This window comes from Melospiza melodia, chromosome 4 (assembly GCF_035770615.1).
Source record: "Melospiza melodia melodia isolate bMelMel2 chromosome 4, bMelMel2.pri, whole genome shotgun sequence".
Classification (NCBI taxonomy): Eukaryota; Metazoa; Chordata; class Aves; order Passeriformes; family Passerellidae; genus Melospiza; species Melospiza melodia.
Window position 1 is genome coordinate 75,792,372 of NC_086197.1, and position 237,381 is coordinate 76,029,752.

Consider the following 237,381-nt stretch of genomic DNA (forward strand, 5'->3'; position numbering starts at 1 on the left):
TGGCTCAGGGCTGTGCCATCTGAAAACCAGTCCTGGGAGGAGCGCTGGCCATGAACAGTGCCTCATGAATGTGTGGGTAGTACAAGATTTGAGCAGCTTGGAAACACCATTTGATTCCACCAGTTCAATTCACCTACTATGTCCCATGAGTGTTACCACGCTGCAGGCAGCTGCAGGGCAGCCGTTCACAGACAGCTGTCTGGATGGGAAGAATTCCCTGAGTTTAGTGCCTCTGGGACTTTGGTATTTTTTTGTGTTTCTCCCTGTGAGAATCAGAAATAAACGTCAACGCACAGCTAGCACATTTATTGGCACATGGGTCCAAGTTGTTGTGAACTCCCAAAGGCTTTCACTTCAGGGCTCACTGGATGTTGAAATCCTCCCTGATCACATCATATGGACCTTTATGCTGGAAGATATTTGCTTCTCTCCTCCCACTGAGGAGAATTCAGTGGCTTGTGCTGGACGTATCATTTCTGAGGCCAGGGCGCTGCTTCCATGTCTGGACTGAGGCTCTGTGCTCTGAGGACAACAGCTCTTGCCTGTGTGCTCTCCAGGGCCCTGGGCCACAACCCCTGGGTATTTCCTGAAGGATTGAAGACCAGCCCAAAGTCAGGCAATGACCACTGCTGCCATTCACCCCTATGGCATGTGCCCACTTGGATCTGCATGCCACAAAATAGGATCTAAATTTGGCTGGAGTTGGACTATCTCGGTGCAATGGAAACACTTCTCTTTCTGCAAGCATCAACTGAAGGACAGAGGTGACATAGGTAAATAGCTGCACCATGACAGCCATGAGGAGGGGATGATGCCCAGTCAGTATCTTTGTATTCTCTGGATTTCTCTTTTTGCCAGCAGATGATACTACAAACACTCATGTATGCTGCCTGCTTTGAGAGAAAGAAATTATGTCATACCTTTTTGTGAAGCAGACAGTTGGTGGCTGTGACAACACAGTAAAAGACCAAAAGCATCAGATGTTAAAGACATGATTAGATTATTTAAATATAGACCAGAATAATCCAATCATCAGCGCTCACCAGGGGTTGCCTGTTGAAGATACGACCTAAACCATGAGCTTTTAAAGGGTTTTAGAGAATAAAAACTGGCATAACTTCCCGTGTCATTCATTAATCAAGAGAATAAATGAGAGTTAAGGTCAGCTAAAGTGGAGGAGGCACTTCCCAAGTGTCTTTTCATCATGTTCTTTAGACTTGGTTAATTGGCATGGAGGTAAAAAACAAATGTGTTAGCCTGGCAAGAAAAGAAAAGACAGTGCCACTTCTCTTTGAGATGTGAACACCATTTTTTATTTTCCATTGATGAGGACTTGTGTGCATTCTCTCCTTTCTCTGTTTTTGGAAACAAGAAGAATTTTTAAATGGCAAAGCAAAAGGAATTAGTTGTAGAAAAGTTAAAAAGACAAGTGGATCATCTCTGGAAGAAATGGAGAAGGGTGCAGAAAGAGTTGGGAAGGGACAGCCAGGAGAGCTGATCCCAAAATGACCCAGACCATAGGCCACCACCCTCAGCATATAGAGCTGGGGGAAGATGAAGGGAGTGGGGAACATTCAAAGTGATGGCATTTGTCTTCCCAGTCACCATTACCCATGCTGTATCCCTGTTTTCCTGGGGGTGGCTGAAAACCTCCCTGCCCATAGAAAGTGGCAAATGAATCCTTTATTTTGCTTTGCATCTGTGCATGGCTTTTGCTTTTCCTATTAAACTGTCTTCATCTCAATCCATGAGCTTTCTCACTTTTACTCTTCTGATTTTGTCTCCACTCATGATCAGACAGTGAGTGAATAGCTGTGTGGGGCACAGTTCCTCCTGGGGTAAAATCATGACATATATCTACTGGAATAGAAAATGTTACCTGAAAAAATACTCTCCTCAGTTATCTCTTGTTTCCAAAAATGCTGAAAAGCTCTCAGGATGCTCTCTATTACCAATTTTAGGAAAGTCTTTCTATCTGTATCACCTATAATCAAAGCAAATAATGCAGAAAAGCCCTTAAACTCCAGCAACAGTCACAGGAAGGCAGGGCAGGGATACACAGGACTTCATTCTATCCACACCTTTACTATCACAAATGACCACATTGCTGTTATGAAATTAGAAAGCTCCAATTCAAAAGACAGTTATAATACTTTGAGTAACATTAATACATTTATTTAATTGTCATTTACTTTTCATTCATAAAAAGGACAAAGCACAGTCCTGTTCTACTCATTTGAAAAGAAAAGATAAAAAGTAACTAAAAAACCAGTTCAATATTCATCAGTATCAAATAATAGCAATATCAATTTTCCTGAAATATAAGGAAACAACAAATATGTCTATCTATATAAACTTTAATTAAGAACCTTGCATTTTAAAGCAGATGATACATTAGTTAGTTTTTCTTGACAACAATTTGAAGCTGAAGGTCCCAGTCAAATTTACACAATTATGTGAAACAGAAAATTCTCCAACTATCTGATCAGTATGTGACACCTACCTCATCCACGTTGCTGATTTAAAAAAAGAGAAGTGGCTTTCCGTCCCAGGTCATTTCCATGCAAAATGAAACAGTTTTGCTTCTTACATCATGTATTAGAAAAGTAAAAGGCAATCATGCATTTGGCAAAAGATGTACTTGTGGTTGTATATTATATAAAAATGAGTCATACTGCAAAAGAACAAAACCAAATGAAGCACAATAAAACACATTTTTTTGTACAGAAGGCTTACAGCATATAAGTCTCTTACGTATGAAGACAGCTCATTTCTCTTTCAAATAATTATACAATTTATGAAACTCAGTAGTGTTTGACACTTTGACATTCCTCTATAGGGGAGTATCACTTTTGCCTATTTAAAAAATTTTCTTCTTGTAACAAATAGTTAAAATTAAACTAAAACCATATTATTGATATTTATTAATGAAGACTCTACACTTTTACATGTAAATATATAGTACAAAATTATACAAATAAAAGGAAAGGGTGTAAATTATTAATAGACCTATTCTTGCTTCATGTAAATATTATTACGGACCTCTACAGTATCAGTTCTAAAAAGATAAAATCTATTTCTAAGTAGCTAGCAAGGTTGTGCTAATAAAATATGATTCAAAGCTTGTAATTCTTGAAGCATCAGACATTGCACTATTACTTGAGCCAGCTGATTCAACACCACTGTGTTTCTTCATCATTCACACCCAAACTAATTCCCAGCATACCATGGAAAATGAAAGGAATGTGCATTTCTTTAACAACTTAAAAAACCCCAAACAAACCAACAAAGAAACCCAGCACTGAAACACTCTAGACACAGTCAGAACAAAAACATTCTCTATCTCTAATAGATTCCCATTCTGAAAAGGCCATAGTAAACACGTAGCTTTGACTAACAGTTGGGATCTGACTTTCACGTACTAACACACAGTTGGATCATCCAGTACTCTGTCAAATAGAGAAATGGTCTCAGAACTTTAAAACTCTTATTTACAACACTATGAACATTAGAATAATATCAAGTTCTTGAAAAAGCATATAGTTCCCCCAAATGTATGCCTTCAATACAGGAAGGTAACACCTGGTGTCTGCAGCATAAAAATGTAAATATAATAATTTTTTTACTGTGCTACTCTGCTTTTGCCATTTATTGTATATCTTTTTTTTTTTAATATTTTAAATATTTTCACTTTAAAAAATAACATACGTTTCCTACCATTTCATGGTCCACTTGGCAGTTCTTATCATGGACTTCATCTCCAAACTCCTAAGTGTTATATTGCTACCTTAATAATAACAATAGGAATAAGACTAAATCAAAACCAATACATTACGCTGCTTCCCTGAAAGCTGACATTTGACTCCCAAAACCAGCAACAATTACCATAACAGAATTTTTCAACAGAATTCTTTTAAGAAAAGAATATAATAAATCTTGGGTCAGTGAAGCACAGGTAAATTCCTTTAAGCTGAGCGTGCTATCCATGCTTGGGTGAACATATTTAAAACAAAAAATCCTTATCACTGACTTTTATTTCAATTCCTTCAAATTCTATCCAATAACCTCAAGAAATATAGCTCTAAATAATTAAATGTTTTTGCTTTGACTGTCTCTCTAAAACCAGTAATCCCAATAAATGATGGCGGGGCTATTCAAAAATATGCAGTACACAAAACATATAGGATAGTACAGACAGACGTAGTACTCTTACATTTATCACATACAATCAACATTTCAATCTCGATTATATTTCACAATTTGTTATTCAAGTTAAAGCACCTACGTATGGTGATTTTACTTTCACTGTACAGCCTATGTTATTGGGTTTTAACACTGTAACTTGCCCCATTGGACCGAATCATGCAACTGTCACAGATCAGCATAAGTGTTTTATAAGGCATATTGGAACAAGTTAAAAATTCTTAGCCGTTCAAAAGTTGATTTACTTCATGAAGGAGTTCCTGGATGCCTCAGTCCTCTTAAAAGTTCATAGGAAATCGGTAGGGTAATTCTTTTTAAAGTGTAATTTATTTGGCTTAGGATGGTGACACAGGAATCAAAAAGAATCGTGGTCCTCATCATCAAAGGGAATCCTTTGTGAAATGTGGAGGACAAGGTGAATCCAGCTACATTCAGAATCCCGAGCAGGCAAGGACACCCAGGGCAGGCACCACTAGGACCAGGAGCAGAGTTGGCACTCCAACAGCGGCACCTGCGCATCGAACAGAAAACAACACAGTATTGGTCTGACTCCAGCACCACTTGCAGTGAGGGAACAATCCTGAATTCCACAGGGTATGGAGGCTGGAAACCAGCTGGCATATCTCAGCACAGCCCTACCTGGATGAATAACTTGCAATGGACAAAGAGACTTGTTGCAGTAGGGCGGAGGACTCGCTCCTTTGTTCTGCCAGAGCTGCATGTTTAGGCAGCATGTTTATACAAGAAACAAGGCCATTCAGGACACATCAGTGTATTTTGATTTGGCCAGTCCGACAAGCTAGGAGGTTATTATACCAGGAGGCAAAAGGTCAAAATAAATATTTAAGCATGTGAAGACAAAATTAATGGAGTCTTTGAAATGTGACAAAACAAAGAGACACCTTTGGAAATGTTAATGCTCATATGAACAGCAATATTCTGAGAGATGTCAAAGAGCCTGGTCCGTTTGTTTACCTGCCAGACTACAAAGTCCAGATGGCCGACTTCTAGCAGTGTGGCATTTATGTCTGTTAAAGTCACAAGGGTATTTCTTAAACAAATATTTTAAGACATAAAATATTAATCTATGGCTTAAAAACTTAACATGACTCACTCTGGCAAACAGAAATAAGAACTGCTATTGTTCAGAGGTTTGTGCTGCGATGGTCCAGCTCCCTGTTAAGAAGCATCTATATGAGAAAACAATCCAGCCAAACTGTGCCTGGCTGTCAGTCTTGGAGATGGGCCAAAGGAGCCTGAGAACTGGACATTCTTTCACCCCCGAGAGGGCTTGTCTATACCAGGATGGTAGATGGGCAGTGCAGGACCCAGCTTACTGCTGCTGAACACTCAGCACAGAAGTGCTTGCAGCTGGTGCTGAAGGTCCTGAGGTGCTGCTGGAACAGGCTCACTGGACAGCTCTCCAGAAAATGTTAAATGAAGAAAAACCATATTGAGAAGGTAATGCACAAACTGAGCAGCAGAGATTCCAGCAGGCCTAAAAACAAGCGCATGACAAACTGTGAAAGTACAAGGGTATATTTATCTTATTTTTTAGTGATTTATGAGGCACATTATTGTTTTGTTTTTGATCTTAAATATCAGAGTAGAGGTTCTTAATGAATGAAGCCATAGGGAAAAACCCCAGGTTCTGTGTTTAAGAATATCCACAGAAAATGTATTCTGCTTTTGTCAGACCAGGATAATGCAGTTGTAAAGACACAAATAAATATTTTGAACGCTTCTAATGAAGAAAAACAAGACAAAAAGTTTGCTGAGTAAAGTTGAATGATGTGCAAGTATGAGGAAACATCTGTTTGCATGTTGCTGTTCTACAGAGAAAAAGCAATAATAAATCTTCCTCTGAGATGTGCTTACTGGCTCCAGAATAGTTAGCAATTCACCTCATTATAGTGGTTCCTTACAAGGTTTAGGCACTGTTACAAAGATATATTTACCAGTTTTCTTAAATAAAGCAAGTCCTATCCTTGGACAGGACATTAACAGAACATTAGCAGGATAAATGCACATTAAGCAGATCATCTTCTTCTTTCTTGTTAGATTACTGACTTACATGTAAGGATCCATACTTTGCTATCACTGAGTATGTCACAATGCATGAAACTGTTCACCCTATTCAATCAAATGAAGGCTTGGAAGGAGGCAATACCAATAAATTAGAATTGTGATGAAATGAAATGTGATGATGAAGAAAAATCAAGAAAACATCAGAGAACAAAGTTTGTTGATTTAAGCATATATATGTACCAGGGTAGAGGGCATTCTCAGTATTTTCGACTCAATTTTTCAGTCATGAGACAACAGTAAATGCATTTTGAAAGTTACTCTTCTTTTAGAGGAGAGCTCTTTCAGAAATGTACTTTTAGTTCAATGGAAGCTTTTTGCTGTATTCTTGTACATAAGAAGTTTCAAGGCGAGGAACAAAGGACTGTCCTGCCCCAACTAGGCAGAGCCTGTTCTCTTCAGTACTATGATTTTTACCTGTGTTCTCCTCCTCTTATTGCTACGACAACATTTGCAACAGATGGGCATTTTCAAATCACAATCAAAAGATTGTGATTATACCACATGAGAAGTGAATGATCACCTGACTTACTTGACACTAATGTGTGCAACACACATTTGTCCCCTTTCAAATAGTAGTTGAAAAAATTAAAAGATAAATAATTAAAAGGATTGTGTAAATTGGTACGGGCAAAATCTATGGATTTTCCTTTGAAAGAGCTGTACTTCAAAGTAAATGCTATTTCAGGATCCTAAACTATGCCTTTGGCAAATGGAATTCATATGTGTATTTATATATATGTGTGTGTGCACTGAACACAGAGAAACTGTAATTTTGTTTTCTTGCTATGAGCATATACAATACCTAAATTATTCTTTCTCCATGCCACTATTAAAACTGAGACATTAACCTGATTTCACATGTGAAGCTGAAGGTGTATGGTACTTCCCTTTCTTCCCCAATATTTATCCAAATAAGAAGAGTAACCCTCCCCTCTTTCCCACCCTGGATGAATATTTAAAACTTGAGAGCTTCATTCTATTTTTCCTTACTCTGGCATAAAGCAACTGCACTGGGGACAGTGCAGTTGCACAAGTGAAGTGAAAAAAGAACTAAGCACCATATGGTTTTAGTTCCTACTGATTGCAAGATTGCTTTGATTACACTAATATTAGTAATATGACAAAACACTGCAGTCCAAAAATCATGCAAGAGACAAAGAAATTTCTCAGGCATTATTTCAAAGGAAACAGATAAGCCTATTATTAACTCTTGAAAAAGACTCCATTGGTTAAACAAGTCATTCCAATCTTCATCTGGTTGTGGTAACTCAAGAATGAACTTTAAGTTGTGTACCTCATTAATTTACTATAATGGGCTTAAAAAATAAAGCTCCTTGCTCTACAACAGGCATTGGCCAATAAAATATAGAAGATCATGGCTGTATTTTACACTGATTATAGCTGTATGTTACATATATACATACATGTGCATTTGAACATACATATGTGTATGTTCAAATGCACATATACAGAGAATTATTATATAAGAACTTTTATTTCAAGGTGTTCACTAAAAAGAAAGGCATGTGAGATAGCTTTAGATACTGTTTGGTAAACTTCATTTGTATCACTCTCAACTGTTGGAAGCTGACTGGTTACATGAGAGCAAAGTGGCTGCAGAAGGATATTTGCCTCCCGTTGTGCAGGTGACTGGGTTTTCTGTGAGATGGAAGAGGATGAGGAAAACAAAAAGGAGGTTTTTTCCTTGAACAAGGAATTGAGATAGAAATAAAATCTACTTCTAGTTTCTTTTCCATTTGAATTCCAAATGTAATTATGTTAGTTAAAACATGGTACAATTTTAGTCCCTATGTTAGGACCTCAGGGCCCGTTAGTGCTCCTGAACCTGAAATATAGGAAAAAATATGTGTGCTTGTATCCTGTCTGGCCTCCACCTGTGTCCTGGGATGACTTTATGATGCTGTATTACATTGCCATTCATCAGTTTAGCTCAGAAAGAAGTTTTGTGCCTTTAAAAATAGATCTGAGAGAAGGAAAAGCAGTGGAATTTTTTCAGAGCTGTATTCAAAACCAGAGACAAGAGCTGCAGGTCTCTTTCGGCACACATTGTCTGCAGCATGGACAGGGAGTGGGAGAGAGCTCTCCTTTGCTTTTAGTTACTTTTTAGCTAGCTGAGGCAGAGAAGTTCCCCAGACTGTGGCTTTTTCTTTACCTGGAACTGTTCAAACCTCCTCTGGCCTGAAAACCCAGAAAAAACCACTGTGAGCTCACACTTGTGGCACACTGGGGGCCCAGGATGCTGCATTCCATCACCAGAGGGACTGAGAGACACTCAGTGAGCCAGAAACACCCACAGAGCACTCTCTCTGAACTACAGAAGGGCTTTCTGTATTTTGTATGCAATTTGCCCTCTCTTCAAAACAGCAAAAGGTTTTATTGTTTAATATTATTCATTTTTTATGCTTATAAATACCTTGCTTGTTAAATAAACAGTTTTTTCCACTTTTCTTGAAGGAAGTTTATCGCCTGAACAGGTGGAGGAAGGGACTGCTGAATTCTGCCCTTTAAGGAATCATCCCTTTGGAAGTTCCCTTCCAAATTTGTCCCAAACCTGCCTATCCAGAAGGCCTCAGGTTCCCTGTCCTTCATGTCATGCTTGTCAGAATCGTGTCCCATGATGTAGCATTTGAGATGCCCCAGGATGTCCCTGGTAAACTGGGGCATCTCAAATGCTACAGGCTTTGTTTAACATTCTGAATTACAACCTAGATGACAACTGACTATAATGGGAGCTTAGACACTAACTCAGCCATATTATGTAGATTACTTTGGATTTGGTACCCAGTGAACAGCAAGGAAACACCCTCTTGGATGACACACTGGTGTTGTAGACACTCCTTGTTTAAGATCCTGCCGTTCTTGGTCAGCAGATAGGCTATTTGGAACCTCTGCCCTAGCTGCTTAATTCTCCCCATTCACTTCTGCACGAAATTAGGTAGGTTTGCAAACACTGGAATCAGATGCCTAAAGGTCACATAAGGCAATACTCCTCTCTGAGTTTGGTAAGACCCCTTATGTTTTGCTTCAGCTATTGTTTGTATCTCCATGTAAATATGTAACTTCCATTTTGGTCAGTCAAGCACCACAACATGCATTCCTATCAAACTACATCTTCTCTTCTTTGCAATTCTCTGAGAAAAACTGTAATTAAAAAAAAATTTAACTACTCTATCATTCTTTTGGGATAATTATTCTAAACCCTAATGCATTACTGGAAGATTTCCTTAAGAATAAAAATCAGCAGACATAATTTGCCATATGTAGGTGTTAAAACTATACTTTGTTCTGCTTTTTGGAAAAGCAGCCTAGAAATAACCTGAAATTCTTTCCTGATTGGCTGTATACTATGTGTTCCAAAGAGACTACCTTGCCTTTTGTCTTTTTTTCAAACTTTCCTAAATTGATTTCAGGGAATGCTGTCTCTGTCTAGGTCACCAGAGGCACAGTCCCTGTCTGCCTAGCTGGTGTATGCTAGAATTTACAGATGAGAACTTGTCTGCAGCGGGAAAGACAGTTCAATGCAAAACTCTGCAAATCAGCATCAGCAGGGTGCTAACTCTCCCAGTGGTGCTAATTCTGTACAGGCATACTTGGGACAGGTCATACTCTTGGCAAGACTGATCAGCTTGGGCTTGACATTGCACTGACACGATGCTTTGGGAAGTAATCTGCCAGCTGTGACCTAAAGGCCTTGGCACCACACCAATGGCAGGCTGCAACACATGTTTGACACACAGATACTTAGGACATGTCCTGAAGATAACAGTTGCCTAAACATTTTTGCAGCTTATAAAATACGTTAAAAGTGATTGTCCCAGTGTATGATAATACAACAATACATTTAAGATTTTTTTAAGTGGTTGACTTATTATCCCAAAATAGTCTCATAGAACATGGTACACATATTAACATGTATGCTAAATGGATTAAGAATTCAGTCACCAGCAGATTTCAAACCACAATTATTGAAGAATGGGCACTGAATTTCTAGTGCAATTCCACACTGAACAGCTGTAGACTGAATGCAATCCATATATTTACATCAAAAGCAGCAGAAGTAAGTACCTATGAAACCAAAATGGAAAATAGAGACAGCAACAAATTAATATAAAAATTCAGACAGCACAGGGACTTGAACCATTTAACTAACTGTGCTTTTTCATAGCCACAGGAAAAATTAAACACAAAGTTAAAAAGAGACAGGACACTCTGGTGGTACTCTGCAAATGATAAGATACTGTATCCTGGAAAGTACATATTCCAGAAAGGATTTAGAGATTGTATTGGACAAACAAGATGAACATAATTTCATAGCTCCATGAAAGGTAATAAATGGCTAATGAAAGCCTTTCATGAATAATGTTGGAAGTAAAGTGTGGGGAGGCAAGAATATCTCTGCAGACAGCTGAGTTGAACACAGTGCATATATAGTATCTACAGTCTTAAAGGAAGTATCAGAAGGTGAAGAGGTGAAGAAAAGAGTTGATGAAATTATTTAAGACCTGATGACTATCATTGAGGAGAAATTCAAGGCACGCAGTGTTTTAAACATTTGATTAATCACTTGGCTAGTATAGATACATTTCTTAATAGGAACAATGTATTAGACACAAAAAGACTCTTTAATCTAACAGCTATAAAAGGAAACAATAGTCAGACACCAAAGTCAGAAAAACAAACATGAAAAAATTAGGCAAAAAAAGGCAACTGTGCAGGTGCTCATAAGAACAAAGTACACACAAAATAAAAACTTAATACAAATAAAAATGGTGATACTCATGACCTCACACCAGATTATATAAGCCGCATATATTATTGAAAACCTGCAGATGAGAGGTCCACTCCTTTAGGCACAGGCAGCTTCCCTCACAGCACAGATAATACAGCATAAGCATTGCTCTTTTAAAAAGCCACAATAATGATTGCATTGCTTCTGTGACAAGAATATTGTTGACATTTAATCCTTTCTATTCCCTGGGTTAATTTTTTAAATTAAAAAGACAAGAATACAATGTAAGTGATGGAATTATAACCCTGCAAAGACACTATCCAATTCCTTGATATCTATTCATATGTTCTCTTTCATATCAAACAGTGCCAAGGAAGTACTTAAGATAAAACAGTAACAGGAAGGAGACGTGCAGACCATGTCTGAACTTGTACTCATAGTCAACACTGAGCCCAGTTTGAATTATCTTAAGCCATGGTCCCTTCTCTTCTTTGCCAATCATCCAGACCACTCTGAATTAGAGCACGTGGAGTTTCTCACTCCCTATTTATCATGTTTGTCCCACAGATCCCCTTTTCACTAAGAAGTGGAACTTCCCCAGCAAGTGGTCTGTGGATCACTGTGGACCACTCCTTTTCTCTATTATTTTCCTTTTAGCAGCAGTTGTCAGAGGAATGAGATACAGGTAAAAGGTGCTAGGCCTATGGGGTTATTGCAAGCTGACAATTAGATCCTGAGGTCTGCACCATGTAGTTATTCTTGTGAGACATTACTAGAAGTGGCAGCCTAACCAGGGGCACCAGTAAAAGCACTCTGGTATTCTGAAGATTGGCAGTGCTTCCAGGATTGAGCTGGACTGCTACAGAAGTGTCCTGTGTGTGTGCTATGAGTCCTCAAAAATGTTTTAAGATACACTCTTATCTCAGTGCAGTCAGTCCCAAAGGGCTACCTTTCCAATTTTGGGTGTGCCCATCTCTCAATAGCATGCAAGAGGAAAACATTCAGTCCAAAATTTCCAAGGAGTCTGGCAAAGAAAAAGGGAAGTTATCCGCTCACCTGAAATTTTTATTTGGGCTACTTCTCCATCTCCTCCTTCACTGTGTGCTCGCACCTCAACAACATATTCACCATCGCTGGGGACTGGGACCTCTATCGTGTGCTTTCCAGTGGAAAACAACTTGCCTTCATGCTGTCCATCTGGCCTATAAAGTACCTAGGAAAGTCATGGTAAATACAGTTATTGAAATGTTGCATTTCCATGAAGATACATTTCTGTATGTAAAGTGTGTCAATGAAAAAGTATTGGGTTTTTATTTATATGAAACACTATATATGCAGACATACACACACACACACATATATATAAAAACTTAGAGGCTAATACAACTGTTTTCCATATTTACACAAGGAGAATTTAGACAGGATGTCTTCACACTTTCTGTTACAAAATTATGACACCTTTTGGAAAATAAGTTAAGCACTTACACTCAAAAAAAGTAATGAAGTGATGAAGAATATCAAGGCAGGGTGGCAGAGACCATCAAATAAAAATATAAGAACTCAGCTGGGTTTTCTGACATAAAATTTATAAATGAGACAATTAGCAATTTTATTATTAACTCTCAATGATTCTAAACTATTGTAAATGGGATGATACTTGTCTTGTGGAACCTTTAGAAAAGATCTCATTTCTTTCTGAAATAATCTCTGTGAAACATGATTAGCAACTCCCAGGAAGGAGTGCAACTCCTCAATCAAATTTGTAAATGATTTGTAAATATGATACTAATTTTCTTACTGCCAAGCACATAGCAACAATTAACGGGAATTAACAGTGGAAGTTTTCTATATGCCCTACAGTCAGTATATACACTTGCTGTGGTCACAGAGTAACTGCATCTACTGATGGTAGAGGTCCCTCCCCTTTGTCTTCCTTCTCAGACTTTAAAAACTCATGTTTCAGGAACTGTAACCCCTGTATGGAGATGGGAAAGGGATACTGATAAAAGGAAAAACTATAAAGTGTATAACTTTTCTATGCATTATTTTAAACCAACAGGCAATAAATGTGATCATGGGAAATGAGGTTGCTGCAGTCACTGCTATGAACTTTCCCATAATATGATTTACCATCCAAATGAATTTCAGTCCCCTAATATTTTCTCATTGTATTGACATAGGCTTTGCCCTAGGCCTACTGGATGGCTGCGATTGCTGAGCATGATGCCTTCCTCTTCAGCATTCAAGTGTGTGTAAGTCTGATTACATACAAAGATTCAACACTGTCTATAAATCCACTACACAAAGCATACATAAAGATTTTAAATATTTTCAGATATCATACTTTGTATCCTTCGACGGCAGACTCGTTTGACATTGCCTTCACATGATCCCAGGTGATGATGTACCTTGAACCAGATCTTACAGAACTGATAATCCTCGGGCGTTGGCTCGGAGCTGAAAAGGAACATATGAATAATGTACACATAAATGAGATTCCATAAATGTTCAATGATGTTTTTATTAAGACATGTAAAAATGTAAAAGTGTGAAAATGGAAATTGGGCTGCCATATATATAAGCAAGGGATAGTGTCCTTCCTGGAATGAACTGCTATAGCTCCAGCCAGGCAATTTTTTATGTCTTTGTGCAGTGGCTGCATCATGGGTCTGCTTTTCTGTCTTGCCAGAATGGAAGTGGCCTTCACTGCTGCTGATCACCAGTGTTTGCTGGCATGCAATTACCTTCAGAACCTCCCAGAAATGTGGCATAAGTCATATTTATTCATCGAGATCAAATATTCAATCAACTATTTACAGCCATTTCTACATCATTTAACTCAGATCAGCAGAAATATACAGAAATATACAAATACTGTTGTATGCCACTGCAGAAATCATTAATTATAACCTACACTGTAAGGTTATAAAATGGACTTTTATTAATGAACCCTGCAGGTGCAAGTTGCACAATACACTATTTACTGACAAAGATCCTCAAATTAGTTGTATGCATTTTTAGCCCAGATAATTGTGTTTTAAATACACAAGATTTTTTTTTACATTGTTCAGTCAATGCTAGTGTTAGGCATCCTCATTGAGTCAGGAGCAATATTCAAAAACCTGTTATGGTACGTCAGTTCTAGGGTGAGATTTAGATCACCCACTTCTCAAGGCTGCCTGAATCTGCTGCTCTGCTGCTGATGAAAATGGCAGCTGGTCACATTTCAATCATCATTGACAAAACAGAAAGGCAGTGTACAGATGCTTAAGTAATAGCTGGTCTCTGATCATTTAGAATATTGTGTCCAGCTTTGGGATCCCCAATACTTGAAAGACACTAGTGATCTGGAGTGAGTACAACAGAGCAATACCAACCTGGTGGGGATCTGGGACACTTGATTTGTGAAGGAAGGGTGAAAGAGCTGCACTTGGTCACCCTGGAGGTGAAACAGTTTTGGAGGAGACCTAAGAGTGCCCTGTCCTGGCAGGGGGTTTATCAAGAAGGATCCAGGCTCTTGGACGGCATGGAAGGAGGATGAGTAACAAAACCGCACAATATTGATTAAGAGTCTCAGACTAGATGCTCAGAATAAGTCAGGGACTGGAATAGGTTTCTCAGAGAGCTTGTGAAGTCTCTATCCCTTTAGGTTTTCAAGCTCCAGCTGGAAAAAACCCTGAGCAACCTGATCTGAGCTTTCAGGTGACCTTTGAGCCTATAATATTAGCCTCTCTACTACCTTTTATAAGATATCCCTATTATATATGACAACAAAAGAAAGGAAGGAGAATTTTAGCAGAAGTTTTTGGACTGAGCAGCAATGCCACATGAGGAGAGAACATTTGGTATATGAATGAGAAGCCGTGTTTGAAAACATGAAGGACATGATTGTACTTGACCTAATGCTCCACTGACTTACGTGCTTTTCTTGTGACCACATCAATGGTGCTGCTGGGAGGTCCATAGCCTGCACTGTTGAAGGCAGACACATCCACGTGGTAGCGAGTGTTAGGCTTCAGGTTTTCCAGTTTGGTTGAATATTCTTGATTGCTCACCTGCACCCGCTGTGCAGCTGCTTCTTTATCATGAGCAGCCCAGTAACGAATCTGTAAGCATGCCAATTGGAGGATTAAATTTAACATATTTAATCACAAAGAAATTCTACAAAAACTGATGTATTTCTATATTATATATTCAGATATATGCCAGCTAAAAGAAATCTAACAACAATAGCACAGAATTCCTTCTGCAGGCTGTGATTTTAACCAAGTTGTGTATAGGCATAAAGAAACAGAAATAAATGTAGAATTTATTATGTAAACTTTTCTCACAGTGGTTTAACTTGTTCCCAGCAAAGTCACTAGAAGCCTGGGAGATGGACAATGACTTCAAAGAACAAGAATTTCTTCTTCTTGCTCTTTTGCTTTTGCATTCTACTCTGAACTTTAGTATTATTTTCTTACACTAGTAGAGACTAATCTATGAGATTATTTTTGGTGTGTTTTGTTTTGAATGTCTTACAAATTTAGGCCTTTTGTACTTTATCTATGGAAAGCAAAGTATTCAGTCATGTTAGCTGCATTGTAGGTCTGGATAGGTGTATGTAACCATTTTCTAGAGGTTTTCAGCTAAACTTGATTAGGTTTCATAGCACAATATAACATTTGTCAAAGTAGATGAAGTAGTACATCAGAACGCTTACAATATGCAAAAAACACAACTGTAAGCTTGTAACACCTTAAACACCAAAGCCAATTAAGAGTACACAGAAATTCCATTAGGGTTCTTTTTTTTAATTCATTATGCATTACAAAGCGCCAGGTGAAAACAGTGTAATTCCTATGAAGTGATGCCATTCCATACAGTCCCCAACATACACAGGGTCCTATTCTGCATGGCCTTGTGAGATGCAAATGAGAGTGAAACACTGTCAGTCTCTGGCTTTTGTCTGGTTTATAACTATTTGCATAAGACTAAATTACTGCATAAACCTGAAAGAGCAAAAAGCCGTGCCCATTGCATTTTGTCCTGAGTGTTTTCACCCTCAGCATTTCTGCTCAGCTTCTGTCTGACTTCATAATGAATTTTGTGTATGTTGTGTATGAGGGCATTTAAAATATTTGAGGAAGAAGTTAATACTGTTGGTAAATTCAGGCTCTAGGAAAAATCATACTTTGTAAGACATTATTGGTATCCTGTCATCTTTTCTTTTAAATAGCCACTGCTTTAACCTTCTGTTTTTCTGACATTAGTTGTCCACGAAAACTTTATTTAAGGAATAGGTTAGAAGACCTGATGGTCTTTCAAAGTGTTAATATCACAAGTTCTTTACAAGTTGTGGGTACAGTCCTTATTTAGTGAGGCTTTATTTTCTCCTATTTACATTTAAATTACAATATTTAATAAAAATATTGTTTTCTTTTATCTTAGAACACTTGCTGTGGTTGAATAATGAGAGATCCAGGGGATTTAGCAGTGGATTTCTCTACACCTACTTCAAATGTCTTTGTACATGAGAACAGTATTACTACCCAGAGATTACTGTCAACTAAATACTTCTTGGAGCTTGTCTCTTGTCAGTGTGTTTTGCCACAGTCCTTCCCACCAGTGTTACAGGTTACTCACTCTGATTATTACAAATGTGACAACTTAGTGGCCTTTGTCACTCTTTCGTGCTGCAAGGAAGAATCACACTGTATCTGCAGACCAAACTGGATTAGCTTTTTAAGTTCAGCTTGCACACCTGATTTCCAGTCAGCACAAAAAGATAATCTTCAGTTCTATAAATGTATGTCCTGCATTTTGTTTAGCAAGTATCATCCATTAGCATCCTAAACATCAGTTTTCCTTAATTTAGACAATCACACTCATAAAATTCACACTTGTAAAGGTGGCTATTTTCCCAAGTAAACAGCCTTTACCCTAAAATGAGGACTCTGCACTCAGTCCATTCTGCAGGCCTCAGCAGTACAGTGAATGAATGGTTTCAAACTGGCATGGGTCTGAAACTGCGACAGCCATTTCAGCTGAAGGTCTGATAGTGATCTTCAAGTCAGAGTTTCTTTTATATGAATATAATTAACATATTATTGTAGATAAGCAGGTCTTGTTGAATGTAACCAGCTGTACACCATAAGGTGCTAACAGTAAGTGGCTGACTCAGGTGAGAGAGGGCGTGTACATCAGGAGCTAGAGAACGTCATGTCTATCTCTAAGTTCAAACAAGTTTCTAGCCTGCAGCAAAAGAATGTAAAGTTCTAGGTGGCCAAAAGTTTACTAACCATGACAGGACCAATAGTAGCTTTGTTGTTGATTTTAGATGGCCACTGAAAAATAATTAACTTTATTTAGTATGATCTATCATGCCAATTAAGTAACAGCTTTACCTAAAGATAGAAAACACACTTTATATGAAGCTTTTATTAATCATGTGGCATATTCTGGAAGCCTTTGTATTCCTCTGCCTCGCAAAGCTTCTAACAGTCTTAATGTTCATTTACAGTACAGGGAGGCTAATGGTGTAACACAAGAGTAACATAGAGCATGAAACAAGGCAAGCGAGAAAAATGACTGAAAATGCAAATTTCATAACTGAGAAAATACTACATTTCAGACAGAAGTAATATAATTTAAAAATTAAATAAAATTTAAATCCCAAATACAATAGTTCTTGGCTGTAATGTTGTGGACTTTATTCCTATACTGTGTGAGCTATATGTCATGAACACAGAAAGTTCTTCTCTAATATACAGCCATATTTATATATTTGGACCATTTAAAAACTCCTGGAAAAGAAAAAAAAATACTACTTCCCTGAAGCTAAGAAAACTACTGTCTTCTTTATACCATTCCTACATTTCTCACTTTATTTTTAAATAATTCCAAATTTTCTTGAAATAATTTGGAAATTTCATTCTTGCCTCTGGAATTAAATGCCACATTGCTTCAAGGGATCACATTTCCCCAGTCTACCGAATAGCTCGTCTCTCTTTTTTTTAAAGAGCTTATATAGCAGCCCCAGACAGCCTTCTTATTCCTGGTGCTCTGCATTTACTTTGTTAAGGTAATCCACAGGCAATGAATTCCCAGAGAACACAGAAAGAGATTTCAACCAAGCTCTAGAATTTTTGTGGGAAATAAGCCAATTGTGATTTGTGCGAAGGAATGCCTTAGCCATCATGAATTAGTGCATCCCTCTATGCTAAAATCAGGGAAAAACCTGTCTTTCATGGTCTTCTTCTCTATTCAACTTTAATATACTGAAACTGTTTCTGTAAGTATCATGAAACAAAAACTTTCGTATTCTTGAAGGTTCTATGCATGACTGACACAAAAATACACTTTACTCACATTGAGAAAGAATGTTAATAGCATATTCAGTCTAGAAGAGACAAGGGTGGTGAGTAGTGATAAATTCGTTTAGTAAAACAAACCTATATCTAGTGCATAGAAACAATGCAAAATAAGAATAGTGTCACTGTGCTGAATGCTCTGCAGAGATTTGGCTATCAGCAGTCTATTGTCAGAACTCATCAATCTTAAGTTCTCTATATGGATGGAGATAGTTTTCATACTTCATCGCTTCTTTAAGTGTGAACTGAGGATACTCCTCTGTAATGGAAAAATGTATCAGCTCACACTCATCACCATGGGGGCAGTCATCCTGACAGAATGCATTAGTGTCAGGAAAATCTGATTCCTCCTGGCGTGAGAAGCATTGTGTCACAGGTGAAATACCTCAGGTTCTTTGCTCAGGGCACTCCCACCTCTTAAACTCTAGCATTCAAAAAAAGTCAATTATGCAATTTTCTAGAAATAATAAAGACCAAAAGGAAACTGAGAAGGTGCTCTGGTGAATGATGGTTTCCATTAACTTCTGTTACACTGGAGCAGTTATTTAAAGGTAACTATTTATCAATGCAAATAGACACAGAGCCTTCCAGAGATAGTCATTAGAATTTTATAATGCACTTTGAATACTCCTTTCACCACAACTTTTATTGCAACTTCAAAAATGCTATCTGCAGCCTTAACCTTCTAGAACAACCCTCTCTATTTTAGCCCTGACCTATGGCTCCTTCAGGACTCACGGGGGTTTTGATCTTCAGGAACACAAGTATTACTTATTTATGAATAGATTTTAATTAAAAAATACATTCCATGAGATTCCTACTCATTTGCATGTCCTTATTTTGGAACATAGAGGATATCTTCAAGTACCTGAAAATTTAAATCCCAAGGTAAGTTACTAGCAAGCTAAAGACCCAAACCCTTATTTTGGGTTGCAGCCAAAGTAAGCAGACTGTGCACTGCAGAGTTTGCCAGCATCTACCGGGCATGGATGATGTTAAGACTTCCCTGCTAGAGTACCACATGGCCATTTCTCATTGCACCCAGCCTGTGGTTGTTGTCATCTGTGCAGAAGGACAAGAACAGTTTTCACCGGTAATACCATTGAGATGGACCAGATGGAACCTGCCCTGAAGCTCTTTTTCATGCAGAGCATAGAAACCATCAAGAAAACATCACTGTCTTGCACAATAGCAGTGTCTCTGTTGTACTGGATTTTGACATTTGTCAAAATCTTACTGTAGGGTTTGTGGGTGAAATGTATTAATAACTGCTGGTAATTTAAGCGGTCCAGAGTTAGTTACAATTTTGCATATGTGTTGGAAATTACACCCAAAATTTAACTTCAATATGTTTTAAGAAGTTATGGGTAGGCATTCAATTACATGAAAGAGACAATGTTCTTTCAGGAAATAATGGTGCCTTTTGTTAGTTGAAAAGTGCAAACATACATTTCTTAATCTATTTTAGTTATGAAGTACATAACATCAAAAAAAATCTGTTTCTCGAGATGCAAAATCTGCACGGAACATGCTAACTAAAGAGAAGCAAACTGTAAGAGATGGCATGCCAGAGTAGGAACTATTGGTGGCTATAACTACTGACAGTAAATTAATAAATGGACTGACAGTGTCACTACTAAACTCACCTGATATCCCTCCACAGATTTATCAGTAACATGGTGCCAAGAAACAGACATCTCAGAAGATGACAAAACCTTTACACTCACATCTGTAGGTATTTCAGTTGGAGCTGGAAGATGAAACATATGTTAAACATTCAATCTGATCCTGTGGTATTGTTATACTTGTTTACAGGGATTCTTCTCACTTCAGTATTTTATACTATTTTCAGTATTTTATATAATTTTCCTGACATCACTGAGCTAAGTGTTAGTGTTTAGCCTGTTTTTTCTTGAGTAAAATTCAAGTCCAGTGATGATCTGTGAGGAAAATGATTCTGTAAAAACAAAGTGATGATCCTGTTACTTGGCTCAGACTACGTATTTTTACGCTTCAATAGATTTCATGCTGAAATTTGTGTAAACTGATAACAGCCTTTGATAAAGCCTTTGAAGCATCTAGTGATCTTCTACTAAATGGGGCAGCAGCTCACATATTATATACATGAGATTTTTATAGTTGGTTACACACAAATACTCATGTATGTCGCTTAGTCCTAATAACACATATTTCTTTGTGAGAGCAGATATTAGATACACAGCTGTCCAGTGGCACATACAAACTTGAACAGAGCTGTGAAATAATCCAAAGGACCTTTCAGTAAGGCATCCATCATAAAGTTGATTTTGTTTGCATTCTTAGTTCTGAAGAGCAGACAACATAGAGTACAGACTATCATAACGTGATAGACCTTTATCCAGGGCTTAGAGTATTACAGTCTAGTTTAATTTCACTGCTGCTTGAATTTTAAATGAGGTAAGGAATAAAGAAAGGCATAAACTTAGCAAAGTCTGTAAAAGATAAAGGTTTCCAACTTAACAACAGTTCTCTGTCGTGAACCTCTTGAAACAAGTTGCAACAGACAGGCATGGCAGCCCCAGCTGAGGAAAGCTTTCATATACCTAATCTTCCAACTGGGCATCCAGTCAACTATGCATCAAAACAGCCACTGTTAAGAAAAAAATCACTAACATCTCTCATGAAAAGTATCCTAGGTAACAAAATAATCTTATATGCAAAGTTACCTTTTGTAATTGTCTTTCAATGGCTGTTAATAATGCAAATGTCTAATTAGAAAATTATACATTATTGCAAAATTGTTTTCACAATGACAGGAATTTAGATAAGCAAGAGACCTGTGCACTCATTACTAGCAATCATTACTCACTACTAGCAATGGCAGATATGACTAGCAGTTGTCAGACATGGAACTTGGCTTATTCTGTGGGAACACAGAAATTCCCTAGTCACTTGAAGGGAATAACAATGCCCAGAGTTACAACTAGAGAAACATAGATCTGTTATAGAATACACAACTTAGAGGAAAAGCTGTCACTATATTTATGTATATATGGATATTTATACACATCTGTATGGAATCTTGCATGACCATATTGCTTTAAGATTTCCCTAATACCTTTGAGAAATTTTGTTTTTTAACAGTAATAATATCACTTGCTGATTCAAAGGTACAGAAGTATAGGTGGAATAGTTGTGATCATCTAATTTACTCCCAAATCACTGTCAGACTCTTTTCTACTGTATCCATTACAGAACTTTCCAAAAAATTTCATACTGAAAAGTTTCAGCTGCCAGGGCTTTTGCTGATACAACACTCTAACAACATTTGATCTGCTCATGCTTGTCTATGAGTTGCAGATAATTTACATCCCTATTTGTCATTTATGTTCTATAAATATTTTGCAGCTTCTCCTGAGCCAGAAAGATGGCATCAGTTGCTTTCCTCCAGCCTTCTAATTCACTATTTCTACTGATAAAAAGAGAAATCACATGCTCATCACAATATATTCTCTCCACTGAAAATATATTGGTCATCACACAGGTATCTTCTAAGCAAAACTATACAAATTTCAGGCTGGCAGCCAGTAAGCATGCTACAATGTATGGAAGTGATTTTGTTCACGTCTTGATGCCAGGAGACAACTGTCTCCTCAATGCACTTCAGAGTAACTTCCATTACATCCCTTGGAAAAATTCCCTCTCACCTGCTCTGAAGTTCCTGGATTGGATATAGGCAGTAGTCAGGGTCACAGCTCCACACAGGAGTTGTGAGCGCTGCTGATAAGGTTTGTGCTCTTGTGCTTGAAAGCAAAGGAGTAGGTTCACTGAGCTTCTATTTCTTTTGTAGTCTGCATATGGCATCATTTAACCACAAACAGTTTTTATCAGGTATCTGGACTTTGCTAAAGTCTGTGTCAGAACATCAGCAGCCACTCAAGTGACCCCTTTATCTGGAAGCTGGCACTACTGCACATTTGCTTTTCCTCTGTCTTTTTGAGCTACTAGGCTCTACCATTTCCCTGAACTTGGAGATCATACAAACTTCCCACCTCTGACATGGTATGGATAATCCTAACATAAACAAGTGGGAGCTTATCAGTCAGTTGTCGATAAAGTCTCTGAGCAGGGATGGATACTTATGTGTAATTTGACTGATATTGCTTTCATTACACCACAGCTATTTACTAACACTTGTACAATTGCAAAAAACCCACTCTGTGTTGTTGCAGCAGCTGCTGAAGATGATTTGCTAAGGTGTGCTTTCCTGAGAAAAAAGATTAGCATTATCCCCATCAGCCAGTTTGTATTGAGGACTCTTCTGTCCTTTCTCTGTGTGTGGCCCATTTGTGAGTGAAGTTCCCATTGCGTGCTAATGGGAACCATGGACATAAATCTTCCATAAAGTACACAGAGTACAGAACAGAACGGGAAGTGTGAGAATGTGGCCCTGTTATCATTTCCCTCCTCTTGGCTCTTTGGTCCACATCTGTTGACTATATGGATATTTTGCTCTACAGAAAGAAAAATACTAGCAGTTCTTTGGATTTCTGGCAGAAATTAATAAACTGCATGTTTTTAGAACAGGCTTGAGTGATGATAATGCAATTAAAGATGTTGTATATATTTCTTCTGATTTTAAGTAAACTTTCTCCCAGTACTTTCTCTCTTCTTCTAAGTTTGGAAATGTCATTCAAACTTCAATCCTAAAGATCACAGCATGTGAAACAATTACAGTAAGAATTAAGAAAAAATATTTTAATGGAATGTGAAAGAGGTTTCTATTAAATTATTGACTTGATAGCTCCAACATGCAAACCAGAATAAAGTATGTAACAGGGATAATGTATATGAGACCCTAAGCATGCTGGAAATGTAACTAGATACAATTGAACTATCATTCCTTCACAATTTTGGGCTAAATTCTGATGCTGATCTACTAATATACTAGGCTTTAGTGTGGTCTGTTAAGAAGAAGATATGTCAAATACATGTATTAAGATCACAGAGACATTGCTGAATAAAGATCTAAATGTTTTAGGCAACCACTAAGTGAAGAGAAGAATTTTTTTTCTATATTCTTAAATATTTTAACAAGCTGTGTGAAGAATATTGCATTCTGCTGCGTATTGCTCATTGCCAGCAAGTACAGCCAAGTGCTCTGCAACACACAGAAAGCAAAAAGGGGAAGCTGGCTGTTCAGAACAAGAGTTTTGTGGAGGCAATGCACAACCTCCCTGCTGAAGATGTATCCTGCTACACTAATCAGTGTCAAGGACCAGGTTCTACTGACATTGGTAGTGCTGATCTGGACCCACAGTGTAAAACTCATTTGGAACATTTACTCACCATCTTGTGCTGAATAAATGACAGCAGTGAGGCTGAATGGCCCGTCCCCTTTGTTGTTAAAAGCTTTCACTTTTACTTGATACTGAGTTGAAGGTGGCATTGATTCATCCTTGTGGACATATCGGCCAATTTCAGGATTAGTAACTGTAACTCTTCTCCATTCTTTCTCACCAAATGGCTTGAAGGCCACTATATAACCAAAGTTATTGCCATAGTGGTATTCTCTTGACAAAGGCTGTAGAGACAAAAAAATAAAATGTTAATTTTTGCTAAACACTAGGTCTAGAATTAAATATAAATAATGCAGAAAGCATTGATATGTATATTGTAAAAACACTGAACCAAACCTCCATTTCATCCTGTTTCCTTCAATGGCTTGCTTCCACCCCCTTTAAAATAGGCCCTGTTAGATCTCCAGTATTAGTGCATTTCCTAGGAAAACATTTTAGTAACATTTTCCTCATCTGAACTCAGTGCAACACACATCATGTTATCTCCCACAGAAAGAAACCAAGAATAATTGTGTAATAAAACAGCTTCAGCTAGCAAAAAAAGGACCTAAGGAATGAGGCACAGTAAATATGTAACACAGACATAATATACCAGTATAGGAGTCCATGTACGTGTGGATTCTTTTGCATATTCCTGCAAAAGAATCACAGTGAAGAGAAAATCTATGTGGCTGGCCCAAATTATATTAACTTACTGAAAATTTGTCACCTAGGCAACTGGCACAGCTGACAAAGAAAGATGGACACATTCAAAGAATGACTCATCCTACCACTTTTCACTGACGGTGGAGGGGATCCAGATGCTGATTTGGACTACCTAGCTTCTAACTGGCAAATCCTTTAATGAAATGACTTCCACTTTCAGTACAGGCATTAAAGGTACCTATCCAAAGTATTTCCTAAAACTACAGCTGATTTCCTATACCTAGGAATACTAGAAAATACAAAATTAAGGAAGACAATCTGCCATATGGATTTTTCTTCTTTTACCAACATTCTACATTCAGTGATCCCTTTTCAGTCCATAGAGCTTTTACCACAACTATTAGACACTGCATCCAACCAGCCAAAATCACATCATTCATCTGTGCATCAGGAGGTTGATCAGAAGTATCCTTTGAAAATAAGCTTTCTGCATCACCTTTTTCCTAATGGAAACTTCACATAAGTGAAATAGATTATCTTGAGGCAAAGGTCTTGCAGCAGTGACACAGAAAGTAATTATTCTCTTTAGGTGTTTCCCACTACTGCAGCACTTTAGCCAACATGTATGGAGATACTCTGAGCAAGGTTTTCTGAAACTTCCATGTAGCTGATCTTCACCGTAACTTGCTGCTTAAAATAAAGCAGAATTCGATCTCATATGCCAAGGTAAGCAGACTGGATGAGGCCCTAGCCTCAGAATGATTTTCAGCCAGAGCAAACTTTAGAAAGCCAGGAATGGCACATAAAATTATACTCTTTCAGAAGAATTTGAAATTTGAAAGCAGCTTTCTCTCCAATGGCTGCACATAATAAGTAGCTGAACAGTTTGTAGAATTCACTGAAAAGTTTATAAAAGAAAAGGGGAGAAGGAAACACAAATGGGGAAAAATGAGGAAGAATGGGCATGCCACTCCTAGCTCTCCTTCTCAGTTCCTCTTTCAAAACAAGTCTTAGAAGAGCTTTGATTGCATCTCTGGCTGTCTCATTCAACCTGGGCTTATGAATCATGGAAGAAGCTGAAAAGGGGTTGGCAGCAACATGTGAACCTGCCATACATTTTGTTCTTCTCTTCTTAATTAAGGACTATTTAGAGTAGCATATGCAAATGCCAGCACATTTGGGGGAATCAATATGTATTTTTATCTTACCCTTACAGATAGATATATTGTTGTCTGTCAGACTCTGTGAACCTAAAGTCTCTATTTAAAAACTCTTGCTAGACATAGGATAGAAGATTCTTGGGAAATAAATACTTGAAGCCATGCTTAATTTATCTCTCTAAAGGAGCTACCCAGAACAGATGTGAAAAGCATAACATTAGGTAAGAGAAATAATGAGAATAAAAATCTGCCTGGGTCTACAGGAAATACTAAACTGGTCTTGTGTTTCTGGTCTTGCATTAGTCACTATTCTTTCTCCTGATTATATTTTCTTTGTTTAGTTTGGTCACAGTCAAGTTATCACTGTATTGGAAATGCCATGAGTACCAGTCTTCATATACAATGCCAGGAGCAGCTCTGTAGTTTGTTAAAGTCTTTAGAAGAAAATCGTATTAAGTAAAATAATCTAGGTCTTCTGCACCTGCCCATTGCATGTGTTCTTTTGCTCTTCAAAAATAAGGAGACCAGAATTAAGCCAATTTACTTCCTCTACCTATTATTAGGGGAACTTCCAACCTTTCCAATATATTGTAACAGAACCATGGACCTCTTTTTTCAGACACTTAAAAGTTTTTTCTTCACTGTTAAAACACTTAGAAATACTGAATAAATGTTTTGCACTCAGTTAAGAAACAAAAAAACCCCAAAACCCCCAAAAACTCAGCCAGGAAAGCACAAATTTGATAGCTCAAAGATATGGCTGGCTATTTCTGTCATACTTGAGAACTTTTACAGATATGTGATCAATCCTAAGTACAAAAAGAAGGAAATATGCTTATGGATGAAAAACTACATATTCATAAGGAGAGTCCCTATACAACATACATGCAATTGGACTTATGACATCTTTACATTACTTCCCCCAAGAAAAAGCAATCTTCCTAGAGGCACTTCAGCTGCTACCTATGAAATAACTATTCCCCAGAAGACACAAATGGCATAATGTGCCACATGTATCTCATAGCCTTACAACAGTGAACAGAGAGGTCAAAAGAAAACAAACTTGTTAATTTTCTCAAGCATAACACAACCATCCTTCTTTGCCAGAGGTAATGCTGCTGTATTTCTGTTTTTCCTGGATACTGATAGGCTCTGACAGGAATCCAACAATCATTTTTTAATTTTTTCTCCCTAGCTTCCCCAAATATCCTGCAGTAGATTTCAGTTCTCTCTTTCATGCTGCTTTTACCTATGCAACCTTGTTTATAAATCCTTATCCTCACTTGTGCTGCGACTTGATTTTCCCTTACCTTAGTGTCTCTTTTCCCTTATTGCTTTAGGTATATCCACAGTATAGGTAAGTTTTCAAAACCATTGCTTCAATAGCAGAATGAAGTATGCTTTTAATGATGCATTATCACAGTCAGTATGTGTTACAAACTCTTTGTTTTAGAATGTTTTAGATGATATTTTAGAAATGTCCAACACATAAACCCCTAACGTACTGTCTTCCTAATTCCTTTTCATGTATTTTTTCATGAGAGAAGTCTGAAAAACCATATATTATATACAAATCCTGCTCTCACAAGACCCAGAGACCAACCATTCACAGGTTTGAGGAGGAGCAAGATCAGATATAAGACAGTACAGGTTTAATGCCATCTTGCATGTGCAATACTTACCATCCATGTTATTGTCAGCTCTCGATTGCTTCCACCCCCTCCTCCAACATCAGAAGGAGCCACATTAGGAGCTAGTGAAACAGAAGAGACAAGAACAATTACTACAAAGTATGCAGCAAACAGCTGCAAGGCCAATGAGCACACGTGGCACACACAATTAAAGTAATGATGGTGTGCAATCTGCCAAGACTAACGTATAGCTACTGCTTCAGGAAATGTGCCAGCTGTAACCATAGCTAGCAATCATTCTTCCTTCTCCCTGTATTATCTGCAAATATTTAATTGAATATTCAGGAATGGAAAATTTCTTATAAGTCTTTAGAGAAGCACACTGTGTATTTTTCTCGTGCTTTCTCAGATGTTGGTATGCCAGGGGCTCAAGCACCATGGACTTGCATGTGTCATTACCTCAACACACTGTGATCAGTTACACCTACTTCAATGGATTTACTTCCTGTGTGTAAGGTTAAATCCATAGGTCTATCTTTGAAGCACTGGCAGCCTAACTGTATTCTAGATTAGTAGCACATGTCTTCTTGATAGTCCTGTTCAGGATGGGTAGATGTACCTAAGCAAAACTGGCATAGCAGTTTATAATTTACTAATTGCATCTTACACCGATATTCTGTGTAATGAAATATGATCTGTTGATCTATCATTGGTGCACAGCTGGGTGGTAAAGTGGGATACTTTCAAGGACTCCATTATAAATCATTCCTATATTGTCATTTCTCTCAGATTCTTTGCACTGAGTGCAATGATTCTGTTGCTATCCTCTGTGGTGTTTGTGTATTCATCTGCAGTAACTCAATATGGACACATAATGTACCACTGAAAACTTAGGATGTGATAGCTTATCTACAGGGTGCTAATTATGCCTCAGATATGTATGTATGAGCTATATGCCCTACCTAAATTAATGTGTTCTTTATGTAAAAAGATTCAGATGGGATTGGGCATTTTCTCTACTACTCAGTGAAAGCCATAAGCCATGGTGCTCAAAACTATGTAAGTAAGATGTTTGCTGAGGCCTTCTCTGAGGGTCAGCTGAAGAGGAACAAAAAGCAGAGCAGAACTAATGTTTTCCGACAGGATAAAAGTATGTAAAAATAAATTTGAAATTGAAATCAGCATTCAGTGTATGGTTTGCATTATTTATTCCTGCCCTTTCTGAAAACAAATTAGTGGAGATCAAGACTAAACATACATGTGACAATTTGAGAGAAAGCTGGAGTTTGTCACTTGACCTTGTAGTCACACTATCTATTATACATATATAGCTTTAGAGCAATGTTAGAAGCAGAGGGCTGCTAGAATGCTTAAGTAGTCCAAGAAGATAGATAGGCTGCCAAAGAACAGAAAAAACCCTGACTGTTTAAACTCTAACAAGTCATTATTTTCAAAAGTATCTTCCTCATTCTCCCAACCATTAAACCCAAGTTTCTCTCTCTGTTAAGACCAGGTAACTAACTTAGACAATTACTCTAGTGCACCCCGAAGCTAAAATACATAAAACCAGCCCCTGATTCATTGAATTTCAAGAAATCACTGTGAAAGGTTATTGATGAAACAAGATGCTTCCTTAAAAATAAAAAACATTGCCCACAGTCTTATCATGCTAATAAGTTACTGAAATTAGTTATCGACCAGAAGAGAGACTTCCAAACTGAAAAAGATACTGACAACTTTTAAGTGTAACAGACATTATTTGTCACCCACATAGTACAACAAAGACACAGCACTGTTGCTGTTTAACACAAAAAATGTTAACAATTACTACAATATGTAGACATGGATTTTTGTTTGTTATTTACCTTTTTTAGAATTATATTAAAATGCATATAGAGTTGTGTATACTGCTTCTGTAGTACCTTTGACATTGACTGTGCAACCCAAATCCTACTGTTGCTTAAAACAAACATCAGCTCCTGGTAGAAAACACACTTGGGTGCAGAAGTTAATCTGTAAACTGTAAATTATTTATACCCTATTTTGTCATGACAATGAGTGCTGACTGATGCCTAAGAAGACTATACTACCATTTTGCATGGTTTGCCAAAAACTGTCACACAGTCTGCCAGGGCAGGGTGCTGCGCCCAGGGAATCAGACAACAGACTAAATAGACCACTTCTTGCAAAAGAGGTACATCCTGCTACAAAACTGGAAAGTATGCCATTTCTGGGGAGGCTACAAAAAATGCCATGAATGTAGCGCACTGCAAACTGCAGGACACCACCCCTATTCCCCATTCCCCACTACCCCTAGTCCATTATTTCTCTCCTTATCTGTGTCTTTTCTAACATTTTTTAAATGCCTATTGTGCACCAAACTTCTCCTGTAGATTCTTGGGCCTTCAAATGCAGCTCTTGAGTCAAAAAACATGTGCTAGCAGTCAATTTTCTAGGCAGTGATTATCTTTGACTTTAATACTAAAGTTCCATGACTTTTCCTTCTTTATCCAAAATAATTTAACCAATTTATCTTCTTTCTCCCCAAGCAACAAAATTTTAATGGACCAAGTTTGCCTTTAATGAATGTTTTGAAATTTACAATGCAAATACATTTTATTTTGAAAATACAATCTAATCAATGTTATGACCCAGCCGGTGTAATTGGAAAAGTTGCTTTCCACACTTTGGTTTTTCATTTTTAGTTTCGAAACTCAAGCTATGGGAAACAATTGTAAAGAAATCTAGACTGTGAGCGAGTGCTACTCTGTGGAATACAGGTTTGTTGGACACAGTCTTTGTGCAGTGATACATCACCCCCTAGGAAACTACTGTTATCTCCTCTGTACAGTCAAACCAGAATGGATTATCTGGAATAGTAATATCTAAGTCCTCATTTTGGAGAATTCATTATAAAAAGGATGTGCCTGAGCCTGAAGAATATCCTTAAATATGCTCTGAGCTATTATCACTGAGCAACCAGATTGGTAAGAGAGTACGTTGTGTTGGATAATGTCACATACATGCCGTGACGTAAGAAGACACCAGACCAAACCTGCAATCACAAATAACTGGCATTATTCAGTAGAATATGTATCCTGTGATGTATTCTTTAGTTAGAACACAAACCAAATGGCAAATGGACACTTTCCTTGTTAAATACATGCATGTTTTTTCCTAAGTCCTGAACCACGCTCCCAAACATGTGCATGCACTCATACACACACAGCCTGGCTGACAGATACAGTGGGGGATCTCTGAAAGATGCAGTATGATTCTGTTCCAGTAATGAAGACAAATTTGCCATATCTTGATGTTCCTTTTCTGTCTGCTTTGATGCATTCACATCTTCATAGTTTGGTACTTGCTTACTACAATCTGTAGCAGTGGGTGGCTGAAAATATATTCTCTGCACATTGGATCTTATAAACTGCTTTTTTTAGAGTAAAACCTAGGATTACAAAATTGGTGAACAAAAGTGTAAAAATGAAGAAACACATTTAAAAAAACCCTGACATTTTCTGTTTACGTACGAGCGCCTTCAGTTCTGATCCTTGGCGAAGGCATGCTGGGCTCTCCTGTCCCCAGAGTGTTGGTGGCTATTATTCGGAATTCATATTCCATCCATGGAATTAAATCAATCACTGTAGCAGATTCCATATTTCCTTCAATATCTGATGGGTCTAAAAAAGAGATTAAATGCTTTAGAAAACAGCATTTTCCCACTTAGGTCAGCAACAGTGTGGTTGATTGTGACAAAACTTGCACTATTCTGCAACCACACAGAGAAAGCTAAAGCAAACTTGACATTGTAGATAAGGAATACCACATTTTACAAAGAGTACCCACAGCAGTGACTGGGAATCTGGAAACTATGACACTATCTTGGATAAACCCTTATTGACATGTAAGTTTTAACTGGGTGTGAACTAGTGCATGTAGTTATGAGATTTCCTTACTAATTACATATTGCAGCTGTAGAATTTCATTTTATCTACAGACAAATGCATTGAGAAATTTGTAACTGCAGAAACAGTAAAATAAAAATTCATTACATGGACAGACATGTAGGGTTCAATCAATTGATGAAGAGAGTTTTATAAAATGTAGGCCTATTTTGGTGCACCTAATTAGCGAGCGTGTTACAACTTGCTATCTGGTTCTGATCAAGAAATGTAAATGTTCCTGCAATTCCTGTGAAAAGGCTTGTAATTGTCTTCAGGATAAGCTTCTTTATCATAAATAAATGAGTAACTCATGACTGTCTGCAATTCACAGACAATAGGGGCTGTTTCTATAGCTGTCTGCGGCTATGGAAAGACAGAGGATTTTCATTTATATACAAACAAGAGTTGTTTGTCAAATTAGAGTGTTGTGTTCAGAGAAGGATGAGAACTGAGATATTCTGCACTAGAAAGGCAGTTTATTTGGAATTAAAATATAAATGCAATGCCTGCAAAAAACACAGGCAACAACAGTATAAGCACTAGATGGTGACACCACTTCCCTCTTCCTAATGATCATTACATTTCATTCCAAAGTGAGGTCTTGAAGGAGAAAGGAACAGACTTTCCATTTTTCTTTCTACCTGACCACCATCCTCTCTCATCCTTACTCAAATTATTTTTCTGTCTAGTCATTAAAGTTATTGCAAACCTCTCATGTCATCCAAGTAGTGATTCAAATTTAACATAATTTCAATGTCCTTCCTAGGATATCTGATCTCTATTTAATTTTACTGTCCCTCAGATTCCCAGAACCATTATTAACACTTGGCACAATGAGAATCTGAATCGCCTTAACTGGAAAGAGCAACATAAATGTAAACAACTTATTACATAATCCATTCATACATATTTCCATGCTGTGAAGTAGAATACACTTCTTTCACAAAATACACTCAGTATTATGAAACCCGAGATGAATGATTTGGCTGGGAGAATAATGTTAGTAGTAATAATAACAGTATTTCCAAAAGGCAATGCCAAAGTATATTTTCTTGTTTCACACATTGAAAATTAGCAGCATTAACTGACAGCCTAAACATTTGGTGACAGATCAATTTGGACTGTTCATCATGCTTCATTAATCTGAAAGTTAAACCTGAATCAAAGTAGGAGCAGCTCAGCAATTAGGTAAAAGCTTGCAGTGACGCCAGTGATGGTTACTATGATGATTTTACCTATTTTGAGGGAATCATCTATTTAACAAAATTCCTAACTGTGGTTCAAATGAAAAAGTAATGACTTTGAAACACCAGAATAGTTACTGTCAACTTTTCAGAAATTAATAATGTATATCTTTTGTGTCAGTGTCTTTAAAAAGGAATTCAACAATCTGGATTCCTCTGTCCCACCCACTCAGCATTCTTCAGGGTAAGATTCAAAGTCTGACTGCATGTCTCAAAGACTATCCCAGTAATTCTGAGAAGCAGAAAACTTCAGAGGTGCAGAGGATTTCATCCCATCGTGCCTATAAAATTGCAAGTAGGGATTCTTCCTGAGAAGTGAGAAGAGTGGTTTCAAGTCTGCTCTGAGTCAGACAGAATGAAGATCTGAAACCAACACTTATGTTAACTCCTATACCTCCATTTCCAGTTCCAATAATGCACAACACAAACCTAACAGTATCAGTTGCCACCTGAAATTCTTCACATTTCCTTATTTTCATTAATTGAAAAGTACAGAATGAATAAGAAATAAAACTAACTTATCCTGAGAAAAGCAGAGCTAAGTCTAAAAGAATCCTCCCTCCTGCATGTGGTTTTTACTGAACCAAATAATCAGTTATTTGAACAGCTCCAATTTCTACATTTTTTTTTAACATTCAAAGAAATCTATTCTAAAGAAGTCATTAAACAAGATATAAGAGATAAGAATGGGTTGGGGAACCTTCTGGGTTCATTTTCCAAGCTCTTTGACATAAAAAATATCAGTCCTGGCTGACGGAGGCAATCATAACCAAGTGAACTTCATATACTACATAGTCTGAAAGAAAAATATGATCTGAGGCAGAAGACTATATCTAACTTTTTACTCTAAAAAATGTAAGGGATTTTCAGTTCAATATGTCAGTCTGTTTCTTATATGTCTGTAGTTTCAAGTGAAAACTTAAATGGAAGACAATCACTGGAACTATTATTATTCTTAGTATTTAGAAATGCTGAGTATGTGATATCTTAATTCCACAGGAAAGCATTTCAGTTGTAATTTATAAGGATGGGATAATGAAACATATTGATAGGAAAATTCTGTATAGCTTGTGACAATGCTATCCTTCATAATGCATTCAGAGATACTAGCAGCTTAAAAAATATTAAAATTTATGCTTTTATGTTAAATCCTGCTAAAAATTTACATTAGCATGTCCTGTGCTCAGGTAGGTTCCTCTTTAACTGCAATTTTGTGGCACAATGATGACATCCAGTGGTTAGAAGGATAATCTTAGCCATGTTTTCTCTAGAGCTGCCAGTTTTAATGCAATTGGAACTTAGTCTGCTCCCAGGAAAAAGCAGACAATTTTACCCAGCTTTCTCCATAAAAATTACAAAAACGATGACATGATGACATCCACTTTTCATCCCAATTAACTTACAAATAAATTTTTATGATTCCAGCAGTTGATGCTGAATGTTTCAGGCAACAAGGAAAGAGCCAAAAAAACAAGCAGCAACTCTGGCTGGCTCTTTTCTGTATTTCTTCATATTCAGTTCAGGCCTTCAAAATGCTGGGAACAGAATTTCCCAGCAAATGCTGTTGACAAGACACTGACAGGAAAGTAAACCTGCAGCAGACATCAAGAGCATCCCTGGTTTCCTTCTACTGTGATTACTTTCCGATTAGTCAAACTCTCTAACAATCATACTTTAAAACTTACTATCTTGATTTCTTCTGGCATTACTCTTACCTGTTTTGGCATCTTTCCACTCTTCAGATAGAAAGGTTTTTGACTGGATAGTGTATTTAGAAATAGGACTATGATTGTCTGTTCCACGACTCCAGGTAAGTGCTACAGAAGTGTCTCTGATTTCTTCTATTCTTATACCTCCAGGGGGGCCTGGAGGACCTGGAAAAAGAAAAAAATCCAGTACAATTAACAAATTAAATGTGCTGAAAGTATTAAATTTCATCAACTTTTAATACTCTAGGGAATGATTCAGAGGAAAGCTCCTCTTGCATTTTATTACTACCAAATAAAACTTCCATGATTCTTGCCTCATCAATATTGAGATAATTTTAAGTGAAAAGATGATGCTTTGAAAACGTTGCTGCCCTTTTTACCAAATAAAACTGAACTCAGGAAGAAACTCAAAAAAATTTCCTTCTCAAATTCCACCTAATGTTGACATTATTGGGGGCCTACCTTAAACCTACACTTCTGCTTGTGCCATTTAGGCCCTGGCTGAAAGTTAAGTGGAAAACCCTGTCACTTATTTTGGACAAAAATCCTACTGTAAAAGAGATTTCTATAGATCTCTTCCCATTTTTCTTGGTCTTCATATTACCCCAGCGTGGTAAACTCCTCATCAGGTTCCAAGCTCCTACAAAATTCTGGTTTTGTTACTGTGCTTCTGTTTTGTATGATACACAGTTATCTGATGCATATTAACTGTTGTGTGAAAACAGATACAATGCATTAGAACTACTGAAATGTATTTTCTGCTTCAACATTCAGAGATAATAAAATGCCAACATGATTCAGATAATTATCCAACAACCTGATTGAACATGTCCCAGAGAATATTAAAAACCCCAAGAGTACCATAATATATTTCTCTTCACTATTAACAGAGAAACCACAGAGAATCAAAACAAAACAAAACAAAAAAGAATGGAAGGAGATTTCTACATCAGATCTAAACACACAATGTGCCAAATGTATTTTCAGCTCCTCTTGTGCTCTTTATTTTCTCCATACAGCTGAGTCAAAGGACTCAAATGAAACTAACTGAAACAAAAGCATGTACTAGCTTTTCTAGTTGCTGTTCCTTGGTTTCAATGAATATATCCTTCAAGCAAGCAATTTCATTCCTTGGATCTCCTTTCAAGGTAAGGGCTAAATACCTCACTGAACGTGGAAACGGCTTCTTACTCTTCACCAGGGATGCAGGAAGTAGAAATTGTTTTTAAGAGCTGATTTTTAAGATGAGGGTTGTTGGTCAACTCTCCATCCTGACAACATGCATATTTCCTACCCCAGCTCTAAGGACACACACAGGTAAGGTTTGATGACCGATGCATTCTCCTGAAAGACTGTTCACTTCATTAGCCCTCAGGGTGGAAGCTATGGAAAGGTTCATCAGTCCCAACAACCTTCCTACTTTCTTCAAAAGATACCTCTCACAGCTTCTCCCCTCCCCATCAGCTCCTGAAAATGGCATGTCTCAGGAAACACCAGGGGCCATAGGAAAAGGAAAAGGCTCCATAGGAAAGCTGATACTGGAGCCACAACTAACCCCAAGATTGGTAGCTGCTTTAGCAATGGGGCACAGTTCCACTGGGTCCAAATACAGTGGGAAGAGCCAGGCGCTGATAAGGTGGTACCAGGGACAGTGAACTGGGAGCATCCAGGTGACAAACTCCAAGCAGTCCAACCAAGAGGGTGCCACCCACAGCACAGGCCTGAAGTACATCCAGGAGGCATTCCACATTCCAGAGCTGGAAGCAGGCACACCTGTAACACTGCTCAACACACGGCCACTGATGTCTGTAGGTGCACAGAGGGGCTGCACAGTCTTCAGTGGGCTAACATCACCAGCAATTTAAACAAGATCACATAGAACAATCCATATGAACTCTTAAATTGTTTTGTGAACAGGCAAAACATCATGTGCCTGCAGTGACAGTGGCCTATCCTTTACTGCCCCACTGATGAGATGCTCTGGAACATAGCTCTTTTCATTCTCTGCTGTTGCCTCTTCCTTACCAATGCAGTGAAACTACAATCCCACATTTGTCATATTTTGTAAGATATTTACTCTTGGCCTGGTAAGATGCTGAGTCTTACACTCACAAAAATGGCAGCTGTAAGCAGAACTGTGTTCATTGCATTAAAATCTGAATTTTGAGAACAAACTGAACGCTAATTTCTTCTACAAAATAGTCTCTGAGAAACTCTCATTACGGGCTGGAAGGTGAATCAGAAACTTGATAAAGCACTTTGCCTTTTAATTTTTAAAAGGAATTGCTTACATAATACTTTGGCTTATGAACACATCCTACTTTTTTACTTTGCAGATCTATTCTGTAGTTTATCACTTACCATATTTGCTTTGACATTTTATCCAAAACTGATGACATTTCATGGGCTCTTAATACCCAGCAAAAAATTAAATGCAGAAATATTCAAGTGCACAACAGCCTGAGATAACAGAAGCTCAGAACCATGACACTAGCTATACTTCAGCTGCTACACAGCTCTGTGATGTGACTTGAATGTGGGGCAAAACACAGCAGCAAGGCAACTGAATGTACAAGTTACATCAGTTCTGAAATGTCAGTAAAACAGAGCATTAGCACTTCAGAATGTGTTATGCCCACAGGCATAAAAGAAAGCAAAATGCCCAAAGGACCTTAACTCATGCTATTAAAACTTCACATTCTAACAGATCTTGTAGGGTGCATACTGTATGAGCAAGAACAGCATTTTGGGAATGCAGTAACGCTTAACAGACATGACTCAGAGAGAAACTGAGAGATAAACTTAACCTCAGATGTCTTGATTTCTGTAATTTGAAAACTCAGAATCCTTTTAATGTAGGCCTAGTATTATACACAATAATTTAATCCATACAGCTTTGAGAAGTGACTTAGAAGTGTATCCAGGAGATACATTGAAATGATCCTTGAAATCTATTTTTAATAATGATTTAATAATGAACACCAAATTAAACTATCTAAATATTGCTTTCACATAAGGAAAACACCCAAAATAAAAAAATCTTTACTTCTTTTCAGGAGAACACATGCTTAGTTAGACCTCTAAATGTCTGCAACCAAATCAGCACCCTGAGTAGACTTTGAAGACTTTGCCTGTTTATGGACTTCTCCTTTTAATTTCTGCCATCCGTTGATGAGAAATCACATATCCTAAACAATCAGAAACACCCTTATCTTTGTGTTTTGTCTAGGTGAAAACCAGCCGCATTTCTGTATTACCTGGAGAAGCTTACCTCTTACCACAAGGTCAGCTGAAGCGGAGGAGTTGTCGACAATTGTCTGAGCAGTGCACATGTACCTCCCTGCATGCCGCAGCTGGACGTTCTTAATCAGCAGCTCACCATTGGATTTAATCTGTCACAAAAACAACACTCAGTGAAACTGGTAAACATCCCTGGGCAGCTATGTGATACCTGTCTACACATTCCTCCCAACCGACTTACAGGGTTTGCTGTTTCTGAAGAGCAACTGCTTACTTAGAGCATGGATCATCCTCACACATAGATCTGATTTACAGGACAGCTGTTGAAAGTGTCCTGTGTTTCCTGAGGAGCTGCAGCTCTTTACTGGACATGAAAAAACTAGACACTTTAGTAAATGATTATTAACAAATCAACATTTCCCTCTTACTTTTTGAACCCCATATCTGAAAACTAAACTTAGTCAAGAATTTGTTCAAAAACCACAGTTATATGATTTTTCTGCACCATTACTTGCTTTTATTTTTAAACACATTGGCAGGATAGAATGCCATGGAGTCCTGTTAACAGAGCAGGATGCTGTTTGGGTCTTGCTTTTTAATCCTATAGCAGTACCTGAGCTTTTAGCTCAGAGAGGCTCCAAGCATAGCCTAAACAAAGATGCACGAAGAGTTGCTCGGTACTCCTCTGCCCTCCCTGAGGCCCCTGTCAGGCTGGAGATGCTCTTCCCTGGCCCAGCTCTCACTGCTCCTTGGCAAACAGCAGGACCCCAGGGAAGCAATTTACCTTTTAACAAGGCTCATACACTGATCATCCCAGGCCCTAATCCTTCCTTAACACTCTTCACCAATGCCAGACTACTGGGAAATACTCAGCCATATTTTCAGATGGCTATGTGGGCCACTGGCTACCTTTGGCTGTGCAGAGAGGCAAACAGAATATAGTATTTTTATCCTATGACACTTCTGAGTGACCAGATGTGCACCTGTAAACAACGAGTGGAACAGAGATTATGTGCACCACAGCTACTTCTTAATGAAAAACACATTTTATGTGAAGAATTTAAGCGTTAAAAATAACTCACTTGAAATATTTTGCTTATCCATCCTGCCTTTTATTCCAGAAAAAGATTACTAGGCTAAATCAATGGGTTATACATGTGCTAGTCTTAAAGAGATTTCTCTAAAAATCCAAATGTTTTCACCAAAATATATCTGAACTTTCATGGGAGTAGAAGTTCAACCAAAATATTAATACATGAATTTATACCACACTACATCAACAGGCACAACATTCAGATTTCCTAATTCACTGAAAATTGTTCAAAAATATAACTGAAACACCGTCCCCACAAAAAAAAAAAAAAAAAACAACAACAAAAAAAAAAAAAAAAAAAAAAAAAAAAAAAAAAAAAAAAACCCCCAAACATTGAGATAACTCACTGCAATCCACAGATCTTTACATGCCGGACTAAAAACAATTCAGATGCAAAATGGTATATACGAAAAAGAAATTGCAAAAATATTTAGGTGTAAGAACTAGTGCTTTCATCATCAGAGATGCTGGGTAACAAAAAAGACCTTTGAGAAAATTTCGAATAGTATGGCCTGTGTGCCTGCATTTAGACATTCAGAAGAAATGGAATAAAGCTAATACCATCCAGTTGATGTTTCCTGATTGAAAAGGATGGGGGGAGAAAGCAAGGTTAAATCTTTTCCGAATGCTCTGCAACTAGAATGAGAGCTTATAGTCTATATTTAGGGGAGATTAAAATACACAGATAACACTATCCTTTTCCTTTCCAGACTCCAGTGAGGATTTTGGTTGCCAGCTTCAATTTCTGCTGGCATAAAATTTCAGCACAAACTGAAACGTTAGCATCAATTTTTTTAGGTCCAACATAAGAATTCACATACTTAAGAAATTACTGTGGTAAATAAATAATTGGATGAAAGAAGAATCAAGCACACATGAAAGAGAGTGCTTGACTCTAGCTAGCAATACTTCAGCTGATTGCCTTACAGGGTCAGCAAGAAAGGCAGGTTACACTGTGCCTTCTCTCTTTGAGTTACACAAGTGCTGCTAGCAAGGATCAAACAGATCTGCTGGATCAGTGAACAATCCAGTATTCCTGATACATTCCAGATAATTTCTCTCTTAGCTATTAATAAACTATTTCCATGTGGATATATATATATATATTCACACTTTTCACTCAAGGCTAATATGGTTTTTAACTTAATTTTTCGAAGTGCATGCATCCTACAGAGATGAGGAGAGTCTGTGACAGTGCTATTTCTGTGCTCATGCCTCCTCAGTTTATTCATGAGAACTCCAGTAAGACTGCTGTGGCAGAGAGCATCCTTTGAAAATCTGCTGGAGTTACTGCATAAGTGAACACTGTCTGGCTGAACACCTGACTAATCACATGTGAGCCCTGCAGTGGGCTGAGCAATTCTGGCAACAGCTTCCAGGGAGAAAAATCAGTCAGAGTGTCAGTAGCTCTATGGGAAAAATAAATGCAGCTACCTGATCCTCTGTCCTCCAAAAATTACAACAAAGAAGCTGTAAAAAATCAAACTCTTTGATTTTTCAGTTCCTGCTTTTCATTTGGTTGTTGGTTTTTTGGGGTGTGTTGGGTGGTGTTTTTTTTTTTTTTTTTTTTTTTTTTTTTTTTTTTTTTATTTTTATTTTTTTTTTTTTAATTCTGCTCTTATTGGTTTTGGTTTTAATAAAAAACACAAACAGTTCCCTATATGGCTGCTGTGTATTGGTTCATTAACACTAAATGTCATCCTAGAAAGAACCACAGTGATTCTCTAATAATTATTTGCATTTTTATCTGCAAATAAACGTAAGCAAATGTTGGGCAAAGCAATAAGGTTTAGAAACAGATTATGAGAATTCTCATAATCATATTATTACTTCAATAGCAAATGGTTGCAAATTCTTACTGGGGCTAGTACCTATTTCTATGTTAGCACTTTAATTAAAATAATTTATTGTATTTAATAATGATGTGCCCATATACTTGCCCTAACAATAATTCCCTTATAGCAACTTGTTCTTATAACCTAAATGATGAAAAACAGATGGAAAAATGTAACATAATTTAAAAAATCATCAAAAAATCATAGATACGGTGTTGTATCTTGTTGCTTCAGAAGCTCTCCTGGAGCAAGCCTTCATGCAGTTGGTAATGAAGCTTTCCATACCTCAGAAGAAGCTGAAGTTCTTGGTGGTAAAAGAAAAGCTTACCAAGCAAATTAAGAGCACAGGCATCAGCGAATTCTGTCCACAAATTAGATATGAATGTACTGTATGTTTTCATCCCAAAACCTCAGCTTGGCTACGCTTAAAAATGCCTTCCTTAACTCAGAGAAGACTGAATCACAGACTGGAAATAGTGATAGCAATATTCAGGGATATTCCAAGGGTATCTGTGGTTCACCACTCAGTATTTACCAAGTTTCAAGCAAATACTTGCATCATATAAGCCCTGTATTTATGATTTAATAGTGATGTCAAAAATAGCATTTTATGACCTATTTCTGAGAGTCACTGTTTTTTTTTGACCATTACCTTTTCCAGGGCACTAAATTGCCAAAAGCCATCAGAATGTGACCCTGTACAATTAAATACCATTTACAGGAATCTAGTGTTTTGACTGAAAACAGTGTCTTATCCACTTTTGTTGGGCCTTCAGAGACAATAAAGGAACTTCTGCTAATATAAGACTTCCAAGCCCAAGAAATAATTAAGTTAACTTGGCAGAAATAGAAGAACCTGGTAAGCAGAGTGGTTTTTTTAAACTCAGGTACTAAAATTAGACATCTGAGCTTCAGCACTGTTTAACACACAGTAGATGTAAAATGGTAAGAGAATCAATAAGAAGTAATCCAGAAGAGATGGGATTCTGGGTGATGAGATCAGTTTGTCCAAAGCTAGAAATAATGTTAAATACCTTTTTGTACAACCTGTACCTAGAATTATTAACTCTAAATGAGCTCACATGAATTGGTTTGATCCTGCCAGTAAAGAATTAGTTGAGTGGTTGCTAAAACCAGAACAGATAATCCAACAGCTGTTGAGGTAAGTTAATGTAAATGTGACTATAGATGTTTTCTTGCTACAGACATCAGAGACATAGGGACAACACTCCCAGTGCAACACCACTGTCTTATTCCTATTCACCCGAGACCTTGTTTTGCTGTATAAGCCATAGTTATAGATAAATAAAAAAACTCAGCAGGATAATGATGACAGTCATTCCCACTAAAGAATCTTTTCCTTCAGTGAGCTATATTTATATGTAAAGGATATACAATGTTAATTCTACACTTGAGATGTGGACCGGGAAATATTTCCAACAAATATATTATTGTTCTTCTCCATTCAGCATACCACTGAAAATTCCTGAGGACATTGTGCTTTGTACCAGCATCCCTTTGGTAATGGGGCTTGTTATATCACTTACAACAGCAGAAAAAGCCTAGGTACTTGCTCACTTATGCTCATGGCTCACAGCTTTATGGCTGATGACAAAAAATTCACAATACACTGCAAACTACATTTCTCTTAGTAGTGTTCACAGCTGGCTTTCTTAGCTTCTGCTATCTAACTACAGATGGTACATGAATTTTGGTAGCCTCATAAGTCTCACAAGCACAGTCAACTGCTTTTGCAGAGCATTTTTTAATTCTAGCAGAGAGGCTGGCAGATCTTCGAAACTAATTACAATTCTTTGTGCTGTAAGTAGAACAAGTTTCCTCAAAGGCTTCTGCCAGAGCAAACTGCTTGTTGGCTTCACCCTCAGCATTATATCTTCTGCTTTCCTTCCCCTCCTTGCTCCTAACCACTGACTCCATCCATCACATTCCATGCTCACTAAGTTGTTATTATTAGGCCATTGCCTCTAAATACTCCTCCAAACCTACCCAAAATTGGGTAGCTTTGGAGTAATACTCAGAGTCATTTTCAGCTCACTCATGTCTAAAGCACTGCCCTAATGCATCAAGGCACTGAAAACAGTGCATTGAGAGAGTATCTTGACAGTCCTGGAATTCTCTTCCATATAAAACCAGTAAGCAGTTGATTTGGTTGGTCATGCTTCATCAACAATCACCTGCCACCTTAATACATTCAAAAACTGTACTAAATGAGCTCACTATAACTCTGGCTTTGTTCTAGCCCATAAATAACCTCTTCTTCCTAATCACTGCATAACTGAGCTTTCCTATTTTGATTTCCACAATCAGGTGACCTCTTCTTTAGGTGAGGGAAAGGCTGTGGATGTTTTCTGATGAACTCTACGAAAGCCTTTGACACCATTTGCCACAGCATTATCCTGGAGAAATTGGTTTCCTATGGCTTGGATGGGTGGATTGTTGCGGGGAAAGAAAACGGTCTGGGATGGTTGGACCCAGAGAGTGGTGGTGAGTGGAGTTACATCCAGCTGGCACCTGGGCATCAGTGGGGTACTCCAGGGCTCAGGACTGAGGCCAGTCCTGTTTAATATCTTTACTGACAATCTGAATGAGGGGATCAAGAGCATGCTCAGTGAGTTTGCAGATGACACCAAGTTAGGCAGTGGTATTGATCTGGTGGAGGGCAAGCAAGGCTCTGAAGAGGGATCTGGACAGGCTGGATCAATGAGTCAAGACCAATTGTATGAAGTCAAGGCCAGGTGCAGGTCCTACACTTGGGTCACAACAACCCCAGGCAGTGCTACAGGATGTGGGAAGAGTGGCAGCAAAGTGGCCTGGTGGAAAAGGACCTGGAGGCGCTGGTTGACAGCAGCTGATCATAAGCCAGTGTGTGCTCAGGTGGCCAAGAAGGTCAATGGCATCCTGGCCTGTATCTGAAAAAGTGTGGCCAGCAGGACAAGGGCAGTGATTGTCACTCTGCACTTGGCACTGGTGAGGAGCCACTTCAAGTACTGTGTTCAGTTTTGGGTCCCTCACAGCAAGAAAGACATCAGGGTGCTGGAGCAGGTCCAGAGAGGGGCAGTGAGGCTGGTGAAGGCGCTGGAGCACAGGTGTGACGAGGAGCAGCTGAAGTTCTTTTGAACTTTCTATTAATTTCCTGGTCTACACCTGGGGCAAGGCTAACGACAAGGAGGATTACCAGGGAAAGCAATGAAGAAAACTCGAAATTAAAATCCTTGTATATTTTCTGCTGCAGGTAACAGTGGAATCATAGAATAGCTTGGGTTGGAATACAGATTTTTACAATAAAACTAACTGTCTCCGTAGCAATCTATTGAAGCAGGGGCATGCAGTAGAGTAACTTTGTCTATCCATGTCAGCCAGCAAACTGCAATTTAAAATAATGTACAAAAACCAGGCAGCTGTAAATCTTTTCTAATACGACTTTTATAGTTCAACTTGTTCTTTGTTGTTCATAAACTCATCAGTTTTGGAGAAGAAACAAGCAAAGTGTTTTGGCAAACACTGTCTGCAATCTAGAATTCATCTCACTACTTTCAGAAATCTGCAGTGGGAATTTTGGTATCTGGACCAATCACCTTTAAAAATTAAATAAAGAATCAGGCTCTTCCATTTGTGTTGCACTCATTTAAGTGTGAAAAGTATTATGTGTCATAAGAATATTATGTGTCATTCTAGAACACTGTAAAGCTTTTTGTACTTCAAAGAGAGATAAAGTAAGAGGAATAATATTTGCATAAGGAAAACGCAAGCTTTTCAGTATTCAGAGAAGTCTACACTACAGCAGGTTAAGCACCAGATAGCTGCAGGGACAGAGGTGGTTATGCACAGACACCTTGGATTCAGAAGCTACTTCAAAGGTGAATAGAGCCTGAGCTGTGGGTCCTGCAAGTTCTATGCTGAATGTATTTGTCTGCCTTTGTGCCATGTCCCTGCACTTGTGAACACTGGAGAGAACACTGCAAACTCAGAATTCACACTTCAGAGTCAGTGTGGACTCAGCAGGTTTTGCTTCCTGCTCTGTAGCACTCATGACACTGAGGTGTGTCAGCCTCAGCTTGAGAAATGCCCCTTTATATGAGAAAACATAAGGAGGTAGCAAGTCAGTTGTCTCTATGACAAAATTCATCCCCTGGCTTTACTGTATCTTTCTATCACCACTTACTCTTTTTTGAATACTTAAAGAAGAAAGCTTTTTGCAAGAAGGTCAACTTCCTGAACACTTGTACAGTAATTAAATTTAACTTATTAAAGATAAAATGGTGATAAAACTATCAGGGTTTCAGGTTCACTGGTATAAATTAAGACAACTAATAAATAATGTAGCAAACAGAAATACTAACGATATGGGAAGCTGTTTAAAATGTATTTGTATCATTATGTCACTAAGACAACTACAGCCTAAACTTGAACTCTTCTTAAGCCTATGTGCAAGTTTCTGACTTGAACCAGTTAAATTATGGAGTTCCTTTTCCCGACTATCCATATAAATAGACTAGTGGGACTCAAAAGTTTAAAAAATTACTCTTTTTTTTGTAATGAACTTAAAGGAATATTCCTTATTGGATCCTTTATGTATTTTTAAATATAAACATCTTAAAAGTAATCTTTTCAATCTTTAAAAATATATGACAAAAACCAGATCTATAAATAACAAACAAACATTAGAGTTTTCCAGATTACTTGAAGAGCTGTATCTTTTTGGGACTTGAAAAGATGAGTTAATGTTTAGTTCCTCAATCAAATAATCAGACAAACAACCAGATATAAAAGTTAAAACTAATCTATTAAATAGTAAGATTCTGAAGACTCCATTTGACTCTTTGGAAGCTAACCAATTCTTTTTTTTTTTTCTTTTTTTCCCCCTTTACATACTGCTGTCACAGGAAATGAAAACAGAACTGACAAATGTCCTTTTGAGAAATTAGTTTTAGTATTAATGTAATGCAAATTAGCTTTGCCTTCAGCAATGACGGAGACACCAAAGCTTGCATTAAAAGAAAGAAGAATTATGCAGGTGTTTACCTGAATTTAATTAGCATTTCATTATGTCTATATGACAATAATAGTATTATTTTGAGAACTGAAATTACTGTGGCTCTATCAAGTTTCAGCAACTTGATCTGCATAGTAACATAAATTAATAGAGATATTATCAGAGGGATAGATGAGGATCCTTCACCAAGAGGAAATTATGCACATGCTTCATATACCCAGTAACCTTAATATTCACAGTGAAGTATCTTTTTCTTTTGTGTTTGTGAAGCGCTGGTGAGCACGTTTCAAGCTCAGCAGCTTGGGACGCTGCTGTCAAGTGTAAACCAGCTCACTCTTTACATCCAGGGGAGCCTGAGCAAACCTGCCACCCAGTGACTTCAGCCCAGAATTGCCAGGGAGAGGGAAACTGGCAGGAGAAAAGAGAAAATCCCTTTGCTTGCCCAGGAAGGAGAAAAACCCTTAATGCTACAATACAATAACACATGAAGAGAAGAGAAATACAGAAACTACATATTTGTCTTAATTATATCCTACATAAACCATTGCATTGGATTTGCTGAACTTGTTAAAAATTCTGCATTTGTTATTACTTAAGCACTGAACCACCTAATACCTACAAAAAGTAGGATTCAAATGCAATCCTACTGTCTCCTCTGTCCCAGATAAAGACCAAGGTACCTGTGGAAGAGTAACAAGGACTATTTGCACTTGCTTTGCATTTGAAAGCCCAGAATTAAGGCTTAGGAATGCAAAACTAGAAGATGCCTCTGCTAAAAGAATTTCTACCAGTTTTGACAGATCAAATGCAAAACAAACCAAGAAATATCCTTCAGGAGGAAGGATATCCTTCAAGGTATCCTGAAGTGAATTAACTGATATTTAGATCTAAATTACTTAAAGGCCTAAGTGAATTAAGAGTTCATCTTCTTTTGAATTCTGCAGAGTATCCATCCCTACCTCTACTGAAAAAGGAAACATTCCAGCACAAGATTCAACACCCATATGAAGAGAAGCACCTCATTCTCTCCCTCTGCAGACCACAGATAGTTTGTAGAGACCAAGGTAGTCTTGAAAAGTTAGGGTTATTTGGTTCCAAAATGAAGCACTTCAATAAAGGACATAAAATACTGAGGAGATAATCAGAATTTGAGATCAGGAGTCCAGGACCACTGGCCATCTGGAAGACGAAAGAGGTAGCTGGAAACTAAATTGTCAATCTTCTAAGAGATTACATATTTTCTGAAGGCCTTATTTGGTCCCACATTTGTCAACTTGAAGTGCTTTGCTAGAAAGTGCCTTAAAAGCAGGATTAAAATTCAGAATTAATTTCCCCTAAAAGAAAAAAAAAATCCAGTTTACTTCTATTTTCATTATTTAGAGGAAACCCCAAAAGAGTGTATCAGTGATATAAAATTTTTTGCTCAACATGTTCAACACATGACCCATAGATGGAGTGCTTTCTCTTGCACTACAGATAAAGCCATTTTTACCTTCCTTCCACACCAACATAACCAATTCATTAACATTTCAACCTGCTTTTCTCTTCTATGGGACAAATTTCTTTGTGTAACAACTGTCAGGTAGCTTAAAGCAATCAACTAAATAAAATCGGACACAGACTAATTTTATTTGATCTTTTACAAGGAGTAGGTTTACTGGAGCTTTACTCTTTAAGCTCTTGTCTGACACTCAGACTCATTCCAGTCTTTATCTAAGCACAAACTAATACAATCAGGAGGCAATTCAAGCTTTTCCAAGCATTCCTATGCATCAAGTACTCTATAGGAGTGCAAATACAGACCTATCACAAGTGTGACTTAATAGCCATTTGCAGGAAATGTTTTGAAAGATGCCAGTGTACTGGAGAATAACTACATACTTACTCATTCCTGAGGCAACACAAAATACACTGCAGACTACTTACCACCCTGCTACTGAGTGTGGACATAGCCTGTCAGGAGATTTACTGCAGAAAGGAGGGTATGTCTTTGGGTTTGAATGCTTATCAGCTGATCTTACCATACTTCTACTGGCTTCCTGGACAAGGACATGTTCTCTCACTGAAAGGGAGCAATGTGGCTTCTTAACTACATCTTACAACTCAGCAAATGAGAAGGTTGAGGCAACTCTTGACTCCTCAAAGGGCTGTTTTGTTGCAAATCAGACTAAAATAGTTACACTTTCAACATATTTTCACATAGAGATAAACAGATACTGAAAGCAAAAAAATTAATTTCTTGGTCCATGGAAAATCAGATAATATTGCCAGCCCAGGAGAAGGACTCTTCAGGGGGCACTGGTACATCATTTTGAACACAGAGCTGAAACTAAATGTGGTCCCTGGTGTTCCCAGACACCACAACTACCACCAGCAACTATTTCTCTCCATACCCACTGTTTCTCTTGGGAGCACAAAAAAAAAACAAGGTATCTAAATATGAGAATTTTTGAATATTTTAAATCCAGACTAGCAGAATATTTACACAAGCAGGCAGCTTGGAGATTGCTGAATATAAGGCAAATCAGCAGGTGATTAGACTTAACAAGAAAGGATTTCTAATAGAGATATTAATTTTAAATAAACCTGACAGAAGACTCTAAAAACATAACTATACATGCAAATACGAAGGAACTATGATTGTTCTACATGCCAAAATGAGTGTCTTTGTATTAACTTGTTTAGCCTCCTCATTAACTGCTCCTCCTCAGTGTTTACAAACTGTTTGACTCCTACCCACCATCTGGCCCAGTTTCATGCCAAATTCCAGAAATACTGATGATGAAAACATGGGTAAGTAAAAATTAATGCATATGCAAACTTTTTTGAGGTAATTTGCACCCTGTTTACAATCAGGCTATCTACCTTACCAGCTATTTTCAGTAATAATCTGATGTACCAAAATACTTACATCAATTTAAATATCTGATTTCAGGTATCTGCCTGCAAGTGTCTATGTGTCTGTAAGGTATCTGAATTGTAATTCTATTTGACGTTCTTGGCCTACTGGACCTGAACCGACACAGGAAAGACAACTATTCACAACAAAGAAAACTAGGCTTTCATGTATTAAATAAGGTTCTATAGTATCTTACCATAACATTCCGCTCATAATGTTCGTGTTCTTTCTCAAAATCTATTACAAAGCCATTTAGAGACCAGATAAATGTCAGGTCTAATGTGGGATCATGGGATGCAATGCATTGCATGGTAGCATTCTCTCCAACGGTGACATCAACATTCAGCGGAGCTAAAGTAATTCTTGTAGCTTCTGTGAAGTTAATGGCAAACATGGAGAATTCCAATAAATAAATATTTATTAAAATATAAGCTCAGCTTCATAACTGTTTGATCATACATTAAACCACTCCCTCAAAGTCTAGTTCACGTTATTCACACAACTATATTTCAAAGGACCAAACTGAAGACAATAAAGAAAGCATTTTATAGCTAAAATAGCTGGCTTCTGTTAACTCTTTAAATCTCTGAATCACATAACTATTTTTATTCATTGACTCTGTCTCAAGTAGAAAGAAAACATATAATGAGTCCTACGTGACTTGTTTCAATTATAATATTTCCTATGTTTTAAAACTTGTCTCTGTAATGAATGAGAAGTTCCACTTGGTTGGGCCAAGTCAGATTTTCATTACAGCCTTGCAGGGATTGTGATCTTAATTTATCTATTGAGAAACAATATAATAGATGCAAAACAAATTGTGTAAATAGCTACATGTGAAAAAGAAGAGAAAACAATACAAGAAAAGGAAGAAAGCACATCAGCATTGAGCTTTCATGTCAATCCAGCATGATTTCTGGAACAGAGATTAAAAACCCATTTAACAAAAGACTCTTCCACTACCAGTTGTACTTCACAGACATGGGTCTTACAGAATGCTGTCCCTGTCCTTCCTGTCTGTAGTCTACAGTTATTTAGTTATTTGACATCAGATTTAAAATACACAAGGCTATCATTACTCAATCAGTAAATAAAAATACTGATAAAAGAAGGTAATTTAGAACTGCAATCATATATATATATATACGCCCTCATCTCACAAATTTCATGCATATTTCTTTAACAGCAATGCTCTCTCAAACATGCTTATACCACTACCACGACCAGAACAAAACCACCACCAAAACAAACTAATAAACAAACAACCAAACCAAGCCAAACCAAACAAAACCCCCTACAAAAAAAAAAACAAAAAAAACAAAAAAAAACAAACAAACCCCAAAAACCACAAAAAAAACCCAACAAAAAAACCCCCACAACACTAAGGACATCAGGAGACCCATTTATCTGAGTCATGGCCCCAGAATCACACCTTAGCATAAGTGTTAAGCTACCAAATAAAGGGAAATGCATTAAAATATGTCAATTTAATGGATCTTGTTCACTAATCTCTTATGGAAATATCAACCCTAAAAACCGAGATGCAGTGTTAGAACTGATGCAAACATACCCAGTTTCAACTGAGCAATATGCTTTAAAAGCATCAATTCAGTGTTAATGAGCAATTAAATTAGAAAAAGTAGTGCAATGCTGGAACAAAAATTAGTCATTTTGAACTAAGGGATTCTGCCCAAAACAAACTATTGCAATTCTGAGGCTTACCTGTCATTTCTAGAACACCAGTGCTATTGGCTTTTCCTCGGTTATTTTCTGCAAAACAGGTGTAGCGACCTTCATCCAGCTTTGTGACATTGATAATTTCCAGGCTCCCATCATCCCAGATACGTATGCTATGGAAAGTGCAAGAGAAATTAAATTCTATATTAGAAAGAAATGTTTCCTATTAGAAAGCAATGCTTCCTGTAGAACTGTCATAAATGAAAGAACGAACCACAAAAATCATTTGCAGGCTCACATCTAACTACTGGATTTATAAACACACCTGCAGTAAAAAATATTTAAAGAGACTGTGGATTAGACTGAGACATTAGATCTAGACATCAATCTCAGAATGCTGGAGCAAGAGAATGTACTTCTATTCACTTGTAGTCATTCAAGTATTTTTCTTAGAGTTTTATGGTACAATTCAATTCTTAAATCAGACTGGGTAAAGTTGGATACCCTGCTAACTCCTTGAATCTATACTGCCAGCAACATTTTGGCATATTATTCTCCTGCAGTTATACATTCTCCTGTCCCTGAAGTCTGCAAAATGGAGAATCATCCTATGGGATAGACAGACAGATACATAAGGTTACACTTTTAAGGCTCAAAGTGTTCACTGACAGTCAGTACTAACCGGCTCCCATTTACAAGCAATTCTGTTCCTTTGCTCCAGGAGAATTTTGGCTTAGGAGCAGCTTTAGGCTTGCATTCAATGATTACACGTCCCCCTTTAGCTGCTAGGATTTTCTTCTTCATAGGGTTAAATTCAAAAGTAGGAGGTGAAGCTGAAAGCAAAAATTAACACAAATACTGCTGTTAGTGATTTTACTGCAAAACAGAATTTGTTTCCAACATACAATAAAAGACAGAACTATTGAATTGTTTACAAATGTTCATTATGCAGACTAGTGAGAAAAGTACTAACGATACAGAGATGTACTTGAAGTATGTACTGATCTACAAGAGACATGAAAAATCATAACATAGTTTAGTGCTGTGTTACCCTAGAGGTTTCTTTCTACTGATTTCTGAACTTTCATCTGAGTTTAATCTAACAAGATCAAAGTCCACTGAAAGTTCCTCCGTTTCAAAAGGCCTTTTGATCAGCCCTAATAAAATTCAGATTCCTGGAGATAAATTTCTTTAACAAGTTGCTCACTCAATCATAATTCCAAAGAATAGCTGGGTTTACTTGTCAGTGGTTTTAACCCTCTCTACAAACTAAAATTGTGCCCTTCTTATTCTTTGTGGTTTTCTGTTTGGCCAGCTGGCTGTAGGTGCAGTCTCAGATGTACAAGAGTATTGAGATGGGACTGTCATAAGCACCACACTTATGTCTCTGAGGTCAGATCTTTACTTACTAATTTTTCCTTTATTTGAAACCAAATGAAAGAAAATAAAGCTTTTCATTATTTTGCGCCTTGGCATATCAGCAAGTTAATTATGCCAGCAAGTGTGCACACAGCCTGAGGAAATAAGGCTATTGTTTAATTACAGAAGTACAGAGCAAAACTCTGACCAATATCTGCATATCACCAACACTGAATTTTGAAAACGCACATTTAAAAAGTGCTCATTTTGGGTAAACCAAGCTGGTAGTGAGTACATAGTAATGGAAGACCAATGTAGATTGAAGCATTGTTGCGCAATGGGTTGGGAAAACCAAGAACAGTTTCGTTCTTGGGAAAGTCTGAAGGCAAGTGTGAGATGGAAAGAACAGCAACTACCACAGGGAAATTTAGAAAAATATGTCATACAGTCAGTGTGTCTGCTCTAATGAAATCAGTAAAAACATCAGAAATTGTTTAAAGGCTGAGAAATTTGGATCTGAGAGTCGAATTTTCAACAGGATGCTCCTCAGGAAAACACAGTGGACTCGTAACTACATCCAGCCATCAAATGGCACAGCTATCTGTGGGCAAAACCAGACATTGTGACTTCAGCGTAAGGGGTTGCAGAACGCAAAATCAAAGGGGAGAACAAAAATGAAGAGCTTCAAAAGCCAAGTAAGTGGAAATATGGTTTCTTAAAAAGCAGATTTTGCATCACAGAGGAGTGATCGTATGTGAGCAAAAAAGAAAATGCTTCTTAACCAGTTTTGCAAGCTTAAAAACTTAGGCTGCAACTCTATGTGCTTCATATAACATCAGCACTATCAGTTCCTCTGAGGGGGAACATTAGGAAACAAGCATCATAAATACAAACAGAAAACATGTCCCACAAGTTGGCAAATTTATTCCTCAAGTTGTTGTCAAAAACCAGCTAAAGAGCTCAAATAAACCCCATCTCACCTAGATTGAGTGAGAGTTCTTAGCTTCATCCTCACAGGAATCTGTTACCAAACAGTACTTGCAAATATAACTGCTATCTTACTCAAGCCTGAAATAGTAAATAGAGAAATAATCCCACTGACCCACAATCTTCAGTTCAGCATTTGCATAAATAATTCCATGCATGTTTTCTGCTATACACTGGTACATGCCGGCATCGTCAAAGGTCAGACTTTGCATTCTTAGTTCACCTTTCCGGAACTAAAACACAGAATCAATAAAATAACAAGATATTAAGACATTAACATAAACTACGTAAGCTGAAGAATCCATACCCATCCAAATTATATTTTTTTCCTTTCTCAGTAACATTGGGTTCACCTTTTTCTAAAGAAAGAGTCATTGCAATTCAATATCTAAGTTTCTGGGAAAGTTCTAGTTGAGTGCCAGTAGAGAAATTTACTCTCCAGTCCCCTGTTATCATATCAATGCACACTACTGATTCAGAAATAAGAAGCAAGGAATTAAATTAATTTTATGCACATAAATTTTGTTATGCCATGCTCACTCATCAGTACTTTCTGTTGTTTCATAATTTTATAACAGGAAAAAGTCAAAGCAAGTCCCAGTGAGGTAGGAATTTTTCAGAAGATTCCTCTGAGAGATAGTACAAACTATTTTGGTTTTAATGTAAAAAAGCAAAAACCAGTAAATCAAAGTAAGGCAGCTAAGGTGGGGTATTTTGTAAATGTAGATGTCAATCACTTTTTGAAAGATCATGTTAACGTGTTCTATTTTCTTGAGAAAATTAAGCTGAAAGCTTTAACTCTTGTATCTAAGTGCTTTGGAGTGCATGGGGCAGTGGAAGATTAAGAGAATAGTACTTAGTTGAAAAAAGAACAGATTAAGGGAAACATATTTTCTGACTATTTTACGTGAAAATGTTTTAATCAGATATTATACAAGGAATCTTTGTTGTGCTCTAAATGAAAGGTCTAATTACAAGTTATCTGATTTAGAAACAAATTATGTTTTCAAGGCAATTAACATTTCTGCTGTGTTTCATTTGGAAATCATCTTATCATCATAGTAACACGCAGCATAATCTTCTGGTGTACTACTGGAGACTTGCACACTGCGTTCTGCAATCCAGTATGCAGATTTTTTTAGTGAAAGCCAAGTTCAGTGGGGATCAGCAAGTAACTCACTTGTTAAAATATTTGTTTGCAATAACTACCAAAGCTAGAAAAGAAGCATTGTTTTTCCTGGTTTAAGTCACCTCCATATAGCAGATGGTGATATCCCTGCTCTGCCTCCAACATCATACATTCTTCTTAAGATACACAGTCAAAAACCAAGCTGCCTCATTGTCTGTTTTATTTGCCAAGAGTCACAGCTCAGCAGACACAGAGCTGCACTGTGCCCTCGTATTCTCTTGTTTTTTTAATGGCTTTTCACGTAGTGTAAGCACTACACTTTGAATACACTGTTGGAATGCCTGATCAGGTTTTTCCCAGAGAAGCTGTGGATCTTCCATCCCTGGAATTGTTGAAGGGCAGGCTGATGGAGTTCTAAGCAACCAGGGCTAGTGAAAGGTGCCTCTGTCCGCTGCTAGGGGGCTGGAACTAACAATCTTTAAAGCACCTTCCAACACAAATCATTCTATGATTCCAGGATACTAGGAGAAAAAATGTACTTTGTTTGTTTAAACCAAATATTCAATAGAATTAAATTATCAAACAGTACTTCTTTAAACTTCTTTTAAACATCACCTAAACATTTGCAACACTCTTTGTCTAGAAAAAATGTGAAAAAATACAGGATAAAGACCACTGATACTTTAAAAAATAATCTATTTTCATATCTCCACTGACTTTTGTCTTCGATTTTTAAAGACACATTCATGTTCAATATGGTAAAAAGGATTAATTTTGAAGAAAAGATGACATTTTTTATCCAGAGTGAAGAGCTTTTACTTAAAAAGGCCTAGAGAAAAAGGGGTATCTACCTCCTAAACATGTGGTCAAAAGTTAAGTTGATAAGTCAAAGCTGAATACTAAACAGCCTGAAGAAATAAGAGAAGATTGAGATGAAACTTTTAAAAATGGATTTTAATGCCTCATGCAAGTGGCATCAGGAAATATTTAGATAATTATAATTAATTTTCCTTTAACCTTTTACTAATGCATGCTTCAAAACACTGTTTCCATGAGCTAACCACTCAAGCCAGTGTTACCTACAGCAATACACTCACCGAGGCACCATTCTTCAGCCACCTAATTGTTGGAATAGGCTTGCCCGTAGCTACACAAGGCCAGTACAGGTCACTGCCTATATCCCTTTCTGTGTCATTGATATGTTCTACCCACTCAGGAGCAGCTGCAGAATAAAATACATGATGCATTGTAAATATAGCACATACATATTTAATTAGCATTATGTTGTATTAATTCCCTGCTTTTTCCATGATACTTCAACAGGAAACTCAAAGTAATGATGATAACTCAGCAATCCACCAGCAGAAAAAAGAAGTTTTTGTCTTACTACATAGATTCAGAAAAGCCTCAAACTATTTTTTATGAGAAGAAAAGATGGAATTGAAATAATGGTTCCTGAAAAACAGAAGACAAGATATCACTACTTATATTGATCTGTGGATAATTCTGTGTGAAAATTACTCAGTAGCACCATGAAAATGATAGTTAAATGACATGAAATTGTGCAAAATGTACTGAAAGGATCTCCAAGAAATTATTCTCTTGGTGCAAACACCATAAGTAAGAAATTAATATTGAAACAGTCCAGCATATTTGCTTTTGCTAAGCAAACAAACCAGTTTACTAGCTTTACTTATTATAAGCAGTAATAACCTTGTCACACTAATTCTGAGTTTGATCTTCTGTAGTTCTAGCACTCAACCAAGGATCTTAACTCAGATCTTCTGCACAGCCAGTGAAAGAGACATAAATCTTCTGAGGGTGCTTCAGATTCTATGTGCGACCTTTTAATATCATGGTTTTATGGCATAAACCTCAGACAAGAAGCCAAGTTACTTGGGATGATTTCACTATGAGCAGTAAGATACAATTTTCAGTTATCTAATTTAACCAAATGCAAAAAGGGAAGTGAGAGAGGATGAAGTAATAAAGAACTGTGCATAGCTAATAAGACAGAGTGCTAAGACAGAAAACACAAAATAAGAAAACAAGAAATCCTAACAAACCTCATGGTCTCTTTTTCTTTCAGAAATCGTTTCACTTCAAGTACTATAAATTGATTTAATTTACATTACGCATAACAGGTAACACAGAACTGTCATATAGTATATACCAAAGTGTATATACCAGCTATCCAACCAGACAATTAATACATAAATATCATGCCTGACATTTAATGCAACAATTTTGATTCTACTCTATTAACTTGAAAAGCAGTGTATGAGGAACCAACACAGACATCAACTGTGAAACACAGACATTTCTAACCTAAGTAAAGGCAACACAGATCATCAAGAATAAACTTGGTCTTCCTACCTTGTACATAAACTCTTGCTTGGTGTTTATCTTTTCCTTTATAGTTTTCAGCTTCACACTCATAAAGCCCTTCATCTTCATACTGAATATTGAAGATCTTAAGTACTGCACCAGACATGCTTATCTCAGCAGAGGCTGGCAAGGGTTCAAGGTATTTACTCCATCTGAGCTCAGGAACCGGACTTGAAAAGGTACAGTAAAGTACAAATGAGTGTGTTCAAGAACTGGCAGTTAAACTGCAGACTACAAAAAGAGCATTTGATCATGAAATATGTATTTTCATTCCCCGAAATTTGAAAGCAATTCATGCTGTACAATAACTAAAACACACTTACTTTCCAAGAGCAAAACACTCCAGTGTCACGTTTTGTCCCAGGAGAGCGTACGTGTCCTTGAACTTCACCTTGATATCAGCAGGATATACTTTTGCTCCTAATATGAAAAAAAAAGATTCTAAGAAAAGGCATGTCAGAAAGTTATAGAGCTACTAAAATTTACACAGCTCAATAGAACTTTTCTTAAAATGCCAGACAAAATTCTTCTTTAAACTGCAACAGCCTGTCAATTCATAAAGTCTGACTAAGCACTGAACTTTTACTAGTAAAACATAAGTGTTTTACTCAGCAACTAGTTATCTTTCTCTGGATGACTAATCCCAACATTTTAAACAAAATTTCTAATTGCTTTTAAAGCATGATGATGTACTCTATGTGTGGGTAGACAAAAACCCGAGTCTGTTTTTTCACATGTTTTATACTGGATGGAATATTTTTAATTATTTTGAATTTAGGCTCAATTTTCTCTCAGTAGGGGTATGAAGGAGCTAGAGCAAGCACATCTACAATTTAATGAGTGCAAAGGGATGTCAAATCTCCCTACTAGCAATCCCTGTAGGAACCCTCTTGTTCCTACAGGGAACTCCCATCAGTTCTAGATGAAGAAGGCAGTGTGAATACTAGAATATTTGGTCAAAGATCACTAATTTGAAATTACATTAATTCAATCAGTAATATGGAAAATTGTACAAATAAAAGAGTCACTGAAAAATTGATGATCAGTTTATGAGAACCTAGTGACTGACAGTCTGAAGTGGCAAAAACTAATTTGGTTCCTATTTAGAAAATGTGCAGCTCCCCTGAAAAAATGCCAGAAAATAATCCAGTAACACAAAGCCACAGAGGTGCCTTAGGAGATTGACTGAGAGACACAAAGCTCCCAGGACACTGTTGGATAGGAAATTTCATCAGGGTAAAAGGATTTTCCTCTTTCACGGGGGATTTTCTGGGGGAAAAGAAGTAAATCCTGAAGCTGTTCATCAACATTTACATGAAGTTTCTACTTTTCAGTCATACTCCTTTGAACCAATGCCAAGACTAGAAAAGATACTGAAGATTTTGGGATCAGGGCCTTATCACATAAAAGAAATGGAGATTGTGGGGATAAGAATTCTGTTCTCAATGATCTGAAAGGAAATGTGTGAATTAATCAATGGAGATTTTTTTCACAAAGTTTTCACTGTGAATAGGAATGATTTGTACCTCTGCATCGCAAACACCGAGTAACATTGTGCAGTAGCCATTATAACTTGCCATATAATTCTCCTTACAGAAACGAAAGTAGCTATAAATTAGCAAAATTACAATACAAACTGTTAAAATGCTGTGCATAGTATTTCCAATAAATACTTACGATCAGATTGCGGAATAAGTGGAATAAATTTACTGAATACACTCTTTGTTATGGAAGGGCTGGACACAAAACATGAATAATTGCCCTTATCTGATGCTTCCACATTTGCAATGTAGAGATTGCCATTCGTCTGTGACACAAATCGTCGTTTGTCCAAAGCAATGAACACTGGGAACTCATTTAGAAGCCAGCGATAACTGAGGTCATCTGGAGGAAGATACTTCAGTCAGTATTAAAACCCAAGACTATCAGCTGTTTAAACCACAGAATACCGTCTGTATATAAAACACTTGAGTCTAATTTCTAGGTTATAGATATTTTCTTCAGAGAGGCAGCTGTGCAGACAGATTTATGCATGTCTCAGCAGCCAGCTCACTCCTGACTACACTGAACACTGGGGCACTGCTGCTGTCACTGCAGGTTACTGGGGACCGGGCTACAGTGTGCACACCTTGCCCTGGGCACAACCATCCCACAGGAACTGACTGGGATGGGATGAGAGAGGCAGCTGGGTCTTGACCTCATGCAACTGAGAAGCTGGGAACTGCTCAGCAGTTTTGTGATTTAGACAAGACTTTAGAATATTTTATCTAGTAATATGTCTTCATTCATTCTTCAGTTCCTTTGAGTGCTTAAACGGAGCATGAAAAGTAAATCATTACTCCATTTTACAAGGTAAAAGAGATGCTAACAGCCAATTTGATCCCTCATGATGGAACTCCAGATGCTCAAGATTATGGTTATAATTCATGCAGAGCTCTTCAGTAGTTAATGATGAGAAAAGTCCCTTCCAGAGAATAAATAACCTCATCTCTGACCCTCTGGAGTGCTTCAGCTGTTCCATGATTTTGAGAGAAGCCCATAACCGTAGCACTTGAGGTGACTTTATTAGGCGCAATGAACAGTCAACATATGGTCAACAGCACACATTCAAAACAGCAACCTAACCTAAATGGTGATTCTCAAGCTGCACAAAAGTTACTGCTTAAGTGAATATAAAGGAAACTTGCAAAAAAAAAAAAATTAATCTTTTACTCTTCAGACATTGAAAATGAAGCACTTTGAGCTGAATTACCTGGGTAGTGATAAGGGGGTTCACAAAGAAGCACTGCCCCAACACCTTCTCGCACTTTAACCTCGTAACGTTCCTCAGGTGGAAAGGGATCCAGATCTAGTTTTTAAAAACACAAGGGGAGGAGAAGAGGGTTTTTAACTACAGTAACTTTTTATTATTATCATCTCTTTCTGTCCTGTAGCGATTAGTATAGAAATACACCAATGCATGGCAGATAGAAACTAGTTGACCCCTAACGCCAGTTTTGCTTATTTTTCATTAGCGATGCATTTTTTGCTATTTTTGTCATCATAATTTTAAATACCAGGGAAAAGAAAAAAGTGATGCAGACTTTATCTCTAAGAGTAGTTAGGCTTAAAAAATTATAATAAGTGTTAAGGCACTGGATCTAAAAATTATGTACAGTATTCTCAGATGGACTAATTGATGAAGCATATGAAAGAATATGGGTTCTGCTCCACGGTTTCAGTAAATTTGACAAAACAACAAAATTAAAGCTGGTCAAGACTTTTGAACTTTTCTAAATGGTTGTTGACATTTTTCAATCAGTTTATGCATAAGCAAAAGAAAAAAACTTACACTAAAGATCAGACATTTTCTCTCCTAATTTTAGCAACTCTATTCAGTTCTTTAGAAACATTGTTTGTAGAAAGAAATGTTTTTATAGGTGATCATTAAATAGGAGAAAGGAAGAAATACAACAGTATAAAGAAGAATGAAAGCAGACACTTTTTTAACAGATATTTACTAGTTTCCAGTGATCTTTTCACTATTCCTTGCCTCTTTACCCTATTTTAGTTTACATATTGAAGCACTGTATATTAGGGTTCTGTTCTACATAATTTCTCAGTATACTATCAACATGAAGCCAGTGAGCTGGCAGGCAGAAGGCATACCTCAGACTGTTTTGGTTCTATTTTTTTTTTAATCTATTAGGTTTCTTGGTTTATTTTTTTTTATCCTATTGATTATTCAGGACTGACACGACTGAAGCCGGCTTTAGGTACAAATAAATATCCCATAAATTAAATGTTGATGTTTTCTCCATTAAAAAAAAAAAAAGTCACAACCTGGCCTTCAATTTTTTGTTCTAGAAGATACCCTGGCTAAATACAGACTAAAACTATATCAACGATGATACGATCCTAATCAGCTCATTATAGCTTCTGACTTTCTCTAATATCTGTAGTCCCACAGTCTCACAAGTATTATCAGATAGCAGAACTTTTCACTAAATGTCTGATCTTCTACAGCAAGGAATGAATTCTACTTATGGAGGCCAGTTAAAAACAAGAGGAGCATCAAACCCTTAGTGTCAGGGCACCTACGGCTTTGTGAATGGAACACAGAGTGGATTCCTTTCTTTTGGGATTCCTTTTTGTACCCTCTGATGATAAAATATATCTGGGGAAAAGGCGACTTAAGTCAAAATTAAACAGAAATCCCAAACACTGTCTTAAGTCCATAAAATTTTGCATTATTCTTCATTTAGTATATAAATTTTTTGTAATTCAAGTATTTGGTCATATGCAGGTCTGTACATGTACATATCCTCTCAAGACTAGCTCATCACTGTCATAAATTGACAGAAATTTCCCCCAGCAGGGTTTTTTCACTGTAGCCTAGGAGTCAGGGCATACTTTACCAGCAAGTGCTGTGCCTTGCCCCTGCAGCTGTGCTTGCCCTGCACCTCATCACCATATGCCCTCACTCAAGTCTTTCTTCTGTGATCCCTCAGGTCCTACCCTGATTTTAAGAGAGTCTGGACATTATTATCGCCAGATCTGGCTCCATGAGCTTCTTCACTTCATAATTTAACAATTACTCACTGGGAAGGCTGCTATGTCATGTCAGCTGAATGTAAAGAATATAAAATGCTTACAAATTTATTTTGTGTCGATCTCTGCAGACTAAGGCACTTAAGATGCTTTTTACAGAGTAGTACAGATACAGCACACATCAGAAGAATACACCGCAGTGTAAAATATTGGGCTAACCATAATTTTTCTATATTCTGACATAAACAACACTTACATCCAAAACTCAGAGTGGCTTCACTGCTTCTGACAGTTCCAAAGACATTTGACACTACACAGACATATTTTCCAGCATCCCTTGATTTCTCTGGATTATTGATAACAAGTCTGCCTCCCACCATGCTGTACCGCTCCTTTGTTAAGTCAATATCCCAGTTGTTGAGTTTCCACCTATTAAAAAAGAAAAACAAGATGTAAGATTGGCCCCAAAAAGCAACCTGGTAAGAAAAATGATGTGAACAGTAACTCATAAATTCTGACAAACTATGCAGGAAATTTATTAATATACTTCTATACAAGTTTTAGGTTTTCCTTCAGCAAGATGCACAGATTTGAACTCCAGAGGTCTCTTAAACATATCTCAGTTCTTCCTTCTTAGAGATGGGACATACTTTGTAAAAACATAGTTGCTGGCCAAGCAGTAAGAGATGCTTGAGCTGGCTGTGAAGGAGCTAGCCAGTCACCAAACACACAGATTTTAAACATATCTCAAATAAATATCTAAGTTCAGACTAGATAAAAATATACTCCTTCTGCACTTTTAAAGTATGGGGCAATGAGAGTTTTTTTAAACCTGCTGCAGATAATGAAAATGCTTCATAAAACATAATGTGCCAGTAAAGTCAGTGCAAAAGCTGTGGCATCCTTCATAAAAGACCTACTTAAATTGCTGGACACTCTTCCCTGAGTAATGGTAAAACCCCACAGCCAATTCACTGAATTACTGCAACTTTCACTTCAGGGATTAAGGGAGAAACTGGCGGCCCAGTTCTGACCGATTTTTACTTATTTTAAGAAATGTTTAAAAAGACGGAGTGGCTACCAGTGCTCATGACTTATATTTGTGCCTGTTACTGCGTCCACAAGAGGGAGCCTGTTACCTTAGAAAGGAACTGCCTGCCTCCTATGCGCAAATAGCACAGATGCAACTTAATTACATTTAAAGATCATAGCCTTATTTCTGCATAAATATTTTCTTTTTTCATAAGGTAAGGTTAGGCATTAGTATTTGACAATGATAATACACACACCACCTGTTCATTCACTATTGAACATATACCAAAATATGCAGAGTTCTCATTTGGAAGTGGAACTTGCTATTGTCACAGAAATAAACAAAATAAAAAACAAAAAGCAACAACAACAACAAAAAAACCAAACCACAAAAACCAAAACAAACCCAAAACCAAAAAAAATCAAATGAAATAGAAGAACTTGAAAGATGAAACAAATTTTGATCTTATAGAGTTCTAGAGGTATCACTTCAGTCCTGTTAGACATACTACATGTCAGTGATAGAAAAAATGAATACATCCTCTATTCAGAAATATCTAGGTATAAATGTGCTGAGGACAGCACATCCTCCAATGAAAATGGTGGGAAGGACTTATTTACCTCTGAGATAGAAGAATTTTGACTCATTAACTGCTAGAGGGATGAGATGAAGATAACATATTGAGGTATACTAAAACTAATGTGTCAGGAAATAAGAAAAGTGGCCTTATTCTGTACTGCAATTATCATCTCATCACCTATCAGTGCTAATTGTCAGATCTGCTCCTAGACACAGAAGTTCCGGAGGTGCAATGCAATTCTTTGAGTGTTTCTGCTAGTTCAGATTTTGCTGAGCCCACAATAGATAAAGAAGAAGGTAAAAATTTATTTAGAACCTGTAATCATCTATAGATGGTGTGTTTACAGTCTTGCAGACAGAGCTGGGGGAGTCTCTGGACCAACTGGAAGGGATGGGGAAGTATAGCAAAAGGTATAAAATCTTAGCATATGTAATCTCTCTACACTTTCCAAGCATGGCAAGAGGAAGTGAGTGCAACAAAATGTCATATTCTGTACGGTGCTTCTGTACAGGCAGACAACCTGTTAGCAGATTTTTAGAAGTGGCAATGAAGATGAAATAAGCTGTTTTAATGGAGGAAGACCATAGTTGACCACAACACTGTAACAGATTTAAAATAATAGCCAGTAGACTTGATTGGTTTTTCTGTTCTAGAAACCAGTCTGGGAACACACATAAGTGAGTATTGGGGCAGATCACAGGGTAATTTACTGAAATGGATCTCTTTTGCTGGCAAGATAGTGTGTCTGTCTTTAGTACAATTATAGCAGTTTTGTGCCTATGATCAGGTTGTAATTTAGTCACAGTCTTAATACTGATAACCTTAAGTACATTTCTCTTCACACTATGAGCAGATAATGGCTGACAAACTCATATTAATGTACAATAAATCATTGCTTTCTGCAATATTATAATTACTGTGAAAGAAGTCCTGTGAGAATCTGTATTAAAACTAGCTGAAATGTTTTTTTTCAGAATGAAGCTTTTTATGTCTTCAGTAGCATAGATGACACATTTTTGACCACTGCCCTGCAACACAGAGGATGCAAAGCCAACATGGGATGTAGAATATCCATGTCCAACCATCAGTACTTCTCCTTTCAAAGCAAAATATAATAAAAAAGCCATTGAGAATCAAAAAGAACAAAGACTCAAATCTATACTAACCTCAGCCTAAGCTGGAAAGATAATCTCTCAATTTTTTTAAAGGTCACCTTTTTTTTAAATTCACATATGGAGCAGTATTTCTTTCAGAATCTGAAAATATTTAACGCAATATACTGTTTTTAATACTGATTAGACATCTTGGCAAATTGAATCAAGGTTGAGTCTCAGTCAAAACTTGTGTATCTGCACTTTTTTTCCTGCCTTGAACACTTTTCTCCAACTTTTTAACACAATCATTTAATAAAACTATCTGAAATAGCTGCTGAATAAAATATGCAAGATTTGTAAATCAAAACAGTAGGTATTACCTGTAAGTAGGAAAAGGAACTGCTCGAGCTCTGCAGTTCATTGAAACTTGTCCATCTGAAGATTCTTCTGGATAGATGGTATCAATGGGTTGCTCCTCAAAAACGGGTCCATAACCTTTGTTTCCTTCCTCTGAAAACAGAATAGTTTCAAATTAATCACTTTTTAACTAGCAGTCAAACTGAAGAAAAATTTGCATCACACATTCAAGAATCAAAATGTGAAGGCAAAATAGTGAGTCACTCAAAGTTAAATTCTATGTGCTTCAGCAAAACTGGAGCAGTACAGGTAACAAAAGTGCCGTCTGTGCTTCACTGATTCATGCCTTCTGAGAACCAAAGTAACTCACACTTTGTTCCTGTAATACGACCTTGTGTACCTTCTCTGATGAAATTAATTATTTGTCATGTTGTCATGTTTAGGCCAGAAGTGGAGATAATTAGGAACTGAAGGCAAGTCCCTTAGGAGTACAGTGAGATCAACTTACTTCGCAGAGACCAACAAATTCTGATCAAAAAGGTTCACATCCAAAACAACTACTCATAGTTATTTCTGATCTTACAGCCTAAACTTCTCCAATGATTTTAGGAACAATGTATTTAGGAACAATCTTTACTACATCAGACTAAAAAACCTTTATGTTAGGCGTCAAAACCAAAAACTACATTGTTTCCAAATCACATTGTCCTTCCTTTGAAGCTGAGGTATGTATTAGCTTCTACACTCCAATATACAATTTTAAAAAAGTCCTACACTGAAAATAATTTCAGTTTGGACAGCCAAGCACTTAAAGGTAAATAAACGTAAAACAGGTTTCAACACAACCGTATTTTTTAATCTTTATCCTTCATTTGTGGATGCTGTTGTAAAGTTGGTAGGGTCTGCTTTTGAGCAATGGTCTGCTTTCTTTCATATTTTAAAGCACAGCACAGTATAAAAATGTACATATTGCTAGACCAAAAGAAGAACTAATTTCAGACTGAAAAGGCAAGATTCACATACTTGCTCAGAGACTGGAATGACTAAGCCAGAAACCTGATGGCATGTTCTGTGCAGTTCTTAAATATGAGTACAGAATAACAACAGTCTCCAGCAGCAAATCTCCATATCCCATGCAGCTGACTCTTCACCTTAGGACTCAAACAACGTTACAGAGCACTTAGGCATTTCATGGCATGCATTTTTAATGCTGCCAGCACTATTAATTATACTGAGTGAAAGCTGCTTCTCACACCTATCAAATGTGCTTTATAAAGGCACTTCTGCTGCCATCTATTATGAATCTGGTTTCAGGTGACTGTCTGTGCAGAATAAGATGTGCACACTGAATTTCAGGCATGGCAAACAATAAACCTTTTATTCTCAGCCGCAAGACCACACATGATGGACCAGTGATAAGAAAAAGCACATGGGAGAAAAGAGAAGAGAAAGGGGCTGTGAAAAGATCTGCAAGAAATGTTCACACTTTAAGTGAAGTACCATGGCTGTGGGACAAAGTTTGGAGAGTGACAAAGGGAAGACTAAGAGTACAAGGAAAAGCATCAGCTCACTGAAGTAATGCCTACATGAAAAGGAAAAGTAAAGAAAGAAGAAAATGGATGTATTAGGCAAACTGAGGATGTTATGAGCACATTTCCTATGTTTGGATCCTGCTTTAGACAAGAGGATGGACTATCTGACCTCTCAAAGAGTGCCCTATGTTTTGGGTAAATTTCTTGTGATTTGTATTTTAAATTGGAGCAGAAACAATCACCTGACTATTAGAGGCATTCTTCAGTGAATTCTGAAAACAAGACCCAGACCTTTCAATATTGCTAAAATGTATTAGGAAGTCTGTGAAAAGCCCAAGAAAATCTTTCCTCAACTGATGAGACTACAGATCCTGTATAAGAATCTTTCCCTCTGGAAGGTGGTCATGTAATTAATTCTCCAAGTGACATTTTCTAATGGGTCTTCTCCTTCTCTTTCTGTTTCCTGTACACCTATCTATTTCCCTGGTACTCAACATTACCAAAATTGACTGCCTGAGACAGTTGTTGGGTGTGAGTATTGATCTACCTGCAAGTGTTGTATCCAATTACATATATTAACATGAGAGAGGGACAAAGATCTGTTGAAGTGGTGCATGGCTGGATTAACCTTGAGTGCAAAAGGGTGCTGCACGTAAGAGCCCTGGAGTCATTCGTTATCAGTTTAACTAAGTTGCCAGGCTCTGCATTAGCCTTGCAAGACCAGAAACCATTTGATATTTAGAAGTAGATAGTCTGTTTTGAGTATGTCAGAGAAATGAGGACCCACCCGTGTCTTAGAAGCTCATGCTCAAAAACAAGATGGTCTGCGAATGAGCCAAATATCTCTACCAGGCATGCAGGAACAGAAAATGGCACTTCCACATTTCTGAGCATTGTGATCACCAAACACATTATGATTATTTATTTATTTATGAATGTCAGACACTCAGCAATAGCATGTAATGGTCTTCTAAGATCCAAGCAGGAACAAGAGAGACAAGGTAAATAGGCATTAAGTATATTCATCCACTTCTTTTTTTGGAAGAAAATTATTATCTCTCTTTAGAAAACGTGAAAAATTTTCTATGTTGTGATAAAAAGCTTTAAATAATGTAGATTCTAGCCTCCAGTTCAGAAATACCTTTTTGAACCTACTGTTCTGGAAAATGTCCAAGCATGAATAATTTAAGGTTTGGGGGCTTGATCGTTTCTTTACTTCTCTAAATCATGTGGGAAAAGTTGTACTTGGCATTTATGGGAAGTTTATGTGCTGAATCAGTAATGTGTTCATAGTGAAACAATTCATAACGTACTGTGTGCCCATGATGGAGAAGAGAGGGTAAGTGTAAGCCATCAAGATACTAAAGGCAAATCACTCTCCAAGAGCCAGTCAGCACTCAGAAAAGGTAACCACTCCAGCACTCCCAGTTCATATTATATGAAAGATGAAGACTGTCGTTGGGAAAGCTGCCTCTATTTATCTGGACTCAAAGGAGCAGGAGAATAACTTCTATTTCCTATGTTCCACTGAGGACATTGAAGAGCCCCATGGTTAATGATACAGTTTCTCCTTTACAACAAGTTTCAAGGATGAAAACCTCCAGCCCCTAGCAGAGCAAGCCTCTCCACTTGTGCCTAGCAGAGTACAGTTTTCTTGTCTTCTCATACTGCCAAGAGGAATGTCAGCCAATACTAATTATCATATTTTAAACATATTCCCATTTGTGTATTCAATATTTAAACTTTTAGGTGGTTCTTCCTCAAAAATTGAAGTGTTAGTTAAGAAGTGACTGAAGAGCCTAACATGTTGATCCCATGGGAAAGCCAGTGACCAGTAAATTAGGGATGAAGCTAAAGTGCAGTTGTTATTCTCCACAATCTCCCCACACAAGCCTTCCTGGTGCATATATCAGCAACACTCTCCAAAATTCAGCATACTGTCTAAAAGCATCCCCAGGTACTCATCAAAACAACTGTGTTGCACTGAGAGGCTCTGCTGCTTACTGGCTTTCTTACTTTAACAGCCTTCTCTGAAGTTTCGGTTCCTAATGATTTTTGGAACTTTGGTTGCCTAAAAAGCAGAACAGTTTAGACATTTTTACCCCTGGACTATTGCCTCATTTTGCACATTTCAGGATAGTTTACTAGAGTGACAAGCTGCCTTTTAAGGCATGATCTGACCCAAACTCAGATACTGTCTGGCTCTACACTACCAAATCCCAAGGTAAAAAGTAGAACATTTTATGAGAAACAAATTATCAGAGGGACATTTTTCAATATTGATTCCTTTCATAGCCAAATGTAATCTACTATTCATGAAGCACAATAAAATACAGGGTCTTTGCAGTTTTTGGTTAGTCTTTTGGAAGAATAAAACAAGCTGCAGCTGAAGAACAGCTTAAGAACAGCTGAATCTTTTGGTGATAGATTAGTATCCCAACTGAAGACACACTGGAGTTCTCTGATTTACCTGGGAAGTAGTGGATAACAGAAAAGTTTGAAATTCAGACTTAGCAACAGGATATTAATCTAAAGGAGAATCAAAGGCAACTTGGAAGTGCGTTGGAGAAATGTCAGGGGGAAGTGGAGAAGAGTCAAATATTATCAGTAATAGGCATGAAATAACTTTTTTGCAGTGGGCTGACAATCACTGACATGTTCCCTGAGGAGTGGTTTGCTGCTCTCATTTGCCTTGCACTACTCAAAGTGCACTCTGAAAAGCAGCTCTTGTAACAACAGTCTGTTCTATCAGTAAGTGGAGACCGAATTATTTATGGCTTTTTCACCAGTTTATATCTGCAAGACTACATTTCAAGCACTAATTTACCTGGAAAAGAAATACTGCTCCTGTCTCATTGCAGAAGATGATCTCTGCCTTTACCTTTGATGCCTATACCTCTGATTCATAAAATCTTTGCTTCCTTTCAGTTAAGTAAGTACACATTTGCCACCAATGAGAAATGGCTAGTCAATGCAACAGTTCTCAGTTTCTGCCTCTAATTACCACAAAACAGAACTGGCTAAAAAAGTCAAGGCGTTTACTCCAAAGCAAACTAAAATTCTAAAAATGTATGTATTTCATTTTGAGAATTTTTTTAGAATTTCCTGCAGTGAGAAAAAGAACAATTTTAAAACAAATAGAACTACTCAGCTTTTAGAGTCTCAGAATCCCTGTCCTCTCTTCAGGCCCAATTAGAAACATCTCAAGTCACTGCAGCTTCAGGTTGCTAGCTCTATGTTTCCCAAATACTTCTAGCTGTTAAAGTCTGAAGGCTCTCAATGCTCAGTCAAATACATGAATCCTGAATACTTTCAGGTTTTTTTGGCCAATATTTTTGAACCTGGGGACACTCATAGGGTGAGACAACTTCTCAAAACATTGCATCTACAAGCTATCACTTTCCTGGGTCCAGAGCAGTTAATATAATAGTAGGTCTGTTTAGGAAGCATGGATTGCAAAAACCTAGACTACAGAGTCACAGACGAGCTTGCCAAAGGCAATTTACAGAGTAGAACCACCTAGAACTGCAGATCAGCACCACAGAAGGCAGGAGGAGACGAATACACTTCCAAAGAAAGTGTGTTTTGCTAAAAGGTGCTAAAACAACTTCTTAAATACTCTGCTTTCAATATCTGTTTCCAGTTACCTTGCCTCTTCACTCTGGAACTTGGTCTGTCTTCCTATTTTAATGAGAACTCATGATCTTTACTCAAAAACTGTCCCCAGTTTACACATCCTCCATTACTGTTGACCTTGCCAGCATTCCCCTTGATAACATCCTGTGTGAAAGAAAACCTCCCAGAACTTGATCACTCTACTCACTTCTTTCTCTTCAGTATCTTTCAATTTTTAACCACACTGAGAACACTTCCAAGCAACCTGTTATATTTCATCTTGGTTGCAGATACATATTGCATACTGCAGATACACATTTTCTGGATACAATGGCATTTTCATTGCCAAGACATACATTCAAGACAATTAAGTCTGACTGCCAGCAGCTCTCAAACCCATTTGAAATAAGAAACCCTCCAGCAAGATTCAAGTGCTGGGGCTGAGCAAAGACTGCAACATCAGATTTATATAACCTAGATGGGTACCATAAACCCTAGATGATAGAAGCAGACTTTCTCTTCACTCAAAAGGTTATTTAATGATTTATGTGAATTTATTGATTTAATGATTTATGCGAAGTAGAGCAGGTCCTGGAGCAGAGAGCCTTACACTGCAATACACTGGCAGCCACAAACACCCTCTGATTATATAAAACTAGGAATCTTCCACACTGAAGGGCAGTGCAATACCTTTAGAGATGGTCACAGGTCTTAACTTTGGCTTTTGATTAAAAATGCAAGTAAGTATTTATTCCATACCAGGAGATAAGTTAGGAAATGTGTTTGAACTGTAACAGCATTATTAGAACCTGCCTTGGATTCAAAATCCTTCACACCAATGGCTCCCATCTTGTTTGTGGCAATCTAAGAGTGCCAAGAACAACAGCCCAGTGAGAGATCAAACGAGCCTTGCAATGACAGTGCCAGTGTGTACTCACGATGCACATGGTGTCATGACAGCCCTCTCTGTTCTTCCCATGTCACTTAGGTGTTACCCTCACAGCTCATGACCTTCCAATGCCATTCTCAGGAACTTGCCAGCAGCTACATTCTGGTGCCAAGGTTTTTTTTGGCTAATGGGCACAAATGTGATGTGCAGAATACATAATAACATCAATAATTCGATCCTGCCTGTCAAGAAATTACCTGAACATTTGCTCTCCTTGATTGACTCACCCATTTTATCAACCAGTGTCCAGTACTTGTTTGGCTACTGTAGCTGATTGTTTTGTTTGATCTCAACAGGTCCAGAACAAAATCACATGTGTAACGTTACTGATAGCACTTCACAGTTTTTCTTTATTATTATTTTATTCTTTGAGGAAAAGCCCAGCATTGAATTAAAGTGGTGAGTTTAAAGTTTTAATTTTGGTGCTATAGCAAGCCTCATATCTTTACAAAGAAAAAATCTCTTGAAACACACAGCAAATATATTGTGAAGGTACTAATTTTTATCAGGCATCAGTAAATCCTCCATCAAACTCAGATGTGGACTAAAGAACACTATTCAAAACCACAGAGTAAAGTAATGTTCCTACTATACCAGAAATCATTCCTGCAAGCTCTGGACTGATTTCTTAAAGGCAATAAGCTTACCTCACACTATAAATCATATTTTTTGACTCGGTAATAAGGAATATGGTCTCATGGAAGTGAAATTAAGGCAATGCCTGAAATGATATCCCAGATTAAGCAAGTCAGTGACCCTCAAAGTAGGGAAGGATCTAAAGCCTACCTTGAAATTAACCAAAACATTAGAACACAATGTTTGCACTTTTCAAATATTGGTGAATATTTTGTACATGCTGTGTTTATGATAACAGAAAAATTCATCCCAGCAACTAAAACCCATCATTCATTTAATTGGCAAGGAAATCTGAAACAAGCTTTAGAAATCTCAAAGTTGTTTGGAACAGTTGGAATTTTGCCTTTGCACAGACCTCCCTCTATCTCTTAAAATGGAACTAAAATTTCAATTGCAAATATTTCTCTAAATGCAGATGCTAGAAATATGACTCCAGAATGTTTTATTTATGGCCCCATCTCTATTTATGAAAAAAATAATTTTTAATAAAAAATTGGAGTCAGAATATGCAGAATTACCCCACTGTATTATGAAAAACCACCGCTACACTGGGCTTCTGAAAAATTATGAATTTTAGATGGTGCGAATAATACAGAATTTTGTTTTTCATTATTCTAAACAGGTGGATCTTCTGCGCACAATAGACAATTGATGTACTTTTTATAATCTAGAGAAAGATTTCATTCTGTAAATCCAATTAGACAATGCCAAATTTAAAGTCCAGATCTGTCTTTTTTCATAATTTTTATTCTGGCAGCCATTCTAATAAATATGCTTCCTGCCAGTTTCATTGTTCACATTTAGTAATTTGTTGTATCAGCACTAATAAATTAAATCCATAAAAACATTCTAATTGTCCTTGAAAAACATAAAATTAACAACAGTTACTTTAAGGAATTAACACAGGATATCGTCTTACCTACTGCCAGGGAGTAGACAAAACAGGGTGTAATAAGATGATAGATGAAAAACCAAATGGTTATCTTCTGTTCAGCCATCATCTCAAAAGGAACTGTGCACTTCAATACCATCATTCAGAGAACTAGAAAAGTCTGTTACAGAGAAAGAGGAGAGAGTCAATAACTCTGACATAAGGCTTTATCTCATATCACATTTGGCATGGCAGATGATGCAACTAAACTGAATACTTAAGAGTTAGTATAGGAGAGAATCTTTTCAATAATAAATGCATAATCAGAATTTCTGGATCAAATTAATTATATCTATTATTCAGAGAGCACTCTGTTTCAGAGTACTCAGATGTTCTGGTGATGCTGTAATACGGTAAATGTTCAAACTGAGCATCCTTTTTTACACTTCTCTTCTGTATTCTATCCTCCATCTCAGTAAATACTACATTGCAATTCTTGCCTTCAAAATCTGTTAAAAAAGACTACAGTGAAACTAAAGTCCATGCATCTCTTTCAGATTCATTTTGTCTAGTATATCACCATTTTAAACTTTTAATATACAATTAATGGTCCTTCACAAAAGTGGCTATATTTTTCATGAGTTTCCTTTTAAATACTGAATATAATCATTATTGCTATGTTGCTTTCAAAGGTTAGTATATATACAGGAGAAACCCTGCCTCTATATATACTAAAACCAAGCTAAAAAAGCATGCAGCTTCTTTTGAATAGTCTAAGATTTTATAAATAACAGACACTTTTGTAAGATTTGTTACTACCTCAAATCAGAATATTTTGCCTTTTTTTTTTCTTGCTGGGGACTATTATCTATTTCTTTAGAGAAATGTGTCATCATGTTTGCAGTGTGCAATTCTCTAGGTTTTTTGATGGATTTCTTGTCACGAATATATAAACACATCCTTTATATCCATCACACCTTGTTCTTGCTTGTTGATTGGTTCTGCTCTAGCACTCATTAAGAACTTCACACAAAGCAAGGCTTCCAGCTTATCACTGGCAGAATACTGTATCTCAGGCACACGCTGATATCATCCAGTCCCCTCAGTATATCCATTTTGTTACTATTTCATTATAAAATATGCTTATACATACTTAAAAAGCCTTCAGCAATATGCATCCCAGAACATGGTGCATGCTAAAATAAGAAGACTTGTAGATAAGGGGCATTGTTTAGTGGTAGACTTGAGCAGGTCGGGGTAAGCAGCTGGAGTCAAGAGGTCTTTTCCAACGTAAAAGATTCCATGATTCTGATGTTGCATTGTCATTTTTAGCAAGGTGAAATCTCAGTGCTTCTGCTTTCCAGCCTCCCATGCCAGGAATTGATGACTCTGACAGTGACATCCACCTTTTACCATGATACTTGCCCTTTCCACATCAAAATTTTTACCTAATTGTTCATTTCCAAAACTCAGATATTTTAGATCTTGTTTTGAAACTGTGCCATTTCCCACCTCCAGCACCAAGAAAGGGGCATTTTTAAATTACAAAGCACAAGTACAAATACACTTGACTCCCTAAGTACGGTCAGGATAAATCCTGCCCTTATTGCAGAGAACCTCTCATCTGAGCTGTTGCCAGACATGCCTGCTGCAGTGTATGTGTCTCACATCTCCCCCTGAGGTGGCTAGGAATGTGTCTTGGCCTCTGGGGCCTTTTACTTCTCCCCTATTTCCCAGAATAATGCTAAGATGTTCATTTGAACATGCCTCAAACAGTGACCCTGCCTTAGAACAGAGTTTCAAGAGTGTTTTGATAAACTCATAATGCAGGAAAACGACAATAAATATCACAAGAAAATCTTTTGGCTCAGAAAGTACAGGAGCTGTTGCAGGTCACATTTGCTCCTTTTCTAAGCAGAGTAAATCCTTAATAAAAAGTTAAAAGCTGTATGACCCTACAGTTATGGCTGTTACATGACAACTGTGCTCAGCAAAAGACAGACAAGAGTTAAACAGTGATTCCCCAGAACTGAGATTTATTTAGAAATATTCCCTAGAAAAAGGCTCTTAGATTGGCAACAAACACATATGCTTACTATAGCTGGATCCGAGGAGAAAGATGTACTAAACATCTTTACCTTCCCACTTCTGTTGGCACTAAAGTTTCTTTAGATTCTGTCACACAAAGGACATCCACAACCATTTCAAGCATCTACCTTGACCAACGAATGAACTATTGTGTGTGATTCATCCAGAAGGCAGCGGTAGGTTTGACCAAGAAATTACTTTGTATGCTTTTCCAGCAGCCACGCCCAGACTATGACATCCTTGTGATATGACACTGCCTTGCCCGAAACATTTGTTTCCAAATGACAAGAGTAAAGTGCATAGTTATGCTGAAATAATGCACATAATTAAATAGCAAAGAAACAGGAACTCTTTAGGGAACAACGGTAATTACACAGCAGCTCATGATGATAATAACTGTGTTCAAGTGTATTGATAGAGGAGACTGTTAAGAGCACTGTGTTCTCTGACATTATAGTCAGAGAGGGAAGATCCCTCCTCCCTCTCTTCAGCAGAATTTAGATTTGATTTTGGAAAGATACAATATCCTCTAGTTCCCCAAAAATCCACTTTTGCTGGCTCAGGAAAAAAAAATGGTTTCAACAATGGCTTCAATTGCAGTAAATAAGAACTGTGTCAGTAAACGCTATAAATACTTCATTTTATTCAGAGACAAAAATATTCACCCTGCCAGGATTTAAATCCTTTCCCTACTCGCACTTGTTTCGGCTGAGTGGGTTCTGTATATATAGCACAGCCATCCCTCCTGATTCATCTCAGCTTGTGGGTGAGAAGCTGTTTCACATCGCTCTGCTGAATTTTGGCAGACCTGGCTGCTCTGAGATGAGACAGCAGGCAGGTTACTGCTGTGTGTGTGGCAGGTGGCAGAGCTGGGCAGTGCTACCACCCAGCTGCCCAAGGAGCCCTCCCTGTGTAGCTGAGGGAGCAGCACTGGGGCCAGAGGCAGCACTGTGAGCTGCCCTGCTCAGGCAGCACAATCTACTCTTGCTCTACAGCTCCCAACCTTTATTCTCTGCAGAGTGAGAGGGGTATTGCTGCCTAATTGAAAATCATTCCTGAACAAATGAACAGCTGAGTCACTTTTCTCCTCTGAAAAAGCACAGAGTGTCTACACATCTAGACATACATCCTTCAGTCTGCACAGTACACTATCCTTCTTCCAAACAAACCATCACAATTTCAGAAAACAAGTAAGACACTTAAAAAATATGTATTAAAATAAGCAGGCATTTAAATGCAACCATGCCATGTTTAATTACTAAATAATGCTCATTAACACACTCAGGTCTCTTTTCACTGTTCAGTTTGCCAGAAGAACCAGTCCCAGTCACCACTACAGCACCTTTGCTAGATTCAAAAATACAAGTTCTGGTGAGCTGTCTGGAGTGCAATCCCCAAAGGAGGTAGAAAAAACTGGGGCATTGGCTGCTGAATGAGAAGCACATTGAATTTTGAATGCAGGGACCTGCCAGAGTGCTTCTGGAGGCCTGCAGTGTCTCATGATGCTTCATTAGGATGAGAGGTGTTCCCAGGACACAAGGGTAAACATGTCTGTCTACAGTATCCAATTGTAAGGATTCTTTAGTCTCTCAAAATGCACTTTAGGAAAATATCTACATTTTCTGCCATGTGTGACTTTGAGATCTTCAGTGCACTTTGGCATTTATTTAAGAAAAAAAGACACCTATTTTACAGCTATGGAAGTAGACAGTGTTTTCCATCACTTCCCTGATAAATCCGAACATGCAGATGACATCATTGTTTTGCAAGGAAATAAAGCATTTACAGGGTAGACACAAAGAAATTACAAACAGTAGGTAATTGAAGTCAGTTGAATAAAGATTTTCAAGATCCAAGGCAGCTCAAACAAAGTACCTAATCTACCAGATTTGAAATCAAGAAGGGATAGGGATAGACAAGGGACAGCAGAGTAACAGTAGGGGATGTTGAAGAGGTGAAGAGGAGACCAAGATCTCAACACTACAGAGGGAAGGAATGCCATGTGGGACATTTAGGATCTGTGAGAAGATGGAAGCAATAAACTAACCCAAAAGGGCTGGTAGAAAAGAAGGCAGAGAGGGAAAGTGAAGGAGATATAGGTAGATAAAGATGTATGAGAATTGTCAGTTGCCTCTGTCAGTAAATGTCAACGTTTACCATGGAAGAGCTTTCCTGAACCTTGCCTGCCAAGGCTTTCAGTGTGGGGGCAGCATGATTGTCAGCCCCAGACACCCACTCCAGGCTCCAGACAGGAACCCCAAGTGCTGAAGGGGAAGAGAGGGGGCAGAACAAAGTGTTTAGGAACTCTGGCATGGTGCACATAGCTAGAAGAGGTAAATCAAGATGCTTGTTATGATCCTCATTTCCTGGTATATTATGATAATTACAGACATTCAAGTTTCAGAATTGGTAGAGATTCTGTCCAGATTAGACTGTAAACAGATACAACAATCTAGAAGAAATATGTGGCTCTCTACCCTTTTTCAAAAAATGAATATATATAATTGCAATAATTCACTCGCAAATTAACACAGTGGCAAGTTATAATCAAAGTCTTTTAGGAGTCACACAATACTACAGCCTAATCAGTGTTTTGTATTTGTTTTTACTTCAGACTCTTTCAGTGATTTTTGTAAGCACGTAATTGCTCCTCGTCTTTATTTTCTTAACAGAGTTAACATTTTCTTCTATGATAAGTAACTCCTCACAAATCTTGTTAGTTGCTCAGTATGTAGAAATACCACAAAATGGTTTAATTTAAAAAAAATTATGTACATTGCATATTATTTATTGTATCACTTTTTGTCCTTTTCTGCTATTTTGACCCTTGCAAATTAATTTTGTGATCAATGAACCAGTTCTGACAATCTGGGTAAAAATGTGCCATTAAAAAGGGGACTGAATCTCCTTCACAAGTCTGGCTTCTCAACCATCACCCACGCATAATCCAATTTACTTCTGAAGCCAATGCTTTAGCCACTAGCATTTATAGCTTTCTCTATTACTGGAAAAGTGATGACGCTCAAGTTCCTTGCCACTGCACAGATTTGTCTCATTCCAGTGGTCTGGGATTGCTGTAAGCAAAGTTCCAAACCAGCCCTCTTACAGCACTGCTGCATCTGCAAGAGATTTTATGTGTTAGCTGGCTCTCACTTAGGAGTCCAAAAGTGACTTTAGTTCCGTTCAATAAAGACTTGTAGAAATACTTCATTTCCTTATGACTTCTATAACCATAATCTTTGGTTTTGACAGATTTGTTCAAGTGAAAACAGAATCTCAAATCCACCACTCACAATACTGCCCACTGGCCCAAACAGTCCATCATCAACAGTTGTGCTTCTAATATTTTCCACTTCATCCTACATAAAGAATATAGCTACACTCTCCCTTTCACATGAATGAAATCCAGCTAAAAGCACATCAATTTGATAGCCCATAAGTAAGATACTCTTCTTGAACAGAATTTACAATTTCAAGGACAATATGCAATGACATAACAAAAAAGCACAAAGTTGGCGCAACATGCAGGCTAATTCTTCCCCTCCAATAACTCCATGCTTTTTAACTGCTTACTGGTGCCAAGTAACCAATAATTAAAAAAAATAATTAAAACAAACACAGAATAAGTTTATTAATATATTTTAACAGGCTAAATTAGCAAGTGATTCTATCACTACTGGATAACCAGCTCTGGGATTTTGATTAATAAATATTGACTTGGAAATAGAAAAAAACAGTATCTTGGAGGTGATCTGGAATTTAATACCATCTGGAATTTAATCTGGACAAAGATCACAAGAAAGACAAGAAGGGATTCTTCAACTGAACCAAAAACAAAAGGAAAACAAAGGATATAATGTGGGTCCATTGCTAAATGGAGTGGGAACTGGTTACATGAGGATGCTCAAAAAATGCTGATGGACATCTTGACAAGGCTGCTTGGAATTATCTTTGAAAGGCTGTGGTGATCAGAAAAGGTCCCTGAATACTGGAAGAAAGCAAAGGCCACTCTGGTCTTCAAAAATGTCAGCCTCACCTCAATCCTCAGAAAGCTGATGTAGTGCCTCATTCTGGAGGCCATCTCTACCCGCAGAGATGACAAGAAAGCAATCAGGAGTAGGCAAGGAACATTCCTCAAAGGAAAATCATGCTTGACCAACCTCATTACCATCTACAACCTCATTACCTTCTACAACAAAACAACTACGTGGAAAAACGAGGACAGAGCAGCGGGTGTTTTCTAGCTCAACTTCAGCAAGGTTTTGAACACTGTCTTGCACCATCCTCATAGGAAAACTCCAGAAATGCAGGCTGGATCAGTGGACAGTGAGCAGAACTGAGAACTGGCTGAACATCAGATCCCATAGTATCATAAGCAGCAGAGGGTTTAGCTGGAGTCCTGTCACTAGTACTGTGCGCAGTATGGTTTAATGTATTCATCACTGACTTGGATGAAAATGCATCCTCAGTAAATTCACAACAATACAAACCTGACAGGAGGGCTGATACCCCAGTGTGCTGTGAGCCCTTCAGAAGGACCTCAGCAGGTTGCAGAGATAGACAGAGAAGAGTTGTATGAAATTCAAGGAAGGTAAATGCAGGTGCCTGCACTGGAGGAAGAAAGCACCAACACAGGCTGCATCATCCTTCCCATTTTCATTGTTTCTCTCTGTTTTGTCTTTTTGTTATTTTGTCCTCATATTTTACACAACTAATAATATGTCTCTTTTTTCTTACTTGCATCCACTGATTCATTATGAATCAACATTAATTTTCTTCCCTACAAGGGCCGTAGAGTGGTCACAGCTCAGCTAACCAACACCTCTGTAACAAGTGGTCATCTGGTAATACTATTACAAACACACGTTTTCAGGAACATTAAGCATCTTCTAATTTGTGGTAAGCTAAACAACTCATCTTTACTATTAATCATTAATATAGTTTACTTACTTTTCTTTAGCAGATTTTGCAAAAACATAGTTTGAAATACTTTCAGATTATAAAGTCTTCCTTAGTGGTACTTACACACTGTCTTTAACTATCACATCAGCAACACAGCGTCAGACAGACAGTTCCTGTCCACACTACTTGCTCTATCAGCAACTTGTTGCTCTTTCTTCTAAGGTAATAAAAAAGAAAAGAATCACTTACTACTATCATAACTCACAGGCATTACTCACTTTTTTGAAAGCTTGCTGCCTAAAGACTGGTAAAATATTTCAGCAACAAAAATCAATAAACCTCCTTCCAAGTCCTGAGCATCCTGCAGAACAGCACACTACTCTGTTCCCACATGTACACTTACACAAGCTTCCACTTGTGTCTTAAAGACCAAGCAGTTTAAATTTGACTCCATGGTTACCAAACATACTCAAGTATCTAAAATCAGCATGAAAAAACATTAGCTACTAATACAAATAAATATCCATTACTAAAACTGGGTATTCCTTCATGAGAATAGAGATTTTTAGGTTACTTTGGTCAATACCTTTTAAGGGACAAAACACATTAACTTCTTAAGAAAAATTAAGTGTACAATTTATGTTCTTTATTTTGAGCTTTAAATTTTGTTAGTTTATAAAAGAAAAAAAATACTAAACAGAACATTATAGGGAAATTAAATCTTAAAGAGATCCATTTCTAAGAAAAAAATCATTTTATGTTTCAGAAAAATGAAATGAAAACTATAAAAATCTTTATCATGCTCTTGGCATTTTCACTTGATTTTCATATTTTCTTGAACTTAGTAATACCTTGTTATTCATCAGTAAATAGAGATACTGGAATGAATCGTGTATATTCAATAAGTTCACAGCAGATGTATTTATATACATAAAAATTTAACAGTTTATCCATATAATCTGCAACTCAGGATACCCTATAACATACTACTTATTATACAGCCAAGGACAAGCTCAGTGGGAGATTTCATCTTCAAAATGCATGTTTCCTAGCAACTCTCTTGAAATCAGAGTAGCATTTTTAAAATTTACATCAATCACTTGGAACTGTTGAGAATACTTAAAAACATCTCTTTCATCCTATGAATAAACAGTTTGAATCAGACTAGCAGCTGCAAAAAGGAGAAAAAAGAAAAATCAACTCAATGTTTACTAGAACTTGCTGGTGGATTTTGGAACAATACATTATTTGTGCCTTTTGGTTTTAAGCTTACACATTTCAGAACAGATGTTGGTGAGATTCATTGGTGTTTTTTATAGGTTTGAGCCATCATCACCATTTCAAAGTTCCTCTGTGTTTTAGAGACTATTTTTCAGGGATACATAATCATGAAGTAGGCTTAGCTCTGCTCTGGATATTTTAGCAGACAAGGAATTATTTCATTCTATTGGTCTCATGACCTACAACTAGAGCATTGTTTCTGTAGTCTCCAGATTTTTGGGGAGTTAAAAAAGAATAATTATTTTGAAAGCTGAGTTTCTTGGCTCTTAATTATCAGTTGATACTTTTAATACATGAGTTACCTATCAATGCCAGCAGAACCTTAGAGGCACACAGCATGTACAGAAATCTCTCCTAACACTTAGTCAGCAAGGAGGGACATGTGGACATAGAGCATCAGAACAGCCTTTGGAAATCCCTGTGCCAAAGTCGCTACATCTGACATAAGAAATCATATTTTCCCAAAGCTACTCAGAATCTTGATCTCATGATTGCACTTAGATTAAACCAAGGTGGATCAAGGAAGAGAATAGACAGGAAAATGGGCAGGCAAAGGGTCTGGTTGTGACTCTTCTGGGTGACGGGTCCCCGTTCTGTATGCACATGTGTGGACAGACACACAGGTGCACACCACGGGGATGGGACCAGAGTCCAGGTCCCTGTGGTGGCAGCAGCAGGAGACAACAGAATGTGTCAGAGGTTTGAGAGGTGCTGTCACATCTTGCAGCAACTCCATGTTTTTCCAGGCAAAGGAATAGAGTCCCCACAGACAGAGCTGAACGACTGCCTACAGGTGCTGCACAGCTAACCTGTATTTACTGCATTTCTGACATGGCCCAGACATGGCCTCCAACACGGGGGCTTTCCCTGTTTAGGAGCTTCTCACAAAACAGGTATGATGAAAACTGAAGTAAATGATACCTGAAAAAGATAATCCTTTCAAATTAGGCATCGTACCATTTTTGAATAATAACTCTGACTTGAAAGTATGAGAAAGTATGTAGTAGTGCTAGGGTTCTGTGCTCACTACTCCTGCTTTTCAGCACTGAAGAGAGCTCAAACAGACCATGTTTTTGCTTAAAACTTACACAGTGAATAGGCACAGTAATTTTATTCATTTTCCCTATTATGACCTAATGTTTTCATCTTTGGCCAAAGAACAATACTTCCTAATTCCTGATTTCCAACTTCTGGATAAAAGAATTATTATTATTAATATTATTATTATTACTATCATCATCATCATTAAATTTTTCCAATTATTTAGGTTTATCTGGGGGTTATATATGACCAAAACTGTTCAACAAGCAAGGCTGACCATTCAAACTGCTAAGTACTCATACAATACTAATGTTCTGATTTTTCATTGTCTGGTACCACAATTGAAGGGCAAGAAACCCATTACCTAAGAAAAAGAAAGCATACAATCACCTGCAGACACTGTTTTACCCAGCAAAAGCAAAGTAATCAGCATATATTCTAATATCTCTGATGATATGCTAGTGGATCTACAAATTATGCTTTAATCCATTAACTTTCACACATACTTTCTATCATGCCTGCCTTTGTCCTTCTTCCTTGACCTTTTCCCCAAAGTGCTCAACTTTTCTTAATTGATCTAATTTAAATGGAGAGGCATGTAAAGTACTTTTCATGTTCAATTTATTTCTAAAAAAAATTTGATAAAATTACCTCCAGATGTGCAGCTGAAATGACAACAGAACAGATGAAGTATTACTCACAGTAACCAATACCAGAAATTAAATAGCATCATTACCTTCTTTGGAATCTCTGTGCTTTCATACTGATGGACATATGAGAACACAGTTTAGCATGCGTAAGAATATTTTAAAAGGCTATGTGAAGGATGATGCTATTTTTAGAGATCCAGAACTTCTGTATATCACATTCTGTGGTCTGCTAATGCATCTGTCAAATGAATCATTATAGTAACACAAATGTAGCCATTTAGTATTTCCATTTCTCAAAATATTACAATAAATCTCCTTTTAAATGTACACGGTTTATTCTGTAACATTCTTTGGGGGTATTTGCCTTCTTTTGGTATAATTTTTTTTGTAAAAAACTATCTTTTTTGTAAAAAAAAAATTACCAATTTCCACAATATGATTTCCAGAATTTCCAGAATATGAAAAAATCTTCTAGTAGAGAAAATGACTATGAAATATTCAATATACACAATTAAACTAACCAGGCATTCTGCATCACAGTTTTATATATTGCCTTTCTCTTCTTATAAGAGAGTAGCTACAGAGTAGCTCTAGGTCACAGCACAGATAGCTTCTGTGCTGATGGTATAACAGAAAAACCTTTTTATAAGGCATTGAAAGTTGACAATAAGTCAGTATTATCTTAGATATGCCTTCTTACATTACTATTTGCTTTGGCAATTTATTTTAATGCTGTAATCTGTCTTTCCCTTCAAAGCAAACACAGAAGTTCAAGGGCAATTTTAAAGAGCTAAGATTTCAGTATTTGTGATCCAACACATGATTTCAAGTCCAAACTCTTGCAGATCATTCTTTGGACTCTTCAGCAGAAACATGACAGTGACAGGAGCATCCAGTCCTTTGTCAGAATGGCATACTGGCACTGAAGGATTTAGGCAGAAGCACAGTAGAACAAATAGGAAGTATTTCCTAATTTGAACAAAATTAGGAAATAATGTGATGGTTTAGGACCCCCAGGACCAAGGTTAGGGTTGTATGGGAATGGAGTGTTATCAGATTATCATGAAAAGATGAGCTTTGGAAGACAAGCAGCAAACTTCACTCCAGGAGGCACGATATCCCCTAAGAGAGCATGTACCAAAGAACTGAGAAATAATGTAAATTAATATACCCCTTTCTTGCACATGAGAATTGAATGAAAGCTAGATTTTTCCTGGTATACATGGGCAAACTCCTCTTTGTCTATGACTAGGATAACATGGTCAAAACCAGATTTTTTTTTTTGATACAGACAAAAAGAGAAATTTTCTTCATCTCTGCTCTCATATTTGATACCTGAGATTACAGTTGAGGAGATTATTTAAGACACCTTGCTATATTCAGTAAATTGTATGTGAAGAGGAAAAAAGTAAAGAGAATTAATTCCTTTGCTTATCATCAACCTTCCTCTGTCTTCATGTTTGTTTTCCAGTATACAGTTTGAAGAAAACAGTCACCAGTGGACAAGTTTAGTATTCACAAAATATTATAGTGCTGTGCCTATAACATATAATGTGTCAGATATTTTCATTAAGTGCTTCTGTTAGTACCACTATTTTATGCTTCATGGCATATCTAAAGATCATTTCTTCTAACACATCATTAGTATTTTTTTTTAATGGTTTTGGTTGGCAATTTGGACTTATCTTGCAAAGAGTGTGAACCTACAAAGAACACCAAATACATTTAAAACAAATACAGAGAGAAATGGTCAGATGATAGTCCTAAGTGACCGGTATCAAGAGCTCTTGGACTCCATTATGTTTTAAAATAAATTATGCAAGAAATGGATTTGTAAAGAATCCTCAAAACCTGACAGAAATCTCACACAGTCTTGTACATCTATATGCAAACCCTGAGATAAGGTGTGCTGACTTAGGAAGGCCATGGGATAGAGATGACATTGTTGAGAGAGAGATTGAGCTAGAAACAAGTTTCAACGAGTTTCAAAATAGAGCCTTACAAAAAGACCAAGATATTTTAGAGAATCAGAACTGTGAAAGATGCATTGCAGCAGGACCACATGGGGAAAAAATATAGGTGATTGGTGTTAGAAGGAATAGCAGCACTGTGTGGCAAAAGCTAACAGGCTGAAAAACGTTTATAAGGTATTGTAACCAGGAAATAGGTTCCTTCTGATGGAATGGCACTGAGTTTTACATCTCTTGTGCCTCAGCATTCATCGAAAGTGAGAATGGAATAAAATCTTTTAAAATGCCTCTCAGTTCTCTGTCTCTGTAAAAGCTGGGAAAACCAACAGAAGTGACTCATCCTGTGTCTCATAAATTTTATTGAAAACATTTAGCTAAAATAAAATGCAAAAACATAAATTAAAATAAATTCTGAGGAGGGTGATCTGAAAGTGATCATCTGCTGCTGTGAAACAAGTTAATGAATTTGAATAAAATCTGTAAATATTTTGAAGAAATTTTGAATAAATTTGTATTCAAAACTGAATATGTACCTTGAAGATGGTTCTAAACAGTTATTTTTTGTGTTTCAATCACCAACTTTTTGTTATTGATTTTGCATATTTAAGTTTTCATTTCTTATGTGGTGTGAATTCCCGTTCTTTTCCTCATTCCCAACAGACACAGGTTAGATATTACAATAACACTCAGGTGGAAGAAGTCTGACAGCCCTTGGGAACAGCTTTTACAGCAGGCATTGTAAAAGTTTCCTTGAATTCAAGCCACTTTAAAGTCTATCTCTTTGAGGCCGTGTTTCAGGGTCACTTTGACACCGGAAATTTCCTTTCTGATGTCTTCCCTTTCACAACTGTATTGTCGTTCGTGCTGCCAGGAAGGCACACAACCACAAGATACAAGCAAAACCCTGAAGTCTTGGACCTTTCCCATGTAACAGTGCCAAAGGAAGGACATGGAAAAAGAAATTACAAGAGAAGGTTTTTGACCTTCAGCTTGGTAATACCCGTCATTTTGAATTAACTGTAAATTCACTCCTAGTATAACTGCAAATGAAAAAAAGTCTGGTTTTTTTTAAAAATCACAATTAACAGTAAGTACAAAGCGGCCACAGTGTTCTTCCATGCTTAGAAAACCAAGGCATTCACCGCAAAAAGGAATAAATTATGGAAGTTATAAACCAGAATGGGTGCTCTCTGGACAGCAGCAACTCTGAAAAACCTCTAAGGGATTCAGTGGACAAGCAATTTTGCTGGGGTTTCCAGGACAATGCTGAGGCTGAAAGAACTGTGTGACCCTTAGGGATTAAATGACTAACAAGTACAATTATCATGTGAATTTGCTTGTTAGAAATAAGCAAATTTGCTTGGAAAGAGCATGACTCATATGTGAACACTATGAATAATTGTGATGCTGAGTGATATTTATTTAAAGAGACAAAAAAGAGCACGGAGAGATGTAAAATATACACATATATACAAAAGGAGTGGAGAAAATGCCTTATGGCAAGAACTTTGCTTGTTCAACCTGTTTGGCATATCAAGGAGATGACTGGTGAATATCCTGGTTACAGGACATAAGCATGGCTTGAAAATACAGGACACAAAAAGGCACTGCTGTCTTCTGGAGAAAGACATAATAAAACCAAAAATCTGGAATTTGATTCTGGAATTATTTAGATGGGATGTATGGTAAAATTTTAGCAAGGCATACAGTGACATTCCCAGCTCTTGGAGTCTTCAGTACCTACTGAACATTCTTTTGCAAGGCAGAAAGTACCAGCACTGAGGCAGCCGACCTGCCCCGCAGCTCTCACTGCCTTTCAAGACCTCCAGCTGCAGACAGAAGGCAGGTGATGATGTTCTGGCATGGTGTTTCCCTAGAGTGGGATCCTTTCAGACTGACAAGCCTTGTTCCCTGTTCTTAACACCGTTTTATAGCACCTCCTTTTAGTGTTTTCTGCAAAGGACACTGCGATTCCAGAAACAAAGTGCCATGCTCCAGTGAAGTTCAAAGTAGATTATTTTTTCGTGAACAGCAACTTTTATTGCTCCAAACTATTAAAAATACTCCAACCTACTACTTTCCTGAATGATACAAACAGCTGTGGAAGCTAAAAAGCAAGCTGTGATCAAGAGATCAAAAATATAGAAAGGAATGATTGTAAAAGAAAAACTTCTTGATAATAGCTACATCAATTACAAAAGGTCTGGAGATGATATTGGGTTATGAATTATGGTGAAAGATGTTCCATTTCCATAGAAATAAAATACCTGCAAGAAAAAAATCCTTAATACCAGCACACTCATCATTTCATCAGCAGCAAGATAAAGAAACAGACCTCCATGCACAGATCTCACTGCTCTTCTCTTAAAACGAGCTTCGCAGTACATTTTAAATTAATGTCAATGAGTATTGAAAAAATTTAAACTTGATACTTCAAATGCTACAGGCAAATATTTTCAAGAGGGACTTCTATATCTATTATAAAAAATAAAAATTTTCAAATATTATTAGGTGCTCTCTCCTTCCCCCCCCCCTTTTCTTTTTCCCTAAGAATGTTACTCATTCTCACCAATTAATTTAACACTGACACTTCAAATCACATTCCTCAAGATGAGATGCTACTCACTCTAACATCTACACTCCCACTCTTTCCCCAAACATAATTCACTTCTTATGTCTCATTTTTTGTTTTTCACAGAATCACTAGGCTGGAAGAGACCTTCAAGATCACCAAATCCAACCCATGCCCTAACACCTGAACTAAACCATGGCACTTAGTGCCACATCCAGTCTGTTTTTAAACACATTCAGGGATGATGTCTCCATCACCTCCCAGGGCAGACCATTACAGAACTTTATCACTCTAAACTTTATCACTTTATGCATAAAAAACTTTTTCCTAATATCCAACCTGTATTTCCCTTGGCTCAGCTTAAGTCTGTGTCTTCTGGTTCTGTCAGCTGCTGCTTGGAGAAGGAGACCAACCCCAGCTGACCACAGCCACCTTTCAGGGAGTTGTAGAGTGATAAGGTCACCCCTGAGTCTCCTTTTCTCCAGGCCAAACACCCCCAGCTCCCTCAGTCGCTCCTCACAGGGTTTGTGTTCCCAGCCCCTCTCCAGCCTCGCTGCCTCCTCTGGACGCGCTCAAGCTCTCAAGGTCCTTCCCAAACTGAGGGGCCAGAGCTGGACACAGCACTCACGGTGTGGCCTCACCAGTGCCAGTACAGGGGGAGGAATGACCTCCCTGCTCCTGCTGGCCACACTGTTCCTGATCCAGGCCAGGATGCCACTGGCCTGTATGGCCACCAGGGCACTCTGCTGGCTCGTGTCCAGCCGGCTGTCACCAGCACCCCCAGGTCCCTTTCTGCCTGGCACTGTCCAGCCACACCATCCCCAGCCCAGAGCACTGCAGAGGGTTACTGTGGCCAAAATGCAGGACTGGGCACTTGGCCTTATCAAATTGCATCTTACTGGACTCTGCCCATCCATCCAACCATTCCAGGTCTCTCTGCAGAGCCCTCCTACTTTCCAGCAGATCAACACATGCTCCCAGCTTAGTGTCGTCTTAAAATTTACTAATGAAATACTCAATCCCCTCATCCATGTCATCAGTAAAGATATTGAACAGAACTGACCCCAGCACAGACCCCTGAGGGACACCCCTGGTGACAGGCCACCAGCTGGATGCAGCACCATTCACCACTCCTGTCTGGGCCCAGCCATCCAGCCAGTTCTGAACCCAGCACAGAGAGCTCCTGTCCAAGCCATGGGCTCCAGCTTTTCCAGGAGTGTGCTATGGGAGACAGTGTCAAAGGCCTTGCTGAAGTCCAGGTACACAACATCCACAGCCTTTCCTGAATCCAGGCAGGTCAGCTGGTCATAAAAGGAGATCAGGTTGGTCAAACACGACCTACCATTCCTACACCCATGCTGGCTGGGTCTGATACCCTGGCCATCCTGTAAGTGCAGTGTGATCATATTCCATATAAACTCGTTTTGGCCATTTTTGCCTAATTTCAAGCCCATTCATATAAACACATGTACATCCATTCCATTTCTTGTCTGCCTCTGTCTAGTGCTAGGAACCAGCGGCATCAAGAACCAGCCTTTTTGTACCTTTATTTACTAACCAAAAGTTTCCTCCTATAGTACTTTACCATTGCTTTTAGGTATTAGTTGAGTCCTTGTGAGTTCTCTATGGTATTCACCCCTTACAATAAGGTATGCTTTCAAATACTGCCATTATTCTCGTGATTCTTCTATGAAGCCACTAATACTTATTTAATATTTTAAAATCTGCCTGAATGGTCTCTGCAGTGCTTTCCTCAATCTTACTAAATATTTCCTATTTTACTGTAGTTGAATGTCAGAGAAGAATATTTACACATAGCACTAAGATACTGATTATCTCTAAGACTCCCCATGTCTTTTTAAAGCCATTCACTTATGGAGATGATAAACAGAAATGTCTGAATTGTACAGATATGTACCTCAGGGAGGGGGAGGAACTGAAAATGCCGGGAACTGCTTGTCTGCCTATCTTTCCATTCTGTTCTGCATTGCAGCTATACAGCATTAAGGAAGAAACTGTTCATTCCTTAAACCTGTTTTTAAAAATCACGTGGCATGCTTTCGGTTCTGTGAAATGCAGTTAACGAACTGTGCGCGACGATTCTCCGCTAGATCCTGACCTTCCCTATTATTTAATTGGCAATTAGTTCAACACACTGCACTGCCATGCACTGCTAATGTTACCATGTTACCCAGACAAAGTTATTTTTTCAGAAAGGAGTAAAAGCAAAGTAAAAGGGGTGTGTGAAATTCCATCACTGGACAGGATGTTTGAAACCCCATCACCACCAGCCTTTGGCAAAGATAAAGAAGGCTGCAGAGTGAATATAACCTGTCTCCACAGGGAGCATCCTGCCAAAGCTCAGTGTGATGGTGCATAAAGGAACAGAATAAAGGAGGCTTAAAAAGTGACCACAGCATTCTTCAGATTTCTTGGCTGTAATCCACTTATGAATCTTACAGTTTTTATTAGTGTTCCCTTCTTTTAATGAAAACTGAAATACAACACAACCATTTATATTTGCAATGTTTCTAGCTTCAATACAATATGTGGAGAATCAGGGAAGAAATAATGAATACATTGGCTGCTGCTTTTTCTGCATGAATAAGACCATTATGGCTTTGGACTATAATCTTAATTCTCAGACAAGTGAGTCCAAGTGAATCACAGATTTTGAAAGTGTGCTGAGAAGCCACCTGATTCACCACTGTGCTACTACACCCTCTAGATTAGGTCCTACAACATAAAAATAGAAACAGTGAAGCACTAGAAGTATGTTTAAACTGTAAAATTTTCTGGTTTTATCTATCATTTCTCTAGAAGGTTTTGCAGGAAAAGAAATATCATTTCAAGAGTTAAAATCGAAAGCAGATGATTTTAAGCACTGTATGGACTCCTTTTTTCCTAGGAAGATAATTACAGGCAACAATCTGTCCAAATGTCTCGTAGCAGATAAAGAGTAAGTGATGTATATAACTATTGTGCATCCCTGCTGTGATGCAGCTGCTGCTTCTGTGTCACTAATGGACTCCTCTCTTGGCAGAGAAGGAATCTCCTGTCCTTTTTCAACAGGTAACAGGCAAAAATAAATTGCAAATCCTTGACTTGGCTGTCAGGAAGCCAATTATCATTTCAACTGACCAGAATCACTCAAAAAGAAAAGCAAAGAAGAAGAAACATGACAGAAGATGACAGAAAAAACCAACAGAACTGGTCAAAAAGGAAAAGTGGATTCAATGCTGAAAATACGAGCAGTCTCAAAATAAAATTAGGATAGCCTCCTAGTAGTTGTGCTGTTTTCCTTGCTTTCTTTTTTCATCTGACAGGAATAAATGCAAAAACCAGACCCCTGTGGATCTTTTCTGGTATCTTAACAAAACATACTTTGCTCCTGGCAAGTTTATACAGTTCATTATTTCAGTGTTTTGGGTTTTAATAGAGTGCTGCATCTTATTTAGCAGTAAGTACTGGTATGAACTTGAGAGACATGGGTCGAAGAATGGGAGGAGACAGAAGGAAGGCTTTCTCATCCCTCCAATTGCAGTGAACTCCACAGCTTGCCCAGGGGAGGAAAGGGTACTGGCCTCAGGGACAAGGGTGCAAAGAAAAAAGGGATAAACATGGTGATTTGGCTTAATAATAGGCTGCCTACTACATCAAACTGGATTAGATACAGTTCATTTCCTGCAAAGGTTTCCCAAGATTTGCTTTACATTGCCTTGTGCCAAACTAGAGAGTTGTTTCCTGTTATCCCATAAAAGTGGGTTTAGTAGAAGGATACAACTGTAGTATGAAGCTGGGTGGTGCATGGCCCTGATGGTGAGGTTCAGCATGTGACACCTCCTACTCTACAGCTTGCTCCTAAATTATCCCCCAGTACCTCAGCTGGGTAAACAATGACACCCAGCGTAGATGACAAAGATCTTTCTCACAGATGCAATTTTACCACATGTTAGAGCAAACCAATTTAGAGACTGTTTAAAGAGTGGCAGTCCTAACATGATACCTACATGTTTCTTTCCTTCAGAGTTTGCAGAAAGCATGCCAGTACACATGGTGCCACTGGTTTCGTAATTCATAGTGTAAAGTGTTTGATTTGATTTAATTTGTATGTAAAAATGAATAATCATATGAATAATGAATAATTGATAATCACCAATTTGCTTCCAGCTCTTATCTTCATGTTTGAATGGGTATAAAATATGAGTCCTTTGGGAAAGGAAATGAGTGGTGCCACTGGAGGCCTGGCTGCACAAGGGTCAGATGCTAGGAAGCTCAGAGAATGCACTCATCAGCTGCTCAGGGTCCTGGCCTTCGCCCCCTGGCATCCCACCCAGCTCCCTGCCTTTGCAGGTATTTATCACAGTAAATAACAGCAGATCGGTGCCTTCATACACAGGCAGCTTCCAGCAGGAGGAAGTGGCTTTTATTACCCAGATTACACAGAAGCAGGTTCTCAGGGAACTTTAAATGTTTTCAGCTCCTGGAATGTCTGATATCCAGCTTTCCACCACAAAGAAACCTATCAGCTTTTTTCAAAATGTTTTAGTAGAAAAAAAAATTACTCTCTATCAGATCTGAAAACACTTTTCAGAATCTTCACCTGAAACATAATTTCAGGTAAAAAGACAAGGTTTTATCAGTATTCTTATTCTTCAGCACAGAAACACAGGGCTGCCACTCACTCATTATCACAAAATGGGGGAAATAACCATGTCCCTAGGTGTGCTCCTGTCTGCCTCAAGAACTGCTGTGCAGGAATTATTATGAGAATTGAAAAAGAGCTAGTACTGAACAGTACTAAGTATCTAGGTAGTAAACAAGTATACTAAGCAGTAACAAAGTTTCTAAATAAAAGGAAATATTAAACAAATTGGAAATGGTCTTAAAAGCATTATGTTCTTAGCATATGGCTGCAAGTTACATGGAAAGAAGACAAATATCTATTGTTTTTATAACTGGAATCTACACAGAATATTTCCTACAAACTGCAAAGTTGTTAAAATTCACGTGTTCAGATATGATACAAGATTCTGTTTTATCAATGCATATCAACGATAAAAAAGATTGTATTAATATAAAATAAACTATAATTATATGATCTCTTAATCTTAAAACTCATTTGACTGATAATGCTTACATTTATAAAATGTTGACTGGGGGCTTGAAGATTCAACACTGCGCCAACACTGTGCAAACTCACTTTGCTAAGTTGCCATTAAGAAGAGTAGGGTGAATTGCTCCAACAGACAGAGCCGGTCTGGTTCCATGCCACGCTAAAAAAAATGCTTACCACAGATTCTGGGAATGCCCTTGATAGAAGTAACTTCTGCTGCTCTTGAACTGTATCTCTGTATTTTGCACACCTATTTGAACACACTGCATAGGTCCCTAACCCAGAATGGGCTGTGAGAAGCCCCCCTGAGGCCTCCCCTCACGCACGTGCTGACCCCTGGGCTGGGGGCTTTGCTGCACTTGGGCTCTTGCCAGAGAATTGCCGCAGACACCTGTGCCCTCACCCAAGAGTCTGCACTGACAATTTAGACTGGCAACCCAGACTCTTGCCTGATTCCTGATTTCCATGACTGGACCTGCTCTGCTCTTCTTATTCAATTACAAATAGTGAGGTGAATGTCTACATACAAAAATACATGTACCTGAGCATGGCTCCAGTCATAAGAAAATGAAGGATCTGCAATTTGCATGTCTGTCTATGTGTGAAAGGTGAGTGGGGAAGGCTGCTGCAGCAGGCTGAGCCTGTAAATGGGGACTGTAACAAGGTGATGTGTGCGGCCAGCACAAATGGCACTGGTGTCAGTGAGGACACTGCCCTGCCTTGGCTCAGGCAGTGCCATCCCCTGCCGAGCAGCCTGCTCTTCCGGGCCCTGCATCATCTGCTTCTGAAAGCACACAAAGAGCTGAGCTTGTACACAATGGGAAAGAGACACAGAATAGGTAATTTTTATAGAATGAAACAATTTGCATCAGACATTATGAGGTCACAGAAAAAACATTTTGAATTTATTGTATCCAACAGCTTAAACAGCTCACTAAATTTAGGTTAAGATGAAGATGACTGGCTAGCTTTCATATCAATGAGACACTTCCATACGCAGCATGCCTGCAGGAAATAAAATTAAGAGTTTAAAACTTTCCCATGCTCTCTGTAAGCAGCCAAAGGATTATTAATGTTCATTACCAGCCAAACTTCAAGTTCCATTTGTAGAGCCAGAGAAGAACTCCAGGATGATCACTGAAGCATTATGCATGCTTTTGTAATCGTGTGGCAAGTTTCCTATGTCATGAAAGCAGCTGGAGACTGCTTACTTCCAAATGCTCCAACGCCAAGTTTGTTTGTCCCAGTTTCAGAATGTTACAGCAAAACAAAGCCAATTTGGGCACTTTATTTTCTAGTTTTCTGCAACACTTTCATCTTTACTAGCCTGTTTTGAACTACCAATCTTTAATAAGTGAAGATGATTTTTATCACAAAGGTACTTATTCAAAATTTAATTTTTCAGATATCCATTAACTGATGCTGTCTACTGCTAGCAGGCAAGACATTTGATGACATAACTGCTGTTGACCTGACTGTAAAAGTACATATAAAATAAAAAAGGAAAACACATATGGAGAGTAAAAGATAAATAAAAATTATTTGTGTTTTGCTTGCTTAATGCTGATCTTGCTTGTAAAAATTCCATCATTTTATTTGACCATGAAAGTGTTAAAAGCATTCTACCTTTACTCATTGTAACACACAGAATTATTCTTTTTTACAAGTTTAAAAAAAGGAAAAACAATAGTTGTGAGAAAAGTCTATCCTCCTTTAGTTGATGTTCTGTCAAAACTTAACTGTCATTATTCTGCACACACTCATCTACCAACTAATCTTATGGTTTCCGTACACTGAGGAATTAGAAAAATACTTGTACTTAATAAATAATTTTAAATTGCTAATAAACAGTTGCAGTACTTAGTTCAAGAAGAAAAATGTATCCACAGACCACAGAGACATTCATTCAGGTGCTGATTCATTCAATGATTCTGCTTCTTGTTTCAAAAGCTGAAGTTTTCTATAGGGCTTAGGCAGAACAAGAATCTTCACACATACTGTATTTTTCTTTCAAGTGTTGAATCACATTAAAAATCCTGCTACAGTTGCTATCTTTCCAGGAATACCTAAAAACTCAGCAGTCACAGTTCTGTATCTCAGTGATATCTTTGTATTATCATCCTATGTATCACCACCACCATTCTCCTTTGACACCAAATGTCTCCTTATGTTCCTCCTTTGACACCAAATCAGGCCTGAGGACACGCTATTCAAGGAAAGTAACCACTTTAACACAAACTTTTATTTAGTGGTAAGACAATAAAAAAGAAACCTATTTTTTTTTAGATAACAGGTACCAGGCCTTTTAGTTCCCTCTGCGCCTCTAAATTCTCCTTGCTGTTCAGCCTGTAATGAAGGATTCCCCATACATGCTTCCTGTTTAAATGTCACAAAAAAGGAACTTCGTTTTAAAAAGCACAATGAAAAGGTCCATCTCCACAATTTAAAATAAAATTCCATCATGGGATTAAATCTCAACTCTTATCTACTTCACAATGTGTACATGGTCATGTAAGTCCCCAAGGAAAAACTGCCTTAGAACAAATATATCTCTTGTCAGTGCAAGGCAAGACTCACACAAACCCACAAATTGTTTCTCAAAACTAAACTATAGTTTTTGCAGCTATAAATGAATATTCAGTTCAGAAGGATCATCTGCACTACAAATGCCAAAACAAACCCAAACTAAATAAGGAGATACTAGTGATGAAAGCTAGATCCTACAATGTGTTTTGTTCTGATCTCTGGCAATCAGAGAGAAGAAATATTTCATAATCTAAAGCTCAGGGTGAAGTAACCAGACTTACCCTGCCACAGTTGCCAAGCCCTGACTGTCTGTTCCCTCCTCAAATACTTAACTTCCAGGAGACAGTTCTCACTGTTCTGCCAGGAACTGACTGCAGCAATTCAGAGCCAATGAAGGGTCATGTCATGAAAGGACATTTTCTATAGGAAGAAAATCCAGGAGGCTGCCCATCTCCAAGAGGGGACAGAAAATGCCTTGTAACATCTGCTGGGGTATAACCTGCTTCCTGCCATGGTGGAAATACTTGCAGTACCTCTGTAGTTCACTTCTTTGCCCTGGAAGTACATCGGACATGATGGTCACAGTGTTTTTGCTGGATCTTAAGGACAATTTAATCATGCATCTTTCAGCACACTGAGTTGTTTAGTGATAGCAAAAGTCTGCCCATGCCCATCTACTGTGGTTTGGTGGGCCTGCAGATCACCTCAGCAATGCTTTCCACAAGCAGATTTTGCTTCTAAATATGCTTGTGGAAAGGGAAGGGGAAAATTATGAAATGTTCTAGACAGCACTAGAAACAGAAGCCCTGAGTGGGTTAAAAACAATAAACACTGATGGCAAGTCCACCATAATCCCCTTCTACTGTCTTCTGAAGAAGAGGAGACAATCGGCAAAGCATCTCATCTGCTGTAGCCAGCAACATCACATAATTGCAATGGATATTCCTGGGATGGGATTCTTTTCCATTTACATCGTATAGACTAAGGTTTTACTGTAAATGTTACCAAATTTCACTATGTAACTAGCTGAAAGTACCTCCAATCCTTCACTGCCTCAGCTTTATTATCTTACAGCTATTCACATTTGGATGTTTATTGCATTTTATTATCATTAGCACAGTTACTCAAAATTGGCACCTTACAGCGATCCTTACGCATAATCATTTAGACTGAATTTGGAGACTGAGTCACGGCTAAAAATTGATTTGAATAGAGCTTTGTTCATTTAAGCTGAAGGATGAACAGTTCCAGAAGTGGAGCATGGAGTCCACTTCTTTGATTACTTTGATTTTCAGTAACTGCATTGCTGTAATTTCTCAGCAGTATTCAATAGTATCTTCATGTGTTCCTGTAATAATTTTGGTACAAACAGTAATTTCAGTAGAGTGTAACTGTTGGACAAATACCTCTTTTATGGAGAGACATTTGAAAATGTTTGAGAGAAATGGGATTGAAGACTAGCAATAGGTATTTCAATAATTCACCATTAAAAACCAGAAATTTCCTTAAGGGTCTGAGTGAAAGAAAAGCAACATACACTACAAGAACAAGCTGTAGAGCACAGAACATAATTTCAGTGCCATAGTCTCTCTATTAAACCCCTTTTACTTGCTGAAGAAGCTTAAAAGGTAAAGGGAAAAACTGCAAACCTAAGGCTCTGGATGGATGTGCACTACCACTGAAGACAGACTGATTTTTTATAATGCAATACAGAATGCAATTTTTCTTGATACTGATTAAGCCACCAGAGAGGTGCTAAACTCCTTATTTTCACCAAATGGCAAATTCCAGGCATGCTCATAAGTTGACATTTCATTCCAGTGAGTCTCAGTAGTAGTTAGAGATGTTCAGCATCTATCAGAGTTAAGTCCTTTGTCACTCTAAAGTAATTGACTGGTTTAATTCTAACATGTACCTGGCCATAATGTGAGATTTTCATCAATTAGTGAAAATACATAGTAAAAGCTATAATACATTACACTGGTAAGGAATACATTCAACTGACCTAAGAGATTAAAGGGCAAGACAATTTTAAAGGGGTTATCTTGGCTGGTAAACCTGGTGTTTTAATTCTTCATTAGAATTAAAATTTATATGCAAATTAAAAAAAAATTACATCTTTTTTTGAGGAAGAAAAAATCTACCAATTTTCATAAAGAATGAAGAAATGCTCAATCTCCATCATGTGCCTAGAAACCCATCATCTTTCTTCTGCTACTCTTCTGTTTGTAGACAACAGCATTATCCTGATACCAGCAAGACAAATCCATTTACTGCTAATAAAGCTAAGCCAGCTTGCCTTTGCACTGCAGAGAAGCTGCCTCCAGGAAATGTACTCAAGTTCAGAAACTTTGTTGAAATGACCAGAAAAATATGAGACTGAAGACTGACAGAAAATTCTTCAGTGAATATGTAGAAGATTTTTTGTCCTTGGAGTGGAGAATGGTTGTACTTTCTCAGTTAGATATTACAGTACTAATGCTTGCGATACACCAACCTGTTCAGATCTGGAATGCTTTAAGCAGATGAAAACTTGCTAGGATTTCCTAACAAAACTTGCTTTGTTATGGTTTTTTCCCCCAATTTAATACATTTTATGTTGCATATCTTTCAAATATAATGAAATATACTATTTCATGAAATTGAGATAGAAATACAAACTAAATGACATTTAAACAAAAGTGTTTGGATACTCTGGTTGGTAATGCAGTCATATATCTAATATAATTAGGTAATAAACATAAATTAGTATATTTTAAGACAAACACATTTTAAAAACTTGCTCCCTGACCATTTTTCCCTAGGATTAGTGCTGGAGTGTCCTTTTCTGCCATGTTGGAATTGGGAATATGAGTGGACTTGAACGTTGTTAAAAGTGACACTTTCAATGACATTTAGGTAATAATTTGCTTTGATTCTTTTTGTTAACAGATCTTTCCAATAAATTGTTAGTGCTAAGAAGATTTATTCTAACAGCACTGACAGAGATAGTAACACTAACAGCTTGATAAATAATTTAGAAACTTACCTACATTGCTACATGGTCCTAGTTTGTGGAGTTTAGACCTGAAGTTCTCTTACCTAGGGAATTAACAGGAATAAAAATGGAATGCCTGTTTTGCTTCCTTAGAAAATGTACAGGACACTGGTTACCACTATAATTGTGTCATGAACAATCAGCACATGCCACAAGATTTGCTACAGATGCTGTAATATCCTGTAGTTTATAGCAGCTATTTGCATGCCATATTGCCATATGGACTCAGTAAAGAAAAGCAGCACTATGTTAAAATATCTATTTAAGAAAAGCATTCATGGTTTGGAAATTTAATTAAAAAACAGCCAATGATTTTAAACATGCTTCTTAAAAAAAAAAAAAAAAAAAAACAACAAACTAATTGAGTTAATGTTTGGGAAATCACATTTTAATGGGTGATTTTTCAAATGCATATCGTTTACAGTTGTGTAATCTAGAAGCAAAGGCTAATACTCTGAAGCACATCCTGAAGCCCTGTTATTACAAACTTAAGAGCAGAGTCATTCAAGACACTGTCTATAGCTGGAGAAAGAGATCCTCTGACTGCAAAACCAGCTCAGCCTACCAAAGATCTGAGTGTCATAGTGGGCATTGCTTGATTGTCTTCTTTCACTTGCCCCCTCCTAAGAGTGGCAAAGCAGACTACACACTTAGCTCGTGCAACTCACTTGGATGGATAAAGTTAGGTGAGACGAGCCTGGTCCCTGGCTCCTAACATTTTGACATATTAAAAAATGACAAGATCTATCTTCTATTCCTTTTAGGAGCAAATTTGCAAAGAGTCAGACAAAGCGCTTATAAAGAGCATGGCTTTGAAACCATTTCTGATTTAGTGACAGGGTCTGGCTTCCAGTTTTATCTTCTGTGATACACAGCATGTGTCTCCACACAGTCTCAGTTATGGTCCCTCTCAGAAAAGAATACAGCATTCTACAAAACAATGAAGCTAAAAAATGGAAATAAATGCATCATTTATCACTTGGCAGAACTGGCCTCTTCAGACTGTGACTTGGGGGAAAATACAAATAAAGCACCATAATTTCTGTTGGAGAGGCTTTCAGGTTTTTTTTATATGCAAAACCCTACTACAATCCAATAATCCCAGTTGCTGATATACAAAGACCCAACAACACTAAGTTACTGAGAAAAGAATACAACCTTCAACTGCTCTCATTCACATCTCCAGCAGGAAAGTGCAACCTCACAAACTGCTGAAATTATTTTTGAAAACGTATACATTTAAAAACTAGTCACTCCTAATTGATATAATACATCTAGAGGGCAGCTGAATGCCACAGTTGTTACTGCCGTGAAATTTTCATCTAGTAAGTGTGACAATTAACATCCTAACTGCATTTGTCTCATGCTAATGCTGACTATCAAGAGACCAAATTGAGCACAACCTGTTAAAAACCTGAAGAGAAAGTTAATACAGGAAAAATATTTTGTAGCCAGCTGAGATTTACAATTTCTCTTCTCTAAAGTAGAAGGATATATTGTTTCAGATTCTATTGCCGACAGTACAAATAAACATGAATTCATCCCTAATAGGCACTGCAGGAAGTCAGCTATGCAATGTTAGTGATTCTAGACTCTTTTGCTAAAGTACACAGTTCATAATCTCAAGCAGATTCCACAGTTCTATGACAATTAGGATATCATGCAGAGCAACAAAAAAAGCAACGCCAGCTGGCGACAGTCATTGAATCTCACTGTCAATGCAGCAGTAAAAGAAATCCTGTTCTATCAAAATGAAAAGCATAAAACAAAGATCAAATGAATAGGGTCAGGATGTAAAGCAATCCCAAACTGCCACCTTCAAACAGCTGAGTATTAAAGATCTTTGGGTAACTTTGGGTACAAGTCAGCAGATTGGGAGCTGTCTAAGTGGATGCCACCATCAGATGTCACTGGTGCTTCCACAACAAGCTGCTGAACATGCATTTATCAGGCTGCAGAGCTTGGAAGTGGCAGCAGTGGGAGTTCAAAACACTGTCATGTTAACACTTTTCTTTTAGTTGCTTTTCACTTTTACAATTTCTCCAATTTACTCCAGAAGCTGAAATTACTTGGTAAGCCTCAATAATACTTGAAGAAGTGAACAAAGAAAATATAATTTTATAGCTAAAATATAATTTTATAGCGCTGCAATTATCCTAACCCTAACATCATGTTTTGTTTTCCTTTAATGCAGGTACAGCAGGCCTTCTGGAATACAATCTATTGTACTTACTCTTCTGTCTACTCAACATAGAACTGAAGATTTCCTTATTGTCTGCCAGCACCTTCATGTTCTACCACACCATGAATTTTACTAGCCAGGTAAAATGTGTTACAGGCTTATCACAAATTGAAACAGCAGATTTTTGCAACAGAGGGATCCCAACAGCTAAAGCTGGAAACCACCAAACTTTATGCATCTACTATTATCTTTGGAATTCAGCCACAATGTAAGCTTCCTTTCACCTAAAATGATATAGCTATAATGAAAGTGGTATTTTTACTCTTCTGATTATTTACTATAGTCCACTAGCAAATCTAGAAAGAAGGGAAAAAGCAGCCTAATTATATAGGTTGTATTAAAGCATCCTCCTCTGTTGACTGGCTCTGTGAAGGAAGCAAACCCGGAAACTCACAAAGCAAAGAATACTGAAGACCTACATGCAGCCTCTACTCACAGCTAACAGGGCACTTCCCTGGAAAATAGTTTCCTTTAGGAATATCTTTTCATAGATTAGTAAGCAGAAAAGATGGGAAAAAAAGTGTAGACATAATGGAGTGGTTTTGACAATGGAACAAAGGGTGCCAGAAGGAGATATTTTGCTGCGCAGCACATCCATAAGTGTGACAAAAGAAGGAGATATTTTGCTGTGCAGTACAACACTGAGATGATAAAGAGTGCTGAAGATACAACACCCTTCAAGGCAGTAAGATCTAAGCTACCTGTGAAGAATTCCAGGAGACCACAATACCAAGTTACTGAAGGTAAAATGGTAAAATAGCAGATGAAATTATATTCTGACATTAGCAAGTGATGGACATTAGAAAAAGTAACAGCACATACAAAAAACCAAGGTCTAAACTAGCCATTTCCACTCAACTTCCCCCACATTTTAGCACAAGTCCCCAGATATATCAATCCAGTTCTCAGCAGCACTACTAGTCCAGTTTTAGCTATGATGAGCTCTAAATAAAGGTAACTGTAGTTTCACAACCAATGGTATCTCATATGAGAAGAAAAAACTAAAAAGCCTTCAGACTTTCCAGCTCTTCTCTGGCTCTTAGCAGTAGCAGCAGCCTTCCAAGCTTACTACAAGCTGCAAACAATAATTTTGAGTTCAACCTAACTATGTCATGCAGTTACACCATGTTGAGCAGAAAGGGGGTGTTATGTATGCTAACTGTAATGGGCAGCTTTAAATGAGCTCTGCAAACACCCTGAGTGAACTTGCTTTGATGGAGAAAGAATCCTCACACTGTCATGTGTCCACAGATGTCACATACAGCCTTCCAGGAGAAAACATAGAGAATAATCATTTAAGAATAGTAATCCACATGAAAAAATCATCCTACCTCATGTATTTTTCATCTGCTTCTACAACTCATGCAACCCCTCAGCTTTGCTAAGCTCCTGAATAGGAGCAGTGTCTCCTCACACACGAATGCTGCCACTGGAACCAGCTCACGCTGGGGCAGCAAACGCAAGAATTAGTGACTATCTGCACAACCTGCAAACAAAAGTGCTGCTCTGACAAGAGCCACTCAAACTCCTGCACCTGCACAGTCACCCAAGCATTTGATACAATCTACCAAATGCTCTTATCACAGGCGCCTATGTGGCTAACTCTGAACAACTATCTTGACAAGAACAAAATTTCTGTTCCTCTGGAGGAATAGAATTTGAATTTTCTTTCTCAAATCAGTGAAGCTAAACCAGTATGAACATTCCTGCTGATCTGCAACCTCGAAGAAACATTTTAAGGAGAATGCATATTAGTGCCTTGCTATTCCAAGGAACTGGAGAGAACACACCATATTACATGCCAGCATCCTCTGCCTACATCTAGTTCACATTCTTTTATGCGTCCATCTTTCAGATAGACAACAGGCTACAATTTAAGTGAAATTCAGCATGCACAGATAGATATTATTCAGACTGCAGTGAGGCATTAGCTTCTGCCTTCTCATTTAGAAAATAGTCATTTCAATTTCCGTGGATTTATCTGCTCTCTACCCCCTCCAGCCCATGAGAAAACAGCTATCTTCCTTTGCAACCATGGCAAGGTCACTTGCTGCAAACTGCAAAGAGAAAACTGGCTGCAATTACTGGATGTAAGCACAAACACTCATTCTCCTCACTTGAGAAACTGAGCTGTTGCTATCAATTACATGTATTTAGCTTTTCCCTGGCAAGCATAAATGCTTGCATACAGTAATTACAGCTGCTCTGATGTCCCCAGCAGGAAGTAGGGGAAGTAAAATAAATGATAATAATTAGTTTTTATTGCCTTCCACTTAAGTTTTATGCTTTTAATTACAAAATGTTACAATTAATAATTTAAAACATATTTTCTTTTTTTTTTTTTACAGTGTTTCATAAACTTAGGCCACAAAATACTGTCTCTTTGTAAAAGCATCTCAAAATCTACTGCATTGCTTGTGGGCTCAGAATAAATAACTTGAGACTCATGGTTAAGCATCCTAATTGGCTTGATCGACCATATTTCATATATATGTATTATGTCTAAGAAATTTACCACTGTAATTAATAAAAATGCAGTAAAGTATATTATTTTACACCATATGCTTAGTAGTGAAGACACAACTGAAATTTCCTTATTACAAGGTATTCCTCTGTAATAATTCTTTGTGCGCAGACTAAAAAAACACAGCATTTTTATATTCCTTATATACGTTATACTCTTTTGCAATGACTAATGCTGCAAGTTTAGTAAGTTAATTATTAGGAATCGAACACAGTGTGTAATGGCATTGGTTTTTGTGGAGAAAAAACAGCAAAGAAATAAAGGTATTTATGTATGAGAGAAAGCAGAAATTATTCTTTCAAAAATTAAATTTTCAATAGAATGGTAACTAAAAACTGCATACAAATTCTAGTACTTGTTAAGTGTGATATACCAGGGAAGATGAAAAATAATCCCTCCCAGTTCTTTGAGGGAGCCAACAAGGTAATCAACTCATTAGCAGTGAAAATACCTCAAAGCTGGTTAAGTGTCACTAGGAAGGAAACAGAAACCTCACCAGAAAATGTCATGATGCCATCCTAGAGATGCTGCCATCCCCAGCTTAGGTTCTGGGATTCTGATTCTCCTCCACTCCAAAACACTGCAGGTGGAAGGGCACTGACTGCACTGACCCCAGGAGCAGTGAGGAGGAGCCAGCACCAGGGACCTCACCCCACATCTCACCCCACCTGCACTTCAGGTGTTCCCCTCCTGCCCAGCTCGAGTGTGGTGGCACAACTGAACAATGGCCATGTACCCTCAGCTCTCTGTGGCACCAGACTGAGCCCAGCACAGCTCGGCTGTGCAGCCACTGCTGCAGTTTATTCATTAAGAGTGACAGGAAAGTGTAAAACACTACGTGACCTACAGTCAATGAGGTAAGAAACCTACAGAAAAAGTGTTATTGTTGAGACGGTAAAATACAGCAGTTCATAAGAAAAACAACAGTTTAGAACTTTTAGGTTTTTAAGGTTTAAACCCCTGAGGTTTAAAACCCCAAGAGTAAAAAACAGGACTTGGAAGATAGCAATTCAGGAACACTGAAGATAAAAAAATTATTATTGCCCCACATGGCTCATGCCCACTGTGGAACATCAGGATACATGAAGCTTCTTTTTGAGAGTGGTATTTCATAGCTTTTTAGTTGCATACATTAAGTAATAAATTCAAATTCCCAAACTGCATCTATCCTGCTTGCAGAGTCTCTTGAGGAACAGATTACTCATGCAATGTGTTCCACAAAGAGTATTCATTTAAAATAAAGATGCAGGTGAAGCACAAGTTGCACATCAGTTTCCTCAGAAGAAATTCAGTTTGTGTATTGCCCATGCCTTTACAGGAAAAAAGGATAATCTGGCGATTGTCATCAAAGCCCACTCCACAGCAGGCATGTGTACTCTGGATCTCACTACTGATTATGTAAGGATGTCAAGTTTCTTTTAATTACTTCAAAAGCATTTACACAATCAAGCAATACAGAAATCTCTAAAACAAAATTTAGTCCAAAGATGGCAGCTGTGATTTGGGAATTCCCAAAGTAACAAACTTCTGGGAATAGACAGAATATTGTAGGAGTACATAACGAAAAATTTTCCTTTTTTTTTATACTCTTCCTTCTTTATATGTTATTTCAACGTCCTAGAGAGAAAATACTAGGCTAGATAGAAAGACTATTTTAGAATCTTACATAATTCCTGTTTCCACATGGTTTTGATAGTATGTACTCTATAGACAAAGCAGTAAATCTTATATACATGTTCCTTTGCATCCAAAAGAAATAGGCAGTAGGGTTTTTTTATTTCCTTTCATTTTTCTATTACAAAATATTAGCTTTTTCAGATGTGGCTTCTTTGACTTTACTTTTCTGGTCGTGTCAAACTGCTGCATAAGCCAGATGAATGACTTTGCTCAAGTACTGCACAGAAGCTAGGTGCTATTATATATATATAAATATGCTATAAAACCTCTTTATACACAGTAGAACACTCAAATGTCAGTGTCAAGAAAAGCCAGGATAACCAGGCCTCTTAGTTTAGCCACAATTGCACTGGAATACTTGTCTCTTCCCTGCAAACTCAAAGGAGTACCTAACACAGACAATTTCCTTTCAAGACAGTATTTTTGTAGTCTTCCCTGTTCACTCCGTACTAAAATGACAAAATAAACTGAACTCAATCCACACTTGTGTATTTACCATGAGCCTGAACTTCTAGCATTGTGACCAAAGGCTGGCTGTGTGGGACATTGTCCCCTCTCAAGAACTCTGTCCTGTGATCATACGACCTCCCTGGTAAAGGGAGAATCAAGCTGGGAACAACAGGGTCACAGTTTCATTACAGAACTCCAGCCATTACCACAGAATAAGGATGGTTGCATATGGGGTCTCATATAGGGCCATGTACTGTAAAGCAACTGCAATTACTCTTTGGATGCATGAAGTTTATATGACAGTCCACACAAGGATGAAGGACAGACCTTTGGTACTCACTGACAAAAAAAAATTAGTCCTCCATGAAAAACAATTTTCAAAAAAAATTAGTCATCTATGGAAAACCATTTTCCAAGACACGTATCATGGTTTTGGGAGGAGGGGGGAAAAAAGAACACTGTTCAATCAGGTAATTTCAAAGCCAGTAACTAAATCAAATGGATTTTCAGGACATTGAAAGTAATTTCTTCAGCTAAAAGCCCACATGACCCCAACATCTATCATACCACCTGAAGTCAGTCATTTTACCACTCAGATTTTTGTAAAAAAAAAGAAAAAAAATAAGAGTTTTCAGTCCACTAATTATCACATAATCACAAATTTATTTGCACTTTGAAAAAAGACCAGAGGCAAAAATATTTGTGTCGAGAAAGGTTGTTTAAGAAGATAATTAGATAATTAGTCTATGGAAACATGGATAATCTTTTTTGATGATCTGGGTGAGGGGATTGAATGTACCATTGGCAAATTTGTGGACAGAAGTTGGGTGAGTGCATTGATTTGCTGGAGGATAGGAAGGTCCTGCAAAGGGACCTGGACAGGCGGGATAGATGGGCTGAGACCAGTGGCATGAGTTTGAAAAAGACCAAGTGCCAGGTCCTGCACTTGGGTCACAACAACCTCAGGCAGCGCTACAGGCTGGGGGCAGAATGGCTGGAAAGCTGCTGAGAAAAAAGGGCCCAGAGGTGCTGGTTGACAGCACCTAAAGATGATCCAGTGTGTGCTCAGGTGGCCAAGAAGGCCAATGGCATCCTGGCTTGCAAGAGTGTCACCAGTAGGACCAGGGGAGTGATTGTCCCCTGTATGCAGCACTGGTGAGGCCACACCTCGAATCCTGCATCCAGTTCCAGGCCCTTTTCACTACAGGAAAGGCATTGAGGGGCTGGAGTGTGTCCAGAGAAGAGAAATGGAGTTGATTAAGGGTCTGGAGTTTGTGTCCTACAAGGAGCAGCTGACGGAGCTGGGGATGAGCTCCTGGAAAACAGGAGGCTGGGGGTGACTTTATTGCCCTCTGCAATTACTTGAAAGGAGGCTGAGGACAGGTGGGGGTTGGGCTCTTGCCCCAAACAACCAGCTCTAGAAGAGGGCTTAGTCTTAAACTGTGCCAGGGCAGGTTTAGGTTGAACATTAGAAAGAATTTCTTTCATAGAAAGGGTGATTAGATATTGGAATGGACTGTGCAAGAAGGAGGTGGAATCACCATTCCTGCAGGTTATTTAAGGAAAGACTGGATGCGGCACTCGGTGCCATGGTCAAGTTGACATGGTGTTGTTTGGTCACAGGTTACACTGGATGATCTCAGGTCTTTTTCAGCCCACCTGATTCTGTGACTGGGCACTAGCAAATGGGAGTGCCTGCACTGTTCTAACAGGAGAGCTCATTTGTGATCCAGTATCAGGTATAACTTGTAGTTCCTGCTTTAGTAAACCTGGATACTTAAAGGTAGGTTAAAAATTCAAATACATTATTTTAAACAAAAAATTACTTGCATTTGAACGTCATGAATCTACATATCCATTTGCAGTTGAAAGGAATCAGCTTGTCAGCATTTTTGAAAGCTTAATCATGTTTACTTAAGGATTTCAGAAGCTGACTTTTAAGGCTCAGAAAAGTTTCTTGCTTCTTGAAGCTGCAAATGATATGAATACCATCTCAGGGGCAGTTCTCCAACCTCTAAAGGTCCAAAGGTGACAAAGCAAATCCACTGACATTTATCTTCAATCCACCCATTATTGGAAGGCTTCCATTTGATATTTAACCCTTCAATATATCCATTTTCTAATTTTACTGATCTCATACTTTACTATGTGCTTTTAGCAATATTATTAGATTTATGTGTAACAAAAAAGGAATCTTTAACTTATTATTTTAAAATAGAATAATAGAATAACTTGATTTGAAAGGAACCCCTAAAAATCCAACTTGTGGTCCAGCACAGGACCATCCCTAAGAGTCACAACATGTGCCTGAGAGCACTGTCCAAACGCTTCTTGCACTCTGTCAGGAATCGGTGCTGGGACCACTTCCCTGGGGAGCCTATTCCAGTGCTCAACTATCCTCTGGGTAAAGAATCTTTTTCCAATATTTAACCTAAGCCTCCCCTGACACAGCTTCATTCCCTCAAGTCCTGTCACTCATCACCACAGAGCAGAGATCAGTGTCTTCCCCTCAGGAGGAATTTGTAACGGCAATGAGGTCTCCCCTCAGTCTTCTCTTCTCCAGGCTTAACAGACCAAATGACCACAGTCACTCCTCACAGGGCTTCCCCTCGAGCCCTTCAACATCTTTGTAGCTTTCCCCTGGATGCTTTTTAATCGCTTAATATTTTTCTTATATTGTGGCTCCCAAAACTACACAAAGTATTCAAGGTGAGGCCACCCCAGTGCAGAGCAGAGCAGGACAATCCCCTCCTTTGCCTGGCTGCCAATGCTGTGCCTCATGCGCCCCAGGACAGGGTTGGCCCTCCTGGCTGCCAGGGCACTGCTGACTCAAATTCAACTTTCCCCTGACCAACTCCCCAGGTCCCTTTCTGTGGCGTTGCTCCTCAGCATGTCCTTCCCCAGTCTGTGCAACCAGGCTTGCCTCATCCCAGGGGCAGAATCTGGCACCTGTCTTTGTTAAACTTCATACAAATGCTGAATGTCTAGCCCTCTAATTTGTCAAGGTCTCTCTGCAGGGTCTCTCTGCCTGCCTCTGAGGGAATCAACAGGTCCCTACAATTTAGTGTCACCAGGAAACCTATTTAATGTACCTTTGCACATCCGTTATTTATGAAGGTTTTGAAGAGCACTGGCCCTAAAATGGAGCCCTGAAGAATTACACTGACAACCAGTCACCAGCCTGACGTCACCCCATTCACTGTAACCCTTTGCACTCAAACCATGAGTGAGTTTCTCACCTACCCCATGATGTGTTTATCCAGCTGGGTGCTGGACATTTTCTCCAGAAGGATCCTGTGAGAGACAGTATCAAAAGCTTTACTGAAATCCAAAAAGATCACATCAACTGGATTCCCTTGGTCAATTGTGAAGGGTCAATTTGACAACTTAAGTTCTGTAACTTTTTTTAATTCTACAAAGTTTTAATATCAAGCATCTGTATAGATAACTCTTACAGCAATTTCTAACCCATCCAGGATGCAATTTTGGAAAAACTATACTGATACATTTTATAACTTGAGATCAGAGAGGTGTTTGGATGAGGCCCTCATCCCAACACCTACTTGCAGACAGTCATTTAAGACTGCAGTCTGGGGAAGCAGCCCCAGCTGGACTCTAGCCTAGGGAGCTGATTTAGTCTAAAGTATGGCAGACCTGCAAAAGCCTGAAGTGCTCAGAACACTCCCAGGGTCTGGCATTGCTGCACTGCCAGCTTCCAGTGGTATTCTGCTGTGCCTGGTTGTGGTGTATGGTGTAGGAATGGCCTAAATACTGAATTTCTAAGCACTGACTCGTATTCATAGAAAACAGATGGGTTGGAGGAGATTCCAAATGCCTGAAGCTCTTTTTTGTCCTCATCCTTCTCCTGCATGGAGTATCTGGCAGCTGTACTCTAATGTTTTCATTTGTTTTGAATTAAATTTCTCTCTGCTCTTGTCCTACCCATTTCTTTTTTCATACTCTGCTTGTGACCCTCTCTGGACATGTGCCTGTTTTAATTATGAATCTACTTGAGTAGGGTAGGCAACCTGGGCTTGACTTATCACAGTATTTACCTGTAATTCCCGGGAGATTTTTTTTTTAAGCAGCACCTTCAATGCTAGATTAATCTGTTACCTTGTTCTACACTATGGCTTCCTACAGAAATCCTCTTCGAGGTCTTTACAAAAAAAAATTAACCATAGTTTAAAATAAAGAGGTTTTTCTTTTAATATGACCTCTGAATGTAGCTGATGAGGTTAAAAACACTTCTGCAAACTACTCCAGTTTGTGTAACAAAATAATTCAACCCCTAATAATTGTGTTCTTACATCTTATGATAATTGTGTAGCTCTTGGAGATACTTTTAAAAAAGTCTAATCACTCTGAGCACATTTCATTAAAATCAGAAATTTAAAAGTAAGACAGAAAATGAAAGCAAAGTCTTTAAAAGACTCAAGCATGTGTTACACATTTTTGTGAGAACTTGCATATACACAAACGCTGAAGAACAACAGATCTAGATGATGTAAAATAAAAAAGACTGACACCTATTCTCTGATCTGATTCATCACCCATTTATTATTTAAATCTGATAAGTATCTTAGTTTGATTCAATGCCATAAATGAGTATTTCTATTAATGTTTAATAAGGCATAAAAGTTACCATGAAAAAGCCCTTCTGACCACTGCAATTTATGGTTGCTAGAACTAATAAAAAAAAGAAATTATTTAGAGATAATTGCATGCCACTGAAGTACTGAAATTAATTTTCTTTTTTTTTTTTTTTTTCCCGGAAGTATTATTTCAAACTGAAATCCAGACTAAGATTCATCTGTATACTATGACTTACTTCCTAATGTCCATTACAACTCCTTCAAGTCCTCTAGTCCAGCAATTTCTTTCTCTGTTTCAAAAAATCAAGTTGGACCACCTTCTCCTCCTTAGCTTTTCATTCTAAGTAAATGTTCATAACAAGTAGCTCAAAGCTGAAAAGGAATTAAATTTATTTTTTGTTAGCCTTCTACAGGCTTCAATATGATATTCTCCACTGCAGCCATGGCACAGTGCATTACTGCTGTGTTTGGCTACACCAGCAGTCCTGATAGCCTAAGAAACCTTCTTGATTACTCATCTCAGTGCCAAGGGACTTAAACGAAGAGCAGATTCAGAAATTTGACAGAAAAACAGTCAAGAGGTTTCCTGACCCACTCTCATTTTATGCCTCTCCAGCTAAGGAGGCCACTATACCTGATTCAACTCTACATAAATCTGAAACGGATTTATATACTGAAAAAGGATGAGCAGTAATATATGAAATTTTATAAGAAACTGGTTAGCCTCACTGAACAAACAGGCCAATCAAAGGATGACTTTCTTGGGTTTAATGACTGAACTATAGTAGTGTGTGAATAAGCTGGACACCAGGAAAGAACACCATTGTATTCACGTTGAACAGAAATCTTCAAAAGTTTGAAAAAGTGCCAGCAAATTGAAATGGGGTAAAAAAAAAAAAAAAGCCAGGACTGTGCCATTTCAGTACAAACAAGATGGTCTAACTTGCTCAGTTCTGAGTGAATGAGACAGAAGCTACTTTAAGACTGTCTTAGAGTTCAGCCTCTAGAGGAATTTTTAACCCACAGGGCTTTAATTCTTTTCTGGCTCAGAGGACAGAGGACACTTTCTCGTGCCATCTGCTCTGGACTCCAGAACTATGACAAAACAAAATACCACAGAGTGGGCTCCACCAGCGAGGATTTTTGCCTGCTCATCACTAAATGTGCTTGAAGAGCTTTCAGAGCCCTGATAACATCAGGTAGGCTCACACATACCAACCTCTTCATTGGTATATGCCTTACAACACCAGTGAACCTGGATCAAAAAACCTAGACAATCTGTGTTCCATGAGGTGGCTTAATGATTTCTACTCAGATTAAACCTGAAAAATATTCCAGCTCACATCACTGTCTTGAAGACATTTTGTTGATCTCTGACTATTATGGATAATACATGCCTAACACCAGATGCTCACTCATCAACCTCATACTAAAAGAGCAATGAACAAAAGCCAGACTTGGCCCTGCTTGTGCTTTAGAATGAATGACTACACAAGGCCTGAGAGCTGTAAGAATGAAATGAAGGGGGCAAGAAGAGGTGCTAGTCTCATAATGATATAATGTCAAACACTTCAGCAGAAGTATTCTGGACTGGAGAAATAGACAACTCTTAACTGAAATACTTAGAAATATGCTGTCCCTAAAAAAGTCTGTTGTAGGCTCTCCTACACCTATAGAACAGTTGAAACAAAAGGACAATAAGAGAACTTTTAAAAAAAGTCTTAATCACAAAACTTGCTGTGCTGCACTAAAGTGCACTGAAACCAATCATCTGTAGGAGCACACTGGAATGTGTGCTACTGCATCTCAGTACAGCAAAGCCTGAGGGCAGTGATGCTGCATCTGAGAGGCAAGGCAGAAGGAAACACTTGGTTTTGTGCCTAAGCACACTTTCTTTCCATGTTTCTGATTTAATGCATAGTGGTGGTAAAAAAGCAGAAGAGAAGCAGCAAAATTTCCACTCCTGGGCATATGATACAAGGTAACTTAACGTGCACAAACACATCAGAACAGGGATGGGGTCTAGAAATCAGACTTCACAGATAACTCTCTAGAAAAGTATTTAATCCTGGGATTAGTTTTAGAAAAATTATTTGGCTTTTCATAGAATGAAATCTATACCCATCAAAAGAGGGGGATTCTGGAATAACCTTCCAAAGAAGGAGCCAACAACTGCTCTTAAAAACTGAGAAGTTTCTGAAAGAAGTTAAAGAACAGAATGCTTTCCTCATTCTACAGTCCTGCATTTTAAAAAAAATTATTATTAATACAGCACTAGAAAACACCATGTTCAAAACATTAAATCAGAAGTAAACGGGGAAAAATTTGAGTACAGTAGCATTTTATGTTTCTGGATTTTGATTACCATAAGCTCTTACATAGCCACCTGTAGTTTTCCAGATTACTGTGTCAAGCTCCATCCTCACCTCCTATTCCACTGAGTACATGGAGGTGTTCACTTTAAGATGAGCTGGCCAAGCATCAAAGGTTTGAGAAGTCTAAGGAAATTATTCATGTCATAGTGAAAAGTAACCACCATCCTTCAAATGATCACAATCAAAGATGAACCATAAGAACCTTGTGCATTCCTGCAGTAAAACTGACAGATGGGGCATGAGAGGACTCAGGCAAACCTGCAAGCTTCACCTCTGCATCCTTCTGTAGAGAACTGTGGTGTGTGGGGATCACTCCAGAAAGCAACCAAATGGATGCAGAAATGCTCTCCTACATTTCAGAGCTATGGATTGACACAGACTTATGCTTTAAGTCTTTCCTCTTTCTTCTACATCCTGGCTGCACAGTCAGCAGGCAGCCATAGGACACACTTCTGGCATGTGTTAATAAGGGGCAAACAGAGAGAAATAACATCTCAGAAAAAAAATGCCTACAGAATTTAGAATAACTAAGATTAACTAATTAAAAAAATAGACCAGTATAAACATCTTTACTTTCAGCTGAATATTTTGAGTTCCTTTCTCAATATAGTTGTGCAATGTAAGTGTCTGGACACAGTCAATCTGGTGAAACATCTAAAGAAGTAATTTATCTTAATTACATCAAGCATGCAGGACAATCTAACATAACATTAGAAAATTTATCTAGATGATATAGTAAGCCACAGCAAAGTAGTTAAGTGATGGCTCATGAGTAGGAATTAATTAATTGATTTACAGCTATTCTTCAATTAGTAGCAAATTTTGGCCTAAAAAAATAACAATATTTGCAGTTAACCATTTCTTGGACAAGACAACAAAAGTTTTTCAGTGGTTTTACTGCTGGTCCCCTTAGACAAAAAAAAAATACTTAATTTTCATTTCAGTATCTTCACTTTTTTAAAATTATATCCAGATAATTTACAATCTAAACATCATTTTAAAATGAAGTGCTGGAGAAGACAATGTCTAAGCATAGTGCACAAATCACATCCTGCACTCTTCCTGGGAGAGAAAGATGAGCATTGCTTGCTGAATATGAAATCAGCCCAAGTTCTATTAACGATACATTAAAAGAAATTAAAAGAGCAAAAATTGTGATTCTCATGGTATAAAGCCTTAAATATGTTCACTATTAAGTTCTCATCCTCATCATAAATAACTTATAAAAATCAACTGAGTGCATTTTAAGCAGACTGACCTACATTGCAAGAATGCTGTAGATATAAATATTATCTAGATAAATTAGCAGGAAAAACCTTAAAGCCACTCTTAAGATTTTAATTTATTCCAGGCTATCAGAATATGAATAATTGTAAAATTATCAATTGTTATCTAATTTGAGCTGTTTCTGAACTGTCAAAGAAAAAACAATCTGTTTTTATTTTTAGGTGCTTTTACCTTTCATAATATGTTTGAACCAGTAAGAAAATCTTACTGGAATGCAGGGAAGGCTTTAGATGAAGCAAGTTGCTTAACACTTTCTTACAGAGTTTGCTTTTAAGATATTCACTTTTAAAAATAGCTGTGACTCTACACCACACCTCTCTCAACCTCAGCTATTGAGAATTTCTATTTACATTTTTGATGTTAGATCAACTTGAAGATGAATTTTGGGTTTATTCACTCAAAAGTCATACACAAGCATGTCACATAGTTTGATAAGAGGGCATTGACCTTGTCATCTTTCAGATCCTCTGGCTATTCCAGACCCTGGTGGCACTCCCAGAGTCCCTCATGTCAGTGACAGAGCACACCACGGGCACGGCTGCCTGCCAGTAGGCACCTGGGGGTGTGGCCCCACAGCACATCTAACTGACCTTGCAACCTGCAAAACTGGGTGTTTGTCCAGTGGCTGAAAAAAAATTAAGTGACTAAGTAGAAGTTTTTTTAAATCCAACTATTCAGCATTCATTAAGGAGAGGACAGGAATTAAACCAAATCTGTGAACTGACCACACCCCGAAATTTAACCATCACTTTCAAACTTGCAATTCATCTTAGAAATCCCTCACCTCAGTTTGCTGCCCCAAAGACATCACTTCTTCCCCTTATATTTTACCTAGTCATTATTTCTAAATTATTATGAATAAATGAAAATTTTACTTATTTATTTATTGTTATTTTGGCTTTCATGACAGACACACCTAAGCCTTTGGTTTAAATACTCCATCTGGTATGTTCCAGCACAGAAATTACTGCAGAAATGTCTCTGAATAATTAGGTACAGTGAGTGGGTTATATGTAACCAGTGCCAGCTGAGCTCCACACAGAAAAATACTGACAAAGATGTACAGAATATTCACAGAAAGAGCTCTTCCAGTGCTGGACAAAGCAATTAAAATCAAAGACACAGCTATCATCTGTGCTACAGTAAAGGCATAAGACTCCCAACGAAGGCTCCAAAAGGTACTGTTCTGCATTCCACAAAAACTATAGAGTTTCCCAAGCATTTTATTCCAAAGAAAGTAGAAGAATGAAGAAAGAAGAATGAAGCATTGCTGTTCTCACATTAAATTTGATAAGCTTGAGTAAAACAAGAGCTTAGCATTTTTGATCTGTCCTTCATTACAACGAAGAGCAGAGCCCAGTCCTTGTATTTACTCTCCATGACAAATCCTCCCTCAGGGAGGAAGAAGGATTGCACTGCACAGCTCCATGGCACCTACATCTAATGACTCAATTCACAGCATCAGACCACGGCACAGGCCATGGGTCTCATTCCACAACTGACAACCTCTACTGACCAGTTTCATTTTGCCATTTGCTCATTTAATCTGAGAACCACTGCTGTCAATCACTTGAAGCACCTCTTTCATCAGAAGTTGTGGCTGAAATTTCACTTAGTATAAGTGAAAGGTTTTGGATGTGCACAAAAATCAGGCTAAGCATAGAAGGCCACTACAAATGGAAACTAGCATTAAATGTTTCCTTTCACCCCTGAAGAAAGATGTCTGGAGATTTTTTTTCTAAGTCTAATCATAAATTTCACTAATTAACAGAATTTCATAAACAAATTATTAGTGCAAAATAATAAAATTTATGTAGGGCTCAGTTATTCATACTTCTTTCAGGATAAGAGAGAAAAACATGGAAAATATGAGCAGGACATATTTGCTTATCTTTTTCTTTTTCTCCAGTCTCCATTAAAAATAGTTGACAGTATAAGGAATTTTATAATTCATGGTAAGATGCATGCCAGAACTAGGAAAACAAAGTCATCTGTGAAATTTCTGCAGGCACAGCAGAGATACAATGAAAGAGAAAAACTCCTAAAGAGTCACCTTGAAAAGTACTAAGGCACAGCACTCATCTCCACTGTGGGGAAAAAAGAGGAAGCACACTATAGCATCCAAGACACACTGCAGTACTTAAGAGAATGAAGTTTCTCTGAGAAAGCACATATTTCTGGTTTTAAAATCTTTCATCTTCATACTTTCCCTGTTTGAGGTAGTTTTGACAGAATCTTCTAAACTCCCCTTGGACTGAAAATAAGAACAAATTACAAGCGCAGAGAGAAGTGTCATGAGAATGCTTTTCCGAGCATTTGAAAAGAAAAACCAGTTCAAAAAGAGATTAAACAAATTCCTGGTGGACAGGTTAATCAGAGACTACTGAACACCCTCCAGATGGCTCTGGATCAGGGATTCACTGAGTAGCTGAAGGCTGGAAGGTAAAGCAAGGGAAGTGTTTGTTGTTAGTGACTGTTCAAACTAGGATGTTGGATTAGGTCTGGTCCAGTACAGCCCTCCTCACGGTGTTGCATTATGCTCCCCAAAAAATCTGAACTGTAGCCACTTTCACCCTAAACATCCTGTGTGACAAGCCAGTGGTGGGTGTCTCAGACAGGTAAAGATGCTCTGTAGCAACAATGGCAGCAAAATAACCAACACTACCAGTTTTCTGAATACTCCTAAATGCTTACTTGGATGAAGTGATTGGCAAAGGTTCTTTACCAGACTGGAAAACAACGGTTCTGCTTCTCTTTTTTTCCTCAACAAAAGCCCATTTTAAAAAAGCTTCATGGTCTGGATTGTTACCAGGCTACCAATGGCCTTCTGGTTGCTGTAGCCCAGGCAGATTTTTCTAACAGAAATAGAAGGTAAGAGGATCTATATTTTATGCCAGATGTACTCAACTGTTTGGCGTCTCCTTTAAAGTGTTACCTCATTAATGACTAGATTCTAGGTGAAAATTAAGGTAGTCTGTTTTATTTTTAAATGTACCCCAAATTAAGATTCATAGGAGATTTTGGGGGGAAGAGAAGGGTATTTCTTCTTACTATGTGATCCTAGATATTTAGCTGCACTAAAGCTTCTGCAAGCATATGTAAGCAGTACTTTCACACCCAAAAGTGTCTATTTCAATTTGGACTGTTTCCATGTGTGAACATGCCTTTATTTTATACAACATACAATGTCTAAAAAGATTTTTCATTACTTACTCCATAAGATTATAGCAAACAAGGCATTCTAAAAAACAAACAAAAAAACCCCAAATGCTAACTTCAAAATCACAAAGATGACCTGGCTCTGTATATGTACCAGTAAGTGACAGAAGGTACACATCCTCTAAAGAAACTGTCACCAGTATCAGGAATAGTAAACTCCTGATTTTGGCCTGTAGTTTTGGCTCATGGCATAACTCAGAAGGTCCTGAGGATTTGGCTGCACCCCAGTGCCTGTGATCACCTGCATACGGACAGCTCTACTGCCCAGAACCTCCACAGCACCACACATGGCAGCTTGTCTCAATTCTGAAGCTGTGCTGTGGGTTGCAGCTGCTTGTGCACTGCCATCAGGATGAGAATTCTTCTTGCCTATTTAGTGAATTAATCAATAAACTACAATTTCATACAGCACATGCGGAGCCCTTGGGATGCTAAAAATAGACAAAATGATAAATTTCTCTTTCTGGATTTTTTCATGCTTCTTACTACTAAAACCATGAAGAGCAAATACACAGGAGAGTATCATACATCACTGGTGTCACATTATTAATTAGCAAAGTCTAACTTTTCCGATGGGAAAGCTGCCTGTAGATTTCAGAGCAGCTATGCAGGCTAGGAGGACAGGAAGAGAAGAGGGGTAACACACTTTCCCCGTGTGTTGAAGCTGCCTAGTAAGAGGATGAAGAGCTTATGCTTAAGGATCAAAAGGGAGGATGATGTGCCCTGGCCCCAGCACTGCTGCTTGGGGTGCTTTGGGGTCTGAGGTGTTCTCACTACAAGACCCCTGGAACAGGGGAGCAGAGGAGGCAGAGCAGAAAGAGAGGTTAGCTCTAGGATGAGGAGTTGAGAGAGAAGGAGGAAGGAAGAAGGAGAGAAACTCAGCAGGAACTGATGTACCGGTTTTTGTCCTGGCACCTTGGCTCTGCTGAGCATGTTTCAATGCCTACAGCAGGCTGTCTCAGCAGATTAAAGGGACTCCGTGCACACACAGGGTGGTGGGAAGCATCAAGTGCTTCTTATTCTTTGGCTTCTAAGGAGACTAGTAACTAACAATCATTTCTCTAACTCCAGCAGCACAAATGCCCCTTTTCCATTCCCAGATATACATTTCAAACGCCAGGATGCTCCAAATCAGGGGGAGAAAAAAAGGAAAAAATCAGGTCAGGAGTTCCAAAAGATAAATGGCAGAACACTCCTATTTTCACTGCAATGTTCAGTTCTGGTAAAGACAAAGCACATGAACCCAGTAAATAGCAAAACTATTATTTTTTTTCTGGAATAGTGGTAGAACTATATAACTATTTTCCAGTAGTTTCCACTGTTTCAAGTGGAGTATAAAACCAGTAATGAAACAAAGTGCAGAATTAATTCTATAAATGCAGCCATGATCAATACAATGCTACATTACCCTCACAAATATAGTAATGCCTTAAAAAGCCAGTTTGGGACTTCTTTCTGTCCTAAGATAAAAAAGCACTTATTTGTGCAGGTTAACATCCCAAATTTTCTTCCTTTCCATGAAAAAAAAAACCTGGATAAGTCCTGGATGATGTTGCTGCAGGCAAGAGATCAGAAGGTACTCATCAGAAGATCAGTGTTGGGAGTAGTAGCCAATGTGAAGATCCTGATCTACATGTAAAGGATAAGAAGTTCAGGTGCAGCTCCTAGGCTTGGCTTACAGCCCCCATGGACAATGTGGTTGTCTGAAACCTGAGCTGTGGTAGGAAACCAGCACCATGTTGTGTTGCGGCTGCCACTGTCAGCTGATATTAAGCCCCATGAATCCCAGTGCAGGGAAGTAGAGGAGCTAACATTTTTATGCTATTACTTCTATTAATATTGAGCTTTGTTTTGAAGCATCTGATTCACACAAGATGGAATAATCATAGAGGAGATGATTGTGTTGCTTGGACAACTCAAGATTAGCACAAATGTAATTCTGCATAATGAAATATCCGATTAATACCAATAAATGCTATCAGTAATTCATGTACTCTTCATTTGTGATATTAAATTCATAGAATCATTCAGGTTGGAGAACATTCTGTACTAAATCATTACAAGAAGTTGGCAAAGCTGTGGCTAAACAAGTATCCCTATATTCACATAACAAAACTGCTCATTATGAGAGCCTCAAACCCTAGGTCAACCTTAGAGTGATCTTCCAACCACTCCAGACAGACCACCCTGGTAAGATGTGAGGGAATCTGGAGGTCTTGCTTTTCCTTGCATGGCTTCCCCTTTTCCATTCTAAAACCTCTTCCTTCTGCATCACACTGCAAGACTGCAGAAGCAGCAGCAATGGAACCTTCTACTGGCTTCATTCCCATTAAACTATATGCGACTATAGCAGAAAGGACTCAATTTCAGTTACTCTAAGAAACAGGTTTTCTAAAAGAACTTTAAAAAAAAAAGTAAAAGAAAGCAGAAACCCTTCTGATACTTCTGTCCTATTTGGCAAGGGAAAGGTGTCTGCCAGTTTCCAGCTCACAGCCCTTGGCTGTTTCCCGGCTGAGACTTCTCCCTAAGGATGTCCCTGAAATATTTTCATCAAAGAGCACAAGGGAACAGCATGCTCTGCCCCAGGAGGAAGACAAAGACTAGCCAAATTTGTGACCACTCTGCAATCATTCTCTGCAGCTATCCCACTCATCCCCCACTAACAGCATTTTCAAAGGGGCCCAAGTCTTCCAGACCTAGAAACTTAAATCAAGAGCAAATTTACGAAGAGTCTGGTTCCAGCCCTACCATGACTGGCTACATATTTTGGTCCATAAAACAGTTTCACCTTCCCTGCAGGGAAAAATGTAAACTAGAATCTGTCAGAGGCTGGATACAAGGTCCTGAAATTTCTAAGCATTTTCTGATGACGGTGTCTAACACGTAAGGTCATTATTTTGCCTGTCTAATGAGTTAAGACTCAATTTTTTTCAGATGTCAGTGTTTTCTATACAGCCTAAAATTTCCTGAAGTGTTTGCTGGGATATCAAAGTGAACATCATTACCAGAACTATATAATTAATATAGTTAATAACAGTTTTTCATTTCTATCAATTAATCCAATGAAATTTTGTATTCTATTTCTAACACTATTTTCTGATCAGTAACAATAAGTATAAAGTCTTGTGACACAAAAATGTCAAACTGGTGGCCTTTATCTGATGTCAAGAGCAGCAATAACACTTTTACAGTCTGCTAGGTTTCTCCACACAGAAGCAAACAGCCCAAGGGTAATCTATTTAGTCCTGTAACAGGGTGCAGTGGGAACAGCCTCATATCTAATGAATAAGATCATTGCTCCCATGCCTTTGAAGGAGGACTCAGGATGGGAGACTGGCTACTGTACTGAACAGCACAAACACTGTGGGTAAGTCATATTCCAGCACTCAGAAGAATGGCCTGTGTTTGAACTCCCTGTGCTCAAAGGTCTGCAAATTTTGGTGCCATTATGTTATGTTGTATACCTGCTTCCAACCTCAAACCTTGAGGAACAGATTTTGCTGCCTACAACTGTTTTATTTTCTGCTATACTGTTCCTCCAGTCATTTGTGCTTTACTGAAGCCTTACCAGACAAAGTTTTCAGACACTAAACCTATTTTTTAAATAAAAAATACAATGTACCTCAAGAATTTCAGCTGAAAAATTCTAAGTAATTTCACTGACCTACATTAAACAATGAATTTATAGCCTCCAGCCCAACAGGCAGCTGAGTAATTATTTTTATAAAGTAATCTTTAGTGTGCCAGCTTTTTTTTTTTTAGTAAAAATGCTACCAGTACAAATCCTATACAGAGGATTCACTTACCACTTCCTCCTAAGAGACTAAAGACCTCATTTTCCAATATTCTGAAATATTACTGTACTGTGAGCAATGTCTGCAGCAAATGAGACAGAGAAGCTTTAGTTCTCTTTCTGCTCAGCTAAGTCAAATGAGTTTTTGGTGCTACCACTGAGCGAAGTTTAACTCAACTCTGTCACCCCTCTAATTTTATCTAGAGGAAAATATTAACAGGAGGAAAATTTGCCTATTCTCAGTTACTGCTGAAAAATTAGTTCTTAGGGAACAGACCTCTTGAACAAGCAAGTATTACATACAGATATTTTTCTGCTGCACTGGTAATGTATCCATATGTTATGTGCTCTAAATTATTTTATGCAATTACTAATTGTTAAGTGTCTGAAGACCTATTTAATGATTCAAAGAAATCTCATCTTCTCAGTGATTACTTCTCAACCAATGAGATGAAATGTAAAAATAAATACATGACCAATAGCAGTATATAATACAGTGAATTACAGGAGAAAAACATTTTTCAATGTGTTATGAATAATTTAGAAGCATGCTCCTGCTTGCAAAGATACATGCTGAAATATTTCTTTACAGCTAATATAGTATTTTGCCACTTTTGTAATAATACCAACTGCATGATAACTTAATATGCATTAATTCCTGTTTTTAATTCTTCCTATTAATATGCATTAATTTCTCATCTCCTTTCTCTTTAAAGTAACAAATGAAAACCAATATTGAGCAGAAGAAAAAAGCTTTCCTTTTACCTATCACAAGGCCATAACTCAGAAGTTTGACAATGCTACTTTACTGCAACAGGGAGTGAGAACTGACCTGTGTTCATTCAAGTTCACATGATGCTTAGGCATCAGCTCTTAAAGCTCCTGATTTTTCTACTAGTCACCCCTTCAGTTACTAACTGAACTGAATGGATCTGCTTTACAGCCCAGAGCAAGAACAAAATCAATAAGATTTGGTAGCATGCATCAATTCTCTGATTGTAAATGTATTTACCAAAAGACAATTTTCCAGAATTAAGTCTAAGTCAGTTAAAATTTGCAAAGTTGCAATTTGAGAAAATTAAGTACTGTAATTAAATCATTGGCTTTATAATGAGAACAAGAAAGACAGTATTCCAACACATTATTAATGGACACTTCTATCCACATTAGGCTGCCTTTTTTTTTTCCTAACCAAATTCCTTACTACTAAACATGCTTGCAAGATTGTCCCTTCTTGACCCTTTTCTCTGTATAGCATCATGGATTACTTATTGCTATTTTAAATTATATAATTTGCCAGTTATCTGAGGAGATTGTGGACAAGAAACACCACCACCACCAGTCTGTTCTTCCTCAAATTACCTATATAAACAGCAAACAGTCACTGGGCTGCCTTTGCTTTCCTCCCTTTTTATTCAGGCTGTTTGCTCTGTAGCGACTAAAATATTTATGTATGTTCCTCTGAAAATCTCAAAGTGACCAACAATCATGGTCCCTAGGCAATTTTAATGGGCCCTGGATACCTTTCTCAAATGCATTGGAAACCCTGCCATTATTCTTTAGAGAATATTTGTATTTCCAATTTTTTACCTTTAATTAACATATCTGTTTCCTCATTAAACAGGTAATTTAGGTGCCTCATCTTCAATGTGAAAAAATGGTAATTTAGGTACCTTAACTTCAATGTGAAAAAAATTTAAAAAACAATATTGTTGTTATCCATGTCACTGTGATTATGGCTGTAATGCTTTTTATTTATGACAGTCAAAGAATGCAAGCAATGTTCATTCACTGATACATCTCCACATAGTAGCAAAGTACTGCAACAGCTGAGCCATATTCAGTAAAACACATATGTTCTGAATTCAGTATTTCAATGCACAACCCTTAAATGCATACATGTGAAATTCTCTCTCACAGAAATACATTTCCATTAATTTACTTAAGTTTCCATTAAAACTGAAGGTAGGTATTCCCTAATCAACTGAATTAAATGAATTTACGAAGTTTTTGTCTGCTGTTAGTTATTGTCATTTTTACATCTGTTTTCACAGTTGAAAGCCTGCTTAATCTTCAAATTACGCATTTCAGGTAATATTTCATAGCAGAAGCACGGAAAATAGAGTAAATGCTCCATGGCAAATGAAGCCTGACGAGCATCTTTGCGAGCAGCAGCTATCATACACATCTCCCTTGTTAGTGCCACAGCGAGAGCTCCTCCCTGCTGTCGCTGCCATCCCCGCCGCCTTCCCGGCGCAGCGCTCGCACGCCCAGCAATGTGCCGGCATTCAGCACACGCCAGACCCAGCCCTGGCCTGGCAGGATTTTTAATCCCCCTCTAGGGGTGTTCCCCTTCCCCAGGCTGGATCTCGCAGCCGCGGCTGCTCCGGAGGCCGGCGAGCCCCTCCCAGCGCCGCCGTGACTCAGCATCCCGCAGGCCGCCCTGAGCTCCGGGGCCCCGCACGGCCGGGCCCTGCCCTGCCCGCACCGCCGTGCCCGGGAGCTCCCCCGGCACGGCACGGCCGGGCCCTGCCCGCCTTGCCCGCACCGCCCTGCCCGCTCCCCCGGCACGGCCGGGCCCTGCTCTGCCCGCACCGCCGTGCCCGGGAGCTCCCCCGGAACGGCCGGGCCCTGCTCTGCCCGCACCGCCGTCCCCAGGAGCTCCCCCGGCACGGCCGGGCCCTGCTCTGCCCGCACCGGCGTGCCCGGGAGCTCCCCCGGCAGGGCACGGCCGGGCCCTGCTCAGCCCGCCCCGGCGTGCCCGGGAGCTCCCCCGGCACGGCACGGCCGGGCCCTGCCCGCCTTGCCCGCACCGGCGTGCCCGGGAGCTCCCCCGGCACGGTCGGGCCCTGCCCGCACCGCCCTGCCCGCTCCCCCGGCACGGCACGGACGGTGGCCAAGGGCAGCCCCGGGCGTGAGCAGCCCCCGCACAAGGAATGCGTTCCCAGGGTTCAAAACCGCCGCTTCGGCCCCACGACTGCTCGGTTTCAGTCGGGCGATACTAACAATGCCTGATCTCTGGTACAGCGTGCTTCCAGCTGATTATTTGGTAATTAAAAAGCAAACACACACTGTTCACTGAGACACGGCTCCATATGTGTTTCTGTGGAAATGGGGCATAAGGAGTCAGGGATCCAAAACTGGCCCGTCATGCGTTATTAGATGTAAATGTAAAATTACAATGTAAACTCAAAATAAAAAGGCATTTACCAAGGAAGAGTGGCATACTGTTGTGAATGCCTGTGATGCTTACTGGCAGTACCTTGGGCTTTGAGATCACATAGGAAACAGCTTTCAGGTTTATTAAACTAGCTGTTTCTCAGTACTCTCTGACAATACATCTCTTTGAAAGTATGGGTAGGTCTGAACACAAGCATTTGTACTCCTTTTTCCAAAATATGAAAATCTACAAGTGCAAAAAATATGATCTAGAATTTTTCAGCATTTACTGTGGTAAACAATTTCAATTAAAACATGTAATTTAACTTTTCTTTTAAAAGGTGGCATTCTTTATTGTACATCTATACACATTAGATAATTTTCTTGAATATATCCAAAACTGTCAAATTAAAGAAAGGTAGACTGCTTTTAATTTTTTTTTTTTACATTTCCAGCGAGTTCCATAATTAGAAATAGCTGTACTTATATGTAAAATTTCTAAAAGTACCTAGTTTTCTGAAGGACAGTAAGGACAGGCTTGTCTGTTCACTGAGTGAAAGCACAGATTTTTATCCAAAATGTAACATTATTATCATCCTCACTATTTACAGGACAGACAAGCAGTAGATTCTGGAATGCATTTTCCTGGCACACATTTTTGCAAATATTACAGAAAATGCACAGAAAGAAGAAGAAAGGTCAATGAAATTTCACCGTCATTATTCAGTTAGAACCTCTAATGAAATAGATCATGTTATTATATTGATCACCTCAGTGACTGTCCTGCCCCTCCCCACAACGCAGTCATCTATAGCAGACAAAAATTGATCAGAAATGTACACTCTTGAACAAACTGCAGGATTCAAACACAGTATTTAGTCTCAGCAACATTTAAACAACCATTTAAAAATAATCAGACTAGCAGGATCTCTGCAGTTATATCCACCTGAAAACCCTGACTCTGCATTCCAGCCCAGGTATCTGAGTCAATGTAACCACACTGCATCATCATAATCCTTTCTCAGCATATTCCCTCTACCGCACTCATATCCACAAATAAAAAATATCCCTTTTTACCTTAGATGGTGAATTCCTTCTTGTCCTTTCGTTCATAGTAACTATTCCAAGTTTGCATCTTTGAAAAAATACAAGGATGGTTAAACCAATATACTTCACAGATCCTCTCCTGCGGCAGAAAGCAAATTACAGGGGAAAAAAAAAAAAACAAAAACCAACCAAAAAAACACTTCAAACTGTGACCTCAGAGCAGAGCACAGCCGTTGGCATCCCTCAGCCAACCTTCAGCAGAAAGCAGGTTTAGACAGCATGAAAACTGGCTCTGTGCATGGCTGCAATGCTTTCAAATCAAGCATTCTGTGCTGTAAGCTCAGGGATTTATATCTTCTTAAATAGGCCGTCCCACTCAATGCTGCTTGTGTGCATGAAAATATGAAGCATTTCACTGCAGTCACTTTATGCAAGAAACTACCCCAGTCATCTTTACAATCTCTGTCACTATGCTCTGAGACTAAAGAATGAGGACAGCATGCATAATTCATGCATTAAAATTTTCTGTGCACTTCCTGCAGCAACTGTTACATCCAGTAATGGGGTATCGATCAGCTCATCGCTAAAACAATTGGGGCTGGGCAATTGCTGTGCTGCAACAAACAATATTCCATCCAAAACAGGATGCAGACACAGGCTTCCCCCTGCAGCACTCAAATGTAACTCCAGCATACATGGCATTTACATATTGCAGAGTGTTTAATCTAGACTCTGCATTTCTTTGACCTCCAAAAAATGCTGTGTTACCTGAGCCTTTTATTTGAAGTCTGTATTCTCTGCAGACTCCTGTGACTGTGCAGCATGAGAAGCAAGTATGTTTTCCTAACCCCATGTTCAAAGCACAGTGAACCTCTGAAAGCACAGAGTAGATGTAAAAGCTTTCTACCCCATGATATATTCTTTGCCCCATACACATCTGAACCATGTTTGTACCAGGAAACAAGTCCATTCTCACTTGAATCCTCCTATGAGAGTGCATATATTATATTCTATCTGCATAGACCTGCATAGATACATCATTTTTGTCTAGCACAAAGCCCATAATTTGTATCTGCCAGATCAATTAAAATATGCTCCAGAGTTTCTACTTCTTTCCACAGATCTGACCATCTTCCAGCCTTTTCAGCATACTCCTTTTTCCTGCACCCCTGTCATTTAAACAAGCTTCATTCAGCCTCTGTCTTCAGCAGCCTCTGGGCAGTCCCCATCTCTGACTGCCACATGCTTCTCCTCCCATACACACAAAAGCCACAACTGCCATTGTTTCATAAGAAAAAGATGGACAAAATTAAAGTCATGACTGAGATGAAACTCCAAAGTAGTATTTAAAAATAACATAACACAGATCTTTGATTACCCTTGTGTTGCCAAACTGCACTGTCTGTCAACACTGGTGCATGAACCACACAGACCTGTAGTTTCCTGAAAGCCATGGAATTATTCCTTACCCTTGACAGTTTGGCTCTGCTCCTTAATCACTAAAATCCATCATCATCACTAAGATAAAGAACTCTTACTAAGATTGGTTTAAAATATATTCAAGAAGTTACTAAGATAACAATAATAATTAATTATTCCTGGCAAAACAAAAAGTCTGGATGGAACTGCGGCACAGAGACATATATTGATGAAAACCTGAATCTAGGCTAAAGTATCAACTCTCCTGCAATTGTACACATTCAGAGTCCTACCAAGGAAGTTAATGGAAAACTGTCTGGAGCAAGCAGGATTTGGCATACAGTCTGGAAACTTGAATGAATAGAGGCTTTTTCAGCAGAAATTCAGGAAGAAGTTTTCCTTTGTTTGTCTCTCACCGAAGCAATCACCTTTCAGCACATCCAGCATCTACTGCTTTCCCTTATGCTGAGGCATGCCCATACATTTCAGTGGGTTGGCAAATGTATCTCCAAGAAATTCCCGTATGTCCGTCTGGTACATCCTTTCTCAACAGCTACCAAAGCTATAACATAACAGCAGTTAATCACTACTTTGGGATACATCAAAATCAGACGTTTAGTTTGCCAAATTCTTCACCCATTACTGAGTGCTGGGTAACAATAATCTCTGACAAGCATTAAGCTAGAAGTCGTATCACCAGGTGATGTTGTGCACCTGACTCCTTAATTAATCAGATTAGAAGGTTTCTTTAGAATGAGAATAAACCTCACAAAGATGAGATTCATGCCCCAGGTCATGCAATCCCCATGAGTTCACTCTGGTCTTATTCTAATCAGTCCTAAGTGGGAAGTTTACTGGGAAAAGAATGCTCATGTAGGCAGTGCAGACTAGTTCATCCTGCTCTTACCATTCCAGTGGACATCTTCCACTTCTTACTATGTTGGGAATGTTCTCCAGATAGACGTCTAAATTTGGACAGATAGCAACACATGCCTATGCAAGAGTAAGATGCCCATTCTCTGTCAGAAATCTGTCAGTTCAGCTCTTATGGTCTGTTTAAGAGCAAGTTGAATCATTCTTATGTTTGTGGACTCTGTTGGTTAGATTTCTGCCCAGTAGGATCAGACTGAGAGCGTGTCAATCACATGGAGGTACTGACATGTAGACAACTCAATTTACACATTTCATTCCGTCACTGTATCTCCCCTTCATTTGATTTAACAAGAATATTTCCTGGACGTAGGGAAAGAGACATGGTAATTTTGGGAACATTATCACCTTCCCTATTCAAGCTATGTTTGGGATTCCTTAAAGAAAATGAAAAATTGCTTAAACCTGATTTCATATGTAAATACCACAACACAAGTGCCATATTGGACAGTTCTGTCCAGAATATGAATTTTGATCATTGATTCAAAAAGAAACTGTTTGCCTTTTTTTATGAGAGAAAGTTAAATTAGTCATTGAATTCAGAAGTTTGAAATGGAAAACATCTCCATGTGATTGTCATTGGTACTATAATACATCAGTTAAATAACTATTTATGGGCAAAAATTGTTAAGATGTCAGCAACACTTGCCTGATATTTTAGAATTTGTATGTAATATGGTGGGTTCCTCAAGAGAAGCTCTGAAGAATAGTCTTACATCTATCAGGGAATTTCATAAGAAGCATCAACAATAAAAATAGAAACTGGTACACTTTCTTTGGAAAATAACAAATATAAGTAGGGTTTTACAATTTAGAAGGGTAAGAGCTAGAAACTGGACAAACTAGTGTTTTCTTGAAGTTACTGGCATCAGCAAACAAATAGGAGTGTTATAGGTATCATTACACTGAAGGACTGCCTGGGTATTTCACTGTGTTAGACAGGCATCCCAAAAATATCTGACAATCCATGCTGACAAAAGCTGTGACAACATGACAATCCATGCTGATTGCCTTCTCTGTGTATTTAATTGTAACTTTAGCATTCCCTGATTTGCTGCTGATGAAAAGGAGATAATGAAAATGCCCTGCTCTCCTTGCTTTACTCTTCCTATTCCACATTTCTCATGTAAATAAGACATTCTCATTTTTACTATGCCTGGAGAGATGTCAGAAACCCACAAGAAAAAAACACAAAGATTTATCCTTCATCATGAAAACCAGTTCCAGTACAATACACAGCCTCCCAGCCCTCCTGGAAAATTATCCTTTCAAAGTAGAAACTCCAGAATTGGGACCTTTCTCTTCAATCTGGAATGGGAAAGTACTCATGGCATGTAAGGTTTTAAGACATACTACGCAGTAGACTGTCAGGTACTCTCAATCACAGGATCCCATTTTTAGCAGAGTATATTCTGAGACCACAAAACCATTAAATGCTGCCATTTCTTATAAACATCTTACAACTCTTCATTTTATTTCTGTAATTAGTTTTTGCAAATTTTACTGGTTTATGCGCCTCTATTTTTTATTTGTTATTCTCTCACTATAGTCTAACCTCAGCCTTGATTTATAGAATCATACACATGTTTAGGTTGAGAAGATCCTTGAGATCCTTTAGTCCAACCATTTACCTAGCACTTCCAAGTCCTGATGTTCTTCCTTTCTTGATGGTTTTTACTTTTTGCACTAAAAATGTGCAAATTAAACTCTTTAAAACTCTATAACTTGCAGTTATCCAGGCCTCAGGAAGTGGGCTCATTTTCAATCTTCCTGACATACCAATAGTTTTTCATGTTTAGCAGTTTTTATTTCTGATGTTTTGGCTACCTTAGCACAGTCTTATCCTGATGTCTCTAACTGTTGCTCTGGATGTCATTCAAAGGAACAACTTCATGGTTTCTTCTATGCTTTCTGGAGAATTTTTTGGTGTTTTTTCTTCCTAAAACTTTACTCTAGTACAATCTCATTGATAGACACAGTATCAACTACTATATCCTCTTTAGATGCCGTACCTCTACTTCAATACTACCTCATTCTTTTCAAATTGGTATCTCAGACAGTGTTTCTGATATTGTAAATTCAGGTACCAGCTTAGGCTCCTCATAGATAAATTAAGGTTTTCATTACCCATCCCCACAAACTTATTCTGCCAGATTCTTTCTGAATCACTGTGTCAGTCTGAATGTTATCTCTAACCCAAATCATCCTTAGATCATTAAATTCACTTGCAAAATCTTTCTGCATAATATTGCTCATATAAAATCTTTTAATATGCACTTAGTACCCTTGTCCAGTTTCTCATAATTTTAGAAACAAATTAATACAAGATATTTTCCTCTAGCCTGGACAAAGACAGTACCTTATCAGAGCACTGCTACTCTGAGCATGTGACTTCTCTCCTTGCCTCCTTGACTTCTTTGGTATGTCAAATAAAAGCAAGTTCACACTGGTTCCATGGACTATCTCATTATTATTCTCACTTGGTACTGAACAGCCAACTTACAGTTAGTCTGCAAGTTATTTTTCATTATGTCCTTGTTAAATTCTCAGTGAACCACTTCTGTGCTTCTTCCCATTACACTTCACACTTTGGAAGAACTCTGCAACACCTGCAAAGTTACTGCATTGCCCTCCTTCAAACCCTTTCTTAAATCTTGTTTGCTATGATAATTGCAAATTAGATTGACAGCACGTTGGCTGCTCTGGAAAGCTGAGATCGCTATCCTCAATGGATGATTTTCTTTCACTGTTTCTTTGCAATTCCCCATCTGTCTTTGCCTTTTATGTTATACTTCCACTCATAACTACTATGAGTAATTCTCACTGGGAGAGGGACAGACTTCTTGTTTGTTTAAAGTGATCTCTGTTTGATGACTCTGACTTTTCAGCACTACAGTAATGGAAAGTACCAGAGGGCACAGAACAATAGGAATTTAACCAGAACTATCTCACAGAACCTATGGAGTCAGACATAGAATTTGAGCTGGCTCTCAATTCCTACAGAGAAGTCATATGAGGCTGAACAAAATCAAGACTGCCAGTTCAGTCATTTAAGCTGAAAATGTGACTTTGATCTTCTGTGGACCACACTGCTACCAATACCTAAACACGTACCACAACAAAACTGCTGCTTGTTCTGCTTTACTGTTTAAGCCAGTGTTCCAAGATGTCAAAGATACTAATTATATGAAAATTCCTTCTTTAAACAATATTCAAAAACAATCATGACATTTAATACAATTATATAAATTGCATGCCAATATGATTCTCCCTACTACTTATACTATACTGTATTCTGTAATATAGCACAGGCTTTAAAAAAATCATACTGTTTATTTACAGTTATATTATAAAACAAAAGAAGAATAAAAGAAAATATAGTAACCATAGTCATTGGTACAACAGACTACTATATGTATCAGCCATATTTCAAGTGTAAAAGAGATTCCATATATACTGAGAAAAATGCCACTCCAAATGTCCCAAGAGCCAGTTACAGATATAGAGCTGTAGAGAGTACTACTTTCATGTTCTCCTAGGCCTTTGCACTCAAACAGCAACAAAGGCTGTATCCAAGATAACACAGAAAACTTCCCTCCAAGTGGTTTACAATGTTTACAGAGCAATCTACTTCAAATCACTGCTGATCCAAAGCTAGCACCAAGTGCAGCATGACTTGCTGCAGCATATGCTTCCACAGACTATCTGTAATACTGATGGGAAAATTCTCTTCTTCAAGTCTTCTCTCCACATGGTTTCTTAGTCACATCCTTGTCCTCAGGCCAGCTGGACAGCCCTTAGAGCAATTGAACCTCTTCATATGTTTTGAGCTTAGCAAACATTCTGCTTGATATGTTTTTCTCCTGCATCTTTGATAATGCTGGTTTTGCACTCTACTATGCATGCTTCCTCTATGACTTTCCTCACCTCTGGATTGATTGTTCTAACCATCATTAGTTAAGAACTCCCATTTTCTTTATTGGTCATCACAGTACCAATTTACATCACAGGATAGACAAAGCAAGCCTATGCTTCACCCAAAAGCAATTCAGTTTTGGGCTGCCTGCTATTAAAGCCAGACTCCTTCCCATATCATCATCCAAAGACCTACAAAAATTCAGGGTACGCCACAGGAATCAACTGAATTACATGTTTTGCCAAAGAGTAGAAAAATCCAAGTATCCATGTGAGCAGAAATTCAGGGCCACTGCCTGTGGAGAGCATAGCAACAAGTTCAGGGCTGCCAGCTCTTTTTAAGCATGAAGCTCAAGCCAATAAATGTTTCCAGCTGACTGAAATGCTTTAATGACAAGCCTTTTACCATACAAACAAGAGACAAACTGCTGCATCCAAACATCTTGCTGGAGTTGGGTGGGAGGGGGCCACACGGTGAGGGCAGGGGCTTGGGTAGCCAGGGGCCACAGGCAGCCCTTGCTTTAGAGGCACAAGTCCACAGCCCCTGAACCAGCAGTTTGGGGCTGGGCTGATGGCAGCCAGGGCAGCCACAGATCCGGATCACTGGACAAGACCACTGCAACAGGGCAGGCCTGAGGTCCTCCCCAGAGCACAGCACGTGTCAGAAGGGCCAGACTGAAATCATGACAGTGCCCATGTCCCACTCTGCCTCTGCATGCTGCAGCAGAGTGCTCTGCTGAACACACCCTGCTCACTCCAGAAATCTGGGGAACAGCATGCTCCCAATTCAGAGATCTTGTGGCCACAGCAATCTAATGCCCTGAAAAAGCATTTCAGATGCCAAACCACAGAAATACCAACTTACAGTCTCTCTGCAGATTAATACTAGTGACAAAGTACATGATAGTCAGAAGGCATATTCTCCTGCTCACTTTGTAATCTGCACATTTAGATTTTCATCTGTTTTCTACTCAGTCTGCAAACTCAGAGAAAGCATATTATAGCTTTTCAGAGTGGACTGCTGTCCTTGCCTTTGCAATGATGGAGGAAATGAGCATGTCTTTTCCAACAATAAGCCACAAGAAGAAATACATTATTTGCTCACCTTAATTTTATTTCATTCTTTACTAATTTTGCATCTCATACTACACTTTTGAATGACAAAAATGTCCCTGTGCTTCCTAATAAGCAACATGAGATAGCATTTGGGTGCATGAATATCACAGGAAAACTGAAGGGGGAGGCCCGTATTTAATTTTTATCCCCATGTCAAACATACTTCTCAGTCAGTACCACCCAGTGTTTTCAAATGCAGGTCAATCTAGATCAGTAGCTTGCCAGCAAAGAAGCGGTGACACAAAATAGGCAGAAAGCTTCCCACTTCTCTGCTACCAACAGCCTGTATTTTCAGTGACAATCATTCTCTGCTATTCACCACTAGCCCCTTCTCTCTGCCAGAGCGTGGCTTTTGAATTTCTCATCTATATTTGTTCACAGTTCTCGGAATCAACACTTCCATCACAGAACACACAGCGTTAGCTCTGTCTGACCAGAGAAAATAAACATAAAAATACAAATAGAGAAAAAAAGGTTCTTTTCTGCTTGGGAACAACTGTGTTCCTCCAAATAAAAACTGAATCAGACATTTGGATTCTCCTAGGAAGGAATTTCCCCTGCAATAATATGCATTCTCAAATCCAGGAACAATCATGTTTTTAATCTTCCACCTTAGAAATGCACTGTGAGAAATTGCTAACTACAAATGAAGAGACAATATGAAATGAAATGAGGAGTTCTAAATATGCATCACAGATTGCAGGGGGAAGAGCCTAGCAATTAGTAGAAGCAGAAAACTCTGTTATCAGTGAGAATTTAGTGGAAAATCAATTAAATATGTAAATTTTCACCTTTGGGGGAAAACACAAAATTAAGCCAGATCAGGATTACAAATTCTATAAAAAATGGGCATGAGAAGCTTTCTTTCCTTTAAGCCTTATTTTCTAACCTGTATCAGTGCAACTGGTTTGTGTGACTTTTTAATTCCTTCTCCCCATGCTGCATAAACTGTTTGGGGTCTTAGGTGATTTTTATTTTTTTTCCCCCAACAAAAACGAGCTCATACAGAATAGGCTATTTCCATGGGGTGATGCTAATATCTGAATGAAGAGACTAATGTCTAAAACTTTGTCTGAAGAGACAAAGGAATAACAGACAGCACGTTGTGAGAAGCACAACATATGATATGAACTACAAAACATAAGGGGTTCCAACCACAACATGGGTATGCAAGCTCTTTTGCTTGTTTTAGAAGAAGTTAAAGCAATGGTACTAAAACAAAGTTAGGAATTGTTTTCAGGAAGTATGAGCTCGATTTCTACTCCCAAAGTGAAATGCTACCATGAGATATACTGTGGGAATATTAGTTTTGAATGAGTAAACAATAAGTATGTAAAAAACAAATAAAGGATACTTTTGAATGGGTGTGGTCTATTTCTGAAAGAAAAATACTTTTTGGTCCAATGACTGTAGCATTGCAGTTTCTGATTTTAACAGCAAAAATCAAAATGAAAAATGATGACACAGTACCAGAAACACATCTCTTGTACACATTTAAATGCTCACCAATTCTTTTAATACAGACAAATTAAGCTAAACATTTCACAGATTTAAAAAAAGTAAACAATTTAATGTAAAATAAGTATTTCTAGTCATTGGCCAGTGTTTTTTACTGATATAGTTTCAAGACCAAACATTTTCATTTACATGGCCAATGATGGGATGGGTGAAGGACTGCAACATTCTCTCACTGTTTGCAGACACATGTCTGCATTGAAGCATGGACGGTCCTATGAAGATAAATTAAAGAAAATTTTCCAAATGTTCTTTCAATTACTAAGGTCTGCAAAAACTAACAGCAGCTCCTTGACAAATACAGGAAATGTTCCATAGGAGTCAAATCACCATATAAAACTAAATACTGTGCCTTATGGGATGCAGAAGTTAAGAAACAGTCAACTTCCTTTCCTATCCCCCCACCCCTCCAAACAAAAAATCCACCAAAACAGTTAAATTACTGCCTTTTTGTAGTTGTCCATCTTACAGTTCTCCATCTGACTAGTGAGATGAATAATGTCAATGTAACTATTTGGGCCTCTGAGTTGACACAAGCTGCCCGGTAATTTTTTAGTTATTTTTTGCTTGAGATATTAACAGGCATACAGAGACTGTATTTTCAAAAGAAAAATGCACAGTGTGTTTCAAAGGAAAGGAAGCTGCAGCTTAATGGACGTGTACTGTGTATCCCACTGTAACTGTCCACGAAGGAAAGTAGCAACATCAAGAAAAAGTACAAATACGCAAGTCTTCTAGCTACCCCACATGAAAACTGACTTCTGAAGAATATCAAAAGGTACTATCCTTTTGTGTTAGCTTAATTGTGTGTTTGAGGGCTGCATTTACAGAAAGTGGTTTTGCTCCATTCTGTATATAAAGCTTTTATTTATAACAGCAGTATATGGGTACTGACAAACAATGAATCTATGGCCAAATCCTGAAATAAATTGCAAATATACCACCTGGCACTTAAGATTTAGTTAAATGTCACTGATACAGCCCACCTGTTCTGAGAAGTTTCATTATACTGAAGTTGCACCCAATTTCTCACAGAAATTATTCATTTCTTTCAAGCATGATGATGGTCTAAAAAAAACAACTGCAGGCATACAACTTTAAAAGTAAATAATAGAATTTACCCATTAGAAAATTAAATATAAATCTATTAATTGACTTCTAAAGAGCAAATTAAGTTAGTCTTGAACTTAAAAGTGATATTGGCCATATTCCATCTCTTCCCCTTGTTTTCAGTGCATTTTCTGCCATAAAGCACATAAAAGGTTTTGTTCCTATCAGATTGAGTAATATTCTAAGATAACCTGACAATGAAGGACAGGAATCCTCTAACAAATTCAATTTTGATCTTACCAGTGTATTTCCGGACTACTGATATGTTATCACGTCTTAAAAAGCTAGTAATCTTTTGTAGTAGAAGCACTGAATCTGATACATGCCTCTTACCAGTATCTTCCTCTTATTTCCTAATATAAAACAAAACTGCTGCTGCACTGTACAAAACACAGAGCACAAATTAGTGACAAATTTAAACGACTACACAAGCTTAAAACTGTGGCCAGGGTTTGAAGAATTGTTTTCTAGCCTACAGGCTCCAATTTTGCTATAGAATTACTGGCAGTTTCTATTAACTTTAGCAGGACTGCAGGGTTGTTGTAGTCTGGGAAATGTTTGCTTCATAGTATTTAGTTATGCTTCTCACAAAAGTAGTTATGTTTATCTGCTACCTCCATAGAAACAAGCTGAGATACCAATGAAAACCCCTGTTGCTTTAAAAGGAAACATACAAGACTTCAGTTGTCATGACACTAAGACCAGACAACAAAGCCATCTGAGATAAACTAAAGAAAATGTGTCTTGTACAACCCTCTCTGTAGTACTGCAATGCATCTGGAAAATACCTACAGTGTTCATCATAAAATAATTCCTCAAAAACACATCTAGACATAGGGCAGTACAAGTAGTTGTACCACTGCCCTGCGACAGCCTTTGCCCTTCTTACCAAACCAGCTCACTTTTCTGGGTTTTCCTTTAAAGATTCAGACTCTGACCATTTTTAAGGAAAAAAACTCTAAAACAACACAGCACACACCCAACAAACAAAAGCCCAACCAAAACCTAGTTGCATCTCAGCTTCTGTGGTTCTCAATTTCTCCCACTTCTGTCTCTGTGTGGTACTACAACACACGACATTTACTTCACATGCGACTCCAGACAGCCACATTCTCTCCACCCTTTCCAGCTTTCCTTCCACCACAGCATTAAGCTTGTCTTGGACACCAATCATCCCCAGACTGGGAGCACTGATGGCACAGCAAGCTGAGGTGTAGGACTTGTGATCATAACTTTGGCACCCAAGCCTTGAACTTTATCAGAAGTTCCTGCTGCTAGGAGAAGCAGCTCGCCATCATCCTACTGGATGAAGGAAATATGTGAGTTCTCCTGGCTGCTGATATCCAGAAGTTTCCTTGCAATTATCCTAGGCTTATTGAAATAAAAGTTAAAGACTCCTAAATACTGCGCCATGCCAGAAAAATGAGACCCACCCTGAACTGCTTCAGCATTCTAAACTGCCCCTGACAGCAATGCAGTAAAGATTCTTCCCTGCATGTTTATCACAATGGAGAGTCAAGAATCAATAATGAATAAACCAGCAGGAAAGATCAAGTGTGTTAGTGCTACCATTTCTATGTTCACCTCTATGAGCTGTAGAAATGCTCACTCAAACAGCTTGTCAAAATGACCCAGCCTATGTAAAGTCATTTTCATTCTCAAATTCTCCTTTTCACTGACACAATGACTTAGATACAAGATACATTTGGAGGTTCCTAACTTCTCTGCTGCTTTTCTTCCTAGATGTGAAAAGGAAGATTTTTACCTTTTAAAGGTCAACTCAGACTGTTTGGACTTTTTTGCTTTCCTCAACAGGGAGAATTTTGAAGATTTATTATCTACTCCCATGTGATCCAAACAGTCCACCTCCAAATCACAAAGGATTTATTTTTATCAGAATTAGAAATAGTTATCAGTAAGCAAGAAAGTAAATAAATTGCAGTAAGACTGCTAAGGCACATTAATAAACTATTGGAGCCGATGCTCTAATTCCTATATGCAGTTAGATTCACAGGGGAATTTACACAGTAATACTATTCATTAATAATTATTACTATAATTCCCTTATTATGATCATCAAGGAAGCTTTAATTTGGAAGATGTAACAATCATCTGGGCCCCAATCCAGCAAAGCACTTAAAAATGTTAATTTTCATAATAAAAATAACCAACTGGATTTAAACAGGACTGACATGCTTAAGATAATCTTGGCTTTGTAAGCCTATAATGGGAAAATCAAGTAGAAATGTTATAAAAGTAGTCCATGAAATCCTGCCAGAACTTTGCCTCAATATTACACCATTATCATACATTCTCCAAGGAGCTGCTTTCTGCTGGGAGACTACCAAGTAAAATGAAGAACTTTTATGGAAGCTAATTTAGACGAAAAGTATCTATTATGAAGCCAAGGACTCTTACAACAAACATACAGCAGAGAGCCAGATGATCACAAGATCTATATCTGGCACTTAAGATTTATGTGTCTGACCTGAAGCCAAACCCTGAACAAGATCTTCCACACCTGATTTTGAAATGTGTTGTCTTTTCCTTTATTCACATTCTCCAATAGGTAGTTGCAAAACTCCTTCAGAAACAAAGAGTTGGCGTAGGTAACTGGGTGTTCAGTTGCAATTTATGGAAGAAAAGGAAGAAACACTGGAACACATTTTATTTATGTGTTGTTTTATTTAACATCTTGGTGACATTTGGACTGGGTAAGAGCTGATCACAGTAGTTACGAACAAATGGCCAAACCTCTGCAATCTTTCTGGAGAATAGATCAAGACTAGCCGTGGGGAGAATGACCTAGGAATGTTTTTGAACAAAAAGCTCAATATAACCCAGCTTTGTGTACCTGCAGCCCAGAAAGTGAAACATATCCTGGACTGCATCCAAAACAGGCATGAAAGCAGGCCACGTGAGGTGATTCCACCCCTTTGCTCTGCTAAGACCCCACCTGGAGCCCTGTGTCCACCTCTGGGTCCCCAACACGACAAGGACCTGTCGGAAGGAGTCCCGAGGAGGCAGTGCACCTCTTCCTAGTCCCCTATGGAAATGCATTCTTTTTGACCACAGTCTTTCTTCAGTACACTAAACATTTACAAAACATCACCAGTCATAGTGTTCAGTCTTATATTTAGACAAGGCTTTTTGGAAATACAGACTTTTTTTTTTCCCCCACCAATCAGGAAGAGTAGTGGTCAAGGAAAAGTATGTCTGAATTTCTGTAATAAAATTTTATCTGCATTTAGCTGCAGCAGAATGAATTTTGAAAAATCCAAATAAATTGTCAGGAGTTTTTGAAAACAACATGAACAACTTGCTGCCTTTTTATTCTACAACATTTGATCATGCTCTCCTTTAACTTTTCCCTTTTACTCTTATTTCAGACCAGTTGTATTCTCTGGTTATATGCTTAAACATTTAACTTTATGTATAGAGTCCAGTGAATTCATCAGCAGTATCAGATAGTAAAACCCCTATGTACGCCTCTTGGCTCTTGCCCTATGCTAGGCAGAGATTTCTGCTTCTGAATGAATTCAGTGTAATTAGGAATGAAACACAATGACAAGTTTCACATAAAATCATATATCAAATGCTCTGTCCACACTCCAGATAATTTTATAATGTAACCTACCAAATTTTAAGTGCTGGTTCCTGCCTCTCTTCTCCCTGAGTACCTAGAGACCTAGGTTCTATCCCAGTGTCCGGCATTCGGAGACACCAATCTCCCATCTGTCTATTTCCCATGTATACAACATTCATCTTCAATTTGCCCTCATACCTACCTTTATGCTTACATTATTGATGCTCCTAAAGTCATGTTGATGAGTTTCAAACATTACATACTTGGAACTTTTAATTTCAAGTCATACCACCTCCCTCTGCCTACCCAGAGGATAAAAACCAGCCAGAACAAAAGGACATCATCCTGGGGAGGCAGGAAACTAGGAGAAGACGTAAAAAGGCCATTTTAAGGTTTATATGTTGCGTGATGTTTCAACTCTATTAAATATAACTCAGTACCAGAAAATATGATTACATATATCATTAACTGTACTAAAACAAATTACATTTGAGTTGCTGAAAATACAGTGCACTGCTAGTGGAACATAAGTGGATTGCCTGACTCATTCAGGCTGAAGGTTAATCCTAGAGGCTTCAGAAACCAAATGGAGGAAAGGCAAAAAATCCTCATACCACCAGTGAAGGACATTTCACTAATTATATGCACTTCTATACAGCTCCCAGACTTGACATAAAGAAAACTTCACAAAGAAAAACAGGGTGACAGCCTAGGCTATGAAGTTTATCTGTATGCCATGTACTCAGCTATCTGGAAGCAGCAGCAGGTGACCCAGGACAGGTAGAGCCCAGTACCTGATGTGGTTGTTGCCCTACGAGTTTACCTAACAGTCCTTCCCACATCTGCACTGATGGCACAAACATATTAAACATCTTGAATATGCCATGGCATTGCTTAGGCTGGCTCATACAAAACAAACTATATTCCCTGTTTTATGACTCTGGTGACATTGTATGCCATACTCCAGCTATGTCCTAATTTGAGAAGGTAACTCCACTTTACTGCCTTTTCTTCTCCCCCCTTCTCTCAAGGTGCATCAGTTTCCTAACATATCAAGGCTGGAAAGAATCCATGTTGTATTTAAGGAGATCCTCTAAATTCAAAGTCTGACAGGTGAGGACTGCTGAAGTGTCCATATATCCCCAAGATCAGGATTTCAGGCCATACTGATTAAGCAAAGTTTTTGATACCTGCAGCATACATAAATGCTGCAGCTATCCAAAGCTTAGCTTAATCTACTCCAACATCTTAAAACAGCAACTAGTAGCCTAAAGAAAGAAGTGCTTGCATTTCTTCAATGAACACCTTTGTCCTTAACCTTTTCTAACCTTATGCCTTTGAACACAAAGAAATTTATTTCTCTTACCCTCTATCAGAACTATCAATAAACTTTGGCTGTCCTTTGGAAATTTGTTAACTTCTTTTGAGATAATAAACTGTCATGATAACATCAACGCATAATTTTGCGATATGTTTCCTTTTATTAATTTAAAAATAATTTTAAAATAATTGGATTACTATGTCACTTCCTTATTAATATTATGTCAAAAAATAGGTGGAACTACTATATTACCTGTATAATCATATACAGATGATAAACTTCTGTTGATCTAATTGTAGTTCTCCAATTATACCTTCAATGGAAGTTTTTCATCCGCAAAATGAACTGTCCTAAGCAATTACTTTGCAACATCGTTCACCTGTGCATCAAAGCATTTTTCTAAAATTTCTACCTACTCATATTTTTGAAGGTATTTTCTAACCTCTTCCAGATGCTTTTATGCCTTTATGCTGACAGATCATTTACCTTCGGTTTTGATCCTAGGTCCTCTGTGCACTATTTCTGCACATTTCATTCAAAGTATTTCTATTTTTATTAAAGCAGATCTCCTCTAGGTGCAATACCAGTTTTTCTGTGTCCCTTGTCTTTCCACAGGCCCTGTGAGGAGCTGTCTGGCACACTGGTGACTCAGGGAGGACAAGGGCAGGTCAGTGGCAGTCGCATCTCTCCACTCTGGGAATCTACATCTCTGACTGTCAGTCAGATGTCAAATTTAACAAACTTTACAGCACTCATAAAGGTTTTTTCTTCACTCAGACTGGATAAGGTGCATTATCATTATTTGATTTTCTTCTCTTCATTCTGGCTTGATGACAAAGGCCACTCTAGCTTTTATAAAAGCAAAACTTCTGAACTAATGTTATGCTTTGTTTTTTAGAAATTATTCATAAGACTCAAATCCTTTTGAGTCACAGTACAGTAAAAGAAAAAATATTGATACTAGCAAAAATAAGAACATACATTACTAGCTCTCAAAATATCACCAGTGGCAAAGTACTTAAATTAATTGTGACTCCATACAGAAGTCTATTTTTTTTAATGGTCTTTCTTCTGGAGAGACATTTAATGAAAACTAACGTTAATCTGTTGAAAGACCCGACAAAAGTATTTCTGAAGCTGTACATCAGACAGCTGAGCTGTATCTCAGACTGCTGCCAGAGAACAAAACCAAAAAATGGTTTGGTTAAAGATAAAATATAAAGCAAAATAGCTTTAGCTGCATTAAGCATAAATGTACATAGACTCAATTTTCCACTTGTTCTCATCTCTGAGGCATCTTATGTCTAAAACTGCATGGTTGGTGAATTCAGTAATTATGTACTTGAAATCTAAAACATGAACGGTGAAAGTTAGAAAAAATGTAATCATTTGTTCTGTGGTCAACAGATGTAATGAAACAAGCCTTCCTACAAACTGAAGTCCTACTTCTCTCATGCTTCTTAAACAAAATAATTTCAGTTTCTTTCCCAGCACATGTACTTCCTGACATCTCCTCTGGGCAGGAGACACTGCCTGCTATGCTTAGCCCAGAGTGTGTACATGTTGATGCTGCCAAGGGAAATATGTAACAGCTTTCCACTCAGGAGGGCACTGATTTGGGTTTTTTCCTCTGTACTCAACCATGGACACCATGAAACTTCTAAGAACCTAATTCTCTTCAAGGCTTGCAGAGAACCTCACTCATTTTAGTGGGAGTTAGTACAGAAGGTCAGAATTTGATGTAGAGAACTGACAGGCAAAAAGCAGTTGCACAAACCTCATTTCCTTAAGAAACAATAAAATGTTATGGCAAATTAAAGTTCCATTACATTAGCAGTGCTGGCAGCACCAACTCTATGAAAATTTCATCAGCTTATTAAATTTGAGTTATGTAACATAAGACTGTCATAATGGAGTTAAATATACATGGAAAATATATCCTAAAATATTTATTTTGAATTTTATATGTACCCTGCACACCATAATTTATATATATGATATGTCCTTGTGTGAAGCAAGTCCCCAAAAGTATTTAACTGTATTCATGATATTTTTTTCAGCTGTAGGTTTCTCATCAAAATAGAAACCAATCTAAGTGATGAGATAGTCTGATCCTTGCACACCTCCAAGGCTGAGCAGCTGGAACACAAAGTGACAGTGGTTGGAAGCACAGCCCCAGGGCTGTGCCTGAACCAGGCAGAGCAAGGAGCTGGAACGATTCACAAGCCAGCTCCAAGAGCTGTTCTGTTAGCTACTCACTCATGGGTCGTCACAGCTTCTACTTCTTGCTTAAATTTCATGACGAATATAAAGATGCTTTAGTTTTACTCTGTATTGAAAGGAAAGGTCAAACAGGATTCATGTCTTGCCCACCCTACTGCTGTCTTTTCCATGCCTTCCCCAAGGGTGGAGTGGCTTTCACCAGAATCTCAACTCTCTGAAATTCTGCTCCTTAAGACCCAGAGCTTAAGAATTTCCTTCCTACAACCTACATGACTGTTCATTCCTTTCTTAGTTACACCCCTGAGAAACAACTAATCCAGGTTGGTTTGAGTGCTTTGGATAAATAATAATGCTCCTTGTTTGCTTCAGTTGGTTTTCATTCAGGGAAAGCCTCTGAAAAACCCTCTGACACCTCCTGGTTTCCGCATTTCTCATGAGGAATTTCCAGGTTCCTCTTCCCAGCCCTACTCTGCGAGGCTGAGCCATGTTGCTGGCAATCAGCTGCTTGTTTGACCTGTAAAAACATCCACAGTCTGATTGCTCCTGTCACAATTTCCCAGATGCAGTTTGGCTATTACATGCAAATGCCTCTTATGAAATGACTATAAAAAGCTAAATGAAAACCTCCTGTCAAAACAGAGATTGTGATAAAGATGTTGCTCACAGAGCCAACACCAAATTCACACAGACATATTCCCAAGCCTGCACAAACATCACTCACTTTGAAAAGTATTGTTATTCATTTTCTATCAAACAAGGGGAAGAGAAATCAGAAACACACAGGTTGCATCTCCCACCTTAAATATTATCTTCAAGACAACTTCTCTAAGAATTGGTTATCAGGAGCCAAGAAACTGATAGCAAGTTAATGCAGCTCAGGAATGTACTCCAATAACTCACACGTGGTCTGCTGAAGCACCTAATTTAATACTTAAGCTTCCTAAACAATAGGCCTGAAATATCAATACCATAAATTTCACTCTTCCTGGACTTCTCCACACAAGAATGTGTCCAGTTGGTTCAGTATTGCTCAACTGAATTTCACTGCAAAAACCAATAATGGGAATTTTGTAGAGTCATGTTGCAGGCACAAAAATGCACACACACAGACAAAACTGGAACATACCTAAGATATGCATGCAACCACAACAGTGAACAGGGCTCAGCAGCAAGAGGGAGACTTCAATCATAAGCCACAGCTCTCACCTGAGTTTGAGCTTCAAAATACAAATGAAATAGAAATAAGGCTGACTTTCTTTATCCACCATGAAATGAAACATGGACCATTGTTCTAGGTTTCTATTACTGTTTAATTTAAATCCTTTATTAACTCCAAGGCATGTTGTGGATATAGAAGAACATTTTAATTTAGAAGAATATTTTCATCTTCAAACTCTGTTGTGAAGCAGAAGAAGGAACATTTTCAAGATGCAATCAAGTCTGTGGCCACAAAGCAATGTGCAGGCCATTTCTGCTTTTCCCTGTGCAGACCTGGTAGAGAGATGGTAGCTGGTGAGTTTGTCACCCTCAGTGATCCACACCTGTGATTTATGGAAGAAAATTACTCACTGCTTCTAAGATTACTGTATTAGGTAATTTTTTGTTATGGTTATGAACAGGCTGGTAGGAATCTGTAAGGAATACATGGGGGTAAAGAGCCCATAATGACAGTCTTTGCCTCCTTTAGGCAAGCCTAAGGGAAGGGAATAATAGCTGATGGGAGTTTAGTGGCCTAAAACTCTTTTTCCTAATGTCAAATAGTTGAGAACTGGATTTCACTGGAAGCAATTATTCCAGAAGGATTGAAACAGTGATAGAAAGAGAAAACTGAGCTAAGAAAAATGGGGTAAAATAGAAAGGAGGAGAAGGAAACAAAGAAACCTCATCAGAAAAATGGAGATGGGAAGCACCTGGGCCATTGAGATCAGTTTGTATACCTCAGCAGTATACATACCCCTCCTCATACAATTTCATACTTCAAATGCCTATTTTTGACAGAGCTCTGGAAACAAACTCAATTTTCTAAATGAAGTTACCCCTAGTAAAAAACAAGTCTCTGTAGGCCACCACCCCTCTTGTTTCTGCATAGAAGATCACCTCTAGCAATATTTTTTTTGGCAAAGCAGATTTCCTTTGCCACTACTCAGATGAAAAATGTGACCACCTCTCCAGAAGCACTCTGCAGTGATGCAGACTCAAGTCTATCAAGAACATCAGCCAACCCATCTAACACCAGTATCATCTCCAGCTGTGGAAGCCACTTTTCTGATCCATTATCTGTCCCACAGCTTATCTCCTGGGAGAACAGCCCATCTGGCTGCTGCCAAAACAGACTCACTGCTTTCCCATCAGCTCCCCACACTGCTCTCCTCACCAGAGCAGCACTCAGTAGGCAGCAGATGGTGTCTCTCCTCCCCACATGTGACGCACACCCAAAAGCTGAACTCTTCACACCATTATTTCCAGTAATATGAGATTTTTTCTATGTTACTTCAGCAGTTTCACAGTGAGTAATAATCTAATTTGCAGAAGCAATTGCTTAAATCTTGATGTTGTTCTGGCACTTTCAATGCTCATAAGTTTTGGAGACACTTTCAAAGCAAGGATACACTAGTATTAACACTGGTAGCCAGGATACACTCTCTATTAAACAAATCCTTCAAAGGTGATTATTGAGATTCTCTGAAGCTTGTTCAGTGCAAGCAATCAAATATCCCATCCTACTGCATCCGTGGGAGTAACTAAAACAGGTGTCATCCAGGAGAGAGCAATTCCATTTAAACCTCTCTTGTTTGTGTGCATGCATTTGCACATGTATAGACATGTAGGTGCATGCAAATGACATTAAAAAGATATAATGAGCTGTTAGCAGCAATGCTGTTTAAATTGCCATGATGCAGGATTAGCAGAGCACATGTAACTCAGCAGTTTGCTATACCTCATGTGCAAAATCAGGTATGCACTACTCAGTCATTTATAATTCATGTTTGGATCAGATTGTTGTCCAGTTCTCAGTTACAAAGTACTACGCTTCCGCTATTTCTCAATTTTAGAATGGTATTAATTTTGAAGAACAAGCATGAAATCTTATCTTTAAAATGGAGAGCTATATCCCAAAAGGCTCTCAAGCAAACTCAGCAAGGACCAGGAAATCAGCTGAAGGTGCACTTCTAGTGTGCAGTTTCAGTCATCCTTGAAGTAATAAATGGGAGAATTATACACTAATATATAAATATTCTTAGAATGAACATGTAATTTCTGCTTTTGTATTTGGTATAATTAGGACAGTACATGATGTTAGTGAAGTCATTACTGGTATTCTGCATTTAGTCCTTGAATCAACACCTTAAAAGAATATTTAAGATCAAATTTAAAGTTTCTATTTAGTCACAGTTGTCAAACTTGCCTTCGGCAGGACCTAAAGAACTTTAACCTATTGGGTTATTCAAAACAAAGCTAAGATGAAATTGTATACTCCACAAATACCAGCAGACAGCAAGAGATTTCATACTATCTGCAGTGGTTTTGAGTGGGATTTATACAGCCTATTGTTTAAAAAGTCCTTAGTGTAAACATTAATCTGTGATCCCTTGATTTGCTTTTTAGTGAATAAGCATTTTTAATAATGCAACTATCAACAAATTTAATACCTTACTGAGACATCTTTAAAAAAATAAAACCTATGTATTTCAAATTAATGTCCATATCAAAAAAAGGTTCTGTGGCCTGCAGCTATCTAGTAATTGTTTTTTGGGTCTTAAAATCTACAAGTAACAACTATTTTGCAGAATTATTGGAAGGTCAAGTAAGCACTACTTTGCAGACTTAGTCTCTTTACAATGAAAACACACACTGTTCTTGATGGAAAGTGAAATATAGCAAAGATGTCAAAGTCTGCAAGGCCATTTGACACACTCAGTTCCTATTCACATGAACTACTTTTTATTTATTTGGGAAAACTGGCAACACATAAAACTGCATTAATGTCTTGCCTTGATTCAAATAGATTTCACCACACCCATGATCTAAGTGCCAACACAGATGCTTCCTTCCTCAAGAATAGGAGTTGGTGTTTGACACCAGCATCAATTCCAGAGGTTGGTTAGACAAATATCTGGATAATCTTCCTTCCACAGGCTCTACCTAAGGATAGCAGTGCTGAACATTAACAAAAGAAGTGTTTTGAACATCTGCAAGTGCTCTGCTCCTAATCTACAATAAATTATGTTGTTTATGCAAACAGTGCTTCCTCTGAGCAAAATATAGTTTAATTTTCTTTTGCAAATGAAGGGCTTGTGGGTTATTTAGGGAACTGGTATACATCATCTCTGTTACATCAGTTACTGTGTTTCCTCCAAGGCCACTGGCTTTTGTGGTCCACTCTAGCAAAGACTTCTCTGGACACCCCCAGGTATAAGTATCCATGCCTGACACTCAGCATTTGCTGCTGGTTTGATAATTATTGAACTCACAGCTACATATGTGCTTCCATACTGTCCTGCCAAAGTCAAAGGATTTTGCTGCCAGGGGGAACCCCACTCTGGAGGTGCCTTTCAGTAACATACCAGTCACATTTTAACCCCAAGCAAGGTGGGAAAATACTCAGGCATGTTGAGAAACTGCAGCAGTAACTACACTGAAGTATGCATGTAATAAATACAAACTTTTAAAAAATTAAATGTTGAAGGCACATGGTCCTACCTATTTCACAAGAAAATTAGTCAAAGACACAAATATAGTTGATTCAGGCAATCTTAGCTGGACATAATTAATCTTTCCACAGTCCCTACTCTTTCAAACACCTGAGTAAATTATAATCTTAAACAAAATTTTCTCAACAGAAAATGGCAAGATAAATTACCTGGCCTGTTGCAATGTATCACTGTATCACTCAATAACTCAATTTCTGCAAATCTGCAGCACTTTTATAAGATACTGCTGTACACAGTGCTATTGAAAAAAAATGTTGGTTTTCTTTCAAACAAAAAAAAAAAAAAAAAACAACTCAAAAGCACAATTAACTGCATTGTTGTGAAAACTGGTGCATATCCAAAACAGCTCACAGGTGAAGATCCTTTATCAAGGAGACAATGGTAGATATTTACATTTCTGCCAGTCTGCTCCACAAGAGGAGCAGACCACTCGAACAGTCCAAGGATAAGAATGTGGAGCAGCAGAAGCTGAGGCAGTTGAGTAATTCATCTCTCAAGAGGAATGATTGCACTCTGTACTGGCTGGCACAAACTGCTGAACAACAATCTACTATGTGGAAAACAGATTGCCCTTTATACTTTGCTTAGGCCTCTACCAAAAGCATCTTAAAACACTTGAGTAATTTGAAAATAATGCCTCCAATATAAAAGGCAGATATATAGTTCTAGAAAGTAATGCATAATAAACAGAATCTATCCTATGAAGGCCTTTCCAGGGAAAGGCTTATTGGACCTGTTTCTGGTGATTAAAAAATACCCAAAAGGAATTCTGCAAGACTGTTGACAAGTATTTAGTCTGAAGTAACAGTTACAACCAGACAGAATCTTTCATGTTTAGAGGCATTGCAATGAGGAAGAGACTCCATTGCTGCACAGAAATACATCTATATATGAAAAGCACTAGTTTTGAATGCTTGGATATTTAATTAGTTGACAGCATACCTCAAAGAGACTTCTAGATGAGATGCTGCAGTTTATGCAATAATTAACACACCAGCATTACTTCTGCTGAATACCTGAAGCATGATACACTTGCCTCTCAACCTTCTCTTCAAATACATGAGAGCCCTTGTGCTTGGTCTTGTCACAGAACCATGTCTCTGAGCCAGACACCAAGAGAGGGACACAACAGGCACTTTTTGCCACTTCCCTGCAGCCCTGGCCCCAGTGCTGAGCTCTGCCAGAGAGTGCTCCTCTATGGCAGCTCAGCATCTCTCCCAGACCTGAACAAAACATGAATGACCGGCAGATCCTACAAACACTGGCTAATCCCATGAGGTCAGAGAGTAACAGGGAGGCTGCCCTGTTGCATTCCAGCTGCACTGCCCTACCCCCAGCCTCTGTCATTTCACATGGCAGGCACTGTCTAAAGATGGTGATCGGAGCTGTATGCTCACCATGTGACCTGCTCCCTCTCTGCGCTCCGGGGGCTCAGGAGAGAGCTGTGCAGGACACCAGTGACTTACTCCCAGCTGCTTCCTTCCCTGGGGAAAAGCACTGAATTACATTACACCTGACCTGCATCTCAGTGCAGCTGCACAGATCCCCAGCACCACCTGATGAGCTTGCAGGCAGGTGTCCTCTCCCAGCAGAGATAAGCAATGCTCTCTGCCACTACAGGGAAATGCACACTCTTGCACTTACACCTTCCACACCTCTGTAAGGATCTTTGTTCTTCATTTTCCCAGGCAAACAATAAAAGAAATATTCATCTTTACTGATGACATGAATAAATTAGAAACAGCAGGATATTGTGGCCATTTTGAATGAGGACAAAAAGCATCAGGTATATCCAGCTGCTCCTGGGATCATGAACTCATTTATACAATAAAAGAAAACAGTTCTTTAATTAAAGAGAGCAACAGCACATGCCATACCTTATGTTATGGCATACATTAAGTTATGACCTTCTTGGTGAGGAAAGTATAACATATACTTGGAAAATTGAGTGTGAGGAGCAATGCAATTAGGGTGGATAAACTCATTCTCAAACAGAAAAGCAGTCTGTAAACAATTTAATGGATCTGATCTCAAATAGGGAACAGGTTTCAGGAATGAAAGATCTATCTCAAATGCCTGTCATACAGCAAAAATTATGCCCTTGTAAGCACAGAGGGTAGAAGCCCTATGAACATCTGCTAGCCACAGTGTGGATGTGCTGCAAGTTTGAGAAATGCTAATGGCTCCAGCAGATCTGGCTGATAAGAAGCTTCACTTAAAGGTGAATCGTACTAAGAGCCTAAGCACAGCTGTGTAAGGACAGGAACTAACACAGTGAGCCATGATATACTCAATCCAAATAGAAATGCATTGCCAAACTTCCAGAACTCTGATCAGACAACTGGAATCACAAATAACTATTAATAAGCTGCACTTTCATCTTTGTTAGTGAAGAAACCAGTTTGATAGAACAGAAATAAAAATAGCTTAACAGATGAGTTAGCTCTCTGCAGAAATTATAGCATAAATCAAGGTCCAAAGGAAAAAATAATTCCTAAAATGTATAATCTCATTAGCATTGAACACTCATGTCATACTATATAATATATAAATATATTAATGAACCACGATATAATCCACATACTGTCACATATACACAAAGTCATGTCTTAGTACTTTGGAAATGGATGAAAGATCCAGATAAATATTTGACTCTAGAAGAATGAATTAAACAGTAAAACTGGGGATTTTTGGGCTGTTTGTCAGACAGGTTAGCTAAGGATGACTAAAAACTCAAGTCTGATCTACACTGATTTGTTTAAGTTACAGTTAACTGAAGAAGTATATGAAACAGAAATGCAAGGAGGAATTTCACAAAAAAAACCCAAATCACAATATGAAGAATTACTGTCATTTGTTTCTATTACACAGATCACTTGGGTCTAGTGCTACAGAAACATTCAACACAACAGCTTGTCAATATGTCAAAGGCACTGAGGTTCTGCCTCTCAGAAAGATTACTTTAAAATTGTATGTAAGAGCTGAAAAAAAAGTCACCAACCTCTAATAAGGTAGACTGTTTCACTGCAGATCCAGAGCAAGTATCTAGAAATGAATAAAAAGAGGGTTCACTTGTTTGCTCAATCCTCAGTTTTTCAGTTACCAGTTATCAGAATTTGTTATGCATAACTTCATACGCTGTCATACAATCAGCTTTTAACAGATGTTTCCAGCATTCATAAATATGTGGATTTCCAGTAAGTCACTTTTTTGTATTAAAATAGGACATACCCATAACATTCTACTAAAATTAAAAGCAGATGTTTCCAGCATTAAAATTAAAAGCAGATGTTTCCAGCATTTATAAATATGTGGATTTCCAGTAAGTCACTTTTTTGTATAAAAATAGGGCATACCCATAACATTCTACTAAAATTAAAAGCAGAGTAAACCTGTGTGGTTTTATTTTTCCTGATAACTTGACAATAAGCTATTATAGGCTTCCTTTAGAAACTGGCTTGGTGAAGATTTAGCTACTTTTTCAAGTTATTAACATCTGAGCACAGAAACATTATTAACATCAGAACCACTTGATCCTTGAGCTCTCTCCTGAAGTAAATTACACTGAGATGCCTGCTCAGACACATACTATCACAAAACTCCTGCTTTCTCCAACACAATTCTTCCCTCTGTGGTATCTCTTCTGACCCCTCCTTATATTTGTCTCCATCCATCAAATTTTGGCATGCCCTTCCAGGAAAAAAAAAGTACACAACTTTGGGTACGACTTCTTTGTCCCAACTCTTTTCTGATTCACAGTTATAGATGCTGTCAAAGTACCTCCAAATCTCAACTGCCTCCCTTAGGAGTTTGGGAGTTACATCCACAGTACATCTTGATCAGTGGATCAAGATAGGAACCACATTACAGCGGCACTAGTTGCAACTTTAAAATGCTTCAAAGATCTACAGCAGCTCCAACCACTGCTTAATACAGAGAACTCACTTCAGAAGTTTGCTACTATAAAAGGCAAAGATTTTCAGCTCACTCCCATCTATTTCCTTTGTAACTGTAGTTCATTCATATTATATAAACAGAATTTTTAATTTGTGTTCATAGTCAAAAGGTCAATGATTCAAGTATATGAGGCATGGAATTATTTTAGATATCTAAAGTCCAACTGCTACTTCTACGAGTGCTGTAAAAATCCAGGCACTCAGGCTCCAAAGTTGTATTACTCCATAGGTAGCTTAGTCAAGGTGTGCCTGTTACTCTGTTTCTCTTGTACTCTGACTTACTGTACTACTTTTCACTGTGCTGAGAGAAGATGATGACTGTACTTTCAGGCTCATCCTTTCTCCCTGTTATAGGTCAGTTACTGTACATGTTAAAACACCTGTGCTTAATCCTTCTGCTGCTGACATGGACAGAATATCATGGTATTTCCCATCTATAAAACTTTCTACCTCCTTGTAACCTACTACTGAGAATATGTAATTTTAACTACTCTTACAGACCCAGACAGAAAAAGATTCACTTTGCCATACCTAAATTTCATTCCCTATTCACTTCCTTGCTGAGTACGTGTTTGCATGGTCAGAAATCTTAGTAACCCATAAAACTGGCTTTCAAGAAAGACATTTATCTTGAGCATGAAGTTCTTGGAGTAACAAGTCATTGAGTACACTCTCAGAATAATGTAATATATTCTGTCATTCTTTCAGCTCTAAATAGAACTGTTTACATGCTTGCTACAAAATTGATTAGCTGGGCTGGAAAATAAATAAAAAATCCAGCATCAAGGTTCTGAATGGTTTTCTGAAATGGCAAGCATTTTAAGAATGCCAATTTCTTCTTAGAGTTCTCTAAACTAATCACATTTTTCTAAAGCAAAGGGATGAGAACTATTTACTATCATGTTCAGTGAAACTCCCTAGCACTACAAAACAATAGTCTTTCTGTAACTCTCTCCATGTTATTTTCTATCATCCCTTTATTGTACACCAGACTTTGCACTTGTTACAAGATTTATATTTATTTATTTCAGCTAAAGCTTATGACTGCTGTACAATGTAAGAAGAAAAAAGAAAAGGTTAAAGAAATCACCAGCAAATTTAGTCCAGGTCAGCAGCTCCCCTCCCCACGCACCAAGGCACAGCAAGGGAAGCAGATGCTCCAGCAAAACTCACTCCTAGTGACTAAATAAGCATCTTTCACAGGCAACTCCGGAAGCCATCAAACTATATTTCTTTCATATCTGAGGAACCGCACTGAACTCAAAGTATTTCAATCTACAGGTACCTGAATCGAGTCACTGAGTTACCTGGGAAAGCAATGGTGTTCATTTTTCAAGATTTCACAATACTGCATCAGGTGTCATGAAAACAGGATTTGATAATTTTAGCTCATAACATAATGAAGACAGGCAGAATACTTTTTTTTTTCAGTTTTACCCCACTTTTCCCATTTGCAGTGGGCTGTAAAAGATAATGAAGTGATTTGCATGAATCTCCATGCATGAAAATTTATAGAAAAACACACAGCATTTTAGAATATCTTCACTTCTTCAGCCTTAATCACATTGTGAAGCAAGAGAGAGCTGTGATGGATAAAGTTTACTGCTGAACTCAGTAATGCCAAAGCAATCATAAGGAGACCTTGAAAACACCACTTTCACACTTTGCTAATCAGAGGAGCCCATCAGTTCAGCACCAGGCACTGGCTGTGCACAGCAGTGGTAAAAAAAGGCCATTATAAATTAACCTCCACTCAGAGAAAAGCCCTTTTGTAGTACTTGTCACATATACAAATACATTGTGGATGACACTGTAGGAGTACGTCATGCAGAAGATCACCCATGGACAAAAAACACAGGGAAAGTAAGAACTTGACCAAGCTCAAAGATGATTACTGGGTTTACATCAGAAAGATACTTGTATCTCCATGACCTACTTAGGAATGGCTTCTGGCTGGGAATACAGCATACACAATCCTGCATTAATAAAAAACATGCATTGTTTTTTTGCATGTCAGGAGCTTAGATATTCCAAGTTTGAAAGACACACAAAGCTGTTGCCTTCCTAGAGATATTAAGGTTCAACTGAAAACTCAATATGCTAGTTTGTTACACTAAAAAAGGATCTCGGTACAGGCCATTAGACAAAGCAGTGCTAAAGGTATAAATTACATTAAAATTTCAGTTCTGACTCAGGACAGTAAGGACTTCAGACATTTCTCTAGTAGCTTTAGTCAAACTGTTGGCAGTAATTTCCCATCCTTCCATAAAGCCCTCCTCTGCAGGTCCACCTAATCCCTTTAAGTGTGTTTTTTCTTCATCCCACACATATAGCCTTTCCTATACCAAAAAAAAAAAAAAAAAAAAAAAAAAAAGCTTGAAAACTGTGAAGAAAACTTAGCTCTTTCTGACACTACTGCGTGGAAGTCATACCAGTCTTCTAAGCTCAGACATTAACTCATCTCACATGCTGAAGGCCAGGCTTAGAGCAGAAAAACAGGAAGGTATGCACTAGCATAAAAAAAAAATTCCAATCATCAGAAGCCAAATATTGAGAAAGCTCCTTCATAGACTATTAAATGGAATTGGGGGGGGGGGGGGGGGGGGGGGGGGGATTGCAGAATTATCTACAACCCTAGAAAAAACCCCAGAGTGTAGTGCAGCACTGACACAGGAAAATACAAAAAGTATGAGCCAGAAAATACATCTCACAGTATACAGGAGTGAGTCAGGTAAAATCAGTTTTAACATTAGTAAAGAGAAGAAAGGAAGAAAGATTATGTTGTAGAGCCCTGAATCAATTACAAAAGTGCTATCACAGCAAATGAGCTCAGAGGGCCACAATACAGAGTATCACCACACATTTCAGAAGGCTTTAAGCATTCTCCCCGGCAGATTCACACATACCTCATCAGAAGGCTTCAGGCACCTGCCCAGCAGAGTAACACCTTACCCCACCCAAGGCTACAAGCATTGCCCTCCTTGTGCTTCAGCCCAACCTTTTATACCTCTGACGGCCAGTGCATTGCACCTGTGTGCCCTCTGGTCCCCTTCCTGATTGGTCAGCACTGACTGGTCAGTGCTGATTGGTCAGTGCTGATTGGTCAGTTCCTGATTGGTCGGTTTCTGATTGGTCAGCATTCCATGTCTCATTACCTTCAATGCTGCCCACCTGCTTTTCACAGCTGTAGCCCATTAGGGATGGAGGGTCAGCCACAGCCTCACTACCAACTACCACAAACTGTGTGCCTACAAAGTACAAGTAATCAACCTTGCTAGAAAACAAGTAAAAATGTCTCTTAGTGGATTTATGAGAAGGCAGTAAGGGACCCCCAGGATTAGCATGCCACTCGTCTTTGCACCAATGTTCTGCTGATTCATTGTAACCTCACTCATCTGTCCTCCAATTATTCTTGAGAAGTATTGACACCGGCAGGCTGCAGGCTCAAAGGATGCTGAAAGGGTGAGTGTGCACCAGAGAATGGAACATACACTAAAGTCTGTGTATTAACTGTATCACTAACTGTAAGGAGCTGGACTGAAATAACAGCTGTATTTTGATTAGAAAGGTAAGATTATAGCTAAAGATAAACCACAGCTCCTCACATCACTCATCATTTCTCTGTCTCTGTAACAGAGGTGCAGTCCCAGGCTGAGCACCAGAGCCCTGCCTGCCTTCAGCAAAGCTGCTGCCAAAGGCATCAAAACCCACACTTCCAGCTGCCACCATCAAGTTAGAATGAGATTAAACAATTTTTAAAATTAATCACAGCAACATCTCATCATCTTCTACTGGCTGCAGACTGTTCCATTAGCTATTTAGGTCTGCAAACAGGGGCAACTAGGTTGGTGAGCAGTGGACATCTAAGATCTCACCCTTCTACAGATGAGCTCATTGCAAACCCAGGCTATGAACAAGTCAACTCATCAGTGCAAAACAGAACAACTGCCAGTGTGCTAAGAGCCTCTGCAATGTGTGCTCCCTGTTTATTCTCATTTTAACTTAGGGCTGAAGCTTAAGTCACTGCTTTTGCAAGGAATTAAAATTGAGTATTATAAGTTGATTCATACTGGAGGTGTATCACAAAGCAAAGAGACAGATGCAGCTCCTGCCTGGGAAATTACAAAGGCTCTTATCCTGAAAAAATTTACATATCAGAAACTTTATTCATGTAAGTAATCATGCAGGACCAGGACCTTATTTAATCTTTCTTCAGAAACTGAGCCTATACAAACAGCACACCAACGCTGCCTCTACTTTGAAAAGCAAATCATTCATTTAATATTATCATTCTACCAGTAATTTAGCTGTAGTGTTGCTAAGAGGATTTCCAACATATTAAAGTATTATTGAAATAATATAACTATTTGCATTTGAAGAGTATATTGTCTATTCCAAACAATACAGCAAGAGATCCCCTCCATATATTAAGAAATCTCTAACTAATCACTTTAAGGCAATGATATTACCCATTGGAGAATATGAAATTTTATTCAAAACCTCCTTCATAAGCCATTCTTCATGCAAGACTGGAATGGCTTCTGGCAAAGCAAAAAAGATCTGCCAGTGACAAGCTAAGTGTAAGTATGAATTATTGTTGCTATAAATAAAAAATGAGGTATAAACAAACAAACCAAAAACCAAACGTACTTGCTTTTTGACAAAGACACAAAGTTTGTTCTTTTTGATTAAACTACCCTTTGTTCTAGAGAATCTTCAAGCTTGTTTTGTTCGTATTGTTCCAGAAACCACATGATAACATAAACCTGAGTTATGTAAGTTACCATCCTACCACATACTAAAGCACTAGAAAACTTTAAAAGTCTCTTTGTAACACCCTCTGGGTGTGAGATGTAGTATTCCAAATGCCTTAGCTGGGAACAAGTTAGAATCACTCTAAACTGCAAGCCTCCTCATTTCTATACTATTTTGAGGCTGAAGAAACACCAGAAAACCAAGAAAATCCTCTATTTCATTGCTACCCTCACTATCTACATATCTTTTATTGACAGTTGGGCAATTAAATAATTTTTTGTAAAAATATGAGAATATTTAAATGGTAACAAATATGTTGCATGAATTAAATTTTATTCTACACTCAGCATAAAGAAGTTCACTTTGTGCTACTTATTGTTAAGTGGTATTTTTAAGCTCTGACTTTGGTGACATTCATGTACCTTTAAATTGCCAGTTCATTGAAGGACAAAACTAGATTATTAGTTATTGGATTTCAGCGATCCAGTGAGCATGTTTGGACAGCCATAGATTTTGCTTGTACATTATACTTTGAGCATTAGATGCATAAGATTTTGTGAGGTGTCCCTGTTTCTAGAATGTGCTGATTACGGCTGGGATAATTAATTTTCACAGTAGCTGGTGTGGAGCTGTGTTTAGGATTTGTGACATAAACAGGGCTGATAACACAGGGGTATTTCAGCTGTAGCTGAGCAGAGCTCACCCACAGTCAAGGCCTTTTCCAGCTCTCACCCCAGCAGTGAGGAGGCCGGGGGTGCCCAAGGAGCTCTGAGGGGACACAGCCAGGAGAGCTGAGCCCAGCTGACACAGGGATGCCCCAGACCACGTGGGGCTGTGCTCAGCACATCGAGCTGGGGAAGGAGAAGGGAGAGGAGAATGTTTGGAGGGATGGTGTTTGTCTGCTCCAGTCACCATTACCTGTGATGGAGCTCTGCTTTCCTGGGGATGGCTGAACACCTGCCTGCCCTTGGGAAGTGGTGAATGAATCCCTTGTGTTGCTTTGCTTGCATGCACAGTTTCTGCTTTACCTATTAATTGCTTTGATCTCAGCTCACTAGTTTTCTCACTTTTACTCTTCTGATTCTACCCCCCACCCTACCAGGCTGCTGGTGCTTAGTGGCCTGCAGGGGTTAACCCACAATATAGCTCTTCTCTGGGTTTGGTCACAAGAACAAATGACTCAGAATCCCTCCTGTGAACAAGTTTCATTCACATAGAGCCACACAAGTGAGATCACTCTGTGCACTAGATCATTATAAGTGTACATCTATAAAGAATTAGGTATTTCAAAGAGAATTTCAGCTTAGGGCGGTATATCCAGTGTTTAATACTAAAGATGTTTTTCACCATTGACCAGAGTAATTACCAGTCCAGTTAAGGTTAGATTTGAATAGTGCCTTCCTATTTCATACAAAATGTATTAGGAAGTGGAAAAAATCACATGTTTTCTGACTCCCTCATTTTCATATATTATTTCACTACTGTATTTGCTCTGAGAGATAATGGGACACTTTGAAAAAATAGCTGCAATAAAAGCATTTACTGAAACCAAAACCATCAAATTAAGAAGGTTTGCCAGAGTGAACCAAGCTCAAACAATTTATGAAGGGCCTCCAAATTTAGGGTTGTCAAAGACCTGTAGCATATTTCTCCTAGTACACAAAAGGAAAATAATCTTTTACCCTCGAGAATAATGTTAGCAAAGTGCATTCAACCAGCTCAGGCTGAATTATGCTAACAACCCTGTTCACCTCTGGACATGGAGACCTTCAATCCATCACTGTAAAATTTGATAAAAATGTTCCGGGAACTGCCAAAAGGTTCATATTTAATCATCACTGGAATCAATAGAATGAAATATTGCAGAAAATTACATGTTCTACATCATTTAAGTTTTCTGATTCCTGACTTCTGGGCTTACAGAGGTAGTCTGCATTACCTTCTAAGCCCTAATTCATCTGGTTTAGAAAGAGTAATTAATTTCTACTCCAAAGAACATAAAACTGTCACCACTTCAAAGTATGTTCCACAGGCCTGGATTTACTGGGAAGAGCAAGAAGCTGCATCTGCCCTTGTTTCTATCATGCAGAACACCCATTAAACAAATGATCCAATTCTCATTACAGGCTTTCCAGCTGGTGAATGCATGCCCAAGAACTAAAAACAGATCTGGATTTAGTTCTACTTATGAAAGGACATTGTATCAGCTCCTTGGGAACAAGCAAAACATTTTTGTAGGATTTGGAGAATGATTGCCTTAAAATTTCTGTCAGGTAGCAGGATACTAAATACCTTAGTCTAAGAACTCCAATTAGAAAACAAAAGCACTAATAATTCTGCAATCCTTAAGGTACTAATATGTTTCTCTGACTAATATGATTCTCTGAAAATCAGATGTGATTTTCAAAATACTACTACCACAAGTATCAAGCCTCAGGAATAAACATACCAGTGCTTGAATAGTATGCAATAAAATAACCTAAAAAAAAGAAATAAAGTATTTGGGTATTAGTTTTTTATTTTTTGCACATGGCACTGAACAGAGCTGCAACAAGCATGATACATTAAAAGCACTACATTTTTATTTGTGAAATACTGTTAAGATATTTTCATTAAAGTACCTGTCTACAAGACACAAGAATATATACGTCTAGCTGTACTAGCAAGCAAAACTCCTTTTATATCTGGCTTGTGCTTCCATCTTGCTTAACAATTCACCTATGCATACTAAACCACAAAATACTTAGCAAATTTTCTTTGTATTTATTTCAATACTCATAGAGCAATGTAAGTTGCAGCGTGAGCAGATGACTGAAGAAGCCTTAGATACGTGAATCCTGCAGCTTCTCCTGTCTGCCCTGCTTCAGTAAGAATTCCAGCTCCTTCCCTTGCCCTTCAGAATTACCCGCTGCCCCTTGGCATCTAGGACTGATGTCCACACTCTGTAAATCGCCCTCCAGGTGTCCCCACAAGCTGCCATATATCTCACTGAAAAACTCAGCGAGGTGCAGCCAGTTCTGCAGGTGTGTGTGCTTGAGCACAACAGGTAACTGCGAGCTAACACTCCTCCTTACTGGGGTCAGCCGCAGTTATTTTGGGAAATTGCATTCGTTCTCAAGCTTGAATTAGAAACAGCACAACAGGTACAAAAGTTACCAGAGAAACACCTGTGAGTGCACAGGACTGAGTACACAGTATCTATGTCTCATTTCCTTAAAAACTGGCTAAACAATATGCAGACCCTTGTTTTTCATTAAATGTTTCTCTGGAAAACTAAATACTGATGAAACCTTTAGCTTGTCATGGGCTTTTCTGCCATTCCACTGATGTAAACCTCACGTTTATATATATATAAGCCAGAGAAAACCAGCTTTTCTAGGGCTAACAAGCAAAAATTTTTCCCTGTTTGTAACTTCTCTGAAATTAATGAATTAATGAAAGTATTACTTCATGTAAAATTACTTCACTGAAAAATTAACTGTATTATCAATCCCTGTCACATGAGTTACCATCTCTAAATGTCAGATATTCCTTCTAGTGAGATACTGATCACTTGGATTGGATTCAATCTGAATTAAAATTTAAATAATTTCTCTTCTATCATGTGCTCCCTAATCAAACTAGCTTTCCATAGAGGCATTTTTTGATGTTAAAAATAAACTTAAAAAATGTTTCCTTTAAGTCTAAAAATGTCATCAGTAGTAAATATATCTTTTTTTTCCTTACCGCCCAATTTCTGAAAGGCCAGCTCATATTCCATGTTGAATAATTTAATGATTTTAACTTGGTGCCCAGTTTCCCCTCAGTAAAATCAGTATGTATAATTTCATGGTTTGGCAGAATTGCCATTCTAGACACAGAAAATGCTAATGCTCTTTACCACGTGCATGCCTAAAAGTCCATCTACTAATTTTTCTATTAAGCCAGCCTGCTGGGCTTAAAAGCTGAAAGTTAGAAACCTACCTATTAGGCATGCAGACAGATCAAAGCCTCACAGGACTTCTTGAACCCATTAGAGAATGTATTGCACTACCAGGGAGTCATCTCCCTCCTGAACCAATACAGTAAAAGCATCCAAGCATGTATCTTACTGTAATGGTATATAGATTTGGACTTACAATTAGCTTCATCATAAAAATGTAAGGTCTTGCATAAGTTTCTGCTGAAAAGACTCACCTTTGCCCCAGTACAAACTAAACAGAACTATACACTTTTACACCTGACTACTTCAAAGGAAGACAATTTTTGAGTGAGTATAGGTGGAAAGGAAAAGTGGATGGAACACCCATTATCTTTTTTCTGCAGAGCTTTCAGCCACAGTTACAATTTCCCAAAACTGGAGGAGAGTGAGAAGGATGACAACATAAGCTATTACCTTAAATATAGGACAGTTAACCTGGGAGAATAATTGTGCTGAAGTTCCGATCATCTGTTTTCCATTTCTACAATTCATAGAAAACATTTCTTCACTGGCAAAGATAAATAATGCACTGAATTTTAGGATTTTGGATGACATCACCAACAGGGAAGAGAACTAAGATAAATTCTTAGGGATATAAATGGGCCCACGTAACGAAAAATGAGATTAAGACTGTTAGGAAAGTACTATGAAAACTTTCTTGATTAACATTATGTATATTAGGTCAGATCACAGAGTTCAGAGAGACTGGGGCTGTTATCTCTATCATACCACACAGTACAACAACACAGCTCAGCCTCTGAGATGCTTCCACCTGGCCTGTGGGTTTTTTTCACCTGATCCAGAAGATGCAGATCAGCTCTTTGAAGAGTAAACACATCTCCAACAGTCATGCTTCTCCTGTGCTTGCAAATGGGGCCACACTGTGTGGCTGCTGTGTGCTCTGCCACTGCATGACAGGAGGTGAGATATTTCCTTCTATCCACACATGGACTGCTAAAACTCCCTTGCTGCAGCTGCCAGTGAGTCATGAAACTTGGATCCAACATAACCTGAGCCATTTCAACATGCAGTGTTCAGTCCCCTCAGATTTAATAGTGAGAGGAAACCAAGCCAGGCAAATGACACGTGGGCAGGAATGAAGACAGAGTAGTGCAGTAACCTTTTTTTGTGTGTACACATAAAATGTCTACTACTTCTGATAATAAGTGGATATTTTCTAGTCAATGTATTATGAAACATTAAGAAAATTCTTAAAAATAATTACAATGAAAGAATATTTAGCTTCTAGTTTGCTCTCATTCCTCACAAGGGACATATTCTGTGACTGCTTTCAGAAACAAGTTCATGAATGATACCAATTAACCACAGTTAATTACCAGTCTGGTTTTGTCCTCTGTCTCATCTGTTTTGTTGACAGCCATTGACAGCCGTTACTTTGCTCACAGTACCATGAGTGCCCACTCGAGGGAAGAAAACCTCTCTGAACCACAGAGAACTCCCTGCTCTTTACCAGGTTAAGAAAATAATATTTACCTTTGCTTTGCTTTCCATCCCTTCTTCTCTTTGCAAGGATAAGGGCATTAAAAAATACAAGGAACAAGCAATAAATCACTACTGAGTATTAATTGCTAATAAAAAAAGGACACACTTCCCAAATAAACCTTACCCTTATGTCAGAAGAATGGAGGGGAAACAGACAAGTCAACAGTGGACTGTGGCGCCCATTTAATAGAGGACACGTTTGCTGTTTTGGCCCATCCTTGGAGTCATGCTACTCACTGTCACCATGGACTGAATGGCTTCTGCAGCATCTGCCAAGAAAGGAGCTCCCCAGACTATCCTTCACCTCCACCTCAGGAGAATATCAGACTGAGTAAATGCATCTCCTCTTCTGCAGAAGAGACACTAAGGCAATTCCTCTCATTGCACCAACTCCCTCCTACCTCTTAGGAGATCAAATCTTACTGATTCTTCTTGACAAAGAGAAAACTAAATCTTTTGCCCGTACTCCAGCCTCTACTACAGATATTTTATGGCTCTAACAAGTCTTGAAAAGTCTTCTAGAGCTTGTATCTCACAAAGAGTAAGAGTAAGAATTAGGAAAAAAAATGTTGGTTTCATTATGTGATGCTACGTTTATGTTACAAGGTTCTCTCTTTTATAGTTATTTCTAGAAAGCCTTTGCTGATAAATAAATCACTTCTTCCGTCTGGGCTTTGATACAACTTCATAAAATAGTAGCCAAATTCTGCTCTGACTGAAATCATTGTTAAAATTTCCACTGATCAAACTGGATACAACACCCTATAATAAATGTACGATCTTAACAGTTTCTACATTGTCCTAGGTTTCTCTTTAAAATACAAACTTAGAGAAGGTCATTCATGGTTGCATATTACCAAAGTACTTCAAGAACAGATGTGCACTGCTTAGGAAGACACATCGTCCTCTCTCAAGCATGGTGCTTTGAACCTTGCCCTCCCCAACATGGTCCCTTAAAAGCAGGGAGCATATGTTTGTAAAAACCGAAGATGATGGATTATATGATGTGCAAAATCAAGATTTGATTTATTGTTTGCTTTTTTTCTTCCAGGAGCACACATACATTAGATATATATAGATGGATATTGTATATTAGATGGATATTGTAAATATCAAGGCTAAGATTCAAAATCAAAGGTATATATAAAACAAAACAACCTCAAAGGAAGTTACAATATGCCTTTAAAGACTACCAAAAGACAAACTTATCTCTGTTTACACCCCTATCAAACTTACATTCTGTTTGTGTCAATGCTGAGCTGTGCCTCACAACTGGATGAACCATACCTGGTGAGCTTCCATACCTCCCATAAGCCCTGGCCTGGTCTGACTGGATGGCTTAGGAAATATGGCTATACTGCACCAGTTAGAAGGCTAAAAGCCAAAAACAGCATTAGAAAAGAACATTATAAATGTCCTGTGTTCTGGTGAAGAATGGACTTTGAAACATGCTTTTTTCCCCAGAAAAACTAAGTGGATTTCTTCAATGTGTTATGAAATATTATTCACACTGGGACTGCTTTACACAACGGATATGCTGGAAGAAATCTTTTTCCAAGATAGCATTTTTTTATTGCTATGGGAACTGTTCCCTCCATTCTATTTCAGTTCTCTCATTACTAGGTTAGAAATTAGTTTCACATGTTTACATAGTAATTCTCAAAAATAACTCACATGATGGGAAAAAAAAGGCACAGATTTTGAAATGGTTTCCAGGTGGAGAATGAGTTTTGGGATCAGTAAATGAGTCATTAAATGAAAGCTTTTTGAGTCAGTAAATGAAAGCTTTTTCAAGGGGATTTTTCCTGTATGTTATACATGCACTAGGAGGAGAGTGGAGGAAGGATAGTGGAGGATAAGCCACAAATGAAGATAAGGAGGACTTTATGTGGATGGGAATTTCTGGAAGATCAAAATGGTTTTACAAAATATTAAGGAAGTTCTTGCTACAGGAAAAACACTGCAAGATCTGTACAGACGGTTAATAGTCTTTACTTATTTTTATGACTAGTTATTTAAGAAATGCTTTTGGTTTTCTTTCCTAGTCTACCTCGCATAATTATATATTTTTGATTTAAAACCCCTGAAAAAAGCTTGTTTGCCTGAGTGGTACAATCTCTTATTCTTGTATTGCTTTTTAAACTTTTATTAAGGAAGCCATAAGGAATCAAACTAAGTGGACCATATTTTTCTCAAATCTGATTTCTGCTGTGCTTTTTCTTTTTCATAGCTTGCAGAATGAGGGAGGGAAATAACTGCCCAAGTCCTGTGTTTATCTAGTATGGTTTCAAGAGAGTCCTGACCAGAAAATTGTTTGGTAGGCCATGGTGTCCTGTAGCCAGCAAACTACATTTCTAAAATTCACATAAATAACTGCTGAGAAAGCTATGTCTAGCAGAAAACAAATAGGAGAAAAATCTTGCCACAATTTAGATAGACACAGTGACAGATTAATTGCTAAAAGTATGGCATAATCAAACTGGGATGCATTTTATTAGATTTTTTTTCACGGTTAAATCTATTTGAATAAATAAGGTTTTAGGACAGCTGGGAACCAGCAAAAAATATGGCAAGGGACTAAAATTCAGTTTAACTGACATATCACAAAATCTGGAGCTCAGTTCTGTATATGCAATGTCATCCAAGAAAAGTATCAACATTTTATGAACTCTCACTCTCTTGCAGTTAGAATCCTGTTGTCACTGGCCCTGCAACTTCAGCATCCTTAAATTTCATCTTTCAAAACCAAAGATATTTCAAAAGTATGGTTTTACTTTCAGATAAAAAAGTCTGCTAAGTAGCCTGTTTCCTGGGTAGGAAACCGATACTCGAAACTTCGATATTTTAGCTTTGGTTTGGTACTAGGTGAGCTCTAGTAGAAGATATTCCAGGTAGTCAACTGCCTAAAACTGTAAAACAGAGCTGCTTTTGAATAGTTCAATTCAACTGTTGACTAAAGCCATCACCTTTGGTTTCTTGATCCAGAACTCCTTCTATCCCAAAAGAGAATTTCTTATGCTTGTCATGAATGATTTGGAATTGATAAAGAAAAATATCTGAAAATTCTTATAAAGTTGCTTTACTCTCAAAAAATTTTTTAAACTCCTTCATGTCACTGCTTATACCAAGGACTGTCTTGAAAATCTCTCTTGGGATTGTAACTGTAGATGGGAGCTGAACTGTATTGCACTTTTGACAGATCCAACCAAACATCTGAAAATCCATGAACACTAAGGAATAATAAAAAGCTTTACAGCAGTGTCTTTTTGGATGCTCTAAATGCAGAGTATTTAACTAGTTTAGCTGCCAATTTGAACCTTCATAAAATTTTATATAAAGTCTCCTATAGGAATTTATAAAAACTGCTCTTACAGACTTCCCCAATACATGCTAAATTATTTCTTATACCTTTTAATTGGATTTCTTGGCCATCCAAGAGATGCCCAACAGTCTGCATTTTAGCTCCTCCCACGGTTTAAATATATACATGTAGAACTGTTTCTGATCAAAGAATTTTAATTGAAATCCTCAGAATTTGAGTTAAATAAAAAAGAAAACCTACTCTTCCTCAGTGAAAAGAGAATCAGAAGGTAAGGCAGATAAGTCTTGGTTATAAATATTTCAGTATTTATTTCCATTGTTCACCCTGAAAACCTATTGGAAAAACATCCCTTTCCATGTTTTTTTTTTTGTTTTATTTATGCTATTTGCTTTGCAAGAAACAGTTTCCACTATGGGCAACAAAAATATATTACTGTATTTTCCAACAGAAGGACAGGAAACTATTATATTTTTCTCAGTTACTAGCCCTGCACCTTTCCCTAAATATTCTCCAGTAATTATGAGAAGCTATTTCTTTCTGAAGTTAAGCAGAAAAAATGCCAATATAAAATCAGTAAAAACTGCCTGTAACAGGAACTTCTACTCTACAGATCCTCACTTTCATCTCAATTAATGGTATGTTTGGCTGTATGTTTTGTGTTGTGCAGGCCTTTGAAATACACTGGTTGGTGTAGCATTCCTGGCCAAGTGGAGAAAGCAGATCCTAGGAGGTTGCTCACCAGTACTTTTCAACAGCATTTTTATTAAGGGAGCAGTAATGTCTCCTATCACCTTGTAATATCTTTTAATGTAAAGGAAAAAACAGATGCTTACTTGCCACTAGAGACTGAACATGTATTTTCTACAAAAATGATTGCTCTACATCTTCTTTGACTGCTTCATCAGTTTGCAGATTGCTGAAGAAAAGCTTCCTATTTTAGGCCACACACTACCTTGCAAAAAAGCCCTATGAATGCAGAGAATAAATAGTAACAAGAATGCAGTCAGCACAGAACAATATTAATTGCTAAAAGGAACTCTTGATGTTCGAAATAATAATGCACTATCTATCTCTGAATTCTAACAGACAAGAGTTGACAAATGCTGAAGTTTCATTTTGTTTTTTGTTCACCAGCTGCTTTTCCAAAGCATCCCCAGTTGAAGAACTCCCAGGACTCTGGCATACATCACGAATCCCAGCTTTCAGCAGATGTTGACAGCACAGCATCTCCCTTAGCACACAGACTTTTATTCGCATAGAAGCTCAATAATTCAATAAAAACTTGAGTATGCAGTAAATGAACTAATACAAATGAACTTAGGACATGGCAGGAATGGCTTATAAAGCCCCTGGGCAGTTATCACATTTCTAAATCCTTTCTAGCACGTGGAGCAGAAGAAGGGTTGCTGGCACCAGGAGGTGCAGCAGAGGCTGTACAGGACCCTCTGCCCCAGACTCTCTGCAGGTGCCTCCTCAGTGGGAGGATTACACTGACTTTTGTGACATTGGCAGCCAGCCAGTTCTGCAAGAGAGAGAGAAACATACATGGTGCCAAATCCCAAATTATGCTAAACATAGACACAGGGATGCTGAATCACACTTGAGGGATTACAGTCCTTCTTTCTCCACTCCCTTTTCACATCAAAGTGGGGTCAATTCCTTTGGTTTCTGAGCTATTTCTGATTGCTCTTTAGAGCAGCAAGTGCTACTCCAGCCCTCCTACAGTTATCCTGTGCTTCAGCTACCACAAGCTTTTTTATAGCATGCTGTTGACAACATTGTTCAAATTAGCCCTGACAAAATATACATTATACACACCAATAGGCAGAATTTCTGGGTTCTGGCAGTTGTATGACAGTTCTATTACTGCATGACCACAGGAGCCTACAGGAATGAAAATGTGAACAAGATTTATTTTTCCTCCATTGATATAAAATACTTTGAAATTATATTATGAAAATAAAGCTCAGCTCCTTGTTGTCACCACAAATTAATGCATACATAAAAATTAAATCCACTAGAATTTCACTGTAAGAGAGGCAACATTTTCCATACAGAAACTTTGGCCTATATTGGGAGTTTCACTCTTCCTGAGTGCACTGGAGAATGTGTTGTAAGTATGAGCAACCAAAAAAGGGGCACACAAACATGTTGTTGTGCATTTCTGTAAATTGTCCTCTTCCTTTGAAAGCAACTAGATGTTGGGTCCTTAAATATAGCTAACACAAACACACACAAAGATTCAAAATAGGCAAGAAAAATTTGTACTATGCAGACTGCAAATATAAATGACACTATGCTATCTCACAAGACTTTAACATATGAAACAAAAATTAAAAGAGAAATATAAGAAATTAGAAGAAAAATTAGTCAAATTATACATAGCAGCCCAAACAGCTGTATGAATCTTGTGAATGTAGTGCTGTAGTGTTTGAATTTCACACAGCATTCACATGATATTTCCATAGTCTACATAACAAACAGAAGAAGATTTTTTTTATATATACAAGGCCTTAAAATAAGTATTTGGTTATTGACTGCCAGAAGAAAAACAAGTGAAGCATTCCTTAAGCTCCTTGGGAATTCATATCTCACACCTTTTTTTCAGTCCTGTTTCAATCTTCCCTACTTGGCTGGAGTATTTGATTGTTTACTGGTCTTAGCAGTCACAAATGCCAGAGTCTGGATCATGACTTGCAGCCAAACATACTCTTTCACAACACCTGTTAAGTTAAATAAAAAAGAAAACCTACTTTGAGGTTAAAGCTTGGGGGAAAAAAGGGATCCTCTTCAGTATTAATACAGTGCAACAGTTCTTCACAATAACCTGTCCACTGGAGACTTCAGGGAGGTGTAATTAGTAATTTCTGATGAAAAGGTACAGTGACCAGAAATTTCTGTTTTTCCAGAGCCTTTCATTCAGAAGGTTTTCCCTTGTAACTGAGGGTGCAATCATTTATTTGGTGACAACTCACTTGCAACCAGTGCAGGAATTACCAGGCTGTAGATAACAGAGTGCCAAAACCAACTGCTGATGGAGGCTGCTTCCCCCCAGCCAGGGCTGGCACTTCTTGCCTGAGAGAGAAATGACCTGGGGAAGCCAGCAGACTTTAAAATATACTGTTCTTAAATGCAAAGCCTCTGGTATCTTAGGAGCACTGTATTTAAAATATAGCATCAGACATATTTTATTACTATAAAATTAGGAATTCCTCACACTTTTGTACACAGGGGAGAGATTACTTCCCCAGAGAGCAGAAGTAAGGCAAGCAAATACTTAGGCACACACAGAGTAATGCCAATGAGAGCAGAGCATGCTTGAGTCTTACTCCAGAGCAGCACCACACCAGCAGATTCTACAGCTCCCTGAGGCAGCTTTTTCTCAGTAAAAGTGGACTATTTCTGCCAGTGCTGTTTCTCTTACGAGGCAGGGAAGAAGGCAGGGTTCGAAGTTTCCCCAGACAGCTCCAGGCCCCCATTCCCAGTGCTGCTATCACAGCTGGGGCAGATGTAGCTGGCAGTGACGGCCAAGAGTTTTGCAGCCAGGTGTATTTCCAGTCTCAGACAACGACTCTCACATTTCTGGGGCATCTGTTTGGTTTTGACACCAAACCAAAATCTGTGGCTAAATAAAGGGCAAGCATAGTAAACCATGCAGCTGACTCCCAGGAATGAAATAGTAAAGTAGGAGAATTTTCTCTTTGGTCTTGAAGAGACTGATCAAATCCTATCATAAATCTGAATCAGAACTGTATCTTTACTGTGCAAAGAGAATTGATCAGCAATATAAAAATAGGACAGCAAAACAGTAATTTCTTCTCCATTATGGGACTTGTACAACCCAAAATAAACATCTTCCTATCCACCAGCTGAATGCAAGAGTTATTTTCAAGGCTGACAAATGCCTGCTCTATTTATGTAATTTAGAAGTCTGAAGTACTTATACTATTAAAATCCAGCATGTGGTAGAGATCTTGTTTTGTTTCAACAGGTCCAAGGCATAGGCTATATTAAGATGAATTTTTTTCTGACAAAAATTGAAAAATATTACTTTACTAAATTTCTAGCAAGTAATTGCTTTATTTAAAATAATAACCCAGGTAGTATTAGAAGGACCAGTTTTCTAATAAGACAAATTAAATTTAGGAGAATTCTTCCTATGCGAATTAGAATGTACTGCTATTTTCTTATTTTATCTGATCTACCTTAGTTATCTGTTGTTCTTATTATGTTTCTGTGTACTTTTTTCCTGCATGTACAGTATTTCTTTTTAAACCAAAATACTCTTAACAAAATTAATGAAACAGCAATTTTAAATGAACTCTTTAAGTGTAGATTAACTAAATAAGGATATTAGAAGAGGGACACATTTTTGAAACATTTTCCATCTGTTTCTGGGGTGTTTTTATTACAAAAAAACCCTACAGAGCTGTACTGTTGCTGTTATATAGAAAATATAAGGGTGAAGTCAGTTTTTTGCAATGAAAGTTTCAAATACTGTTGTGCCAGGAATTACTGCAGCTTTATTATTTCACTTTCTGCGTGATCCTATCAAGTTTCTGTCAATCCTCCCTGTTTCCAAATGTGACCCTGTTTCCAAATTTGAGTGTTAGTAGCCACTTTGGAGGGATGGAGAGAGTCAAGAGAGGTGAAAAATCACTTCCTCATTTATTTTGCTGCTCAGTCTCACTGAGAGAGAGTCTCTCTCAGATAGAGAACTCAATCTTGTTTTCTACAGTTCAAAAGAAGAAGGGGAATTCTAACTACAGCACAAGACATCTGCAGGTTTCTGCTTTTTGTATGCTCAAGCAAATTATTAGAATTTATGTAAGATTAAATGTCAATGCTTTCATGGTTAATTGACATACATTATCTAACGTTTATTTCTGTAATTTCATTTTGCTGTATTCCCTGCTCATTTTGCATTCTGAAGGAGAGAAGGGCAGTTTTTCAGCTGACCTAATGAAAACACTGCCATGACAAATGAGAAACCAACCTGTGTGCAGTGGAGTCTGGCTGGAGAGAATGCTAATTCTCTGCCTCAATACTGCCTTCAAAGAGATTATTCAAGGCTCCCTCTGACATGGAACACAGTGACCAGCCAGCAAATGCTAGAAATGAAAATAACCTTTATATGTTTTAACAAAAAGATGAACTAAAAAAAGCAATCAGTCTTACCCTTAATGTTTACTATTAGTAGTGAACGAAGTGACTTTATTCAGTGCTTATTCAGTGACTTTCACTGGCAGGGTTTTTACTGTAGATTTTTTAATTATTAAATCAGCGTAATTTATCTATATAAGGCAAAAGATACAAAAAATAAGCAATAGGAATCTGATGTTTTTTTTAAAAAACTTACCTGTTACTGAGATCTAGGAAATGCTTAAAAAACCTGGAAAAGAGATTTAAGCTACAGTTTTGCAAAAACTACATATACTGAAGCTGTAAACTTACTGTCCTTGTCAACCAGCTGGAGTCTTATAGAATTTAAGTATCAAACACACAAAAGTATGACGACAACTCAAATGAAAAAATGAGGCTCAGCCCCAATCTATCAAAGATGCATGAATGAATCAAAGTCAGAAAATTAATCAAAATACTAAGAGTAATGAAAACCTTCTTAAGGTGACAAAATGTAAAAGTGGAGAAATTACCTGAGATTTCTAAATTTCTACCTGCAGAAAACCAGAGTGATGTACAGTAAGTACCTTATACCACCATGAATGCACCTAACTCATTAGTACTAACTTTTTTTTTCCTGAGCAGTAGTCTTAATGAATTTTAAACTTACAATAAGTGCCTAGCCTAGCCCTACTGAGACCTGAATCTTAAAACAGGACACTACTGTGACGATTCTATTAGAAGGCACAAGTTTTTAATATCTAAAATTGCTAAAGTAATTTAAATATCTGACAAGAAAAAACCACAGGTTACCAGCCTCGCATAAGACATACTGCAAGGGCAGAACTGAAAATAATATATATTGTGTAGATACAGCAGTTCAAAAAAAATTAATGAAGTCTTACTACCTATAGCAAAGAACTTGGAAAACTTGCAGAGTTCACATTCTTTTTAAATGCAATAAATAAAACCCCCAAAAATACACAGTTCTTCTTAAAGTCTCAAAAATAAGGTGTCTAATACTGTTTAGGGTCTGTCAACCCCTCTAACAGCCAGATACAGGTGGTGAACTCCATAGCTCAGTTGTACTTTGCCCCCTTTTCTCACGGCACACAGCTCTTGGAGCTGCTATAGGGATGAGAAAAATATTGAAACAAGTCATCCAGCAACAGCTGCTAATTGTCCCCCAAAATGCTTCTCTGACAGGGAGAGAACATAATGCTTAACTTGTGGTTTTCCACGACAGATTCCCTACCTTGAGGCATCCTGCCATGTCACATGGTACCAGTCTGCTTCTGCACATTTCTAGAAGGTGTTTCTCCAAACTATTCTGATGCTCTTTCATTCTACAAACAACAACTATAAGTGGACTGTGGTCCAAGTTCACATTCTGTATCACAATAACCATTTGATAAAGCCTTTAAAACCCCTCAAGTGGACAGCTGCTTCCTGATTCCCAGGAACTACTTTCCAATCCAAGATTATTACCAGCTAACTGATGGCAGAGTTCTTCAACAAATCCATCTTCCCTGTTTTCAGCCTGATGATCATAAATGTCAAGGCAGCATTACTTGTCATTATTTATCCCTCATTATTTTTTCCCTCAGTGATATTTGTGTCACTTGATTCCACCAGTTTACTGTGCATTAACTTCAAAAGTGGTAATTTTTAATCATCATGTTTAGTTGTATGATTTGTAGTTTCCTATTATGTTTTCTTCCATTACAGTTATAGGCAGGAAAAGGTAAAAGCACTACCTTTCTGCTGCCATTTGTTATCTTCATAACTTTAAATCAGCTTTATATTAGCTCTCTGTCTTGCCTGAATGGTCTGAAGAGGTATTGAACCAAGGGCTTTGATATTTACTAAATGCTCTTTTTACATTATTCATGGGCAACTGTCAAAGCATCAACAGAGAGTCAGTAAACCTTTCTGCACATGAAAAACAGAAAGATAAAGACACACTGCACAATAGGTAGGTGAAAACTATTTTCTAGGTAGAAGATTTACAGTTTGCAAGCATCAAGATGGGTGTTTAACATGTTTCTAGGATTTCTAGGACGATGTGGAACACTGCCCCTGGAGCCCTGCTGGCTTTCTCCCCCCACCCCACTCTCAACAGTTTTGGGCTTAGCCATGGAGACACATTTGAACCATCCCATGAGCTGCATTTGGCTGAAACTCTCTGGCTTGGCCAATTTTACAGTAACAGAAAGGGCAGATGCAGTGGAGTGGAGAGACCTATTTTCACCTAAAAGTAAAGTAAGAAAAAGGCACCTTGAGGAAAATGCCATTTGGAGTTTTCATGTGATCAGAATGAGATTTCATCCCCTGAATAAGATCTTAAAATGTCATCCAAATTCATTCACACAACAGACTGGAACATGGGTCATGTAAACAATCCCTTTCCTTCCAGCAGTCTACATCTTTCAGAAATTACTAACAAAAGACATCAGTCTACAAAGACCCATCCCACACTGTTTCCTCCTCATTTACTTTCTCATCTCTTTAAGATCAGAAGTTGATAATTGCTTTTGTCTTAAGAGATGGTAAAATGGGCAGTAATCTTTCTTACCCATTTATTTTATACAAGGAAACACTACAGCAACACTGTCATGAGGAGGTTCCTTCCTCTCTGACACTTTCAATGACTGTAAAACTCACCTGTTTCTCTTCTTATTCAAAAAGACTTTGCTGTGAACTAGCACCTTCAAATACTTAACAGGAGGGTAATGCTGTCCCTGTGCTCCTGAGAAAATATTTTCTCTGCCTAAGGCAGCAAAAAAACTTACAAAGGGGTTCAGAAAGAGACCAAAATTACTTGGATCTAGTTTTAAGAAGCAGAGGTAAGCAGAGGTGAGGCAAAAGCAATAGCTTTCCTCTCTAATGGACATTTGGATAACTATGCATGAGAGAATGGAAATTCACTTGTGCTGCCATGTTTCAGCACTGCATATTCCCAGACAAGAAATGCAGACACTCATCATTGGAGAAGACAGAGGAGAACCTCATGCATTCTTTTCACAGGACTATTTTTGACATAGTTACATGTCTTCAAAACTGAGAGTCACCCCACAAGCACATTTCCATAGTTTAGCTTAGCATGTAAGGAACTCATTTGAGGCAGAAAAACCTCAGCTGCATTGGGCTGAAAGTCAGGTCTTCTTTCTTTGAACACATGCAGGACACTGACCTCTTCAGAGGATTTAGGTAAAGCAGTACTTAAATCAAGATTCATCCCATCTCATTACAGCACAGAGAGGTCCAAGTTACAAAAGCCACCATGCCGTGTAGGCTCATTATGTAATGAGTGGAGAGAGACAAGCTGTGATTCATGTGTTAGATATGTATTGCCTGCAAAGAATAGCAATGTTTGAAGATGGAACAAAATCAGTTTAGGAACCTGGGGAATTATCAGTCAGAGAAGATACCCACTGTATTAGAAACCTCCTATTAAAGTGGGGATTAGGCTTTGGGAACCAAGCCCATTATTAGGCAGAGCTCTCATTTAAATCTGTTCTTTTGCCTATTTCTTAAAGCAAATCAAAAGTTTAAGAAATAAAGTAACATTAGAATTAACCCGTTTATCACCTGGATTAGCAGATAAGGATGCAGTAAGTACCCTGTGCTTGACTCAATTCATAACAGTGTGTTAAGCTTTTAAAGTTCTGGGGGCAACTGTCATCACTGAAACATCTTATTCTGCCTATCTCATCTCTTTACCGCTAAATTAATTTTTATTATTGCACAAAATAGCTGCAAAATGCAAGCACTCATTTAAATTGTCATTAGGAGTTATGAATAATGACAGGTACAAAATGGACTAATAACTTATGGTCAAAAGCCATTAAGATAAAATGACTGTATTTCTGAGTATAAATGCAAGAAACAGTAAAACTTTAACAACTAATAAGGTAGGAATTCAAATAATAAAATAATTGTTTTCTGGCTACCTGTATCTTCCCTGAACTAGTCAAATTTCTTTAGACAAGTTATTATGTATCAAATAATATTATGTATCAAATGAACATTTGGAGTAAGGGCTCTCCTTTGGGAGAACCTCCTCCTCACTGCTGACTGCAGAGAAAGCACAGAACAGTGGTTTAACTCGACACACACCTTCAGATGACTGAGATTTGCATAAATGTCTAGATGAGTCACTGGTTGCCACCAGCACCATGGACTTTTTCTAAACCATTTTTCTTTTTAACTGCAACAGTTCAGTGATCCAGATCATTGTGAGGGCTTCCAAGTACTAACACCAATATAAGCCAGAGGACAAGAAGATCCAGCTTAAACCAAGGAGGATGCCAGACCTTCTCTATTGATGGCAGAGCAGATTTATAGAAGAATAAAGAAAATTGCTTTTCACAGTACAAAGAATGCCATTATTTTCTCAGTGGTTTTGGAGCAGAAATTCTTTCTGCCTGCACAAGCAGAGAATTCACTGAGTAGTAGTTTCCACTTATAAGTAGAAAATTCTGCTTCTTAGTGATTTCTAATGATTAACTTTTCTGATGTTTATTTTAGCTAATTAACTAATATTATTAAATAATATTTGTTGCCAAAATTAAAGTCAACTAAATCTCATTATTTTATTTGATTGTGATCAGTGATCTATAAATAATTACACTCTTTATCACTATTTCACTTATCTCAGCTTTACAGTTCTAGAAAACAACCTTTACAGTTTTAAAAAGCATCAATATCAGATACAGGAATCAGCACTATCAGATATGGGAAGCTAGATCTTGGAACTTTAAGCAGATGAATGGACTAAAATGACACTGCAGAATGGAAAGGAGTTTAGGTCACTGAAGAAATTGTTCTGGTGGATATATAGCTTTATACAGTTACAGTCTATCAGCTACAACAGGTATAACAAAATTCTGCACGATTGTCTCTCTAGTTTCAGAAATAAATGTACGATTTTAAATATTTAATTATAAGCCAATGAAATTACAAAATCTGAAGTCCTTGTGAATAGCAACACAACTAGTGTTAGCAACATAACTAGTGGTCAAAACAATAGCTGGCACAGGACTAACAGTCGCCCAGCAGATAGGAAAGGTGGCAGTAGTAAGATTACTCACAGTGAACAGGAACTGGCAACATCCCACATATGTGTTAAACAGCTGGGAGTGCAATTCCTATTCCTGATCTGAGAGAGGGCTTCCACCAGCATCCCCAGTGGTGACACTTCATAGGGAGTGGAGAAAGGAGAGGTGGCAGGGGAAGCTGACAGCGGGTCAAGCAATGCTGTGAAGGAGCTGTACAACTGCAATTTCTTCAAGGCAGTAAAAACCTACATCTCTTTATTTTGGGAGAAGCAGTTAGCCAGTTGTAAAAGCACAGTACTCAGGACACCAGCTGGTAGATGGTGCATGACCTGGAAAATAAAAACCGATCCAAAGATACATAGAAGAGAAATGTAGCTCAGGTCCAGGCAGCCAGACCCCACCAGCTGAAGCTCTTCAGCTGGGGGAGATAGTATTCAGCTATCAACCTGTCTCAGATAAAGATGTTTTTGTGACAAATCCCTGGACCATTTCCAGCCAAAACTGAATACACCTAGTCCCAGGAAGACAGAGGACTACACACAAAGCAAGGACCTTCTGACTGCATTCAGTAAACTCATAGCAGATTAGAGCACCAGCAGTGGAAAGTGGCCCTGGCACAGCACACAGGGTCCAGCAGGACCACCTGGAAATACAGGCACAGGAAGACACAGAACAAGAGTACTCTAAACTCTGCAAACAAGCTCCTCTCCAGCAATGGCCACTGCCAAAACGAGATGCCAGCTGTAGGTGGTAGATGTAGCTGACTCCCTCTAAACAGTTCAGGCAGACTCCATTGTTAGTAGCTAAAATTTGGGAAACATATCTCCATCCAAAATCCACACACTCCAAGGAGTAAAGTGAGGGAACAGATGATGAACACTTTGCTGGATCTGCAAAATAAACACTTAAAGAAGCAGGAAAATAGAAAGAATTACAAACCCAGCAATGGAGTCGATATTGCAGAACAGCTGTCGAGGCAGCTTTGCAGATCTAGCTTCAGCTGCTTAGCAAGCATAATGGCATCAGTTACACCTAATTCACATTTTAAAATACTGAGTGCCTACAGAACAAGTACCAGTGGGGGAATGGTATTCTACGTAATACACTGGGCAGCAAGACAGTTTCTTCAAGGAACTGCTCTCTCTTCAAGGAAGATCCCAAAAAAGATACTCTAGTCTCAGTATCCTGACCCTTAAGCAAGTGACAGGAAGCAGTAAAACACAGGGTGGTTTCCTCAGCCTCATGAGAAAGCTCAATGAAACAAGCATGTATTTTGCCACTGGCACAAACCTCCAGCTTCTCACTTACTGTAAATCTGCCTTTTTAATCTCTATTTGATTCAAAATCTTCACAGGTGAGAGACCAAAGACAACAACTCCCCCTCTTCCCATGAGTGTAGTTTCCTCTTCAACTCTCAGTTTCATTCACACAGAAACACAACTAAGGACCTTAACTTCAGTGACCAAAAAAGTCATGTATCAGCCCTGCCCCATAAACCCGATTATAGAAAGCGAAGGGAGACGACCCATCCTTTGATCAGCATCGAACTCCGATTTATTGATCTATCAGGCACTTTTTATAACAGTGTTAATTAAGCTCATACATATTGCAAAACCCGAGCTCATCATAGGCTACAGCTAAAACATTAATCCCTCCTTTTGTTTTCAATACCTGTGGTTTGTTACTGAAACCAAGATTTGTGTTCTCACCCTGATATGAATGGTTCTCAAAACCTCCATGTCTGTTCCCAAAACAGCCAAGGACAGAATGTTTACCTGTTATGAGAAGACTGCCTGAGAACTTAGCTGTTTACAGAAACAGGCTGGGAGAATTTGCTCCTCACAGCTGCCTTTTACTTTTCCATCAGCTGTATATGATTATGGCATGTCTGAACAAAACTCTATAAGCCATTTCTGAGCAAAATTCTCCAACACCCCATGCCACATTCCATTGTTAGTGCCTGAGTTTATCTATTCAAATCCACAAAAGGATTTCCTGATGCTTTCTGCATCAACAATTAAAGACTATATTCACCCTACTCCAGAGTGCCAAGGGGTAACCAGGAATGCCCAGGCAGCAGGCTCAGCATGCCCGCATCTCCTGTCTTAGCCAGCAACCATACATGCAGGGTTGATCATCCCACAGAGAAGATGCTACCTTTTATTCCCATTAGTGAATTTAATTTTCTCAATTTCATTCTGAAGTTCCCCTTAATGTTTTCCTTAAATTCACAGACTGGGCTAATTTTCATGCCACCATGTGAGTGGGCAAATGTGTAGTAACAAATTTGGTTGTACATAATGTATTTGCTGGGGAGAAACATCATTGTAACAAGCCCTTGTACCACTAAAAAAAATAGTAATTTGTTTGCTTCATTTAGTAATATTTAAAATTAATTCAATTGATTATATATTAAAAAGTATTGACTAATTTTCATAGCAATTGATTAATTACAAGGATGTTTCAATGTGATTGAGTACGCAATCTCTGCAGCAACTGTCATACTTTAAAAACAGCAATGGAGTATGTTTCCCTAACCACCAGCTGGAAGCTTAATTAGTTAAATGGTAAGTTTTAGCACTTACTTGCAGAAGAGATAAGATAAATATGAATTATTTTTTTACAATAATGTGCATACTGTGCATGCCACTCAAAAAGACAGTGAACACAGTCTGGGAAAGTCTGCATCCTTTTCATATCCCTTACCAATCCCTGAGGCGCATACTAAATATAATCAGGGTTAGTTTTTTTTAAACTATTTATTTTTCAATTTATTATGACTTCATACTTGGTGACGCCATATTTTTAAATTATACTAGGCTGGTTTTAGACAGTAACTAGTTCTATATAAAACCCAACAGCCTTATTGAACATAAAGTAATGACATTATCCCTTCAGAGCACAAACTGAATTGATGTTACCTAATAAATTCTTTGAGCAAAGACAACACATATTAGAGAGAACATTATTCTACCATTAATTTTTATTATATGACCAAAAGTAGATCACAGCAGCTCATGAACAAAAAGAGCAAAACCAGATGCTCTAATTGTTAGCACAGTGTTTTAGCTCTGTTAGTAAACAGAAATGCTAACAGGTTTTTAAGTCTTTATTCTGTAAATTTGTACATAATATTTACTCTGAAGTAACTGACACCTATCTTGGTAAAATGGGATCCTTTTATTTATTCTACACAAGAAACTGCTGATGAGGAAAAATGTATTACTCTGTTATAAGAAAGTTTTTACAGCATTGCACATTATTTTTAACTGCTACTCTTGAACAGTTTTAACAGATAGCACACAATATTTACTTTCTTAGCCAAATAAATCCTCAACCATTGCTATCTGACTTATTTCAGATTTCAAGAGGAAAACTCAAGAAAGCACAGCAAGGAAAAAAAATAGAAAATGCTTCCACAAAAATAACATTTTAACTTTTCTCTTTTCATAGTAAAACACTACTCTATATCAATCAAAATTCAATTGGAATTTCAAAGAACTTTAAAGTCTGTGAATTAACTAAGTTTATTTTAAAACTGGGTCTTCATTGTCCTGAAACTCTGGATCATCAGTGTTGTAAGACTAGAATTTACATGCTAATAAAGTCACATAAAAACATCCAGATAAAAAGCAGACTGCAAGAGCTCTAAAAAGACTCAGTGCTTCATAGCTATTTCTTCCTAATTTTTTCCTCTAAAATGCTAGTAATTTGCTGACAAAGTATTTCTAATAAAGCAGTATTTTCATGCACACAGTATTTTTGTAATATGTAAGCAGGTTTACGTACTTACATTACTGCATTCTCAGTACAATTTCAAAGCATTCCATAAATAAATAGTTTCGACCTCTCACATGAATAGTTTTGTCCTATGTAAATATTACTAAAAGATTTTATCGCACAGGAGACCTCTGATCACATTATACTTGAATTTTAAAAAAAAAAAAAAAGAGTACATCCAAAATGGTAACTTCAGTACAAGTACAGCAGCCTTTTATACACACAGAAAAGCAGTAAGGAAATGTTTTACCAGGTCACACAGAAAAAATTCCAATCATCTTTCTTAGTCAAATCAAGTTTTAAACCTCAATAACCACACAATGTAAAAGAAAGCCAGCCAGCAAAGATTGGTAGAGTGGAAGTAGTTCTTACTACTAACACCACTAGTCATATGTCCTTTTGCATTAAGTGAAATCTTCAATCAAAAAAGCAGAGAAGGAAAGGCAGTGAGAAGAGATGGACAGCAGTGAAGCTGCAGACTGTGGTGGAAGAACACTCCAGACTCCCAACGCCCGGATCTCCCAAACTGACTTGGTGAATAGTCCTGAAATAGCATTGGAAACACCATGCAAAGCAGGCTAAAAATCAAACATTCAGCACACTCGAGCTGCATTTCCCTGCAGAGCCCCCTGTGCAGCAGGCCACAGGCAGCGCGGTTGGCTGTGCTGTGCGGGCAGCAGCCGCCCTTGGCTCCGCGCTGCGCCGAACACCGGAGCACACCCAGGGCAGGCCGCGCTGCACGGCGACACGGCCTCTGCACGTGGAACACAGCCAGCACTGGCACCAGCAGCTCATCATTTACAAACATGTGACTGACATGAACATAGTGGGATCTTTGTTCTCATTCTGAAGCAATTATCAAGATTCAATGTGGAGAACTGACATAAAGGCATGTGCAAGTAGGAAACTTCACGCGATTTATCTGAAGACAGGCTTCAAAGACTAGAGTTTCTCATTTAAGGACTTCATATTGAAAAAAAATAAAGTTCAAACTGCTTCATTTTTCTGAATTCACAGAATGATAATGAACTTGCTTTGAAAGGTTTAAACTAGAATTATATATTTATTTGACTTTTATAATAATATCTATGTAGGAAAACTGTGGCTGCACACTTAGACCATTATGAGGTTAAGTATTTCAGGAAGAAAATTTTAAAACTAGCTTTTATTTGGAAAATCAGTTTTAAAATTTGAAATTAAAATTTCAGAATATTTTGATACTGTGATGTCATAAATCAGAAGCTGATTTGTGACATCACAGTATCAAAATATTAAGTTACTCTGCTGCTTCACTAATTTCCAATGCTCACCTACAAAGCAAGCATAATCATCTGTAGCTCAGTTCTTTATTTCAGAAGTCAGAGTACTTCAGTGGTCTGGTGAAAGCAATTCTTCACACATCCAGAGGCAGAAGAGAGAATCCAAATGAAGCTGTCCTCCTCCAGCCTTCGGAGTGGGGAACATGAGATAGTTACACCACCCTCTACAGAAAGGGCTCTCTTGACCTGCTAAGATCATTCTTGTGTGTGATGAAAGGTGAACCCAGGTTTGCCACATCTACCTGCCGACCTGGACTAAAAGTCTCAAGAGTTGATCAAAAAGTAGTATCAGGCTACACAGATTGACATATATTCTAGAGGGCTTATCAAATAAGTAAGCTACTCTAAAAGAGGACCAACATTAATAATAAAACAAAAAGGAGTGGGAAATATAATCTCTTCTGAGATCTTTTTCTGTCCCTTATGCTCTCAGCAATTTCTAAAAATATTTCTGCCAACATATTGTTTTGTGTCAAATAAAAACTGAAGACATTTGAGGATATGATCTTTGGTTTTTATGCCTCATTGTTATAAAATTAGCCTCAGATTCATTTTTCAGAATAAAAACAGTTTTAAATATTAAACATAAAGAGTGCATCTAATACTTGGACCTGCAGAATATTTCACATCCTGTTGGTGCCCTAGGAATTGAATTTTACTATTTTCAAAAGAATTAACATAATTTTGACTGGGAAAAACAAAAAAAGACGGCCTATATAAAATTTTTAATGCTGAAACATATCTGGTATACAAGATTTGTATGCACAAATGTCTAGTCTATTTGTGTTTACTTTCAGCACACCATTTCAGAAACATTTTTTCAAATAGCCACAATATTAATATCTGTTCTTCATTCAATGAACATTCATATTGAATTGTTCCTGAATGTTCAGAGTGTATTAAACATATTTCTTTTTCTAGCTCATTTTTGTGTACTTACTTTACAATGAAATTGTAAATTTCATTGTACTGCAGCAGGCATTTTAAAAAAATAACTTGGTTGGTTGGTTGGTTGGTTGGTTGGTTGGTTGGTTGGTTGGTTGGTTGGTTGGTTGGTTGGGGGTTTTTTTAGTGAGATGGGAAAAAAATGGAGCAATTATTTTTTGAGTGAAAATCTACTACATTCCAATTCCAGAATTAAGAGCACAACCAAATCCATCTACAAGTTCCTTCAAGACAGGCACAGTTATGGTCTTTCAGAAATGTACAGATGCCCTAAAACATCAGCAAAAGAACGTTTTCAGCTTTCCAGGCATTCCTGCTTCAGGCCTCACTTAGCATTACACAACTGTCACTCCACAGGGCTTTCTGCATACTTTCAGTCTGATAAACTGTTTGAATAAGTTGAATTATTTAAGTAATGCACTGGACTATTTAAGCACATTTATCACCTTCTATCACCAACTTATTTCCTTCAGAACCCCTCTTCCAGAGTAAGGGTGTTTCCTACTCAGTTTCTTATGCTAAATCACACTCCAGCATAGTCCCTCTCCCTTCCATGGTGAGTGAGAAGGGAAGAGGATCACTCAGCCCACTTTGATGGCAAACCTGGCTAAACTCAGGTAATGCACATGTTGCTATTAGGCATCTCCAGATTGGGTAGTTTCAGAGAGATTATTTCGAAGTAAAATGGTGAAAAAAAGACTTTAATTTCTCTGACCTAGTCTTTTTTTATTTTTTTTTAAATACATGGGTCACAGACACATTCACATCATGTTCAGAGAAGTGAAGAATATGTCTACTCCTCCTGAGTGATTAACTCAGACATAAATATCTACCTTTTAGATGCCTCAATTGGGTTAGATAAGTATTAGGAAATTATTTAAGGAAGCATTCTGAGGGATCACGAAAACATCCCAGACTTCCCCACACTTCCCAGGGCCTGAAGACAGAGCTGCAGAGGAGCAGGGCTGCCACAAGCAACAGAAAGACAGCAGCAATGGCTCCATGCTGTGGACACTGTCCAGATTTTCTCAGCTTCTACCTAAAAGAAAATTCTTTGCATTTGAGACTCAGCTGACACAACTCTTTTGCCTTTAAGAGGAAAATAAAATGATCTGAGGGAACTAATTATGGAAAATAATCTGCGTATAACTATGGAAGTAATCTTTTCTCACTTCCCCAGTTAGATGGGGTAAAAATACTTCACAACATTTCCAGGGAGTTAACATAATTTGTTTCCAACCTGTTTCTGGAATATCATTCTGAAGAGATCGAATTTAATGAACAAGGGTATGTTTAAAAGGAAAGGGAATACAGATCTGAAGGTACTTGACTGAAACTCTCAAGCAATCAAGCATATGAAAATATTTAATAGGCAGGGAAAACAGGAGATAAATGAACACTGGAGAAGGCATTTTTAATCAGTCAAGTAAATTCATAACTGCAACATAAGAGTAACTTGATTGGAATTCATGTAGCTTAGTAATTTTTACAGTATAAAGGCTTTTCCTGCTTATTAGATTACTGAATTAGGTGGTTGAAGTCTAAAGCACTCTAATGTTCTTCCAAGAACTTGGGTGAAATTCATTAATTCACCTGATTCTATTTTGAAAACTTCTCATGAACTGCTACAATTCATTGTTAATTGTAACATCACACCAAGAATAACACTAAATAATATGGGTTAGAGGCTTTGTCTGGCTACTATGAAAGAATCTACTTTTATTTTGGTATTTGCTGTGTCACACAAATGGTACTATGCTAAGGATGTTGCATACTCTGTCACTGTTTAACTACTGGAAAATTTCCAATAGAAAGAAAATTGAGAAATTGTTTTAATGAAGTGGTTTCCTGAACAATCTTGGATATAAAATCTCTCTCCATACAACTTTTGAGCTGTACCTCTATCTCACTCTTCATCTCTATACTTCTGTAGTGTCTATCATCTAAGGATCTTAGAGATTTTGCCAATACTTATTACACTTCACAGCAATCTTAAATGGAAAGAAACTGATCACATCACTTTATGACAAATAAACAATGAAAATGTTGTAAAGTAAGACAACATTATCATGGATTTGAAACTACTTCGCTTAAAAAAAATCTAGGCTGTTAGGTATTAGATTTGTTTTCATATAGTATAGATTAAATAATTAATTACATTGATGACATGAAATGTTTTACATACACTTTATGCTTTTGAGAAATTAGTTTTTCCAAAACTGGTTTTCTGTTTGGACTAACATAACCACAAATCCAAGTTTAGTTCTTTTGTGTGTATATCTCAGCTACAAAGCAACATACTACTACTGTAATTTTCTTTGCCAATAAGCTCCCATAATATATTATGAAAAGCCGTACATGCCAGAGAGAGGGATTCTTGCTGATACACAATGTAGTTAACACTTAAAGATACTAAGCCACAAATTATACTTTTAGCTTTCTATAACAGCAAAATTAAGCAATGAGAGGACCACTAGGACATGCACTAGAAAAAGTCTCTATGACCAAAATGGCCATAGTAAGGGTTTAGTATACACATGTATAATGCATACCGCCAACCACCAACAGTAATTCTTGCATCAAGGTCTCCTAACTTCTGAAAACACTAACACACAGATTTTATGAAATAGTCCATCTTGGTTAAGGTCAATATAAGACTAAATAATCCTTCTCTTAAAAAAAAAATAATTACTGTACTTTATTAGCATTTCTTGCATTTTCAAATTTGAGCAGTCCTGCTGCATTTTGTCAAATTAAAGGGCTCTCTAACAGTAGCTTTCTCTTCCCAGTGCAGGTACTCACCATCTTTGATCAAATCCTCTTTATAAACCAAATAAATTGATCTTAAGTCAGTCACTGCAAGGTGTTTTTGCTAGACCACAAAGTATTTTTGTAGGAGCTATATGCCTTCAGACCTTTCACAGTAATAAAAAATATTTATTTTGCTTTGGAATGTATGTGCAAGAAATAAACAAAGCACTAACATAATTTATTAATAAAATTAGCATTTATTATTTCATGTGATTTATAAATTAATTTGGAGATTTCTCATATGCCTACATAGGCTTTCACAGACACTTGTAGAGAGAGCTGGACTAGATGATCCTTGTGGTTCCCTTCCAACTCAGAATATTCTGTGATTCTGTGGAGCTAAAAGGTCTCCGTTTTCTAATCCATGATTTTACATGTTCACATGAACAAACTCCAGTACATGTACACACAGTTTTTGTGTTAACTGTGCTGATTCAATTACTTACTTTCACAATAACCTTAGGATTACTGTTTTTAAAGTAATAGTAACATTTCAACACAACACATTGTATTTCCTCTCTGTTAAGGAAATCCTAAGGCTCTTTCATTTAATGGATTTATGGAGTATTAAATGCAATTAATGAAGCTTTATTTAGTTGAAGGAAACAACTACATTTTCACAGGATTAGCAAACTTCAAATTGTATTCAATCAAGAAAAGCATTAGTCATACTCATGTACCTGTATCTTATAATTTTCTATTGTTTTTTCTCATGTGATAGAATTCCTGCTTCATCATTCATTTCCAAGAAACATGAATTACACTTCTGTGTGTGCATTAAGTCATCATAATATTTACTTTATAAATGTTGCTTTATTACTAACCACTTAGCTGCATACTTGTATGGAACCAAAATTAAATCATTTTTGCAGCTGTCAATGTGCCACACATTTCTACAGTACCAGATAAATCCATAATCATGCTGCTGATTGTCAGCAAAACTACAATGGACAGTTTTATTACTGCTGGCAAACAAATGTCACAGAGTCCTCTGAGAGCCATGCTGTGCCATGACTGCTGCATGCAACACACTGGAAAATCCTATCTCTGGAAGGATTAACCACTACTCCCCTCCAGTGAAGACTGAAGACCACATAAAGAATGAGATAATTGACAATTAAAGTGTTGGGAGATTGTAAAGTACTGGGCTTGATCCAGTTCTGAAAGAAATAACTGAAAGAGTCCCCCTGATGATGCAGACTGTAAGTAACACTACTAAAATAAATCCTATTCAAGTATAGGCTTGAAGTTGTCTTCTATATTTTACACATTTAGAACTACTAAGAAGAGCAAACTGCCGCCACTTATAAGTTTCATTTTTAGCACATATCCCTCTGAAATACTTAATTAGGTAATGTAATGTTCCACTTTACTACGACATTTAGCTCTGCAGGAACACCAATAAATGGTACACAAATTAAATGCATAGCAAGGCTAAGGTTTTTTATGACACCTCTTCCTAATTCAGAAGGCACAATAAACATCAACCAGTTCACAAAATAATCAAATATTGACACTTCACCAATAAAGAAGGGTATCTAGTACAATTGGTGATGAAATTAACAGGAACTAATACACTAAGAACATCCATCATTGCTGCCTGTGTTGTTTTTTACCCTCTTTGCATTTCCTACCCTTTTTCATCCTTCATCCATTATCTGTTGTGAGCAAACGGCTTATTTTAAGGACCTTGAGGGATTCTCCATGAGCACACCTATTCTTTCACCTGTTTTAAATGATAGTGCTTTCACTTAAAATAAATGTTACATCCTGAAACAATTTCCACAAGACTAAAATACATTTTTTTTTCTTTAGTACCAGTTAAATTAGGCCTTTCTGAGTAGTTTTTGCTCAAACATTTGCTTCAAGGTCATTGCCTTAGAATATAATTTTACCTTAAAAAAAAGTGTAAAAGTTAGTGTGACCTACTTTATGATACTTGTATGCTGACACTGCTTTCAAATGAACATCTAATTTGTACAATTCACAACACAGGTGAACAGTTTAATGGGATATGGGAATTATTCACCCTGAACTGAGCAGGAAAAGAGAATAACATCACTCCACAGATACACAATGGAGAGGTGTCAGTTAGTGGGTGAGGCTTGCATGAACTAACAACAAAGCCTGGAACCTTGTTATCCAAAAATGTTAATTTGTAGCTTCCCCATAACTTTTCTTAGGCAAAATTCTGTCGACTTAACAGTACTTGTCTCCTCCTTAATATGAGAGTATGCCACCAAGACCTCTGTGTGGCTCTGTCCCAGTTACTGCAGTTACTATGCTGGAGATTAAGACAAAACAGAAGTGTTAGTTCATGGCAAAACCAGTGCCAATTTGCTTTGGCTAAAAGACATTCCTTCATAACAAACTAATGTTTTAATTTTATGGTACCATTTCTAAAACTATTTACATTATCTGGGCAAAATGATAATTGCAGCATACTTACTTGTTGACAGTTACATCAGTGTGGTAACATGGAAGAAATTGTTGGTTAATTGCTCAAGAATTTTTTCAGAAGCACAGGCATATTTTGCAGCTATTGTTGAGCCCCACTCTCCTAGACTGTCTCCTTAGCAATTAACCCAATTAAGTGAATTTAAACTTAGGTCATGCAGGTTTATGAGTGCTAACAGTAATGTTTCTGACAGTAGAAAAGGCACCTGTTGTTATGCACTATATTGTCCTGAGTTTCCATGGGACTGGGTTTGTATTGAATTTTTTTCCCAAAACAAGGATGACAACTTCCTAAATCAAAAGGATCACCACCTGTAGTTCTCTAGGAGCCATAAGCAGAATGAATAACAGACCTTAAAATAACTAACTGAATGAACTGAATTACTGAATTAGAGAATTGAGGGAAGGGGGCAGTGGGGCCATGGAGGGAAGAACAAGAAACTGAAGTGGAATTAAACTACTAAAAGCAACCCTATTTTATCCACAAACAAATCTTACGACCAGCATGTGTTCAGTGAATTACACTCCACTCGAGCTGGAGAATATTAAGGATGCTTGATGCAGGCTCTCAGACTGTGCTGAAAATAGAGATGTGGTCCGTGCAGATCAGAAGGTGGCCATTCCTCTTTCATCGTAACTGAGGATGTGCCATTTTGCCCTCATTACAAATGCAGAGTGTATGCTTGGCCAAGAAACACACTGAGTCTACATACTGAAAGGGACATGATCAGTATAGTTAGATCTGCTATGCTACCCTGTTCATCCTTGCATAGGGTCTCTTACATCAACTATCACATCTTCTTTTCATGAAGGACTACTCTTGAAGTGATTCCTTGTATGCACTGCAGTTCTGGTGCTGGAACTCTACTACTCAGCTCAAGTTGTTGACATGACTGTTTGTGTGATATGGATTTGAGTTTGTCACATGCTTTCTATTATTTGCCATGAGCCTCTAAATCACTTCAGCAGTGTCACTGAGTAATTAAAGAGGTGATTAGGTCAGAAGCACAAGTACAACTCAGAAACTTTCTTTCTCAAAACCACTTCTTCCTCTTGAATCAGAAAACAAATTATCCTATTCACAGGAAGATCTGCCTTGGGAAAGATTAACTGCTAGTGTCATCTGTCAATCCACAGTGAATCACTACAACTTTCTACAGCTTCAGAACAAAATCCCAAAGAAAAATGTGATTAACAGGTTGTTGGCACAGATGAATCACCAGTACCAGGCTCAGGCATTTTGTCTGGAAATAGAGAAAATATTTCTCTGTCTCAGGCACTAACTTGAAGCAATCACAGATGGCCCATTATATTACATACACATTTATAAGGCAACAAACCCAGACAAAAGCCTTCTGTAGAATAATATAGAGCCTAGTTACCAATAGAAGTTTTTCAGACTGAAAGAAGAGAAAATTAAACATACTGTTCTAAGGGATGGGAAAAAAATAGCAACAAAATCAGATTTTAAAGACCTTCATAAACATGTCACTTCTGCTAAATATCTGGCCAATGCAATACTTGGAATTTTTAAAAAATTTGTATGGTCTTCAAGTTAATCTGTATTATACAGCTGTGTCTAGTCTAGAAATTAAAGATGCTCTAAACCATATTACCTGTCATAGAGTTCCACTGCCATTTCCACACTATTGCCACCTTATACAATAGAGCCAAGCAGACACAAACTCTCCTGGGAAATGGTTTGGGACCATATTAACTCCTGAACTATGCTCAGGATTGTTTCTGCATGTCTCAGCAAGAAACCCTTCCAAAAAGTTAGCAGGAAAAGCAGCTAAACATAGCCCTCTGACTAACATTGTACAGTTACAAATCAAGTGTTCCTAAGATTATTTCCAGCAAGAGGTATGAAGACTGAATATTACTTCTACACATTTACACATTAGGCAGAACCAGTATTTGAAAAATCCTGCAGTTAACAGTTTGTGATTCTAACTGAGCATGGATAGCACCTTGAGTCTAAATGTCTAGATGCAATTTGTGAAACTTAATTTTTTCTTCCACTTAAAAACTCATATTTTTCTTTGGTCTCAAACTTTTGTCTACTCTCATTGGTAATATTCAAAGGCTCACCTTTTTGTGTTCATTAGAGGAGCTGTACACACAATTTCAGATTTGCAGCAAGTCTAACCACACAGAATTTAAGATGTTCTTTACCTATAAAGCCCATTAAAATTTTGAAAATTATCTCAGTGTGGTCTCAGCATATTGACACTGACTTTGTTTGGCATCCACCTTGCCTCAGTAGAGTCACCACACTTAAAAATGGAGATGCTCTGGCTGACAGTGCTGAGATTGCCTTAAAGCTAGACAGCATCTGGAAACAATAAGCATGCAATTTTTATACAACATGCATACATGAATGCACACATACGAGTGGCAACATGAATTCTTAGCTCATATGAAAAAGCAGCTAACACTTAATTACTGACTACAGTGTCATTACAAATAATGAATGTTGTCAACTAAGAAATATATATCTCTAGTTCATCTCCAGATGTATAGAGATATCTAGAGACATATCAACACATCTGGACGCTCACACTGAAGTCATTGTGCTCTGTGTACACTCCACTGCTATATGTATTGTTCTCAAAATAAAAAGGAGCTTGTTGTCTGGCCCAGACTACCTTCTCTGTAAACATTAACTTCCATCCACAGTCACATCGTTACAAGAGAATAAATTTCTAATTAAAATATGTCACTTCAAACACAACAAACAGTCCTTTTGGTCTTTCCACAGTAAAACCCAAAACCGGGAAGAATATTAAAACTAATAAGTATAACAGGGACTTCAGATATGTTTTCAGTTACTAGCAAAGAAAAATAAATTAATAAATTTATATGATTCTTGAAGCAATTTCTTTCAACTTTAACCCAAATTATGCACCAAACCACAAAGACTCACTCACTAGGATCTTGTTGGAGAGGGGTGCACAGGCCAAGAGCTGGCATGGCCAATGGAAATGCTGCAATCTTCAGTGTAAATCCAGACAGCACATAAATAAATAAATCCAATTATAAAGCAAAATTTATATAGGAAAAATAAGAATAGAGATGATTTTTTATGCATTTTTTTCTTTCAGGATAAGAGTACCTTTACACTGCTATTAAACAAAGTGAAAATTCCTCCATCAGAATGAAATAGAAATATAATGTTAGAATCTTGTTCCATACAGAAATTGATCAGACTAAAATTACCTTTAGAAGGTTACATTCATGTTAGTGCTTTCACAGAAATGAAGACATTTAAAAGATCAGTAACTGTGCTGCTAGTGGTCATGAAGTTATACAGCATTTGAAAAAAATTAAATTTGGTGTAATTAAAAATTGAAATTGTTGCTACTTTTATTAAAGATAAACCAGTAGACATTAAGTCAAGTTTAACATGACATTTAAAAACAAAAATTAATTCTGTCTTGGATAGAAGAATTGGACGTTCCAACATGGCACGGTGACTCATCTACCTGACCAGAATGCACTGGAATAATTTGCCTCCAGTAATAACAAGCAGCACACTGAGGCAATTATGATCAATTTGTCTGTAACTCCTGCTTTACAGACCCTCTGGAATATTCTTGAGGAATGTTTTTACCAGGAATGTCACAGGGGCAATGACAGGAAAAAAAGGTAGTGATATCCCCTGAATATTAGTACAGTATTTGAAGCATTGATTGTATTAAATTAAGCTACAAAATGCACCTTATGCAACAACAACAGAAACACAATGCTGTCTACTAAATTCATGAACAGCCAGCAGGACTAACATCAAACCATTTATTTAAATAGATAGCTATTTTTCTGCATTAAAGGTTGGCCCAAATCTAAGCAATGATGGAGCTTAAAGTACTAATGCTTAGAGAAGTAATGTTTCTCCTAAATGATAAGGCAGAGAAGGTTGCAGAACATTTACATGTAGCTGAGATATTAATCCATATAATCATGCAGTTCTCTGTTTCCATGGCAACCATTAGAGAAGAGTTTTCACCCTGAAGGACTTTTTCTTTCATGGTACTACTGGAAAGCTGCCATTGGAACAGTGTTGGTTATCTGTTGCTCACAGCACAGGAAATTCAAGGATGTGTACACTCTAACCTTGAGAGAGGCTGAACCCACTGAGACCAGAGGGGAAAAGTCAGGCAAATCCACATGGCCTGAGTATCTAACTTTGCACCCCCTTTCACTCAATTTCCTCCCAAAACCCCATAATTGGAAATAGGTGCATGCAAGTTAAGATTCATTTCACCTGAACGAGATCATCATAATGAAAGGGAAACAAATTTGAAAGAATAGAAGCAATTCCATGTCAGAAACACTTGGCATCATATAGGAGCAGAGTCCAGCCCCTCCTCCAGATGTAGTTGGTGTTTCTCTGGCAGCCTGGCCACCCTGCTTAGGTGCCTCTTCCCTGCACTCCAGCCAGCCAGCCTGCATACAGAGGGAATGGCTGGAAGGAGCCAAGGCATAAAGTTTACATACCACAACTCAGGAATGAAACAAACAGCATGCTGTGCTCACATAGGATATTTAATAAAACAAAAACACAACCATTTTTATAAGGACATGCTTTATGGTGCTTTGAAGGAGCTGAGACTTCCACAAGTATTAAAGTACTCTACTTTGAAGAAGAAAAACTTTCATTTAATGTTAGATTAAAGCAGCTTCCCAGGAATATGCCCTATGCTCTCCTATAGCAAAATGTAGATCCCACAGGCATCTTCCTTAAGAACAAAGCCCCTGGAGTGCCCTCTCCTGAAACACCTCTCAGATTTCATCTCATCTCTTGAAAGCTTTCTCTTAGCCTCCCATAGCCTGAATTACCAACGGGGCAAGAGGCAGGTCCAAGCTATTTACTGGTGCCTTAGAGCAGATCAAAAAAGACAGGCTGAATCTCAGGTTAAAAGCTTCCTGAAGAAAACATGGAAAAACTGATTCATCAAATACTCTACAAGAAAGGCCAGAAAATGGGGCTATATTTTAAAGCCAATTGTTGACAGTTGTCTGTGGCAGAACAGCATTTAACAAACCACTGCAGAGTCTGCACTCTTCCATTTTTTGAGGCAGATCAACAGCTTACATTATGAAACAGAAATCATGTAACTACAAATCATAAATACTCTTAGGCCGAAGAGGAAATGAAAATGTCAGTAACATGAGATTTTACCCCATAATCCAATTTTTTATTTTTAAAAAAGCAAATTATATTAAGGTATCATTTTTCCCAACTATTCAAAACAGCAGGTCAGTTCAAAGCAAAGCATGCTATCATACTGTCATGCTCAGAGTTTTATTAGGAAGCACAGTATTTTTAACTCTTGCCATTTATGTCTGATAAAAATACCAAATTTATGTATTTATGTCCATTTGTCTGCTGTAACCAGTACACTAATACTGCAATAAATGAATTCTAGTAACTAAAATAACTTCTGGCTTAAAAGCATGACAAAATAATACTTTCGTAACAAGCATGAAGTGGTAACTCAGATACACATATCCAAAAAATGTAAATTAAGAAAACCAACAACAAGAATACAAACCCACTGTCTTATGGTTCAGAACACAGGAGTTATCTGTGTTTGCTTGCTATGTCTGCTGGAATACAAGATAAGAAGTATGCAGAAGTCTTTTTAAAAACAAAAAAACACCACAACAAAAATAAATCACCATAAACCCCAATGAAACAAAAACAAACAAATCTCCAAAACAGAAACCAAAAAATCTCCCACAAGAACCAAACACTTTTTTTTTCCAATTCAAACAATCTTACCTTACATTATTGTCTTTTAATTCTAAGATCACTTTGGATGTTTAGACAGAAAATTAGCTGGTTGAAGATAGTTTATGTGGTGGGTTGACCCTGTCCCCTCCTCAGCTGGACAGAGGTGAGAAAACAGAATGTAAGTCTCATGGAAAAATGTAAGGGAGCAATCATTCACTAATTACTATCACAGGAAAAACAGGCTCAGCTTAGGGGAATCAGCTTAATCTATTACCAGTCAAATCAGAGATGGGTAATGAAGAGTCGCTGATGGGTTTGGTCATGGCCACTGGCAGGTCTGTCCTGGAGCCACTTGGCACTGGCTCTGTTAGACACAGAGAAAGCTTCTGGTAGCTTCTCACAGGAACCAGCCCTGTGGCCCCTCACTGCTAAAACCTGGCCATGTAAATCCAGTGCATATTAGTAAATTCTCTCATTGCTCAATGAAAATGTAATCTGTTGAAAATACATCAATTTATGTATGACTGTTATATGCATTAGCAGGTGAACACCAAATCAAAATACTTAAAAGTTCTAAATTACAATACCTGGAATAACTTACATTTTGGAGTCATTAATAATATATATTCAAATTTATCTAAAATGAGTAAATGTATAACTACTATCTTTTGTATACCTAAAAAATTTAGTATGTGAAACATATTTGTAAAATACTACTCTGATCATCTTTTCCTTACACTTTTGTCTTCCTAAATTAAAAAGAAACATTAAACTATCACTATGACAAAGATGGGAATAACTCATTATAATTTTTTTTTTGGTCAACTAGTTTTTATTAATGTTGTTCTAGACAATTTTATAATACTTCTTACTAAATTCTACAGGAAGTCACAAACACAGTCTGTAAACAGAATTTAGTTTCTCAGTAGAACAGAAATATATTTCTAGGGAGCTGAAATAATAAACCTATTACCTTCGCATTTATGAAAAAAAAAGGTTGAAAACATTTCCACATCTTCCACACAAATACTTAAAAGGAATGTAAAATTTAAATAAAATATTTTATTAATTCTACAATGCATCTGCTTTGACTCATGCTTTGTGCCTCAGGACTTCTAGACTGCTGGTTGTTCAGATGGCTCACTCACATTTATTTGTATCAACAAATAAACAAAAAATCTCTACCAGGGGATCATTTCAGCAATCTGAGGATGGTTTTTCTCTCCTGTAAGAGATCTCTAAATGAGGTCTTAAGCTGTAATAATTTGTAAAAAGTGACAGCTTTTTAAAGTGATTTCTAATGTATTTTTCCTAGAATTTACCAACTCATTAAAAAGGTGATCTTTAATAAAAAGCAAATTCTTCACAGACAAATAAACTGAAATCAGTTTCACATCTACATAGTAGGAGAAAAGTCAAAGGCAACCCTCACTTCTATTTGACTAGAAATTCAAGTTGAAACACCATCTTCTCTTTTCCCATGAAATCCAATCATGCAAATACTTAATCAGTGACCTGTCAAACTCCTCCTCATGACAGTATCAGTATCAAAAAATGATGCCCTGAGGTTTCAATATGCATTGAATTTTCTATGGCTCCACTTGGTGATAAACCCAAAACCAGAAGATAAACCATGACCTACTTCTTCCATTTTACAGATTTCATTTACTGCCTCTAGCGATAACCAGAAGACTTCTCTCCAGGGACTACATGAGCATCTGAATCCGAGAGGGAAAATGAACATAATCCCAAACTCTTAACAGTCAAAGCTGAAGTTCAGTCCCTGAGAAAAGAACATCCTTGCACATACTGTACGGGACAACCATCTGTCTGAATACATCAACAGAGAATATTTTTGATAGCTGTCTGAACAGCTATCAAAATCCCCAAAAGGAACATAAAACTTGCTCCATATTAAACATAATAAGCATTCTAAAACTACCACTATGCAAAAAACCCCACCCCAAAACAAAACAAAAATCCCCTGCAGCATTACCTATTGATTTAAACTGAAATAGATCTTCCTGTCATCAGGCAATGAAATTCAGTATATTTCGTCCTCCTTTGCATCTATGATAATTATTCAAACTTTGCTCTACTTTTTGCTGTGCTTACACCTTTTCATAGCTTTAAGTACTGGGGGAAAAAGGGAAAAAATTGGTCTAAAATACAGGACATCAACAAAAACAGCATGCTCACAATTCTCCATGCAAACATCCACAAGAGCATTACTTGGTACATCACTCATACAAGGACCAGAAACCCATATCAAATGGGTTCACAGGAGATAAAACACTGTGCCTAGAAAGATAACAAATACAAGCACTGTCTTTAGGGGATTATGTGCTGAGACTCTGCATGTCTGTGAGCTAAACTCAGCTACAGAGGCAGCTGAAAGGAGCTAAATTACACTGGCATATAGTTTAGGGAACTTGCCATTAAAGGACCATTGAGATTTGCATTGTTCAGACAGTAGTTGCGGTATCAGGGTGTTCTTCCCAAAGTTTTCAAATACGTGTTTATAACATGTGCATATTAAGAGTGGTGACAAATGCAAATTATTTAGTTACATTAACATAATCACTCAGAAAAAAAAAAAAAACACCAACAAAAAAATCACAAAATAAGACACAAATATTATATCCCTGAGAGAATACAGCTTTTATTTAATTTTCATTAAATCTAGTTGTCTAATTTACTTGCAGGTTCTTAAAAAAATTAATGCTAGATTCAGTGATATTAATATGCCATTTAAAAATACATTCTAGTGATTCCAAAAGAATCACTAAACTAGATTTTTGTATGAATTAATGGGATTCCCACTTTACTGTAAAGTTACAAAGTATGGAATGACTCCAGATTTACTGAGCTATTCATCACTTTAAACTGACAGCCCCATATAGTGAAACCATCAAGTGAACACTCTGCAGCCAATATGCTCAAAGGGACATTTCAGATCCAAATGAAATATTCAGGTATTTAAGAATCTAGAAATTAAATTAAAACATCACACTATGATTCAGCCTATATCTAAGGATATATTAAATACTAAGTACCCAGGAACACCAAAAAGCAGGGACATAATGACAAATTATATAATATATATAATGACAAATATTATATATCTTATATAATGACAAATCAAACTAGCTCAATATCTCCTCCCAACACTCACAAGAAATTCAATTGGAAATTCAAGCTGGAGAATATTAAGGATGCTTGATGCAGTCTCTCAGACTCTGCTTAAAATAGAGATGTGGTCCATGCAGATCAGAAGGGGGCCATTCCTTTTTCCTTATGGCTTGAATGTGGCATATTGCTCTCATTACAAAGGCAGAGTGTATGCTGGGCTAACAAAAAACACTGAATCTAAATAGTGAAACTTACATGATCAGTATAGTTAGAACAATCTTTAAATAAAGATGTCTGCTTCTGCAGAAATAGTTCACTCAGTTATAATAAATATATTTGTGTTGGAATTGCATTAAAAGGTTAGATAAAATCATCATGAAATGCATTTGATGTGACACTTTTTTGTTAGTATTTTCATAACAATTGGAAAATGGAATTGAACTTGGTTGCAGTGGAACAAATAACAAAACCTCCACAGAAGTAAATTAGTATACAAAATGAAAATTCAAAATTCAAACTGATTACAGTTCAATTCCAAATATAGCAAGAAGATTGAAAGAAAATTGAGAAAAGTATTTCACAGGTGAGTGACATCCCATTGCAGTTTTGCAATTCAGTAGCAGCTGTACAAGGGTTGTGTTGTCATAAAAATCCCGCTGCCGGGAATTTCTCTACATGAAGTCAGTAGAAAAGAGCAAACTAGCAAGAGAACCATGTGTGCTGAGAAGGTGTCTAGCAAACACTAAGAGGCTATAGAGATTTATTGTCCTGTTGCCTTCTCATGACATGAAATGAGCCCCAGAGCGTGTGGCAGGTGTGTGAGGCCCCCAGGCCGGGTCAGTGCCAGCCAGGGCTGTGCAGCTCCGTCCCCGTGCCAGGTGCCCGTGGCAGCTGCGCACCCGCAGGGACACCGGGACTGCCCCTGCTGCTGGGGGAGCTCAGGGACCCTGTGACACCTGCCCAGGGCCACTGCCACACCAGAGAGGCTCCCTGGGAGCCAACAGGGACACTGGGAGGGACAGCGTGTGTGACAGGCCGTGTGTGTGACAGTGTGTGTGACAGCGTGTGTGTGACAACGTGTGTGTGTGTGTGACAGCGTGTGTGTGTGTGTGACAGGGTGTGTGTGTGTGTGTGTGTGTGTGTGTGAGACAGGGTGTGTGACAGTGTGTGTGACAGTGTGTGTGTGACAGCGTGTGTGTGTGACAGCGTGTGTGTGTGACAGCGTGTGTGTGTGACAACCTGTGTGTGTGTGTGTGACAGGGTGTGTGTATGTGACAAGGTGTGTGTGTATGTGTGAGACAGGGTGTGTGACCGTGTGGGTGACAGTGTGTGTGTGACAGCGTGTGTGTGTGACAGCGTGTGTGTGTGACAACGTGTGTGTGTGTGTGTGACAGGGTGTGTTACAGGGTCTGTGTGTGACAGGGTCTGTGTGTGACAGGGTCTGTGTGTGTGTGACAGGGTGCGTGTGACAGTGTCTGTGTGTGACAGCATCTGTGACAGTGTGCACCTGCAGGTGTGGGAACAGTGGCACAAGACAAGCAATGTACCATCCAAGTATCTGCTTTTAATAATAGCCTTACTCTAGTCACAGTAAAACCTTAAATGATAAAAGTTGTTCTAATACATTTTCACTGGAATCTCTCTCTCTTACTCACTCCCTTATCAGGGAAAAAAGAATTTACAAGCATGTTTAAACAGAATTTACAAGCATGTCTGGATGCTCTAAATGACATCAGGACTTAATCTCCTGTATACCTTGACATGCATTACAACACTTGCAGAACAAAGTATTTTGTCAACATGTAATTCTGTTCTTTATAGAACTTGTCTCTGAAAATGAACTCAAATAAATGGGTTTTCACACTTTCACTATGACGAAAAGGTACTACAAACTCCAAGACATGATCAGCTCAGATGTCCTGTTTGATGCATGAAGAGACTCCACTAGCCCCACAGAAGGACAGATTTCTCTGAATTTTGTAATTCTGGCTTTAAGTACACTGTGATTTGTACCTATACACACTGACACAATCTCCAATAGCTGTTCAAAGCAAAATACACTTTTAAGTATCTCTCAATAGTAATATCCCACAAAACAACTCACTGTTGCTCCATTAAAAAAATAAAACAACACAAAAAGAAAAAAATCCAAACTAACAAAAAAATTAAAGAAAAGAAAAATGAAGGAGTAAAGAATTATATTCTCAGATGCACAGTATAGAAATCTGTTTTTTAATCAAAGGGAAAGGAGATGTTTTTTCTATAACTGCAGACTGACAAACAGTTTTCTTCCTTGTACAGCAATATCTTTTGCCACCAATTTCCCACAAGTACCCCTGAAGTTTTTCCCAAACAGCACCCTCTTCAATTTCCAAACATTCTTAGACTGGTTTTCGGAGATATAGGTGAGACTGAGCTGGTGGCTCTTAGTGACACAAGTCATTCAGAGAGCAAGTATTTCTTCCTCATGCTGCCCACATATAAGCCCTTTTGCTTTGAGAAAATTTAATAATGGCTGATTTTCTCAGGAAAAGGAAAAGAGAAAGAACTTGTCTTAGAAAGCCTGTATTGTAGCATAAGAGAAGGAGGCAATTTCCTTACTCAAATTCAATGCCAATTACCAAGCTGTGCAACTCACAGCTCTCACTGGGAGCCAGCACCTGCCAACTGTCACTAGACCAACAGAGAGAAAAGAGACTCAGTAATGTTTTCATACACTTCTGCAGTCAGAATTAACAAAATCAAATTAAATCATGTTAAAAAAATCTAACCAAAACACTACTTGCAAATGTCTGTAAAAGGTAAGAGAGTATTTCTAAAAGCCTGCAACAAATATTTCTGCTTTTATATCTCACTGCACTGAGAAAATATGGTCAGCAAATTTTTAAGCAGTCCTAATCTAGAGCAGGGCAAAATCAGACTATTTGTTTTAAATTGTTGTTGTGAATTTAAACTCATGCAAACAACTTCAGACTGAAAACAGAACAGCTAGGCAAATTAAGAAATGTGTGTTTGCCCTTGTTAGCTACTGCCTCCTCTGACCCAGCTTCTCATCACTCCAGATCCTGAGATGCGAATTACGTCTACTGAAGTTCTCAGCCCATCAAGAGAACTTCCAGGGAAGATGAAAGAACAATCCAGGATGAAAGCCTGGTTTTCAAGTTTTAATGAGCTACGAATTTGGAGACAAGCATGGGTACAAACAATGTATCAAATTGATACATCCAGCAACAGAAAATTTTGCTATTTTTCAGGAAGAGTAAGTTTTCAAATGTCATCCTAATGCCCACACTGGCATTAGTTTACATGTAATAAAAGACTCCCAGGTAAAGATCCCATAGAACAGGAATAATGAAGTTTGAATCAATAAAATTACCCTGTAGATTAAAAAATAAAAATAAATACACTTTTTACATAAGTTCTTAGCTACATCCTGAAGGATTGTTTAGAGGCAGCACAAACGTCTGTGTTCTGTGAAGTTACTCTCAGCACCTAAATATTGATATTCTATACTATGGTAAACATCTTCAACAGAGAGCTCAGTCCAATCCCAAACTTGGATGATCTGGATGATAAAGGTTAACAGAATAATGTTAAGAGTTAACAAAAAGTCCTCTCATTTAAATTCACCTATTTTTAACTCTGAATTTTGTGTTCTGACAAAGCTTTCAGATGAGGAAGATAACTGACAAGAAAAAAATACTGAAAATGTATATTTAACAATAGATTCTCCCAGAACAGGCAAGAATTAGGTCCTGGCCTCTTTGGAATGATTGCCTATGTTTTATCAAGCTGAACTGAAATTTCCTTGCTGGCACACTGTCATGGTTTGACCCGGAAACAGGATTTCTGGGATGCTGTAGATAGGACCAATGAGTGCTCAGATTTGAATATTGCCATCTGGCCAAACCATTAGGCATGTGGATCCACTTCCGAGAACACAAGGTAAAAGCAGGGCTCTGCCCTTGGCAGGGCTCTTTGGATTTCCGGCAGGAAGGAGTTGGGTCTCTCCCCCGGCCCAGTAGCTGGCTGGGCTGGGGGAGGGGAAAAGCCATGCGGCCCGGCCTGGGAGAGGTAGGCCTGGCCCCCCCAAGGGTGGAAGGAAGAAGTAAAGAAATGCCAGGAAGCAATGGGCATCCTGTTCCCCCCCCACCCCTTGGAGACAGACAGAGAGAGAGAGAGAGTGCAGCCTGTGTTTGTGTGCTGTTACCTTGAAATTCAGTAAACATGTGCTGGCAGCAGGCAGCCTGGCTGATGGGGGGGGGGGGTGCAGCCAGGAGTCCAGCCGCTTGGAGGAGTTTTTAACCCTTCTGGGACAATGAAAACTCCACAGAACATTAACCCTTCCCAGACGAGTGATGAAGGTCTGGACCAGGGAGAGAGAGAGAGTGAGAGATGTTGGAAGAATGGAGAAGATGGAGTGGCATTTTATGCTGGACTCTTTTGTGTAGCCATGGACAGAGCCATGTTTCCGTGTGATACAGAGACTGAGTTCAGAGGGAGAAATGTCCCAGAGCCAAAGAAGATTCAGTGTGGGTACCCCTCGGCCCCAGGGGGTATATAAAATATGGGGGGGACAGATGTCCCAAAGGTGGAAGGTGAGATACTGTGCTTTTCTGGAACTGGACAAAGCATCCTTAAAAAGACAACCCTGGAAGCAGCCCTGATCCCTGTTAGGTGGTGAGAGCACCGGAACAAGGACGAAGAAGGCCACCACGACACATGGAAGGACTCCCTCTCCTCTTGAGGAACTGAAAGTTGAGCATTCTAAAGGGGTGGTGCTGGACCCAGAACTGGTGATTTTGGAAGACATATTGTATTGGGAATTTAGGGGGGAGGAGGAGGAGAGTGTTTTTGTGAGGTTTTCATTTTCCTTGTGCTTTCTTTTCTTTTGTGTGTAGTTTAGTAATTGTTTTTGTAGTTTAGTTAATAAATTTTTCTTTTTTTCAAGTGGGAGCCTGCTTTGTTTATTCCTGGTCAAAATCTCACAGCAGACACCAGAGAAAGTGTATTTTCATGGGGGCATTTGGCCTTGTGCCAGTGTCAAAACTTTGACACACACCAAAATTTCAAAAATTTAATTTAGTAGCTACACATATAACCATATTTCCTTTTAGATTATTTTATTATCTTAGATTACAATGGATCCAAGACAAATGCCGAATATCTGCCCCTTGGCTGCTTGCACACCACATTAAAATAGCACAGTATCTAGCCAGTACCCACACAATAAATGCTTTATCCTTTTAGAAAGGCACTTAGTACTTATAAAAAAAAGTTTAATATCTCAGTAAACATGACAGTCCTTGAAAAATAGGCCAAGAATATCCTAAATATTTGGAGTGCTTTAGTTTAGACAGCCACAAGTATGAAAACTGTTCTACATAGAAGCCTGCTAACCTTAACAACAGCTGTCTAGAGACAGGTACTAAACTGCTGGAATAGAAATTGCGTTGCAAGGTGCTCTGTATGCTTCACTGTCCTTATATTAATCCAGTTTTCTTTCAAGCTGATCTGGAAAGAATATCTGAAAGCTGATTAATTCTGTTATATAAAATATGTAGGTGCTTTGGTAGTATTAAATAATGACAGAACAGTAAATTCTGACCTGTATTCATTGGTTTATGTGATATTCTAGAAATTTTTTGACAGTGGCCAAAAAACCACATACATCCCTCCCACACTCTCCTTTCTTCTCTTGGCACTTGTACCATACCACAGTGCTTGACATTTGTTGGGTTTTGGGGGACTGGTTTGTTGATGCTTTTTAAAAACAAAAAACACACAACACACACATGGAAAACCTTAGTGACTATTTGCAGGCTTTATCTAATCACTGTCAGTTTAAATACTATGTTAACAACACTGCCAAGGATAAGATCAGCTAAAAATATTTAGTAGGTCACAAAAGCCTGCTACATGAATGTAAATAAAACTGAGGTAATACATAAGTATATGGTAATGCACTGAAGTATATTTCTTTCAGAGTTGTCCTAGTTTATAAAAAATTTAAATCCCATGCAGCTACTCTGTGCTTCCTTCCAGTATATGCATAGGCAAAGTCTGGATTATATGAAGATGCTGTAACTGCAGATACAAACATCACATTTGACTGGACTTAAACCTTCTGAAAAAAAAAAAAAAAGCCTTTTTATCTTTTGAATGCTTCAAATAAGATCTCATAGAAATGAGACAAAACAGGTTTTATGGTTCAGCCACATTTAAGACTGGGTCAGCTGGTCTGTAGAGAACCCACAGAATGTATTTCTATAAAAGAATGTGAGCGGAAGTGGCAACAGCTGTGCTTTATTACAAACCTGAGGCTGTTTAAATACAAAACTTTCTTTATGCCTTTAGGTTTCTGTAGCAATCTCTGCCATTCTGTGCAGCAGATAAGTAAACTCCCATTTTCACAACAACAAAATACTTGGTTTAATCAAATTTGTCTTTTTCTGTGTTTCACCTAAACAGTTAAGCACAAATTAACCCCATTTCTCGCATATACCACTTTCCTTTATGCCCCAAAATCATATTTTGGAATCACCTAGCCTAATAATAAATGAACCAAAAAATTGCTGGTAATAAAATTGCAATCATATCTTTTTCATTCAAACCCCTTTAGTTATCTCAAGTATTCTTAGCTAATAAAACACAGATCACCATCACTTTAAAAACAAAAAGCTGTTTAAAATTTTAAAACAATTATCGGCTCTACTATCCCAGAGGGAGAATTTATATTGTTCTTGGTCCTGTTCCATAGTCAACATGAAATTTCCGAGAAGAAACAGGGAGAAATACTTCAGTCCAAGAAATTCCTTAAGTAATGATTCCTTTTTTGCACATATTGATAGAAGATCCCCGGAAGAATAAAAAGCATCCTCTACCAAGTAAATGTACTTGTTCATTTCAATAATACAATGGAATTAAGTAAAAGTAGTTTTTACCCTGACATTTTAATAATGGAATTAGTAACTTCTAAACTCAGTTCTTCAGAATCATCCTACTTGAGATTATCTACTTCTCTTTTGTTTTTGGGAGTATTTAATAAAATATTAATGTTAAAGTACTTAACTTTCTTCTTCAGTTCACTATCTTCAAATAAATAGGAGTGCATGGGGGAAAAGATCTTGTATACAGATACAGATATATTTGAGTATATGAATATAAGTTAATGTAATAGTGACTGGATGAGGTCAATGTGTCAAATAAGACAGTCAAGTATTTTTTCCATTAAGAATTTTTTAGTAATTTTAATTACGTTTTGCCAGTGCTTTCCAGACTCTTATTTTATAAATATCAGCTACTTAAAAGGAAACATCTAAATGCCTATATACTTACACATATAACCTCTTTTTATAAAGACAAGAATTATCAGGTAAATTGGTTGTTATAGGACTTACCTCATACATGCATTTTTCAGTTAATGCATTAATAAAGTTTGCAAAACTCTTCTTTTGAATGGGGCAGATCAACACCAAGAAATGAAATAGGCAATGAACTACTATGATGAGGTAAAGGAATTAAGATCTCATACAGCATTCCCTTAAAACTCTGACAATAAACCTTTATTCCTACACTGACCAAAAAGAGACCCCAACTAAATAAAGAACCCACAACCAAGGGAGCTAAAGAATCCATCTAACAACGCCTAATGCAAAACTGCAACAGGAAATGTTTGAACAACAAAGTGTAAGTATCACCCCAGATGTTTAGAACGGAAGTCAGCATTGGCACCATTCCAATAATTATCTTTCAATGGTTTTGTTTGGGTTTTATTTGCTTGTTTTTAAAAACTTGCAGAGTACTCATGTCAATAAAGAAATTAAAGCAATCAAAACAAAAATCATACATAATTTTTAACTGCAGTAAGTCTTGAACTTTTACCTTTAGTTCAAAAGCAACCTATTACAGTAAAGTTGCAGACTAATTCTGCCATTGGGGGATGGCCTGTTTATGCATTTTTCAGGGATATCATGGCTACACCTAGTCTAAGTGGCAGAACTGGATACTTCTTCAAAACACGTTACAAATTTTTGAAAAATTTGAGGGTCAAGAAAAGTGAGAAGGACAAGATATAATAAAAGCAAAGAGTAAAGAGAGTTCAGGAAGTGACAACAAGAAGGCAAAAAAAGGAGCATTACAGAATGCCTGGCTTCCCAAGATCTATTTCAACAGCAGCTGGCCTCCCTGGGAGCTCCTTTATAATGAAAATTTGAAGTGGAAGCTGTTCAATATTCCAAAGTTCATTTCTATAAAAGAAGTAAACTGTAGACTGCTGATGAAAGGGGAGCTGGGCTTCTGGCAATAAACAAGGAGAGATGACCTTAATCTTCAGAAAAAGACATTCAGAAAACAAAAAAAGTGGTATTTCTAGCAGCTCTTTCTCATTTATCTTAATTATTTTCTCTTTGCTTTGCTCAAAAATGATCATAGTGGAAAAATCCAATGCTTTCTCTAAAGTACTACTAGTAACAGCAGGGAGCTCACACTTCTAGAAAAAGCAAGCCTTATCAACAGGTATGTTATCCTTCTAGTCACTTTTACAAGTTTGCTTATAATACTTGGTAAAGAAAAATACAGTCTTACTCTACAACTCAGACACACATAATGTCTTTTTAACTTTATTTAAGATCTTATCAGTGAGTGGTTGGCAGGACAACTGATTGTCTTTATCAAAACAAAGTCAGCATTATTCCAAGTTTCAAAGAAAGCATTCTAACTGGAAAAACAGATATATAGAAGGAAGTCTTCATGAAGAAATATCTGAGGTATATGACTGCTTCTCTTTTCTCACAGAAGAAATAAAAACTGGCTTATTTCTGCTAAGCTCTGATGAATCCTAAAAATGAAAACCTCAAGAAAAGACAGAGTGAAAAACAAAACTATATGTGAAAGGTTAATTTATGGTATTCATAAAATCAAGACAGTTCTCAAAAAGTTACATATTCACCACTGCACCACACATTAACTGAATTATAAGCAGGGCCTAAAAAAAAAAAAAAAAAATCAGTGTTTTTACGGTACACAACACCTTCAAATTACATGAATTTCTGTCCTGATGGTGGAAAACACAAAACTTCCCATCTCACTGAAGCTGATGTGTTAAACAGTCCCTGTTCTGTTGCCCTATCCCTCTGGTTAAGACAAGGCACCTATTTACCTCCTCATTGAGTAAGCACTGATCCTTCCCAGAACAATTACACGATTAACACCACAACTAGGAACAACATTGAGACAACATGAACAGCCTGTTCCACTTAGCAGCATCAGTGTTTGTTTTAAATATTTGCATTCAGATTTTAAATATGAGATTTTGTATGAAAAATACAATTTTTATAATGAACAGTTGAATTAATAGACCCAATTCTTTTTTCCCATGAACTTAAAGACGAAGAACTACAACTTGTTACAACGTGTTAACTGACAAAGCTACTGAATCCTGCTATCATCTCCCTGAAAACAGATCTATAATAAAACATCTAGCCTAACTAATCCACAGCAAATCTAGCAGTGCATTTAAATACAATTACCAATAAAAACTATAAAGGGAATTCAGTTTGTAACATTATTCCATTCACACATTGAGTATTCTGTCTGTTGGCACAGCTATCCTTTCCCGTTCAGAAAGTACTGTTCAGACTGTATATTGACTTTCTCCCCTCACTCCCTGAGAATTACAGAATAACCACATAGGATAATTCATGCTGTAAGACAAGTCAGAAAAAGGGATGTCAAAGGATAATTCTTATTGTTAGGGATGTCAGGAGGTTTGCAGCCCAATCTCCTGCTGAAAGCTAAGACATTTGGTCAGGTTACTGGGGGCTTTATTTTTTAGTCTTGAAATCTTTCAAGAAGAGAAAGTGCACAACTTCTCTGAGTAACCAATGCTCAACTGAACATATAAACATCTCTCTTTGATTTTTACAAACAAATTAAATTTAGCAGCTAGTAAGCTGAAGTGTATTACTCACATTTTATGGAAAAGAAAACCAATTTCATGCGAATCTAATGCAGCAGTAAATTCAAGTCCATGTCTAACAACTCTGTGTATTGGCTTGACTAGGAATAACTACTGGTAATGTTTCTACTCAACTCCTGCTGAACTGGAGAGAATTGAATTGTCTATAGTAAAACATGATGTTTCCAATAAAGCTATAAAAAAGATCACATCTCATGACTAAATCCTGATCTCTGTGCTCCAAGCTAACTCATTTGCATGGCACCAACATATCATCTGTCCACTATATATCAATTATAAAAAACATTAGGCAAATAAAGGCAAAGAACTTGCCAAATATGTTTATTTATATTTCTTCATTTTAAAATACTCTATCACTTTAATTATTCTGTCTGTAGTGCTAACCATAGCTCAACCATGTCCCTTATTTCAGGTAAAAAAGCCACTAAGTTATTGCAAATACTATTTTACCACATCCAAAAGACTACCTTATGTAAATGAAACTACCATGGAGCAGTGGTAACTCCATTAGTTTTATCCAGATCTCAATTCAGTGAGATGCTTACATCATCTTTTTGTAAGTATTTGTCTCAAGAGGTTGTAGCAAATCCTTGAGATAAAATGAAAGAAATTAGTATGAATGCAAACAAAACCCAAATCATCCATTATTTTATGTGCCAGCACAGAACCCTGCAAAACTTAGCTAAGTAAGAATACAGGATATGCTACAGTCAGAATGGCTGATTTCTCTGCATAAATAGGACTATTGAGGTTGCTTGGCATTTCTATAGTTCACTACTACTTACAAATTTGTCCAAGTGTCCTGTGGGTCCTTGCTTTCTGCCAATGCATATAAAACATATACTTAGACATCACATAAAAAAATTTAGGATTCCAATTTATAAAAAGGAAAACTACAATAATTTTTCTTCAAAAAATGTTTGTGACTATGGCTTGAAGCCATCAGCATAGACAGGCTTCAATTATTCTATGCTCTTTCATTTATCTCTGAAAATGTAACAAAGACCAACCAACTTCCAAGAAGAAAGTACTGCATTGTTTCAGTGGAGAAGAACAAAAGCCACCTTACAGTCTTTGAAGAAGAATAAAAATTGAGACCAATGTCTGCTAAAAGCACAGAAAAAGTGACTGGAGACTGCAGAAAGGAGACTAGACTGGGCTGACATAGCAAATCAGGATGAGGAGGCTCCAAGGAATAAAGGAAAGTAAATTGAAGAAAAGCTGACAGGAAAAAAGCAAGGAGCCAGGACTGGGTGAGATACAAAAGCAACATTTGGAATGGTCATGACCAGGAATACCCAAAACACTGAGACCAGCTACAGGACAATAAAGGCGCTGTCATTAGGATACATATAAATGATGAAGTGAAAAGGACTGTGCTTGCAGAAGTCGTGCAAAAGAGCGCTCATGCACCACAACACATTCTAAAGCCTTCAGTACTAAGGACTTCAGTCTTGCACCACTTTTCCACTACCCAAGCAAATGCCCTACAAGAGACACCATTCTGTTTTACCACTGCTCTACATGAAAGGGACTGCACTCCTATGGTATCACTCATGGTGGTAAAAGTTCAGGAGATTTTTGCAAAGGAATAAATTTTCCTGTTGTCTTTGTAACCACTATAGGTCCAATACAGTAAAACAATAAGAAATTTACTTGGAGAATTGAATTTTATCTGCATTTTCTTGGTTTGTTGTTTGTTGGCTTCTTTGATTGTTTGTTTTTAATTCCCTAAAATTTAATTTTCTAGGTTTTAAGGACATTTATGGGACATGTATGCATATTTTACTTCACAAACAACACAAAAGAACATTTTTAAGGTTACTAAATCAAGCACTCAGAAGGTGTAAAATGACAAACTGTTGTCTGTGCAACCACAATTAACTTTCCTTGAGTGTTTTTGGTTTTTGACAATACACTTAAGTAGACATGTGCTTCTTATTCAGTTACCTTGCCACTGAAGATGATACAGAACTGAAGGCAGGTAGGACTTGTTTTATCTACTGAAGAACTGAGCTTGCAGAAAGAAAAAGGGACAGGGTTCTGTCATATGCCACAAAGACTTCAATGGCTAACACACTCTCTGTTGTAGTTTCCTTCATTCCCCTTCCTGTCATGCAGCAAACCATTTAACCTAAAACTTCCATCGTTTGTAATTGACAGTAAATTCCTCTTTTTCCCCATTCACTCTGCAGACACACTCACAGATGTGGAGCAGCCAGGACTGCTACAAAAAGCAAGTAGCAAGTATAACTTGAGCAAACATTTTTACAAGAACTGTAGAAATTCCAGACTGGACACCAAAAATGAGGGAATACTTTTCACCTAACCCTCTTGGTGCCTTTCTTCACCATCAGTAGAAGTGTTGTCTCGCCTTAGGTAGTGTTTGATAAACTACTAGTGCTTTGTAGGGCATTCTGATCACATACTGATAAGCACTTTAGCAAAGCTCACACAGATGTTATCAGTTCTGTCTTCAAAGCAGAGCTGAGTAACACTGAATAAATAAATCATGGGCTCACACAATGATCAATGAAAAATACTGAATTCTCTCAAGTGATTTCAATCTATCCCATGCAGTGAAAGACAGGATTCCTGTGGAAAAAAAAATAGTATGTGATCATGTAATTAAGACTGTACCAGAAGTACATGCTCAAAAAAGCACTTAAAACCTCTTTATTCCATACGTTAAAAATGTGAGATTTCTCTACAAAAGGTGTTTAAGACAGACACTCAATTTAAAATTCCATAAAATCAAGTAGGTTCTTGCATTACCATGAAGTTGTGTTGAGGTTGCATTATATTTTAGCACCACTTAAAAGTGAAACTGGAAATCTCTTACAAGTTTAGAACAGCATTGTGGATAATACAAATATGGACCAGGACAGAAGTGTTTTGCTTAGGTTATTTTAATTTTTCCGAAATTTAGAGATAGAAAAGATCTAATTTTTTTATAATGTCAACTATTGCTAAAGACAAAACCTGAGCATCTGATAACATATAACATATATTTGAATGCAAACGACCAAACAAAAGATTCATACTACCAAAAGTTTTCATAAATGTTAGGGCGAGTTCTTATTAAAGAAATTTTGGTGCATTATCATTTATAGAAGAATATGGACCAAAGATCATATTTTCACAGAGATCTGTACAGTATTTGCACTACAAGGACATTTAGAAGTTACTAATGGTAGATGAAAAAAACCTGAGAATTTTTATAACTTCAAGTTATTTCAGAAAGCTTTCCCCTGTCTTGTGTAATTTCAAGGCCTGTGCTGATGCTTTTTAGTGGTTTACAATTCTATACAAAAGCGTGAAACTAAGTAACATATTGTTAATTCCTTCTTAGATACAGCCACCTCTGCACAGGTGGCTGCATTTTAAAGGCGCATTTTTCCCTAAGTCGTACAGCCTAGTAATTACATAATGGCTTATTTTTCAAAACGTTAACAAACCCTTTTTAATGTGCTTTAATATAACTCTATTATAATATTGTTACATAACTATGACCATGCTAGAATGTAACACTCGAAAACATTCGCGGCTCCGAGGTCACACTTCACTTTCATTACTAAATGGAGCATAGTTGATTAACTGCATAGATAATCTCCCGTAGATTTCATAAGCAGAATTAAACAGCGCTTCACAGAGCAGCTGCAATTCCTGAAGAGCCGCTCACCGAGGTGCAGGCTCAGCCCTGCCAGGTGCCTTTAGCGGAGCTCAGCAATGGCATTTCTGCCCTCACCGGCAGGTTACTACAGCCGCCCCCAATTACTGACATTTACGGAAACGCGGCACTGAAAAAAGGCATTATTACCATTTTACAAGGGGAAAACAGAGTGAAACGCTATCATTTTTACTGCAAGAAGGTGCACTAGAAATAAAAAAAAACCAAACCAAAAACCAACACCCTTTTTAGCCCGTCACCACTAAGCACACCCAAAACGCAGCGTACGGCGCAAGGCTGCGGCTGCTCCGGCACACAGACCGTGGTGCCGAAATGATGCGCTGCAGGACCACGGTACGGACGCGTTTTTACACACGCTGCCAAAATCCACCCGTGCGCCGTGGGAAACGGGGAGGAACCGCGCACGAGGCGTCCCCTGCGGCAGCATCCCGGTCCCTCGGCAGCCGGCATCCCCCCCGAGCCCCCGACCGGCGGGGACAGCCCTCGCCGGGGGATTACCCGGGGCAGGTGGCCCACTTTCGGCAGCCCGGGGTGCCGAGTAATCCCGTGCCCAGCGGGCAGGCTCCCTGGGAGGGGGCGGCTTCCCCCGCAGCTCCGCTCCCCGCTCAGGGAAAGGGCCGCCGCCCCCGGCCGCCGCCAAGAAGGGGTTCCACCCTGGGCCGTGGCGGGGCTCCGGGCTGCCCCGCCGCCCCGCACCTGCCCCAGCTCCCCGCCTTCCCCCGGCCGCACCGGCAACGTTGTGACTCGCCGCCGCTGAGGGGACCCAGCCGGGGCGGTGCCCGCTCCCCAGGGCCGCTCTGCCAGCGCCGCTCGAACGCGGGACCCCGCTGCGCTGCGCGGGCGGGGGGCGCCCGCTGCGGTGCGAGCCCTGCCCTACCTGCGCAGTGCCGCCGCACGGCCGGGCTGTCACCCCGCGCCGCCCGCACCTCCGCTGCGCACCGGGCACGTCTCGGACGGCGCTGCCCCGCCGGCGCGCCTGCCTCGGCTCGGCTCGGCTCGGCTCGGCGCGTCCCTGCCCGCTCGGCAGGGCTGACAGCCGCCCGCGCGCCCCCGCCCCGGCCGCGCGCGGGGCCGCCGGGGCCGAGCGGGGCCGAGCGGGCGCGGGGAGCGGCGGCGGCTGATTGGACGGGGGTGATGTCACTCGTGCGCGCGCGAGCGAGCGGGAGCGCGCGGGAGCGGGGCCGTGAGGCGGAGCGGGGAGCGAGCGGGAGCGGGGGCGCGGTGCCCGGTGCCCCGTGTGCCCGGTGCCCCGTGTGCCCGGTGCCCCGTGTGCCCGGTGCCCCCGGCGCGGGAGGAGAGCCGCGCTGGAAGCCGTGCGCGGAAAGCGGCGTGAGGAGTGCCGCGGGGCGGAGGCGCGCATCGGTCGGCAGCCCTGGCTGCGGTGGGCGGGAGGAAAGGGGCCTCTGCAGAGCGGGAGGGGCGGAGGTGAGCAGGGCCGGGGGCGAAGGGGGCTCGGCATCCCTCCGTCCGCGCCCGTCCCGGCGGCCCTGACGCATGCCTGCAGTGGAACAGCTCCCCGCGCTCTGCAGGGAGCGTGTGCGGCCCCGGCTGCTGCTCTCACAGAGACACGCTCACACGTAGTGACAGACACGCAGCCACGGGCGCAGATGGACACGGGCACGGTCGCACGGGCACAGGCGTGCGCGCTGCACATGCCCTAAGGGCGAGCGAAGCCCAGGGTAAGCTGCTGCCCCTACCCCGAGCGTGGCTCTCAGCCGCGCCGGCATCCACGGACCGCATAAAACAAGAGGCGGGACAGACCGCAAGGATGCAGCTGGGGAAGAGTCGTGATGTTCGGGACCCCCGAGGGATGTGCTCGGCACGGCCAGGTTCAAACTTTCAATCCATACCCTCCTCACAAACTAGGAGAATGATTTTGAAATGACACGATTTGTCTTCAGCCTCAATTTTTTTTCTGAACTTTGTGTCTTTTATGTAGGATCATATTACTTAATTATTTTTCATTACCACAAAGACTAGCTATTTTTAAAGCATCAAAGCATTGTACCTTGAGCCCAAGTCCTATGGTACTATGGTATTTTCCACATTATAAGTTGCAGAAATCAGAACTCCCAGAGGAAAAAGAAAAGACAAATATGGGGCTTGCTGCGTACCCCTTTGTAGAAAGCAAACAGGTCCAGAAAAGTGGAGACATAATCCACTGAAAATTCATGAGCTGCCAAATTTGTGACAACTGCTGCAGGAAGGCGTCATGAGGGACGGAACATGGAACCTAAGAAATTTTGGGACACGAGTCCACCCTGTATATGAAATGCAATTTTTGATGGCAGCAGGGGCTGCAACCATGACACTTTATATTTACAGAGAGTGACAGATAAGACACAGTTACTAGCAGGCACAGCAGAAATAACACTTGACTAGGTTGCACCACCTGCATGACAGTAACGAGCAGAGAGTGAAAAACTTCAGCTAGTCCAAGGCCCTGAAACTCCTTGTTTATGATCAATTCTTATGGTGGGAGTAACAACAAAGCAACATTTCCCCTTATGAAAAATCAGGTTCCTGCAGTTCCTTTTTTTCCCTGACACTTGAAGTAAGGAGGGGAGGACTACTTCACTTACAGCTGTCATCTTGGGTAGTTCTCACATGTCTGAAAGGATTTGAACTCTAAAGCACAAGACAGCACTGACTTTGTGGCTTCACTGTTTGCTGATTGCACCAAATACGGTTATGTCAAGTTCAGTGAGCTCGTACTCTCACAACCATATGAATCAGAAGCTTGTTCAAGAATAAAAAAGATGGTTCATAAAAAACCTCAACCAATATATTTTCATTTAGTCATTCCAGAGTTGAAGGTTTAGACTTGGGTCTTTAATTCCTGTGTCTTAATGCAATACTGACCATTGTATGTGTACACAAACATTCAGAAGAGGAGAAGAGCTGTCACTGTTGGTGTGCTCTCAAAGCAGCAGGGACAGAAATTACATGCCAGAAAATTGGGAGAAAATTGGGTGGTTGCAATAGCACGGAAAAAAATGAGAAATAAAGATTGAATAGCATATTAAGGTAAACAGGTTAGATTATGCATATTGGCACAGTATCTAGTCACTAAACAGAAGGCATTTGAAGTATTAGTGAGCTTTGCATCTCTGGCACAGACCTCACATGAACATCAGTTTTTAGACACCTTAACTGCTTTCTTATGGTGAGGACTATAACAATTTCAGCCCTTGCTAGGATTTAGAGCAGCCTTACAACTGCTCTGAATGGCATTGTTCACTGCCCCAGGCTGCATTTGCTGCTAGGAGCTGTAAAACACAAAGTCAGCTCTAGGATGGGTTGTGCAGAAGGGCTGTGGCGTGTCCCCTCTGATGTACAGCACGGCTGCTGTATATCTGCCACTGTGCATTTAACACTTACAGTGCTCTCTGAAGGATGTTCCTCCCTAATATTCAGTAATCTCAGTTTATGATTTCATTGCCAGAAGTTAAGATGGCTGTCTCACACATTTTGAAGCAGGGTATTTTTTTACTTAAGTATACCAGTGGGTGTCTCTGCACTGCCCAGAACGTCTCTGTCTCCCCCTTTGCTTGATTCAAAAGTCCTTCACTAGAGTCAGGGAGTCAGTAAAGCACAACAGGATTCATGCTAAAGGCAGAAACAGACTGCTTTCAGCATCCTGTGCATTTGTAACCATCTGCTGCTCATTATTCCATAACACTCTCCTTACAATCTATGTGTATTTTAGTTCCTATGCACACCTACATCCCTGGGTACTTGACTCCTGTCAGGGATTTGCTCCCTAGCTATGTCTATTTCATCCTTATGTTTGGATCCCAAAGGACTTTTGGGATCCAAACATAAGGATGAAATAGACATAGCTTCAGCCTGCAGCACTTACGGAGGGACAGCAACCACTGACCTCACTTCATATTTTTTACAATACTCTTAGGATCCACCATGGGAGGAAGGGGGGAGGGAGTATGAAACAGGGACAACAGCTTTCTGTTATTGTAATAAAATGGAGACAGAGGCCAGCATAAGCTTTATATACCCCTACCCAGTACCAGCAATCTTTTAGAGGATTAATGAGATTAGAAGCCCCTATTCTTTTGCTAATGGCTGTTTATTTGAAAAATGCCTTTTCTTGTAAACATACAGAAATGACCATATGTTACTCCATACTCAGTGCTGCCTTAGGATACTGCTAAAAGCAAAGAATTAATATCATGTTCCAACTGCAAATTTTACAAAAAAAAAAAAAATTTGCCCTTCAACTCTTTGTCTATAGAGTCTTACCTGGTTGAGGGTAATGCATAAAAATAGATTAAGACTATCCCTTTGAAGAATTGTGCTGCAGCTTATGCAGCTAACAATGCTAACAATCCATTTTAAAATCCATGGTTATTTGAATTCCACATGTATATTTGCAGAGATAATTTGAACTCTGGCTATATCCAAGCCTATCATCCATGAAATTGACACATGCAAGTTCCTTTTCATTGCTCCCAAATGTTGCAAAATATTTCCCATGATATTAAATATTTTCAGATGAAAGGAAGTTTTAGAGTCAGACTTAACTGAGCTGAAGAACACTGTTCTTGTTGAATTCCAAGCTTTTCCACATTGAATGAAACACATCAGGAAGGTAATTTTAATTATAGAGCTTAAAATAGAACATACGGCAAGACTCAAGGTTAAAATTAAATTCTGTATCATATGAGTTTATTCTCAATAGCTTGAAGTTTAATCATTGAGGCTGTTATTTCCTATGCTTGATCTCTTTTTATGAATCAAATGTTTCTGGAAAATGATTCAGACATTTTTGAGGATGCTAAAGGATAAAATTAGATACTTGTAATGAGAAACAACTTTTTCAACCATTCTTGCAATGGGAATACTGTCCCTATATCCCTCCTCAGAAGGGATTAAGAACTTGAGGTCTGGCAAAAAAAAAAAAATAGCTTAGAGCTCAGACAGGTTTTTTTGTAAAAACAAAAATATTAATATCTGACAAACAACTGGAGCAGGAGAGAAATTAAGAGGATGACATGATAATATATTTACAATCTGTTGATCACTGACTGGTGCCATATGCTCTGGATACCAGTCCAACTTTGGTCATTAGGTTGCTATAAGTTGTACTGGAGGTTGTTTAAGAGGCAGTCACATCATGTCATGGGTTGGGTGAATATAAAATTAGGTTTTCCTCTCAGCAGGCAGATCTCAATTTTCCTGTGAACCTACCCACAAATGAAAATATTTAACTTTTGCTTTAAATTCTTTTCTCTATGAGCTATTACTAGGATACCACAGCACAGGCAACTCAAGTGCAACTTCAGAGAAGCAGAAATTGCCCAGATTCTCTCCTGAGTCAAAAGTACAATCTCTCACCAGTCCAGTCCATATTCCATGGATTCATATGGCCAGAGGCACAGACAGGGCTCTCACTGCAAAACAAAGGACAAAACCAAACCAAACATTTTTAGAAAGTGGCTTGTGTGGCCCTGTATCAGCTATTTCTCTCATGTGATGTTGATTCTGTTGATTACTGTTGATGCCCACAGTAACTCATTTAGCCCAGGTGACAGACCATCATCTCATGAACACAAAATTCTGCAGTTTACTCTCAGTGTCATATACAGGGAAAATATTTCAGTTTTCTTTAAGTATATGTGAAAATCTGCATAAACATTTTGGGAAAAGAGTACTAGTACTTATTGCTGTTTCAAGTCATTAAGAGATACTGTGTTACCTTTGTTTTCTCATCCTAATATTTTTCTTACTCTAATCTTATGCATTAGAGTTTTACAAGGGCTTCGTGGGTTTTCCTTTAAGAATCCCTGTCTTGTTCACTATAAAAAGTGAATATATGTGATACAGCATCTCCATAATATTTCTTTATATCTGAAACAATCAACTGATTCAGTCATAATTTACAGCTAAGTGGTGCTAAGTAAAAATTCCTCTTCTTTTTTCATTGTAGACATGAGTGCATTTCCTGATGTTCTCCAAGGTTCCTGTCTTCAAAACCTTTCTTCCAAAAATACAGGTATGACAAGATTTTAGTATCTTCATTTCAGTATATGCATCTAAGATACAAAATGACATGTGGAAATTACTAAATAAATTGCAAATACCTCAGCAATTAGATGCCCTTTTTATCAGAAATGCTAAACATTCTCCATATTCTTTATAGGCGAGGGAGAAGGTAGATAAGATTACCTAAAGTCAGGGCTGAGACTGGCACTTCAAGCTGGTTGAATGGAGAATAAAGAGCACATCTACTGTTGTGAAAATAAAAATGTCTGAAGTGGCTTGTGCAGTAACACATACACTGTGAAAGATATGGAGCTTAGTTCTCCTGTCTTGTTAAGTTCTTTTAAGCACTTTCTGCTATTGAAATCATGCTGCAGTGTAAGGCTTTCAAAAGAAAATACACCTATTTCAAAGAAAGTCACTTCATTCAAACCTCAGTAACAATGCAAACATAATCTGTACTTTGGACTCTGGATTTTTGTGTTCTTTCAACATCATTTTGTGTGGGTAATATATAATGCATATTTCTATGTCACTTTTTATTTGCTTTTTAAAATAAAATATTCATCAGCCATACAAAAAGAAAGAATTCATTTACTTCAAAGAAAAAGAATTTCTGTGCAGTAGGATTCAGCATATCTGTAGAGGCTACAGCATGCTCCAGTTTTCTGAACAGCATTAAAAAATTATTTGATGATATTTTAAGAAGTTCTTCTAGAAGGAGCAGAAGGAGTATTTCTAATGGAAGACTCTCAGTCACAGAAGGTACTTGTGTATTATATACTTAGCATTAATACCAGATGCTTTCTCTTAAGGTGTGGCAGATGCCTTGGACTTCTAGGACATGTGTATTTGCACTAGCCTGCTAGTCATTGCTTATTAGCAATGTGGGATTTAACCTCCTTTTCCTAAATCTTATCTGAAATCCGCCTGACAGGACAAGATACAGAAGCCGCTACAGCCCTGCCTGTGGAGGAAATGGGAGAAAGATTAGTGCTAAAACTTGTATGTCCACTATTATCTCTGCTGTTGGTTGCCACCAAGGTTAGTAGTGGGTGGCTTCTTTGTTACTGCCATTGTCTTCAGCTGGGGAAGTTGGGCATGTCTGTCAAGGCTAGAATGCTGCAGTGCTTGCAAAACTACTCTGAGAAGATCTTGCCATTCAAATGTCTACAACAAAACAACCAAAATATCAGTGGTAACGACACAGCCAAGTTTACTGCTTGCTGACATATTTGCTTGATGATCACTAGTACAGGAGATAAGGTGAATCAAAATGATGTACTGGAACAGCATCAAAATACATCACCAAAGACTACCATCATCTTCACTTAGTTTTAATTCTTATTTAGGAGAACAGCCCTGCTTAAATATTACATTTTGTAATTTTGTTTTCCTGATATCCTGTCTTAGGTAGTGTAACCTCTTCTTTATCAGGTTCAAAAGTTGTACTTCAGCTTTTCTTTCCTAGTGTCCTGAGCTTTTACATGACAATGTAGAGGCTGAAAAGCATGCTGTAGCCCTACAGCTACAACATGAGGGACAGAGAAATCTGTCCCATACCTGATAGTGCTAATGAAAAGACTCCAGCCCTGAAATCTCCATTCATATCTGAAATCTGTTTGGTCACCGTGTCTTGACTGCAGGTTCATGTAGGTAAAGATACAGATAGATGATAGAGATAGAGAGAGATGATATTGAGATAGATACAGGCATGTATGCATGTTCCTGTGCACAAATAGATTTAGAACAATTTTCATCTGGAAGAAGATAATAAAAAGGACTATGTCCTAATTTTCATCCAATAAAAATCTTCTCTTTTTGAGCTCCAAAAAAGTCTTTAATCTTTTCAACTAAAAATGACAAAACTTAATGTAAAGAATTCTCATGGGACTGATGCAAATTGGCTGCTCAGTAGTTGAGATTTTCTAATAAAAGGCTAATCTTTAAACTCGACCAGAAACTTCCACTTCAAAAGATTATACTTTTTTCACTCATGTTTTTTCAAGCAAGGTATTTTTCTACTAAAAGGACACAAAAGTAGAGAAATAAAGGGAGAGGTAATAAAAGGCTCCAATGAATTCATTGGTGCTTTGGTGCAATTTGTGCTTAGCAGATAAAATATTTCGGGGGACAAAAACCCCCAACAATTACAGTTGACAATTAATGCCTCTCTAACATTTTTGTGACTAATCACAACAAACTGCATCGTTACACTGCAATGCACACAATTCCTCTGTTCAAAGGGTACTTTAGAAAGAAAAATTTAAATTCAGCCTATTATCCATCTGGTTTGGGGTTTTTTTCATCCAGTGACATTCTAATGGAACATGTAGAAACTGTTCTGAACAGCAACTGGAACTTGAAGGTCTCTATCCTGGATAAATGACATAATTTCTTCTTCTTAATTTCTCTCCCATTAAATCTTCACTTATTTTCTACAAAGCTTCAGTTGGACACTCTTAATCCTGCTGGGATTTAGGAGCTAAGTGTTGCTGAGGTGCAGACTGTATTTGGGAAAATACACACTTCCTACAAGAAAATATAACGTCCAGGGAATTTAAGTTATTAGAAGCTATAAGTTTGTATGACACAAGTCTTAGAGATCTGAAATTACTGTTAGATGTCACTTAGGTCCTTTTGTTAATCTGCCTGTCTACTGCTCTGCAGATATGTCAAGACCAAGTTGTAACACATTGGTCTAACCTACTCATACAGAAGCCTGACCTCTACTGAGGAAAGATAAAAGGCAGCTGATGTTAAATACTGAGAGTTTTTAAAGTTTCCTCATAATAAATACTGAGATAACCGGGGAGGATGATTTAGATAAAAATGCTGTTGCCTGCCAGCAAAAGTAGTTGGAAAAGAATACTCAGGGTAATTAGCAGTAACTCAGAGTCAAAATGGGAAGGTGTCTGAGAGATGTGACAAGGGCCTGCCTTGGCATGGTGATCTTGCATTGTTGAGAGGAGCAGTTGAGAATACTACATGGCTTACAGTGGCAGAACAGTGGAGAGAAGGCTCTTGGCCAGACACAGGAAATAGGACACAGTGATTATGTGGATGATTGTGATTAGATTTATTGCTAATACAATACCTAAATATTGCCAGTGCAGTACTTAAATAACAATTCTATCATCTATTACATGGATTATAGTGCACTGAGGTTGTGGTCCCTCCTATTGAGTGAAGCATTTCAGTGAGACCCACTTGCTTTCTAAACTTCCATGTGTGGCACAGTCCACTTAGTCTCAGATTTGCTCAACAGTTTATTTCTAAATGGTTATAATATAAGCCTGTTAAGCTAGAAACATACAGGTTCAAAGTCTTTGGCCTTTTAGAATTCACAATTTAAAAGCCGCATAACATCTATGTAGCTACTTCAGGATTTTGTGTCCCTGTTTGACTGGATCTTGGTGCTTTTCATTCGTGCATACAACAGGGAGTGTTTCCTGTCTTTGGGCTGAACACACCCCACAGGAGTCCCTGCTGGGCTGTGTGTACAGGTAGCAGTCCACACAGAAGCTGCTTGTAACCTTAGGAGACCAGTTTACCCAAGTGGCCCAGTTTCCAGCAGCGTTTTATACCCGTGGGCAGGCTGATGAGCTCCAAAGTAAATGGCAAACTCTTCATCTCCCCCATCGCTGGAGCACGTTAACTATGCAAGCACCTAGATGGCTCCTCCTGCAGTACCCACCTGGTGTTTGCATCCTTGGGCAAACCACACTGGCCATCAAAGATGGAGAAGGGGGGCAGGGGAGCAATGCATGCAAAGACCCATCACACTTACTAAATTCAAATGTGGCATTGAGTCAGCCTGATAGAGGACAGGTTACTTCAAAGTAGAGTGCACATGTGGAGAATCCATCTGAAGAAAGCCAGCGTACTGTAGGAGAGGATCCGTTATTTGAGATGATTCCCAAGCACAGGCAAACACTGTCATAGTGCTGCAAGAAAAATCACACATTGTACTGGGACTTTGAAACAGCAACATACAAAATTTGTGAGCCAGTCCTTCCACCCACCACAGGTCTGGCAAGGTTCTATACCAGTGCCATGTTTATTTTTGGACATGACAACAAATGATGTGGAGCAGTTGGACAGAGCTGAGACATGCTGAGAAGAGTCACTGTGTTGTATGAGAAAATCAGACAAAATGGGATTGTTTAGCTTAGAGAACAGGGAACAGCAGTCTGTTACAGAAAAGGTGGAAGAGCTTCACCTGTTGTTCAAGCCCTAGCAGAGAAAACAAGAAGAGATGGCTATAAATTGCAACTAGGAAGCATCAGCTTAAATACCAGTGGTTTGAAGTCTCCAACTTAGGAGCTTTGTAAAGACAAAAATAATCTCACTAAAGATGACCCAGCCTCAGGAGATTGTCTGTAGCAGGTGATCTCTTAAAGCTACTTCGGCCTTGTGATTGTCTTATTGATCTCTAAATCTCAACTAGACTGTTTTTGTGTCTCAAAAGCCACAGGCAATAGCAAAACCAATTCCTGGGTATTTTCAGTGCCAATTTTAGGTTATCCATGCCATAGCAATATTGTGTTCTGAAGCTGTAAAAGTGTATTTTGCCCGTATTACTTTGCATTAACTGAATGATGAGGGAAACACCTGCTAGTTTCTATAAGAAGATAGTGCAACACAAACAGTGGCTACTTCATTCATTATCTGCCTGGAACCTGCTCAGCTGTACCATAACATGTCAATTTCAAAACAGAGAAATCTGCTGGAAATACCAAGGCAGTGCCTGAATTAATCACACCTACCTTCCTGTGTCTACTGTACAAATGCCTACAACCACACAACTCATGCTGATCTCCGTTCATGGTGAACAGAGAAACCAGGCAATTTTAGGATGTAATTCATTGAACTTAGTGTAGATATCGGTCTCAGGGTGAGATGAACAGAAATGCTTATTATTCCCCATTGACTAGAGGGACACTTGATGTATAGCTCAGATGGAGAATTCTCCGTGGTTAATATCCTTATTCTCTAAGAAGAAATGTATCTGGTGTGTCTCTATTCAGAGTCCAACAGTATTGACCTAGCAGAATTAGATAAACAACTGTGATGACCAGCAGCTGTTTGAAGGAAAAGGGAAACCTCACTCCATCTCTCAGTTAACTCCTACAATCAGCTGCAGATAAAACTAGGAGGTAGAAATTATGAAGCTGAAATGACTGACCTGTAAGAAGGAAGTATCATATAAGTGATTTTAAAACCAGAGAATTAATATTGTAAAATCAGGGCAGATATCTTTCAGCTTAAGAGTCTGTTGATTGAAACTGCTGTGTACTGATGTTTATTTTGAGTTAGAATGACTGTGTAGATTGAAAAGCATAGTATCCCTTCCCTTGGGCACTCCAGATGAAGTGTGGAGGTTAGGTTCATGCTATGTATAGAGTTACATATTCATTATCAGATTATTGTATTTTCAATCATTAAAAAATAATCTAAAAGGAAGGAGCATGTCACTTCTAGCCTAAGATTTTTTTTTTCTTGAAAATGTCTCCCTTTTCTATGTTAGGATTTTCTGTAAAACACTATTTTTAGTTGAGAAAAGAACAGAATGCACTCTTTAGCCTCAGTGTTAAGTACTTAACCCCAGCTTCCTCTACAATATCAAATTTCTTCCTAGATCCCCTAGTTTTCTTTTGCTCTGGACTCAACAACTATGTTAAATTAAACAATATAGCACTGGAACTTCACCAGATATACAGGTTTTTACCAGAACTTCCCTTGAATATCAGGCATCCTGACTGGTTCTGTGATTCCTGGCTATTCTAAGTCGCCCTTCTTCTTCTCAACTTCTCCCTCTTCAGCATTTTCTCCCAGTATAATTCTCTCTCTTTATTACAATGTTCTGTTCTTGGGTTGCAAGACAGTCAGATGCCATGCTAATGGTTGCAGTATATGTACCCACTTAGCAGGAGCCAGTTGTTACCAGGCTCCATTCTGAATATTACCTTGCACAGTGCTGGAATCATTCTCAGTCAGTCACTTGCAGGAAGGAGAAAAATAGAAGAAAACTCTCAGCTCTGGGGCTACTAGAGACAATGTTTCCTCAAGTGCGTACATTTTAAATTGTTTTTTTATAGCTTGAGGATCCAGAATACGGAAACCAATGAAGATGAGCAAAGATCACCCTCTAGAAATTTGCCCTGCACACAGACCCTGAATGTATATCCACAGCATCAGACTGTATTTCTTTTTGCCATTTTGAAAAACCCCATCAAGTCTGACAGGAAATAAATAGTTTGTATATAACACAGAATAAGTTCAGTTAATGGGATAATTAGGGATCTCTAGAAGATTTCTGAGAGTTCAATGTATATTACCCAGATGCATTAGAGTCCTGAAATAGCAGGTTGAAGAACCTTTCTCTGTACAAGAGGGTGTTATGCAGCAGTCCCTGGAGCTTCATTATAACACATTTTTAGATAGCTACTTCAAACTCATGTTGAGATGAAAGAAGACTATGTGTAGAAAGAGATACTAGTTAATTTCACTTTTGTAAGAGCTACAATACTTTCCTGTTCTTCACCATGAACCCCCAGCAAGTTTCCATGGATTTTCCAAGGCAAAACCCCATAATTTTGCTAAAGGGGGGGGGGGGAATAATGATACTATACCTTGTAAAAAAGTATTACATGTTTTTTGAAGTGTGGAGTATTTGTAAATTTGGTGTGCATTTTAAAATTGCACACCAAATTGCATTTTAACTACTCAGCCAGCACATGCCTGTATTTCCTAAATATCTGCATATTTTTAAAAAGTAATACACTGAATTTGGCTTTGCTAAAATGTATCACAGATAAAGCTGTTGTGTTCTCCTAAACTGCTAAGTGCTGAAATTCAGACATTGTTAGAGAAATTTATTGACTTTCTTGTCACTGTCTCCCACAAGGATTGAGAAGACCCTTACACAGAAGGGCTTCCCATTTCTGATGAGGTTAATAAAATGGTGAAATTTGCTGGATCAAGATCCTAATTTCCAGCTTAGCATTTTAAATACAGTAGGAAAACAATTCATCAATGTTTAATGTGCATATTTACTTATTTTCCAGTGACCTCCAGATAACTGACATGTTCCAGACTGCAGTCACTGAAATTGCATTATAAATAAACAATATAGACACAAAAAGCCAAATGCACAGGTGGATAAATGACCAGATCCCAGAATGCCACAGGGTTATTGCTCTCTGGAGTTAACACTGAGAACAACAATATATCCCCTTACTATGATTTAAATTGTCTCCTCAAAAGAAGCAGGTGCTCCAAGCAAGAGACCCAAATAGCTGTGGGATATTCTGTAACACAGTAGGAATACAAAACAAACAAAAGATGAGAGAACGGACTGAGTGCAAATCAGAATAGAGTGCAAAAGTGTCTGCTTATTCCCCCGGTGTTTGGCTAAGGTTGACACAAGATGCAGATTGTTCCTGTGTGGGTAAGCAAGGATTGCCATGGAAGCAGATGCAGATGAACACTTGGGCTGTGGCCAGGCTGCTTCTGATCTGGCCTTAGTCTGCAGTGGTGGAGAGCACAGAGACACCATGTAATGGGCCCAAAAGCACCCACAGATCCAGGGTTATTGTGTAGTGGGAGATCATGTGGTTTTTGTCCATTCAGTTTCTGTTTTTCAAACAGAATCTGAAAATCAGCCGTGTCCAGTTAAGTTCAGCTGCATTAAGGACATGGGGACACGTTTCAGGCATCAGCAGTGACACTGTCATGCTGTTAGGTGATACTTTCCAACAGATCCAGGCATCTCCACAAAATGCTGCAGCCACACGCCAGAAAGGCTCCTTCTGTGCACAAACCTGATATCAGTAAAGCATAAAAGAGGAAATTACCAGCAATGATCCCATAGGAAACAAGAATTTCAAAGCCATATATACAGAAAGTAAAAAATCAAGACCAGAAAGTCACTGTGAGGTAGCAAAATAAGATAAAAAAAAAAATCCAAACACAAAATCCAAATACAAAACAAGCTAGCAGCCTGGCAGCAGTCTCTTTGGAGCTCTATACTGGTTTTCAGCTCACAGCTGCTGAACACCAGCTGTGTACACCTTATGTGGCAGCCCACATGCTATTCCTGCAGCTTTCCAAAGCCCCCCTTGGTGAGCTGACCTTTTAGAGAGATTCTGGAGAAGGAATACAGTGTTTTCTGCCTGACCAAAACAAAGGCAAATTTGCTGAAAATTAAAGCTTTAATGTATCCCAGATATACATTACTAGCCAGCAGTGCACTGGAGAGAACAGAGGGGCTGCTCACACACATCACAGGTTCAACACACCTGAGGCTGATGAGCTCTCTGCTGCTGTGCTGGTGGAACTAAGAAAAATAAGTGTAATCTCTACAGCCTTACTGTTCCTATTGCTAAAGAGTTTCCTACAGGCGTCATTATTGGAGTAACTACTTTCAATGTCACCTTATATTTGCATTAGGAAATTTTGTTCAACTTGCCTTTATTATTGACAAACTAGGATGTTTTACTTGTAATTTTCCATGCCCAAATACAGTTTTTAACAGATTTCTAAAATGCTGATGTTTCTCTTCAGGAAACCCTAGAACTTTATCCTTTGGAAATGGTCTTGTCATTAGATGGGGATGTAGTTTTTGTGCTGTTACTTCTGTAATTTTGGTCAAATTCAGGCAAATGACTGCTCAAGGGAGTAAAGACTGCCACTGTTTTACAGGTTAAAGGTGTAATGCGTCAGGGCACAATAAGCACGACTGAGTCAAAATGCATTCAGGCAAAAAAAGTAAATGTGCCATGTCTGGTACAGAGACCAGCTGGCCTGACATTGCCCATGGCATCATTATAATCTCTCTCTGTACAGCAGGGGGGCTTCATTGCTGCTGCCTGCTGGGAAAGGTCTCTGGCTGTGCTAGTTTCCAAATGGTGCCAGTGAACTGTTTCTCAGAGTGCTCATTGGTCCAGATCAAAACTGTCACTGGCACCGTCACTTAAGAGTGCAGACAGGTGGGTGTCAGTACCCCAAGACTGTTTAATTTACTGGTACAACTTTGATCTCAGAGCTCTTATGTGTCATCCTCACATGCAAACATGCTTCATACTCCCTGTTCTGCAACAAGCTTGAGTTGCATGAGGAACAGAGAGAGAATCTGTGTTAGCCCAGAATTACCTGTAGCAAGCCAAACTTTTCTTGAAACTGCTTTTTTTGCCCAACTTTGGGACACGTTTTTTCTCACTTTGGGGTCCTGGTATTGAGCTAGAAGCAGCCTGACCCAGTCCCTGCTAGGTTTGATGTGCTGACCAAGGTGGTACTGGAGCAGACAGGTCAAAGAGGAGCATTGGAGAGTTATCAGTTAGAGCTGCTGGAGAGACAAGGAAGGCCTGAGCAGGGGAAACAGCATCAGGTGGACAAAATTGGTTGAAGCTCTGTGACTAACATTTCCTGTTAAATAATGCCAAGCCATTTCCAGGGTAAATCCACAGAGCTACTTTGCATAACACTTAGCATATACTCACTGAGACATCTTGGTGGAGAAAATAGTCTATGCCTATTTTGTAAAAAAATTGCTACAATCCATACATCAAAAAAAACAAATTAAGCTTGAGCAGAAAAGTTTCATTTTAGCACTTTGTAACTTTTTAGTGTTTGTCTTTCCCACTTCAGTAATGAGATTTTGAAACAATTTCCTGTTTTGACATTTAAGATAAAATGCATGAATATGTATTTATCCTTTCTCTACAGAGATGCTGTGAACATTCTGGTACTATGGATAAGTCAAAACACTCTTGGAAATGCAACGTGAAAAAATATAGGCAACAATAGTTTAGTTTAAATATTTTAAGCATTTTTACTGGTTTGTTTCAGACACAAGGGCCATAGGCCATCCTTCAGGCTGAACTCAGGAAGGATGGCACATGTACAGTTGAAGTGCTCTGTTTGCCCCTGCAAACGTTACCAACTTACAGCTGTAGTAATAAGCTGCTGAAGAACATGTTGCTTTACTACTGGAAAAATGAGTTTAGAATAAAGACAGGCTGTAGTTAATTACAAACACACTCAATGCTCACATCTGAGAGCTCTTCAGTCATAATGAGAGCAGATATTCTGTATTTGGTTTAAGACATAGTAAAGGAAATTGACAAACCATCTGTCTGATAGTAAAATTAAGAACTCATTGACTTTCTGGGGTGCTTAGAGTTGGAAAGAATTGCCTTCAGATAGATTACTTGAACTCTTGTGTTTTGTACTAGCATCTGTGCAAAATCAAACCTGAGGAATTCAGTGTTGGTTTTATCCACATACACCATCCTCCAGCAGCCTTTTCTGATAGGGAAGCTGTGTCAAGCTATTTCAAAACTTCACCAAGCTTTAGACATGGGAATAAAAGTGATGACCTGACAAAATACAAATGAGATTTGGATCTCTTTTAAATATTACATCAGATGGACTATAAACTAATGAATATAATTGAGCCTTTGCTTTGCAGTAGCAATATAGGATATAATTGAGATAATAAGTCAGAGAAAGAGACTTAAAAGGAGGCAACCTTTTAATACAGAGCTTACATTAACTTTTATTTATTCATCAGATCCCTTATTGGAATTATGAGATTTGGAGGCACAATATGTACTCATTCTGTCATGATGGCATAAAACATCCTTATTGTTTGGGCTCAGTTGTAAGTGCGTGTATGAAACAAAAAGCTAACACAAGATTAAAAATGGGGTCAAAACCAGGGTGATTACATTTTTTGTCACATCTGGCATTTGGTGATTATTTCAGTCTTACAATGCAAGAGACCAATTCCATAAGAAATGGATTATCCATACACATATGAGGCAAACCCAGACTCTCTCCTCATATTAAAAAAATGTTCCTTTATCTCCCAAGAATACACTGTAGATTCTCCAAGATTCCACATACCTGTTGGTGTATTTTTGAATCAGGTGCAGCGATGAAATTGCAGCACCGCTGTGAGGACTCAGATTTACATCACCAGCAGACATCACCACCCTCTCCTGACCTTTATTTTCCTTGACCCTTTCGGACATGTTGGTCAGTATGTGATTGGAATAGTCAGCGGGTTAATGAGGATTTGGCTGGCACTCAAGCAGCCTGTGTTCCTGGGGTTCACACAGTGCCAGTACAGGGCTTGAGGAAGTACACTGGATTCAAGACAGGGAAAAAAATGGTCACAGTTAAGATTAAAATTATAATGAATTTGGGCCACATGCTCATGAAGGGACCAACTAGACAAACTGCATGTTTTTGCAGGGCTGTATTTGTGAGAAATGCTCCCAATAAATACCAGAGATTAACAATACAACTCATAACTATTCGAACAAACTTTTTCAAAATGTCTGTCCCACATTAAAACCAGAAATTTCTCTCATGTGCTTGCCATTTTTTTTCCAGGATTCATTTTTCAGCTCCACAAGACCCTTATCCAGGTGCTTTTCACCAGCTTTGTGTCCCAGCTTTTTGTCATCTTTTATGCAGCCTGAACTCCACACAGCTATTTATGTGCACCACTAAGGATTTCTGTGCCTCTTAAAATCTGTGCCTTAAACACTTGGGTGACTATTGTTTTTTTTTTCAAAATGAATGTGTAAAGCCTCCAGAGGTGCCAGTGGGAAGTCAGAGGGTTGATATGCACTGTGTGTTCAGGGTTGTACAACATGGGGAGAAACTGCATCTTAGATTTCAGGTTGCATACAAGGACAATGTGAGTGTGCATGGGAGCATCTTGGAGGCAGTCCAGATTCCAGGTTCTAGATAGCTCAGTTAGACATAGAAGATATGGTGGGGTCACAGTGAATTTAAACTTTTGTGAAAGGGAGCAGATATTCTCAGCAACAGACCCTTTTTCTCATCATCTGCAACATTGTATAGTACTGCAATGTCTTAAAGCCCAAAACGGGGAATCATTTTAGATTCTACTTTTTGTTGTTTCTACACAAAGATACAACAATAAAGCACTCTCTGGAAATACAGTGGTTCTAAATATTCTCCTTGGTTGCTTCTGAGGTTGTTTAGGAGATTAATAGATTTCAAGTATTCATGGCCAAGTCTGCAAGTCAGTAAAGGGAATGCAAAACTGGTCAGAAATGGTGTCTCTACATAGAGCTAAATCCCATGTAATTTGGGAATTGATGAGTGTTTCTTCCTTTTTAATTCTGAGAGAAGCCTTCTGTTAGAACAATATTTTGTCCAGCATTACATATTCCCTTTATCTAGGGAACTGGCAGGGGAAGAGGACAGAAGCTCTTCAGGCAGTAGAAGTTGAATTTAATAGGATTCAGAGAAGAGATTTAAGGAGCTAATCATCCTTATAGCTGCTCAAGTTCAATTTTTATCCCCCAAAGCTACTAATTTTTTAAGCATGTATTTTTGGCAGTGCTTTGCAGCAAATATCTCCCCTTGGGGCGCATAGCAATGTGCAGGCTGTATGACATAAATGAGCTTCTTTGCCATCCCAGTAACCCATAAATGTCAGTGACACATAAAAGTAGGTATTCCCTCATCTCAGCAGGCTGACCTAGCCCAAGCCTTACACTTAGTAAAGTCAGAGAAGGACACAGTGGCAAGCAGAGCTACAGTGCTTAGATGCCAGGATCCAGAGTCAGAACTGACAGTATTGGGTGCCCACAAAGTACCATCCAAACATGAGTGAGGGTCTACACCAGGATTTTAAAAAATTGGCACTTCCCCCTCTGTCAGCCAAAGTAAAAGCCATAGATGGCTGTATGTTTGATATCTCAAACATATATTGATATACATTCCATTTAGAGGAAAGAGGGTTAGAAAATGCAAACCAAGCAGATTATTTTTTTGCATACATTTATCCCTCTCTCAGTTACCTCTATTGTGAATTCAGTGTGATTTAAATTAATGGAGTAAGAGGGACATTGTCCACAATTTGGAAGGAGATATTTCAGAACTATTTGAGCACCCCTTATGCCTCATTGTCACCTTGTTCTCATTAACACAATGCTTGTCAAGGAGCTGCAAAGTGCTTTTATGAGTGAATAGGTAGAAAAGTGAAATAACTGTGAGTTTTGGGGTTTTTATCAACTCATTTCTTCCTCATCAACTTTCTTCTTAGATGAGAGAGATATGCAGCCCTGCTTTCCTTGAGTTCCCAAAATTCCTGGCTTCTTTGAACCTATCTTGAACAAATCTACTATCTTCATATCACATCCTCCTTAAAACACAAGGACATTATTTTAGCATACTAAATGCAAGGACAGCTGAACAACTCACCTCACAGCAATTTCCTTCAAAAGGAGTGCGTGTCCTGTGTCTATATGGCAGAAGAGGGTCATTCAGAGTGTCTGGGCTCACTGCCCTGCTCTGGGAGACAGCCAAGATTTGTCTGAAGCTGGCAGCCTTGCTGCCAGGGGAGACAGGCTGTGGAGAGTTTCTCATCATCTGATAATTACTGCAGCACACTGAAAGAAGAGTAGGGCTGAAATTGGCCAGATCTGGAAGGGTTGAGATGCCACCACCATTTTCAGCAAATCTTACAAAGCTGAAGGCAGCCCATGTGCACATGTTAGTCTTCCCATCTCTGTCCTTCCAGGAGTCCCAGAGGCAAAACTCCCAAATGGTTCCTGGGCACAGGAGGGAACAATGAGCTCTGAAAACACTCAAGAGAAAAGCAAGCCTCTCTGCTGACCTCAAATTCCACTTTAGACAGCTGCATAAAAAACACCCCACAGGCTTGACTACTTCAGTTTTCAGAATTAGCACACAACCTATGTAATGATCATCCCAAGAGATGTCACATTCCTCAAATCCTCCTATGAGTCCTTACAGGTTTTCAGCTACCAAGTGCTTGGCAACACTTTTTCTATATTGTCAAACATTTTCTGTATTTGCTTGGATAGAAGCTGTTTGAATCCTGTAGGTTAAGTACTGGGACGAGGCTGTGAAGGTTAGTAAGGTCTGTGAAGATACATTGAAAACACTTGGAGGATAATGGGTTGTTATAAAAAATGTTTGGTGATTGTGGAAAAGGCCAATAATAAAAAGACATCTAGAAGAAGAAAAAAGTCAGTGAAGATGAGGAGCCAAGGCTGCCTGGGTCTTCCACCTGATTGGTATCTTGAGTATAGCAACTGTGGCCATGTTGAGAAAGTCAGAAAGAGCCATAAATCTCCCCAGATGAATAAAGATGGGGAATTAAATGCTAGAGAGAGTACCTGGATCTTATTTTAAATGTATTTATCTTGTAGTCACAACACTGAAAAGTTCAAAACTGCACTTCATCTATTATATCTTTTCTACCTAGGTAGAGAGGTCCTCAAGAACGGCAAGTCAGTGTCAGTGTATATTGCTCATGCTACCTGAAAATAAAATCTATCCTATTTCAGGAGCATCCCTCTTTTTGAAATCCTTATCCTTACACTTGAGGAAAAAGATATGTAAATTGAGATTGCCAAGATTGTCTGTGGATTTGGACGATAAATTTTTATTTATACCTGTAAAATTTGGGGAATGGGATGTTTCATTGCAATTTCGAATTATATTATTTTAAATGTTTTAGGGTTTTTTTTTGCTGCCAAGTTTATAACCTGAAAGATATGCATTATTACATACAATAACAACAGAAGCCATTATTACACAGGTGGCCTACTGAAGGCTTATTTTATCACATTTTTATAACATTAACATGCTCATTAGAATACATGATCAAGTATATAAGATGAATGCCAAAACCCAGTAATCACACAGTCACTAGGAGCTTCTCCTGCACTCCCACAAAAGCTGCACTCATTTACTTTCAAACTTGTGGCTGTGAGCCAGTGGACATGGGCAGCCTAAACTTATCAAACAAGGAGCTGCTTCTTCAGTTGTGAGAATCTTGCAGGCTGCAGACCTTCGGTAACTTCTGATGCCACTAAATCAAAAGCCTGACACAATTACTGATTCTGTGTGGGAACTTGCTTAGACTTGCTTCATTTCTCACTTAACCAGAGCCAAGCTTTCAAACCTGCCCAATTTCTGTGATATTTGTAAACTGCTGATAATACAGAACTATATTCATCAAACATTGTTTTGCATTCTGATAAGAAAAATAATTAGCCTAAGGATATTTGTATAATTACAGTAAAAAGCTTTGCTTTTCATGATGCTAAAACTTATTTTTAATTGGATTTACAAGCTGAATTAACTTTTATATAATTGCCTAGGACCCTGTGGTTCAGCTGTTAAAAATCGTTATCCCAGCTGGCCCCGAGCAGTCTTTCCCCATGTCTGACCAACCACTCCTGAATACAGACACATGTGAAGCGCTGCCTCGTGCTCCAGGGGGTGGTGGAAATGCAGGAAGCTATCAATAGCCAGCTCAGACTAATGAAAGCACATCTCTGCAGGGCCTGATCAAGCTGATGATTGTTTGTTAATTACATGGGGCAAGTTCAATGGCATTTCACTGCAAGAGGTTATGTCTGCTTGACCATGATATCTACTCAGTTTAGACACCCATTTACATTGCCATTTTCATACTGGCAAAATGCAGAAACTCCTATTAAGTGAATAATTCAGAAATAAATGGGGTTTTGCCACTCGTATCACGTAAACTCACAAAGAATTTTCATTGTGTATGTATGCAACAGAAATACCAAGGTCTACTTACCATTTTGGTATCTAATGTCTCCTTTCCAAAAGAGAGTTCTCAGCCTGTTCCGTGTAGCTCCCCTTTTCATCCTTACCTCTGCATTTCTCTCAAGTGAGCTGCCTGTGACTGCCTCCAAAAGCCCCTCTGCCCACATTTTTCCTTGCTTTGTGAAACTTCTCTGCACAGAGATTTCACAACATTTACGGAAGAAGAAATATTGTGTCAGCCAACTCATTTTCTCTTTTCTTTCAGCAAGTCAACCATTATATATTTTCTTGGTATCCCATCCTATGTGAGTTTTTGTGCTTCTTTCTGTTCAGACTTGGGTCTCATCTTGTCTCACCCTTGTCTGAATCAGAGTAACAGCTCCAGATAGTTTCTGCACTCCTCTACTTCCTAATTTTTTCTCTCTCCAAATATTAGTAGTTCTGTCAAATCTCTGTCCGTCTCTCTGTTTCTTGGAAAAGGAAAGTGGTCTTTGTTACAGTAGAAAGGGAGTCTTTTTGAGACCCATACACTTTCTGCACTTGCTAATGTACAGCTCATGAAATTGGAAAGGGACTATTTTGGACCAGTAAGAGTGTTTAAGGGCTCCTTTGACACTGCAGAGTCCAGATTTGTTTCTTTTCCAATGCAGAGAAAGAGTGCCAGTCATGGAGTAAAGGATGTCTACTCTGATATGTTCACTTAAGGTAGAGGCACAGGATGAATCTCTGCTCCTGAGACATGGTCTGTACCCAGCCAGCCCATAAACAATGATAAATGGTTCAGCTGCAGGTCTGCCTTCCCAGAAATCATTTTATACATAGCTATGAAAACATTCCAGTTAAGCAGTCAGATGTGTTATCATAGCACCAAGCTCTGATCCCTGGGGTTACATAGGATCTGCTCAGAATTGGAGTCTCAGTAATGGTTTTTTCCTACTCTTTACAGACCTTTATACAGCTTCCAAATCTGAATCACAGTAGCTGTATTCAGTGCCTGAAAAACAGTTCCTATTCATTATCATCCCTCTAGTACTCCTTAGGCTGCCAAATTGCCATCAGTGCTTTTACTCTCAGTTTGTGTGTATCTTCCTGTCCCGCTGGCTCAGCTTCTTCTTGTGTTCTGTGTTCTTTCAGGAATGATAATTAAAAAAGATACCATGCATTTGTTTAAAGTAATACCTTTTCTCAGTGGCTGAGAGAAGGTATTTTCTCCAGCTGCAGGCTAGGGCGCTGACTTGCACATCATCTCCTACAGCCATTCACTGCAGTTCAAGCCTGTGAGATCCCATCACTGATAGCTGTGGACCCACCACAGGAGAGGGCTGGGGGACCTCACCTCTTTGCCATGTCAATTCAAAACAGAATCAGGCTCCAAGGGCTCCAAACTGTCAGGGTTCAGCTTTTCTTTCTGCAGCTGTGTGGGCAAAACTAGAAGCTTAAGGAAGTATTATTTTGTCCTTTGTTGGGTTTTGGATGGTATCTAGACATTCACAAATGATAACTAAAATGCTGGGTGATGGATTATTGCCATCAATATAATCTTGGAAATTTTTGTATGATACCCATGTGTGTTTGTAGCCATTTTATCTTCTTGGGCATAATGTCAGACTATTTTTCAGGTACATATCATGATTTATGCCCTTTCTCTTAGAGTGAAACTTATTTCACTGGAATAATCACAGTTTCCAGTCTACCTTTTATCAATGACATCAACTCATTCACCAGCCTAATGTTGCATTATCCCAGGAAAATCACATTGTTGTGGTGTTACCTTTCCCCAGAGGAGGCTGAATTGCTTTTATTACTTCCTGCTTGAACAACTGCTAATCTTATTTCTGGAGTTCTTCCAGCAGGAGGACTATACTTCTGACATGATGGATTCAAATCACCCATGCCAGCATTTAACAGACTGAGATATCTTTCTTCAAGGGCAGAGATTTGATTTCCTAAAGAATCTGTAACTTAAGGACAAGTGGGGTTTTTGCACAGTTCCCCATTTATTCTCCTGTTTTAATGAACTTGCCCATATTTTGAGTTTTTCTGATTCCAAATTGATAATTAATTGCACCTACAGCAAGACTCTATAAAGATTTACAACCGCTAAGTTCTATGATTCCTGTCCATATTGAAAATGTAAATTACCCAGAATTTGTTGTTCCTGTTTTCCTGCATTAATTTTCCAGACTAACATTTTAGTTTGCTAACCTGAACTGCTAAATCATCTGCTTATGTTTAATATTCAGATTCCCAAACTTTATTGATTGTACAGGTCTAGGGCCAAGAGCTTACGAGTAGTCACAGGACAAATCCATATCATACCCAGCCTTCACCAAGGTAATGCTGTGGTTGTATCCTCAAAATACACTGAAGGGACGCTCCCATTTTGAAACTAACAAATTAAATTCCCCTGAGATTAGGCAGTAAACCTGCAGCAATTAACTTCTATTCAAAAAGCTTTCAGCTCTCACATTGAATAGAATGCCTACAACAGGGTTCCCCTGGGTCTGGGGAAAGAGAAGAGATCTGAGGATGGTGGAAGAAGCAAACAGGAGCCTTTCCCTTGACCACCAAAAGCCCCTCCCCATCCCCATCATTCCCCTTCTCCACCAGCCCTCACGTAGTTCCTGCAGGGACAAATACATTCCATGTCAGCTTGCTCAGGAATCTCTAAGCAGTACTACTGAATAAATTCGTGTGCCTCAACTTCTGCTTTTAGCTGGAGGTGAAAGGCAACTGAAAGGCAACACCCTTTCAGTTCTTGGGGAAGAAGAAAGTTAAGCTGGTTCCTTCTGCTATGAGGGACTGATCCAAATAAATATCTTAGAGAAGTAAGTGGATAGGGGCAAGTCTCATGGGTCCTACTGTGTCTCCATTTCCTCTCCCAGTCCATAATGTGCATTTTTACCCTTAGCAGAAGGATTTAAGACATGGACCTGAGACTTAGAGTTGGCTGCTATTTAAGAGAATTTGCAAAATAGAGAAATATATTATCAGTGTGTCTTGTGAGAGGATGAAGATGAATTTAAAGGCAAAAGCTAAGTTGTTTTTTTAAGCAACTTAAATCGGATGCAAAGGGCCCAATCACATTTTTAGTATCACTTAACATATTGCGATTTCTAAAAGCCTCACTGTGCTTTTGTAACATGAATAATAACCATAACAGATTCCTTCTGGTAATGGATCTGGTCTCATGGAGGAAAATCACAGACATATGAGTAGAAAAAAGAGACTTATTTAATTCAGATCTCTTTTCCACATTGACTGAATTCTGACAGTCCCAGTTTTTAATTTTCATAAAGAAAAACCTGCCTTTTTCCAACCTGTTCAGTCCTACTCAGTGGGAGCAGTTTGACATGGACTGAGGAGCATCTCTTCTCTTTCACTACTAGAAGGTCACGTGGTCGTCAGGGCAGCACAACAGCAAGCTGAACCTACTGGAAAAGTATATGGTATGAACAGTGAAAACTGATCCTATTTCCATTAACTTCAACACATAAATTTCAATTTGCCCTTAAGGCTATTACCCACAGGAAGTTACTAATTTTGAAGCTGATAACATACATGTCTGTAGTCTATCACTTGTGGTTTGACTATCCAAAACATAAAGCAGTGTTTTCTCAGCTCAGAGATTTTAGTGCAGTGCGAGGCCCCAAAGGGGTCTGGATTCTGAGAAAAAAACTCCGCACCCAGATATTAGGTCATTAACAATGAACTGCATTTCTAAATGGAGAGTGTGAATTATTTAATTATCCGTTTAGTGGGAACATGATTGCTAAATACCCTTTAGAATAAAGTATTTAAATCAACTCAATTCTCCATGGATGTCTTATTAACTACTATTTGGCAGAAGAGTGGCTATTACTTGGGTAATAGCCACTCTTTTCCCTTAAAAAAAAAACCACTTTAAGGCATCACACAAATATGCATGCAGCAATGGGCAGGCAGTTTCCTTTTAGGCTTGGGCAGTCAGCCATTCATCTCTTGCTTTTTGTTTCAAGGTTAATGCTTCCTTCATGTCATAGTGGCAATAAAGTGTTTCTAAGTGAATTTATTATTGCCTATTTATGGAAAAACAATGTGAAGATCCCAGAGATTAATTTCTTTCAAAGCTGCAGAAGTAAATACATCTGTGGCAGAAAAGTCTTGTTTTGGTCACTTGCACTGCTTTTATCTCTGCCTTTTTTCTCTGGTCTGTTGCTTACCTATTTCCTCACCATCCTCACCCCTCCTATGCTCTCTTCTTTGGCACTTACCCCTGAATTCTGTTGGGGTGTTAATGCTTGAATCAGTGTATATGTGAAATGTATCTTCAACTGGGTACACCTACATCATACATGCTGGCCACCCTATGTATACCATATGTGCATGTCTTTTGGCCTCTGCACTTTGTTCTGTTCATTTTTGTTGTTAGTTCATATCCTTAAAACTCAAATATTTTTTAAAACACATTTTAAATAGAAATCTTGAATAGCGATGATTTCTTGTGTCTCAAGCAAAATATAGAATTTTATTTATTTAATTCTATTATCTTAAGAAATAGATCATGCCATATGAGAAAAGAAAGCAGCCTTGGAAAACCAACCTGTTGTAAAACTCATCTGTGATCACAGAGCAAAAGCTGAGCACTGCAATAAAATACAGCAGCCACACAAGATCAATTACTCTATACTGTCATTAGTTGGGGAGAGTCTTCAACCTCACAGAAGAGTGGAATATTCTCCCTACTAACCACTTTGGATTTTATTTCACAGCGCAGTGAACTCAGTGGGATTTTGCTTTTAGGTAGGCATGGTCACTTCTCTGCTTGCAAAAGTACATATGCAGAACTGAGTTTTCTAAACCAACTGTTTATTTCCTCAGAAAATATGATTGGGTAATTTTAGGGAGTGTTATTTAAAGTTGAAGGATCCCTTTCCCTCTCTCCCTCATCTCCCTTTTCAGGGTGGCACATTTGCCTCAGGGCTCTCCAGAGAAGTGCAGCTATATGTATGTTCTCAAAAAGAAGGTGCAGAATGAGGTGGTAGCCACAAGACCAAGGAGCACAGACCTGGTCTTGACAAGCATGTGTAGACTCCACTTTGCAGGGGATGAGCTGCCCCCACTGAAGCTCAGCCTGACCCTCCTTCCCCCTCCCCAGGCCTAAAGCTGTGGTAGGGGTGCAGGATCACGTTCTTCCTGCAGCACAGCTGTAGCACATCCTAACTGTTTGGCATATGGAACATGCTGAGACAGCACTGAAGGGAGCCAGAGCTCACACAGTCCTTTCTCCATTGCCAGCTGGGAGCAGGTACCTCTGAGACCCCACAGAGCACTTGCAGAGCCCTTCAAGACAGCAGGGTAATGAGCTGACAGCAGTGCTGTGGGGCTGGTTGGGGCCCCAGAACAGAGCCTGGGCCAGAGATGCTTCTAATTAACAGTGGAGACAAATCCACTGAGGTCAGTGCAGAGTCAACAACACTCCAAAAACACATTTTCATTAGGGATTAACTTCAGTTGTTTGCTTTGATGCAGAATGATGCAAACTAACATGTTCCAAAGCTACACTGAACCTTAGGAACAAGGGGAGGCTTCAGCACTGGTTTGAATGTTGTAAGAAATTCTGACTGACAATACCTGGATATATGTATATTTCAGTAGAAATATGTATATATGCTGAATGTGGTTTGAGCATACCTGTTGAAAATGTAGGAGTGCAATTGGTAATTATAATATCACATTACTAACACTTGGCCTCATGCAGCTCAGGTATGTGAAATTTCTTTTAATCAGTATATATTTTAATTTTATCCATTCAAGGTGAGGCATGTTTTCAGCTTTTTATTATGTTAAAAGGTGGAAAAAAAATTAGTGGATAGATTAACAAAGCTGACAACCTTTCTTGCAAGGGTGGTCCATGGACCCATGCCAAAACTGAAGCAGGATGCCTGGGGCTATTCAATCTGGCCAGTAACCTTTCAACAAACATATTTATCTAAACCATTTGGAGCAAGCAGCTGTGTGGTACTTAGTTGCCAGCTGGGGTTAAATCCAAAGACATTCAGTTTTAGAAGAGTTGAAAGCATTTTTAACTTGTTACCTGTTGCTTCAGGAGCAGTGAAACCTGGAGAGACTTGCAGATCTCATGAACAGCACTGTGATTCACAGCCACCAACCTGCAGCATCTCAGGACTATACTCATTTTGCATGACACAAGGTCTCTCCAGATTTACTCTCTGAGTGTTTCGTGCAGTGAAGACCATTGTCATTACATTGCAAGGGTTCTAGATTGCTAGAGTTTCGTACCGCCTTGATGCTTCTTGTAGGCAGCTCCTCTAGGCACTGACGCATCCTTGTCCTCACAGCAGCCAACTGACTCCAGCTCCCCTCAACCAACCAATTCACTGTTTTATAACACTCTTCTTATTGGCTACAGCTGTGGCCTGTTAACATCAGGCCTGTTCCCAATCTCTAATAATTGGCTCAGCTGCAACTCCTTAATGGGGTAAGATTACTTTCTATTCTACCTTTATTTTCTTATATCGTATCCCCCTACAGAAGACAAATGGTTTTTTTGTTTCATACAGTAAAATGGTGTGAGTGTGTGTATGTGTGTGTGTTCTCATTTCTGAATGGTTTTTTGGAGGTGAAGATCTACTGTAAAGTTAATGTGCTTAGGAAATCCATGCTGATTCTAAATTCCCGCTCCTTTACATGGGTCTCAAGTATCTCTATCAAAACTAGGAAGCCAAAAGTCAACAGAATAGTTCCAAGTGTTCTGTTGACCAGCATGCAAGGTAAGAGCACAACAGTGTAACATGGAGCAAATATCCTGTTTATCATGAGGTCAATAAAGAGCACTAATGGGCGGTCTATTCACCGTATATTCAGGAGTTCATTTTCAGTTGTTAGTTTGTCTGTCCCATGCACAGCTGCTGCATCAACAGTTATTACACATAACAATGTGAATTAACAGAAAAGCACAGTATCTAGCCACTTGATTTTACATAAGTCACAGCTTATCTTGGGAGTCAACCACTACAGCAAGACGAGAACCTGAGAATGACACATGGCTCTCCACATCAAAGCATGTCCTTCCTCAGCAACCATGATACCTTGTTTGGGCATTAGCACAGTTTACTTGTGATCAGTAATTCCAAGCAGAGAAATTCAGGAAGGGTTCAGGCACATAGCTCCAAGTCCTGCTCTGTCTCTGTTTTTCCCCTGCAGCAAGGTTAGTAGATGCTTGCTGTGGAGATAGCTTGACTGACAGCACCAACATCACACTGGCTCAGAAAGACCTGGACACTGGTTTGCCCTTTGTCTCTGACCAGGCATGTCACAGATATATTTTATGAAAAATCCTTTTGCCAGGATTTTTTCTCCTGAGAGGCCTCAGAAACAAAATGTAAACAATAATTATCTGCTGCTGTGGAATGCAACAGCTGCATCTTTGATTGGTCCATGTGAGTTCTTTCTACTTGATAACCAATCACGGGTCCAGCTGTGTTGGGACTCTGGTCAGTCACAAGATTTTATTATCATTCCATTCCTCTCCTTGCTACCCTTCTGATGAAATCCTTTCTTCTATTCATTTAGTATAGTTTTAATATATCATTTTCTTTTATTGTAATATATATAATAAAATAATAAATCAGTCTTCTGAAACATGGAGTCAAGATTCTCATCTCTTCCCTTATCCTGGGACCCCTGCAAACACCACCACACAGGCAGACTCTTCCCATGCTGGCAAAGGAAACACATTAACTTATTCTTTGGAAATAATGCTTCCTGCACACTTTCTTTGAGTGTGCAAAAGTGGCTTGGGGCCATTCCCATGACAAGGAACCTCATGACACTGGTAGTCTGGTCTCTCCTAACCTTGGTAAATGTTCATCTCTGTGCCAGTGCAAGTCTCTGCCCTGTGTAAGGAAAAGGTAACTGATTTTGTCAACTCAGCTGGGCATCTTCATGTGTCTTTGATCTTCTACATGGTAACACACTGGTCTATTTTTGGTCTATTCAGTCAGTAATTGCTGGACTGAATTAAAGGTGCACAAAGCCTTGGTTTACTCTATATTCCTTTCCTTTTTTTTTTTTTTTTTGTATAAATAACTCTGGATGTGTCAGTTCTTTCAAAAGTTAAATTCAAAATACATAATGAAACACTTGTTAAGACAAAGTTAAACGAAGTGGCCACAGCCACCCTGTTTGCAGGAACTGTTTCCAGTGCATGCCTGGTTACTGTGCGAGACATTCACCTAGCACTTTGAAGGAGGGAAAAATTAAATGTTCTCCAAGGATTAGCCTTCCTTAAGTGATCTTTCTGCCCCATAACTCTTCCCCTCTGTGATGGTGGTAGCATTTGGCCCTGGGTGAGAGCCCTGCCTCAGAGCAGAGCTGGCGCCTTAAGGCTGAGTGTGGGGTGGAGGAATTGTAGCTCTTGATGTGAGACCAGAACATAAACTAATGGCAAGGCTTTTAGCGAAGCTATAATTTCTGCTCCTATATGCTTCATTTTATGTTATCTTCAATAGAAATCAACCCCCTAACCCCCCCATAATTTACTGGTTTATAGTTTGTCTTGAACTAGAGCAATCCATGTGTTTCATACATTAGCTTTTATTTTGTCACTTGAGGTAGCTGAACATTTCAAATTCAGTATCTGTATTTTTATACCAATTCAAGTCTGACATGTAAAGCTGCTTTGACATTAAAATCTGAGTTACAGGGAAAGACTTGCTAAATGCAGGACTAGGTTGCACTGATTGTCACATCAGATTTTTGATAGACATTATGGTATACAATAATCTTTCTTCAAACACCTTACTGAAAACCTCATCAACCAGTGATGAATAGATGCAAATCACTCTTGAAATCTATTTAACTAGACATATTAAAAAAAAAGGCTGAAACACAACAAAAATCTTATGAGTGATAGTGAAATTTATCCTGTTTCTTCTATTTTTTGCATGGAACATCAAATGCCAGCCATTAAAATAGAAACTTTTATCTACAAGTAAAAAGGATATCACAGTGATTCCCTCCAAGCTTTTATGTGTAGAATTAAAATGTACACCCTGAGAGCAAGCCTCATAAAAATAGACTAAGTCCATAAAAATGGACTAAGCTTCTGCAATGGGCCTGTTGCATTATTTTCATTATTACAAATTGTTAGTGAACAAGCGATGAGCAATAATTACACCAAAATTAGGTACATAATTAATGTTTTGCTTTTTTAGCAGAATGTTTTTCAGTTGCAGGCTGAATTTAGAAAATGTGATGTAGAAAAAACAGAGCACAGTTCTGATAGATGACTATCTCCAACACATAAGCTGGCTGTGGCTGTGATGTCCCCCCTGGAGGCTGAGGCTGCTGTCATTAGTGGAGAGGCCTTGACACTCTATTAGACAGTTACTCACTAAAAAATATTCATTACATTCAAAACTCTGCCTGAAGACCTGCCTAAAATGCCACAAGCAGTAGTCTCAGCTGGTGTAAATGAAAGCAGCTTCAGTGGCTTTGTCAGGGTGGAGACTGCCTGCTCCATCTAAAACATCTGTCCTGGGTTCCCGTTTTCAGCATCTTTGCTCTCACCACCAGCAAAAAGAAAAAACTTGCTAAATTTTCTTCATTGTTAATCATGAACCTCTGGCTGCATTCCCGTCTCTAAAGCAGCATGCACCTATTTGTTTGGTATGATGCTGACATATGATGATTTTTCTACAGTAGTGTTTTGAAAGCTTTTGTTATTTTCTAAATACCTCAGGCTTTCTTATTCTGCTGCCTCAATCCATGCAACAAGTCTCCTGCTACAAAACCATGCACAGCCTGCACACCCTGCAGATGCCTCCCCCTTCCACCCTCACTGCCACCACAAGGCTGATGTGAAGCCAGTCCCAGCGGGCAGAGCTTCTGTCCTCCTCACACGAATGGGCCCTGACGTGCTGAGCCGGTTCCCACAGGCAGAGTCCCTCTGAAGATGATGCTGTCTG

The 237,381-nt window shown here is 38.4% G+C and overlaps 1 protein-coding gene across 1 annotated transcript; it reads right to left on the bottom strand.

The window, feature by feature from the left end:
- Positions 1-2,159: 2,159 nt before the first annotated feature.
- Positions 2,160-206,759, bottom strand: CNTN1 (contactin 1). The gene is made up of 24 exons (XM_063155209.1): positions 206,691-206,759; positions 147,286-147,329; positions 70,935-71,067; positions 63,307-63,436; positions 60,476-60,648; positions 58,442-58,537; positions 57,367-57,573; positions 56,013-56,109; positions 55,678-55,859; positions 54,399-54,523; positions 52,288-52,405; positions 50,509-50,659; positions 49,872-49,999; positions 48,346-48,521; positions 37,340-37,460; positions 34,075-34,233; positions 30,702-30,851; positions 27,220-27,290; positions 23,722-23,956; positions 20,040-20,143; positions 14,961-15,147; positions 13,386-13,498; positions 12,098-12,254; positions 2,160-4,714 (listed from the first exon to the last, which is right to left on the bottom strand). The coding sequence occupies exons 3-24, from the start codon at positions 71,047-71,049 to the stop codon at positions 4,635-4,637; spliced, it is 3,075 nt and encodes a 1,024-aa protein (XP_063011279.1). The 5' UTR covers positions 71,050-71,067; positions 147,286-147,329; positions 206,691-206,759; the 3' UTR covers positions 2,160-4,634.
- Positions 206,760-237,381: the final 30,622 nt, after the last annotated feature.

Bases quoted from the DNA above. Each gene is read 5' to 3' on its own strand.
- CNTN1 (XM_063155209.1), bottom strand. From the start codon at position 71,049: ATGATGGTATTGAAGTGCACAGTTCCTTTTGAGATGATGGCTGAACAG. The intron at 60,649-63,306 runs GTAATACCTACT...CTTTTTTAATAG, and splicing joins GTTCCTTTTCCTACTTACAG to GTGGAAACTCAACAACTGGG. The intron at 57,574-58,441 runs GTAATTCAGCTC...ATCTTCCTCCAG, and splicing joins ACCCCCTTATCACTACCCAG to ATGACCTCAGTTATCGCTGG.